The 276388-nt window shown below is 34.4% G+C and overlaps 2 protein-coding genes and 1 long non-coding RNA gene across 7 annotated transcripts; 1 reads left to right on the plus strand and 2 right to left on the minus strand.

Moving 5' to 3' along the window:
• Positions 1-17377: 17377 nt before the first annotated feature.
• Positions 17378-177295, minus strand: MBOAT2 (membrane bound glycerophospholipid O-acyltransferase 2). 5 transcript variants are annotated; one of them, XR_012486153.1, is made up of 15 exons: positions 176927-177295; positions 135870-136015; positions 122684-122761; positions 78148-78243; positions 64652-64707; positions 52403-52457; positions 47186-47369; positions 36874-37066; positions 32095-32198; positions 27148-27212; positions 26436-26568; positions 25101-25252; positions 23491-23783; positions 22679-22747; positions 17378-17987 (listed from the first exon to the last, which is right to left on the minus strand). XR_012486153.1 is itself a non-coding variant. In XM_074288095.1 (13 exons), the coding sequence occupies exons 3-13, from the start codon at positions 122713-122715 to the stop codon at positions 23558-23560; spliced, it is 1296 nt and encodes a 431-aa protein (XP_074144196.1). In that variant the 5' UTR covers positions 122716-122761; positions 135870-136015; positions 176927-177289; the 3' UTR covers positions 17378-23557. The 5 variants fall into 5 exon arrangements, 3 of the variants coding, with proteins under 3 accessions (XP_074144196.1, XP_074144195.1, XP_074144197.1); XR_012486152.1 differs by having other exon boundaries at positions 176755-177049; XM_074288095.1 differs by having other exon boundaries at positions 17378-23783; positions 176927-177289.
• On the plus strand, positions 175935-178828 carry LOC141552708 (uncharacterized). The gene is made up of 3 exons (XM_074284733.1): positions 175935-176048; positions 176335-176401; positions 176895-178828. Exons 1-3 carry the CDS (start codon positions 175935-175937, stop codon positions 177389-177391), a joined length of 678 nt encoding a protein of 225 aa, XP_074140834.1. The 3' UTR covers positions 177392-178828.
• A 3860-nt stretch (positions 178829-182688) lies between these two features.
• Positions 182689-211622, minus strand: LOC141555323 (uncharacterized). Its single transcript, XR_012486157.1, has 3 exons — positions 211523-211622; positions 204407-204537; positions 182689-182975 (listed from the first exon to the last, which is right to left on the minus strand). It is a non-coding gene; the product is annotated as an uncharacterized LOC141555323 (long non-coding RNA).
• Between the last annotated feature and the right edge of the window lie 64766 nt (positions 211623-276388).

The raw sequence follows: 276388 nt of genomic DNA on the forward strand, positions 1-276388 counted from the left end.
ATCCGGTGACCCGACCTAATCTTTTGACTCCTCTCCATAATTATGGAGTCGAGAATGCCCCGGATCGGACTGTGTGGGAGGCAGCAGTAAATCACCTCACTTTTGCATTTTTCAAGTAGATATTGGGTGACCCCTTGTGAGAGTAGCAGTGGACGAGATGGCTGACCAGGTGTGTCTTAAAATGTACGCCCTTTAAAGGCAATGAACAGTAAGTAGTGAGGCACAGATGACAGAAGAATAAAAACTATAGTCGCGTCCTCTAGGGAGTTTATATAGTTTATACTCTGTGCCCGGCGTCTTACTAAGTGCTTTACCAAAATCTCACTTGATCCTCACAACAGCACTGGGAAGTAGGTCCTAATTCAACAAGGAGAATGAGACACACACTGGCAAGTGCAGGGGTCAGAAAGGTTGTTGAGTATCTAAGGCTGGATTTGAACTCAGGTCTTTCTGACGTAGACCCAGGCCTATTTGCATTGTACTACTTAGTACCTGGTGGAGATGAATCAAAGCTCCATTCCACAGATGTGCGATCTCCTTTTGCAAAAATAGTTACTATTCCAATGCTGAGTGAGTATAGGGTTGTTATTCATCCTGCTTCCCAAGCCCCTTGCAAAGAGAGCTACTCCCTATTTCCATTCTCCAAGGATCCTTGGTTTCAATGGCATGGATGTTCCCCTAACTTCCCTGATTTGTCAGATTGTCTTTTAGCCCTAAGAGCAAAAAAATATTATGATGCAGACAATCTAGTAACCCCGGAATTTAGCTACATGAGCTCTCAGCCAACATACATCTTGTCATTCAGTCCATACTTAAGAGCGTTTCAAACTTGATAGTTCCTGACAATGCTTGTGCTCTAGTGACTTAATCCTTAAGAACTTAAAGTCACAAGATCTGAGTTCAAGTCCTCACTCTGAGGAACTCATAGCTCCTTCCTGATCAAAAGCAAGTCACTTAATCTCAGTGCCCAACTTTTGGAGGGAAAATTGCAGATAATTTGCCCATTGTTTTGGCGAAGGGAATTGTCCTACCATAAATTCCTCACATTGATAAAGTCATAAGTTTAGGAAAACAAGAATAAGAAACCAGTAACTTGATACACCCAAACTACAGTGCATCAGAGGAAGACTTCAGGAAATGATTAATAGATGTTTATTTAATTAAATGGAATGACTGTCGCAGAATTTTATTTGCCCTGTGCTTCTTTTCAGTAAAAAACCAAGAGAATAAATTAACCCCTTCAGAAGAAGACCTGTAAGCTTACCCATTTTCTAGATTTCCCAAAAGTTCCTTTACATATTCAACAAGCTCTTAGTCATTAAATTCAACAAACACTTATCTAGCACTTATTGTGTATTTGGTGATCTCAGCTCCCATTAGCATCTAGTACAGATGATTCTCAGTCCTTCTAGTCCAGCCCTCACCTCTCTCTCTCAACCTCCAGTCTCACATCTCCAGATGCCTTTTTGGCATCTTGAGTGGGTATGCCCAGACATCTTAAACTTCACACCCCCAAAACTCCACTCAGTAGCTTTTCCCCTAAAATATCCCCCTTTCCTAATAGTTGTTACTAACAAGAGCACTACAATTCACAGCCTGAGTGACAACTTCAACCAGCATTCTCTCTCAACCCCTATATCCAATTGTTAGTTCTGCAATTTCTACCTCTGTTAACATCTCTCTTATGTGCACTCTCTTCTCTCCTGACACTGCCACCCCTGGTAGGGATGGATGCTCAAATCCTCAAGTCTGGACCATTGCAATAGGCAGCTACCGGTCAAATCTTCCCATTCCAATCCATCTTCCACTTAGGAGTCAAAAAGATTTTTCTAAAGTATAGCTCTAACTATGTCAAACTCATTTTAAAATGTCATTCAATAAACTCCAGTGGCTCCTTACCTTCTGAATCATTAAATATAAAGTCCATAGGAATTTCAAAGCCCTTCATAACCCTCCCACCATTCCAATCTTCTCACATTTTCCTCCTGCACTTACTCTGTAGCTCAGAGTCACTGGCTTCCTTGCTTTGCCTTATATAAAACTTCCCATCTCTGGACTCCCAGCATTGTCCCTTATGTTTAGACTTTTCTCCTTCCTCATCTGTACCTCCAGTTTCCCTGACTTTCTTAAAGTCCTATTTTCTGAAAGAAGCTGTTCTCAGTACTTTCCCTCTAAAACTATCTTCCATTTATCCTGTACATCCCTTAATTGTTCGTAGTTGTTTTGTAACTCCAGAGAAACTGAGGCAAGATAGAGATTAGAAAGTTTTTAATATTTTATTTGGGTTTCTGAGAGGAAGGGATCGTCTGGAGGCACAGCAGAATCCACTCTGCCTCGAGGGCTGAATTGGACTTTTCATCTCAAAGAATCAAATGTGAGATTCCAATGATTTCTATATGGCCCCAAGTGATCAGGGGTGACAAAGGCAAGGGGTGGAGTCTGAGCACTGGTAAGGGAGGGAATTTCCAGGCAGGGACTATCAATTTTTTCTGACTGGTTGGCAGTAGGACCATAAATTCTGACAAATAGGGAGTGAAATAGTCATTAGAATCAGGAAGTAAGGAACAAGAGATTTATAAGCATATCTCTCAGTAACTTATCTGCCTATGGAGTGCTAATGGTCAATGCTAATGGTCCAGGCTCCCAGCCTGAATTATCTCAGTTAATGGGATTTGCAACCAGGGGATTGAGGCAGAAAAATTCCAAGAAACTGAGGCAGAACAATTTAGGGAAACTGAGATAGGATAATAAAAGAAAACTGTGGCACAACAGTCTACATACACCATCTCCATGCTCTTTGAAGACGGAGACTGTTTTGGACCTTTTTATGTGTTCAGAGTGTTTAGTACACAATGCCTAGCACATAGTAGGTGCTTACCAAATTTTTGTTGACTGTCCAACTGAGGTACCATGTTCTGGCTAGAAGGCTAAAGTAAACAAATAAAACACTCATTTCCCTCGAGAAGCTTACAGTTGATTGGGGAATAAGACATGCTAACAGGTAAATACAAAATAATTTGAGGGAAAAGAAGACAATAGCCAGGGAGATGTCAAGAAAGATTTCCTAAAGAGAGGATACTTGAGCTGAACCTAAAAAGAATTAGAAATGGATTCTATGAGTTGGAGGAGAAGAGTTAGTACATTTGTAAACATAAACTCCAAAGCATTTCCAATTTGCTGATTAAATCCCAAAAACAGGAACCAAGGACAGCCTATGTAGGATGATCTGGGATCCCCCCTTCTCTAGAGAAATCTCCATCGTGGTGGGGAGTAGAATTAGGGCTTTTGTTGGGGTCTCACTTCTTTGTTATCCCATCTTCAAGAGTGGTACTAGGCCTAGAATTAGGCCCTGTTATACACGTGTGGGACGGTGACCCAAATTAAAATCAGAGACTCTCAAGGTACAAAGCAACAAAGCATTTATTAGATCTCAAGAGGAAAGGGTAACTCCCAACAGACCAGATCTCTGTAGAGCAGTGCAAAGTGCAAGCTGCAAACACGGGATTCCATCCCCCCCCCTTCTGATCTTTTCTTCCATTGTCTGGCAAGTTCTGATTTACCCAGAGACTAAATATTGACCCCAGAACACACTTTACCTATTAGTTACTTAAATCCTAATGAAAAGGTTGGGGGTGGGAAGAGACAAATATTTGTTTATCTAAGATAATCAACACTTGCTGCTTTTTAGCTATAGCTCAACTTGTTATTGCAAAGTATCAAGGCACAATTAGGGCATAGATAGAGGCCATATCCTTAGGAGAGGTCTTCACTCAGTTTATCCCCATTCGTATATCAGGAGCAGGTATTTTTATCAAATATGTTATTGTAGGATAAGATGCTTTTTAGGGACAGGGTGGGTGATGAAATAAAGGCAACAAAGTAAAAAAAAAAAAACAATTTATTAAGCACTTAGCATGTGTCAGGAATCATGCTAAGAAAAAGGAAAGATAGTCTTTGCTACATTCTAGTAATTTTAGGTATTATACACCTAAAAGAGAGTTTGCATAAGAATTCCAGAAAAGGCTTTTAGTTCTTGCAGTCTCAGTATTTATGAAGTGCCTTGCCTTATGGAGATCCTAGACCTTCATATTCCAAGTTTGAGCCCTCTGATGTCATTAGATTTTATGTGTATTTGTAGTAGCATACACTTGGAGTTTATGGGGATGAGCATAAGAATGTTTTGTAATTAATGTTCATAGTAGCATTTAAGTTAATGGCTTTGCTGAGAGCCACTCATGGTTAATGAGAAGCACCATGGGCTTATGAGCTATAGCTGTAGGAATACAGACTGTAGTTTCCAAACTATAAGCATGAATGCAACAAAGAGGTTTTGCATATATGTGTGAATATGTGTGTGATCATCTGTACTTGGTCACTGACAGAAAAGAGCATTGATGCAGTGTCTTGGTCACACCTTTTGTAGGTGGATGTCACCAGAGATCAATAGGAGGAGATGGGTGCCTACAGCTTCAGGGAATGTTTTCTGAGGATCCTTTCTTTGACAATCACTCGAAGTATTGCAGAAAGGACTGGTGGGACAAATGTGCAGAAGACAGATGGGCAAATCAAGGAGAAGAGAGTCACCACTGCCAGATAAATGAAAATGTAGCACTTGGCAAAGCTGGAGAGATTGAACACAATCTAAGAGCCACAGCTCACACCTATAGAGTTTAGGAGCCTAATGTGTGGCAGAGGCATTTAGGTCAGTTTAGATACTGCTAGCATGGGTCTGAGCCAATAGTTTTCAATGCCCATTGGCAAATCTGGCTTTAAAGAGTTTCTTCAGTGCATTGTATTAAAAGTATTTTTGCCCTCAATTCTTTCTGCCCTCATCCATCCTCACAGAGCTAGATGGAGGGAGATGGCCAGCCACAGCCTTCTCTTCTACTCCCCAGTCCTAGCGGAAGCCTATGAAAGCTCTGTATGAAGGCTGGAGGTTTTGTCCAGTGCCTCATGTTCAAAACAACCCATAGAGCTACCGAAAATCAGCTTGATTTTAATCTTGAGGCAACGGTCTCTTCAGATTCATGTGGACTAATTCTTGGCTAATTTTAGTGTACTCATGAGAGCTAACAAAATCATAAAATAATTATTGAATCTCAAAATCAAAATGAAAATCCTGGATATATGAAGAACAGTTCCTTTAACTTATGTGTATTTAAGCTAGCAACTAGCATCTTGTATTCCTTGGGCTTATAAGCCCATACATAACAAAAACAGCCCTAAAAGGCCATATTGTTGGTTAATCATGCATTTTTATGCAAAAGCAAAATAAGGGACAAGAACAATCATATAAAGCATATATTAGCATACACAAGGATGCAAAGGTAATATAAAATCTTTTCTGGTTTTTGTTCAGTTGTCCAAGGAGCAGCCACTCAGTGGCTTTTCTTTATTACATAAAACAGAAATTTCTCTGAAGCTAGACAGCCATGCTTAGTCCTCAATCTTGATACATACTGCAAATGTCTTCAGGGATGGGGTTGCCATAGCAATGCCATGGTTTTCTTCTTAGCTGTAACTCAGCTCCCCTTCTCTCTCTAATCTCCTGCTGCACAGAAACAAATTCCACCCTCCCACTCAAAACTGGTCATAATCCAGACAAGAGCTGTTCCATTTTAAGAAGATAACACTCTCTCTGAAAATATAAATCCCAATATGTATAAGCCTTGTACTCTTTTATGTTTGGTTAAAGATAATGGATACAGAATCTATTGCTATGTCCATATTATGAAGCCTGCCAAAGTTTGCTGTCCACTGCCATAGCTTACAATAGAACAGTGTCACCTCCATACTGTCCTGAAGTCTGGAGGGTATATGTAGATGTAGAAGAGAATAATACTCTTTAAATTTATGGGCATTAATGTTACATCATTCCAATACGAGTAATTGCCAACTGTTTTTCTTTTGATAGACAAGACAGATTTTAGCACTTTTAGCTTGGAGCAAGGGGATTTTTAATAATCAAGTTTTATTGGATTATTTTCTATTTACCCTCTTTTCTCTTCAACTCTGCTATTACACAGAAAAATTTTAGAAAAAACATCATGTAAAATGGTCTCTGATTAAGTTCAATTAAAATTGAAATAAGAGAAACATCAACAATAAAAGAAATATTACACAGACCTAAGATGTTTGGTTTAATTTTATTTATAAGCCTATAAATACATTTTCAGAATTTGTTATTTTAAAAATAAAAAACATCTCAAGGGGATACGTGATATTCCGTAATCTAATTTGTATACCACTGCAATAAAATGATACCTGAGGCATTTTGAGTATTTCTATGACCTCAAATTATGTGGTTCCTCAACTACATGGACCTGGGATTCTCCATTCTTTAAGTCTACAATTACTTGGGCCTGGCTCATCAGGCTGTGCTGATAGCCCAAGGTGATTAGGTAGGATTCCTGGGTCATTCCTTTTTTACACATAAAGATAAATTGGAAAACACCTACCCCAGAAGCCAAGGAATATTGTGTTCCCATCCAGTTAAAAGCCACTGTAAGTCTGTAGATTTTTTTTTTTTAATTTTACTTAGCAAGAGGACACAATTATTTCAAAGAAAGGTATTTATTAAAATAGTATAATAAAAAAATTGTAGTTAAATATTCTTTCCATAAATCTGGGGAATGCTCTTTCACAAATATATACAGTCTGGTGTGATTACACATAGTGATCATACATAAGGTATGTATTGATTGAGAATATACATGAAGGGCAAATACACCTCTGATGCCATGGGGTCACCAAGTTTAATGATACTATCATCATGCTGTTCTCATTGGTTTTACTCCTAGCTGGTATGACGCATCTCCTCTTAGCACCTCATCTCCCCTAGTTTTAGGATGACAGCTATACAAAGAGCTCTGCTGATCTAAGTCTCAGACTAATATTTCTCAGCTTTTGGATATATATTTTTATATGAGATATGCACAGAAATGATACTTAAATCCTTGGAATTGATGAATTTACCAATTAAGGAAGTACATAGAGAGAAGAGTGATTAGATAGAGCCTGTAATACTAAAGTTAGGAGTGAGATATGGATAATAGATCAGGAACCAGCAAGGAATACTGAGGAGGAGATATCAGGTAAGAGAAGAAACAAGCAAGAATAGTTCAGATGCTACTGAGAAGTCAAGAAGTAAGGATTAAAACCATCAAACTGAACAATTAAGAAATCAATGATAATTTTGAAACAAAAGAGCAAGCAAAGTTAACAAAGGAGAGTTTTGACTGAGAGACTCCAGCAATAATGGAGCATTACATGGAAACAGGAAAGTTTAGAAGTGGAATGAGTTTGGAATGAATCATCCAACATATGGACAGATAATTAGGGTGATCAGAGAAAGCTAAAATTACTACTACTTCTACTCTTACTTCTATTTACTTCTAATGATAATAATAATGATAATAATAACACACCTTTCAGATAACATATTTTTTTTGGGCATGTGGAATCTGAGACATCAAAGGGATCTTCAGGAGGTCATGTCTACCAGAGATATCTGGAGAGATCTGCACAGCAAGGATATTTGAACCCAGGACAATCAAAGTGAGGCAGAGAATCAAGAGAGAACGTCAGCGAGCTCACAGATCAGTTGAAGACAATCATGCTTAGAGAAAAGGCAACTTAGGAGGAGCAGTCAGGTTGTCAGGATAAGAACCAGATACAAGTAATGTCAAGGAAGCTAATAAAGGAGAGAGTATCCTATCAGAAAAGATGGCCTACCTGCAGAGAATTCAAAGAAGTCAAAAATTAAGAAAAGGCAAAAAAAAGAAAATAGCAAAGTACTACTGGTAACCTTTGAGAGAGCAATTCTTGTATAATGGTGGGGTCAGAAGTCAACTCATAAGGGGTTAGAAGAAAATTAGTGAAAAAATAGAAACAAAGAATAGAAACTACCCCTTTCTACAAGTTTGACAAATGAAAGACAGGATAAATAAATTCTTCCAAAATGACAGAGTCAAATAAAAAGTTGCTTTTTTGTTTTTTGGGTTTTTTTTTTTTAAGATAGAGAAATCCTGGGCATTTAGAAGCATCAATAAGGAACCAGTAGATGAATGAGAAATTTAATATGAAAAACAAGATGATCCATGGGGCAACATCACAGAGAAGACAATAGGGGGTGGGATCAAGAGCACAAGTTAACCATAGCACAGAGAAGGGCAACTTCTTCCGACAGACTGAAGTAAAGCAGCAGAGGATAAGTAAAGCTGTAGAAGACTTTTAAGGTATGAAGAAGTGGAAACGAAGGAGCTAAGGACAGATGGACAAAGCCATCTGCTGACAGACAGTGCTTTGGAAATAGCGTTGGATACTTCTACTCAGCTAAGTGTCATAGTGGCTAGTCAGGAAGATGTGAGCACAAATGCTGCCTGAGACACTTGTGATCTTTGGCAACTCACTCAGCTTCCATTTGACTTAATTTCCTTTAACTGCAAAATGAGAATAATAATAGTACCTACCCTCAAACAGGTTTGTTGTGAGAATCAAATGTGACATTTGAAAAAAGTGTTTGACACATAGTAGAAACCAAGTATAAATACTAGCTGCTATTATTATTGAGGAATTAATAATTGCTTCTTGGAATGTGAGAAAGTCAATCAGGAAAGAATGAAAGGATCATCTTTCAGGAGTGATGGTTCAATTGTCAGAACATACAGCTGACATATGTTAAGAGATGACATTAAATATAAAGATTTCTATTGTCAGTATCTTAGAATGTGAATCAGTTCAAACATAGTCACACACACTGAATCACATGTCATTAGTAACTAACCTCATATAACTAGCGATTTAACTATTCACATTATAGCTTATGACTAATTTTTAATAGGAAAATGGGAAGCTCATGATCTCTGATATAAAATTCTCCCGAGAAACCCACCACCAATAGGTAATTTTCTTGCCCTGCTTTAATCTAAAAAATCAGATGACAGAAAACATGACTTTGAGTCATCTGGGTTGTTTTCCTATACTGTTTATCACATGATTTTCTCTTGATGAATCTGCCTCACATTGGCACAACTGGACACAACTGATTCCATTGCCTAACATTGCTACCAATGGTAGAAAGTCACTATCTACCTCAAAGTGTTAAGCCTTGATTTTTAAATCCCTTTTCCAGTCTTTTTTTGTCTAATATAAAGTACCATAAAAGGTTTCAGAAAGAAGGTGGGATTTGAACTATTTTGAAAAAGTTAGGGGAAAACTAAAACCCAGAAGACAGGAGGTATATTCTAGGTAGAGAGACATGGAGGAAAGAGATGGAGTGACATGCACACTAGTATAGATGAATTATATAATGCTTGAAGGGGAGGAAGGTATAAACAGAACTGAAATGTAGGGGATGAAGAGTCAGAGGAAGTGAATTATTGGGGGTGGGAGGGAAGGAGAATAGCATGGTCAGACCTATTCTCAGCAGCTAAGAGGAAGATGAATTAAGAGTGATTTTCCTCTGCAGACAAACTATTTAGAAGGCTACTCTGTCAGCTCAGACAAAAGATGATGAGGGTCTGAACTAGGGCAGTGGCTCCATGAGTAAAAGAAGGGTACATATAGAAGAAATATTAGGAAAATGGAAACAAGTTGGTTTGGGAACAGATTGGATATGTGGGGTGAGTGGAAGTGAGACCACATGACAGATTGGGAGCCTGAGTGACTGAAAGAATGGTGGTCCCTAAGGAAGTTCAGAAGAGGGAAGGTTTGGTTTGAGGATGATGACAAGGGATATCTTGAGTTCTGTTTTGGACATGTTGAATTTATATGGGACATTTATGTCCAAAAGGAGAGTGATGATTCCAGACTGGAGCAAAGAGAGGTTAGGGCTAAATACAAAGTAGTGGGAATCATCTGTATAGAGATAAGTGAATCCACAGAAACTTAGTGAGATGGTATAGGGTAGGAGTGGGGAATTTTTTTTTTTTTTTTTCTGCTAAGATCCATTTGGATATTTACAACATCATTCGCAGACCACACAAAATTATCAACTTAAAAACTCAAGCAGTAGGAGGCTGTTATACCTAGATTTTAGCTGGTCAATGCTTGCAGTTGCCTTGGCAGGGCCAGACCAAATGATTTTACAGACCTCATAGGTGCATTGGCCAGTTGTTCCTTGCCCCTCGTATAGGGAAGGAAGGGACCCAAGATAGAACCTTGGGTGACACTCAGGCTATGAGGAGGTCCTGAATGTTTTTTTTGTTTGTTTTTTTAGATGTTCTTTTTTTTTATTATTAATTTTATAATTATAAAATATTTTTGACAGTATATATGCATGAGTAATTTTTTTATAACATTATCCCTTGTATTCATTTTTCCAAATTTTACCCTCCATCCTTTCTACTCCCTCCCCTAGATGACAAGCAATCCCATACATTTTACATGTGTTACAGTATAACCTAGATACAATATATGTGTGAAAAAACAATTTTCTTGTTGCACGTTAAGTATTGGATTCCGAAGGTATAAGTAACTTGGTTAGATAGACAGTAGTGCTAACAGTTTACCTGAATGTTGTTTTAGAACAAGAAAAACTAAAGAATTCGAACCCTAGGGCAGGCAGAAAGGAAGCTCTGATAATTTGAGCTCAGTTTAGTTCCATGGTCCCACCCACTGGAAGTTAATCCAGTCAGAAATCCAAATTATGTCAGTTTCCTGAGGCTAAATTTTCCCTACAAAACAACTTATGGCTTTTGCTACAGCCCTCCTCTGAGTCATCAGTCTACAGTGGCACTCTGCCTTATGGTATCTCCTCTAACTCCACTACGCTTCTCAATATTACTTCTCCTTACAGCTAAATCTTGTATGATGCTAAATCCCTTTCATGATTTAGTCAGTCAGCTAAGGACATTGCCCCAAGCTCATGGAGTGCTCCCTTTCTACTGGGTAATTGTGAATTCCACTGGGGAACTTGTCTTTCATATGCTCTATTTCATATTTATCATTCTTGGAATCCCTTCATTTTGTCTGTAGCCTCTTCCCCAAATAAACCTACCTTTTGCCAAAGAGAATGACATTGTGAATTCTTCATATGATCTAACCCCAACTTTTGGTGCCAAACCCCACATCATAGATAACATCAGTTAAAAGACACATCTAGATCAGACTTCTTTAACTTTTTCACTCGTGGCATCTTTTTGCCTGAGAAACTTTTACTTAACCCTGTCTTAAATCTGAGCTGGGTGTTTGACAGCTTTTGTGCAGGTGTAGTACAAAGTGTGCATGTTGTATGTGCAGAACCAAGGTTGCAGTGAAGGTCTGCAATGCAAAATGGACACGTGCTGCCAGAAACACATTGGATTCATTACACGTTTGATTTTAAATTAACTTTTAGTCATTACATTCAGAAACCTTTTGTTGTTGTCAATTTTTTTTTTTTTTTTTTTTTTTTTTGCAATCCTATGTGGGACTGCAAATCACAGTTTATGGAACTTTGAAATACAGATCTAGCAAAAGAGACTAAGGATTATTCAGACTGGTAAGTGAGAGCTAGGAAAGAGCAGTTTCATAAAAGTCTGGAGAGGAAAGAACATCTAGGAGAAGATAATGATGAACACTGTCAAAAGAAGGGTAAGCATTGAGAAAAGGTCACTGGATTTGGCAATTAAAAGCTCACTGTTAACTTGAAAAGAGCATGATTATTTAATTCAGAAGCAATTTTATAGTTAGAGAGAAAAGAAAATAAATGTGAGTGTTGATTTTTATATTGATTCTCAAAGGCCAAAGAGAAAAGCCAAGAGAAAAGATATGGGATGGTAATCCATGGGGATGACTGGATCAAGTATTTTTTAAAAAGACTGAGCCGAGAGCATGTTTGCAGGCAATTGGAAAACCCAGTAGATAAGGAGAAACTGAATATTAGTGGGAGAGTGATGATAATTTGGGCAAACTTTTGAAAACCAAATGGAAAGGTATCAAGAGAGCATGTAGAAGGGTTTGCTTTGATAAGGAGGACTGCCCCTTTATATGAAGACAAAGAATTAAGGAGGAAATAATAGTGGAAGGCATCTGAGGAATGTGAAATAAGGAGGGGGAAGACAGGGGAGCTTTCAGCAGAACTTTTAATTTTTTCAATTTAATATTCTCTAACTATCAGTGAGGATGAAGGGGGATGTCATGAAAGATATGAGGAAGGATTAAATTGTTTGGAATAGTTGCTGTAGAAGACTGGATGACTATTCAATTAGAGATGTAAAATTGTTTTGTTATATTGAAAATCCACACTAAATTATCTATCTAAAATAGTGGATTCAGCTTGGTCTTCTGATTTTTTTCCAGTTCTACTCAATAATGTGTTTATATTAGAAGGATGGAGAGGAGAGTGAAGAGGTGTGAGAAAGTGGCAAGCCCTGAGAAAAGCTCTAAAGCTAGATGGCTTTGGGAGTGCCACAAACAATACTGGCCAATACCAGTAATTCAATACTGATTTGTTGGTCTGTAAGGAGAACTCCACTACTAGGGAAGCTGGGAACTACCCCACCCCTACCATTTCTCAATTGTACCTCTACAGCATAATATTAGTACATCAACCTCAATAGTTTCTCTTTCCCATAAAGTCATCTTCTTGATTTGGATGCTTTGCTAGATTCTCTTGTTCTCTTGGTATCACAATTATTTCCCTGATTCTGCCTCTTTGCTAAAAACTCCTTTGGAACTTTATCCCTCTGTCAAGCAGCATAATAAATCTTTGCCCCTTAACTTGGGAGACAAATTGAGTGTGTGAATTCTTTCACCAAATCCATGGCACTAACCAGAGGGAGCCTAATCTTGTTGGGGTGTCTTTCTCAACAAGGCTAACCCAAGGTTGGGGTTTGGTTAGGACATGATTGATGGTAAAGGGACAAGAAATTCAATTATAGAAGATTGAATACAGAGTTCCATACCTAAGACTGAAGGAAGGAGAATGTAGAGTGTCAGTCTGGTTAAGAACTGAGGGGTGGAAATATTAGAAGTCACAGCGAGAAGAAAAGGGTTAAGAATTGTAAATCAAGGGAAAGCTAGAATCATAAAAGTTTATGATCAGATTAAGGAATTTAGGAGTTTATAAACATTGAAGTACTACAATGTGGGGAATAGCAAGCTCCAGGGGCAGCTAAATGTAGCTAAGGTAAAATGGAGTTGGGGAAGATTTATGATTTATCTACAAGTCAGAGTTATTAAGTGTTGAGGCTGGGATGTAGAGCATGGTTTTGCCTGATTCATTTAATGTTCTATTTATAATTAGAGGGAGAATATAGAGAAGCCAGCTGGAAGCTAAAACTCGGCCGTGGAACAAACAGACTTCCTCTTAAAACTTAGCAATTTAAGGAGCTGGCTACAACTGCTTTCTAAACTGGTCCAAGGCTTAAACTAGGAGAAATAAAACCCAGAGAGGGTGAGTTTCCCCAAAATTATCATAGATTTACAAACCTCATAGTCAAAGACAAAAGTCCAAGAGAAGACTTGTGCCCTGAGGGTGGGCTCCTCTATTCTCATCAGTTCAAGTAATGCTATAGTTTTGAGTAAAGCCTAAAATACAAAGTTTTATATAAAAAGAACAGCATAGATTTCAAATAAGATAATCAAATTATGCAGTATTGATATTATCATATCACAGGAAGGGTCCCTAAAGCCATCTAGTCTAACTGCATTTTATAGTGGAAGGAATTAAGGTATAGAAAGCATGACTTGTCCATGGTCATATAGGGAATCAAAAGGCAGAGTTATGATTCAAAGCCCAGGTCCTTTGAAAATAAATACATCATTCTTTCCAAAACTATTTAAGGAGGGCACCCAGGCCAGTCATTTCTCCACCTCCCACCTTGCTGTACTCCTTTGGACATCATCATGCCCCAGGAAACTCTTCATCCTGCAAGATTTCCTCCATCCTGTAACTCACACTTTCCTCAAAACCCTCTTGCTCCTGGGGCTCCTCCTTCAGATTGATTTAATGATGCCCAGGCCAACCATGTCTTCACTTCCTTTGCTCTGTTTCTTCACTTTTCAGCTTCCTTTTGTGTGTTGTCTTCCCTTATTAGACTGTCTATTCCTTGAGGTTAGTAGGAATTTCACAAATATTTATTAATATTTTTATGTATTAAGCTAAGAAAAAGGAAATAGATATATTTCACTAGAAGATTATTCATATCTTATTTTCCAAGCTTCTAGTTGCACACTCCTAAGTGTTATAAAACATAATATATACACTTAAAAAATGTAAAAAAAATTAGTATTATCTACATTAAGCAGAACGGTAGTGGTCTTTTTGGCCAACCCCTGCTGCAACCTCCACTAAGACTGGACCAACCGTATATAAATAAGTACCTAACAGGGCAGGGCACAAAGTAAGATTTTAAATAAATAAGTACCTAAAGAGCAGTGGACAAAGTAAAATTTTAACTAGTTGGGACAAACTAAAAACAAGGTTGTAAAACAGAGGAGGAGAAAAAAGAGAATAGAACAAGGTTGTTAAATGTAAAAAGAGACTTAAATCATGTGTACTATTGTTGACAACTGACCAAACAAATCCATTGTTGATATAGCAGCCAATATCTGGGGAAAGAAGCAATCACAAGGAAAAGAGTCACTAAATCTTGCACTGAATAATGTTAGATTTGGACTACAAATGAAGTTCTGTATGGGAAAAAAAAGGCACAGGGAGACTTGTCTGCTGAATGCCTCTGATCTTATGTTATGTATTCTTGCCTTGGGTTTGAGGATTCACATATGATCATTCTATTTCCAATTTTCAACATTTATTAGCCCCAACATCATGTCCAGCTTTGTACTGGAATCAAAGTTTGGTAATTTTAATTGGACAAAAACTTACCACTAAAGGATTGAGTCAATTCAAGCAATCAAAAAACATTAAGCACCAACTATATGCCAGAACAATGCCTGAATGCCTGAAATGATGGAGAAAGAAAAGCAACAACAATGGAAAAAAAAAAAAAAAAAACAAACTTCTGTCCTCAAAACTTATGGGAGGTGCAATTTGCAAAGAACTATGTACAAGCAACTGTATGCAGGATAAGTAAGAAATCAGTAACCAACAGAAAACACTAGAATTAAGGATTGGGAAAGCCTTCTTGTAAAGGTGGGATTTTAGCTAGGACTTGAAGAAATCCAGGGAAGTCAGGAGATAGAGATTAAGGAGAACATTCTAGGCATGGGGGAACAGCTAGGGAAAATGCATGGATCCAAGAGATAGGATGTCTGTCTTATTAGGGGAATGGAAAAAAAAGTATCACTGGGCAGAAGAGTATTTGAGGGGGTATAAAGTGTCAGACTGAAAAGGTAAGGGAGAAGAGGGATTATTAAGGGCTCAACCACTAAACAGGATTTTGTATTTGATTCTGGACATGATAGGGAGTCACTGGAATTTCCTGGGGGAGAGGAAAACACAATCTACCTGAAATTTAAGAAAATCACTTTGGCCACTTACATATGCAATGGAGTAGGAAGAAACTTGTGACAAACATGAATCAGAAGGCTATTGCAATAGTCCAGGAGTGAGGAGATGGGGGCTTGAAACTGGCAATTCAGAGGAGAGAAGGGAGCATGCTTAAGAATTATTACAAATATGAAATCAACAAGTGTTGGCAAAAAAAGAAAGAAAAAAAAGAATGGGGCAGCTAGATGGTGAAGTGGATATAGTGCTGGCCCTGAGGTCAGGAGAACCTGAGTTCAAATCTGTCCTCAGACACTTAACACTTCCTGGCTGTATTGACCCTGGGCAAGTCACTTAACCCCAATTGCCTCAAGGGGGAAAAAGATAGGAGGGTGAGCAATCTTGAGTAGTTGAGGATGTGAGCCTGGGGCAATGATGCCCTCATCAGTAATGGAAGTTTGGAAAGAGAAAATATTTGGGAGAAAAAATAATGGGTTCAGTTTTAGAAATGTTGAGTTTTAGATGTCTAATAGACACCCAATCCAAGATGTCCAACAGTTGGAAATATAAGACTGCAAGATCAGCAAAAATGTTAAGGTTGGTTAAAAAGATTTCATCAGCATATTAATAATTGATGAGATCACCAATTGAAGATGTAGAGAGGGAGAAGAGGGTCCAGAAAAAAAAAAAAAAAAAAGCCCTCTGGAATACTTGTACGTTAGCGAGACCCAGATGAAGATCCAGCAAAACAAATTCAGGAGGGGTCCTATGGGTAGGTGAAGGACCAGGACAGAGTGATGTCCTGAAAACCCCAAGGAAGAGAGTAGTAAGAAGACAATTAGCCAGTACTGAAGGCTGTGGAAAGGATGAAGATTGAGAAAAGGCTGCTGCATTTGGTAATGAAGAGTGGCATTGGCCACTCTGAAGAGAGTAGTCAGAGCTGAGTGATGAAGCTGGAAACCTAACTAGAATTAAGAAGAGGGAAGTAAGTTGTAAGGAGGGAAGCAGCCAGTTAACAGGAAGAGACTCAACTTAAGTGGGAGAGTAACAATAATAAAAGGGGGCAGTCAGAGACAGGAGAGAATGGGATTATTTCTTTAGATAGAGGAGTTTGCCTACGAGGCTCATATATATGGCATTCTGACAAAAATGTAGGAAAATTGAACTATAATTTTTCTGTTACAATGCTCAGTTACAGGGGTAGGGTTATTTATGATAATAGAATACATGCTATATACTGGTATTTAGGAAACTGAAGTTCAGGGTTTTACCTGCTGGATTATTTTTCAACTAGTTACCACAGCATTTTGGATTGGATTAGATAGCAAAAAAATTATGCCCTATTTGGGTCTCTTCATTCTCTGGTTTTAAATAAAAACAAACAAAAAGAAACTTCATCTTGTATTGACAAAACTTTGAACTATATTTATGGAGGCCAGTTAGTCCATTTTTCAGATGGGGAAACAAAGGCACAGAAAGTTTACATCATTTGCCCAAGGTTGAAGTAATAGAGAGTATCAGAGGCAAGATGTGAATCCAGACTCGAGTCTGTATTCTTTATCATGTAGTTTCTACCTTTTGATATGCGTTTTTCTGACAGACATGACAGTTCTGCATTCATCATTGTTCACATATTAAGATATTACTGATAAAATCTTTACTTAGGGAAAAGCATTGATTTTTTATGTACTTGTTTAAGAGTTGAATGTAAACCACTAGAGTACCTTGAGCAGTCATTAATAAACATTTCATTTTGTTAACTTTGAATCCTTGAAAAATGTTCATGTTTCTAGTAATACCATTTTATTAAAACAAACATATATGTCCAGTTATACTTGTGAATATATGAATTCACATATCAGAAGTTCATCCAGTCCATGGATCATTTATGATAACTCAGGTAAAGTTTTTAGGCCTAGTAATAAGCTGCACAGAAAATTTTACTAAAGAACTTTATCTTGCTGTGGTGTTCAGAAGACTTTGAAATTAGCACACACATTCAAACATTTTTAAACTATTGTTTAATCAATTTTAAAGACACACAAATTAGAAAAACATTTATATGGAAGTTAAAAACACCTTTAAAACATTGTAGTATGCTACCAGTGCAGCTCTGACAGAGATTAGAAATGGATAATTATTAAAATGACATCACAGTGTAGCTAACAGTGGTATTTTCAATTTACCAATCACCAACACCTAGGTTTGTGGATCTGTTGAAAAATAACACTTTTTTAAAAAATATATTTTAGAATAAGAAAAATTAAAATCACAGACACTGTACTCTAGTATCAACAAGGAAAGGTAAGAAAAGGAATACTGTAAATATTGACTGCTAGAATTGTTTCTTTCCCCCAGTGAAAGGATCTCTCTTCTGCAAAGACATAAAACTCTTTAAAGTAGAACCAAAACAGGAATTAAATTAATTACACATTTTAAATTCTCAAATGGAACAATTTATTATGGCATCCTCAGTTCCCTGAATGAGTTTTTGCTTTCATTCCTTCTGCTTTCTGTTAGGCCCTTTTGAAGACAGAGATCATTCTTTTCTAGCTGATCTAATATAAATTTTGTGTGCTGGACTGGAACAAATGACTATTTGGTGGTCAACTTTCTATTCAAAATGAAAAAAAATTAGAAATAAGTTTATTCTTATAGACAAATCAGATTAAATTAAAGATTTAAAATATGCTTAAAATGAGGAATCTTATGCAGATCAACAAAAATCTGTGTTAGGCATTTTGACTGATGAATAATTGTTCCACTAAAAAGACTACACAGAAGATGGTTACCAACTAACTTCTCAAAGAGGGATAAATCTAGAGTAGATATTGTGCAGGAGGCAGATACTGTCCAGAAGATAGTTTGTACTTCTTTCTCCATTAGAAGGATTTGGACAAATCACTTATTTCCACTGCTCTATATTCTGTTTGACCATTTTGTCTTCAGATGTGGCAAATGTGATTTGATCTGGCCTTTACACAATAATTTCTACATTATACAGCTTGTTTTTTTCCTTTTAAATTGTAGTGTTAAAACACAAAATAAAAGAGTTTTTAAAGACATAATAACAAAAGTTAGCTTTGAAGTAAAAATTATGCATTGAGGCTACATTTTGGAAAACTGTTTTCTTCCTCAAGTTCTATCCTCAGGTTTACATAATATTAAGAAATGATTAAAATTATTAACAACATTATTTTAAAATCATTAGCCAATGTACCAATTAAAAATCGAACTGGCTGTTTCTATTACACAATAATAGCCTAGATAAAAGCAGCTAAATCACCGATTATGAGGGCATGGTTACAAAATACAACATGACAAATCTTTTTCTTTTAAAAGAATATGTTACACAATTATAAATATATACTTTTATCATACTAAATATGCAAACATAAATAGGAGATGTGGGACTTAAAATTTGTGACATTCTAGGTTCCAAATGCTCAGATTATTGAGAGAATTTATTTTTGAAAGTAATTGTTTTTCTTATACATCAGGAACAATCACTAATTTACTTGTACAAGAAACAGACAGAATGAAATACATATTCAATTAAGTCTTAACCTAAGATGATTATACAGTAGGGAAGGGTCATGAGGAATAATTTCACAGTGTTCCTTAAAATTCTACATTAAATCTAATATTTTACTTTTCATCTTGGATGGAATTTTAATGATTGAGAAACTTCCTTAAAATATAAGTTTACAATTAAAAACTCTGAACAAGCCCTTAGCTGAAACCATAATAACATGTACTATTCAAACTACTCTTTTGTGTCATTTTTATCCTCTGATCCGCAATACTTTGGAAAACTTATAAATGAACAATTACAAACAATTGGTAGCAAGAAGAAAATTAAATAAATATATATTAGAATTGAACTCTTAAGCTTTTCCATTTATGTTTAAAATAAGTGCATATAAATTATAAATATTGAAAATTAAATATTTAACCTTGCAAAAACCCTAACATATGAATTCTGATTTAAATTAATGGTAAATATTTCATTTTATTCAAGTAACTTCTTGTAATTTGAAATATGATAAAAATAATCTTAAAATGATATATGTCTTAAATAATTTATAATGAAATAATTTAAGAAACACAATTAACTGGTACTATTTCTTGGGTAATAAAAACAATAAATGGGGAAAGGGACAAAAGGGATATAGTGTTACTTTTTGTTTTTCCTGATTCAAAATCATACAAAGTAGTGGGGGGGAGGGGGGAAGCAAATAAGTAAGAGGAAAATCTGCCTTATTCTGATGTATACAAATTGGTGTATTATTAGTGAATTATTTTAAGAAATCTATTCAGCAGAAATGTTACAATAACAGGCCTTTTGATTCACTGCGCTCAACAATTTTCCTGTGTTACCATGACAACCTTTTGCATAGTTACAATTTTTATTTCATGATATTAAATGAATACAATGACAGCAGTTTATGTTCTTATACATATCTATAAAACTTGCCTGCTGATTCTACTCATAGCATTCCAACCCCTCTATATACATTATGTTAGGATTTTGAAATTGAAAAAGGACTAGCTACTAGCTTATCAAAATCTGTAGTTTTGGATGAATAAAAATGAGACTCAAGTAATTTAAGTGTCTTGCTCAAGGTCACACTGGTCATTAATCAAGTAACCAGGGATAAGAAGACAGATCTCTGGACTTTTAGTTTTACTAATAATAAGGGACAACAATAATATAAATGAGCTGTATTTCCTTAAGTGTTCCCTTGGCCATGTACTTTCATAGGTTCAGAATATTCAGGTATAGACAGGACCTTAGAACTCACCCAATTTAATATTCTCATTTTAACATGAGAAAAATGATGCTTTGTACACACACACACACACACACACACACACACACACACACACACACACACACACACACACCCTGAACCATAAGAGAATTAAAAAACCTTAATCTTGATGGCATGAGATGAAGGGACATGTTCTTTTTCAGACACATCTATTTTTTTCTATTATCCTTCATTCCAAAGAAAATGTTTATTTTAAATAAGAGATTTGAACTGTGTAAAATAGTGATGGATTTTTTAGTGATTTTAATCATTATATTGATTGCTCATTTAAATTACAACAGAAATTAACTGTATGATAAAAATAAAACAAGGAAGAGAACAGTAAGAATAGTTAAAGCATAGTTAAAGATCTAACATCCTCAAATTTAAACTATGCATTTTACATATTTTGTATATAATAATCACAAAGTAAAAATTGTGTATAATTCACTAATGCCAGTTTAAGAAAAAATAAAATATAGCTGCACTATTGTTAAAATTATTTTTTAAAGCAAGTGCCCATTACAATATAATCCTCCAAAAGAAACAGTCAACACATTAATCTTTATAACATTTCACAAATAATTAATTATCAAGTATTTAGTTACATTTGCTTATCAAGAGCCAGGCCCTGTGATGGGGATACATATGGCATTAGTGCTCTTCTACTCTGACAGGGAATGAAATACTCTTTTCAGCTAGAAACCAAGATAGAAGCTAGAAACCAATTAAGTCCACTGATCTTTCTGAAGCAAAGATCTATGCTATAATCTGTCCTGGACCAGAGGAAAAATACTTATTTAATTTGGCAGGAACTGAGTGAAAAGTGTTTTCACTTTAATAATATAGACAGATGATGACCATTGAACCTCATAAAACAGCAGCCTACTAAAGTGAGGGAGGAAACATTATGGGATGGAAAGAAGACTCCATTGGAAATATAGTTCTGGTTCTACAAGTTTACCAGCTGTGTGATTTTGGGTGAATCATGTTACATTGCTGGGCCTCAGTTTGCTCATCTGTAAAATGAGCAGCTTAGTTAGGTAATCTTCCAGAGTCCCATCCAACTCTGCAATCAAATTATGTCAAACTAAAATGGATGCTGATTATTTATTATTTCCTTAAGGGCAAGGCAGACTAATAAAAAGAAGAGTATTTGAGCTTCCTTCTGCTGCCTACTTAGATACAAGGCTTGTGCTTTCCACTAGCCAGAAAGGTCTAAATAAAACCAATACTCTAATAATTCTTCTTAAAGAGTGCTTAGGTTTTCTGCCACATTCATCAATAAGAGAAAACTCTTCTTCCAACAAATTTAACTGGTCTTTCTGTGTACATTCATTTCTGTTCTCTCATTATTTGTGTATTTTAATTTCAATATGCTTTCATTTTCCATTCCTTCCTGGGAAGTTCTTAGGAGAGGGTCACAGCCCTACCTACATTTCCAGACAGGTGTGAAACAAGATGCTTTAACAAAGACTGAGCCAAGGCAGTCTGTGATAGTTTTCTAAGGCTCAAAAAAAAAAAAAAAAAAAAAAAAGGCTGTTCTACATTTTTGCTGATTAGGACCTGCTGAATGGCAGGTGTCTTTAGCTTTCTTTGCTTTTTTGAAAAAGAAGACAAACTACTACAAAATCCAGCACTACTTCATACATTCACACATTATTAGGCTGTTTTGCCCTTAACTCAATTTGTTAATCAAAATTTGTACATGATAATCTATCAAAAAGGAATTGGTGAATGTAAAAAGTTTGCATTTAATAAAAGTAAGGCAAAATAAAATGTCAGGAAAAAAATGAAAACACATCTTTCTTCCTTTTTTCAGCAGCTCCATATACTAGGAGCCCTCTTATCACAAGATTTAGGGAGTCTGAATGGTTTTGTGATGATTCCTTGTACAAAACTGATAATTCTGTGCTAATTCTTAGTCACAACCAAGATCAAATTAGTGCAAAAGAATTATGTGGCTCTTGGAAATAATGACAATGTTATAGTAGTTAAACGAAGCACATGAAAATGGTCCAAAATAAAAATAAAACATACTTTTGTACTTAGAGAATTTCCAATTAAAAGGTGCTAAATGACAATACTTTATACAATATCTAATAATTCTAAATATTATTTTGTATAAGCTTTTTTAAAGATGTGGTTTATCTTTTCTACCAACAGTCTTATATAAATCCCCTTAAATTTTTCAAAATATGAATTAGACTGTTATATTTAAGAGGCTAAACAGTTCACTAATTAGCCTAAGGTAACCTGCTTTTATATTTAACCAAGTGAAAATGTTTTACTTACTTCCACGATCCTGTTTTAGTTAAATCATTTAATAATCTATTCCTAATTCTATAGGTTTTTATGCCTGATAAGCTTTACTTTAAAAATTGTAAAGAAATTTAGTTATTAAATCTGTGAATATTCTAAACACAATAATAACATAAATTCAGACATGTTAGGGGGTAAGTAGCACTTCTGCTGAGCACCTGGTACATACTTGCAATTTATTGATCTGGGTCCTATGATTGCCAACTTGTCTCTAATTGCAAGATCCACTTACTGTTTTCTTTAAAACAAACAAACAAAAAACAAAACAAAACAAAACAAAACTTAAAATATCAGATTTTCCATATTTAAATTATATGTCTAAGAAAAATATTCTAAGAAGGGTTCAATCTGACTGATACAATATAATTAAAATCAGCCAATCTAGGCTACCTATATTTTGGCATTGGTAATGTTTACAACTCTGCAATTTATGTAAGTTGTTTTGAGATAATTGTAAGAAAACCCTCGAAATACTGAGATGTTTATTGCATTTTACAACCATTTACACCATTCTGATTAAAATTCTTTCTTCTAATTTCCTTTACTGCATTTAACATTAAATATTTGAAATCATCTTTTTACACAAATATTAAACATGAAAATACCATTTAGAAACAATTATTTCAGTAAATAGAGGGTTTTAAGGCAAAGCATTTATCTGGAAAAGTTAAATTTCCCTCTTTTCATCTAGATTGACACAATTGTTTCTACCCCCCCCTCAGTGCCTTAGGATACACAACGTACATTCATCCAAGGGCACCCATATGACCCTATAGACATACGTTGAAGTCCTGAGTGCCCATTGAATAATAGAAATATTTTCATATAAGGCATGACCCACAGGGACATGGCACAGGAGGGCTTAATTCACTCTATTTGCAGTCTATTTATTATACAAGATATTCCCTATATATATATGTATATATTTATATTTATATATGTCCATTTTGTCACTTAATTTTGTTTCAGTTGAATACAAACCTCTGTAAAAGGTGCTAAAACTGTTTTCTGAAGACATGAAAAAATAGCCAGCTTAGTATTCTCTCCATCATTGTTTTAGTGTTGAATATCTGGGAGTTACTTTTTTCTGCTGACTGCGGATGTTATTTGATGCTAAATAACTATTCTGTCCCAAAAGACTTTGTTCTTCCTCTACTTTTTTGGATTGTGAGGTGTGGTCTTCTTGCTGTATTTTCTTTCCTCTGTTTGTTTTTTTCCCTGGCAACAAGATCACTACCAAGATGCCAGTAATGTGAAGGCAATAATACCAGGAGCTAAATGAAAAAAAAATACTTCATCAAAATCTGAATTATTAATCATGTATAAATATATGCTATGAAAATATCATTATTATATTTGGTAAGTTATTGTTACTAAAAACATCATTATATAAACCTAGATTGCATATAAAATTGCTATTAAGCATCACATTTTAGTTCCCAGTAAAGGACATAGTGCTGTGACTAAATATAGTAAAAAGAAAAAAAAAAAGGTACTTATGGGTAACTAAATCCTCTTAAAAAAACTTCCAAGAATTCTTGTTGCTCTAGGAGATACTAAAATAGTAACTCAAAGACAGTATAGTGACAAAGCAGGCTATCAAAAAGTTTAACCTGAATTGTTTTTAAATAGCTAAACTGACTTTAAAAAAATATTTTAATAGTTTTTATTTACCAGATATATGCATGGGTAATTTTACAACATTGACAATTGCCAAACTTTTTGTTCTAACCCCCCCCCCAAGATGGCAGGTTGACCAGTACATGTTAAATATGTTAGAGTATAAATTAAATACAATATATGTATACATGTCCTAACAGTTTAAACTGACTTTTAACAAAATGGAATATAATTTTATGAGGGCTGTGCAATCTCAACAAATAATGAGAATGTAATATTTTGATGAATTAGACAAATGGAAAAATATATTAAAGAAAAAAATCCCTTAAAATATTGAATGATTTGAACCAAATGCCATCAGGCACAAGCAACATCATTAAAAAGACTTTGGAGACAAAATCCGGTCCTCATTGCCTGAGTACAACTATTAAAATTTAACAATTTAGCTAAATAATTTTTCAGAGTAAGTTTTTTGATATCTCACACCTTATGATGCTAGCTAGGAAAATGGGAAACATATATCTGATAAATAGCAGTATTCATTCTTTGGTTGAAAGGAGTACATGTTCCATAGAGGAAAATAATTTATTTTTAGTAAAATTGATTTTATCACTTATTAGTCAGCCAACCAACTAGCATTTCTTAAGTGCCTGCTATGTTCCAGGAACTGTGCTAAGTGCCAACCCTTCAAGTTCTTGCATACAAAGGTTACACAGCTTTTTTTCTCCTTTCATCATGACTAGACATTCATTTCCAATGTTTGTTGAAAATCTCTCCATTCAGAAAATTGATTCCTACTTTTACTTAGAAGTCCTATAATATTTAAAAGACATAATGATAATATATGCAGATGTAAATAATGTGGCTAAAATATGATTATCTATCCTGCCTCATTTCCAAGGAGTTTCTTATTAAAACAAGTTTTTTTTTAAAGCCAACTTCACTGAGATATTTTAAAAAGATAAATTTACCTGAAAAATAAAATTGAAGGTTTTATAGAGAGAAGTACAAATGGTACCACTGTGTAACTTATTGCTACTTGAGTTGCCATCCATGTTATCACATCATAAAATAATTTAACTTCCGGAGGTTCAATAAAGTAATGTCTAATGTTATTTCTCATCTGAAAGACAAAAATACAATAGCAAAAGTATTAGTTTTCTTCTGTAAATTACATGGATCATATCTAAGATACTTTTCTATTGCAGCTAATAAGGCCTTTATAGATTCTTTAAATTTTGACCTTGTTAAAAACAGAGGATATGCTTTCTAAGGTTGTCAAGTAATATTTATTAAATTACATATCAGTACTATAATTTTAATCAAGAAATGAAGAGCAGTTAAGTACCTTTAAAGAAATTGTGAAAAATATTTCAAGGGCACAAAAACTCAGAAGCCCCCCCCTTTTTTAAATTTGAAGGTGGTCATATATCTAAAGATCTTAATTCTTAGAATTAAGAAAATTATATGTTTCATTTAGAGTAATCATATTTTATTTATATTTATACTGTATATCTGTCTTTCAAATAGGTTCTTTAGTTTACCCAATGTGAATTAAGGATTGTCAGAGTATTCTATGTTCTTTTAAACATAGGGTTGACCATGTTATTCTACTGCTCTTCTATTATTACTTCTCCATAGTTCTTCTTCCCCACAAAGCAGTCATAATTTCTTCCCTTCTCTGATCTTAATGAATCTTATTGCTGATCTTATGAACTTGTTCTAATTTTATTAGATTAGTATAAACTTTCAGAGGGCAGGGCTTATGCCTTACTTATTTTTTCATCTCTCTAAGTTAGTTCAATGCATTGAATGCATCAACTTCTCAACAAATATTTGTTAAATGAGTGGATCTTTGCCAATTCATATTTTTCTTTTCCTTCAAAATAAAATTAAGCCTTTTTGTCTTCAAGAGAGTATTTATTAACTCCATTCCATTGTGACTATTCATAGCATAGAACACTATAAAGTTAAGCAGAAAGCAGGGTTCCTTGTTTCAACTCTTATTCTGCCCTGAGTCCTCTGTTGCAGATCTTCAGATTGCCTTTCATTTTTAAAGAAATGTATGTAGCTCCTCAGTAGATTTAAAAGTCTTTGTAAGACAGAAGCAATTCCTCTGTCCCATCTGAAGTGAAGGGCACAGTGTTAATGGAAAATATGCCATCCCATCAACTAGTAAGGTCAAAGCAGAGATATTTCTCATTGGCAGTGTCATGAAGTGATCACTTGAAACTGAACTGTCCTTTCAAACATCTTACAGGTAAAAAATACTGTGATTTTGAAATATACAATATCTAAGTACTCACAGTTCGTGCTGCTAATGTCATTACCATCCCTGTTAAAAATGTTAAGTAATATCCTGGATATACACCATGCCAAATGGCTGAAAGGATGAAAGTCTGAATGGTTGGGCTAAAGGAGGCTCTCTCATAACAGACCCTAGTAAGGGAAAGATATATACATATATAAGAATGATGATGATGACAACAATGACAATAATACCAAATAAATGTTATGTTATCTTGTCATTCCTTATAAGTAATCTTTCTTTTACCCATAACTTTCGATCACCCTGGAAAGGGGACTTAACTTCAGAGGAAGGTCTAAATTTGGAAAAATAATTTCCATCTATTTAATTATTATACTGTAACACTACTATATGCAATATTCAGTGAATTGATGGTGCATACTTTTAATGTAATTTTATTTATATTTTACAAAACACAAATTTTAAATATAAAAATTATAAATGATAGGTATATCTGTTCTTTCTATAGTAATTATTTGTTATTGCTAAGTTTTCTTAAAAAGAAGGCAATGCTTCTCAAAAATCAATGTGGTATTAAAAATCACCCCCCTTTTATACAAATTATAAAATCAGAATAAGCACTAATATTATTTTAAAACATGGAAGACACTACTAATTTAGACAAGGAGTAGAAATCAGCAGTTTTCAGTGGATAAAAATGCAAAGTTAAAGACTGGGTTGATAGGAATCACATATCTAAAAGCACATACCTTTTAAGCCAAAGAGCTGTCTGAATATTCCAATTATCAAGAAACATTTTAAAACTTGTTGAAAACTGAAAGGAAAATGTTAATTATTTTGGACCAAGAAAAATAATAAATTCTAAAGATAGATTATATTTATTCATTTAAAGTAACTTATGCATTTAATTAAAAACATATTTATAATTGAAAGTGAATTTCTATACAAATTATATCTGTAACTTGTATACAAGACTCTCTTCAGAACACTGCAGCAAGTTAATAATAGATTATTTGATAAACTAGGTTCATGGAAAGCAACAATTCAATTAATAAAAGCTGCAACTCCTCTGGACTTTTCCATAATACGACTTTTCCATCATACCCCAATATATTCTCTCCATCCCATTCAATCACTATACTACTTCCTTATTTTCCAGCTTGCTTTTTCTGTGTTATCTTGTCCCTTATATTGTAAGTTCCTTGAGAGCAAAAACTCTTTCTTTTTTAGTATTTGTATCCCTCGGGCTTAGTATAGTGCCTGGGACATAGTAGGCATAAATATTCGATAATTTACTATCAAATATTTACTAATGTAATTATCTCAAAATCAGGTGATACACTTTTCTTAATTGCATGATATATTAACTGTTGTCATACACAGTGGTTGTAGTTCACAAAAACTCCCCAAACAAACAAAAACAGCAACCAAATCAAAGTCCTTTTCAGACAAATTCTACCTATTCCCTGTTTATATTTGTAAAGTTGATTCTTTGAACTTTAGTAAGCCTTTATCGTTATTCCTATTATTCTAATATTATCTATACATATATATGTATAAATAAATACACATCTAATCTTATTTGATTTGGCCTAATGTTTCATTTGGCCAAGAGTTTTTAATATGTTTCTCTATCTTCTAGCATGCTAGCTATCTCCCCCAGCCTATCATATGAAAATCTGAATATATGGTTTCTATGCCCTTGTCACAAGTATTAAGAAATATGTAAAGTAATACTGATACAACCATGCATTCTTGGAGCATATTAATTAGGAATTTCTTGTCAAGCTGATATCAAACAATTAATGACTTCTCTTTGTTTCAGATACACTTATTTTTACAAATTTATTTTATTCTGAACTTAAGAAATTCAACAAACATGTCGATAATAAAGAAATAGAAAAACAGAATTGCAAGTGAAATTGCAGGTCCATTATGAACAACTTGCTATTCCTTTCAAATATACCACAAAGTTACCATGCAACCTTTTTTTCTTTCCATTCCCCCAAACTTTGGGAAGGTTACCATTACATACACATCTCTGTGTGTGTGTATGAGAGAAAGAAAGAGAGAGAAAGAGAGAGAGAGGGAGGGAGAGAGGGAGGAGAGTGAAAGAGAGAGTGAGAGAGTGAGAGAGTGAGAGAGAGAGAGAGAGAGAGAGAGAGAGAGAGAGAGAGAGAGAGAGAAAGAGAGAGAAAGAAATATTTTCTTAAAGCAAACAGCATCTTTTTTCATAGGATATTTGTTGTTAATTTGGGCATTTATAATGGAATAATTTGATTACTCAAGGTGTTCTTAAACCAATACTGCTGTTATTTTATAAAGTGTTCTCTTAATTTTGCTAATTTTGTTTTTCCTTGTTTCGTAGAGTTCTCTCCCTGCTTTTCTAAAATCACTGAACTCATTATTTCTTATATCAGTATTCCATCATGAATATATACTATAATTTGTTTAGCTATTCCCCACTTGGTGGGCATTCCTGCAATTTCTACCACAAAGACAGCTGTTATAAATATTTTAGAACATGTAGGTTATTTTCCTTTTTCCCTAATCATTTTGGGAAATAGAACTAATAGTGGTATTGCGGGTCAAAAGAGATATGGGCAGTTTAATAACTTCTTGGGAATAATCCCCAAATTCTCTCCATAATAGCTGAATCAGCTCACAAATCCACTGACAACAAATTAAGGTCCCAATTTTTCCACATTCTCTCCAACATTTGTACTTTTCCCTTTTACAATTTTAGCCAATCTAATAGGTGGTAAAATATATCTCTAGGTTGTTTTAATTTTTATTTTTTAATCAATAATAATAGAGCATTTTTTCATATGATTATAGATTATTTTGATTTATTTATTAGAATACTGCCAGTTCATATTCTTTGACTATTTGTCAATTGAGGGATGACTTGCATTTTTACTTGAAAAAGTTCTTTATTATGAGACCTTTATTATCTGAAGAACTGTCTATAAATTTTTTCCCAGTTTTCTGCTTTCCTTCTGACCTCAGTTGTATTTGTTTTATTTGTACAAAAATCTTAAATTTAATGTAATCAAATCCATTTTATATTTCATAACATTCACAATACCTTGTTCATAAACTGTTTACATATTCATATGTCTGATAGATAATATATTCCATGTTCTTCAAATTTCATTGTAATATTTCCCTTTATATCTGGATCATGTATCCATTTTTATCTTATCTTGGTAAGTTGTACAAAACATTGGTCAAATTAATTTAATTATAAACAGTATTTAGGTCAACTCTATTTTTCCCCAAAATAAAAGCTGAAAAGATGGAATACATTATAAATTGCTTTACTAAAATCTAGTTGAACTATAGTTACAGAATTTTACTAGCTTAGTAACCTTGTCAAAAAATGAAATAAGACTGGTCTGGTATAATAAATGGCCTGTTTTTGATGATTCCTGCCAATTTTTCTTTTTTTATAGCTTCTTTTGCAAGACATTCAATAATTAAAATCCTTTAATTATATATTCCATAATTTTGCCAGAAATGAAAATCAAACTATTAGAGACTTTTATCATATGATAAATGAAGAATGGCTCACCTCTGATGCAAGACACCTAAATATATAAATATATTCAACAAAAACCCAACTGCTTATTATACTTTTATCATGGTTTTAAAAGTTGTTAGAAATTCAGGCTCTTAACAAAATGAATGTCAGTCGATGATAAACTGCTCAAATATCTGTCAATAGAGAATTACTGACTCCCAGTTTTCACATTTCTCTTACAGAATGAGTTTTCTCCATAATGTTCCAGTCTGGCTTTTAAAGCCCATCATAACTTGGCCCCTTATTACCTTTCCAATTTTCATACATCTAACCCTTCTTAATTTGTTCATTTAAAAACATCTACATTACTATCCTAAACTACTTGTTGTGTAACTCCTCAAAAAAAGATAGATTAATCTACTCTGACTTGTTTTTCATGATTATGATAGCTTTGTGATTATCACTTCCTTTTTTAGATGTTCACTATCCCTCTTTTTTATTGATTTACTTTTTAATTTTGCTAGTAATATTAGTCAGTGTCACTATTTTATAGTTTTCATAGTCCACTTTTTTGGGTGGGAGAGGAGTACCGGATATTTGCCTTTTTCTAGTCTTGATACACACACACACACACACACACACACACACACACATATACATACATATATATATATATGTATATATATATATATATATATATATCTTCATCTTCCATTCTCCCTGATCTTCTGATTATCACTCAGCAATCACTCAGGACTTAAGATTGTAGTTCCTCTGGGCCAGGTGACCTGAGATCAATAAAGACAGCTAACTGTTGTTTTATTATCTCCTTCCTTAGTCTATCAGGCACTTGTTCTGTCCCTTCTAGATCAAGAATCATTCTCCTTAGTTGAGGAAAGAGAAATCATAGTATAAGTAAAACAGATTTGTTTTTTTTCTGTTATCAGTTATCATTGTCCTATCCACCCTGAGTAGTGTTCCTATCTTTTCTATAATCTTTTTTCCCTGATATAGCTTAAAAAACAACACAAAACCTCTTTTGTAGCCTTGGATTTTCTTGCCTAAACTTACTCTGAGCTTTAGCACTTCTGCTGCTATCCTTTAAGTATAGTGCTATGCTTTTGTATTGATTGTGATCTTTGCTCTTACTTCCATTCCCTGTATAGTTCCTGTAAAAATATGAGCTGAATAGGGAAGAGTCCTTTGTGCAACTCCAATTTTTATTATTCCTCTGTACTGGATTTCTTCTCTTTGTGGTCAGTCAATATATCAATAAGCATTTATTAAGCACCTATTATCTTTAAGGCACTGTGCTGAGTGCTGAAGTCACCAAAAAAAAAAAAAAAAAAAAAAAAAAAAGGCACAAAGGTCAGTTCTTGCCTTCCCATGCTTTCTGAGTTGTTTTTCTTTGTAGAATTTTAGTCTGTGGGATCCCTCCTATCTATTGAACTCTGATATTTACTCTTTCAAAATCAAGCAAGGAAGTAAAAAAATAGTTTGTAATGGCTGCTAAGGGGAGGGTGACAGTAAATCAGGGAAAAATAAAAGAATGTCTGTGAAACCTTCAGAGCTCAAGTGATTGTAATTAAGTAGCATATGAAGAGAAACCAGGAAGGGAGGTGGAGGTAAACGAGGTTTGAAGTTCTGCAAAGCATGAGCAGAGAAAGAAAGGTGAGAAATAGATTAAAGGGTAAAGGACAATATAGATGAAGTGTTGTGGAATGGAAGGAACAACGAATAGAGAGTAAAAAGACCCGAGTTCTAATTCTACTAGTGTAGCAAGTCATTCCACACCTGAGCATTATTTTTCTCAGATTAAAATAAGGAAGCCAAGGTTCCTGCTAGCTTTAAGACACATGTGCAAGCGCACACACACAGATCAGTATTTCTAGTTTTATTTCATTATAATTCTCTTTACATTTTACTACTGAAGTGATTTGCTGTTAAGCAATAACTAGGGAAATGAATTAATGTGTCTTCCCCCCACAACCCCCCAGATAAATTAAAATTCGTGGATTTTAGTATGGAATTTTACAATGACTCATAAACTAAATATTTTGAATCGTGTTATTAAAAACTTCTACTCCACACTTATAATATTAGAACTGAAGCTATAAGATAGGCTACATGACTTACTATGTAACAGCCTACTACTAACAAATCATTCACTTACCTCTATTTGTTGGATTCTCAAATTGGAAATTAAATCCCAACATTCTTGTCCATTTTTATCATAGCCCTTAAAACCAAATCCAGCTGCATTATTAATAGCATCAGCTGTATTGAAACAGAGTTTATGAAAAATAGTTATTATTACTAGTGGCCATATTATCCCAAGAAATATTTACTACTATATACCATTCCACAATTACCACAGTTTTACATATGTACACTCTTTCTGTTAAAATGACATGTTGGTAAGCAATGCCCTTGGAAATGAAGTTCATTCAAAATATTTTTTATTGGCTAGAATGACAGGGAAAGGTAATGCAGAATGTTGGAGGGATGTGGGAAAACAGGGACACTGATACACTGTTGGTGGAATTGTGAATACATCCAGCCATTCTGGAGAGCAATTTGGAACTATGCTCAAAAAGTTATCAAACTGTGCATACCCTTTGATCCAGCAGTGCTACTACTGGGCTTATATCCCAAAGAAATCTTAAAGAAGGGAAAAGGGACCTGTATGTGCAAGAATGTCTGTGGCAGCCCTCTTTGTAGTGACCTGAAACTGGAAGCTGAGTGGATGCCCATCAATTGGAGGATGGCTGAATAAACTGTGATATACAAATATTATGGAATATTATTGTTCTGTAAGAAATGGCCAGCAGGATGATTTCAGAAAGGCCTGGAGAGACATACATGAACTGATGCTGAGTGAAATGAGCAGGATCAGGAGATCATTATATACTTCAACAACAATACTATATGATGATCAATTCTGATGGACATGACCCTCTCCAACAATGAGATGAACCAAATCAGTTCCAATAGAGCAGTAATGAACTGAACCAGCTACACCCAGCAAAAGAACTCTGGGAGATGACTTTGAACCACTACATAGAATTCTCAATCCCTCTATTTTTGTCTGCCGGCATTTTAGATATCTTTCACAGGCTAATTGTACACTGTTTCAAAGTCTGATTCTTTTTGTACAGCAAAGCTACTGTTTGGACATGTATACATATATTGTATTTAATTTATACTTTAGCATATTTAACATGTATTGGCCAACCTGCCATTGGGGGGGAGGGGAAAAATTAGAACAAAAGGTTTGGCAATTGTCAATGTTGTAAAATTACCCATGCATATATCTGGTAAATAAAAACTATTATAAAAAAATAAAAAATATATATTTTTAGAAACAGGGAAGCATATAAATGAGGTATCAGAACATTAAATTGGTTTCATTTTGCACCTCAACCAATATAGTCCATGTATTAACTGTCCTTAATATTTAAGTAATACAGTATTTTCTCAAATAAGTTTAGTTTTATATATTGAAAAACAACAGAGGAAATTGTTGCCTCCAAAGGTCTATTTCCCAACATGTCATGCAAGAGAAAATGATTCAGAGAATATGCGTCACTCAGCATTTTGTCTAAGGCATGTAACTTTTGTGGTTATTAAATAGTAACAAAATAATAGAATATGCATATATGTACACATACATAGTACTATCAAGATAAGCAAAATAATAAAATGTTGATAATAATGTCTATTTAATATTTTATTTATCTGGTAACTATTATTCACCCTACCTGGTCTTAGTATATAGAAAAGGCATTTTAAAGAGAAGTCTTGGAAACAAGAGAAAGTCACAAATAGAATAGAAAACATTTTGACAGATTTGAGTAATTTGATACTAATTTATTTGCATAATCTTGAGCAAATCACTTTGCCCCTAGGATTCACAAATAGATAAAATGGCAAGGAACCTTAAAAGGCATCTAGTAGATTTTTTTTTTCCCCAGAAGAAGAAACTGAAATCTGGATAAATTAAATAACTTTCTCAAGGTTGCAGTAAATAGTAGAAGTAGGACTGGCACTTTGACCAAAGGATCATAAGTTTAGAGATGGAGGGGACCTCAGAGGCCATTTAAATCTCTTTATTTTGTAGTTGAGGAAACTGAGGCCCAATGATTACACAGGACTAAATGATATTTGAGATCCTTTCTAGACATAAATCCATAATCCCATGAGCATGCACTTAATGACAACAGCACTTCAACCTTTCTGGGCTTCAGTTTCTCATTTATAACAGGGACTGGACTAGTTAAGATATACTAAGTATTCTTTAATTGGGGCTGCATTTCCAATCACAATTACTTTTGAAATCTTAAACATTTTGAGGAAGGATCAACTCATTGCAAATAAGTTTTTATTTATTAATCATTTCCTAAAACTCACTAATATAAAAATATTTTGTGAACCATTCTGCAAAATTTTTTTTTAACATTAGCACTACAATAATTTAGAAAATACTCATTTTATAAAACTGATTCCAATGAGATGTCAAAACTCTATGACAAATAATAGATGCTCTCAACAGTTTCATAAGTTTAAGTTGTATTACTGACAAATTACTGACACTGATAGGTTTGAAAATGTTAAGAAAATAGTCTCAAAGAATTATCAGATATAACCTACAGATTGATTATCTCCTTAAAAATCCTGTGTTCTGACAAAGAGGCTACACTTTTTAACACTGTCTTAACAACATTATAGGATATAAATAAATGCTTGTTCCTAAATCAAAGTCAGTATTTACTTTATGTTACAGGCCAGGATTGCAATAATATGCTTATTGCAAAGACAGCAGTTGAAAAAAGTTGTCAAATTTAGATATTTTTAGGAATTACTGCTGAAAACCATGATGATAACATTAAATTCTACAAGAACCTTTAAAAATACTGTAAGATCCATATGAGAAAAGAGAGTATTTTAATCTCTGATTAACTTGTAAAAATTAAAATAATAAGTAAATTTGTTTGATAAGAATAGAAAAAATTGACCTTTAAAGATAAATCATATGCTTCATTCACAGACTAAGAATAGACCAGCTATTGAAGGCAAATCCAAAATGACCTACAAATTATCTTAACCCTCTATTAGGTTAATATTTTGATTTATTTATTAATCCAAGTAGGCTTTATTAAGGACCAATCCTGTGTGAGGTTAATAATAGTTTCTCTAAAGATTATTGGATGACTTGGATGTTAGTACTAATTTCTCAGATTTCAGGAGGCATGGACTTTTGAGAACCATAGTTCTCCCTTCAGTTTATCAAGCCTTCAAAGAGGCTTTGAAGAGAGAATGGGCAGGGGAAACTCAATGTTCATTTCCCAGAAGTTCAAACTGCCAGCTCCCAGAGGATTTATCTGTCTATAGGGAAATCTATATGAATACCAGGTATACAAAAATTAAAAAGAAACATATTACCCTCTGTGAATTTACAAACTAAATAGGGAAATACAGCACAAAAGAAAATTGTTATAATGAAAAGTAGTGAAAATTTGCCCAGTTCAAACCCAGGATTAATATCTTTTATCTTGTGACCCAAGACAAAACTATTATTACAAATAGAGACCTTCACTTGAAAATTGCAAGGAAAAGATTTTTTACTGAAGTTCACTATTTTCTTTAGTAGCATCTCTTTATGGAGAGATAGTCAGTGAAAGAAGAATATCATTCATCATTTCACTCTCTACTTAATTTTTAGGAATTGTTAGTTGATAAATAATTCCATTTAGCTATAAATAATTATGACAACTAGCACTTAAAGGTAGCACTTTAAGGTTTACGGAATACTTTGCAAATATTATCTCACAATAACAGTGCAAGGAAGGTACTAATAATTTCCCCATTTTACAATTGAGGACACTGAGGTAGGCGGTGTTGCTAAGTGATTCACCTAGGTTCACAAAGCCATTAAGTGTCTGATGCCAGATTTAAAATAAGGTCATTCTGACTCCTGGTCCAAAAAAAAAAAGAATCTCCCAAAACTATACCTTTACAGCTGCAAAAACCATTAAGTATATTTATTATGGCTAAAAAATGGGCTATTAACACACAAGTAAGCCTAATATCCTTGGTGAAACACTTTTAAACAACAGCAAAAGTGTTTTTTTTTTTTTAAATAACTAGGTACTTATTACAAATAGAAGTATATTAACATCCTCAATGAAGAAAAATTTTAGACATCAAAGAACAAATGGTATTTGAAAAAATGAGGCTTATTAAGAGAATAGCTTGAAAGGACCTTAAAGGTCACATAATTCAACCTTTGAATTTTACATATGAGCAAACTGAGACCCAGAGAGGGCAAATGACTTGCCAAAGAATACAGTGGTTTCAATGGAAAAGTCAGACATGCTTAAGGGGAAAATGCAATTTTATTTATTAAGCAGCCTAGTGACTATTTAAGTCTTCTATTAGTATCTAGAAAGCAGAAGGCAGAAAAAAGAATATGATCAAATGGTACACATGCATTTTATCATAAAAATTTTTGCTTAAATTTCATAATTGAGAAATTTTTTGGTATCAAATCAAGGAAAAATTACCAATTTATTTGACAACAGTGTGGCCAATCCAAATTGAATATTTAAGGACCAGATTACAGTAAATTCAGTTTAATAAATCAATCAGAAGGATTAAGTTAAATATAAATGTCCAAACTCCCTTTACCGTGTTGTAAAAGTAAATCCAAACTCATACAAAATCATGTTGTGACTACAAACCTGGATAAAAATTAACTTTTAAAAAAGTAGTTTCCCACAGGCTCTAAAATTAACTCAAAACAACTGTGAAAACTCATTTTTACAACATAAAATTTTATAAGATCCTACAAGAATCTCTCTGGCTCTAATTTTAACAGTAACTATCATTATCCTCAAGATGGCACTCTCAACCACAAAATAAACTGATATAAGTAGCTTTAAATGTAACTTACCTAAAGTCCATGCAAAATAATATTTGGGTCTGGCAGCCATAAGTGAGACGTACAAATAGATAACCTTTGTTGGAAGTGAAGCTGTAGCTTGAAAATGATCATCGATGTTGTATTCTACAGGTAATGATTTGGAGACAGTCAAGTGAAATAATAAGGAAAGCCCACAGACTAAGAGCTTCTGCATTACTGCAACCTGAAAAGCACAAAGCAAAATAAAAGATTTAGTGAGTTACTTCAACTCCCTGGAAAGGGAAGAATATACAATTCTTCTAAAATGTAAAGGAAGGGAATATTGTAGGGTAGCAACCAATGGTACATAAAAGAAAAAAAAAAACAAAACTGTTTTTCACATACACATAATTAGTACATGGGGAAAAAAACTGAGAATACCTAGAAATCAAATTCCTATTCATTCCTTCTCCAATATACTCTTCAGGAGTTACAGTTGTGACTCCTTTGGGAGGACTTTTTAAAAGTTCTCCTTTTGCAAATAATAAATAATGGATGGGATGTAGTAAAATTGGGACATAAATGCACAATTGATGGAATTGTGAAAAGATATAACTAGTTTGGAGAGCAATTTGGAACTATTCCCAAAAGGCTATCAAACAGTGCATACTCTTTTTACCCAGCTATACCACTACTAAGTCTGTATCCCAAAGAAATTTTTAAAAAGAGGAGAGGAAGACCTAGTTATAAAAAAAATATATATGATAAAAAATACTATCTGGGTTCAAACTGACATCAATTGTTTCTATTAAATCTATGTTTCTATGTTGAGCAAGTTAATTAACTTCACTGGATTCCTGAATTAAGCAATTTATTTGGGTTTCTCTCTAGTTTTAATAATCTATGAAAAAGATTTATCACAAGCTGCTTACTTCTTAAGAATTTCCATATTAACATACTCTATTGTTCCAAATATGAAGACACTGTCATGTGCATATGTTAAGGTCATTCAAAATTCCTTGATAAATGTAGCCATGGAGACTGATTTATCGATCTATCCTAATCAATGTTAAGAATAAAACAAGAGAGTGCACCAAAAATGCTCACCACTGAAATGGCAGATGTCCTCTATAGAGTTTTAAAGTAACCCAACCCAATCCAGTTTTCAACAAGCATGTGTGAGACATTACTTAAGTGCTGGAGATACAAAGATCAAAGGAGAAATAGTCTCTGAACTCAAGGCGTTTGCATTGTTCTTGTTCTATACAAACATAGATATGTATATGTATATGTATATATTGATTGTATATGTGTGTATGTGTATATGTATATATATATATATATATTGAAAATGATTTGAGGCGATTGGAAGGATTAGCAACTAGACCATCAGGACAGGTTTCTTGCAGTAGGTGAGCATAGGAGTGCCTTGGAGAAGGCCAGACATTCTATAAAGGATGAAGGAGAAGACAAAATGAATTTCAGATAAAAGCAATGGCTTGTGAGAAGGTAGGGAAACAGAGAAAGCAATGCTGTTTGTAGGAAAAGCAAAATTGGGCACAGACTGGCTGACATATAATACATGAATAAAAATAACAAAATATGGCTAGAATAGTAGATCTTTGTGAAGAGTTTTCAGAGATTGGTTTTAAGATTACTTTGGCAACTATGTAAAGGAAGAAACTAGAAGTTTCTAGATTTTCTTACTAGAAACAAGAAGTTCAAATAGCAGCCTGTTGGAACAGTCCAGGAAGAGGTGATAATAAAATCTAGGGTGGTAGCTGAGTACAAAGGAGGGGGCAGATGAGAGATTAAGCTGTGTAAATAACATTAACAAGCAAGAAACTGGAAATGAGGAAGGAAAGGAAAGAGTACAGCCAAGGAAGAGATTTCAAAACTGGGTGATGAAGAATAATGACACCTTTACCAGAAATAGGGAATTTTGGAGAAATGATAAGTTTGGAGAAAAAGCAACAATTTCTGTTTAAGATGTGTTGAATTGAGATGCCTACAGGATAGCCAAGTGGAGATGTCCAACAAATGAGTTAATACTGATAGAATAAAACTCAGGAGAGAGATTAGAGTTGCATATATACACCTATAAATTATTTTCACAGAGATAACTGAACACAGGAGCTGATAAAACCACCAAGAGACAAGATTAGAGAAAGATTAGAGAAGAATGAGCAATCTAGACCTTTGCTGGACAGTTAGGAGATGGAACATGGATAATGATCCAAATAAAGCTAAAACAAGTAGTTACATTGATAAGAAAAACTACAAAGAAATAAGCATTATGAAAGCAAAGGAAAGAGAGTATTCAAAATGAGAAAGCCAATAATGTTAGATGCACAGAGAGAATCATGAAGAATGAGAACTCATAAAAAGAACAAATAAATAGCACAATGGGGAAATTATGTCTCCAGGCGGTAAGGGGAGGGTAAATTATTTGTATGTTTGTTTCTGCTATACACCTTTGTAAAAACATTTTTTTAAAAAGAGTCCATTGGGGCAGCTAGATGGCACAGTGGATTGAGCACCAGCCCTGAAATTATAAGGAACTGAGTTCAAATCCGACCTCAGATACTTAATAACGTTCTAGCTGTGTGATCCTGGGGAAGTCACTTAACCCCAGTTGCCTCAATAACAACAACAAAAGAGTTCTTAGTAATCTTTGGAAATGTGAAGTCAGAAGCTAGATTAGAATGGTCTGAGAAATGAAGTATAAATATAGATTTTTTTAGGGGGTAGTTCTGTTGTGAGAAGAATAACCAACAAGTCTCTCATGATCATAGGATTAATCTTAAATCTAGAGAAGAAAGGCATTTCAAAGGCCATCCATTCTAACTTTGTCATTTGACAGCTGAGGCCCAGAGAGGTTAAATGTCTTGCTCAGGGTCACACAGGTAATAATATTAAAGAAAACAGAATTCAGCTTTGAATCCAGGCCCTCTGACTTTGAATGCTGCATACTTTTTATTGTACAATATTGTCCAATAACTTCATTAAGCATCAATTGGGTGATAAGCATCAACTATATTATTGGCACTGTACTATATACAGTCATCTCCTGAGAGCTAATGAAGTCATATAAGTGAGATTGTCCAGCAAAAAAAAGGCTCAGAGAATAGAAGTAATCAAATTAAACTAATCTGTCCATTATTCCTCTTATTCGAAGTGAACTTCAACATTTTCTGCAAGAGAAATATACAATATTTGTCCACAATAATTGTCTACAAATGAGAATTGGTACCTAGATCACAGAGGGTCACAGGTTTAGAGCAGTCAAGAGGCACAGAGATCAACAATTCTCTCTTTTTACAGAGAAAGAAACTTGAGTTCAGGTGAAGTAAAGTGATTTTCCCAATGTAGAACACGTAAGTAGGAGAGTTGGGGTGTAATCCTAAATCCTCTGATTCTAAATTCAGTGATCTTTAAACAAAAACAGCTATACCACTGAATTCCAAAATGCTTTTTCCCTCAAGAAAAATAGGAAAAAACCAACCAAAAGCCTTAAGGATCTCATCAATGAATTAAATTACTCAATCATGCAATAAGCATTTATTAAGCAGCTACTATAGTCAAGCACCTTGGTGCTGAAGGAAAAATGAAGTAAGCTTCTTAAGGAACTTAGTTTCAATTAGAATTTATTACATAACCAACAATCCTTTTCTCCTAAATTTTATTCATTAGAGAAATTTATACCTCTTCAAGGAAAAGTAGCTTTTCCACAGAACTGGCATGAAAGAAGGTAAAACATTTTAATTTTTTCAAAATTAAATTTCTACAAAGTTTTTGGGACAGGACTTCTGGCTTAACAGGCAGTGAGGAATTTCCCCTATGAATGCATACTGCCAGCTTCTTAGTCTTCTAGTCATCTCGTCTTCAAGAGTTTTCTGGGAGCAGTAAGAAGTTAAGGGACTTGTTCAGAGTCCCACACCGAGGTATTTCTGATTCTAAGGCCAATCTCTCTATCCACTATGTATACTGCCTCAATCAAAATTATATGCTGTAATAATAATTAAGTTCATTCTATCAAAGGCTAATATCAATTTTTCACCAGAAGAAATCACATTTATGTACTGATACATAAAATAAGAAAAAAGAATGTGCATCTAGTCAACTTATCTTGATGCTTGGCAAATTAGACACTATTTAAAATAATTTTAAAAGTGAAAATAATGCTCAATTAGCACTTCCAAAGGAAGTTTATTATCCTTGATCAGAAAACAAGATAACACCTGACATTGAAATCACAGTTCACATTATTTTCTCAATTATCAAATTCTTCTTTCTATAAAATAAGACTGCAGAACACATCATTTATTAAACATAATCAGGAAATGAAGTAATTAATTCACATAATTTAACTTTCCAGATAACTGAAAATTATTCTTTTTCAGCATCAAGTCTTTACTTGGAAAGGAAATCTTTCCAAAAATTATTTCTCCTTGATGTCTTAAACACAGCAATGATGAATAATCTTAACTGTCTTGATGATAGAGTCATCGATATGATCTTTATTATACTGTGTTCCACCTGATGAAGAGACACTTCCCCATCAGGGACTCCTGAGATAAGTGAAGCATGCTTGCCTCTACACTGAATAGCCCTATATTACTAAGCTTTCTGAGTTCCTGTATCATGATTTTGTTGTTGTTGTTGATTATAATTTTTCATCCACCTCTTTTTTGTTTGCTGTGACATGATGGTCTCTAACAGCAATCTTCACCACCTTTTCCTGCATTTTAAAACTATATCATGCAGGGAATATTGGACAACTACCTTGTTTAAATTGTGTTTTAATATGTACTTGGAGAGGAACCTGAATAGCTAGCTTTCTTATAGGTTAAGTACATAGATTTTTAACCTCTCAAGATTTCAGAATCATTTCTTTCTTTTTCTTTCTTTCTTTTCTCTTTCTTTCTTTCTTTCTTTCTTTCTTTCTTTCTTTCTTTCTTTCTTTCTTTCTTTCTTTCTTTCTTTCTTTCTTTCTTTCTTTCTTTCTTTCTTTCTTTCTTTCTTTCTTTCTTTCTTTCTTTCTTTCTTTCTTTCTTTCTTTCTTTCTTTCTTTCTTTCTTTCTTTCTTTCTTTCTTTCTTTCTTTCTTTCTTTCTTTCTTTCTTTCTTTCTTTCTTTCTTTCTTTCTTTCTTACTGAGGCAGTTGGTGTTAAGTGACTTCCCCAGGGTCACATAGCTAGGACATGATAAGTATCTGAGACCAGATTTGAACTCAGGTTCTCCTGACTTCAGGGCTGGTGCTCTATCCACTGTGCCATTTAGCTGCCCCCAGAATCATGTCTTTGTGGAATGAAGGGAGGAGAACTCTATGATCTCTAACGTCCCTTCAGAATTTTAACATTCAATGGACTATGACAACTTATTTTAGGTTCCCAGAAGCTTTGGGAAATAGGGGAGAAGCAGACTTCGTTGAACTTGCCTTAAGGTAGATAAAGAGTTTACTATATTTTTGTTAGCTATTAGTATAAAAGTTATTCTTAATTTCTACAGTAAAAAATCTAAACATTAATTTGTTTAAGAATTTTATGTCATTTTGTTACTCTCAGTTGCACATCTGTGCAATTACTCACAATCATGCACATCATACTCTCAAGGTCTTATGATAAAAAAAAAATCTATCCATAGCCAGAAAAAGAAATGATTGTGTCTGAAAACAGATTGAAGCATTCTTTCTTTATATATATTTTTAAGTTAATTTTTTTGATGGTTTTTATTTTCTTTAGAGTGGGAGATCTGTTTTCTCTCACAACTTGAACTTCATAGAAATGTTTTACATAATTTCATTTGAGTTTCTTAATTATGGGTAGGGATAAGGGAGAAAACCTAGAACTCAAAAATCTTTTTTTCCCTTTTTTATTATAGCTTTTTATTTACAAGATATATACATTTTTCAGCATTGACCCTTGCAAAATCTTCTGTTCCAACTTTTCCCCTCCTCTCCACCTCTCCCCCAGATGGCAGGTTGACCAATATATGTTAAATATGTTAAAGTATATGTTAAATACAATATATGTATATATATCCATACAGTCATTTTGCTGCACAAGAAGATTCGAACTTTGAAATAATGTAAAATTAACCTGAGAAGGAAACCCAAAATGCAAGAGGACAAAAACAGAGGATTGGAAATGTTATGTAGTGGTTCACACTCATTTCCCAGAATTCTTTCGTTGGGTGTAGCTGGTTCTCTTCATTACTGAACAATTGGAACTAATTTGGTTCATCTCATTGTTGAAGAGAGCCATGTCCATCAAAATTGATCATCATATAGTATTGTTGCTGAAGTGTATAATGATCTCCTAGTTTTGCTCACTTCACTCAGCATCAGTTCATGTAAGTCTCTCCAGGCCTTTCAGAACAATAATATTCCATAACATTCATATACCACAATTTATTCAGCCATTCTCCAATTGATGGGCATCCACTCAATTTCCAGTTTCTAGCCAATACAAAGAGGACTGCCACAAACATTTTTGCATATACAGGTCCCTTTCCCTTCTTTAAGATCTCTTTGGGATATAATCCCAGTAGTAACACTGCTGGATCAAAGGGTATGCACACTTTGATAACTTTTTGGGCATAAGAACTCAAAAATCTTAAAAACAAATGCAAAAAAATTGTTTTGAATATAATTGGGGAAAATATTAAATAATAAAAAATTTTTAAAGAATTTTATGAATTTACTTGAAAGATGACTTTTAATAATCCTGATTGTTCAAAAATTCTTATTAAAAATCTTATCCGAAGTTGTACAGTAAAACCAAATACTTTGAATAATATCTTTCTATTTTCCTGATTTTATATATATATATATGTATAAATTTCGAAATAAAATGTTTAAAGCTCTCAAAAAGTTTCTGAATAGTGATCCTATTCCTTTAAGCTACAAATAGCTATAAGTATTTAGTACCTATGTATAAGTATCTCTATGCCTAGATGAAATTTGGATCCATTCATAATCCCTATACCTAATAAACATCACTATCTTTTTCAGAAGCAAGATCTGTTGAGAATTTGTGTGTGGGTATCTAAATATGTGTCTCTCTTATGTCTGATTTTCCTTCTCTAGCTACAACTTGACTTCTAAATTGTTTTTTTTGTGATCACTCATTTTTCCCATCATGGTTTTCTCTTTTCCCTATAGTGTAATGCATCTCATATTAATTTTTATCTCTAAAATACTCAACTCAAATATGTTCAAAATGGAACTCATTATCTTTCTCCCTCAATTGATTGTCTTTTACAAACTTGCTGATTTTTATTCAAGTTACCAGTCTTCTTGATTCACTGATATCTTTCAGCCATCCTGGATTCCTCACATTCCCTCACCATACATTCAGTCAGACACCAAACCTTGCTATTCCTATTTCTACACTACCTTCCATACAAAGGGCTTTTTCTCCACCCAAAACCTATCACTTTAAATCAGGTCCATATCATCTCTCACCTAGACTGCAGATACAGCCTCAATCTTAACTGGTCTTTGCCTTAAGTTTGTTACTTTTACACAACTCTCCTCCATCATATATGTTACTGTCAAAATAATTTTCCTAAAGTACTTATCTGTCTACTTTAACTCTCCTAAATTCCATTGGCTTCCAAATACCTCTAGAATAAAATATAAACTCTTAATTTTAGCTTTCAAAGCCCTATAACAAAACCTGAATTCCAACCTCATCATCCCTCTCCCATACTCTGAAATGTATCAAAACAGGTCCTCTCTCTGTTCCTCACACATGATGCTGATGATGCTGATGATGATAACCAACATTTATATAGAGTTTTAAGGTATGCAAAGTACTTTTAAAGTGTTAGTTTCTTTATTTTCACAACAATAGTAGTGTTTGAAGCCAGGATTCCTGATTCTGAAGTTTTATATTCCATTCCTCTCTCATCTCTGGGCCTGGATAAGGAGAGACCCACAAACCTAGAATGCATGTACTTTTTTCTAACTTCTTCCTTAGATTCCCTATCATCCTTTAAGATAAAACTCAAATACCATCTTTTCTGTATGAAGCCTTTCTTGATTTCCCCCCCTCCAATTGTTAATGCCTTTTAAACTATCTTATTGTTACTATTCTGTACCTATTTGCATTTATATTAAAGTCCCACAGTATCACAGTATCCATTTTAGAGTTTGAAGGGACCTCTGGAGACACCTAATTCCCTCATTTTTTTTTTTTTTTTTTTTTTTTTTTTTTTTTTTTTTAAGGAAACAAAGGTCCAGAGAAAAGTAACATACCTCAAGTCGTACAGGTAACATGACTTTAAATGTAGCATTTGAACCCAGATCCTATGATTCTAGAGCCCATACTTTTTCTACTGTCACAAGGAATATAATACAAGGAAAATGCTTGGTAAAATCTCAGTACTCAGATTTGCAATCTCACCGACTGTATCTCTTCCTCCACTGATGGGAATTTTCAATGGCTATGCCAGTGGAACACAAAGCTGTGGAAAATTCTATACCTGCTGGAAAGGCTTCAGTTATGGTTCCAGCAAAAATACTGAGTCTAACTAAAAGTGAAGTCTGATCTCCTGTAGGCTGGTCATTTGGCAATGAAATCCTTACTCATATCAACCTATAAAGAAAAGAAAAATATAAAATGCCCTTTGTCTTGTGAAATACCCACTGTACCAATCTTGTAACTACAGTGGCAAAGTGGCAGAAAGGAGCAAGGATAGAATACACAAAGAATCGTCTTGGTTTTCAACATCCATAAACTAAATTGTTGACATTTTGTATGTGAGATTCTCATCCAATGATCAATGAGTAAACATACTATGAGAAGAATTTAATTGTCTGAAAATCCCAGATATAAAAAAGAAAAAAAAATAGAAGGAATTTTTATACTGTAAAGTGGAAGGGTGGCTCATAACATCTCTCTAGAAAGTATATGAAAGAAGTGGTAGAAACATTATTTAATTGGAGAATTGGTAATCTCCCAAGCAATGCTTAGACACAGCCTACATTTTCAGAGAATTAAAAAGCTAAAGGAATTTTATGAAGAACTCAATAGGACCTCCCAATTAAAACAAGATATACCTTGTAACAAGGTATATCTTAAAGCACCATACAATTATCAGCTGTTATTCGTTTTTATTTTTAGAAGCTACTTTTTCACATAATCTTGGTTAACTTTTATCACTTCTACTTATTTTCTTGAAGTTTCATGAAAGTGGTCAGGGACAGGAATCAATCATTTTCTATATTTGTAGGCTGCCATATGGTTTAGAAAACATACAATTACCCTTCTTCCTTGACAACAATTCTATGAATTAAGTATGAAAGCTATATTACAGCTAGAGAAGCTAAAGAGCAGAGAAGCTAAGTTATTGCCCAAATTCACACATCTATTAAACGGTGAAGGTACTGTTCAATACAAATCTTCTTAAGTTAGGGTTTTACTCATAAATACCTTGGTGCCTCCTGAATCCGAACATGAAAGCAATCAAATCAAAAAACCTTCCAAAGAACCTCCTAATAATATTACCCATAGAAGTAGCCATGAAGTAACAAATTGCTTTTCTTCTGGGAGATGCAGATAAGTTAGGACTCATACACTGAGTCATAGCTCATCACTGAGCAACTTTTCATTTTGGGTTTGGACTATGTCTAATGCTTATTAATATTTACTATACTAGGGTCTTTCAAAGATTAATAATTACCAATTCTGAGAATATGTTATGAATAATTTTTAGGCCAAAGAAGACAGCAATATTACAAATAAAGTATATTTCTCTTGGTTTCTAAATGTTCTACTAGGTCTGTTATGAATTGCCCTATTAAAATATAACAAAAATAATATTTAAATAATAAAATAAATAAAAAATAATAATTAAAATATTTAACATAATAAAGATATTGTCTTAAGCATTTCTTACTAGTTTTCAATGAATATCTCTTAAATACATTTTCCCTTAATAGTTAATGTTTCATTTTTATTTGCTATAAAATACTGAAGGCATCATTCACTATTTGTGTGACCTATGGCAAATCATTTAAGTTCTAGAGGCTATTTTCTTAGCTAAAAAGAAGGTTATACTGTATGATCTCAAAGGCCTGAACTCTAAATCAATAAACTTATGAAGATCAATTATGTCATCTGAGGTAGAATTTAACAGTCTCTGAGGGAAGCAATCTTGTTTTTGTGAAATCAACCACAGGTATAGGCATTTATCTATTTAAGTATCCTAAAATATTTTAAAGAACAATTTTTGTTTTGATAAAACAAATCACAAATATACTTGAAAATGTTACTGTCTATAAATAAATAATTCAAAGAAAGTTTTTCATGCAATATTCTGGCATATAATAGCGCCACAAAATTTAGAGATCTTACATTTGGAGATGGTTCTGTTTTTTCATATTGTATCTCTTCTTTTCCATTTGCTTCAGCCTGTGTCAGTTGGTATGATCTGCCTTCAATGAAAGTAATATAGTCTTTGTAAGAGCATAATGGGCCTGCCAGGATACCCATGAAATTACAGTTGTAACTTAAATACTCCAGTAGACTTGGCATGCGTCTGGAATTCAAAGACAAGCATCTTGTAAGATGTAGCATAATATTTTAAGCGGTTTACTACAAGACTAGCCATTCCTCCTATTGTTTTTTTCCTATTTCAAAAATGAATTTTTTTCTTGAAATCTTATAATAAGGGTGTACAATAAAAGAGCACAGCAACATTAAAAAACAAGTTTTTGGATAATAAATCTGCAGAAGTATTCATTCTTAAATTTTCCACTAAGTAGAATAACTTAAGAAGGATACAATATGATGTGGAAATTTACATATATTATTAGTAGGTAGAGAATTTTTATTCTATGGTTTGTTCATTATTCTATGTGAACACTTGTGAGTCCAAACATGCTGCTGCTCAATATGGAAATTTTTTTTTTAATTTGATAAATCTTAAGTTGCAAATGAATGAAGAAAATTTATTCTTTTGTCTTGTAATTCAATTTATGTAGATTACAATCTTCTCTTTGACTTAGAGGATCTTTAAAAGTTACTATGGCTGAAAATATCTCATCACCTGGCAGCAAATATGGGGAATACTCCTCCAAATTTTGCTAGGCTGATCCTTGGATAACATAAATACATTCTATTATAGGGTCTGTCCTTGAAGCCCTTGCAATGTGGAAAGGCTTGTTAGAGCTTGCACATGGTACTTTAGGGTAATTTCCATGCCATAAGGAGGCACCAGAGTGGGATTTGAGTGGAGGATCTTAGGACATGTATTTCCTTAATCTGAAATTTCTTTCACCCTAAAAAAATTAGCTAGGAAGTCCTATAAGAAAATAAACACATTTCATGTCCAGTAAATGGACTTAAAATATTTTCTATGTCACAAAAATATACTATCAAACACCATCACATAGCAATATCGGAACACTGGCATTTTCTATCTCATTTAAAATCATACTTTGTTTCTCCTTCCCCCAGAAGTTTAAAGAACATGAAAAATTATTTTTAATAACTTTTAAAAAATATGAACTGGATTCAAAAATGCCTTTCCTTTAACCTTCAACATCATATAAATAAGAACATGGCTTTAAGATTTATTAACTTGCAGTTTTAAATCTTTTGCTTGAAATTTCCCTCCCTTCTACCATTCCCCCCTCACACCCACTCTGCCACCCTCCTCCACTGTCACATATCATGAAGTTTCTGATGATAAAGAAAAAGTGATTCAAAAGCTACAATAAACCTGCTAAATATATGTGAATCTGAATCACAAAACTTTTTATACTCAAGGACCTATGTTCCATTTTCATCATCAGTCACTTCAATAACAAAACCTAGTTAATTAAAGTTATCTCTAGATTTTAACATAATCAAACAAGGAGTAAAAATCTGTAGGGACATTAGGTTACTATCCTAAAACTTCAACAAAAGGTTCAACTTTATAAGAATCAGAAAAATTAATGAAGCACTTGGGCTTTTTTTTTTTTTTCCCTCTTAAGTAATTTAACATTTGCTAAAGATTTATATTTCAATGCTATAATAATGATGACAGCTAGGTGGCATAAGAGAGAACAGTGGTCTTGGAATTGGGGGAATCAGTTCAAACACGACCTCGGATACTTAGTTGAGTGACTGTGCAAATCACTTAATCTTGTTTGTCTCAGTTTCCTATCTCTAAAATGAGCTGGAGTAAGAAATAGCAAACCACTCTAGTACCTTTGAGAAGCAAACTCTAAATGGGGTCATGAAGCATCAGACAAAACTGAAAAATCACTGAATAAGAATACTACAATAACTAATATTTATATAGAGCTTAAAGTTCATCATGTACTTTACATACATGATTCTCATATTGATGCTTACAATAATCTTCTAGAGCAAGACACCAATGGCAAGAAATGAGCCTAGATGTTTCTTGACTTTAAGTTCATCATTTTTTATATTAAATAATTTTGTCTTTTAAAAATGTTATCAGGGCAACTAGGTGACACGGTGGATAGAACACCAGCCCTGAAGTCAGGAGGACCTGAGTTCAATCTAACCTCAGACACAACACTTCCTAGTTGTGTGGCCCTGGGCAAGTCATTTTATGTAACTTAATAGAGCAAATACAATTAAATTTTCAATAATTTTATTAACTATTTTTGGGTATTCATTAATGTATACTGTGACATTTTTCTAACAGCCTCCTATTGGCTCCAGTTTTACACATAGTAAGACATTTCTTAATTAAACTATTTTTATGTGACAACAGAAGATTAGAAATTTTAACATTTTTAATTCATTAAAACTGAAAGTTGCTATAAGATTAAGTCACCCCTGTATAAAAATAAGATATATTTACAGTTAGGTACTATTAACAGTTAGCATAGAATAATTTTCTAGCCAGAAATGATGACTCAAAAGTTCATTTACTAAGGCAGAAGACCTAGTCTATTGTTTAAAAAGCCATCTCTAAATATCCCTTCAGCCAAAATCAATTAACAAAGTTATTTGTAAAAATCATAACTGTCCAAATTTTGAAAAATTTCTGACTGTTAATATGATATTAACAAAAAAACCCATAGCAATTCATTTTATTATTTACTTCAAGCCTTGAGTCTCAGTAATAGACATGATATCCAGCTTATACATTTCCTCTCCCTCTTCATGCTTGGCCTTCATTGTAATATGTACTTTCACATTCATGTTTAAAAACTTTCTAACAGCTGACCTCATAATTTCTCTACTTCCTCTACAAAAACAATCTCCTCTTTATCCATCCTATTTCCACTAGTCATTAATATTGTCAGATCTTGGACTTCAACATCTTTCAGAAACAGGCCATCTCTAAGATCTGGAGCCATGATTGTGATATAAATATACCATTTCTAAGATCCCTATTTCACTGCTCACAAGGACTGCTTCAGACCATTCTTTGACATTCTAGCTTCCATGTGTATTCCTAACTTCTAGTTCTGGCAGGATGTCCTAGCCTTCAACTCTGCTGAGATGATTAAGGCCATGAGGCCTGCTCCCTCCACTCTGCTTCTGTTCCTTAAAACTTAATGGTTTCAAATTATTTTTCTTCTTGCTTCTAGGCACAGAGAAAGAAAAATCTTATTCTTAGGGTTTTGTTTTGTTTTGTTTTGGTTTTAAAGGAGTCTTGTCTTAACCCTTAACATCAAGACCTTTTTCCAGCCATTCAAGCTTACAGCTTAGGTGTTATCTTCGATTCTGTAGTCTCCAAGTTCTGTAAAGATTCTGGTTTCCCAACATTTCTAGCACATGCTTCCTTCTCTTCTTTGACACTGCAACAACTCTGATGCAGGTTGTCATTACCTCATACCTGGGTTACTGCATTAGCCTGCTGGCTGGTCTTTCCCTACTCCAGCTCATTCTTCACTTAGCTGTCAAATTACTCTTTCAATGATCACTAATGAGCTAACAGCAAAATCTAATTTTTTGGCATTCATCCTGTACCTACTGATAGAAAACACTGCTGATAGCTTCACTGATTAACAATAAGTTACACAATAAGCTATAGTGTATTGATTTAAAACTTATTTCCCATAAAACACAACTGGTGAAATACATTTTTACAGAGAAGTGATTTGCCCACTCTCAAAGGCTAGTATAAGGCCTTATACTAAGAAAGGATTTGAACCCAGGTATTCTGAACCTACCTCTCATGTTTCTACTGTACCGTGCTTCTTCCCTTCCTGGGAGATGTCTTCTATTCCTCAGCTTTCAGGATAACTCATTCCTCTTTATTCTCCTACTGTGGTTACTCTTTTTCCTATGGTGGTTTGTAATCTTTCTAACCTCATATATCAATCTTCTCAAGGCCTGCTCTTGTTCTTCTCTCTTGGTATACTCTGTCCTTAACATTCTCTTTCACTCTGAGAGCCCCAGTCCCTAGATAGATGACTATCTAATCTCTCTACACTTGTTTTCCCTTCTAAGCTTGAAGCCCAAATCTCCAGTGGCCTTGATATACTCCATTTGTATGTTTCTTTCTAAATTTGGTCCTCCTATTTCTCTAGTTACCTATAAGACCGACCACCTATTTACCTGTTTTCCATATCTAAAATATGCAACTGTCTTCTTTCATGTTTTGTTCTCCCTCATCTCTGGTATTCAATCAATTAGCAGCATTTGTGGATTTCTCTTCTTCAAAATTTCTCATTTATCCCCTCTACTTTATTCCCATTGATATCACTATCATACAAGTCCTCATTAGCAACTATCTAGTCAAAATAATCTCCTCGCAAAATTTTTCTACCTCTATTCTTTTTAGGTCCAGCTGAGCTTTTATACTACTTTCTAGAAAAATCTTTCCTTCATACAGATCTGCCTGTCACACTTCAGAGATAAGAACTTCCAAAACATACTAACTGCATAAGTATAAAATTCAAAGTCTTTTCCAAATATTCATAGCCCTTCAAGATCTGATGTCACCCTACTTATCCTGCTTCTTTACCTTACATTGCTTCCTTGCTTTCCTCTTCAACCCAATCCTCCTACTCAAAATATCTTTAACATTCTGGCCTTTTTGTCTTTATTCACATTGTTCCCTCTCCTGGGAATGTTCTCTTCACCTACTGAATTCCTACTCATTCTTTAAAAACCAATTCAAGTAACTCCTTCCCTCACTCAATGAAATTTCCCCTGTTTCCCCTCCTAAAGAACTAGTAATGACCTCTTTCTTCATACCTCATATAATACGCTTTGTTTTACAATTCTTGAATGGGCTAATGCAATTAATATTGCACAGTTAGTAAGGAAGCTTTGTGTTTTACTCCTTACTGTAAGATCAATGATAGCAGGATTATGTTTCATCTAAATCTAGAATCTAGGCCAATGTTCTGCAGACATTTAATATTAATTACTTAAATACTAACTGGATGAAAATAGGGAGAAATGTGTTTTTGCTTATGAGAGGGATGGACTTTATTTGTCACATATAATACATTCTCCCACGATATATAATGAACATGCCAAGAAAGAGATTAAATTCATCAATACCTTGTAAAAAATATTGTTAGCTTTGTGATATTATTGAGTATAAAAGGTCAAGAAACTAAGAATTAGGTACTATACATAACATACCTTACAGCTAAACCTCTCTGTGATGGAGTTAGTTCTTCTTCTTTTCGAAACATACCTATAAAACAGAAATAAGCTACTTCATAAATGATATATTTTTTAAAGGACAGACAGTATTTTATCATAAAACTGGAAAGGGACTTTATGAATGTGGAATATGTCATTTTATGAAAAGTAAATCACTGCATATTTTACTCAGCTGTTTGAGATAGTAAAAATGTGGAATACAATAGTCACAGATTTTTTAATCACAATGGATCTTACATGCCAAATTATCCAAATCTTTTATTTTACAAAGAGTCAGATGATTTAACAACTGAACAAAAAGAAAAAGGAAAGTCACTTAACCTCCCTGTATGACTGGTGACTCTTAAATACCAATTGTATATTGCTTATCTGTATTTTTAAGAAGGCTTTTCAATCCAAGCGATTTATTTTAAATCAATGAAAACAGTTCCAGATCCCACATAACTGACTTCATCACATCATTTTTTTTTTGGATAAGGCACTACATATAATAGTGTAATTTCCTTTGAATGCTTTGTTTCTCCATCCTAAACACTGAAGATGATAAAGAACATACATCAGCATGATAAACTGTCCAGCTTCCAATTCAGCAAGCAATTAGAATTCATGTGTACTAGGAAAAGAAAAACAAAGGACAGTTTCTATCCTCAAGAAGTTTATATTCCACTATACATCTTTAAGTTTCAAAATCTGGAAAATGTTATTACTCATAATAGTTTTATTGATGAGATTATTATAGGTGCACTGTGTTGGAACATAAACGGCAATCTCCTTGATGAGCCAGCTAATTCCTTGTCCATTTAACAGTTCTCTCTCTCTACTCAATTTGCTAAATAACTATATTAGTAGGTAGATTATTAAGTACCATTAAAATGGATAGTTGAAGCACCAGGTTATTAGTGCTACTGAAATTACTCTGGAAGAAAAATACTCACATAAAAAATAGGAAGCTGCATTTTTTAAGGAAATGTATGTTAATTTTTATAAGAACTCAGCATGCTATTAGTAGAATAACCTACTGCTTTAAGAACACTTAAAAATATAAAATAGTACATTTTTGTAAAGTTCTAAAACAACTTAATCGAATACCCAAATCCACTATCCCCTTTCAAAAGCCCCCTTTATATCACCACCACCATTATATGAAGAGAATTCTGAATTTCTAAGAGGCCCATTTTTGTTTGTTTTTTGGGGGACATGAATATTAATACTTATACCATAAATTTAAAATACTAGCACATAAAATTATTAGTTGAATGACTTTAGGCAAATCTCTTAATAATAATAATATATTTATAAAGTGCCTTTAAATTTGTAAAGGGGTTTATATATATTTTCTAATATGATCCTCCCAATTACCATAAAATACATGTGCTATTGCTTTCTTTTTCTATAGATTAAAAAACAAATTCAGAGAAATTGTGACTTGTCCAAGGTCAAAATGCTAATTATTAGTTCTATACACATATAATCATCTTGCATATCCAACTGCTTTTTAGATATCTTGAAACGGATGTCCAATAGACATCTTAAACTTAATATGTCTGAATGGGGAACTCATGATCCTTCCCTCTAAACCCTCCATTCCGCCTACCCTCCTTATTTCTGTAGAGGACATCATCATCATTCTCCCAATCCCCCTCATCTTGCAACCTGGGAGTCATCCTGGATTTCTCACTATATCTTACTCCCCATATCCACTTTTTGTGTTTGATCATGTTTTCCCATTCCTAGAGTATATCCTTTTTTCATTTTTGCTTATTAAAATCTTCATTTTTCTTCTAGGCTTTGTGTAAATACTGCTACTCCACTAAATCTCCCCTAAGCCCTTCAGTTGTCAATGCTCTTTCCTTGTTTAGAATACTTTAAATTTGTTTATCTGTATATAGGTTGAATCTCTAATTCCTGCAAAATGTAATTTCCCTGATAGCAAGAACTTTTTTTACTTCAATTTTTGAGAATCCCACATATACATACTCACCACAGTGCTTTATAATTAGTAGTTTATACATTATTTAAATGAACTGAATTACTAGATAAAGAAACATTGATTAAACACACTTCTGGTTGGTAATATTAGAAATAGCCACAGTAACTGCTGTATATGACTGTCAAATAAGATTGTTATTCATAGCAAAGAAAAACAAATTCCTTCACTGGCTCTATATAAAAATTATGTCTCATTTTGTACCCTAAGTCCCCTAAGTCCATCACTTCTCTGTCATGTTATAGATAGCATGTTTTATCAGTCCTCTGGAATTGTGGTTGGCCAGTACACTGATCTTATAAGTTTAAATGTAGTTTGTCTTTATAGTCTTGTTATTGTATAAATTGTTCTCTGCTTTTCATTCAGTCTATAAATGTCTTCAAAATTAAATGACTTTATAATATTGATGTTAAAGTATAAATTGTTCATCTGGTACCACTCACTTCATTTTGCATCAGTTCAATTAAGTCTTCCTGTCTCTTAAATTTCTTTAAAATTTCCTCATTTATTACAGAAAATAGTATTCTATCACATTCATATTGCACATTTTGTTCAGCCATTACCCAACTGAGGGATATCCCTTTAGTTTCCATTTTTTTGTCATCACAGAAAGGGGTGCTAACAAATATAGATATAGATATAGACATAGAAATATATGGTATTTTCCTCATTTTTGATCACTTTTGCATATAGGTCTAGCAATGGTAAAGGTGAGTTCAAAGGGTTTGTAAGCACTTAAGTGTATAATCTATACTGCTTTCTAGAATTATATCCATTTATAGGTCCACTGACAGTAAATCAATGTCCCTGTTGCCACAGTCCCTCCAACATTCAACATTTTCCTTCCTTTCATTTTGCTATTTTGTTAAGGAAGGTAAGGCAGAATCTCAGTTGCTTTAATTTGCATTTCTCTAAATAGTAATAATTAGCAGCAATTTTTCACATGTTGATTGATAATTATAGTGATTATCCTTAGGGTTCCTTTTCCTGCACAATTCTAATTGGTAATATTTAGAAATATTTTCATTAATGTTGAGGGCACTACTGTCTTCCCAGTCACCCAGAACTTCAATCTTGATTGTAACCCCCCATTCCCTATTCTTACTTTTTCATATTCAATCTGTTGCCAAAGCCTGATGATTTTTACTTTTGTAATACTTTTTGAATATGCCCCTTTCTCTCCTTGCCACTCTGCCACCATCTTTAGGGAGTTCATCATCACTTCATGCCTGAATTATGGAAACAGGCACAATGGTGAGTCTCCCTGCTACAAGCTTTTCTTTACTCTAGTCCATCTTCCACTCAGATGTCAAAATGTATATATTAGAGTGCAGGTCTAATCAAGTCATTTCCTTATTCAATAAATTTTAGTGACTCCTGATCATCTTCAGGATCAAATTAAAAAAAAAAGACACATGTTCAAGGCCCTTCATAAGTTGCGACCCCCTTTCTTTTCTTATATCTTCTGTTCTTATGACATTGGTCACCTAGCTATTCCTCCAAAAAGACACTCCATTATCCTGACTCTGGGCATTTTCACTAACTGTCCCCCATTCTGGAATGCTTACTCTCTTCATCTCTGCCTCCTGGTTTCCTTCAGGTTCCAGGAAAAAAACCTCGTATTCTATAGGAAGTCTTTTGTGATTCCTTTTAACCCTAGCTTCTTTCCTCTGTTGTTTATTTCCAATTTATCTTGTGCAGGGTTTTTTTTATTTGTTTGTTTTTTTAAATAAATAAATTGTTTGCATGTTGTCTCTTCCATTAGACTGTGAATATCTTGACAAAAAGGGCAGTTCTTTTTTTGTATTTCCTAGTGTTTATCACAGTACCTGGTACATATACATGATTAAGAGATGTTTATTGACTAAGTGGCTCATGTTTATCATGACACTTTCCACTACTCACTGGAAGACCCTCAATTTGCGTTCTTTAGAGACTGTGGTATTCCAGGACCCACAGCACCATCAAAAAATTAACATTAAAAAGACCAATCTTTGTTTCAGGTTGAAGACTGGGCTAATTCACAAGTTGCTAGGAACTTAAGAAAATCAAAAATCATTTTCTATTTAATGGGTATAACATGATGTGGTGCTGGCTAAAAAGTTTTCCACACATATAACGCAATACTCTCCCACAACGTGCCAATTACTATGATAAGCACTTAACAAATATTATCTCAAAACTTATTTGGGCTCTTTTCCAGATATATACCCTTGTCTACTTGCAATGAAAATAATCTTACTACTAAAATGAAGTGCCTGTGTACTCTCTTATATGACTCATTCCTGAGTTGTGCAAAAGGAAAGAGGTAATTGCTTGATAAGTGGCTTTGAAGAAAGAACTACGGAAAGCCTGGAACTTGGTTGATCGATCTCTAAATCCCAAGGCTGCCATTCCAAAAAATCTCTAATCTCCTTTAGGTGACAAAGGAAATCCCAATAACTTGGTGAGGTAGAAAGCACACAGGATCTGAGTCACAAAATAGAATTTCAGTACTTTTTTTGATTATTAGCTATATGTCAGAAATCTACTTAACTGCATATGAGTCTTGATTTCCTCAGCTTTAAGTTCTGATATAATAATAATATATACACCAAGATTTTTCTGATGAAAATATTTTGAAAATCAAATATCATGTAAGTATGAGTTATTATTATTGGTGCTTCCTTACATATTCTTCTGATATGACCCTAGATCATCAGGATAGTGGAAAATGAACCATGGTAAAGCAGGTACCCCAGACTGAAAAAAATTTCAAAAACCTAATGGTATGGAGTGACTCTTAATTAGGTAGGTGATCCTAAGTTGATGAATTTTTGGCAAATGATGACTTCAGAAACTGAGGTTAACAGGAAATAATCAATCCTGCATAAATCCTTTCTTCTGCTATGATATTAGGAAAATAGGGAAGAAGAAGACAGTGCTAGGAATCAATCTTGAGACTAGAAAATTTAGTTCACTGCTAGTACTTTTAAAAACAATCTTTGCTCAATGAATAATGGTCTTACTTAATCTTAATAATAGAAAAACTTAACTGCTGCCATTGATGTTAATTTTTCCTATAAATGAAATCAAAGAACATGATGATGAAGTTGTTTCTATGTAGAGAAATAGCTATGTTCTCTCTCTCTCTCTCTCTCTCTCTCTCTCTCTCTCTCTCTCTCTCTCTCTCTCTCTCTCTCTCTCTCTCTTTTTTTTTTTTGCTGAGGCAATTGGGGTTAAATGACTTGTCCAGAAATGTTAAGTGTCTGAGGCCAAATTTGAACTCAGGTCCTCCTAAACTTCAGGGCTAGTGCTCTATCCACTGAGCCACCCAGCTGCCCTCCCCCCATGTTCTCTTTTAAGACACTAACAAAGAAATGGATAGAGTAGGTTTTAACTGGTACCCTTGGAAGGAATATTACGTAAGTCTTGGCCATGTCTTTTGTATAACTTTTTTGTTGAAAGCATGAGAACGCTTGCAGTTATCTGATAGAATGCCAGAGAAGGACATAAGAGGGTTTGGTCATCCTTTGGATACCTTAATTAATGAGTATACTTTATTGAAGGCCTGTTCCCCAGAAACTCAGCCAGTTCCGAGTAAACATAATCTTCCTAAAGAAATGAACGAATATTCTCCTTGATGGGACTCTTGTGATGGAGCATCCTATACCTGAGAGGCTGCTACAATTCAAGAGTTCAAGAGTCACATATCAAATTAGAATACTTAGGGTAGTGCTCTCTTTATTTTCAGCATATAAATACCCCTTAGTGGAAAGGGACTTTGAGGATTTGGGCTAGGAAGTACTATACATCTTGCTTTAGCAAAGGTTCCTTGAGGCTGAATAACTGTGACCACTCTCCCAACCAAAGAATTCAGAGTGGTGATGATGTATATTAAATGTTATTTGTCTGTTTGTTACAATATCTTCAGGGTAACCACTGTATTTGTTAATTGTGTGTTACTTTTGTACTATGAGTTTTCTCTTATGTCTTATTTAAATCAAGGTTTGGTGTAGTAATAAACTTGTACCCACCCTTTTTGAGATTATGCCTATTGAATGCAAAATCTTCCAAACCTAGATTAATCTTACAAACCATACAAGGCATATTTTACTGGACACTTCAGTTCACCCTACCGTGCTCCAAAAGAAGGTAAGCTAATAGAACACCATGAATACAACTGCAGTTTATGTCTCAACTTCCATATTAGCAGATGAAATAGATAATTTATAAGAAGAAAATGGCCATGTCTTTCAAAATAAGTCAGTGTGTACTTTGATATTTATAACTTCCATGGGTTAGAAGAAAAAACATTAAGGTGAAAATTCTACTCTGATATGATTTAAAATGATAAAATATTCAAAAGTTTTGTTAATATCTCATATTTTCTTCAAGGAGATAAAGAGCACTAGAATATAACAAAAATTTAACTGACTATATCTTGATAGATGATAATACAGAATAAATAGAAAGAAAAGTTACCTCAAAAATTATCTTTCTGTGGTCAGTCAGGAATATTGGATAAAGGACAAAATTAATGACAACTTAGCAGAAAGGAAAAAAGATGAGAAGCAGAATGTAATTTAAATAGCTCAAACCTGATCATTTAAGGAAAAAAAAAAGCTGGAGGAAAGGTGAATAAAAGTAAAGATCCTAAAGATGCAGACTACCATCATTTCTTAGTAAAGCTGAATGCCTACATATCAGTCACCATATTGTGACTGTGCCACCACAATGTGGCCACCAAAAAAGGACCAAGAAACCATCTTAACTGGAAGACACAATCTTTATATGAAAAGAAAATACAGCCACTGGGGACAACAACGGTTTAGAGTTCAAGTTCATTTATAAAGCAATACTGAGAAGGAAGGATAGAAAATTCTAAACAGTATTATTTCATAATACAATGAAATGCAGATGGAGAACATTGTGGGGAGATGACATATTAAGAACTAGAAGAACACACATATCCACAAACATTCTAATAAACCCTAAAATTGTGCTATTAAGAAATGATGAGGAATCAACTATAAACTTTTCCATTCAATCTAGGATATCACAAAAAGACTGGTAGAGTCCTGTGAAATCATGGAATTAAGATAAGCTAGAGTACATAGAAAGTAAAATATGAAACTGCCAGACAGAGAATGCGGCTAGGGCAGTACCCAGCACAAGCTACCCAAGGCAACTGAAGCGAGGGACAAAGTGTAGGCTTTGTCAGCCAAGGTGGAATGACCCAGGAACCCAACCAGTTGGAAGAGATAAGGCAAGATCAGTGACCAACAGGGATGATCTAGGAGTCAAATCTGAAGCAGGAAACAGGGCAAAAGCAGCACCCAGCACATCTAGGGTCCGCCCCAACCTTATCCATAATAGGGCAACGGGAATATAATAACAGTGCCCAGTATCAAGTGCAAGGAGACTGACATAGTGCAGTGCCCAATGTGAGGTGAGTTAGAGGACTTATACGGGGGGGAGAAATAGGGTCAGAATTCAAGCAAACCATACCTAGCAGAGGAGTCAGGCAGCACATGCTCAATCCAGCTCTCAGGCAGCCCAGGCCAAAATCACAACTACAAACAAGGCTGATCAAAGTAGAGTTTGGTCATAATCAATGCACTCAGGATTAAATAGGGCCTAACCATACCACCCACAAGTGCGGGAGTATAGTTTGACCATAACACAAGCCCACCATCCAGAAAGTGAGGTTGGAGAAATGAATCAACAGGAGAAAATGTCAAATACAATGTAGAAAATACCTTGGACTGAGAGAAGCTCAAGGGGGTAAACCCAGAAGAAGAGAAAACTTCCACAAGTCCAAGAAGAACCTCAGAGAAAAAGAATGTCTTGGCCACAAGGACTACAAGAGTACCTGGAAGAAATGAAAGAAAAGATACACAATGGAACACATAGGGAGGAAAAAATGGCAAGGAGAGTTAATACTTTAGAACAAATGGTGGTAAACTGGGCTCAAGAATTCAACTTTCTGAAAATTAGGACTTCAAAAAGAAAATAACTCCAGAAGACAATAAAAAATATTAAACAAAATCAAAAGACTTTAAAAAAAAAAGAGAAAAAAATATGGAATTTATTATTTTTTAAAAACCTGATATGGAATATAGGTCAAGAAGAAACACTTTAAGAAACAGTAGACTACCTCATGACCAGAAAAATGAAGCTTGAATATAATATTTCAAGAAGTCATAAATGTAAACTGCCCAGATAACTTAGAACCAAGTGGCAGAGTGAGAATATAAATATTCCACTTAGCATCTCCTGAAACAAACTACAAAATGAAAACTTCTAGTAATGCCATAATCAAAATCTAGAGCTTTCACATTAAAGAAAAAATACTGCAAGCAGCCAAAAAGAAAGCATTCATGTACCAAGAAACCATAATCAGGAGCATATAAGACTTTCCACCTAGCATTATAAAGGAATAGAGAGAGGACTTAGAGTATAGTATTCCAAAAGGCATAAAATTAAAACAATAATCTTTATCGATAATGGCAGTACTTAGTAGAGAAATTCAATTTAAAATACTTATAGAATGTAAAAAATGATATAGAATTAAGACTATAAAATATAAGTACCAAACACTTTTTATGAAAACATGAAGAGACATATAATTCGAGAAATTGCTCAGAGTAAGTTGAATATAATAAAAGTGACAATTCCTAAATTAATTTAATTTACTTATTCTGTGCCACATCAATGAAAATTTTAAAATGTTACCATATGGAAATAAAAAAAGTAATAAAATTCATCTTGAGGAATAAAAAGTAAAGAATTACAAAGAAAAAAACATTTTTTTTTTTTAATTAGGAAGGTGGCCCAAAAAAATACCAGATCTCAAATTATATCACACAGCATCAGTCAAAATGATTTGGGAATGGTTAAAAAATAAAGATAATCTCATGTCTTAAAGATTTCAACTGCTAGAATAAAGAATCACTTTGATTTTTTTAAAAGTTGCTAAGAAAAATGGACTCTAGTCTAGCAGAAAATAGGATAAGTCAACATCTCACACCATATTCAAAGATAAGTTCCAAATATATGAATGACTTAGATATAAAGAGGGACCATTATAAACAAATTAGACGAGTAAGGAGGAAATTACCCTTCAGATGGACATGGGAACAGTTCATAACCAAGTGGTACAGAGAGAATTATAGGAGACAAAATGGACAATTTTAATTACATAAAAATATTTTGCCCAAACAAAACCAATACAGCAAAAATTAGGAGACAAAGAAGCAAGTAAAAGAAAATATCTTAGCAAGTGTCTCTTATGAAATTTCATATCCAAGACATCTAATAAACTGATTCAAATTTATAAGAAAATCATTTATCAACAGAATTGTCAAAATATAAGAACAATGTTTTTAAGGGAAAAAAATTCAAGTTATCTACAACAACCACATGGGAAAAAAGCTCCAATTCACTAATCATTAGAGAAAACTCAAATTAAAGTATCTCTTAGTTTCCAACTCACAGCCATGATAATTGTTGGAGAGGCTGTGGGGAACCAGGTATACTAATAATGCACTATTGGCAGAACAGTGAATTGGGTTATAAAACAATTTGGAACTATACCCAAAGTCACCAAGAAATATCTCAAGCTATCTTTCCAAAGAAATGAACTGCTCATGTATTAAAGGAATGAGTGAAGAAATTCTAGTATATCAATGTAATAGAATATTATTGTGCCATGAAAAATGACAAAATGGATATTTCCAGCAGAAACTGTGAAGACATGTATAAACAGATACAGTGATGTAAAATGAGAACATTATATACAACATGAGAACAACAACTTTTAAAGACTTTAAAACCAATCAAGCAAATCTAATCAAACTAGCCTAATCAAACAAAGATAAACTATCATTCCAAATGATCAAAGATCATCTGCAGGCTATTCATTTCTTGACAAAGAGGTAATGGATGCAATACAAGAATGAGACATATATTCCAGACTTGACAGTTTACTTTTTTTGGACCATATTTACTTGTTACAATGCTTTCTTTTGTTCACTGGGATGAGCAGTGGGGAGTGGGGAGAAATGCAAAATGAGAAGCCAAGAGCAAGAAAGAAGAAAAACGGTTATTAAACAAAAAGAAATTACCTATAGATCTTTGGTAGGGAAAGAGTTTGTGGCCAAAAAGGATAGAGAAGATCATGAAAAAATAAACAACTTTGATTGTATAAAGTTTTTAAATTTAAGCTTTTCAAATTAAACATAATTTAAATTATGCTTATAACTGTATAAACAAAACCACCTGCAGGTAAAATTAGAAAGAAAACAGTTTAATGGGGCGGGGGGTGGGGAGGGAACAGGAGACTTTGTTGCAAGTTTCTCTGACAAAAGTCTCATATCCACAATATATAAGGAACCAATTCAAATTGATAAGAACAAAAACTGTTGTTAGATAGCAGATATGAACATAGAGCTTTCAGAGGAAGACATACAAGCCATCAATTATATGAAAAAATGTTCCAAATCACTTCTAATTAGAGAAATGCAAGTGAGGTTCTCTTCATAATATCTAATATTCATAATAATATATTCAGATTAACAATAACAAAAGAAGAAACTGAAAATTGTTGTAAAGCCCTTGGGAAACCAGGCACACTAATACATTATCAATGGAACTATTAATTGGTCAGGAAAATTACAGATATATAAATATCTATTAACCCAGCTTTGCTAATACTAAATCTAGGTCTATAGACGAAGGAGATCAAATAAAAATAATCCATATGTAAGAAATTACATATAACAGCTGTTTTTATTGTAACAAAGAACTACAAACTAAGGGGGTATTTATCTATTGTGAAACTTTTAAACAAATTTTGGTATATGGATGTAAAAATAACAATGGACACTTTCTATGAAACCTGGAAAGACCTATATGAATTGATGCAAAGTAAAGTGAGCAGAACTGAGAAAATAATTCATACAATAATAACATTACACATAGAGAAAAAAAATTGATGACCTTGAGTTGAGAACTCTGAGCAATGTAATGACCAATCATGATTCTAGTGGAATGATGATAAAGCATGGAACTAGCTAATCTCTCTTGGCAAAGATGTGAGGGACTTAGGATGCTATCTATAGTTTTTCAAACATAGTCAATGTAGGAAGGTGTTTTGTTTGATTATGTATATTTGTTACCAAGGCTTTCATTTTCTTTCTTTCTTTCTTTCTTTCTTTTTTTTTTTTTAAACCAAATGGCATGGGGTAGAAGGAAGAGGAGAAATAAGGGTATAGAGGGGGAAAGAGGAAAAAAAAAAGATCAATTAAGACATCTTTTAAAAAAATTCTGAGAATAAAAATAACAAAAAAAAAAAGACCAGAGAATCAAGATTGCTCTGAATGTTAAAGATTGAACTTACTGTAATACTTAATAAGAAAAGGCAAACTGTACAAAATAGAGTTGCAGTTTTTTGTTTGTTTTTTTTACAATGCTCTTTTTGTTTTACTATAATATGTGTAGTGACCTGCGGTCATGTCTACCCTATAATAAGGTACTGAAGTACAAGTGGAAGCAGGATAGTAATGTTTTATTTATTTTTAATTTTTACTTTAAGTTTTGTGTCTATATTGCCTTAATTTTTTAATCTCTTTTACTCAGTGGACCATGGCCTCCAACAAATAATAAAAAGAGAAAAAATTTATATCAGTAAGACTAGCTGACACATTAACTGAGTCTGACCAAGGTTCTCTGATTAAATCCAATATGCTTTCTACTATACTATTTTGTTTCTAAATATATTACCAAATTATTCATTTTTATTTTTAACTTTAGTTGCTAATATGTCTTGTGTACACACAAACATATATTATATATTAATATACGTATAGTATACATATCTTTCTCTATAGAGATAGATATATGTGTGTCTATATAAACACAGATACTATAAATAATGAGTAACCTTTCCCAAATTATTCTCTAAATTTTTGAGATAAATTCCATAGGAAAAAATTATTGCTTAAATTAAAAAAAAAATCTGAACCTATAATTTCATTCCACGTCTTCCTAAGTGGAGACTGGCAATATTTCTAAAGCTCCTAATCTTTGAGGGCACTAAAAGTGACTTATTCATGGCCACGTAGCTAATAAGACAGAGGTCTGACTCAAGGCTACTCATTTGTTCAATACTGCTTCTAGAGTAAGAATTATTTAGCTAACAGAAAAAAGTCTTAGTGAAGAATTTAAAATAAAAAATTCAGTTTAAAAATCCTTACCATCGTGAATCTCATAAGCCAAACTAGTGATCTTCTGTGTAATTATCATCATTGGTCTGTGGCAAAGAAAATGAAAACATTTTAAAATAAAATCATAAACATAATATCTACATATTTTAGAAAGATTTCTTCATTGTTTCTATGACAACAAAACTGATTAGAAAATCTTATTCCACAATTTGTTTACAAAGATGTTTCAAGGAAAAAGAACTTCTCAATAGTAACAAAAAGCAAGTTTTTTTTTTTAATCTGAAGGTTAGGTATAATATTTGTTTCTACAATGTGTGATGATTTATCGGACCAAAAAAGATAAAAATTAATTTCTTAGGTTTAGTTAATCATGTTTGTTACTGTTTGATTTCTATAGGGAGAAACCTGTGTTTCCCTAATCCTTTTGGATATAGGTAAATCTGGGAAGCAATTCTTCAATCTTTTGTGGGCATTACTATTTATCTGTGATAGTTATCAGATAACTATCTATCAAAAATTCAAACCTGTGTATAATAACGGAACTGAGGGACTGAACCTCATATATCAATGAAATAAAGGGATAATAAAGTGTACTTAACAAGAGTACTTCAGCAAAACTAATCAACACATTCACCAAATCTAACAGCCTATGTAATCACACCTGTAATCCCTTCACCTCTTCAAAAAAAATAAAGGAAGATGTACTTCTCATCTTTTCTTTAGAAACATGTCAGGTCATTATAATTTCATGGCAGCTTTTTTTTTTCATGTTGTTCTTTATATTTACACCTATAAAATAATTGTATAAATGCATTTTTCTGGTTCTGTTTATTTTATATAATATTAATTCATAAAGATTTTCCCAAGATTTTCTGAATTCTTCATATTGATAATTTTTATATGGTAGGAAATTCCATTATGTCCATATAACACAATTTGTTTAGCCATTTTCCAAATGATGGGCATCTACTTACTTTGTTTTTACTTCTTTGCTACTACAAAAAGAGAAGGTATGAATCCTGTGTTTCATATGGGATCTTTCTTTTGGTTCTTTGTTCTCTTTGGGTATGTATCTAATTTGTAGAATCTCTATGTCAAAAGGCAAAGACATTTTAAGTCAATTTTAAAAATCTAAATTGCTTCCCCAAAGATTAAACCAATTCACAGCTTCAACAGCATGGATGGATACCATTGTATATTAAGAAAATATACAGGAACCAGAGGGAGGAAACATGATGGAGGGCTCTTGAATGAATATCAATAGAAACAGAAATAGAAATAAATTATTTATTTATTATTATTATTATTATAAATTTATTTATTATTATTATTATAATTAGGGGTCCACTTAAAAGGGTAACTAGATGAAGAATTTGTGAAACATGGCAAGCCCTGAAACAGAGACATGACATCAGTAAAAATAATTTTAAAAGTAAATTTCAATTATTAGTCAACATGTGTTTGTTAAGCATTTTCTATGTACCAGGTACTGTGTTAAAAGGCAAGGACATAAAGAAAAGCAAGTATATGATATCTGCCCCTTAAGGATTTCACATTACAATATGGGATACAACATATAAGCAACTATATACACACAAGACACACATTGTAAATATAAATCCGAAAGAAGAGCACCATAAGAGATGGGAGTCTGGTTTAAACAAAGCCTTGAAGGAAGACAAAGATGGTGGTGTAGAAGGAAAGCATTATAGACATGTGGAATATAGAGTGAAAAAAAACATGGCATACAGAAATGAAATAGTGTGTCAGAGAGAAGAAGGTTCACTGAAGAGAATAAATGTAGAAAGACTAGGAAGGTAAGAAGGAGTTAGGCTATAGAAGGCTTCAAAAGTCAAGAACATTTTATATTTGATGCTTGAAGTAATAAGGAACCTCTAGAGTTTGTTTATTAAGACGGTAACATGGTCACAGAGGCTGACATTGATAATGTCATGGTCCCTAGGAGAATGATAGTGTCCTTAATGAGTTGAGAAGAAGAAAGTGTTTAAGGGAAAAGATAATGAGTTCTGATTTGGACATGTCAAGTTTGAGATATCTGCAAGGCATCCACTTCAAGATGTTCAAAAAAGCAATTGATTATGTAAGATTAGATCAGTTTTAAACTTTAAAAGTTTAAATAGCTTCAATAGCTAAAAACCGCACTAAGACTTTTGGGACATGTTACAGAGTTGAAAATCCCCTCCAGAGAAGATAATTGAACCCATGGGAATTGATGACATCACCAAATGGGATAGTATAGGAAGAAGAGAAGAAAGCCCAGGCTAGAGCCATAGGGAATACCCAAAGTTAGAAGTAGGACCTAGGGGAGGGAGTGAGCAAAGTAAACTGAGAAGCAGCAGAGATATGGGTAGGAGTATTAGTAATGTCATAAAATTCTGGAGGGAGAAAAGTATCCAGGAGAAAGAGGGTGATTGACAAAGTCAAAGACTACAGAGAAATGAAGAAGGATAAGGATTGAGAAGAGATTTTGGTAATTAAAATATCACTGGTAACATTTTCAAATAAATTTAATGAGATTGGAAGTGAAACTGCAGAGAGTTCAGAAGAGAGGAAGATGAAAGGAAGTGAAGACACTAATTATAGATGGCTTTCTCCAATAGTTAAAACACTAAAGAGAAAAAAAAGATAAAGGATTATAACTTATGGGGATGGTTAGATCAAATGAAGATTTTTAAAGGATGGAGGAAGACATGGGTACATTTACAGGCAGTAGAGAAGCAGCTGGTAAAAAGGGAAAGAGTGAGAACAATAGAGGTGGAAATCTCCCAACAAGATGAGATCAAGGGCACCCATTGAAGCTGCACCTTTGGCAAGGAGAAGAGTCGCTTCAATTACTATGAATAGCTGATGGACTTTTCTCTCTACCAAAAGCAGAGCAGAAAAGTTTTTGGCTTGCCTTAATGATAATTTCATCTTTCAAATGGCTGAGGAAATAATTTTGAGAAGCAAAAAAGAAACTTAAAACCATATTATGAATATACAGTTAACTCACCAAACTTAAATTTCTTAAACACCTATATAACAGATAAAGACATATAGACAATAATACAAGAGGAACGTAAAAAGTTTAGCATGGTCCTATAAGAATTGTGTTAAGAATGCTAACATTCAAGATTAGTTTAGTCTCAGAAAGCTAAAGGGAACAAAATATTTCTTTTCAAAACTATATTAAAAATGTGGAGGAAAAAAATAACTTTGTTCAAAGACTGATCATTAATATCAAGTTAGGCACAAAACAGGGACATATAGGAAAAAAGGCTTGAGTTGCATGTAGGATGTCCGGCAAAGGATTCAAACAGATATGAGAGATTCCCTACTAATGTTCCCACAGATCATTCTGGTGATTGCCTCATGGCCAAGAATAAGGCAATCTCCTAAAAGACTGATAGTCACTTAAAAAAAGATTTTGGGCTGCATTAAGATAGGTATCACACTTCCAGGAATAAAGTAGTTATTACCATATGCTGGAAGGACACTGGCAATGTGAAGAATATTCAGAGGAGGGCAACCAGGATGACACAACAAAATAACAACAACAAAGAGGACTCTGTACATGAAACTACAAATTTCTATTACATGCAGATCGCTTTACCTTTGTAGTACATAATAACTTTAACATTTAACTTTCAAAGCTGTTAACTTTCTTTCTTTCCTTTTTTCCCCCCTGAGGGAATTGATGTTAAGTGACTTGCCCAGGGTCACACAGCTAGGAAGAGTTAAGTGTCTGAGGCCACATTTGAATTCAGGTCCTCCTGACTTCAGGGCTGGTGCCAAAGCTATTAACTTTCAAAGCTGTTCAGCCAAATTCTTTCTGGCCTTCTTTCTGCTCTTTTCTGTGAGTTTAAAATTTTCCCCCGACTTTTAAAAGAAATCTTATTGTTACTCTCCTCAATCCCCTTTCCTTTCCAGCATTGCCTTCCAATTGGAAAAAAAAAAATCCTTGTAACAAACATGCCTAGTCAGTCAAAACAAATTTCTACATTAGCCTCCAAAGGAGCTGACTAGCAAGCCTCCTCATCCTTTCTTTAGAACCATGATCACTGCAATGAACAAGTTCTTAATTCTTTCAAAGTTGGTTTTCATCATAATGCTGGTATTATATAAATTATCCTCAGGGTTCTGCTCACTTTAGTTTGCATCTGTTCAGATAAATCCTCCCAAATTTTTATCACTTCTTATGGCACAGTAATATTGCATTATACTCACATATCACAAGTTGTTCAGCTATTATCTAAATGAAGGATACTCCCTTTATTTCCAGTTCTTTGCTACAACAAAAATAATTTCTGTAGCACTGATCTCTGTGGGGTACATATAGGTCTAGGATCACTGGGTCCAAGTATATGCTCAGTGTCGTGACTTTGGAGACATTTTCAAGTTGCTTTCCCAAATTATAGAACCAATTCAGACTCCCACCAACAGTATACTTGAGCACTTATTTTCTGTAGATAATCCCTTTAGCAATTGATATTTTCTTTTTCTGTCACTGTTATCTGATGGATGTGAAATGGAATCTGAGGACTGTTTTAATTTGCAGCATTCACTCTTTAAAAATATTCTTCACAGCTAAGACTCAGGCCCCATTTTAAGTATAAATTCTCTACTAATCCTTTGCATAGTAGAACAGTTTTCAAGTCAATTTAAGATTGCTCTTATTCTTTCCTCTTATGGCAAAAAAAAATTCAAATTTTAATTCTTCCTCATAAATTCTATATTAAATCTTTCAAATATCTTTAGTCTATCCAATAAAATTTTAAGAACATCTAGCATTATCCTATAAGTTGAATAAATCCTAATTTCATTCAGTAAAAAGAAATTTTTTTAATATAAAAATGTATCTTCTTTTAATAAACAAAAATTTGAAAAGTAACAGATTTTCACAAGTTTCATATATTTAACCCTTGGATTCTATAATTTGTACATTCTATTTAAAATATATAAATATAATAATGATAAATATTGTATTTTGTACATCTTTGTCCCTTTCTTCCATGATGATATAGATTTAAATACTCCTATATACAATACTCCTATAGATTTAAATGGTTGTAGTGGTTTAGACAATAGAAATAAACAAATAAAAGTAATTACATTTTAAAATATTTCCCTGGAAGTCATATGCTACCAGTGGCAAAGTCAAAAAAGCTCAATTGAACTATTGCTACTTCTCAGTGGAAAAAAACCCCCCATTCTTCTCATGTTAAATGAATTTGATAAAGATTAATAAAATGGATTAAATGAGTTTTTATGGAGTATAAAAATGAAATTGGCTTTATTATTGTATTTATTAAAATTTTATTTGTAAAAATGTTTATCCTAAACACCTAACCTAGGCCTTTTATTATCTGCCTCCTCTTCCCTGTCCAATCACACAACAGGCTGAAAATCAATAATTTTGATTATCTTCCTACCAGGGGTGGGGGGTGGGGGTAAAGACAATAACCTAATGGCTATCAAAGCTGGAACTCTGGTTGGTTGGTTTATTGTTCTTCATTCTCAAACAGAACCGAAATTATAACATTCCTTAGAATCTAGAGATCGTATACACAATTTAATTTGACCAACAGAAGTTCAGAAGCTTCTACCACAGTTTGGATACAAATAGTTCATATGAACATTTGGAGTAGAAATGTCTTTAAATTTGCACATCTTATGTTTCTTTTGAGCTACTGCAATTCTGCTATGCTCTTTGATGAAGGCACACCAGGCTAGGGGTCGTTTGCTAACAACTTCCCTGTCACACAATCAATTCCAAAGTTCTTCAAAGAGACCTTGAAAGTGTTTTTGTATCACTTCTTCTGTTCTCCAATGTGAGCACTTGCTTTGTGTTAGGTTCTCCATAAAATAGTCTTTTAGGTAAGCATATATTTGACATTCAAACAATGGGGCAATCCCATTGGAATCACATTCTCTACAGTAGAGTTTGAATGCTTGGCAGTTCAGTTAAAGAAAGGATCTCAGTTGTCTGGTACCTTATCCTACCAGATGATCTTCATAATTTTCCTACGACAATTCATATGGAAACAATTCAGTTTCCTGGCATGGTACAGGCATACTGTCCAGGTTTCACAAGCATACCACAATAAGGCCAACCCAACAGCTCTGTAGACTTTCAGTTTGGTAGGCAGCCTACTTCTCTCCCACATTTTCCTAAGGAGCCTCCCAAATCCTGACTTAGCTCTGGCAATGCTTGCATCAACTTAATTATCAAGGTGTATATCCATAAAAAGTTTATTCCCAAGGTAAATGAATAACCAGTATTCAAAACTGCTCCATTTGCTGTAACCAACAGTTCCACATATGGATGATGTGATGTTATAAACACCTATTTTTGTGGGATACATATGGATCTAGTATCACCGGGTCCAAGTATGATGGAGAACCTGTTTTCTCATTTTGTTAATGGTTAAGTCAAAATTAGCACAAGCATACTTTGTTCCTCCTCAGTTTCAGAAGCTGCATTGAATGCACAATCATCTGCAAACAAACAAACAAACAAAAAAAAAAACATGCAACAATTCTCTCTCCAATTTAGTTTTGGTTGGCAGCCTTTTCAAGTTAAAGAATTCATTATGGTTAAAGGGAGTAAATGAATATTCTTTAACATAAACAGAAGGAGCATATACATCAGGGTTTTCAACTCCCTTCCTATGCCCCTTTTCCCCATCCCCACTGGCTGAAGATCAGAGACTTTCTCACCAGCTAGAAAATGGGGAAGACTTTCTACTGGTCTCTACTATTTACCTAATAGTCTGTAACAATCTTCGGTCCTATAATTGAAAACTATCTTCATCATTTCCATGAAATATGAGGATTAAACAAGCTCCAAATGGTACGACAGTGGGGAGGTGAGTTGGAACCCATCCCTGGAGCATTTTGGCTTCATGAGCAGGGACAAGTGCTTGGACCTCTTGATCACAATTTGTTCCTTGTTCCTTGTGATACACATTGGTGAAGTGTTTGAAGCAATTAAAGCTTAAAGTAGCACTGAAGTTTTTGGGACACTGTGTATCTATATGTAACTGTGAACAGCATTAAGCATCCAAATCGATGAGAATCCAAATCCATTTGCATAATTTATATGTATCCGTGTTTTCTCCTCCAAGATAATCTAACCTCTTTAAGAATAGGCATTATTTAATTTTTGTCTCCGAAATCCCAATGCCTAGTACAGTACTTGCCATATTATTAATGCTTAATATATGCTTTCTGATTGCCTGACATTTACTACAAAGTTATGTTATAACTTTGTTGATCCCTTAGCCTCCTGCTTACTTTGAATGTAGAGATACTTTCAAACTTAATCACCTCTGTCGTTCCTAAAGAGGTTTTAGATGAGACAAACCTTACTTGAGTCATAAAAATCAGTCAATTTCTCTAGCAGAAGACTTTCAAGAGTAGTTGCTTTTTGTTTTCAGAAAAGCAACAAAAGGGGAAAGAAGCAATATTGAACAGCTTCTCATTTTATATAATAATGGAAATGGAAAATAATGCTTAATTTGGAGCCAGAAGATCTAAGTTAAAATCTGGTTATGTCACTTATTTCTTTTGTGATCTTGGGCAAGTGACTCAATCTTCTGAGGCCTCAGTTTCCTCATTTATAAAATGAGGGAAACAGGCTTAGGCAACTTCTAAGATTTCTTCCAGCATTAAATCTTTGATGCAGTTTAAGTGTGCGTATTGACTGAATAAATAAAACACCACCACTGTCCTTCAGGTAAAATTCAAGATGCTATTTTGAGAACTTAAAAGTATTATTACCTGATTAAAATGAACAATAATTGATTTTTAGATAAACTGCAACAACAACAACAAAAACACTCTGGAAAAAATCCATATGGCCTTGAAAGTCATTTGATGAACCTGAGTAACACACGCAGCAAGCCTGTTTGGAATGGTTGAGAAAATCTGGAAACTCTGAAAGTCTTCTATAAAAAAGCCAAGGAGTAAATCTTCTAACAGTTCCAATGTTGTACTTCTTCCAATGAATGAAGTCTAAAAGAAGGACTCCTGGGAGGTGGGAGAAAAGAACCTACACCTTGATTTGAAAGGAGTTTATGGGTTTCAAAAGTCCTGGAAAATTCTGGACTTACCCTATCAGCTCCCTATAGTAGTATCTTCTTTACTTTGGCAAGGCAATTGTGGTTGAGTGACTTGCCCAGGGTCACACAGCTAGTAAGTGTTAGGTGTCTGGGGCCGTATATGAACTTAAGTTCGCCTCACTCCAGGGCCAGTGCTCTATCCACTGCACCATCTAGTTGCCCAACATAATTTTCTGGGAGGTGAGAACAGACTGGATACACTGAGAAAAGCAGCTTCACACTAGAAGGAACCCAGAGAAAGGTCCACCATATCCAACAAGGAGAAAAATGACTTTCAGCAACCAAGAACTATGAATTACCCTTTGGTCATATGTATTCTCTTAAACTTAGGCCAACTTTTCCCTGGACTATGTATGTATTAGCTGGAAAATTCATCACATTTTTTTTAACTTCCAGGAGAGAGCATAGTGGTAGTTCAAAGGAAGATGTTTTATTTCAGCTCTTCTCAGTATCTCATTTTAGTATATATTTCTTTCTAAAAGCTAGTTAACTCCAGGTGACTCATTAATATCATTAGATAATGTGGGAGGCACACCTGTGGGAGATTTTGAGCTAATATACTTTAAAGAGATGCTTCCAAACCTTCAGAACTATACCATAGAACCCTGGAGGGAGATATATTATCTAAGCTCTGGTGATGCAATTTGCCAGTGTGATCTAAGATTGGAAGAGTAGGATTCAAAGCCCATAGATACTACATTATGGTTCCCTTGAGTCAGGTACATTCAGTCTTTTTTTCTCTATCCACTTCTGAAAAGAGAAACATATGCTTCCTTTACAAAGGGAAAACTTCCGGAGATTCTCTGAATAGTGTAATATGTATGTACCATAAGGTGTTCCAAAAATATGTTACAGCTAATGAAATATAATGAGTTGGAAAAGAACAAATTGTGCAACATTTCAGTTTCAAGATCATGGGATTTTATTGTTTGGAATAGGAAGGGAGTTCAACTAATCCCATTTATTTTACAGATAATGAAACCATGCTCATGGATCATGAATGATTAATTCAAGGGGAGCAAAGATCTCAGCCAAAATTTGAACCCTGAGCTTCTGACTTCAAATTTTATGCTATTTCTACACACTACAATAATTTGAAAAGTAAAGAAATACATGATTTACTTATTACAAAAAAGAGAGACTGGTAAGATTTATTTCCACTTTGCAAAGCAATGAAACATTTTCAGAAATTAAAATGGAAAGAAACATTTTATAATAATTGCAAAGATCAAATGCAGTATAGGACACTGGTAAAGCTAAGCTCCAAGGCTGATATGATCATATAAAACTTGTGCATGAATAAACTTAGATTGTGGCACAATTTGCCTCTCTGAATACCTCATTTCCAATAAAAATAGTCACTTTAAAAAGTAAGAGAACAGGCACTGAAATACAGAGTTGCGGTGAAGGCAAGAGACCCAAGTAGATGTTATCTCTCCCAGCTTACCATTTGGTGATATCTTTGGAATTTGGCTTCTGGGACTGTTTGGAAAGCTTCTTGGAGAAAGAGGTTAGAAGCCTGAATGGATAGCCATTTTTGTTCCCCACCACATAACAAGTATGGACAGGGTTGAACAGGTAACAATCTCTGAGTCCCAATACCTCTACCCCTTCCTCTGATTGTAAACAATGGGAGGTAGAAGTTGAGTGACCTCCTTTTACTTTACTAGCCAGAAATTAATGGGGCATGCATGGTGTAAGTAGACCAACAGGAAAAAAAAAACTTTTCATTTTCCTTCATGTGATGGTTAATTAATAAGTCAAAGCTCCTATCTTCATTAAAATAGTAGGCAATTTCTCTTCTCTTGGAATTAACTTAGAAGAAACTGATTGTACCTCACAAATGACAACAGAAATCCTGAATTTTTTCCTATTCAGACTACGTACTAAACTTGATTTTATGGCCTATCACATATATATGTGCATATATGTATATCTCTTTGATTAATGCTACATGGGAAGAGATTTCAATCTCTGAAGAAAGATGAAATATCCTTGGCTTTAAAAGCTTAAGTTCAAGGAGAAGAAATATTATCTACATTAGGCACTCACTGATACCTCTTTAAGAAATCAGCTAGTTTCAGGGCAGCTAGTTGGTATATAGTGGATAGAGCCCTGAAGTTAGGAGGACCTGAGTTCAAATCTGATCTCAGAGCTTAACACTTCCTGGCTATGACAAAAGAAAGAGAAAGAGAAAGGCAAAGGAAAGGGCAAGGGAAAGGGAAAGGGAAGGGAGAAAAAGGGAAGGGAAAGGAAGAGAAGGGAAGGGAAGGGAAGGAAAGGAAAAGAAAGAATCTAGTTTCCATAAGAAAGTTTACATATGAAATCTCAAAGAGAAATATGAATTAGTCTCAGACCCAAAAATAACTCCCTGAAAAGCTCAAAAAAGATTTTAAAAATCAAATGAGGCAGAAAAAAAGAAATGAAATGTGTTATATAAGAAAACATGAATCCCAAAGAAATACTAAAAAGGGAAAGGGACCTGGACCTGTATGTGCCAAAATGTTTGTGGCAGCCCTTTTTGTAGTGGCTAGAAACTGGAAAATGAATGAATGCCCATCAATTGGACAATGGTTGCATAAATTGTGGTATACGAATGTTATGGAGTATTATTGTTCTGTAAGAAATGACCAGCAGGATGAATACAGAGAGCCTTGGAGAGACTTACATGAACTGATGCTGAATGAAATGAGCAGAATTGGGAGATCATTATACACTTCAACAACAATACTGTATGAGGATGGAAGTGGATATCTTAGACAAAGAGAAGATCTAATTCAGTTCCAATTGATCAATGATGGACAGAATCAGCTACACCCAGAGAAGGAACACTGGGAAATGAGTGTAAATTATTTGTATTTTTGTTTTTCTTTCCAGGTTATTTTTACCTTCTGAATCCAATTCCTGAAGAAAATTGAAGAAAATAATCAGATTGTGCAAGTGGAAGATAATGACATTAAAAATCAAACAAAATTAAAAGAGTGAAAAAATAAAGGAAAATGTGAAATATTTCATTGGGAAAGAAAACAACTGATCTAGAAAACAGATTATTAAAAGGCAATTTAAGAATTTTAAGACTACGAGAAAGCCATGATGGAAAAAAAAAAAAAGTCTGGGCAGCATTTTTCAAGAAATCAACAAGGAACAAAAGGATAAAATAAAAATTGAAAGAATCCATCAACCATCTCTTGAAAGAAATCCCCAAATAAAAACTTACAGGAATTTTATAACTAAACTAATGCGTTTCCAAAGCAAGGACAAATATTGGAAAGCCTTCAGAAAGAAACAATTCAAATATTGAAAACCAGAGTCAAAATTATACAGCATTTAGCACAATTTCTACACTAAATGGGTTAGAATATCATATTCTGGAATGCAAAGGAGCTAGGATTATAAGCAAGAATAAAAAAATGGACACTCAATGAAACAGAACTTTTTAAGCATTCATGATGAAAAAAATCAAAGCCAAACAGAAAATTCAATTTCAAGACTCAAAAGAAGAATAAAAAGGTAAACAGGAAAGAGAAAACATAATTATTCAGCAAAACTGAACTATTTACATTGCTGTACAGGAAGACGACCCTTGTAACTTTTAATACTATAACTCAGAACTGTGACCCAGACCCTTGCTAGGCAATACATCCATTTGTATCCACTGCCAGCAATGTGTCTCCTATAATCTAATGTTAACCACCTGTCTTGCCCTTTTGTCATCTGTGGGCCAAGTTCTGGAAGTCAGTGCTGCTGATTCAACTGCCTCCAAAGTCTACACTAGCTTGCTGGAGAGGGGAAGCTGTAGCTGGTTTGAGGCAGACACAGGAAAGGACTTCACTGCTAGCTCACACAGGGGCTCAAGAATTCCCTGCTAGCTTACGTTGTTGCATGGAGTCTTGCTGTTGTCTTATTGGGGTGTGGACTGCTGTTGGCTTGCCTGGACCATTTAAGCCAGACTGTGCTCCGCTCTTACCTGGGTGAGCCTTTCCTATCAACTTTCTAGATTGTCTTGGACTGGAAAATTATTTCACCTCATTTTTTTTTTTGGTTTTGTCAGTTAAGAATTTGTTTTGCGACATTATTTTAAAGCTTAAAATAAAGATATAAATTTTAAAGTTTGGAAGGGAATCTAGGAGAGCTCAGCAGAGTTCCTGCATCCACTATCTTGGCTTTGCCTTAAAAATGTCCACCACCACTGGACTCTTTCTCATGACACACCACTGACAAATATCATGACAACACAAATAATCAAAAATGTCTCTGTCATTCTGTCAAGCTATTAACCCTCTTCATTGATCCTCTATAACATTACTCTGTTGTTTCTCTTTCCTTCTTAGTCTTCTTCCTTGGTCTAACAGTCTTCTCCTATTCTCTAAAGTATTCTCAAATAATCTGTCGTTTGTTATCTATCCTCATGGCTTCATCACCTTTAAGTAGATGACTCCCAAACCTACATATGTAACCACAATCTTTCCAATGAACTTCCCATTCCTACATGTTCAACTATTTTCCATTTGAATAAAAAAGTAACAATTCATATTTATCTAACACATTAAGTCTTTTTTGAAGTAAACACAATAACCTGATAGCCCAAACTCAATACATAAAAAAACTGAATTTGACATCTTTTCCTCATAAATCTCTCCCCCCCACCCAACTTACTTTTTTCTGTTGATGCTTCCTGTCACCCATTTTGAAAATTCAAAATTATCTTTGACTCATCTTTCTTCTTTACTTTCCATATTTAATTAGGTCTCAAGTTCTGTTGTTTCTCCCTCACAATATTTCATCTCTCTCTTCTTTCAAGTTAGTGGGTGTGAAATGGATGACAATTCAACAAAGGAGATGAAGAAAAGCCAAGATAGAAGAACCAGGAGAAATCAGTCATGAAAACCCCCAAGACAAAAGGATAGTTACCAGCCTCAAATGTGACTGAAAAGTGGAGAAGAATAAAGAAGCTTCCTAATAGTTGTCGCCCTATGTCTTCATAGTTTTCTAATAATACTTTGTATCTCTTTTCATATTTATTTTTGATGTTAAGTTCTTTAAAAATAAGACCTATGTCATTTTTCATCTTCATATTCCCCCAAGAAAGAGTGAACTATAAAACACAATATAAAAGTGTTCCCATAGAAATAACAAAGTTTGAAGTAAAATCAAGTAAGCATAAGAACTCAAATGCTTCAAATTTTTCCATTAATTTAATTCAACTCATTAATGTTTTGTGGTAAAATGATTATTTAAAATTATTGTGTCTAAATTGGATTATTTTAATAAAAAGTAGAAATGACAAAAACACATAAAACTAAATGTGGTATAGAAAACAAATGGACCTTATTTGACTATCAAAATATTTTATATAATTAGATATCATATGATGTATCTTTCAAGATGAAATTGTATTCTTACCCTGAAAAATCAGCAGAATATTGTCCATAATCGAAGATATATACTCTGGTAATTTGGCACACTGTAAGGTATCCCAAAGCAAACACAAAACAATATCTGGAAAGCAAAGAAATGATGATAAATTATATAACAAAAATAATGCAAAATTTTATATACCAAATCCTAAGATCACTGGTCTTTAAAATCCAACTAACATTACCATGGTATTCTCTTTATCCTCTCTCTATTTCACTTTCATTTTCATTATCAACTTACAGTGCTAACTACTCTTTTGTCTCTGGGGAATTCAGGACCTTATTCTCACCTTAGTCTTTCTTGATCTCCTTTGTTGAATTGTCATCCATGTCACATCCACTAACTCTAAGCACCTCCTAATGGTCTATAAATTAGACTCTTCTCTATATTTACTCTCTTATTTGGTTATTTCAACTTCCATTGGTTTAATTATCTCATCTCTAATAAGATGATTTCCTAATCTGTATCTAAAATCTATCTAGTTAGCTATCTATCTATCTATAAATCAAACTAGATAGATAGATAGATAGCTATCTTTATATCTATACCCATAGTTGGTACCACTGTAGTTTAATAGAGTGCTGAGTCTAGAATCAGGAAGATCAGAATTCAAATCCCACCTCAGATATATATATATATATATATATATATATATATATATATATATATATATATATATATAAAACCATGTGACTCTGGACAAGTCACTTAATTTCAGTCTGCCTGAGTTTAATCAATTTTAAAATAGGGATAATAAAAGCTACTATATACCACAGAGTTGTTGTGAAGATTAAATAAGATAAATGTAAAGCACTCAGTACAGTGCCTGGCACACAATAAGCACACCACATGTTAGCTTTTATTACTATGTATATACACATATGTGTTTGTATATATAATCCTAGTCTCTCTCCAGAATTGTAGTCCCTCATCACCAAATGCCCACTCTGAATGTTTCAAGCCCACTGGATATCTCAGGGACATCTCAAACTCATAAAGTAGAAATCAATCACACTTCTTTCCATTCAGCTTCCTTTTACAGGTTTTCTTTCCCCCACTAAAATGTAAGCTTCTTAAGACAAGGGCTATCTTTCTGCTTGTACTTATATTTCCATCATTCCAGTATCTAGCACACAGTAAGCATTTCAAAATGCCTGCTGACAAAGTTTTTCATTGTTACCTAGAATACCAGGATGCATTCCCTTCCATGGCTACTAAGTCTTTTTCTTTCCAAGCATTGAAAATATGAACAGTTAAGTTCTTTACTATGGAGTTTATAGAATCAGAAATCTAAAGCTAGAGAGAATCTCAAAGCCCATCAACCCAATTTCTTCATTTTACAGCTAGCTTAAGCACAGAGAGGATGTCTTCTCTGAGGTTACACAGGAGTTAATTCAATCTGTGAATTATCCATTCCAGTCCCTTTTCCCACTTCTCCTTTATACTATCTGTCTTTTGACTCAACATTGTATTCACTTCTTAATACAGTAAGGCATATATTTACTATGTCTTACACACAGTAAGGACAATAAAGGGTATTGAAACACTAAAAATTTTCTTCTGATAAATTCTTATTGGGGACAGAAAGTCTTTACATGTGAAGTTTAAAATTACCTATGGCTTTCAATAACCCAAGATATATATATATATTTATCAATATTCATAGATAATCTAGACTAATAGCACTTGAGAACTGATGGCACTAAATTCTAATATAATTGTGGGTCTTCAGGCAAGAAAAAGTATAACAAATTCCAGAAATATAATTACTGAATAACTGCACATAAATAACAATATTTTAAAAAGAGGGCTTCCAAAGCATTTTAAATACGTAATTCTGATTTGAGCAAGAAAAATCCCTTAACAAGATAAACATTACAATTGTTATCTCCATTCTAGAAATAAGGAAATAGCAATGATCAGATGTGAGATTCCAACCCAAGTCTCTCCTGATTCCAATCCCAAAGTACTTTTCCACTAAGATAAAACATGGAGATGAAAATCATACTAAAAATAATAATGAAATTGCAATTTCTAATTCAATTAAAAATCATAACACAGAAGTAAAACAATTATAGCTGTGATCAATTCTCCTCCTCTCTCCCTCCCCAACGTGGGGATACTATAAAATAAAATTATTGAGGGAAACCTTTTAGAGGAGAAAAATTTACTATTAAAGGTTTTTATACAATTTTCACAAGAGGATGCAGGGTCTCTAATTTTTTTTCTTGTTATGCTCAGTTCTACTTATTATGTGCCTGTTGGACTGAATTTAATATAAAGAAATATTAATGTTCAAATAATATGTCATATTCCTCTAATTTCAACTATTATAAATTACTCTTTAACCTAATCCTAACATAACCTGGTTTTTATACCAGGTTTGAGAAGGGTATAACTTTTTAATTCAAAACAAACCTTTCTTCTTGTTGTCTGACCCTCTGAAGCCTTACCAGCAGGCTGCTCTCTGCAATTTCATAAGGTGTTAATAGAATCTTCCCATTCAACTCAACTTGTCTTAGTGAAAGAATCTTTTTCTATGGAAGTTTTATGTTGCCCTAACCAACTTCAATTCACAATCTCATAATAATATTGTTAATGTATTACAACCAAACTTGGAGCAGAATGCTAAGGAATATAGACTAAGAAGAATTAAAAAGACAACAAAGAGTCCATGAAAGAAACAGAATAGTGGTAACAAAAGTATGATAATCTAAAAGAAAATAGGTAATAAATAAGGTAATGGATAGGGATGGGTAGTAGGAATATTGTTAAATGCTCTAGGAAGGTTAAGAAGAATGATAATTTAGGAAAACAAAGAGAGGGCAGGTGATAGGGAGAGGAAGATAAAATATGAAGCAAAATAAAATGAGAAATGAAGACAAGGATTAGATAATCTCAAAATAGGTATCTAAAAGGGACTACACAAAGGAGAAAAAAACATTCTTATTTATCCATTTTTAAAAATAGGATCATACATAGATTAAGAACTGGTAAAGTTCTTAAAGGCTACCTAGTCAACACCCTCATTTTAATCATTGCAAGTAACTTTGAACTTTATGTTAGGGCTGGGCTTTGCACATTTATGAGAGTATATCTGACTTGAGCTTTTATCCTCTGGAATCCTGCTGCTTTTAGAGGTTAGGCTAGAAATCTGCAACCTTTCAGTGCTCCCAAAGTGATATAATCCAGGATGAAATGTGCTTCCTACTATCTCTCAGCTTCCTAAGTTCCTCACCCAGATTTGCATCTATTGGCTTGTCTCTGGTTTGAAATTTTATTAGATTGCTGCTAGACTCAGCTGTTGGAAGGTTCTATAAGTTCAGAGCCACTGAATTTTGGGTTCTTCTTTGGTTGGGGATACTTGTTCCTGATTATTCAAGACAGGCTTCAGCCTAGGATTGAATTCTGTTCTGCTCTTGGGATAAGATTCACAAAGCTACTCTTTGCTTCTAAACTTGTTCCTTGTTCAGTACACTGCTAGCGCACTTGTGTGTGTTCAGTACACAATCCTCTCTGCTATCCCCAAGTGAAAGTCCCCTCCCCTCAGTCTGCCCTGATTCCGTGATCTCTCAGCCCATATTATTTCCCACACTGGTTCCTGGGGCCAAATATTAACCTTCTCAAACTTCAGAGTACACAAGTTTGGGTTGTTCTTGGCCTTAAGAAACCTTAGAGTAAGATGGTCACCGCAATTTTTTAAAGCACTTTACTTTCTGACTGACTCTCCCCTCTACACCAATGGCGGTCCCTTTCCATTGCAAAGTTGGTTAGTATCAATTATCTCAGTTATTGAAAGTGCAGACGTTCAATTCAGATGCCATTTATCAAGCATCAGCTATATGTCAGACCTTGTTCTAGGCTCTAAGATGGCATCTTTACTGATACTTCACAGAGTTTTACATCATATAGAGGCATTTTTGTCCTTTCTTTTAGTGAGACACAAAATATTACAGCTTTCAGCAATCTCTGTTCACAACGAGATAATCACTAGTTTTCCAAGATTCAATTCAAAGTATTTACTTGAAAGAAATACTGGAACTACTATATAAGTCCTAGATGAACTAATGCCACATAACTTAGAAGGGTTTTTTAACCTGGTCTATGAACTTTTTTAAAAAATTAATATTTTATTTCAATATAATTGGTTTCCCCTGTATTTATTTTATATTATACATTTAAAAACAATTGTTCTGAGAAGGAGTCCACAGACTTAACAACTACCAAAGGAGGCCATGACATAACTCAAGCTTAGAACATTACAGAGGAGATTCTAAAGCAGTGAAATATAATGGAAAGAGAAACAGATTTTGAGTCCAAAGCACTAGGCTGAAATTTCAAATCTATAAATTACCTCTATGATGTTGGGGGAATTATTTAATCTCTCTGGGTTTCAATGTCCACATCTATAAAACGAAGGGGATGACTCTACTAGATGACTTAATGTTTGGATTTCTTCCTAAAAGTCACATGAAGAAGCTAGACAACATCTATGCAAAACCCTCAAAGTATCTAATAACACAGAAGCAAAACTTGAAAAACACACATTGAAACTATCACATTCAACTAATTTTCTCCACTAAGTAAAAATAAAAGATAACTGTTAATTTAGTTTGATGAAAATTAATACCTGTGGCATAATACCAAAAAACATTATTCTGGGTTATTTATACTCAAACCAAAACAACAGACTGGTTGTTATTCTGGTCATGTTCAAGAATGTCCTGAGCCTAGATCTGGTTTTGCCGAGTTATCTATATTCAGTATATTTTCACTTATTTCACTAAATATTTTCCAATTATACTTTAATCAGGTTCAAGCTGTATTTAAGGGTTCAAATTGCACATTTGACACCTCTGCTCCAAAAAAAGATGCAGATCTGCAATGGTAAAGCTCCTCACTGGAAGTTTTCTACATTAATGAAATCATAGATCCAGTCCACATTAATATTTATTATTATTAATAAGGCCTTTGCCTTCTTTTTAGATTTATTCTTCTTCCCCTATAGAACTTGAGGTGGAATTGAGATGTGGAATTCGAAGGGGAAAAAGTCTATAAGCACCTCACTCAACGTGGCCTTGCTTGACATTTAAGAGAATAACATAAGACCAGCCTCTTGGCATTGATCAGATGATTTTCAAGAATACTCAAAGCCAATAGTAATTAGCTAACTGCTTCTTATTTCTGCTTGTGTTAGCTTCTAAAACTAGCCAAGTTCTCTCCCAGATCTCCAAGTACAACTTTACAGGTAAGTATCAACCTGGTCCAAATGGCCCCTATGGACAAGAGAGGAAGAGAGATTATATACAAGATCCTTCACATTTCCCTGGTTAGCCAACTATGTGTTCCCCGAGAGACATTCTGATATCACATGCTCATTTCCCTTAGCCAATAATTGCTAAAAGATCTTAAAGCATAAATCTAGAAGTGAGAACATCTACCAATTCATGAAGAGGCCTCATTCAAAATATTGTAGCAAATAACCCTAATTTAATATGAATAAAAATATCAAATGCTTAATAAATAAATGTGTGTTAAGTGATGTATAACAAAGTTCGTGGAGAACTTTACCAACTAAGGAGAAGGGAAATCAGAAAAAGTGTCATAGGGAAAACAGCATTTTGGTTGCGCTTTTAAACTATGATAATGTTATCTTTTGTTTTTAACATCATTCATTTTCAAATATACTATTGCTCTACCCAGAGAGCTATTCACTCTAACAAATAATAAACAAAGAAGAAAAGCACTTTGGCAAAATTAACCAGTATTTCAACCAAGTATAGTCATACAATGTCCTGTACTCATAGTCCCCTACTTTTACAAAAGTGAGAAACAATATATGTTTTCATTACTTTGGCCAATGTAGGCTTGGTCATCATAGTTACTTAATGATTAGGTTTTTTTGTCCTTTCCATTGTCCTTGTCCATATATATATGTGTGTGTGTGTGTGTGTGTGTGTGTGTGTGTGTGTGTGTGTGTGTGTGTGTAGTTTTTTTTTGTTCTCATAACTTTACTTTGCATTAGCTCACAAGTCCTCTTATATTCATCTCTATATCTATCATATTCTTCTACATATTCATGACATTCATAATTTCTTATGGTATAATAATATTCCATTATAAGCTCATATTACAATCTTGTTAGACAAACCACAGTTGATGGAGCTCTATTTTGTTTCCAGTTCTTTACTGCAACAAAGCACTGCTTAAAAAAATTTTGTATATGTGGGACCTGCCTCTCCTTCTTTGATCTCCTTAGTATATGTGCTTAACTGTGAAATCTCTAAGTCAAAGAATAAGAATCTTAGCATAAATAAAAATTGCTGTCCAGAATGGTTCGACCAATTCATAGCACCGTGTCTGAGTATGACTATCTTTCTACAGCTTCTTCAGTATTTACAATTCTGTTCTTTTGTCATCTTTACTAATCCCTTAGGTATAGAGTCTTTCGATTGTCTTTCCATAGCCCCTTCTACAGCAAATTAAACAATTTGCAAAGATCATAAAGCCAGTATATGTCAAAGGCAAGCCTTTAACTCAGGTCTTTCCAAATCCAAGGTAAACTGATAATTCATGACATGATATCACTTTTCTATTTCCTATATAGCACTAACAGTTTTGATGTCAACTGTTTTCCTATATAACTATGAAAGCACTATTCTCCTTTCATTACTTTTTTTTTTCATTGAGATTCTAAACCTCTTGTTCTTCAAAATGAATTTTATTACTTTGTTCAGCACTATAAAGTATCTTCTTAGTCCTTTGATAGAAATAGCATTAAATCTATAAATTTAGGTTTTTGGCATGGTCTAGTCATGAGTACTGAATTGTCCTCTAGTTAAGCCTTTTTAAAAAAGTTCTTTAAAGAATGTTTTATAACTATATCTATACAAATTTTAAGAATGTCATGGTAGACTGAACCCCAGGTATTTTATACCTTTTATACTTAGTGGGATTTTCCTATTATTTCTTAATATTACATAGAAATATTGCTATTTTTGATATTATTTCATAGCCTGCTATTTTATTAAAACTATTCTCAGTTATCTTTTTTGTTTTCTCTCTAGGATTTTCAAACTAATCTATTGTGAGGATAGCAAATAAAGTCAGTTTTGTGTCTTGTCTTGTTTTTGTAGGCATTTCTAGAACTACATCAAAAAAAGCAATGCGTAGGAATTTAATAAATGAAAAGAAGAGGGAAGAAATTTGAGGGAAAAAGAAACCACTTAAGGAATATAGAACTTGTGAACAAAGATAGGAACGGGAGGAGTTGTAAAGTCTTTCAGTATGACTGAAGTAAAGGACGTGGATTAGAATATTATGAGATGAATTTAGAAAGAGACAGTGGTCATAGGTGCCTTGAAGGCCAACAAAAAGGTACAAACTTTTACTCAAAGGGCAACAAATGGCCAGTGAATAATTTTTGAGAACAGCTACGTGACCAAATCTATGTGTAAGAAATTTATTCTATTAACACCAGATAAGATGGATCAAGATGGTCAAGAAAAGAAAAACAGACAGGTATATTAGACGGCTTGACAGTATTCTGGACATATAGTAATGAAGTCCTGTTTTGGGGAAATTTGGCAGTGGAAACAGAAAAGAGCATATGAACACAACAGATGACAAAAAGTGTAATAGAGAGAAATTATAAAATAGAGATAATAGAGAGATGATAAAAAGATAGAAAATAGAACCTGTAACTAACTGAAAGATGAGTAAAAGGGAAGAGTCAAAGAGTACAATCTGACAAAAAGTAGTATTTCAGATAGAAACTGTAAAGTCAGAAAGGAGGACACCTTAAGGCAAATTACTAATCTCTTAAGTCTCAACTTGCTCATCTATAAAATGAGGGAATTGCACTGATTGACCTCTTATGTACCTTTTAGCTCTCAATCTACAACTATATGATCTTTAGGGGAAAAGATAGTAAATTCAATTTTGAACATACTGACTTTAAGTAAATAGCAGAATATATCTGGATGAAAATGTGTATAGGCAAACTGAGATGCAAATATATAACTTAGAAGAGATATCAATGACTGGAAATACAAATGTTGGAGTTAATAACATAAAGAGGGAGAAGCCATAAAATTATCAAAGGAATATGGGATGGAGGGGTGAAGATAGAGAAAGAAAGTTAAAGATGTGCCCCCTCCTTTAGAACATTCATATTTATTAATGAGGAAGAAGATGAAAAGAATAAAAGTCATTTAAAAGTATCTAGTAAGAAAAGGTCAATATTATTAAAAGCTACAGGAAAAAATAGCTTTGGAAGGAAAAAAATGAAGATAATACAAAAAAGCAGATTACTCTAAAATCTAAGAAACAAAAGAAAAGTTATATAGCTTTTTATTCGTTAGTTATACCTGAAAGGGGGAAAAAATGAGATATGGAAAATAGAATTATTCAGAAGTATTATCTACTTTTAATAATATTTTAATTTTTTTAATCTTTTAATTAAAACTCTTGGTGTGTAGTTTATTACTGATTATTAGGTATTTCTTATAATAGTCTTTTATGGTATTGTTACAGAATTAGAAAATTTTAGAACTAATAATAATTTACTACCAGTTTTATGTTGAGCACATTACCTGACCTCTTTAGGATTTTAGCTTTTTGGTCACTACTCCCCTCCATGGGTTTTTGTGACAACTTTTTGATTCTTTTTTTATTTCTATTACTTCTCCTTTTCTATCTTCTTTGATAGATCATCATTCATTCATGTCCACTGTAAGGAATCTCCTCCCAAAGCTCTATTCTTGGCTTTCTTTTAACATTTTACTGGAGACCTCATTTAGCTCCAATGAGTTTAATTATCATCTCTGCTGATGATGCTAAGAACTATATATCTCTAATTTTTCTAATTACTTAGGTTCATAATATTGACATTATCCTCATTTCCTTGCTCTCACTCATCTTGCATATCTAATAATCTAAAATTAGAGATTTCTGTGTCTGCAACTTCTCTTATATGTATACCAATCACCCAGAAGTCATCACCAGAGTCCCAAGCACTAACAATTGCTTATGTACAGTAAGTCTACTGGTTCTTCCTGTCTCTAGTTTCTCTCCTTCCAATTGACTCACCAAACAGCTCCCAAAATAATTTTTCTTAAGCATAGGTATATAATCATATCGCCCCTTCCCTCTCAAATGCCTAATAACTCTCTATTCTAAAATCAAATATAAACTCTTCCATTAGGCATTTAAAACTCTTTACAATTTTTTAGCCTTTCCTACCTTTCCAGTTTTCTTAAACTTTGCTCTCTTCCACTGAACACTCTGTCTCCAAGAGTGCTTTTAGAAAGCCCAACAATTTTATTACCAAGTTTTTATATGAGAAACAAAACTGAACCTATTTTGTAAGGAGTAATATTAGTAAAAAGTAAAGGGCTTTCTGAAAAGTTCTCCTCAGAATCACAGATTAAAAAAAAAATCCTACTATCTGTGAGTTTGGTAAGTTGCTTCCTTAAATATAGCATATTGAAGAATGACTTTTTTTTTTTTTTAGCATTTCCATTTTGCCTATTAAATTTAAAATTATGTTTTAGTTAATCAAGTCAGATTTAAATATTTCTTAAACAAATTACCTGTAATACTAAGATCAATGCTTTTCAAAAAAAGGGGGGGGATGGCAATAAAGTATATTTAATTTATTAAATAAATTTCTTCCAAAAGCAGATGGAGTAATAGGAAATTCCCACTTCTACATATTCTATTGAAAATAGCTCTCTCTCTCTCTCTTCTCTCTCTCTCTCATCCTCCAATTTTACTCAATCCAAAAAAAAATTACTACCCTAAAACAAATTATACAATTTTAATTAAACATCAAACAGAAAAATACTCATTTAAAGAATGGGACCATAAAATTGTCTAGGTCATTTTTTTTTTTTTTTGCAATGAAGGTAGTCCCCAATTTTCAAACAATTAGTATTACAAAATTTAATTTCCAGGTCAATTGACCAAGTTGTACTAGACTGCCTTTGAGATCTCTTTCAGTTTTAGTTATAAAATCCTATGAACTATTTGGAACTCATAAGAGATTTTCCCAAAGAAACAATGTTACACATAATGGTTAGCTAGCCTATACAAGTCTATTGATAAAACATCTATAATAAGAACAATACTTCTGAATTCCAATCAAAACTTCTAGGAACTTTCATCTCATCTTTCACTGTCACAATGCCAAAAAGTTCTCCTCTCAAACCTGACTGGAGAGAACTCCTTTCTTACCAACTTGCTTTTGGGTAGTCAGAGGAGTATTATATGGTCTCTGAACACTCCCCAAAAGAGATTTAAGTATGCCAGGAATGTTTATCATGTGTTTTTTAAATTAAAGCTTTTTCTTTTCAAAACATATTCATGGATACTTCTTTAACATTTATAACATGTATTGTTAAGGCAGAGAATGCTTGTATATCCAATTGTAATTTCATATATCTGCATTAAAATGATTTTGATATTTTTTCAAAGGAAACTAAACTGTAAGGCAGGGCCTTCTTAACCTTTTGTATGTCATGTACTACTCTGATAGTCTAGTGAAACTTATGGATCTCTTCAGAATAATGTTGCTAATGAATAAAATAAAATAGCTATCGTTTAAAAAGGAAACCAAATATATATCTAAATATAGTTATCAAAATATTTAAAACTAGTTCATGGATTCCACATGAAGAATCTTTGCTGTAAGAGTAGCAATGAAAAAACATTTACCACACTGTATCTTTTTTTTTTGTATTTATTTATTTGATTTTATTTGCAATACTTAAAATTATGAGTATTAAATAATAAACTCATTAAATCTTTGAATATTCTTGTACCATATTGTATCTTAAAAGTTTATGCAGAAACTCTGTATCATAACTATAACAACATTTATTTTGAGGGGCAGCTATGAGCTTTCACTTAAAAGACAGAAGCTGTTAATCAGAGAATTATGTAACAGGACCTAAAAGCCATCTCTTCAAACCAGAGGTGTGCTTATGGATTTATGAACAAACATATGTAAACTTGGTTAATATATCAGTCTCTATAGGTTTTTGAAGTCTCCTAACTATAAAAGCTCAGATAACATAGTCAGAGTTCCTTCATTGTGGAATAGGCTTATTACCCCCTCCCTACATTAGTCAGTGCCTAGGATAACCTTTGTGCATACCCACAAGTAATCAGTAGCAACTCTTTATAATGCCATTTCTCTGAATCCAAGGCCTCTTAGTTGAATCTACCTTTAGTCAGATGCTTATCCTCATAATAGTTCTATTTATGCTTTCATAGTGAAGAGGTCTATTTCTATATTGTACAGCTAAAACACTGTGGCACAATACTGAGAATCAGACATTTATTACAACTTAATTCTATTCATTAATTCTGAGTTTATTAAAACAAAGTAACATAAAAAATCTACTACTACATTATCTACTTTATCTACTCAAATTCTAAGTTATTTTGCCATAATTGGTGAATTCAATTGACAGATTTTCCTCTCCCTAACTCTCAGCTGACAGTTTTTACCTTATATTTCAGTAAAAAAACAAAAACAAAAACAAAAAAAAAACCAAAAACCTGAGACCATCCACCAAGAGCTCCATCTTCTCCCCTGCTCCTTATCTCACATATGCTTTCCTCCACTAAAAGTAAACCTTTACCCATCTTTACAAGGAGTGGCCTCTTGCACACAACCGATCTTGCTACATATACACATGACCTCATTCCATCATGTCTTCTCCATCATCCCTTCTCCCTCACTAACTTTCATATCTTTGTCTACTGATGATGCACCTGCTGCCTACAAACAGCCCATGTTTTCTTAATTCTCAAAAACCTCATTTGATCCATCTGTGGCTGCTAGCTATCATTCTACGGCTCTTCTCTTCTAGTGGCTAAATTCCTTGAGAAAGTTGACTATAATAGGTACCTCCTCTACTTCCTCCTTGATACTCTTTCTAGGTTTTTACAACCCTGTTCTCTCCTGATTAACTTCCAATCTTTTTCATTATTCCTTTCTAATCTCACTTTGCAGATCTTCAGCCAAGTGATACCCCTTAATTGTGGAAATCTCCTAAGATTCTATATTGGACTCTTTTATCCCTTAATAATTATCTCATTTTGGTACCTCATCAGATTCCATGAATTCGATGATCATTTTCCATAGACAATTCATAGAGCTATTTATTTGGCTTATAACTGCCTACTGGATATCTTAAACTGGACAACTCACTGACAATTTAAACTAAACCTGTCCAATAACTACACTCATCATTTTCTCCTCAAACCTTCCCCTCTTCCTAAATTCCTTACCATCCTTCTAGTCACCTTCCAGTCAACCTCGGGTATTATCCTCAACTCCTTTCTATCTCTCATCAATCTTATTTAATCTGTGTCAATCTACCTTTGCAATATTTTCTAGTATATATCCCTTCTCTCCTCTGACATGGTCCCCAACCTGACAGGCTCACATCACTTCAAAGCCAACAGCTTCCTGGTTTGGTCTCCACTGCTCATGTCTCTCACCATTCCAGTCCATCTTTAATTCAGCTATCAAAACAACCTTCCCAAAGTGGTCTGACCATAATTACCACCATCTCCTATATGCTTCCCTATTCAATTTTGTAAAAGCCCACCAGTCATCTATCATCTCTGGGGTCCTTGGGCTTTAAAAGATCTTCATATCATAGGTCTTTCCAATTTTTCCAGATTTCTCACAACTTGCTCCCTTCCATAGTACTCTCCAAATCCAGTGATACTGGCCTCACTGCTGTTTAATACATTGAATTTATTATATCCATAAATTGAAATAGCAAGCCATTATAGAACGAAGATTCATGGCTTCATGGATAAAAAAGGAAATTACATGTAAGCTTTGAAGAACCAAAGTTGAAACAAGCTTTAACAACGAAATTCAAATCTGATTAACAGTCAAAAAAAGCCAAAAGATGAATAATCAGCTGAATTGTAAGGTATAATTGAAGTGAGAAGTGAGAGAATTAATTTGATAATATCATCCTGAACTATGAAAAAGAATAGCAAAATAATAACTAATGATTAATTCTAGCAACATATATATATATATAATGCAAAGTAAAAAGAATGTATGAAAATTATAAAGAGAAGACTGGTTTCATATGGAAAACTAAGTAATATTCCTGTCCAATCCCCTCCCCCTCCCATAAAATTACATAGATCTTAGGAACATAAGATTTGGAACATTAGAGATCATTTAGTTCATTACCCTCATTTTATAGAAAATGAAAATTAAGTCCCAGAGAGGTTAAACAACTTGTTCAAAAAGACAGTCAAGATTCAAAATCCTAATCTTAAGCATTTTAAGATTAAGAATTAATATATTCATAAAGGTACCTGTTTCAATATTTAAAATTTTAGACAGCAAGAATAAATATTTTAAATAATGTTTTTAAAAAGTCTGCATATCCTAAACAAACTCTAAATATTCCATTTTTTAATCTAAGGAGAACTACATATGCAAAGGTCTGTTAAATTATAAATTCAAAATCCAAGTTATATTAGGAAAAAAAAGAATGCTTTTTCCAACATCCCCATAAACTCTGGCTTTATTTTCCTAAGAAGAATCAAATTCCAAGTAGGTTGTATTTCATAATACATATGTTAATACATGAATGAATGAACACCATTTATTAAGACTTACTATATGCCAAATATTGTCCTGAACACTCAGGAGACAAATATGAAAGAAGAAAATTCTTTCTGTGGTGATTGTTATTAGGGTTTTGCTTTTATATGGTTTTCTTTGTATCAGAAATTTTTATTTTAAAAATTTGTCAATTTCTCAATTAACACAGCAACTGTGTATTATATAGGCATTTTCCAACATGCAAAAAGTGATATTGTACCAAAGTTCACTTTTAGGTACGAACAGAAAAAGAAACATTTACCCAGCAGTTTCAATGGGTTGAGACCAAGACTACATTCTAACTAAAAGAAATACATGCCCATCATTACTTAAAATATCCTTTCACTAAAATGCTTGGCAATTATCCAAGTCAGAAATTTCCTCTGTTATTCACTGTCTGTTTTTCCAGTAATTACACTGAATAGGGATTATGTTTTTCAAGCCAGCCCCAGAAAATAAAGAGAAAATCACATTCAGTTTTATTCTAACATAAAGCTAATTTGTCTAAGTCTTCTAAAATGTACGTGTACAGCAGGTCTACTAGCAAAGCAAAATACTATTTGTAAAGACTATATATACTGTTCACAAATCTAATAAATTTCAACCTCAAACATAGTATTTTTGTAACTGAGACCACACAAATTGCTTTTCTAAAGTGGGGAAAAACCAAATCTGTCTAGCCAATTTGGTCAAAGCTTTGTTACCAAAGAATTTTAGGGGGGTTAGAGAAACTATTACACTTTTTAAAATGACATCATACAAAAATATATTAAGAAATTCCAAATTCCAAACTTATTTTAAAAGTTTTTCAAATGTTAACTGATCAAATCAACTACTCAAATAGGAAAATTGGCAATTCAAGTCACCATTTCAAAAATATTTTTAAGAAGACTGACAACATAAAGCACAGAAAAGTGAAGGTGAATTTTGTATAATTTTAATACCCAATCTTAGCTCAGTAGAGGATATAAGGAAATTCATCTCTTATATTTTTTTTGGAAGTGAGAAGATATGGATTAAAAATGTAATATTTTCTGTTGGAGGTCCTTAACTCTTTTTTTTCTTTGTTAAGGAAGGAGGGAAAGGAGTAAGAAAGCAAAGGACACATGCAAAATTGAATGAAGTAAAATTAAAGGCATAAATAAAGTTTTTATAAATATTGCTATAATTATGAAACTATCTAAAAATACAAGTTATAAAATTTTACCTTTGTTTCCCTATATTAAAAAATCAATGTTTAAAAGTATATCAGTAAGTTTTATTTTAAAATGAGATTAGTGATAGGGAAGGAAGAGTAGAGGAAAATGAAGGAGTAGATTTCTCTTTTATCATAAAATAATACTAAATATTAAATGGAAGATTCAAAAGTTAAATTCAATAAATACTCCATAATGTATCACATACTGTGTGGTTCCTATGTAGGAAAAGGAAGAGAAGGGAGAAAACCGGAAGGGAAGTAATCAGGCCAGAATACTTTTTTTTGGTAAAATATAGAACACGAGATATTCCTTATATTACCCAGTTAGCTAAATATGCTTTTACTCTAGGAAGTATAATACTTAATATTTTAAGTCACTTTTTTCTTAAATCTTGCTTTTTGATATCTATTTCTTTGTTTCTCTTTTCCTTAATTCAAAATTTGCTTTAGCACAGTTCTGGTAACAATGTGATCATTTATTAAAATTGTAAAACATTTAAAATCACTCCTTCTGCAAATAGAACAAAACTAATTCAATAATAATGTTGTTTGGCTTAAATCTTTGAAATTAATTTAATCTCATTCTCAGTCCCAACATCTAACTTATTACTCATAAAATATACTCATTTGTGTTCTGAAATCTCAATCAATATACTTCTCTCTCCACTACCCCACAAGGAATATTGGGAGTGAGGGGGAACTACATCTTCCTTCAGACCACTTTTCAAACCCCTTGACTCTTAACAGGCTTTTTACATGCCTGAGGGCCCTCAAATCAACTGGATTGTGTGGTTAGTTCTATGAGAAAGGGAGAGGGAAGAAAGGCTGATTGTTAACTTGTCCTGCTCTGTATTTTGAATGACTCTTAATATTCCAGATAGTAGTAGACATGAGATAATAAAACAAAGCAATGAAATTATGCCTCCAACTGATTTAGCTTCTAGTGAAATAGTTTGGCAGTTTGATAGCAGGAATGACATGTCTAATAAAATTAATAGCTATATCAATGTTATGGGAATTGCATTCAAGGATCAAAATAAAGACAACATTGAACAGTATCCGAAAACATGTCTTAAGTCACAAAAAGATTTATGTGACCATAAATTCAACTCAGGTCGACATACTTCAATGTGATGTTTGTTCCTGAAATCATGAAGAAAATATATTCTCAGTTTTTCAGAATACAAGCCTATACAACTGTTAATACCAATTCCACACCACATTTTTCTAAAGTTTAAAATACATATGTAATCCATGTACTCTACTGAAAAATTTATTGGCATATGATTAGACAATATGATTACTAAGTTATGTGCCAAGAAGATGTTCAGCTTTCAATAAATTCCTATTGATTGGTTTTTAAGACTAGGAAAAAAAGCAAACATGCTGATCAAATTTCAAGATAAAACATAAGATTTAGGAAATGCTCCATACTGAAAATTGGAATTAGATATATGATAACAATCATATTCATGAGTTTCCTAGAGCAGCCCCAATTTCAAGATAAGACAGTGGACTTTAAGGAAATTTTGAAAAACAAAAACTTTGTCAGACCACATATTCCAGTTTTAGGTTTGAGAAATATGATCATTGTACATATATAGCCTGACCATATAAAGTTCATCAGTATCCTTACCAATATAAGGCTGTAGACCCATTTGCTAATTACATAAACTATAATCTGAACAGATATGCCTATGAATTATAAAGGGATAAAAAGTTTATGCATTAAAACAAGAGCTTTTAAAATGCTAAGAATAAATATCCAAGTACTCATAAAAGCATAAGCTGGATATTATAGTCTGAATACAGATTGAAGCATTCTCCTTTTTCTCTCTTCCTTCTTTTTAACTTAATTTTTATTAGGCTTGGAGATTTATGTTTTTCTTTCACAACTTGACTTTTATGGAAATATTTTGAATAACTTCACATGTGGGTGTATAACTTCACATTTCTTAATTGTGAATGAGAATAAGGAATAGAACCTAGATTTCAAAAATCTTAAAAGCAATGTTAAAAATTGTTTTGAATGTAACTAGGGAAAATAATAAAATAATAATAATAATAAAGATAGCAGAAAACATAGCTCAAAGAACATAATCTAAGGGAAATTATAATTGTATATAATAAATGGAGAATCAATAATTTATAACTGAAAGCACACAAAACTAACATTTAAGGAAAATTTAAGGAAAAAATTATGAACTTTATTTTAAAAATAATGAAATGTATTTGCCTATGTTTTCTGAAATGTAAGGGAAGGTAATCTAATTAGTGGGAAGTGAATAAAAAATTTAGTCTAAAAATAACTTATTATTTCTAAAATTAACCACTGATAAGGATATTATTTTTCAGGGCTTTTTTTTTTTCACATTGCAGCTAACAAGAACAGTTGTATTCCATTCCTTTAGTGACCATTGACACTAAATTCAAAGCTTCCTTATTGTCTTAAAAAAAAAAAAAAAAGCAAAACTACATTCATACTATAAAGCTAGCACATTATTAATACTGATGTTATTTCTATAATATTTGTACTTCAAAATGTCCACAGCTTTGAAAGTTTCCACTGCACTCCAGCATTAATATCAACAAAGCTACATTTTACCTTATTATCTAAGAGAAAACTCTATGTTCATCACTCTCTGCCATGCACATAGTTAGCCTTAGTACCAAACTTCAGAGTTTTTCCTCTCTCCTAAATTGTTCACTCCCCCTTCAATCTTCCAGGTATAGATGATGATCAAGCTTCTGAGTGAAGCTTTCCCTTTTTTTAGGGAGCAAAGGTTGAAACCTCCCAACTCAGATTGTCAATCTAAAAACCGTAAAATGCTGAGCTAGATGTGACCTTAGAAATCATTTTGCCCAACTCTTCACGTTAGAAAGAAGGAATAGAGGCTCTGGGCCTCTATTAAGCAGCTTGGTCAAAAACCCATATTACTACATTAACAAAGCATCCTGGGATTCTTCACTAAATTTCTCTTAGTTGCAACTGTATCATTACATTCAATTCAAGAAACTTAAATCAAGTTCATACTATGAACAAGGCATTGCATTAAAGAATACTGAAACTAATTAAAATGTAATGGCTATGAAGATGAGCTCTCTTCTTCTCCTGCTCCTAGTCATAAAAGATCCTCCTAAGGCTTCTTCTGAATTTAAGGAATCACAGATAGTGAGGAAATATGGAGATGTGAAGTTGCATGTGGGGAGATTAGAGAAAAGCCTACATGTTTACATGGACTTTGCAAAGAAGCAGAGGGACCATAAAGCTGGGACCATATGGAAACACTGATACAAGGACAATCATGAAAGGCAGGAACAAATCTAAAAGATCAACATAGCAAAGAAACACGTTTTCACTGGTACATAAAGGGAGATGGACTCTCTAATGTGGACTGGAAAGCCCATGTGGTTGACTTATGGAAAGGGAAAGGGTTTTCCTGACTGATGGACTTTGATATGTGTTTGCTCCATCTTTATCAATTACACACAGAGCAGAGAGAAGCAGGAGGCATCCCATGACAGCCAACTCCAACTATCTCCCCCATTCTGTGACAAAGACAAGCCAAGACTCTTGTGTCCAAAAGACTCCAGAACCCCAGATTTCCTTCTAGCCTAGCTAACAGAGAATTAACTCTGGATGAGAGGGAATAATAGCTAACATTTCTTTAAAGTGTTAAGGTTTTCCAACTGTTTTACAAAATCTCATTTATCTGTACATCACTCTGTTACAGAAGCTATTATTTTCCCCACTTTATAACTTATTCCCAGAGAGATCAAATTACTTGCCCAATGTCATCCAGTTACTAAGGGTCTGAGGCAAGATTTTAACTCAGATCTTTCTGATAGCAAGTACAACACTATTCAGTGTGTCCTAGCTGCCTCAAAGCAACCTTGCAAATGCTTCTATCGGTATCAGAGCCTCTGCTTTTTAGTCAATAGAACTACTGAAGATCTGGAAAACAAAGTTCTTGCCATCAAAGATCTTGGCATATTAATGGAAATAAAAAAAGATAATTACTATTTGCTTTGCCATATAGTCCTAAGGACTATGGAGCCTTTCCATCTGATTTAAAGCTAAAAACTTGTGTGTTTTCTCTATTACCAAGTGATCATCTTTAGATCAGGGACTATCTTTTTCTTCTATTTGCATTTGTCATAGTGTTTTGTAGATATTAAGCACTTAAGTTTTTTTTTTCATTCATTCTTGTTCCTTTTGTACATCCTGTAGATGGTAAACTGAGTTGGGCAAACAATTGGCACCTAATATTTGTTGATTCACATAAAATGAAATTTGAATTGGAAGTTGGGCTAGGGTAGTATCTGTGTCAATATAAACAGAAGAAGATGGATGCAAAAGATGTTGTGGAAGGAGAAACAAGAAGATTTGGAAACTGAATGAATATGTGGGATGAGGAACAGTGAGGAATTACAAATGACAAGAATTCAGGTGTCTGTGATGTTGCTGAAAGGACAGAAAATGGAAAGTTCTGAAGTGAGATGATTTTGGTGGGAAAGTCAGAGAGATGTGCAGTGTCAAATTGCAACCCATTACAATCTTATTCACTGGCTACTGTCTCCAACCTCAAATCTAGAAGTCTGCTAGCTCCAGCAAGAAGGTAATTTCAATAGCAAGGCAAACATTTGGAAATGAAGGGATTTTTCCCTGAGCCCTTGGCTAGCTTTCACTAATGCCTGTTCTAGTCAGGTGATAACCCTTCGACGTGGAGTAGACTTCCATTTTAGAAGAGGAAAGGGTGGGGGCCTTGTATAATGATAAGAGAGGGTAGAATGAGAAGTTATTAGCCAATAAAAGTGAAGACAATTATTATATTGAAGGCAAGTCTCCAATTTCCCCATTGTCTGTATCTTAATCTTGGCTCTGTATATTAACCTTGGAGACCAAAGCCCTTTTGCCCTTACTACACTCTACAATGCAGGATTGTTTATGTGTTTGTATGTTTTATTTCTACCCTGTCCTCCTTCATTAGGCTCTCCACTCCTAGAAGTCAGAAACTAGTTTTTCATTTGTGTATCTTCAGTGTATAACCTAGGGTACCTTGTGCTCCTTGAAAGTTCACTGCATTGAATGTTTTGCTAATACTACACTTATGCTGTAAATCTCCTTTAGTAATTATTCTGCAAGAAAAATCAATTCATTTAAAGGGATCCTATTTAAGCATTAAATTTTCATAGTAGGATATTCTGATTGCTTACCAACAAGTCAAAGAAGAGGTTCTGCCAATTTGAAAACACTCTCTTATGACACTAACCTTTTCTTCTAAACTAAAAAAAAAAACTGACTTATTCCTTAGAATCTTAAAGGTTTAAGTTAGAGCAGTCTCTAAGTGAATAATAATTTTGTTTATCTTGATATTCCTATGTCTTTGTAGGAAAACAATTCAATTGAACAGACATTTTAAGTGGCTTCTACAGCCAAGAATTGTTAGTTCTGGGGATTTAAGCCAAAAATAAAGTCCCTGGATCTTAAGAAGCTTACAATGCTACTATGTGGAAACATACTCAAATATGACATATACTCAAAGTAAATGCAAATATTTCTAACTATATAGATATTGTAGGTACATGGCTATTTGAATTTTATTTTTCACATTAGAATGTGAGCTGTTTGAGGGGAAAAAACTGTATTTAATGCTGTTTTTGGTATCACAGGAACTTAGCACAATGTCTGGTAAGTAGTTAAGTGTTTAATGAGTCCTTGTTGGCTGAAATGGTGGGTAAATACTCTGTTGAGTATCTATGAGAGAATGTGGAGAAGAATCCTACAAGAAAGCAAAGCATAGCAGAGTTTCAGTAGGCTTTATTGGAAACAACATCAATACTAAGGAAATCTGAGATCCACCAAAGTACCATCTGCAAAGCTTATAAGTTGACTTGCAGGAAGAGTACAGCCTTGTTATCGGAATTACATATCTTAAAAAAAATAATTCTCCAAAAGTTCATTCTAATCCAGAGATAAAACTATACTAAAAAATTCAGTATCTAAAATAAAGTCAAAACCATACTACAAGAGAATCTATCTATTAAATCTATCTGGCATGGTACCAAAATGAAATTTTGACCTTTTATACCCTTTTAAAATCTTGTTCAAGGCTGAGCCAGCAGGGAGGAGACTACAAAGTATACACTTCATGTTTACAAGTGAACATTTACTACAGTCTAATGTTGATTCACAACTTAACAAGTTCTACTTTATAAGCTGAATAAACACAGATTCATATATATCCTTTATCTGAAAATGACTATATGTTTCCTACTACAAAACATCCATTTTCTGCTCTATAAATTTTGATGTGGTACTAATCCCCTATATTCATATATACTTTAAAAAAAATTTTTTAAAGATTAAATTTAATTAGGCAGCTTATTTTAGAATGACACAAATGCATCAGTATGGAATACAAGGAAGATCTGGAAGTCAAATACGTGTTATATAGAACTCAGTTTCTTAAACTATGGGTCACGATCCCACATGGGAGTTGTATATCTAAATGCGAGGTTAAGAAATTATGGTTTATATTACTATTCAATATAGTACTAGAAACGCTAGCCTCGGCAATAAGAGCCGAGAAAGAGATTCAAGGAATTAGAGTAGGAAATGAGGAAATTAAACTATCACTTTTTGCAGATGACATGATGGTATACTTAGAGAACCCCAAAGACTCTGCTAAAAAGCTACTAGAAATAATTCAAAATTTCAGCAAAGTGGCAGGATACAAAATAAATCCACATAAATCCTCGGCATTTTTATATATCACTAACAAAATGCAACAGCAAGAGATACAAAGAGAAATTCCATTCCAAACAAATGTTGATAGTATAAAATATTTGGGAATCCATCTACCAAAGAAAAGTCAGGAATTATATGAGAAAAATTACAAAACACTTGCCACAAAAATAAAATCAGATTTAAATAATTGGAAAGACATTCAGTGCTCTTGGATAGGCCGAGCGAATATAATAAAGATGACAATACTCCCCAAACTAATCTATTTATTTAGTGCTATACCAATCAGACTCCCAAGAAACTATTTTAATGACCTAGAAAAAATAACAACAAAATTCATATGGAAGAATAAAAGGTCAAGAATTGCAAGGGAACTAATGAAAAAAAACTCAGAGGAAGGTGGTCTAAGTGTACCTGATCTAAAGCTATATTATATAGCAGCAGTCACCAAAACCATTTGGTATTGGCTACGAAATAGACCGGTAGATCAGTGGAACAGATTAGATACAAAGGACAAAAAAGGGTACATCTATAGCAATCTAATCTTTGACAAACCCAAAGATTCCAACATTAGGGATAAAAATTCATTATTCGGAAAAAACTGTTGGGAAAACTGGAAATTAGTATGGCAGAAATTAGATATGGATCCACACTTAACACCATATACCAAGATAAGATCAAAATGGGTCCATGATTTAGGCATAAAGAGGGAGATAATAAATAGATTAGAGGAACAGAGGATAATCTACCTCTCAGACTTGTGGAGGAGGAAGGAATTTATGACCAGAGGAGAACTAGAGATCATTATTGATCACAAAATAGAAGATTTTGATTACATCAAACTAAAAAGTTTCTGTACAAATAATACTAATGCAAACAAGATTAGAAGGGAAGTAACAAATTGGGAAAATATTTTTAAAAACAAAGGTTCTGACAAAGGTCTCATTTCCAAAATATATAGAGAACTGACCATAATTTATAAGAAACCAAACCATTCTCCAATTGATAAATGGTCAAAGGATATGAACAGACAATTCTCAGAGGAAGAAATTGAAACTATATCCACTCACATGAAAGAGTGTTCCAAATCACTACTGATCAGAGAAATGCAAATTAAGACCACTCTGAGATACCACTACACACCTGTCAGATTGGCTAAGATGACAGGAACAAATAATGACAAATGTTGGAGGGGATGTGGGGAAATTGGGACACTAATACATTGCTGGTGGAGTTGTGAAAGAATCCAGCCATTCTGGAGAGCAATCTGGAATTATGCCCAAAAAGTTATCAAACTGTGCATACCCTTTGACCCAGCAGCGCTACTACTGGGATTATATCCCAAAGAAATACTAAAGAGCAGAAAGAGACATATATGTGCCAAAATGTTTGTAGCAGCTCTTTTTGTTGTAGCTAGAAACTGGAAGATGAATGGATGTCCATCAGTTGGAGAATGGTTGGGTAAATTGTGGTATATGAAAGTTATGGAATATTATTGCTCAGTAAGAAATGACCAGCAGGAGGAATACAGAGAGGGTTGGAGAGACTTAAATCAACTGATGCTGAGTGAAATGAGCAGAACCAGAAGATCACTGTATACTTCAACAACGATACTGTATGAGGATGTATTCTGATGGAAGTGGAAATCTTCAACATAAAGAAGATCCAACTCACTTCCAGTTGATCAATGATGGACAGAGGTAGATACACCCAGAAAGAAACACTGGGAGGGGAATGTATTGTTAGCACTAATATCTGTCTGCCCAGGTTGCATATACCTTCGGATTCTAATGTTTATTGTGCAACAAGAAAATGATATTCACACACATGATTGTACTTAGACTATATTGTAACACATGTAAAATGTATGGTATTGCCTGTCGTCGGGGGGAGGGAATAAGGGAGGGGGGGTAATTTGGAAAAATGAATACAAGGGATAATATTATAAAATATATATATATATATATATATAATAAAAAAAAATTAAAAAAAAAAAAAAGTTTGTATATATTTATATACATGGGATTATGTAAAAATTTCTTGGACAAAAAGGGATCTTAAGTAGAAAAAGTTTAAAAACCCTGATTATAGAGGAAGTGGAGAGAAAGTAAAAAATGAAAGGAAAGGTTAACCATTTCATTACTAAGCTTTGTACAAGGATATTGACTCAAGCATTCTGAAGAAACTCAAGGTGAAACCTTGGAACCTTTAAACAAAATATGTAACATCATTCTTTGTTTAAAATCCAAGTAAATTGCCTAATTAAATTTAACAATCAAAAGACTTTAAAAAAAAACAACAAATTGTGCCTAGCCGCATGTATATGATTCACTAGCTTCCAAGACTTTTGAAAATACAACTGGAGTGAGAAATAAATCCCTGTCCCAAAGTCATACATATCTACTTCATCACTTCCCTGCAAGTCAAGACCTCTTCTATGTTCTGTCCCTCTAAGACTTTTTCCAATTAAAGCACTAGAACCCTGGCCTCCTGACTGTTCTACCCTACCTCTGCCTACTTTTACATTAAATAAAGCAGACCTCCTTGGATCTCACAGAACATAACGTCTCCATTTACCAAGAGATACAATCTCAAGGAAAATCTGGAACAGTAATCTTTTTTCCTTTCAACCAATTTCTCTCCAATCATTTATAATTCATTTCTCAATGGTATACTTTCTATTCCTCATATTCTTCCCATTCCAGTGATCTCCAATTCTTACCAAAAGACATCATAATCCTGTTCTCTCCATTCTCACATGGCCACTCCTTTTCTAACCACTTCAACCTTATTTATCATAGTTTTTATTCCAGATGTACCTATTCCTTTCACTGTGCCTGATGGAATACCTGATTCCTAATTAACACTTTTTTTTTTCATTTTAAATCTTTTTCTCACTCCTTCCATATTTAAACTTTCACTGAGACAAAACTCCCTTTCCACTCCCTTTGTCAACTTTTCTATTATTTGATATATTTTCCCTTCTAAACCCCTTCCACCAACTCACTAGCTAGCTATTAAAGCAATACTTCCTGCTCCTCACTGCCACTTCTAGACCCTCCACTAAAATCACTAATCAATCTTTCCTGTTTTCATGTTTGCATTACCAAAATCTGTCTAGTTCAAATGCTTGGAGCTATGCTCTAAGATTTCAAAGACATTCTCCTTATTTCCTCCATGTCCTATCTCTGGTTTACAGTTTTTCTTTTCTCCTCTTCTCCTGCTCCAATATAGGAAGGGATTTCAATAAGAGTTTTATTACTCAAATACTCTTAATGTCCCACTTCCAAAATCTACTCATTTTCCATGACCTTACTCTTCCATTCCACTTCAGTTATAGAGATGGTCTCACACACCTTTGTCCTTGCCACCCTCTTTCTTACTTTCAATATCTTATTTTCTTATTCATTCTTCCCTGGATGCCTACAAACATGCCCATCTCTTCTCCATAACTGAAAACATTCTCATTTGATCCAATTAACACAGACCTATATCTCTTCTTTTCTTAGTGGTTAAATCCCTTGAGAAAGCAGTCACTTCATCCAACTGAAATTAACTTGAATGTTGCGGGGAGGAATGAAGTTCTATTTTAGAAATTAAATTAAGCCTTTAAAAGGATAAGCAAAAGAAACTGAGAAACAGACAAAAAAGGGGAAAACTGGGAGAAAGGAATGTCATGAAAACCTACAATGAAGTTGTTATTATGACTGACAGATTACATGGTGCAGAGAGATCAAGAAGAATTATGAAGAAGAAAAAGCCAGTAGATATTTTGGAGTCATTTCCTTCTTCCACATTTGTATCCCAGTCTTTATATATTTTTCATTTTTCCAGACTTACTTAAAAATTGAGACTATGGGTTAGCTCTAGAATCTTTGTACTTGGTGAAGGGAATATATGGGCTTTGCCTGGTCCTAATATATATTCTTTGGATACTGTTGCTTCTTTCTCTAGATTATTGAGTGTTGGATTCTCAGGCACTGTTGAGGCTGGAGACCTACAAAGCTTTCAGTGCACCTAAAGAATCTGGTCTAAGGTTCTGAGGTTTATAAGCCACACATCACAATTGTGAATTTTCCCCTAATTTTAGCCTAGTAACATAATTCTGGCCCCAGCCTTCATTATGTAGTTAGTTTCAGAGCAGCAGAACTACAGACTCTCCCTTGAACTAGGCTCCCTAGGGACTCCAATTGGATTAGGGACTAAATCTAAGACCCTGCTCCAGGATCAGACACATTACAAATGCAGCTCACTTCTATTCCTGGCTCCTAAAACACACTCTAGGGCCCTAATCACTTCTGTTTCTAGGCTCACAATCCCTCATCAACCAGTAATGAATCTGCCATTCAGCTATGGGATATGAGTTGAAGAGCAGCTGCTTGGCTCCTATTCCCTACTGTTATGGATCTAGAGTTGTCTCTTGTCCAAGTATACTGCTAAAGACCTGGTTTCACATAGCTCCCATTTAACTAGACTCTATAGCCAGTATCCCATGAACCTCTATCTATTTCCCACTAGTGGCCTGAGCTGAAAAAAATTTACTGTAATTTGACCTTGGAATTCCCAACCAAAACTTGGTCTGGGGTTCTTTGTATGTCTTTATTAATATAATTCTGCTGAAGAGCTAAGGCTTTACTTCTTACTCTGCCATTTTGGCTAATTATTTCTTCTTTGCTGATTCTTCATATTATGTTCCCCAACTCTATAGTATTAAACTTTATGGTCTTACTCATTCCTATAGGTGTTTAATTATCATCTTTTTGTAGAAGGTTCAGTATCTCTGCTGAGCTATAATCATATATTTCTCCAATTCTCTCAGGTTTCTTGAATTGGATATCTTCTGGTCATTTTTAATCTGAACAAAGCAGAACTTCACTAACTTTCCCCCAAAATCATCCCTTTTTCTATACTTCTCTATTACCATCAATGGCAATATTGTCATCTGAGTTACTCCCATTTGTAAGTTTGATATCATCTTAAGATTTCTCAATTGAATTCATCTCACATATCTAAATCTTGTCATATCTACCTTCACATCTCTCATATGTTAAATTTTGGTGCAGGTCTTTATCAGTTCTCTCCTGGAAAAGTGCAGCAGACTTTTATTTATTTGGTTTTCCTACCTCAAGTATCTATCTCTCCTTCATGATGTTACTAAGATGATTTATTCTTAAGTGGAGGTATAATCATGTCACCTCCTGATCTGTAAGCTCCAGTGGCCCCCACTTACTTCCAGGATCAAATATAAAGTCCTCTGTTGAAAATTTAAAGCTACTTATAATCTGCCCCCTTCCATCTTTCCAGCCTTATTAACCTTACTTTCCTCTCTCCCCCCACACTCTATTATTCAGCAGCTACATTCAGCATGATAATCCAGCTTGCAGTTTCTTGAACACAACACTCCCATTTCCTATATCTGTCTTTGCATTGGCTTCCCTCATCTCTACCTCTTAGCTTGTCTGGTTTTCTTCAAGAAATAGCTTAAGTTCTACTTTTGCAAGGTTTTTTACCTGTCCATCCAAATGCTAATTCCTTCCCCTGTCAGATTAACTTCATATCTACTCTGTATAATCTTTTATGTACCTAGGTCTTTACATGTTGACTTCTTCCATAAAAAAGCATGCTCCTTAAGGACAAGGACTGGGTTTTTTTTTTTTTTTTTTTTTTTTTGGGCCTTTCTTTGTATTTTCAGGGCTTGGCACCATCCCTGTATTATAGTAAGTATTTAATAATGTTAATGACTGACTGAAGGATTCCTCCATTGCCAAATCTGATTTGTTCAATTATGTCTGATTCTTCATGACCTCATTTTTCTTGATAAAGATACTGAGTTAGTTTACCTTTTCTTTCTCCAACTCACTTTGTAGATAAGAAAACTGAGGCAAATAGGGTTAAGTAACTTGTCCAGGCTCACACAGCTAGTTAAGTGCTTAAGGCTAGAACTGAATTCAGGTCTTCCTGACTCTAGGCTTAGCACTATCCACTGTACTACCTAGCAGACAAGAAAGGTATGTTAAAAAAATTATTAAGTCATAAATACAAATTTATTATTAATATATTTTATCATTTACTACCATAAGTATATATATACATAAATTTATTATAAACCATTAAAATTTGCTAAAAGTTTCAGTGCACAAAAAAAATCATGAGCTACATATCATCTGTGGGAGTGTTTCCACTTTGTCTTTCTACCATCCAGACTCAATCATAGTGAGTAGGAGGAAAAAATATGCACAAAAGAGTTCTGTAGCTACACTGGGAGCTGCAAGGATACTGTACAAGAATCTAATTTTTCTTGCAATTTTATGGGCACAGTGTACATTTTACTTGTGTTGTATGTTAAATAAATATATCATAATTATTAAAAATACAGATTTCACAGGAGTCCTGCCCCCATAAGCCCTGCAAATGTCGAGAAATGCTTGCAATCTCTATGCATATGACTCCCAGATTTAGCATGTCTATTGAACTCATTTCCTTTTGGATGCTTCCAACTGGATGTTGGAAGACAAATCAAATGGAACACATCCTAAACAGAATTCATTATGTTAGTTTAACTAAAACAAATCCAATTAATTATATTTTGAGCTTACTGAGTTTGAGATGCTGATAGAACACCCAAACACACATCTCTTCACATTTCCCTATTTTTGCCAAAGACACCACTATACTTCGAATCAACCAGATTCTCAATTTCTGAGCCAGTGTTGACCTTTAAATCTACCTCAACCCATATTTCCAATCACTGACCAAACTTGTTCATTTTACCTTTATAACATCTCTCCTGTCTGTGCCCTTTTTCTACTTACATGGCCTCTCATTAGCTCTTGACTCCCATAAGCCTAGCTCTTCCCTAATCCATCCTTGACCAAGTTGACAAAGTAGTACTCCCAAAACAGTGGTTTGATCATGTCACCACCAAATTCAAATTCCAATAGATCTTTACTCTAGGGTCAGATACAAATTCTTCTGTTTAGCAATAAATTACCTTCCTAGATTTATAGTATTCCCCTTCAGATACTCTATATTTCAAAATTACTGCTTTCATTGACATTTTAAATACTGTGCTCCATCTCTGTAATCTACTCCTTTGAATACAGTCTCTAGTTACCTTCACCTCTCAGAATCCCTGGTTCCTATAAAGCTCAATATAATGCAAGTTCCTTGAAAGTTGAGTTGCTCGGTTGTCAATGCAACTTTCACTCAAAAGAAGAGCTTCAAAAGATACCCTGGAAATTAAAGACTATAGAGTTATACTAGCATATCTAAATGTAATAGCAAAAAATCCATAATGCTTTTGTTAAGTCTTTGTGCAGTTTTTAAGAATTTAACTTCATTGCTATCATACCTACAAGCTACAACTGGACATTTGGTGTCTTGTAGTCAATTTTCTTGACCTTGAGATATGAGCAAATGATTGGAATTTCAATTTAGCTAGACACGGGTCAAAGTTTAACTCTAATGCACTTAAATCAATAAACATTAAACAAACAACTAATATGTATAAGGCAATGTAGAAATCTTAGAAAATCCTAGAAAAGAGCAAATAAGATACATTTGCTTTTCTTTGCATATTAAATATGGACAGAATGTATAAATATATGTCTCATATAATAATAACTCTATAAACATCTGAATGAATAAGTGGATAATCTAGTTACCCTAAAGAACTAAATCTATTCATCTTCCAGCTTCTAGCCACTATGAAAAGGGCTGTCACAAACATTTTGGCACATACGGGTCCCTTTCCCTTCTTTAGTATTTCCTTGGGATATAAGCCCAGTAGTAGTATGGCTGGGTCAAAGGGTATGCACATTTTGATAACTTTTTGGGCATAATTACAGATTGCTCTCCAGAATGGTTAGATTCTTTCACAACTCCACCAACAATGCATCAGTGTCCCAGTTTTCCACAGCCCCTCCAATATTCATCATTATTTGTTCCTGTCATCTTAGCCAATCTGACAGGTGTGTAATGATATCTCAGAGTTGTCTTAATTTGCATTTCTCTGATCAATAGTGATTTGGAACACTCTTTCATATGAGTGGAAATAGTTTTAATTTCATCATCTGAAAATTGTCTGTTCATATCCTTTGACCATTTATCAATTGGAGAATGGCTTGATTTCTTATAAATTAAAGTCAATTCTCTGTAAATCTTGGAGATGAGGCCTTTATCAGAACCTTTCACTGTAAAAATGTTTTCCCAATTTGTTACTTCCCTTCTAATCTTGTTTGCATTAGTTTTGTTTGTGCAGAAACTTTTTAATTTGGTGTAATCAAATTGTTCTATTTTGTGATCAATAATGGTCTCTAGTTCTCCCTTGGACACAAACTCCTTCCTCCTCCACAATTGGAGAATGGTTGGGTAAATTATGGTATATGAATGTTATGGAATATTATTGTTCTATAAGAAATGAACAACAGGAGAAATACAGAGAGGCTTGGAGAGACTTACATCAACTGATGCTGAGTGAAACGAGCAGAACCAGAAGATCATTATACACTTCAACAATGATACTGTACGAGGATGTATGCTGATGGAAGTGGATATCTTCAACATAGAGAAGAGCTAATCCAATTCCAATAGATTAATGATGGACAGAATCAGCTACATCCAGAAAAGGAACACTGGGAAATGAATGTAAACTGTTATTTTTACCTTCTGAATCCAAAAAATTCGGTTCTACACACAGATATTGTATCTAGAATATAATGTAATATATTTAACATATATAAGACTGCTTGCCATCTGGGGGAGGGGGTTGGGGGAGGAAGGGAAAAAATCTGAATAGAAGTAAGTGCAAGGGATAATGTTGTAAAAAATTACCCATGCATATGTACTGTCAAAAAAATGTTATAATTATAAAATAAAATTAAAATTAAAAAAAAAGAACTAAATCTAATTATAGATTTTTGTATAATTAATGTGTGTATATATATATGTATATATATACATGTATATACATATACATTTCTTTAAATCAAGCAATAGTCTCAAAGGTTGAAAGAGTGGATTAAGATGGTGAGGGTTCTAAAGACTATGCTATAAAGACTGGGTAATGAATTGGAGATATTTATTCTGAAGAAGAAATGACTTGATATAGCTATCATATGACTTCATATAGAAGAAGAATATTTGTCCTGCTTATCCTTAAATGATGGAAGCAATGAGTCCAAGTTGCAGAAGCAAGTTGAACAAAACTTTGGAGCTGATTAAAAACAGAGTAGGAGATGTCTAAGAAGATAGTAGGTTCCCTTATGAAAATGTCACTGTCAATCTCAAATCTAGATTAACAGCATCAGGGTAACTGCTACTAGCCTGAGGAAGCATAAATCTCCTTGGTAAATGCTGATTCAGCACAGCCCCATGAAAACAAGTCTGATTCCTATCCCACAGTCATGTTTGCTTTCTTGATAACAGTAACACAGCCATCATCATACAATTTGTTCAGTATAATACACTAGTCTATACGAGTATATTAACCTTTGATTAGGCAGAGAGCTGTTGAAACAAACAATAATATTCCCAAAGTTCCAGTTTTTAAATGTGTTTCACTTCAAGTTGACATACAGAGGATCTATACAGGTAGAAATGATATACAAATAGGTATTTATAGATATAAATAACTAATACAGAACTTACCTATGTCTATTTCAGAAGACTTTTATGTATCTTAGATTCCAGACAAATTGAACTACTAAGTTATTCTCCCAACTTGACATTCTATCTTCTTTTGCCATGCTTTTTCATAAACCAGACTACCCGTGCCTGAATGCTTTTCTTTCTGTCCTCCTCCTCATAGAAATTTTAATTCTCTTTAAGGCTCAACTCAGGTGCCACTTGCTTTAGCTTTTCTTAACCCATTCAGTTAGTGTTTTTTCCTCTCTTGAACTTGTTTTTTAATCAACTTATTTAAGTATATGCTACATTCCCAAAATAGACTGTCAACTCATTGAGGGCTGGAATTGTTTTACGTTTTTATTTCTACCAAGTAGCACAATGTCTTTCATATGATGTTTAATGAATGTTTATTAAACTGCATTACTAATAAGTCATACTCAAGAGATTTCTTGGTTCTGCATCTCTTTGTCTAATCTTCTAAATTCAGTCAAGGTCCATTTCTTCAATTGCACAAATAGAAGATATAGCAGTGGTCCTCAAACTTTTTGAATAAGGGGCCAGTTCCATGTCCCTCAGACTGTTGAAGGGCCAGACTATAGTAAAAAAAAAAAAACTCACAGTCTGTCTCCTCCCCTCAGCCCATTTGCCATAAACCAGCTGGCGCATAAACGTCCTCAGCCCACAGCATCTGGCCTGAGGGCTGTAGTTTGAGAACCCTTGATATAGACGAACAAAAATACACCCTCTTAGAAGACCTGAAACTCTTGAGTCAAACCAACAATGTAATATGATAGCCAAAAGAAACCCATAATGTAATATGCTATATTAACAAAATAACCTCCAAAAAAAGGGAGGTTGTAGTAGTCCAGTCATACTATTTTTACAGATTTTACTGAATCTAAAGCACTAAAGCAGTCTCTAACTGTATCATAAAAACAGTTTACACAAACACTAAAGCAATCCTAATGAAAATTCCATAAGAAAATAAATTATAATTTATAGTAGGTCATAACCTTATAATAAATTAGGATTAGAATTTATTCACACAATTGACTAGAAAGTATTAAGAAATACACAAAACCAATGTGCTTATTGTTTGCTGATGATAAAACAAAAACAAAAACAAAAACAAAAACAAAAACTTTCAGTTAAGGCAAACATTGCCTTAGAGATTCTTCTACAGCCAAGTGCCTCCAATGTCAAAATTATATATAGGGGCACCTAGGTGGCGCAGTGGATAGAGCACCAGCCCTGAAGTCAGAAGGACCCGAGTATGAATCTGGCCTCAGACACTTAAACACTTCCTAGCTGTGTGACCCTGGGCAAGTCACTTAACCCCAGTTGCCTGGAGGATATATATATATATATAAAAACATTCCTTATAATAATTAACTTTTTCTAAAATCCCTCTAGTTATTAATAACAAGACACACAGAAAACAAAGAGTTGTATGCTCACCAAAGATTTCTGTCACTGCCCTGGAATATGTATAGCACAAAGTTCAAATAAAAGAGGGAATTCTTATAGATCAGAGATTCTTAATTTTTTGTCACCACCTTTTCAAATTTTGATGAAACTATGGATTTCTCAGTATGTTTGCTGCCACATTCATATCCAAAAGAAAATGCTATGCTTTACAGATTAATAAAAATAAAGGTGTAATTTTTTTCCTATCCAAGTTTATGGAACTTCCAAAGATGTATTCTTGGACCCGCTACAGGGTCTGTAGATCCTATGTTAAGAACTCCTGCTATAGATGGAAAAGTTCCTTAATATGAACCCTGAAACATCCCAAAGACTTTTAAATAAGAGATGTGGTCTTGACTGACTATTCACATGGGAAAAATTAAGTAGATAAAGAATGCTTGCCATCCAAATTATGATGTGAAACTGGAGGCAACCCAAAGAGCTGGTCTATCAGTATGTATATCTTGGACAGAAACTGCAGAGAGATGATGAATTGAATATACAGTTAATTGAACAAGAATAGGAGAGTGGGCTGGATTCCCAGAACAATGCTTGCAATTAACCCAAATTTCTTGAAGCAGGGACTGAAGTCTTTAACATCTGGTGATGCTATTTAACTAGTTACAGAATAATCAAGACAACACTGACTTCAAGTTGTGGGTCACAAAAAAGTCATTAAGAAGGTATATAATGGGTTGGAGCAGGTAACAACATGTTACCAATACAGGAATGCACAAAGTGGTATAAATTATGTCATCAGAGCGATACGACTGGGGAAAAAAGAAAGAAAATGAAATAGTGAGAGGGAGAACCAACAGAGAGCATTCATACCGCATTCAACTAGAAGTAAATATATAGTTATCTGGCATTAGAAGGGAATACAGGACTTTTTTTAAAATTGAGAACACAACACAATATGGAAATGTTCTGTTCTACACACTGAAATTACAAAATATCAACCTAAATTTATGCCCTTATTTCCTAGAAGACTTATCTATGTAATATATAATATGAATTCAGGAAAGCCCTAACCCAACCCTAATGTCTATATGCTCAAAAATATTCTAAATTCAAATGACACCTGAATTTTTTTTTTTAAATAGAGGTCTTTCATTATTTTATTAGAGTTGTTTTCCTTAAAGAAATATAAAATTCAAGCACCCTTCTTTTTTCAATGAGTGCCCAAAATATGACATTTTCAAACCAACAAATTACTACAAATGATCACATGAAAACACATTCTGAATTACAAATACCCATTTTCCAATATCATAAATAATTAAGAAAAACTAAAACTAAAACATTTCAATAGTTTCATCTTACTCCATACAAAGTGGCTAATATGAAAAGAGAGCTAGTCAATGTCAGAAGGATTGTAGACAGTCATAAAAATGTATTGTTAATGGAAATATTAAGTGACCAAACTCCTTTTACTTACTGGGATTGCTGACAATCCTACTTCAGTGAATATACTCCAAGGAAATTAAAGGCATAAGAAACATCTAACATGTAGCAAAATATTCATATTAAACTGTCTTTGTAATATTAAAGAACTAGTAACAAAAGTAGGTGCTCATCATTTAGAAAATGGCCAAAAAAATGATGGTATGTGAATGTAATGGATTATTGTAAATTAAAGGAATTTGAAGAAATATGGGGAGATTTGTAGGAACTGATGAAAAGTGAAATAATAGAACCAAGAGAAAAATATGCATTAATGACTACAACAAAGTAAATGAAGAAATTAAAAGGAAGTTGAACTTTGAGCAATGGAAAAACCACTAACGTTTTTGGGGAAAAGTGAATGAAATATATGTCCTCTCTTCATGGTAAATAGACTACCTGGACAGAAGATGATACATGTGACAAGGCAGGAAATCTTTTAAGATGTTTTTGCTTAATTGTTTTCCTTCATGGCAAAGAAGAGCTCAATCTGATTTTAAAATCCTATAACTAATATCAGAGGCTTGATTGAAAGTAAGTTTGATGGAAGAGATCTTCAAAAAATAGGAAAGGAAAAAAAATGGCAAAAAAGGGTAGAAAAAGGAAGTAATAGTAATCTACTTCATAATTTTTCTAAGCACTGATTTTTTTATTTTATATTACTTTTGCAGTAAAATTTTAAATTTAGATGATAAGTAAAGGGGATTGAATGCTGTTTTTTTTTTTCAAAATAAGAAGCCCAATTAAATAATTTTCTCTAACATCAAAAAATCACAATAAAGCTTCATCCAAAATTCAAGAGGTATTTACTAAGCACTAAAGGAATCAGACATTTCTTCCTGTAGGAGAACGCATCTGAGGTGATGAAGCTAGGGATTCTAAAAAGCAGAGAGCAGGAGAGAAAAACAATTGGAACATTTTCTGATGTAAATAAAAAACAAAAGATCAAGTTATAACAGAATTTTCTTCCCTCTGCTTTTTATTAGAACATATATCCTCTTGAACAGTCATAATTCATAGTTCTCTATTTAGAATATAATAAATAATTCTAATGAATAACTCAATCATTAGGATACTCTTCACACACTAAAATCACAAACACTTTGTCCTTTTAGTCCAAACCACTAAAAGGCTAGTTTTAAATATGGTCCATAGAGAGAACAAAGAGAAAACCCATTGCCCTTAAGAGTCCGGTTTATTTCTTGCATTATTTTTGTTAACTCTCTTGAGGAACATGGAATTGTCCTCAACTGAGGCTGTTTCCCCCATGGAAATCCATCTGAGCCACTCACCCTTGTTAATTAAGTATCTGAAAACTGACTTAAATTGGCTTTAACCTAATGTATTCCAGGCAGCATTAACATGGTAGATCTTAATCCCTAGCAGTAATCAGAACACAGAAAGTGTTTTTACTTATGCATCCAAATTAAAACTGCGTTGGTACCTTACAAGATAATAGAGAATGCAGAAGACTACAAAACAACAATTTTAAATGATGATTCAGATTAGAAATAAACAGAAACTTTATATCTTGACACTCCAAAAACTAAGGATTTCATTGGTGTAGGCACTACTTCTACCAAAACAGATTTCAGTCCACAACTTCTACAAAACCGTAAGCAGTATGAAAAAGATGCTGTGGCCAAGAACATCAACTTGTGGCAAACTTGGTAGTGAGCCCCTCCAAATGTAACAGGGCTGGTCCTCTGATAAGAAACAAACAGCAAATGACCAAGCCCATATTAAGATTCCCTAATGCTTGGCAGGATGTATAAAAGTTTTTGTTCCTCTGGCACCCCAATGGTGACTTTCATATTATGACAATATACCATGACTATGGAACAATATTCAACTGGAAACCCCCAAACAACATTTTAATCAATTATTTCAGTTGCCATGTGAAAAGATAAAGTGAAGGTATTAGAAGCTACAGGAAGCAAAAGTAGGATACTTAAGCCACAATGAACCTCAAGAAAATGGTTAGTTATCCAACTTGTTACTCATGATCATAGTGATCACCAAGTACATAAAAGTTTATAAGAGTCAGAAGGGATCATAGAGATCTAGTCTACTTCCTTATTTTCCAGCTGAGCAAATCTAATCCTACTGAGATAATGGGAATGTCTGAGATCAAAGTGAATAAATGACTGAATCAGAATTTGAAACCAAGACTTTTGACTCCAAATCCAATGATTTTTCATTTATCTTAAATGTATTTGAAAATGTAAATAATGACATATTACACATTGATATTTTTTAGAATTATTAAATAGCTAATACCTAGGTGACAGCATAAGAGAGAAAAGTTTTTCAGCTAAAAAATGTAAAACCATTTGAGGAGATTCTAGCCATGAATTCATTTCTCACAAAAGCTGGTAATAATTGTTAAGTCTATCATGCAGATTCAACAATTGAAATATGTGATGGAAAAAGAAAGTATACTGCTGTTGATCATATGTTATTAACTAAATTATTTGTAGGGATTCCAAAATATATACTGTTTTTTCTATATTGTATTAAATGAAACACAGATCATCTGCCAATTTCAGTTATGTATTTTAATCCTATTTCCCTACATGCCTATTTTGGAGAGTTTTTAGCAAAATTAAGTGTTGTACTTTGTAAAGAGATTTTTCCCAATATGACCACGGGTTTTTGGATGCTTTTATTTAATTGGATTGAGTTAACTATATTCCCAATGCTGCCCCATACTTATATTCTGGGCATAAATTCAACTTGATTATTGTGAGTAATTTTTCTTGATAAATTACTATAGTCTTTTTGTCAGAATTGCATGTTAAAATTTTTCATTGAGATTCATTAATAATATTAGAATGTAGCATTTTTTCTTTGCTTTATAATTTTCCTGGCATAGGTATTTGGACCATACAGTTCTCATAAAAGAATTCTGGTAGGGTGAGTACTTTCTCAATTTTATGAATAATTTATGAGTTATAGGCATGGTTATTTAAAAGTTTTATAGAATTCTTCTACAAATCCATCTGGATCAGGTGTTCTCTCCACCTAACTCTCTGATGTGTTGAACTGGATGCCTTAAAGGTACCTCACATTCTACATGTTGAAAAGCTTTTACTCCAAAACATACACCTATTTTAAACCTCAGACTCAGTTTAAGTGCCACTATGAATGGATTTCCTTACCTCTTAGTATCCCCCCTTTAATTACAATATATTTTATATACTTTTATATAAATATGCTGCTTTAGTAACAACAAGATTATGTGATGATCAATTGTGATGTACCTGGCTCTTTTCGACAATGAGGCGATTCAGGCCAATGTGATGGAGAAAGCCATTTGCATCCCAAATGAGGACTACGGCTATTGAATATGGATCATAACATGGTTATTTCACTTTTTTTGTTGTGGTTTGTTTGCTTTTCTTTTCCTTTCTTATTTTTCCCTTTTTTGATCTGATTTTTCTTGTGCATCATGATAAATGAAGAAAGATGTTTAAAAGAAATTACACGTTTAACCTATATTAGATTGCTTGCTGTCTAGGGAGGGTAGGGAAGCAGAAAAATTTGGAACACAAAGTTTTTCAAGGATAAATATGGAAAACTATTTTATATGTGTATCTTGAAAATAAACAGCTATTAACAAAACAGTTTTTGAAAGTCAAAACAAAAATAATTAACTAAATAAATATGCCGTTTTCCCTCGTAGAATGGAAATTATCTGAAGCCAGAAACTGTTTCACTTTTGTCTTTGTATCCCCAATAATCAGAATGACACCTAGCTTATGATGGTGCTAAATGTTTGTTGACTTATTATGAGACTTTGAGTAAAATCATTAACCTTTTCCAGGCCTCAGTTTCCATAGCTATAAAATGAGAGTTGGATTAGATGAACTCTAAGATCCTTTCTGGGTCTAAATCTATCATCCAATGATCTTATCCAAAGGAAGGACCATTAATATTCCTTTTTCCTTTATGCTGTCTGAAATATATAGGACTCTTGAGAATGGACACTCAATTAAAAGTCTAAATTCCTATATAATGGCTAGGAACACCCCCTCCAAAATTACTCTCCCCCAACACATGGACACTGAAGTCCTAGTTGCCTGCATACTATCACTTCTGGTTCCCTCAGAGAGGCAGTGTAGTCCCTAAGTCCCAATCCTACCTCTAATGGTTACTACCTGTGTTAACCTTAGCTAAGTTACTTAAAACTATTGACTAGTCTCTCCAAGTGTAAAATGACAAACTAGACTATCTTTCTTTCCATTTCTATATTCTGAAATCCTAATTCTATCATCAACTATCTTCTCTTTATCTCAGACTCCTCCCTCTTATGTTTTTGTTGTTGCTATTCTGAAACTCAATGAATTCTTAATTCCCTGCTATCCTTGCAGCCCCCTCTCCCCCCCCCCAAAAAAAAACACAACTCACCCCTAGTCATCCATCCAAGATTGGACAGACCTCCTTCAATGCCTTTAATGCACTGGTTCAGGAAAATTAAACTATGTCTGTACTTCATGCTTCCCACTGGACTTCCAGACCTTCTCTCTGCCTCTAAAATATAGCAACCTTTCCTCTTCTCAGGTTTCCTCTATCCATATACATTTACCCTATTCAAGATCTTCATAGCTTATGTATCATCATAGTTATGTACCAACCCACAACAGGAATTATCCATCAGCCTCCTCGAAGGATACAGAACCTAGCTTACAGTTTCTTACTACCTCTACCCTCTTAAGTAGTATACATACTATTATCCTCATTTCATAAATGAGCAGACAAATTCATGAGAGTTAAATGACTTGTTCATTGTAACATAGCTAATAAATATTAATAAATCTAGAATAACAGCTGATTAAAAATAACAAAAACAAGTTGAAAAATATTTCTAATTATTTTAGACTGATATGAATGTTTTAATGTAATAGAAGACTTTTTTCACTAATTTATTAAAATTTTCATTAAAAGTTGTCATTAGAAAGAAAACTAACAAGGCACAAGGGTATTACTCCCCCAAAACATTATTTTCGGTTAATTCTTGTTTCTCAAAATGAATGAAAGAATATACCATTTAGATGTCATACCAGGCTACAAGATCTTTGAGTGAATCTAAGATTCTCTACAGGAAAAATTAAAGAACCAGAGGCCGTATTGAGACCATAATAATTGGTCTTCAAACCGAGCCATCAACCAGCATAAACTTTTAGGGCTACCATAGGCTGGAAAATTATCTCCTAGAGTAGTCTGAGTTCTCCTGGGTCCATAGAAGCCTGAATGCATATTCATGAGTTATCAGAATTATCATAAGAATACATTAGTTGGGAAATTTTCAGATGTGCCCTATCCCCACTATTTGACATAGAATTAAAAATGCTGCTAATAGCAACAAGAGAAAGAAATTAAAAAGAAAAGATAAGAGCAAAAAAGGAAGCTAAAATATTCCAATCTGTTGAAGTTAAGACTTTGCTAGGCAAACCTCAGAGAATCAATGCCAAAAATGAAATAAACTAGTTCCAGATGAAGTGTTTTTCTGTCTGATTGTTTTTGTTTTTGTTTTTGTTTTTTTGTTAGGACTTGGGAGCTCGCTGGTAAAGGGAAAAAACAAAACAAAAACAACCTTCTCAAAAGTAGATCAACAACTATTTTGTGACTTATAGTCTTAGTGAGTGGCCCAGGAAACAGAGAAATTAAATGATACTGCAGGGCAGGCCTGATTAATGATGGTCTGGCATTTCAGTTTCAGAATTAGAACAAAATGAACTATTATTGGACAATTTACAAATTATGAGGAAGTTTACTTAACTATAGCCTGAAAGGGATTTTCAGCAAGGATACAGCATTTATTCAGTTGAGTGTTTCGGTGAGACATGTTGGCACAACTGTCAAGAATTTAAAAAAACATTCCTGCCACTTCATGGGCTCACCTTTGTACTTAAAACTACCAGGAAGCTACATAGAATGGACAAACTATACTCTCCTATGGCAATGACAACGATTGCATTTCCTTTCGAGGAAAAAAAAAAGCTTAATTTACATGGCTGAGATTGTTCATACTACAAGTGATTTGCACTGGGTCATACAGACAATACATGTCAGAGATGGGACTTGATTATGTCCATTATGCCTCTCTACTTCTTTTCAGCATAATTAGCAGGACTTTTAAAAACCCACAGATTGTCACCATTTTCATATGACTAAGAATAGCTGAAGGAAAAGATTAACAATCATAAAGAAAAACTAAGTCCATTCACAATAACTACAAAGATATATAAATTAACCAGTTAACTTTCTAAGACAGAAATATAATTATAAAACATTTTCCACACAAATAAATGAAAACTTTATGCAGAACTATTCAATATTCAGTATGAAGTCAAGCTAACATAATAAACACATATAAGGGTTATTTCACAAAAGGCTAAGTAACAAAAATTCATTTGGAATAATAAAAAGGAGGAATGAGATCCCACATCCTCAGATTCTGAACTATATTATTAAAGCAATAATCATCAAAATAACTTGGCAGCTAGGTAGAAAAAGCAGAATCTAGTATTTGTAGAGTCAAGAATAAGCTATGTTTGAATCCTGCCCTCAGATATTTAGTGAATATCTAATTCATTAAATTAGATATTTTTTCTTTTGTTTTCACAACTGACCTCAACTTTTTTATCTAAAAAATGGGGACGGGGACAGTCACCAACTCACCAGTTGTATGAGGATCAACTGAAAAAATATAACAAGTGTTTTGCAAGCATTAAAGCACTATATAAATGTTAGCTGTTATTAGTGAAACAATTATGAGTGTGGACTGTTATATTTTCATTGGCTCTCACTACTTGGGGGCTCTCTCCAGTCACCCTGCTCTATATCATAATACTGGGCCCATATGGCTCCATAGGAGAGACTGACCTTGCACATTCTGCCCTCATGTAAATTCAATTCACTTGCAAGTCATGACATCACTTTCCTGATGTCACTGTTCTCTTTGAGAATGATAGAAAAACATTAAACAATAACATTTTTATTGACTATGTGTGTGCTGCTTTGATTATCTTGGTTTTACAAAAAACAAAAAAACAAAAAAACAAAAAAAAAAAAACATGCCTTTGCTTTGTTCAGCATCATATAAAAGAAGCCATTACTATTGACAAGCTACTGCTTTTTCTTTATATCTCCATCATTTAGCACAGCGTCTGGCATATAGAAAGCACTCAAGGGTTAGTGACTGATTTGATTGATCCTTTCCTTAATTGTACTAATCATCAAAGAAGTATGATCTGTTCTTGGTACATTACTTAAAGCTTTTCCAGCATGGTAATATCTATCAAAAATCTGCCCTTAACTATTTAATGGCAGCTAGATGGCACAGTAGATAGAGCACTAATCTTGAAGTAAATGACCTGAGTTCAAATCTGACCTCAGATACACTAGCTATGTAACTCTAGGCAAGTCAATTAAATTTGTTTGCCTCAGTTTCCTCATTAATAAAATGAGATAGAGAAGGAATGGAAAATCAATTCATTATATTTGTCAACCAAAAAAATCAAAGGATATCACAAAGAGTTGGTCATGAATGAAACAACTCAACAACAACAGCAACAACCACTGGAAGTAGAAAAGTTTGAATCTTAATGTTATACAAATTACCTTAGGATTCAAACTCTTCTACTTCCAGTGATTTTAAGCCACTTAACTTCTCTAAGCCTTATATTCTCAATTGCAAAATGAGGATAATAATCCTTGAATTATCTATTGCTTTGGGTTGCCATATATTGTAAATATTAAAGCAATATAGAAATGTGAATTATTATTATTATTACATAACATACACCATCCATCATATTTTATTATTACAGATGCAGCCAAGTCCATACAAAGCAAAACTATTTCAAGAAATTTCTTAAGACTAAATAATAACATAAATTATTTCTCCATTAGAAAAACTAAAAAAATACAATGTATTAATAATGGCACTCTATAACCATTAAAATTAAAGCTATCTTCCTTAAAGTTATTTAAAATCTACTAATAAAGGCAGACTTTTAATAAAATGCTTCAAAACTGTCTACAAAAAAAACCCTCAAAGTTAAGTCAAAAAATCATGAATTTCTAAACAATATAATCAATTGCTATAATAGGAAATTTTATATAAATGTTTAAAATAATGCTAACAGTCAAAAAGACTATCATGAAATTCTAAGTTTTAATATTCTGAAAATGCAAAGACATAACACTCATGTCATTATATAAAGCCTAAATAATTAAGAAATATTTCTAAAAATAACTGCATTTATATAACACTGTAAGGTTTGCAAAGGATCTTTATATATTATCTCATTTAATCCTCACAGAAACCCGGAGAGGTGGACATTGTTGTTATCCCCATTTTATAGATGAGAAAAATAAGAGTCACACAGCCAGTTAAGTTTCTTTAACAGGATATGAACTCAGGTCTTCCTATTCTATTCACTGTCACCTTACCATTTTTAAATATGAAATTTTCAGTAGTAACATAAAATTACATAAATTATACAAAAATTTCTTAAACAACAAAGTATTATACTTTTAAAATATACTATACTATATTATATATACTATATATATACTAAATATAATAACCAAGTTCTAAGGTTAATAAGTTATAAAAAATGCACTTCACTGTGTGATTTCTTTTTTTATACTTCCTTTGCAACATGAACAATGAAATCTGACGTGAGATGTTTTATCTAAAAAGTAAAATAATTCTGTGATAAAACTTGAAATCAGTATAGGACAAAGAGTTGAACTGATTTCACTGCTATGGAGACTCCATGGGAAAAACCTCTCTACCAATGCAAGTAGGTGGCTTCTCTGCAACTTGAAGCTTTAAGATATAAGCCAGAACACTGAGGATCTAAATTATCTACTTAGTGTGACACCACCAGTGTTGGCTCAAACATCTTACCTTAACCTAAGTCTTCCACTAAACCATGCTTCTCTCAAAACCAGAAACAAATCAGAAAATTTGGAAACTATCCTAAATTCAAGTCAGGCACTCTCATCACTACATTGTTAAATACCAGGAGGAAAAGTGGGGTACATTGGGAATCTTTTGTTCATTAGGTTAAACAAACAAACAAACAAACAAACAAACAAAAAAACTCAAATATTTTAATGGATTTCTTGTCAAAGTGGTGATCTAGATTGTGAACTTATTTATCTTGAACAGCAGATCAAAGGGAATATGGGTAACAGTGATGTGTATTAGCAGTGTAGTAAAGGGATTCTCCTTAGAAATGAGGATCTGCTAACATAGATTGCAAGCCATTTTGGGTTGTGCAAAGAGGCAGAAGAGGTGGTATATCTAAGTAGAAAGAATGGCTGCTAGATAGGCAAGTAACTGCAATGCTGTTTCCTTTGAGAGAAAGACTTGGCTACTTTTCAAGATTCCTCAGAAAATTTCCTATATACCTGCATATTTCTATGTTTTCTCTGGTGGGCTGACTGATAGAAAATAAGATACATGTAAAATACATTTTCTAATACATATATATGTATGCATGTATATATATACATATATATATATACACACACATGTATACATACATATATACACATACATACATATATATTCTTGTGGATAAAGGAGTTTATTATATGGAAGAAAGCAAGATAAACACTTGCATTCACACACATATATAACTAAATGCAAAAAAAAAATATTGCTGTAATAGATATTGCAGCAAAGAACACTAAATTTTACTGAATAATTACCAAGAATACAAAGAAAAATATATTTTCAGGATTTATAATAAATCATATTGTACATTCATTCCCTCATAAGCATTTTCCAAAAGGGACAAAATCATGAGAAGTCCATAAAGGGATATTCTCAAAGTAATAAGAAAGAAGCCGATTACTTTTCTAGTTGGAAGGGTAACTAAATTCAAATTTAGCTATGCCTTTGATATATATGTAGCTATATGTATGTAAACAAAGCTATGTTATATATTACAATATAACTATATTAGTTCCTACATTTAACCAGTGTCTCCAAAGGAAAATGTGAGAATATTTTAAAATAAAAACATTAAAAGCTCCTCACTAATGTAAAGCACTAAGGTAGGAATTAATTCAATAACATTCATAACCCATGCAGCAGGAATTGCAATGTCTCAACTTTTTAGTGTGTCTTTCTAAAAGTCAGCAAGTATGACATGCTTTTAGAAGCTCAAACTGGAAAAAGCATCCCCTGAGAAACTCCTCTTTTCAAAGAAACTTACACTTAAGATCAGAGGGGTCTATCCTTTTATCAAAGAAGTGGACAAGAAAAAAATAAGTGTAATATAGAATTTTCAAGTGTAATGTATTAATAAATATTTTAAATTGATTTTTCTATTTTAAGTAAATATGAAAATTATTAACTTACTTGTGCATATTTTCAACTCCTATTATGATCATGATATAATATGAAATTCCACTTTGTACAAGAAAATGTAAGGCATACCTATAAAAAATAAAATAACAATTAGAAGAACAGTTAACATTCAAAAAAAGTACTCAATATGCATTCTGAAACTGAAAATTATAGGTCAGTCACTTATCCAGGAATTACCATTACATGGCAGAAAATAAATATATTACACAACATATTATTATATCATATATAACATAATATAATTATATTATAAAACATGTATACATGCCGTTTTCTTAAAGAATAGAGATCACTGATAATTTTACTCAAATTAATTTTGCTAGTTCTACTTTTATTGAGAGTAAATGACGAAATGTCTCAATCACATGAGAAACACTTATTATGAAATTAAGTTTTAAAAAGCAATAATGTTTGAGTTTTATCTTTTAAAAGTAGTACTCTATCAGTGGAATAGGTTAGGTTCACAGGACAAGATAGTGAATAAAAATAGCAATCTAGTGTTTGACAAACCCAAAGATCCCAACTTTTGGGATAAGAATTCATTATTTGACAAAAACTGCTGGGAAAACTGGAAATTAGTATGGCAGAAATTAGGCATGGACCCACATTTAACACCACATACTAAGATACGATCAAAATGGGTCCAAGATTTAGGCATAAAGAACGAAATCATAAATAAATTAGAGAACATAGGATAGTTTACCTCTCAGACTTGCGGAGGAGGAAGGAATTTGTGACCAGAGGAGAACTAGAGATCATTATTGATCACAAAATAGAAGATTTTGATTACATAAAATTAAAAAGCTTTTGTACAAACAAAACTAATGCAAACAAGATTAGAAGGGAAGTAGCAAATTGGGAAAACATTTTTACAGTGAAAGGTTCTGATAAAGGCCTCATCTCCAAAATATACAGAGAATTGACTCTAATTTATAAGAAATCAAGCCATTCTCCAATTGATAAATGGTCAAAGGATATGAACAGACAATTTTCAGATGATGAAATTAAAACTATTTCCACTCATATGAAAGTGTTCCAAATCACTATTGATCAGAGAAATGCAAATTAAGACAACTCTGAGATATCATTACACACCTGTCAGATTGGCTAAGATGATAGGAACAAATAATGATGAATGTTGGAGGGGATGTGGGAAAACTGGGACACTGATGCATTGTTGGTGGAGTTGTGAAAGAATCCAACCATTCTGGAGAGCCATCTGGAATTATGCCCTAAAAGTTATCAAACTGTTCACATCCTTTGATCCAGCAGTGCTACTCCTGGGCTTATATCCCAAGGAAATACTAAAGAAGGGAAAGGGACCCGTATGTGCCAAAATGTTTGTGGCAGCCCTTTTCATAGTGGCTAGAAGCTGGAAGATGAATGGATGTCCATCAATTGGAGAATGGTTGGGTAAATTATGGTATATGAATGTTATGAAATATTATTGTTCTGTAAGAAATGACCAACAGGAGAAATACAGAGAGGCTTGGAGAGACTTGCATCAACTGATGCTGAGGGAAATGAGCAGAACTGGGAGATCATTATATACTTCAACAATACTGTATAAGGATATATTCTGATGGAAGTAGATATCTTCAACATAGAGAAGAGCTAATCCAATTCCAATTGATCAATGTTGGACAGAATCAGCTACATCCAGAAAAGGAACACTGGGAAATGAGTGTAAACTGTTGCATTTATTTTTTGTTTTTCTCCCCAGGTTATTTTTACCTTCCGAATACAATTCTTCCTTTGCAACAACAACAACAACAACAAAATTCAGTTCCGCACATATATATTGTACCTAGGATATACTATAAGATATTTAATATGTATGGGAATGCCTGCCATCTAGGGGAGGGGGTGGAGGGAAGGAGGAGAAAAATTTGGAACAGAAGGGAGTACAAGGGATAATGTTGTAAAAAATTACCTATGCATATGTACTGTCAAAAAAATGTTATAATTATAAAACAAACAAACAAACAAACAAATAAAAGTAGTACTCTTTCAAATGACAAAAGCTTTTTCAGAAATAAGAAAACATTCGGAGAATTCACGTCCTAAAAAGTAAGGTCAAGTCAAGCTTGTCTAAATTTCTGGTCTATTCAATTCTTAAAATTTCTTGCCTTTTATCAACAAAAGATCTAACTAAGATGGTATGATTCTTTCTCAATCTACTATTAAAAAGGAAAATAACTGAAACTATGAATTAATTTGATAAGTACCATATTGATATGTAATTATGAATCCTTCTGCTTTAATAAAAATTGTTCCAATAATGAAAGGAGTTTCTCCTATGAGTGCAATAACAAGAGAAAGGAGCTAAGAGGATGATGCAGGGAGAGAATAGGATAGAGTAAAAGAGGATATATGGAGAAAAAGAGGAAAGAAGGGAAGACCAAAGAAAAGGGAGATAAAAGGGTAAGGAAGGAGATGATGAAAGGGAAAAGGAAAGGGAATGAAAAGAGAAGGCTGAGAAAGTAAGGGGAGAGGAAGGTGAGGAGGGTGAAGAATTATTAAAGGGGAAAAATGGAATAACAGGGAACAAAAGGAAGAAAACAGAGAGGAGTGTGTAAGCACATGATTACACATACACAAACACTATACATGAGCATGCATACACACATACATACACCCCCCCCCCCATGCCACCTGCAGAAACAAGGAAATTTCTGCTTCTTCCCACCAGAAGACTAATGGTTGCCTTTCAATAGGAGGCCATAGTAAGCTTCAAGTTCCTATGAGCCTCCTACCCACGTTTAATTAAGAATTAAATGGAGTTTCCTATCCCAAAAGATGGTGGCTGCATTTGAAGAATGACAGAATATTAAGAGTTACCACAGAAATCCATGAGATGTACTTATGTGCTTCCCTTCTTGTGTTCTGACTAAGTATACAAGAACCCCACTCTCTTGGGGACAAAGGAAGTAGATAAGTCGGTTCAAAGGGGCTGACTTTGGGAAGGAAAAGACTGAGTCCTCAGAGACTGAAAGAAAGGGAGAAGAGGATAGGGGATGATGTGTGACCTCCATTTGTTTCAATTTCAAAATTGTTAACATTACTGTTAAATGGGGATCTAACAGCACTTACCTTGTGAGACTCAACTGAAATAGTAACTATACAACATGACATGGTAACTAGAACATGGTAAGCATTTAATAAATGTATATTTTCTTCTCTTATCCTAGAGGTTTCATAAGGTAGGATTTGAATTCAGGTTCTTTGACTCCAGAACCAGTACTCTTTCCACTAAATCACACTTTCTCATATCAGTTATATTTTCAAAAACATTCTTTGTAGTCAGTACGTCAAGTCAGTAAGCATTTATTAAATGCCTATTATGTATCAGGCACCGTGCTAAGCACTAGTGATACAAAGAAAGGTAAAAAGCAGTGTCTGCTGTCAAACTGAGTGCCAAGTTTTTTCTGAACACTATTCATAAAGTTATCACTTGATTTATTGTTGATTCCCCAACAGCATCTCTAAGTTATAGGATTTAGAATTAGTACAAGCAGAGAAAATACAACAAACAAAGAGGGTAAATTGCAGCACAGAAATCATTGAGGGTAAAGACTTCCTCCCTTCTAATGCTCATTGCTTGAGTCTATGAATGTAGAGAAACCTTCAATGATCTCTAAGCAATTTGCTGAGTACAAAAAGGAAGCATAAACACAATCTAATATTAAAATGAAACTCATCTAAAAAGAGTAGAAGCTGTAGTGTTTTGTCTAAATCAACAAGAATAATTCCAAAGTGAATTTTTACATTATTTTTATATTACACTATCACATTTCATATTATGCAGATTATATTTACATTATACATTAAAATTTCATTAACTTTATTATAATTATGCATTATAATATTACAAATATAATAAATTTATTATAATTACATATTATAACTTTTTCATTAGTACCATACTATCAAAGTTAAAAGGCACATTCCTTCTCTGTTAGGTTCTAGTTACTAAAGAGATAATGAGATGTTAGGTTCTTACTAAGTGCTAAGTTGGTATTTAATTCTCTAGTCCACACCTTTTGGTTCCAGGCTTTAAGGGGAGTTTTACCCCTTTGAACTTCAGGGGAGGAGCTTACATGTTTAAGAGGAGCAAGTTCATTGGTTGAAGCATTTTCCCCACAAGCCCCTGAGTTATCCCATGCCCATCCTCTGGGAGGATAAAAGAAGCAACATTGGGCCTGGAGGAGAGGTCTACTCTGAGCCAGAGTTGGAATGGCTCTCTGGAGGAAGAAGAGTCTAGTCTGGGATTGAGTTGAGACAGCAGATCTCCTCCCAGAGAGCGATTGGCAGAATGTTACTCTTCTCTATTAACAATTGATAAAGTAATTTTTTGCCTGAGGAGGTGGGGGAAAAGAATGTATTTTGTAGAGAAATTGGGGTTTTTCTGGAAAGTATATATGGTGTCAAAATAAGCCTGCATTTATATATTTTAATACAATTTAATTTCAGAAATAAAACTATAGTAGACTCTCCAAAACTTATCAGTCACTAAAGTTTAAAGACCTTTTTACACACTGAGTAGTCTACAGTGGTCTATGATTTGACTTAAGGGGGAAAAACTGGTAACAATAAGGGCTTTTCAAAACTGGACTGATTACGATTTTGTTATTCTTAGAATATTAAACCAAGTTTTTGAACAGCATTCCGTATTGGGGAAAGAGTTTTAAGCTATCTTTTTTTAGTTTTAAAGATATTGTTTTCTCTTGCAAGATGTCTTCTCTAACACACCTTGTCCCAACTAAGAATTGTTTCTTCAAAATTAGCTATTTTCTTAGGACTACTCTAGGAGCGAATGTCTATTTTTCTATCAGTATTCTGACAATATTCTGTCAGTATTAGCAGCTTACCACCATTCATTTTAATACCTCTATTCTAGCTTTAAGTATGTTAAGTCATTCACAACTCATTATCCAACTGGCTCATTCCTTGCACTTTCAATTGATTTCTTCTTCAATTCTTCATAAATACTAAATTCATTCTGTTCAATCAATTGGTGAAGATTAACTCTAACAATAGCACATAGTGTTTAAAGCATCAGGAAAACAACCATTTTCCATATAAGAACTATCATTTCATATTTTTATATTATGGTATATGCATCTTACAGATAACTTCAGAAATTCTAAATTTAGAACTTTGTTTTAATTTTAAAAGACTCATGATGGAAAATGTTATACACACCTAGAAAACAAACTGATTGATAGAGTCCGAATACAGACTAAAGCATACAATTTTTACATTTTTTTTTTGTTTTTCATGGTTTATTCCTTTTGTTCTGTTTCTTCTTTTACAACATGTGTAATGTGGAAATATGTTTAACATGATCACACATGTATAATCTTATCAGATTGCCCTTTTGGGCAGGAGAGAGGAAAGAGAAGGAAGAAGAAAAATTTGGAACTCAAAATCTTATATAAAATGAATAATGAGTGTCATTACTAGTCTTTATCCAAAGGAAATCATAAGGGGAGGGAAAAGGACTTGCATGTGCAAAAATGTTTGTAGCAGCTCTTTTTGTGGTTGGATTGGAAATTGAGTAGAATTGGAAAATGAGTAGATGCCCATCAATTGGGGAATGGCTGAACTAGTTGTAGTACATGAAGGTAATGGAACATTATTGTTCTATTAAAAATGACAAATAAGCTGATTATAGAAAGGCTTAGAAAGATTTAAATGAACAATTTAAAATGCTGAGCAAAATAAGCAGGACCAGGAATACATTGTACACAATTAACAGCAAGAATGTGCGATGATTCTATGAAAGGCTTGATTCTTCTCAGTAGTTCAGTGATCCAAAGCAATTCCAATAGACTTTGGACAGAAAACATCATCTGCATCCAGAAAAAGAACTAAGGAGACTGAATATAAATCAACACATGCTATATTCATTCTTTTCTGGTTTTTTTTCCCCTCTAACAATGGTTTTTCCCTTTTGCTCTGATTTTTCTCTCCCAATATGATTCATACAAATCAAAGAGTACTAAAAAATAAACTTACTACAATAAAAGAAACAAGTGCTGAAAACTATCTTTACGCATATAATTGTGAAAAATGAAATGCTATTTATATAGAAAAGAACTGTCTTTTAGAATTGTCACAAATATAAACCACTTAGATCATATAACTACCAATCAGTAACAGCTTTTCCTAATCCTTAGCACTTTATTATACTTAATTGTAATTCCAACTTTTCTATTTACCATGTCCTAAATAAAGGTGTATCACTAGCAGGAACACTAACAGGAAAGCACAGTAAAACAATCTAGAGTAATGACTTAGTCCTTCTGGCCAATGAGTCTGAGTGGCAACAGATGGGCTAAAAAAGACCTGATATTATATACATATAAGATCCATCCATAAATAATCGTGACTGTTACAAAGGCAAACTATTACTATTCCCTTCTACTTCTATAAGCACAACTCAGTTTGCTTTATATAATATTTTCCCTTAAGGGTTCCCCTTTATATTTTTTTTAACCTGACTTGACTTTAATAAAAAAAAAAAAAAAAATTCTTGCCACATGAAGTGTAGTGTGGATCTAAAAATCTAATGCCAAAAGTAATGCAATCCTCACAGGTAAATCTTTGGCCTAAAGATCAGCCATGATTACAATGATTTCCTGGAACATCTTAACATTTAAATCTGCTGGTTTTTTTTTTCTTCAGTATCTTATTTCATCAGTGTGATTGTTCCCTCTATTGATTCAGATCATTCTACAATTTAGTAGACTGTCACAAAAAACAACCATTATTCTACAACCAACCTTGTGACGCTACTCAATGAATTCACCCTCTGAAATACTGAAAATATAATATATCCATGGGTTCTTACTCTAATCTTTTACAGCTTGGTAGAACATACCATAATTTATTCCATTAGCATAGTTTTCAAGAACCCAAAGACACTTCTTTACTATACTAAGGCAACAAAATATGGCTTCAGAAAGGAAGAAAAAAGAAATCACAAAGAAATGTCAAGGACTTTCCCTGAATATCTAATATCAGGCTTTATAAAAAATCATTTGGATAGCTATGGTACTGAAATGACTACTACAAAAAAAAAATCACCACCTCTTAAAATGTCTTATTTATATTATGACAATTATTGCACATGGCTTCAAAACTGTACAAAAAGCACAAAGATTTTCAAAATCAATCTGAAGGAAGCAATGACTTTAAAGAAAAGATTCCTTTTCTTTGTGTCTCTGGCACTTGGCCCAGAACCTGACAAAAAACATTCCTAAATGGGTGATGATGATGAAGGTAGTGATGGTCACAGTGGTGGTGGTGATGAGGATGATATTGATAAAAATCACTGTGTGGGAAAACAAAAGCAGGCTAAAAATTCTAGGATGTAAAGGTGCTACACTAAAGACAAATTTATTTTTAAAAAATGGGAACTAGGCATGCACTACTGGAGGGAATATCCACTTTAACAGAACTGTGACCTTATTAAAAATGTTAAGTTAGATTCAAGATATTGTACAAGGCTCTGGGAATACAAAAATAAAATATTATAATCTGTGGTTACATACAGCATACAGCCCGAGTTAAGGGTGAAGGAGAGAAGTGAAAAAGAAAAAGGAAAAATTTACATTGTCTGTAGGTAAATTTTTAAAAAGAAAAAATATGTAACTCTGGGGAGAATTGGACTTGAAAGCAGACTGTAAGGAGGCAGCAGCACCTGAGCTTTACCAAAAAGGATTCTGAAAGGTAGAGATAAAGAGGGAATGCATTCTAGGTATAGGAGGAGGGAGTGCATTTTAGGGATGAGGAATAATCAACTTCAGTGAATCTTCAGAGTTGGAAGATGGAATGTTAAATTTAGGTAATAGTTATTAATCTAGTTGCTAGAAGGAACAATGGGGAAAGCAATGTGATATATGGTTACAAAATTAGATTGTAGTCAAATTTTGGTGATCCTTAAAAATAAGGATTTAGCAGATACTTTAGAAGACTTTGCAAAAGGAATAAAATTAAGTCATTATTTGCCTGATAGCTAATCCTCTGGTAATGACACTTTTTTGGGGAGGGGGGGCATTTAAATTTTAATTATTAACAAACAAAACAAAATAATCCTAGAAGAATATAGCTGACAGAAATAAAATAATCCTAAAAATATATCATTTCAAGACAGTTTTTCAGAAGTTATATATAAGTGATTCTGGGAAAGTCAAATAACAACAAACAAAACTCAAGAGCCTCAAAACATAATCACTTTAAAAGCAAATAGCTTATCCACACCAATTAGTACATTCCTGGTTTTCAACAAAACATCTGGAGTGGCCAGAGACAAACACTAAAACAGGCCAGAAAAAAAACAGGTGTTATCACTGTTCTGTAGATATTGGACTGCAATCATACTTTAAGTAGAAAGATATCATACAGTGGAAACTGAGCTATCAAGACATAGATCAAGTTGGGATTTTTCATCTCAAGAGAATTCTGATGTCAAACAGTCCGGGGTAGACACAGAATTCCATGTCTATTATAATGAAAAAAACAACAAAACATTAAATGACATTGAAGTTCCTAATCATAAAATTCACAACAATGAATCAAAACTCAAGATTTTATGAATACTGTCAGAAGTAAATTATTTGATCAAAGTATTTTGTAATTTTAGTCATAATCCTGTTCACATAGCAACAACTCTTAATATCCTCCAGATACAGAGAGATTAGGTGCATTGCTACCTCTGCTAATAATTCCTTTTCTCAATTTAAGAATGCTCTACTCAGTGGTAGAAGTATCATATTAATGATCATAGTAACTGTGCTTGCCCATGAAAAGTCATTTCTTATAACAAAAGCTACATGTAGTGAGAGAATAAAAAAAAAAATAAAATAAACAAGGGAACAGAAATATCTATTTTTTTTTCAAAATACTTCCTTAGAAGCTAAGAATTTTCTCAGAAAAAGCAACAGAGCCCTTTAAAAAATCTTTTTTACCTACCAACTATACCAAAAGTTTTATGCAGTGGAATTTGATTTGATGTAAATTTTGCATAAAGAAAAATAAACCTCAATTTTAAAAGGGCATTTTATATCTCTTATAATCTGTATTTTTGTCCTTTCTCATAGTTTTTCAGAATTTAAAAATCCCTAAGACTTGAGTTTTAAGGTTATATAGTAAAAAGGGAAAAATAGAACCTTTCCAGTTCTTAAACCTATTACAACAAATTGACAAATTCTACATATCATACTTTTTCTATTTATTTATAACTATTTTTATTAAGGAGACATGTGCTTGCCAAAAGGGTTCATTGCTATTATTAAGGATGTACAGATTATTAACCTAAAAATTTACTTTTTGATATTTTGATAGCTTTCAATATAATATTTCTTTTGTAATCCCATATATATTATTTTATAACTTAAAAACATTATTCTGAGAAGGGATCCACAGGCTTCATTAACTTGCCAAAGGGGTCTCTGACATACACCAAAAAAAAAAAAAAAATGTTAAGAACCTTCAATGCTTGTTGTTTACTGATGGAATTATGATAATTACAATAAAATAGCCTATTTTAGAAACTTCTAAGTTCTTTTCAACAGAAATAGTATGTGCATTTAATGAGTCTTGGAGGACTCTAATCTTAGTACATATTGTAGGAACACAGCACCCCTTTAACCTAGCCATATCAGATCTTGATGGAGCTAGTTTTGTGTTCCTCCCATGAGAGTCACCAATTTCTTAGATTTGATAATGGGATTCTTTACCTTAAAAGCATCTATGAGCTATTCCTATTCCATGGAACAGGAAATGTTTCTACATTAAATCTATATTAATTATAATGATTCTGTGGGCTTTTTAATCTGTCCTTTCTTACTTTTTAATGAGGATAAGAAGTAGCCTACATAATCTGGAAATGCCTGTTCTTATTTTAAGTTAAACTTTTTCTTTTTTTCACTCACTCCGTCTTATTTTACCCTGAAGACAAGGCTTTTCATGGCTCCCCTTTTTAGCATGCTCTAGCTACACATTCAGTCATTTACCTAAACTCACTGATTGTGATAAGAGATTGGACTACCCTTCCCTGGCTTCCCATTGCCACTTCCAGCTCTCCCTCCACTAATATTAGCGAGTCACTTCATCATTTTTGAAATTCATTCAATAAATATTTATCACCTTAACAGAATTCTATAGAATTACAGGATATTCTCCTTCCTGCCAAAAAGAGTTCAATGTCTTATTCTCTGTCTCTTCTCCTACCTAACTCTTGCCCTCATACTACAGAGCTTCAAAAACATAACCTATGCTCTCTCAAATATCCTTACTCCCAACTCCATTCCTCAACTTACTCATTTTCCATGACTTGTATTCCTCCACTTCACCACAGCTACTTCGAAACTTTAACATCAAGCATAAGTGTTCTACATTTTAAATTCTTTATCTAATAATAATCTATTATTATTCTACCTTTTCTTCTGAACATTGTTTTTCATTCTGACCAGGGGCTTCCAATCTTTCCATTCCTATTTTCTTTTTAAGGCCATCATTCTTACAGTAATTACATTTTTTTTCTTTTCCCCATCTTGACCTCCAGGAAACCAGATCAAATTTGGAATGTCGTCTTCTTTGAAGTTTATACATTGCCACTGTACCTACTCATGAAGCAGTGGAGAAAAATCACTAAAATGTGCTACCTAGATACATGCTAAGGTCATCCAACATAATCTCAACTAAGTCTCTGAGGCAAGGCAATCCTTTTGTACCACCTTAATCAATATACTATCCCAGTCAGTTCAATGGTTTTTTTTAAATCTTTCATCTCTCTTCCACATTCCTACAGCTCCTTTTCCCCCACATCCTCAGCTTAGAATCTTGCCTTATTTTAACTGAAAAAAACTGAGGCCATTTGTTGTAAGTTCTCCTTTGTTCCTCATCTCACATCACTGAGAGGCCTTCTGTCACTATCTCTTCCTTCACTTCTATTTCACAGAGTTGGACTTTAATATAAATTCTTCTGCATGCACAAGTTGTTTCATTCCATCCTGTCTTCTCCAGTAGGTTTTCCCTTCTTTTGTCCCTAACTCTGTCATTCATTTTGTTTCAGTTTACTGTCTACTTTTCCACTATATACAGGGGTTCTCAAACTATGGACGGCAGGTCAGATGCGGCTGCTGAGGACGTTTATGCGGCCTGCCGGGTTATGGCAAATGGGCTGAGGGGCGGAGACAGAGTGTGAGCTTTTGTTTTTACTATAGTGAGGCCCTCCAACAGTCTGAGGGACAGTGAACTGGCCCCTATTTAAAAAGTTTGAGGACCACTGAATAGAATATGTCCACCTCAAAAAACTCTTCACAATCTCTCTCCGCCCTTTTGTGGCTAAACTCCTTGAGAAGGCAGTCTATAATCAATGCCTCCACTTATTTTCCTCTAATCCTCTTAATTCTTTTGTATCTGACTTCTGACATCATTCCACTGAAACTATTCTCCCCAAAGTTCTAATGATCTCTTAAGTACCAGATTTAAAGACCTTTTCTTAATCCTCATCCTATTAAACCTGCTTTAAACTGTTGATCACCCTCTTTCCTATTAAGTTTTTCCCTCTCCAAGTTTTTGTGGCACTGCTCTGTCCTCATTTTTTTTTTTTATCCATCTGACGGCTTTGCTGGATCTTTATCCATATCATACCTACCTACTAAGAGTAGAGGTTCTTGAGCATTCTCTTCTCTTCTCGCTCTATACTTTTTCACTTGGTAACCTCATTACAATTGTACTCACATTTTCACAATTGTCTATGCAGATGAGTCTCATATCAATTTATCCAATTCTAATTTCTCTCCCAACTCCCAATCTCATATCTCCAACTACCTTTTACACATCTCAAAGATGTCATAGATATCTTAAATTCAACATGCTCAAACTTGAACTCTTTATCTTCTCTCCCACCCTATCATCCATCTAACTTTCCTTTTACTATTCTCATCCTCCCAAGTCACCCAATCACAATCTAAGTTTCATTATCAACTCCCCACTTTTGCACTCCACTCGGTCTAATCAGAAGTCAAGTCTTGTCAATTCTCCTACTGTAACATTTCTCATATATATTCTTTTTTTCTGCCACCCCCCTTTTTCAGGGCTTCATCAACCCTAGCCTGGACTATAGCAACAGCCTTTCCTCCATTCAGCCATCAAACTGATCTTCAGTTATAGTCTGAACCAACTTTACTTCTTTATTTAATAAACTCCAGTGATTCCCTATTATTCCCAAAACCAAACACAAAATCCTTTGTTTGGCTATCTGCTCCCCTCAAAACCTGCTCCTTCCTGCCTTTCACTTCTTCCTCCAACTCCACCCCCTTCACATAATCTGCAGTTTGGGGACACTATCTCCTCATTGACCTTGCCACCTGACACTCCATCTCCACTCAGACCTTTTTCAATGCTTGTCCTTCATGCCTAGAATATTCTCCCTTCTCTTGGCTTTTTTCAAATCTTAGCTAAATTCCCATTTTATGGAAGAGGTTTTCCCCAGTCCCCCTTTATTTTAGTGCCTATGCTCTAAGATTATCCCTAATATACCCTTGTGCATCTTTATTTGCACATAGTTGTTTATATGTTTTCTCCCCCATCAGGTTCCTTGAGAAAACGACACTTTTTTCCCCTTTCTACCCTCAAAGCTTACTTAGCACAGTGCCTGGCATAGAGTGAGAATTAAGTAAAAATGACTCCACTGGCATGTATGCAATGTTGAAAGAACAGGAGAAAAGCATGACGATTGAATGCCACAGGAAAGAAACAGAAAAGAGTGATATAGTGTAGTGGTTAAGATTTGCTTTATAGAAAGAATACCAACAATAGTGAGATCACATATCCATTGAATAGTACTATGCTTTTCCCCCTCACTTTAAGTAAATTTTTAAAACAAAATACATAAACTGAATAATGGGGGGGAAACTACATAACAGGAATTAACAATCTATCAAAGTACCATTTTTAAAATTTTCTAATTCTTCATATATTTTATTTTATATTTTGTTTTAATATACATTAATTTATTTTATATTTGATATTTAATATAAATTAATTATTTAATAATTAATATGCATTTAAAATACATTAATTGTTGTAACTACATACTGACAGCATTATCAGACTCAAAAAACATGCATTTCCATTTAAAATGATTAAAATAACTACTTACCAACCAAAGCAAAAAAGTGAAAGATAAAGGCCCAAAAGGGTGGCAACAACATGTCTTATAAAAGAACTAGTTTTGCTTGAATGTAGATAAATTCGAAACCAAACAGCTGCTAGCAAGGCAAAGAGTTGGCACACTACAAAGTTGACCTGTAAAAGAGAATACATATAATATTGATATTAGTAACATCAATCCATGTTAATTTAATAAAGCATTTTAAAATTTCATGATGGAAATAGCTGGTTAGTTAAATAAATAACAATGATTAGTTCTGAGGCAGCAGAAACCACATATCCTCAGATAATATACAAGCAAAAACTGGGATCTGGGATATTCCCCGGGACTGTTTTTTGAGGCAAAAATATGCTTAAGAATGTTAAAACTGTGTTTTCATTCTGAAATTTATTTTTTTTAATCATTACTATATATAAACTAAGTTCAGTTTCTTCAATGCATATTAGTAATTAGACTTCTTGACCTGCAGAAACAAATATATGTATGGATGAATGGAGGTTAACAACATAAAAATTCTTGGAGTACAGAAATCAACACTATATCGACCCTCCTACCATTCAAAAAGATTTTTGAGAGTTGCTGGGAGTGGCTAAAAAAATTCATCAATTTGCATCCAACCTCAATTTCAGCCCCTCAATTTGGCTTATCGATCTCTACTAACTTATACCATAACAGAAGAAGGAAAAGGAGAATAGTGTTCTGGGTGATAAGACATTTGATCACAAGACTAACACATAAATTTATTTTATCCCTTTGGATTATATGTATCACAAAGGCCTCTCTAAATGGAATATCACAAACTACTTTTCTTAAAAAGAAAACTTTTCAAAGAAACCTATGAAAAATTGCTCATAATGAAAGTTTTAACAGGAAAAATATTATTTCTTCTTTTCGGTGCCAAAGGCACATTTTAAATTTGCCAACAATAATTGCTGAAGCTAAGAAGCAGCAGCAAGGTAAGAGAGAAGTAAAGATAAGCCAATTTAAAAACAGCATTCTTAAGAACTGGAGTTCTTAACCTAGGGGGTATATGAACTTTTAAAAATATTTTGATAACTATTTTAAAATTACTGTTTTCCTTTAAAATCATGTTTTATTCTATTCATTTTAAAGAAAATTCTGAGAAGGGGTTTCACAGATTTCACCAGACTGTCAAAGGAAGCCTAGACACAAAAAAGTTAAGAATCTCTGACCTTGAATTATCCTTGATCTTAGGATACCAGAATGAATTACAAAGATAGAAAACATTTAGAAAGAAGGACATCTGACAAAGTCTTACAATATTCTTGCAGATAAGATACTTGGTGAATAAGCAGAATCAAGGAAATTAGACACAAAGAATCAAGAGATTTTGAATCTTAAGAGATTGTTTCATTCTTTGTGTTTATATGCCCACTACATAATAGCACTCACAGTGCCTGGAATAGAGTGAGCTCTTAAAAAAGTTTGTGGATTGATTAACTAAATTAATAAGAATCCAATGGCTACAATCAGTTAAGTCATTAGGGGTTTTTAAGGTATTATAAATGACTATAGCTCCAGAAGGTATGTAAATAGTAGTTAATGGTCCAGCAACCTAGTTTGTACTGTTATTCCCCGAGATATTAATCAGTTGTATATTATACATGTATTATGACCTGCTTGGGGAAAAGGTGAAAAGTTTATGAGAAATATCTCTTCTTGTAAAGCATCACAAATGTATTTATGTTTAGAAGAACTGCACATATTTAACCTATATTAGATTACTTGCTGTCTAGGGAGGAGGGGAAGAGGAGGAGGAGAGGGAGGAAAATTAGAAATACAAGGTTTTCTAAGAGTGAATGTTGAAAACTATCTTTGCATATATTTTGAAAAAGAAAAAACTATTATTATTAAAAATATGTCTCCATATATTAGAGAGAAATGTAAGATTTTATATCTAAAGAAGATGTTAGACCTAGCCCAGGAAGGAACGTATAAGAAAACTATTTTGAGTAAAAAGACTCAAAATCAGGGAGCAGTTAGATGGTACAGTGAAAGGGGTGGGGCAGGCCCTGAAATCAGGAGAACTTGAGTTCAAATACTTAACACAGTTCTTAGCTGTGTAACCCTAGGCAAGAAACTCTCTCCCTGCTGCTGAGAGTGAGGAGGGTGTGGGTGTGTGTGGGTGTGTATGGGGGGTATGTGGGTGTGGGTGGGTGTGGGTGTGTGTGGGTGTGAGAGAGAGAGAGAGAGAGAGAGAGAGAGAGAGAGAGAGAGAGACTGACTCAAAATCAATGTCAGGAAGGTATGTAAAAAAATCATGTAGCAATGTTACAGAAAATAAGAAAAAAAGAATTAAAAATCCTGCAGAATTATTATAATTAATATGGATCTAATATAGAAATATTTTCTGTTCCATGGAATTGGAACAGCACAAAGATGCTTTTAGGGTAAAGAATCCCATTATCAAATCTAAGAAGAAAAAAAAAAAAAAAACAACCTGTAGTGGCTGTTGGTAACTCTCCTGGGAAGAATACAAAAGTAGCTCCATAAAGATCTGATATGGCTAGTTTAAAGAGTTGCTGTTCCTACAATATGTACTGTGATTAGAGTCCTACAAGACTCATTAAATGCACATACTATTTCTGTTGATTGATGTGGGAATCAAGATAATTTCAGAAAGAAAACTTAAAATATATCCCCGATGACTGAAGTTCTAAGGGGGGAAAAAAAACCCAGAAGAATTTGGAGGCAAAATGTGTATTCTTTATTTCTTCTAATTAAAAGTTGTGATTATGGACAAGGAAAAAAAGATAAGGAAATTGTGGTTTCATAGGCTTCAAGAAGTAAAGTATTTCCTGCTTAAGATATTAGAACGAATTATAAAAATAGAAAACAACTAAGTTTCCAAAAGGCAACTTGACAATATTCTTGCAGACAAGAGAATATATTTGGTGAGTAACGAGAGCCAAGGAACATAAGACACACAGGATTAGAGATTTCAACTCCTGAGAAATTATTTCATTCTTTGTATTTGTAACCCTATCACCTAGCATTCAGTGACTGGAACAGATGAGTTCTTAATAAATAATTGTTGATTGACTAAAGAGCATCAAGGTCAATCCCCTCATTTCACAGCTGAGGAAATTAAAACACAGATGATTTATCCAAAGTGAAACTGTAGGAAGTGGAGGGACCAGAATTCAAACCTAACTAGAATGCCAATACATTCTCTACTGTACCACATGGGCCTCTTTGACATCAATTTGGAAGAAGGTGCCTCACAATACTATACCACAGATTTTTTTCCTCTTCAACATGAACAATTACTATGATAAAATGCAAAAGAAATACTGAGAAAATTTGTCAATTGAATAAAGTTGGAAGTGATATTCAACAAAGTAAATAAAAATTAAAACAATAATACAAAACATTTATAGTGTTTTCATGTAAGCAAAACACTTTAGACATCTCAATCTATCTTCATATTAATCCTGTACTGTAAGAATTTGGTGTTAGTGTCCCCATTTTACAGACAAGGAAAATGAGGTTCACAGAAATTAAATGATTAGTTCTCCCTGTTAAATAATAACATGGCTAGTAACTCTAATAAATGGGTTTTGGAACCAACTGTTCCTGACTCTTAAGTCAATGCTGACTGGTTAAAAGAAGCCAGGTGCAAAACAGAAAGTTAAAAATTTTAAATGATATGACTAAACAATAGTTCAGGTGAAAAAGACTTATGAATTTCAGTGTTAAGAGTATTGCCAAGTTCCAATGACTAGTACTGTAGTTAAAAGTTTACCCTTAAGCCAATTTAAGATGGCCCCTAAGAAAATGGAGCATTCCAGGAGAATTAAAATCCCTGGAGGACAAGAACTACTTTATTTTTGTCTCTATATTCCTAAGACTTAATGCAGTGCCTGGTACATTTAGTGTTTTTAAAATTATAAAATCACAGAATTTTTAAGTAGAAGGGACTTCAGCAGCTCTCTAGTCCAACCAATACTTGCCAGAAGTTCCCATAGTTAACAGATCTTGACATGAAGTCATCCTATTTCTGCTTGAAGATTTCAGGTAATCTACCATCCCTTGAGGCAGGCTACTCTACTTCTGGAGAAATTTAATTGTTAGAAAGTGTTTCCTGAAATCAAGTCTAAATGTTTATGTTTGCAACTTCCAAACATTACTCCAGGTTCTGATCCCTAGAGCCAAAGAGAGAAACCAATTCTGTTTAAAAGACAAAGTCAAACACACAACAGAACTTTTTAATCAATTAGAAGACATTTGTTAAGTGCCAATTATGTGTCAGGAACTTTAATTAAGGCAAACAAAAAACAAACCACAAAAAATACTACCTGTCCTTAAGAAACTTATATATAATGGGGAAGGCAACATGCAAAATAAATAAGTACTTATATAAGATACACACATAGTGGAAGGGAGCTAACCTTACAGAACAAGGCTAGAATAAGAAAGTGGCCAAGGGCTGAAAAGACTTCCTATAGAAGATGACATTTAAATTAAATCTTAAAAGAGACCACACATAATCCCAAAAATAGAAGCAAGGAAGGAGATCATTCTATGCATGGGACCACCAGCCTCCTGGTTTCCTGTATTTGCAACTTCAGTATCATTTTCTACTTCCCCCTATATCCAATATATTGCTAAATATTATTTCTACCTCATAACAGCTCTCATCCATAAGATTCCTATGACCCAACCAGTTCAAAATGTCCCTAAGACAATTGAAAATGTAGGTTTGGAGCTCAGACTCCCAACTACAGTAATGCTACTTGTAAAATATACAATAAACAACAAACCTCAAACCTCAAACCAACAATAACAAAAGGAAAAACCTACACAGACATCCTCTATAATGTGATATAATAACCTTACTACTTACAAAAATAAAAACCATAGAAAAGTAGCACTGCCAGCAGGTACATTTAAACCAAGTATACAGGACAGATTCAAGAGACCATAACAGAGATGACAAGAAAAATGTGTATATGTATAAAGCTCTTTGTAAACCAAAAAGTACTATATAAATGTTATTATATAATTTATATTATAAAATATGTATCTAAGTATATTTAAATACTTCACATAATTTTTAAATTTTAAAAATGTATTACTGGTACAATATGTTAATAGAAAGAAAGGTTTATAGTAAGTCCATCACCATCACAGAAAAATGTGTTTGGTTGGCCTTGTCATTGAACCTCTTCCAAAATGTTTCCTCATTTGCAAAATGAAAGGGCTGAACTTTTAGCTTCTAAAGGTCCCTTCCAGCTATAAATCTATACTCCTATTAATTTTGCCTATTATTTGGCAGAAGGTAGAGATAGCACACTTAGCAAATATGCATATGGCACAAAACTGAGAGGGATAGTTAACATGCTAAATCACCAAAAAAAAAAAAAAAAAAAAAAAAAATCTAGTTAAAATGAACCAAATCTTTAGTACTTAAAGAACCCATAATTTGATTAGTTTGGGCTCTCCTTCCACTATAGTGAATGACTCTTTTATAACAGCAAAGGTGGCCTTAGAGCATGGGTTCCTAACCCTTTATACAATTTAGGGAATTTGATAAATCCTAAAGAATCCTGAGAAAAACGCTTTTAAATTATCAAAATAAAATATTAAATATTATGAAACAAACCAATTATATCAAGATAGTTTTTATATGTGTAAATATATATGATAAGGTCAAAAAAAAGAGATAGCCCAAGATAAAAATAATTAACAGGAAAATTCTTGTCTGAGGAGAGTTGTTAAAGGAGATAACTTGAGATACAAATGATTAAAAGAAATTCCTGTCTTATTTACAAATATCTCTGGGACCTCTTGGATAACATCTCTGTGCAAACGTTGTTTTATGACCCTGGTTATGTATAAAATGAAGTTCTAAAATTGTTTTCCTCGCACTTGGTTTACACCTGCCTTGTACCCAACAAATTGTTCTGGTGTCCTGGCCCTTGCCAGGCAGTTTGGCCTTTCTGGAGGCCAAATGCTTGTCTATCCCTTTACTATCAATAAAGACTTTGTTTTAAGTACAGCATTGATAGCGAATTCATTTGGCTATCCAGACCTGCCCTTGAGTTACTTTGGGGAAGGAGAGAGAGGTAATCAGACCACCAGAAAAAGAGCTGATCTCAGCTTAGAGCCCCAATTTTTCCTCATCATATACACATGCATATATCCATTATACAGAGGGAGTATTCATGAACTTCAGCTTTCAAACCCTCGTTCTACAGAATTATTACAAACAAATATTCATTATCATATAGATGATTTGAGCTAGGATGACTCTTGGACCTAAGAGATAAGTCACTTCCAAAAATCTTTCCAGCATAGTAATGCTTTTAGGAATCAGAGAACAACAATGCACAGAATAGCAATGTTGATTAGCTTTACTAAAGTACTTTTCCTTCTTTTCTTTTTTATTCTTTATTACTAAGTATGACTCCTCTGGAGGGGGCAATGGGAAAAATATATCTGGAAAGAAAGATGATTTTTAAAACAAAATATATCAAATGCATTTTTAATGAAAACACAAAATGTCAAAAAGCTAAGTGGAGTTCAATAACACTTCAAAATGAATATTGTATTTTAAAACATCATTTACAATATTAAAATCTAATTAAATAACATTTGTTCCACAGAAATTATGCTTGATAATTTATTATATTAAATCATAGTATGAGGTGGCTACAATGATTTTTCAGCTAACAGAAATTGAGTCTTTTCCCTATATGTAGCCCCTTATCATTGCCCAAGAAAGATAAGAGGTCAGAGAGAGATCCAGAGTCAAGTACTCTAGTCTAAACTTCTGGTTCAAACTAGCTTTTTGGGAGAATAGAATTTAAGAAGAGGTAGGAAGGAGAAGGGACTTTGACCTTGAAGATGGACAAAGAATGACACGGTATAAGATTGTCTGGAAACTAAGACTGAAGCTATATCTTTAGTTGAATTTTTCAAATCTGGAGTGGAACACATACCACTCAAGTAAGAACAGACTGGAACCCTATAAACTAGGCACACACAATGCAAAAGAAGAGACAAACCAGAGGTTGGCTCTTGTTGGAATTTAGAACTATTATCTCTTTAAGCAGTAGTTTGTTTTGTTTTGTTTTTTTGGTTTTTTTTTAAACTATATTATCAGAAATCATATTAACACCAGAGAGTTAACTAGTCCAATTCTATTTATCTGAATGCAAGAAGAGAAACTCCATAAACAGAGTCCTAAATCACTGAGGTTTTTGTGAACTCAATTTGGATTCTGCCTATATTAACTATCACACATTTAACAAAGGGGAGTTTATTAATTCATTTTCAAGATTGCCTAGAGAGAGAGAACAATCCCCAAAGATAATTTGAGTCAGTGCAGCAGGTACTGTTGTCAGAGGCAGTTTGTGAACTGAGATGGGCAGCCACTTATTCTTTTTCTGGGTTTTAAAAGCCAGTGGCTTCAAGAGGAAAGTGAGATGTTGTGAAAGCTCCACCTCCACAAAGGGAGGGGGAGTAAATTCCTCAAGCCTGTGGATTTAGGGCCCCAGCTTCAAGATGATTGATAACTTATCCTTTCCTGATAGCCAGAGCAACCTGTTCTATATTGCAGAATACCCTGCAATAATTACACAACCTCCCTGCTCCCAGGAGTCTATAGCCCACACATTTAGAATCACAAGTCTAAGATTTTTTTCCCCCTAAGTGTAATTTTATATTTCAGTACACCACTGCTCTGGGATGTGACAGGGTTACAAAAGCAAGGAAGGAGTTGGAACATACAAGTAGGCCTCTAACAGATGTACAGAGTTCACTGACCCACAAGTGTGGCTGTTACCTCCAATCTGACAATGGGTGGAGTGAGTAACATCAAAGGCACAGGAACTTCTAAAAGTCAGAACAAGATCCAGAAGAAAGTGAAAATAGGCACTGACTACTAGGGACAGAGACTTAATAAGAGTTCATACAGAGCTTTATGGTTTCAAAAACTTTACAAATATAATCTTGATACTAATAATCACATAGAGAATTTCAATTTCTTGTCCAGAGTTACGCAATCTATCAAAAAAGCATTTTTAATGCAGGTATTATACTAGGCAATGAGGACATAAAGACATATACATATGAAACACTCCTTGCTATCAAAAAGCTTACATACCTGTCAAGTGCATAAAGCTAACTTGGATACCAGATCTTTCCAACTCCAAGTTAGAGCCTTGAACCACCATAAAACTATCCACCTCTTCCAATGTGCCCTTCAAAGAGTTTATTCTATAAATTTGTTTTCATCTTAAATCTTTTACTTACCCAATCTTCCTACCTTCTAGCATTCATGGAGACTTGGCTCCAACTTGATGACAGAGATTTCCTGCCCACCCTTTCTGGAATGGTTGCATTAACACTCTCATTCCTCCCAATTCACTGACAGAAGTGGGCAGTTGGAATATTCCTTGCTTCCCAATGCCATTTCCAAGGTCACCTTCTAGCACAACCTTCACTCAGTTATCTCCTTTTTAGGGAATTCTCAATCCATATTCACCAGCCAATAGAGATTCTTCTTCATAATGTCCCCTTTATTATCCTCACTCTTTCAATCACTTTCTGTCTACTGGCCTCTTCTCTACTATCTACAAATATGTCCTCTTACCTTCAAAAAAAGAATAAAAGCAAACCTCATTTCATCCATCCATTCTCACTATCAAATCCCCTATCTGTCCTCCCTTTTGTGATCAAACTAGAGAACGGTCTACAATTAATGCTTCTACTTCCCTTATTGACTCTCCTGTTAACTCTTGAATTTGACTTCTATTATTCTTATCACTCAAGTGAAATTGCTATCTTCAAAGTTACCAATGATCTCTTAAGTACCAAATCTAATCTCTCTTCTCAAACCTGGTCCTCCTTGACTACTCTGCAGGTTTTGCCACTTCTCTTGATATTATTTCCAGTTTTTCATGACACTACCCTCTCCTCATCCTCTCCTACCTATCTGTCCATTCCTTCTCTGTCATCTTAATCACTCCCACCAATTCTAAGCCATTTTCTCATCTCCCTCTGTTTTCATATTTCATTTGACAACCTCATAAGCTCCCATAAATTCAATTATTAATAGTCTCTATGCAAATAATTCTCAGATCTACTTGTCCAGCTCAAACCTTTTTCCAGTCTTCCAGCCTTGTATTTCCAACTGCCTATTAGACATCTCAAACTGGGTGTCCCATAGATAACAACCTCAGTATGTTCAAAACTGAACTCATTCTTTCCCAAAAATTTTTTACAAACTACTCACACACTTACAACCTAGTTGTCATCCTTGATTCTTTATCTTCCTCTCCTATTCCTCATATCCAATCAATTGCCAAGTCCTATCAATTCTACCTCTGCAACATAGCTAGTATATGCTTATTTCTCTCCTCTGATTCCACCATCACAACACTCTAAGGGATATGATATGGATTACTGCAATAGCCTATTAGCTTGTCTTCCTATTTCTCCCTACTCTGATCCATCTCCCACTGAGTCTTCAAAATGATTTTCTAAAATGCAGATCTGTAAAAGACCTGTTATTCCCTTTCATTCAATAAATTCCAATGGCTTCCATCACTTCCCAGAGATCAAATATAAACTCCAGTTTGGCTTTCAAAGACATTCATAACTTGTCTCCCCTTTTTCAGTCTTCTTACCACTTAACTTTTGGTCTAATGACAATGACTTTCTTGATGTTCCACAAATAAGGCTTTCCATTCTCCAACTCTGGACATTTTCTTTGGCTCTCCTCAATACCTGGAACTCTCCCTCATCTCATCTCTGCCTCCTGACTTCAAGTCTCAGCCCAAATCCCATCTTCTAATGTTAAGCTTTTCTAATATCACTTAATGCCAGTCCCTTTCTTCTATAGATTATTTCCCTTTTATTTTGCATATATCTTGTCTATACAGAATTGTTTGCATGTTATCTCCCCCATTTGACTAGAGTTCCTTGGAATCTAGAAACTGCCTTTTATCTTTCTTTGTATCTCCTAAAGCTTAGCATAAGGTCTGAAACAAAGAAGACAATATTTACTGGCTACCTGATAAAATAACTGCTCACTATATGTCTTTAAAACTTTGCAAATATGATTTAAACTAATGGTGCCCTTAACTTTCATTCTCCTTTCCTCTCCCTCTCCCTCTCTTTCCCTCTCTTTCTCCAGTTAATAAGAATGTCTGTATTTGCTGATTGAGGTAGTTACTACAATTCATTTGGTCTCTTTATTATATGACTTAAAACTTCCTCAGGAAATGATAAGAGATGTGTTCTTTTATGAAATGTCACTTTTCCAAAATTAATAGAAATTTTAAAAATATTATCCAATGATTTGTAGAGAAAGTGAACAGAATCAGAAATCTATCATGACACAGAAAGCCGATGCAGTATGGACTCTTGCCATCTGTCTGGCTGTTATTCCCAGTTTTCCCTCACTAGGTTACGTGACCCTCTTATCTAAGGCAGTCAGAGACCATGTCTCCTAACCCTATTAGAGTTCTTGCAGTGTTGGCACTCTCCCATATGGCTATGTTGTACTGATTCATGGTTAAGTTAAAACTCACCTAATTCACTGTTATATTTAGTTCACAGCAGGTCATGCTTCACATGCCATCCCCCAGAACATTCTCAATATGGGCATATTGTCATCTGCTCTAAAAATCCAATGTACCCCTCCCCTCCCTCCTTGCTCTTGCCCTATAATCAATACTGGTATTATCCTGGGAAAGGCAGGACAATGTACTGTTCACAATCCCTGAGACTGCCTACAGCAAAGTTCTGTTCCCTGGCCATGAGTCTTTTCTTTATTGAATTGTAAGCTCCCTCAGAGAGACCTGTCTCACTTTTGTCACTGTAGCCCCAGTTAGCTCACAATAAGCTCTAGTGATACTTTCTTTACTGAATAATCACTTAGGCTCTAAGACCTTGGGCAGTTACTTAAGAGCTGGATCAGCACTTTTCAGAAACCCTTAAAACAAAAATATGCAAATGAGCTACATAACTGCATTTATAGAAAAATTTTCCAAAGTAACAGACTCATAGTTCTGATAAAAAAAAAAAAAAAGTTGTGGAAAAACATACTGAGGTCTTATACATGGAAGAATAATCATAGCAATTGTGAAAAGTTAGTAGAACACAATCAAAATGCTTTCCATCATTCATGATAAAATAAACCTTTCCTTAAATCTTATTCAGTTCACAAGCATTTACTAAATGCCCACCATGTATCAAGCACTAGATCTGACACTGGAAATGCCCTATAAGGAGCCAGCCTCTATCCTACTGGGAGGAAAACAACACAAATACAGATAAGTAAATGTAAAACATACATGAAGCAAATAAATTTAATATCTGCATGGAAGGACTCACAACTAGAGGAGCAGGACAGGTCTCTTGTACAAGATGAAATTCAAGGAATTTGAGGAAGAGATTATATGAAGAAGAAATAAAGAGGGAAATTAGTAACACTGATGACAAATTTACAAGACATTTTAAAAGATGTATTCACATAATCACTTTTGAAATGAGAAGATTGGAATCTAAGATCTCTTTCTACCTCTAATACCTTATGACTATAGTCCCCTGGCTTTATTAAAGGAAATATATCATCACTAATGATTACAATGTATCATACAACATATCATTCATGTCATGATTTTATTTCTCTATACATTGTTCTCAGAAAGTGAAATTGAAACTAGTAGTTCAGAAAATCAGGACACAATCAATTCTCAGAAGCCAACTAATCCAAATCATACTTGATCGGAAATTAGCTCTATAATACACCACACAAGTCTTTGCTTAAAGAGCTCAGATGGGAGGAACACACTGTCTTCTAGAGGAGCCATTCCACTTTGGATGCAAGCAGAAACTTCATCCTACTGTCAAACGAAATCTATTTTTTTGAGACTTCTCATTACTTCTACTTCTGTCCTCTGGGGCCAGAATAAAATTATCCTATTTTACATGATAATTTTTCAAATACCTTAAGAGAGATATCATGATTCTCCATGTTTTCTTCTAGCTGAACAATCCCAGTTCTTTCAAATCCTTCTAAGGCATCATTTCATGATCTTCTCCATCCTAGTCACCTTCCAGTTTAAACAATGTTAACTTCTGTTAGTGCTCAACTCATTGCTAACAACAGAAAGATGCTAATTATAGTAGCCCATCAAGCTTTATTTAAATGACCAAATTAGTCAAATATTTGAACAAAATCACTGTTTTTGATATATGGTATATTTGCATGATGCCATATAGGAATTATAACATGGAAAGACAATTAGTAACAAACTACACATAGGTATACATATACATGTAGATATAGATACATAATATATTTAGTGATGAACTTGCCTGGCATATCAGTATTAGCTACAGAAAATTTATACACACACACACACACACACACACACACACACACACACACACATATATATATAATAAACAGCAAAAAAATATTAAAAGCAAAGTACTACATACCATGTTATGAGAACATAAAGATTAAACCTCAATCCTTGGCTTCATGTAGGTTATATCTAACTGAGACTCTTCTGAACAAAGACAAATAGTTTATAATCAAAACATTTCTTTAGTAAGTATATAGAAAGTGTGTTAAGGTTTACTCTAGAATTATGTTAACTGCCTACTAGACTAATTCATGGATAAAATACTCTTGTAAATGATGTTCTTAACAAAAAGCCCTAAACAAATATTAATATGTTTGCTCTAACTATAACATGCTTTAAAGTATGAAAGATGGCTCAGGAGAGTTCAGTTAACTCACAAATTCAAACCATGAATTGGCATCTCTGCTCTGCCACAAGGCTTGTAAGAAACCAATGGCCACCTGTTCTAGAAGATGAACTTCTGAGCTTTAGCAAAGTTTCTAGGAGCTCAGCCAAAGGCATGCCTTTGCAACTCTGCTTCTGACTTCATCACTTGACTGAAACCATTCTCTCTCCAAAGTTATAAATAATCTCTTAATCTAATTTTCTCATTCTTTTAAACTTGGGTTCAAATACTAGCTTCTTTTTAAGCTCTCATTCTTCTTGACCTCCCTAGTATTTGATACTGTTGACCAAATTCTCCTCCTGGATTCTTATGACTTCTCTGAATTTTTGTGACACTATTATTTCTTGGTTTTTCCTACTAACCTGTCTGACTGGTGATACTGTGTTTTTTTGGTTTTTTTTTTTTTTGCTTGTTCATCCTATATAGCATATGCCCTTAATTGTGCATTTTTTCTCCTTTATGGATCTCTCTTGATTAACTTTATCAGCTTTGATTTTTATAATTATGATCTCTGTGTAGATAAACTAATATATCTATTTATTCAGTCCCTTAATCTCCCCTCCTGAGTTCTAGCACCTTCAACTGCCTTTTGGATGTTTTTAGTTATATAGGTCTCAAATTCATATCCAAAACGGAACTTGTTCTCCCCTCCCTACCAAAATAAAAATTAAAACAAATACAACTTCATCCTTGTACTGAACTTTCTATTTTTATTATATCATCCTTTTAGGCACCCAGGTTTACAATTTCTATACAATCTTCCACTTTTCACTCACTTCACAACTCACATCCATTCAACTGCCAAATCTTGTCTTTTCTACCTCCAAAATATCTCCAGCATTCCATCCCTCTTCTCCACTTGCACAGTCATCATCTAGTGCACACCATGGACTATTGCCAATGGCATAATTGGCTTTCCTGCCTCTAGTCTTCCTCCTCTTCATTTCATGCTTCACAATGCTGCCAAAGGAATTTTCCCAAAGAAAAGCTCTGGCCATGTCGCCCAACCTAATAAACTTCAGTATCTCTTCTATGGCCTGTAGGTCAAATATAAACAGCACATTAGAGCATTTCAAGCCCTTTACAACATGGCCTAAACATACCTCATCAACTTTATTATCCATTCCTCTGCACACTAAAATCTAGACAAAGTGTCTTTGTTGCTGCTCCTCATATATAAAAGGTATTCCACCACCTTCTTTTGCACTAACTGTTCCCTACATTGGATTTTTTCTCTCTTCATATTTATATACTCATTGATTACCACAGACCAGGGTCAGAATAAATGCTCATTAATTGACTGACTGTAATGCAATCCATCTTCACCTCAGATTCTTAAAATACCTTATTTCTTTTAAGATTTCCCACAAACATGATCTTTTACATGAAACTTTTCTTGAGCACTTTTCTCAGTGCCAATTCTCTCACAAAATACCTTCTAGTTAGTGTACACTACAAAAATCACCCTTTTGGAAAGGGTTGTCAATAAACATAGAAATTAAAATAAGTAAGAAAATTTAAATAATTCTTTACATTTTAATATAAACAATCTGAATCTAGAGAAATAGAACTAATTTGATAAGGGAATAGCAATGTCAAATCATATGTCAGTTTGTGAAGACCGAGTTAACACCCTGGATGCCTTGGAATCAGCCAGAGTCAAGATAAGCAAAAGTCCTTGGTCTTTATTCTTGGTCTTTAGGCGTAGAAGTGAAGGGAATGGACACAGGATCTCCACGACTTCTCTTCTCTTCTACTGCCAAAGTGACTCTGCCTTGTCTTACTCCATCCCCTAGACCCTCCTACGATTATCTGTATACACCAAAAGATGGAGCCAGCATAGAATAGTTGGAAGGGCCATTTTCTAAGCATATGCTAACACAGTATTGTCCAATAGGTAATTAGCCTTAAGTACTCAGTTGTCTGATTCCAGTGCATCAACTCAGAATTTCAGCCCTTTACAGTAGTACATATGCATAAATAGAAGAAATTAGAATGATTTTTTTTTTTTAAATTTCACCCAGATTGGTGACTTTAGGTAAATCATTTATTTTAGGCTCGGATTCCCCATAATGCTACTTGCTAAACTATTTACCTTCATAGTGTTACAGTAAAGATCTAACAAGAAAACAGGCATGGAAACACAATGTAAATAGTCAGGTAGTATAGTACCAATGACTGTGATGCTAGAAAAGTAACTGCCATTAAGCTAATTTGCTGATGGGGCCTTGAGTCCCTCCTGATGGACAGGCTGCCTATAAGTCAACTAAAATTTTTTCTAGCCTGAAAAGGTCTGTCGGGTTTTGCACACAATGTGAGGAAACATCTAAGTAGGACTTCATTGCAGGCTATAAGGACTATCTATGGAAAATTTTCTGCTGCCAAATGCTCATTTATAAATTCACTCTTTTATTTTTTAAATAAGATTCTAGACCAAGCAAAAATTATCTATAATATTTGCCAACCATTACATAAAACTGAATTGCTAGCTGCCAAAAATCTTGATCTTTTCTTTAGAGCTAACATTTTATAACTGGAAATCAAAGTGGTATCCCTAACTATGTTTAGAATTTCTACAATAATGAATAACAATTGAGAAAAATGATATCAATCTTTTCTGCTTCCCTGTCTACATAATCACATGAAAAGAAATCAAGACCACCCATATTGGTCTGAGGAAAGGGAAAGGCGGAGCATATGCAGGAGGTAACAAGGAATCTTAGACATTCTGCTTGGAAGCAGATGAAAGCTTGCATCCACATCAAAATGTAATCAGTTTAGGATAATATTTTTGTGCTTCCCTTTCCTCAACATTCACCTCCCCCCAAAAAATGAAAACTGTTATCAGCTTTTGGTAGCTGAAACCAAAATATCTAAAAAAAAGAATTTTAAGGAAAAAAATTCAGGAAAAATTTTCTACGAGTTTTCTTAACACAGCTTCTGGATACAATTCTAAAAATGTTTTTGCTCTCACTTGGCTCCATTTTGGCTATATCTTTGATAAGGACTCAAATTTATATAGACCATTGCCACTGTCAAGAAAACAAATTTGTATAGTTTGTATGCAATCAACATGCTTGGGCCAAAGTAATTTTTTCTTTCCTTATCATTCTAACCAAACCTCAGGTGTCCATAGCATTATCAGATGAAGATAAATAAAGATAAGGTTTATACTGGACAGAAATTATTGTGTCAGTAAAATAAACAGGATTCTGGTAGGCAGATTGTCTGTATGTTGTCTCCCCAATTAAATTGTGAGCTCCTTGAGGAAACTTACCATTCTGTTTTTCATTTATTTGTTTATTTATTTTTTTGCCTTTCCTTCTATTTTCTCCATCACTTTTCACAGCTTCAGACACATAATTAGCTTTATAATTATTTCTTGACTTCAAGTTAATCTCCAGAAGTAGAATAGTCATAAGAAAATTTGTCTTAATCATAACATTTCCAAATTATTCTATCACCTTAGTCTTGAACCAAAATGGAGAAAGCAGTATGAAGAAAATTAGATTAAGGTCCCCGCTCCAACATTAACCCATGCAATCTTGAGTCTTGTTTTTTAATATGTAAAGTTCTGCTAGCCTCAAAGGGGTAAGCTGTAAGATCAAATGAGACAATGGAAGTAAAAACACCTTATGAATTGCTAACTCAAAACAAAATCAAAGATTGCATTATCTTCAGAAATTACTGTGTTCAGCCAGGTACATAATTTAGTCAGTGGAGAGGGAAAGATATCATGCTCCAAACAGGAAAAACTAGGTATAATCATTTAATATAAACATTTTATACATAATTTTTTCCCCTCTCAATATTGGAAATTTCAATTAAGCTCAATAAACTTATCGAAAACCCTACATTGAATTATTTGGGTGAGTTTTATAACCTCTAGTCTTATTTTTATTATGGCTGAATTACTGTTTAATATTAAATTCATCATTTAATATTTAAACAAAAAGAGAGTTCATTTTTGTCTTGTAAACTGGCTTATAAATGAGCTTGACAATCTGTCATTCGTCACAGCTTAGTTATATAAGAAATACCTCTTTCTGGTAACCACTGGTTCCAAAATCAACCTTTGAATATGCATATGAAATGAACAAGTTTACAGAATTTATCAGATAATGTGTTCATAGTTCTATCTAAAAATTTCATCAAGGAAAGTGACAATGGAAGCAAAGGTAGGTAACAAAGATTAAAAGGAGAAACATGGAACTCCTTCAAAAATAGGGTCAGAAGTACTGAAGCTTGATGACAAGCTGTGAAGGAGTCACAGGACAAAAAGGTTTCTTTAAAGCAATCCTGGGGAATGGAGGAGGATCCAAGAAAAGGAAATAGTGCTGAGGAGGACCGGATAATGATCACTAACAACAGATGGAAGGAAAGCAAACCTACTCAGATCGCATTTTGCTTCCATTTTCTCCATCCAAGAGAATGAGAGAGAGAGAGGAGAGAGAGAGAGAGAGAGAGAGAGAGAGAGAGAGAGAGAGAGAGAGAGAGAGAGAGGAGAGAGAGAGACAGAGAGACAGAGAGACAGAGAGACAGAGAGAGAGAGAGAGAGAGAGAGAGAGAGAGAGAGAGAGAGAGAGAGAGAGAGAGAGAGAGAGAGAGAGAGAGAGAGAGAGAGGAGAGAGAGAAGAGAGAGAGAGAGAGGAGAGAGGAGAGAGAGAGAGAGAGAAGAGAGAGGGAGAGAGAGAGAGAGAGAGAGAGAGAGAGAGAGAGAGAGAGAGAGAGAGAGAAGAGAAGAGAGAGAGAGAGAGACAGACAGACAGACAGACAGACAGACAGAGCCAGAGAGAGAGAGAGAAAAAGAGAAATCTAGTCTCTGACAAACACTGGCTATAGGATCCTGCATTACACTCTCTTAGTGCTCTAAGCCAGAACTATCAAATTCAGGGAATGTAGGAAAACTCTAAGGGCTACCCAACTACTTACAAAGGTACTGGAAAGTGTTTAACAAAATAAAAACACAATAAAACATATAATGTTAATTTGTGGTTTCTGAAAGCACTGGGACCTGAAGGGATCCCTGGCATTTGAGTCTGACCCCACTACTCTAAGCAATCTGCTAGAAATGTAATTGCAACAATGGTGCCCACCTACATTCGTAGAGGGAGTTTGCATTCCTGGGGATTCTTTATGCCAATAAAATCATAGGTTGAAATGAAGTAATTCAGGGCAATTCTAACACTTTTGATGGAGAGCCTCTTTTGCATCCATAGAGACTGAATATATAGGGACTGAATATGGATCATCACAACATGATAGTTTCACTTTTTTTGTTGTTTGCTTGCTTGTATTCTTCTTTCTTAATTTCTTCCCCTTTTGATCTGAGTTTTCTTGTGAAGCATGATCAATGTGTAAATATAATTTATAAGAATTGCATGTTTAACCTATAATGGATTACTTGCTGTCTAGAAGAGAGGTAGGTGGGGAGGGAGGGAGAAAAATTTGAAACACAAGGTGTTTCAAGGATGAATGTTAAAAATTATTTTTGCATGTATTTTGAAAAATAAAAGCTATTAATATTTTTTAAAAATCAGAGGCTGAGTGTCTTTTCCTCTCCCTAAGAGTTAACAGGATAGTGTGTGACATAGTAAATATCTATAATGCTGATTGCACTAGAATGGTAAAGAACTTTTGTGTTCATGGCATGGAAAGAATGACTGAAGGAACTGGGAATATTTATTCTGAAAAAAAAAATCAACTATCTTCAATAATGTGTAAAAGGGATTAGACTATTCTATATGGTCCTTAAGACTATTCTATCTGGCCCTAAAGGAAAAGTAAGGAATAATAGGTATAAATTAAAAAGAAACAAATTTAGGTTATAGCTAAACAAAGGTGGAATGAGTGCCTCAAGAAATAGTGAAGTCCCATCTCACGGGATGTATTGATGCAGTTTGAATAACAACATAACAAGTTAGTTATATTAGTGTTGTTTTTTTAAAGAGTATAGGATGGCTTAGCACAAGCTTACAGAATTTCAGTTTTCCAGGCACTACAGTATCTAAGTGGTACAAAATCATAACACAATGGTTGTACATAAATCATAACAATGATGTAATGAAGACAAATGTGCTTTCATTTTTTAAATATGGGCAAGTGTTTTAAATTATTATTAATTCTACCCCTTTCATTAATGTCCTACTCTAATACCTCATTTTGGCACAGTAGTGACCCTGAGTTCTCAAAGGCGCATTATACTAGAAGAGTACAAGCCCTGGCAGATCATAACTAAATTGGAAGAGGCTTTGGATACAGGCCCAATGTTGCATACTTATCTATGCCCTCTGAGGATGAAGCTAATAAGCTTACAGAGGGCTAATAATCAGATGACAAAAACTATTGAACCCAATCTCCAAAATCTTAAGAGGAGCTGCAATCTTTCAAGGAATACTCATCATTATGAAGTGAAAGCCTTTTCATTTTCACCAATCTTTGTCCTTCCAATTCACCTTTAATCTTAAAGCACCTTTTAATCTTAAGCACCTGTTCTTGGTATTTGTTGTTTTTTCCTTTTTCTTTTTCATCTTTTTTGGAAGGGGGAAAGAGGTAGTTGCAAAGGGAAGAGACAGCCCTGTAATTTCAGTGGCATGATAAATTTCCAACATAGAAACTTCTTCCATCAATGCAGATCAGTGGTTCATTTGTAACTTAAAAGCCTCAATAAAATTACATAAAACAACCTTCTTTAGAATGTATTAGACATATGATTTGAATCCAGGACAAGTCTGATCCCTTGTGCACAATATCAGGTTAAACTATCTCTGGTCCAGCACATAATAGTAACTTAGCAAAAATTTGCTTAATTAAATTCCTAATTCACTTACACTCAAGCTCCAATGTCATTCTCAACTCATCTCCTTCCCTATACCTTAAAACCCATAAAATCATTATAAATATTTGGACTTTGGGAAGGCTTCACTGCTAGGGCTCTAGCAAAGGAAAATATTCTCTTGGTATCCCAAGCTGTAACTGTAAACACATTTTCTGAAAAAGATACCACTTGCCTAACAATTTTATTGATAAAGATTGCCTTTTTCTCAAATGTATGCAGATAAATTCAAATTTTATAAAATAGATTACATTTCAAAAACTCATATGAAAATTCACTGTTTAGATTTTTTCCCATAAAAACCTTCCTATGACCAATTTGGTTGCTGAGTTATAGTACTAATACCACAGGCTGTATTCTTGAGGAACAAAGGATAAAAAACAAAAAGCAGGAGAGGGAGGTAAATAGTTTACTCCTCCATGCTTGGGCACAAGGTCAACATATGTATTGGCAAACTTCTAAAAGAAAGGTTTTTCTTTGGCTCCCTTGCTCCCTTATTTTTCTATACACCTCTCCCATGTCCTTGTTATCATAGACATATTCAAAACCACTCTACTTTCATAAAGTGTCCCAAGTTATAAAATTAGCTACCACCAAATAAAGAGGAAAAGTACTCATATATACAAAAAATTGTAGCAACTTTTCTTGTTAGAGTAAATTACTGTTAATTAAAGGGATTTTCATCAACCAGGGAATGGTGAACAATGGTATATGACTACAATGGAATATTACTATGGGATAAGAAAAAATGTTCTGTTTTAGCAAAGACCTTGTGGACTGACAAAGTAAGATTTTTAAAACAACAACCAGGAAAACAGTCTATAACAAGCTTTAAAGAAGAAAAAAAAACTTTGAAAAAATTTAGATCAATGCAATGACTAATCTCAACTGGAAAAGACAAATGAATAATGTTACTTCCCAATAGAGACATCATAATGGAATCAAGGTGCAGAATGTGACACACATTTTTGGACACTGCATTGGAAGAATTCATTTTATTTGACTAGACATATTTGTTCAAGGATTTTGTTTAGCTTTTGAAGGGGGAAAGTAAAGGTGAGGAGGGTGGTGATGATAAGGTTAAAAAAGAAGAGTCACAATTATTTTTTTTCTAATTCACAGAAGGAATGACAAGAAAACATAAGCAGGATGACTTTGAAAATTAGTTCATCATATTACATATGTTGTATGTGATAGAAATTCAGTTTCATGCACAACTTTTTTCTGTTTCACTTTATTGTTTATCTTATTTGCTACTAAGCTCAGGATTTTATTAAGTTCAGAATTTTAAAAATTAAGTAACAAAATTAACTGTCTTAATACTCTTATTCCTTGGCTACAGTTAGTTGTCTCAGCTCAGAAATCTAAGGAAAACAAGTATTGGATTAATTCACACTGAGGCCTTTTAACCTCTAAGAGGCATTTGCGTTTTTTAAAGGATTAAGGTTAATTAATCTAAATGAATCTCACACTAGTAGGATTTGGGATCACTAACAAAGAAGGAAAAGGTAGAACTTTGTACTTGGTATCTGGTAGAGCCTGCCTTGGGTCTGTAAGAATACCTCAATTCAAGTGGTATCTCTGACAGATAATGGCTATGTGATCCAGGACAAGTCTGTTTTTCTAAAAAACAATTTTTCTATGATATATTTTTGATTATTCTACTATCATACTATGTAAATTCAATCACTTCACACTAGTGCATTACTGGTAGAAGTGTGAATCAGTACAAACATTTGGAATGTAATATGGAATTATACAAATAAAATACTAAAGTGTTCATTTCCTCTGGCCCAGAAATGAGGAGGCTTATATCTCAAGAAAGCAAATGATAAGAAAAAGATCCCCATATACACCTAATATTTATAGCAGTGTTATTTGTTAAAACAAAGAATTGGAAACAATCAACAGGATAAATAAATTGGGGTACGTGGAATACAAATGGTATATTGGGGTACAATGGGATATTACTGAGCTATAAGAAATAATGAATATGATGATTATGGAGAAGCATGCAAAGATCTGCATGAACTGATGAGGAGTAAAGTAAGCAGAGCCAAGAAAATAATATGCAATTGATTCCAACAAGACAATCTCCTTCAAGGGCCTATAAGCTTCTAAATGACAGCATTTCATTTTTATCTTTATGTTTCTAGAACCAATATAGAGTATATGTAATAATATTATATTTATTATAACATATACATATGAATATATAATAAATGCTTTAAAAGCATATGTAATATTTATTAACTGAATTATTAGAAGAAGAATCTCCATCAACTAGGAGACTTCCCCCAGCATAATTCCTTTGCGTGGTTTCTTCTTTTTACATCTCCTTCCCTATTTCTAAACCTACATGTTCTTTTAAAGTTATTAAGTTTATCTTTTATTTATTTAAGTTTCTTTTGTTTGTTAGTTTTATAGTAGTGCCTCTCCCCACACCCAGTGGCAACTGGAAGAAGCTGTTTAAATATGAGTCATCTTAAAGTCTATGCTTTGGAACAGACTACATTGGACTCTGCAATTTTTATAACACTTTCACAGATATCATTTTTATCCTTGCAGCAATGTCAGAAAAGGAGGGCAGATATATTCATTTCCATTTTATAGAAAAACTGTGATGACTTGAAGAAATTATATTAATTAAAGGTCACAAAGCTAAGAGGAACTGAAAAGGAACTGAGGCATAGTAGAGAGCCACCTTCAGAGCCACAAAGACCTGGATTCAAATCCAGTTTCTGTCATATATTGATTGTGACATTAGGCAAGTCGCTTAACTTCTCAGTGCCCCAGGACCTCTGAAAGAGTATGATCAGCAAAATATTTTTCAATGTAAACTCTCAATGTGTTTATTTATTTCATAAAGTATGAACCCATACTATCATGCTAATAATTATGCACAATATAAAATAGCAACTAAAAAGGATGAGATAAAGAAGAAATATCTGAGTCAATAAGGAACCATCAGTTTATTAAATAGCAGAACTGAAATGGTTACCTTTGTGCTTAAGCAAAATCATGCTGCATAGAGGATGAATTGGAAAGGTGAGAAACTGGAGGAAACAAGACCAAATTATGAGGCTATTCCAATAATACAAAGCGATGCACTAAGGCCTGAATCGAGCCTGAATCCGGGAGGTGACCATACGAGGGGAAAGAAGTCGCCACATGTAAGAGAGTATGAAGGTAATTAAAATGACTTGGCAGCTGTTTGGATATGTGGGGTGAGGGAGATGGTGAAACCTGGTCATAGAAAAAGGCACATAAAGAAAACAAGAAGGGGAGTAAGTTTTAGAGACTATAGAGATCTGTAAGGCAGACTGCAATTCATCTTCACCTGCTGATGCTAGCTACCTCATTCCCTTGGAAGGACACCTACAAAAGTCTGATCTGAGGGAAGGGAAGGAAAAATCTGAACTTGCCTGTGAAGCTGCTCAGGAAAAAAGAGAGGAGCTTGTGTGGCAGAGGCAGTCCCTTAGTCCTGGAGGACAGAGCTGATAGTGATTTTTTAAAGACCAGGCTCAAACTATCAAGGGAAAGGGGGAATGTGACCCACCTTGTCACCTCTGATTCTCTTTGGCATCATACTATATATCCCTTGGAGACTATTTTCCTATGTCTATGAAATCACAGGCCAAGAAAAAAAAAAAAGTTCCTTCTCCTAGTCCATTTTGTTTTTTCACTTTTAGGTTCATGACATATTAGGCTTTTGTGGGCTAGCTTAGGAAGCTACTAAATTTTGCAACATGATTTCTCTAAGGATATGTATAGTTTGCAAAGTTCTACAATCTGTTTACCTGCTTAATGTAGACACCAATAACAAATCAGTCAGTCAAAAAGCAATTATTAAGCACCAACTATGTGTCAGGCACTGTGTAAATACAAAGAACCACAAAAGAGGTCTCTGGCCTTCAAGGATCTCACACTTTAGTGGGAGAAACAACACATAAACAAGTAAATACAAAAAAAAAAACAAAAAACAAAAAAAAAAACAACTAAGAATAGGATAAATAGGAAATAAAAGAGGAAAGACACTAGAATTAAAAAGGATTAAACAAGGCTGCTTATAGAATGTGAGATTCTTAGCTAGATCTTGAAAGAGATCAGGGAAATCAGAAAGTAAGGAGAAAAAGGAAGAGCCAATTACACATATTAGGACTGCTCATAGAAAATACCCAGAGCCAAAATATGGAGTATTTTTTTTTTTCCAGAGAGAACAAGGACTTGAGTGTCACTGGATCAAGCAATAAATGTGGAGGAATATAGTGTAAGAAGACTGGAAAGAAGGGGGAGGGAGTTAAGATTAGGAAGGGTTTCAAATATTAGAGATTTTTTATATTTTATCCTGGAGATGATGGGGAGCCAGTGGAAAGAAAGTGTAGGGAGCAAGGAGTAGTTAACTTTTCTGCATAGCAGTCAAAACTAATTTTCCTCAAGCATGGCATTACTTCAGTAAACTCTAATGGCTCTCTATAAACTTCCTCTATTTGTCCTGTTTCGTTCTAATTCTTAATATAGGGCATTTACTTACTTAGGTTTTATGTTTTACAAATTCCCTTGGATATAAGGATTAAAGAATTAGCAAAAGTATCTTCCCAATGAAAATGAAGTGTCTCTCAAATATTAGCAATATACCCTAACTTACCTTTTCTTCTTATGGTCTCTCCTTTTGAATAGAGGAGTCTCACCTAGCACATGGAACTTCTTTCCCTAACTAGTGCCCAAACTCAAATTCTTCCTAGAACCTTCACCATAGATTCTGACTTCACCTCAGATTTTTGTCCCACTGTGTTATAACCCACAAATAGGTCTGAAAATTTAGGCCTACCCACCAGCCCAGGCAGTCAGTTAGCAAGCACTATTAACTGTGTGGCACTCTTCCCCTATGCTGATGTGATGCCCCTAAATTAATAACTAAAGCTTGAGAAACAATGGGACATGGATAGAACAAACCTAAGAGAAAGACCTATGTGACCTAGGCCAGCCATTTAATTTCTCAGTGTACCATGGAATTCTAAAGCTATAAATTGCACTGGTATAGAAAGATTCCAACACTCACAAAGTCATCCCATCATTTCCCAAGCTCCTTCTGACTTTTCTGAACCAGAACTATTCACATTTTTATGTCGCTTTGAAGTAAATAAAGATCTCTGCTCTTAACCCATTAAGGTGGCAATACAAAGATTGATTATAAAAACAGGGGCAATAATACAAATATTATTGCCCCTGTTTTTATAATCAATCTTTTGAATCTTATGTTCCAGAACACTCTTATCTAGTTTTATATCATCTTGAGAAATTATTCTTTCATGTTTGTCAACTAAAAACAAAATAAACAAATCTCTTCTACTGATCATACAGACACATTTGATACACATTCCTAGGGTAAATAACCAAGGCATTAATAAAATTAACCATCAGTTGTAATCCTCAAGCACAAATTAATCAACAAGGAAAGCTTTGTATAAATAACTTTAAGTTTTTGCAATAAAAGCTTAAAGGAAAATACAAAGAAAAGAGAAAGAAAAAGGAAATAAATAAGTAAAAAAAAAGGAGAGCTTGAATTTTTAAAATCATATTAATCTACACATTCAAAGCTAAAGTGTAAGGAATTAACTCTTGAAAGATCTGGAGACATTTCACAAAAGTGGGAAATATATTTTGAATTGCTTCAGAACTAGAAGTGACAGAGAGGTCTATTCTGGCTCTTTGGAAGGAAGCCCTTTTCAACAATTAAATCATTCCAACAATGAAAGCAGAAATCCTTCAATAGGTTGAACACTCTCTGTTCAAGTACAGAATTCAAAGTAGAGACCGGATGACCTCTTTGAGACGTGCTAGACAAGACTCTTACTGAATGAGAACAGAGTAGGGTGAGAAGCTCTCAAAAGTGTGAATTCACTAAACCTGTTGGTCCTTAAGACACTTTTGGGGGGTCCAAAAGATCAAGACCATTTTCATAATAATACTAAGACATAATTTTTGTTGTTAAAGTTCAGGTATTTTCAGTCGTGTCCAATTCTTTGTGACCCTGTCTGAGGTTTTCTTGGCAAGGATACTGAAATGGTTTTCATTTTTCTCCTCCAGTACATTTTACAGATGAAGAAACGGAAGCAAACAGGGTTAAGTGACTTGTCCAGGGTCACACAGCTAATAAGTGTCTGGAAGTGGATTTGAATTTACATCTTCCTGACTTTGAGCCCAGGGCTCTATACACTGCACCACCTAGCTACTCAAGACATAATTCAAAGGATATTAAAATATTCATTCTTCCAAATACACATCAATGTGATGCCAGATTCCCTTCATATACTTCATCCAAAATAACATATTGCAACAGATTGCAAAAGCAGATATGGGAATCCAGTTGCCTTATCTATTAAGTAGACATTAAAGAGAGCTGCAAAAATATGTAAAACTATGGTAACTTTTCTCACTAATTTTTTTTTTTGTTTTGGAAAAGTTACTTTTCATAAAACATGCCATGTTAATATATAATAGGTTTATTATTTTTAAATGAACGAATATTTTAAAAAATATATCAGTTTTCATTTCTAATACAGTATGTGTGTATGTATACATATATATACACATATATGTATACATACACACACAAACACATACACTCACACACAAGATTTCTTGTGTCTGCAATAATTTTAAAAAGTATAAAGGAGTGATGTTGTCCAAAAAGTTTTGAGAGCTGCTGGACTAAACCAGAACTATTCACATTTTTATATAGCTTTGAAGTAAACAATGATCTCTGCTCTTAACCCATTAAGACAGGTATAAGCAATATAAATATTTTTGTCCCTGTTTCACAGATGGAGAAAATGAGGATCAGAGAAGTAAAATGATTGAGTCTAATAAAGTATTCACCCTATTAAATTATTCAAGTCCCATCCAATCTAGAATTCATGGTTTTGATCTCCTTCACTGAATCTTCATCCATGCCCTGTACAGTACCCAACACATGGATACTCTGGACTATGTTCTAGACCTCCCTTCTCATGGTCTCTCCCTCAATTGCTCCTATAAGTTAAATTATCATCACTATCAAGTGATCACTATTCAAATCTACATGTCCAGTCCTCATTTGTACCCTGAGCCCCAGTCCTAAGGGGCCTTCTCCAATTAGCCATCCCATACAAATATCTAATCTAGTTATCTTTCCCCCAAACCTACAGTTCTTTCTAACATCCCTATTCTGAGAACATCACCATCCTTCCAGACACACACCCACATCCAGTCACCAAATCTTAATGATTAATTATACTTCACATCGTTCACATCCATTCCCTTTTATCAACTCACATGACCACAAAACCCCAATTTAAATTCTAATCATCTCTTAGTTTTTAAACTATTATGACAGCTGCCTAACTGCTCTTCCCAAATCCAATCTTTTACTTCTGTAATCCATCCTACATACTACTGCCAAATTTTTATTCCTAAACTATCATGTTGTTCAGCTGCTGAAGAAATTTCACTGTCTTCTTGCCTCTAAGTTAGGCATTCTTAACTTGTTGCTGGTGTTTTTTTTTAATGTTTTTAAAATATTTTGATAACTATTTCCATATAATTAGTTTTGTTTTTAAACCTCTGAATTTTATTATAAGTATTTGAAAATTCTATTCTATGAAGGAGCCTCATCAGACAGTGAAAGAGATCCATGTCAAAAATTTAAGGTTCAAGTATTTCTGCCCTAAGACAAAATACAAACTTCTCTATTTGCCATTTAAAGTTTTTTTACAATGTAGCTCTATAATATCTTTCTACACTGATTTCACACTTCTTCCTCTCACAAAATATGTTCTAGCCAAAGTAAGTCAATTTGCTATCCAAATGTGGTATTCCATCTCATCTCTGTGCTTTTTACTGCCTTCCATGCTTGAAGCACTATCCCTCCTTACCTCTTTATTCATTCACAAACTTTTTATTTTCCTGGAAAGTTTAATTTAAATATCACCTTCTGTATCAGTATCATTCCTGATCTTGCAAATTGTCAGTGCTCTCCTTCCTCAAAATAAATACTTTTTATTTACTGATCTATGAACATCTTGTATTCTAACAGTAGAAAGCCACGTAGGGGCAAAGTCTTTTTCAATTTTGTCTTATATTTCCTAGAATTTAAATGTTTTGCACATGGGGAGTATTAAATAAATGCTTGTCTCATAAGATAACTATTCTATTTGATTGTAAACTTCTGAGAAGAAAGGTCTTAGAAAGAATAGCAAAAATGGTAGAGGAAAAGACAATACAGCCCACCCTCTTCTACACAGCTATTCTAACAAAGACCTAGGAAGAACATTAGGACAAATCATGACAAAGCCCAATGCTAACCTTTACTAGGAATGTTTTCCTATCAAAATTTGGGAAAGGGAGATATAAACACTTCATTTAACTCAGAGATACTACTAGGCCAATATTCCAAAGATTTCAGAGAAAGATGAGGCCCAATAAGAAAATACTTACAGCGGCAGCTAGGTGGTCCAGTGGATAGAGCATCAGCCCTGAATTTAGGAGGACTGGAGTTCAAATCTGTTCTCAGACACTTAACACTTCCTAGCTGTGTGACCCTGGGCAAGTCACTTAACCCCAGCCTCAGGGGGGGAAAAAAAATACTTACAATTGCTCTTTCAGTGATGGCAAAGAAATGGAAAACAAGGAGGTTCCTTTTAATTAGGGAATGGCTAAAAAAAAAAATTGATTTATGTGAATCTATTGTGCAATAAGAAATTATGAAAAAGATGATTTCAGGAAAACCTGGGAATTCTTGATGAATTGATGCAGGGTAAAAAGTAGGAGAAAAATGTACAGTAAACCAACAATATAAATATAAATAACTTGGAAAAATGGAAGAACTTAAGACTGATAAAAGCAATGACCAATCACAATTACAAAGGGAAGATGATAAAGAATATTTCCTACCTCCTGACAGAAAGATGATGTATTCATGGAGTAATTTACCACATACATTCTTTTGGACATGAATAGTGTAGGAATTTGTTTTGATTGACTATGGATATTTGTTACAAGGGTCTATATTCCCCTTTTCCTCACCAATTGACAAAAAAGAAAGGAAAGAAAATAGATTTTTGTTCAAGAAAAAAAAAAAGTAACATTTTAAATGGTCTTAATTGAACATATTATGGTGAAGTGCATAATGTAGACATAATATAACATGGAAATATTTAATCCACTTACCTACCCATGCCACTTGCCTGGGCAAAATACAATAAAGTTTTACTGGTTTTTCCCTTGTTGCAAAAATTCCAGATGACACAGACTCATTAAATATAATATAAGAAACAAAAAGGAAGAACTAGATCGTTAATTTCAGCATTTTTAGGGAACTTTTCCTTCTTTCACTGATAAAGAGTACAGGCATTTTAGAAAATGATCATCTAAAAAGAAACACCTTATGAGTTTTCTAGCCTACTCCATCCAAAGTGAAACAACTTCACAAATGTCTTCAATATTCTAGCTTTTTAAAACCTTTTTTTAATCCATGTAAGTGTCAAACCCCAGTGTTATATTTCTGATAAAATTACTTTATAAAATTAGTTCTGTGGTATAATTATCTGCCAGAAATGTCACTAGAATGTAACTTTTGTTAACATTTTATTATTTTGTGTGATTTTAATATTTATTATGAAATATGTTTATATTATATTTCATACCTAAAATTTATCCTAATATATTAGAAAAAAATCTGCTGAATCTGTGCAAGTTGTAACTAAAATCTAAGTAACAACATTGTATTAATCAATTTTTGTTTTAAATGTGCTCATTAAAATTTACCACAATATGGAAATTCAATGTTTAAATATCAAATTTCCCAATCTTTCCCCTTCCCCTCATTCCAGAGTTTAGAAAATAACTTTCTAAGGGAAAAAACTGAGAATAAAACATGTGTCTCCTAATGACAGGAAATTTTTTGGTAATGGCAGAGCATATTGTATAATTCTTATGAAATTAATTCTATCCCAGCAATATACAAAATACCAAAGTTACCATTAGTACTCAAACTCAAGATATTAAAAAAAAAAAAACCCAAGCTTAATAATTTTTCTTAACAACTTCTTTTTCTACTTCATTGTTTGTCGATACCAAGACTATAATATCTTCTCTCATATTTAAAACCATGTGTTTCTCTGACTCTTCTTTCCTTCACTTTTACAGCCTATTAGAATTGTCCACTATCACCTCCACATTTCTCATATGTTCTCTATCACAATTCCTACTACAGTACCATCACCCTACTTCTCATGGAATATAATATTACATCTCATCATACTTATCTGGGCTATTGTGACAGTCTCCCATTTCCTTGTCTTCTACCCTCTTATACATTCTTATACTCTTATACATACCCTGGGCTAATATTCCTTAAATGCAGATCTATTCATATTATTTTCTTAACTCAAAAACCTTCAAAAGTTCTCAACTACCGACAAAATAAATTTCCAACAGCATTTTGCAGTCTTTGATTCAGAGAAGGCAATTCATGGATGATGTATCTTATTTTACTGCCTTCCATTCACTCTACTTTATAAATTGAACACAAGGTGTACTTTTCTACGTCTACAATTTAGCTCAATTTTTGAATAGGAATTCTTGAAAATAAATCCCTTCCTCTTCTCAATTGTTTAATTCCTACCCATTCTTTAAAATTAAACTTAAATACCATTCTTCTTGAAGACTTCCCTGATCTTTCTCCTACCTCATCATTAAAAGAATTCCACTTTAGACTTAACATTGTTTTGTAATTCTAACTTAATCATATGATTTATCATAGTTTTTTTATGTTTTGCTATAATCTCTTTATTAGAATAAAAGTGCCATTAGGGATTTAGGGCTCTTCTTTAGTAAATTTTGCATCTCCCATAGTGCCCCAAAACATTAGCTCTTTTAGAAATCTATCCAGGATTATGCCCACAGATATATAAAACTTGATATACCCTTTGATTCAGCAATCCCACTCTTAGCTCTACATCCCAAAGAAATCAAAGAAAAAGGGAAATAATATAACAAAAATATTTATAGCAGCTCTTTTTTTGTCATGGAAAAAAACTGAAAACTTAGGGGAATAGCTGAAAAAGTTGCAGTATAGGATTGTAATGAAATAGTAATGTCTTCTAAGAAATGACAAAGGGGATGGACTTAGAAACATCTGGGAAGACTTATATAAACTGATGAAAAGTGAATAGTGCTAGAAGAACATTGTACAAAGTAACAGCAAAATTGTAACAAGGAACAACTATGAAAGACTTTGCTACTCTGATCAATTCAATAATCCACAACATTTCTAAGGATTCAATGAAAAATGTTCTCCGCCTCCAGGGACCAAACTGTTAAACCATAAGGGTTGACTGAAGCACTTTTTTTCCCACTTTATTTTTCTTGCACAACATGGCTAATAGAAATATGTTTTGTGTTACCTTCACAAATATAATGGGATATCATTGTTTGCTTTCTCAATGAGTAGAAGAAGGGCTAGAGAAGAGAGAATTTGGAAATCAACATTAAAAAAAAGTTTAAAAAAAGAATAAAAAAGAAATCTATCATGAAATATTTAATCCTATTATCTATATTCTACTCCCTACTTTTGCTTCCTCCCTTTCATTCTCTCACCAAAATTCCGCTATCATTTCTATTCATGGTATATAGTGAATTTTAATAATTAAGTTAGTAGTTCCAGGGATGGAGCAGAGCCTGATATCATAGGACATATTAAGCAATGGGATATATTAAATAAGCCCCAAATTCAAAGAGTTGTAAGATGTAACATTTTGTCTAAATTGGGATATTGCAAATCTTTCTAGGGATTATTCTATTACCAGCTAGATCAAATTTTTAAAATGATACTTTATCAAGGCTATTTTTTCATTCTATGTAAACCAATGCACAGCTGTGTTGTTGGATCTGCAGACAGAATGTAACATTAGCGGTGTGAAATTCCAACCTTCCATTTTTAAAGGGTGTTAACTTTCAAGCCTACTTCCAAAACTGTGACCCCTGGCATGTACAAACTTCTTACAGAATGCAAAAAAACTTCAAATTGGAACTTCTGATCAGTTTGTGTATTATTCTGACATAGAAAAAGAGAATTACATACAACAACTACTTTAACCAACAGTCAGTGAACACTACAAAAATCCTTAATCACCTAATGACATCTTTCTGCATACCAACAATCACTTCTAACTCACAAAGCTGACCATCAACATCAACTCCCCCCATCTGTAAGTTACCTCCCACCTCCCAAGCCAATGAGTTACCAAATACAGACCCATTATTTCATTCATATAAGGAATTCTTGGTAAAGAAACTCATCTTTTATGTAGGCAGCTGTTTTCCAAGTTATAGTGTGAGCTGAACTGAGGGATTAACTAACTTGCCTGGAGTCAGAGAGTCAATGTGTGTCAAGCAGGTGCCTTGAACGTGATTTTTCTCCCTCTCAGAACAGCCCTCTGAGATTCATTATACCAAGAGTAGATTGTAATATATCCTCCCACAATCTAAGTATCTTTGACAGAATCATGTCCATAAATAACTTATATTGATCTTTATTGTACTAAAAAGTCCTTGGTCTTTGCAAAGTAAATTGCTATTAGATTAATATTCTTCTCCTGTCTTTTTTTTCCTTCTCCAGCTTGCACTGCCAGCTCCACCATCATACAGAATTTGTGAAGTTGATTTTTTAAGCCTAAACCCAAAATTTTACAATTTTCCCTAAAGAATTATATAAATTAGTATCAACCCATTCCTCAATCCTGTGGAGAGTATCTTGAATTTCTGATCTGTTACCAATCATATTAGCTACCTCTTCCAATTCTGGGCCATCTGAAATTCTAAGTTCTCTAAGATCCACCCTGAGGATCATAGAGATAGAGCTGGAAGGTACCCCAGAGTTCATCTAGTCCAACTCCCCATTTGAAAGTTGAGGTCATTCCAGTCCCTACCCTATTGACCATTATTTGGTTATTTAAAGCCATTATCTGAAGCCAGTTCCTCTAACCAAATCCATCATACTAATGTCTTCAGCCCTGTCAATGATAAAAGAAAAATTCTCATAAAATATGAATTTCAGTCTATTATTAGAAATTTAACAGAATTTTTAAAAAAATAAAATAAATACCTTTCTATATTCCTTCATTGCACTATCTTGCATATTTGGAAATGAAAGTAAATGAATGAAATCACTTAAGCTGAATTCTAACTTAAACTGAATTCTAACTCTAGCTAAATCCAACCAACCTTTGTGTCTCAGTTTACCTATTTCTTTACCTTAGAGGGAAGCTGCAAGAAAAAATAATAAAAGGAAGTAAATTTAGCAAGAAAAAATGTAAAAGAAATCACTTCTTAATTATGAATAAAGTGAATATGATTTTAAAATCTGATGGATTATGATATGCTCAGAATATGGGATTGCCTAGTTAATTGCATTTTCTAATTAGGCAGAAAATTCTACATTTGCTCCATGCCTTGTCAAAAAATTTTCAGAAATATAGTCTACTCTGCTGATTTAGAAATCACAGAACACTGAACAAAGGGAAGGGACTTAAAAGATAATTTAGTCCAACCCACTCATTCTACAAATGATAAAATTTAATACAGATCTAGTACAACTTACTCATTTAACTCATGATAAAACAGAACTGCAGAAAAATAAAGTGACTAACCTAGGTTCATAACTAGTTAGAGGCAAAGCTAGAACAAAAAAATCTCCCAACTCCCAAATTCAGTACTTTTCCTATTATGTCACACTGCCTTAATAGTTCAAATTTCTAATTTAAAATTTTTTATTTCAAAATCTCTAATCTTTAATAAGAATAAAGATCTTTAATAATCACTAAAATGAATCTCACTATAAAGATATATCATGGAGATAAAAAAAGTATAAACAATCAGACTTATGGAGATTAAGAGAAATGCTCCTAGCAAGTTATATGACAATTTTAAAAAAGCAAATCTCCAATATAAGCTTGTACTGAAACCTGACTCTTCTGAAAGTGGCATATCCCCCAAAGTAAACTTCTAAAGAATAATTCTGGATAATTGATTTTTTAATCATAAATAATCATGAATAATTTAATTATATATAAGTCATAAGTATGGGAGTAGAACAAAAATGACAATAACCACACGAACTAAAAAGCAAAACAAAGGAATAAAGACAAAGACATGCCTGCACTCCCTTCAACAAGTTTCTAGATTTGCACATCACAACTACTTTTTGCTTCTTGCTACTAATGCTAGAAATTGGCTAACTACTTCTTGATAGAATACATTTCTATTATCTCCCATGAAGAAAATCAAAAAATGGAGGTTGTATAAGATCAGAATCTTTTGGTGAATCTCATAATCTCAAATAATAGATATCTTTAAGGAGTTAGGAAAGCTATTACCCCATCCACCATATATCATCTTCACAGTTAACTGAAAGTGGGAAGCACAAAGGAACTGGAAATTGAATGGATGCCAATCAACTGGGGAATGGCTGAATAAGTTGTGGTATATGAAGGTAATAGAATATTACTGTTCTATTGGAAAAGATGAGCAAGCTGATTTAAATCAAAATCTGGAAAGATTTACATGAACTGATGCTGAGTGAAGCAAAGAGAACCACTGTACATAGTAACATCAAGATTGTAAATGATGAGTAACTATGATAGACTTAGTTCTTCTCAGCAAATATAATGATCCAAGACAATTCCAATAGACTTTGGATGGAAAAAGCATCTACATCCAGAGAGAACTATGGAGACCAAATGAGGATTGAAGCATGCTATTTTTACCTTTTTTTTTATTTGCTTTTTTTCCTTGTTTTTTTTCTTTTGTTCTGATTTTGCTTTTACAACATGACTAATATGGAAATATGTTTAAAATGATTGTACATGTATAACTTATATTAGATTGCTTGCTATCTTGGGGAGGTAAGAAGGGAAGAGAGAGGGGAAAATATGGAATTCAACATCTTACAAAAATGAATTTTGAAAATCATCTTTACATGTAATTGGAAAATAGTTAACATAAATACATAATAGAACATTTTTAAAAAGCAGTTATCTTCTTCATCTAATATGAATTTTTTTACTGTAAATCTACCATCATAGAACTTCATCACTCCAAACTTAGATTACATTGCCATCAATCCAGCAACACCTCCACTATCCAATGACAGCAGACTTGGGGAAAATGAAAAGTAGATATTTCTAACCAAAAAAAAAATGGTGAAACTCCAATCTAAATCATCTATTAGGAAACATTATAGTTGCCTGATGTAAAGAATATAAGTTGAAACTAAACTATTGATTAAAAACTTCTGTAGCTTCCATTATTGCTCCTCTGAGCCTCCTCTTAAAGACACAATATTAATGGAAGAGAGGTCATCTAGTATGAGCTATAAATGAGTGGATATCTTTTCTAAACATCCCCAAAAAACATCCTCATCAAATTCTATCAGTTAGCCATTTTTAGCTTTTGAATTTCACATAACATATCTTGTGAGAAAACACAAAAGTCAGAAGGGATAAAACAAATTTATCCTTTCAAATTTTATATGTGGAATATATATATACAAAATCACATAGTTGATTAAATGTCAACCAATGAGTTTAAAGTAACAAAGCAGTACATATCTCAATAGAAAGACACAGAAAGAGAAATTTCATTTGAAATAACTACAAAGAATATAAAATACTTAGTTTATCTGTCAAGACATATTTGGGAACTATATGAACACAATTACAAAACACTTTTCATACAAATAAAGGCAGATCTGAATAACATTAGAAACAATAATTGCTTATGAGTAGGCCAAGCCAACATAATAAAAATTGCATTGTTACTTAAATTAATTTACTTATTGAGTACCATATCAAATTACCAAGGAATTATTTTATAGAAAAAACAATCAACAAAATTCCTCCAAACGGAGGAATAAAAAGTTAACAATATTGAGGGAATCAATAAAAAATAAGGAAGACAGTTTAGTAGTACTAGATTTCAAACTATATTACAAAGTGGTAATCATCAAAGTAATCTGGTACCAGATAAGAAATAGAGTATAGATCAGTGAGTTATCAATACACAGTGGTAAGTAACCATAGTAATCTCGTGTTTGACAAATCCAAAGATCCAAGCATTTTAGGCAAGAACTCACTTTTTAAAAAGTGCTAAGAAAACTAGAAAGCAATCTGGCAAAAACTAGGCATAGGCCAACATTTCAGACTATATACCAAGATAAACTCAAAACAAAGTATGATTTAAACATAAAGGAAGATATAAACAAGTTAATGGAGCATGGAGTCAATTACCTATCTCTTATCTACAGATAAGAGAAGAGTTTATAGCCAAACAGAAAATAAAGAGGATCAGGGGGAGTAAAATGGATACTTTTGATTACATGAAATTTAAAAGTTTTTGTACAAACAAAATCAATGCAGCCAAAAGGAAAGTAAGAAATTTTTTTAGTAAGAAATTTGAGTTTCTTTGATAAAGGTCTCATTTCTCAAATATATAAGGAACTGAGACAAATTTGCAAAAATGAGGGCCATTCCCAATGATAAATGGGTAAAGGATATGAAAAGAAAATTTTCAGAAGAAATATGGACTCAAGACAATTCCAAAGGTTATATGCAAGAAAATGCTATATCCACCTGTGGAGAGAACAGATACATTTTTAGTATAGACTGAACCTTAGAAACTCAGAAAATTCTAAAAGATGCATATAACCAAAAATAAAAGCAATTAAGAAGTGTAGCTTAGTTTTCATTTTATTTTTATTTTTATTTTTTTGCTGAAACAGTTGGCGTTAAGTGACTTGCCCAAGGTTACACAGCTAGGATGTGTTTAGTGTTTAAGATCAAATTTGAACTCAGGTCCTCCCCTCCTGACTTCAAGATTGATGCTCTATCCACGGTACAAGCTAGCTGCCTCTAGTAGCTTATTATTATTTTTTTTTTTAATAAAAGTGAGAATAGGTTTTTAAAAAATTACAGAAGGGAGTGGAATCAACATAAAGTAAAAAATTTAAGGAGTTCTTTTCTTTCCATTTAAGTATTATCTCCCTTGGTCAAACTACCTGTTCAAATACACAAACACAAGGGGTTAGCCATACACTAAATACCAAACCACACACTATCAATTGTGATACTACTAAAATATCAATGATATCTAAAGGAAAAGGCTGAAAAACAAAAGCACAAAAAAATGACCCCTCAGAAATTCTTCAAATAAATAAGAATAGATACATTTACAAGCAATTTACCAACCTCTAAAAATTTGGTTGTTAAAAACACTGAAAAATAGGCTGATCTGGGAATACAAATTTTCTTAAACTTATCTCACTTTTATATTCATTTTATCCTTTTATTTCCTTTAAAATACTCATATTGTTGCTCAAAGATATGTTGATTCTCTTCTAAAATGCATATTCATCCTGTGTCTTTTTAAAGAACTACTTCTCTTTCAAATTTATCTTTAAAACTTTATTTTTTGAACCTTTTTATCAATGACTACTCACTACAGATAGTTTTGGAAATAAATTCACAGTACAAGGTCTGGAGAAAGCAATAAGGATGTTGAATTCTTTACATGTTTTAAGCTTCATGTACTTTATTTGCATATTTTTAATATGAACTTTATAGCCACTAAAAAAAAACATGGCAGTTGCTTTTCTTAGATATTGCAGGACAAATGATTCACCTAAATAAGATCTTATTGTTGAAAGCAGAGAAAGTGCCAGGACTTTCATACAGGGAACTCTCAGATATACAAAATACCTCCCCCAAGGCAGGTCCACACCTTCTCAGTAATTTACATTATTACAGAGCTGTCTAGAACACTTAAGTGACTGGCCCAGTATCACACAGCCCACTTAAGTGACTGGCCCAAGATCCCCCATCTGGGAGGTGGGGTTCTAGTGCCAAGATTCTATCCATTATCTTACATCCTTGGTATTTTCTACTTGGTAAGAATAAATTGGTGAAATAAACTGTGCAAATGCCCTGTCTAGTGAATTTAAAGGATGTATAGGCAGGAATAGTTCAAAGATGGAATTACATCACTAAAACAAAGGAATTATATCACTAAAACAAATTATCATACTGATAAAATTCAAATATCAATCCAGGCAAGACTTGTCAACTTCATCATTTTCATTTTTAAATCAAACATCTACTTTCAACTCTTTTGTGCTAAAATTTTTAAACCTACATTCTGTAACCTCCCTTATTTTTTATATCACTATCTAATTCATTCTATCTTTTTCATTAATGCCATGAAATTATTTTTCTTCCCCTCAAGAGCTTTTGTTTTTTGTATTCAATATATTTGTTTCAACGTATTTTATAATTTCCTAAGTTTGCATAGTAAAATTAATTGACACAAAATTAACACATGCTAACAGGTAATATTTTAACACCTTTCATTTCCCAGTTTATCCTATCCTGATTCACACCAATCTGGTTAAAACCAACTCACAGTTTTCACTGTGATAAAAAATTCTTTGTTCCCCTGTTAAAGGCTCCTAAAAATTCTTTTTTTTTTTCCCTTCTAAAAGGCTCCTTTTTCAAGTAAAATCTATATGTAAATACATACTTGTGTGCATATATACAGTATATATATATATATATATATATATATATATGTATATATATATATATATATATATATATATATATGGGTGTGTGTGACCTTCAAATAATGATTAATTTTATTTTCCAATGTTAAAATTAACATTTTTACAAGACTGAAAGGTCAATTATTTTAAAAGCTGCTTGATTTTTTTTTTTTAAACCCTTGGCTAATGTTTAGGTTAAGGTTAAGTTACTGTTCAAAGAAACACTTATTCATACCACTATAAAAAAAAAAGATCTTATGAAATGATTACCCTGTGTTCTCCCTCAATAGTTAATTGAAAAATTCATGATTAATAAATCTAGAATAAAGACAAACAATTTTAAACTATCAAGGCAAAAGTTTTAGGGAAAAGGCAAACCTCACAGGGCTTAAAGATCACCTACAGTTGGTCAAGAATTTTTTTAAAGCCTATTTTTCCCCTTTGTTAAAAAAAAGTCCGTTAAAACAACTAATAGAATAAAAGTTTAAAAGTCATGTACAAATATTAAATTAGGTAAAGGGAAAGAATGTTTTCTCAATCACTGGCATAACAACAGGTGAACATAGAAGTTTTCTGTAGTTGTGATCAAGAAAATAAGAATAACCAGCTACTCTCCAGATATGATAGAAATCCTTGATACATGATACACACATCATGTTTGTGGATATAAGTAGCAACTTAGTAAAGTCAAGAATCTGAGACACTGAAGTCATAACCCACCATTTGGAAACATGGAACATAATTTAGAAACTATTTTAAAAGAAAAAGTAATTTTCATTGGATTGCATTCTGATTTGTTCTTTACCCATATTCATTTATTTTTTTACTACCCAAGGTGGTCAAGAGCAGTGAGAAACATCTTCCTGCAACACAAAATTAATATTAGGAAACACATTTCAATGTATAAGAATGTTAAACATTACTGATGTTCTACACAAGTTATAGTATTTTGGGGGACTTCAATTTAATTTTTTTATTAATTAAAAAAGTATGGCACAACCTAAGCATTTAATTCCATTACTTTAAATTAAAACAATTTATTTGAAGTTCAGGTAAAACTTTAAAATCAGCAAATGCTGAACTTCAAATAATAAAACTTTTTTAACTTAATGAAACAAATATAAGATTTCAAAAAAGCTTTAACTTTTTGCCTAATATCTGGGCTCCGTATGTTCTCTATGTGATCAAGAGTTTCATAAAAAGCAATTTCAAATACAGGGGTCACATCTCATAAACCCTCCTTACTATATTGAAATTACTCCTGACATCAGTGAAAGCAGCACATTAAAGATCAAGGGCAATTTGTGAACACCCTGTAATATTTATCTAAGAAAATCCTGTTGCTTTACCAGATCAAGAAACATTTGTAATAACATTAAAGCTAAAATTAAAAATTACCTTGGGCTTGAAATCAGAATAATTCTACAATATATCTGCAATTAGCAACACCTCCAAAGTCTCTCCTCACAAATAAAACTACTCAAACTTTTTTTTCTTCTGAATACAATTAGTGATGCTTTCCTGAAACCATCTATTCCTCAATATATCTTCTCCACATAAGGTAAAATCAGGATACATGTAAATTTTTATCCATGCACGGATGCATCAAAGTACCTTTGTAGGCTCTTTCCGTCTCTACTGGAAATTTAAACGCATTTTTCGGCTGGGAAATCAGATTCCCATTTTTCCTGCCTTATTTCTCCCTAACCCAGAGTGTTCCTAAGAGTGATGCCTGTTAGCATATCACAATAGGATGTGAAAATTGCATTTTTAAAAAGTGTTACAAGGTTCAATGGTATCAGGAACACCCATACCGGCGTCCCTGAGTCCCTTCATCCCTTCACTTGACGGCTTCACCCTGAAGCTCCAATGCACCCTTACAGGTGCACCCAGGCAAGGCATGCGGGTGGGAATGGGGGTGGGGGCAGCCCAGAGGCTCGCGCTGCACAGCTGGTAGAAGTAGGCAGATGTGCGCGATTCCCCGCCCCAAGCCCCGATTCTGGAACCCCCACAGATCCGGGCACATCCTTGCTAGGAAAGCAGCTATAGGCTAAGCAGTCGGAGTGCCTGCAGGGACCCCAAAGAGAAGAAGGGAGAAGGGAGGCACATTTCCATCATCACCATTACCGCCACCACCACCCACCTTCTCCCCCTGCCCCCTACCCCTATCCATGCGCGTCTCTTATAAATAGCCGCCACAATGTGCTTGGAACGGGCACTCTTGCCCATCCCCGGCCCCCGCCCGCGAGCCAAGGCGGGGTATGTGTGCGCGTGGGGGGGGGTCCGGATGGAGATGGGGGCTGGGGAGACTGGAGAGCAGGGACGGGCACAGAGGGGATCGTTGTGATTGCACAATAACAGGTTTATCGCCCTCTCCCTGGCTCTGGTGGAGAAGCACACAGAATAGTGGCGGGGGGAGAAATGTTCTTCGGACCTACCCCCACCCCCGGATTCCTGTGCAAGTAACTGGGAAAGGGAGGACGAAGACTAAATGCCACCCGATGCCCCTACTCCGTTCCCTTTACAGACACACCTCGAACCGGGAGGGCTGGGCCGGGCGGGGGCGGGGCAAGGGGGAGGGTCGTAGGGAGCGCGACCCCCCACAGGGATACCTGGTCTATGGGCAGCTGCACCGCGTTGCTGAGGGGCTGCAGCAGGGTGGAGCCGGTGGTGCTGGTGGTAGTAGCCATGGCCGAAGCCTCCTCTCCCCAGCCCGCCCGCCCTCCTGTCTGCCCCCTCGCTCGCTCCCTAGGTGAGCCCGCTCCCAGGCGGAGAAAGCCTCACAGGCGGAGGAAGAATAGGAGGAGGAGGACGACGATGGCAATGAAGCTGCCGGCCGCCGCCGCTGCTACTGCTGCTACTGCTGCCGCCGCTGCCGCCGCTGCCGCCTCTCTGGCCCCTTTCGCAGCTCGCGGGAGGAGGGGGGGAAAGAAGAGGAGGAGGGGGCGGCGACCAGGCACGTCCCTCCTCTCGGGACCGCCGCCGCTGCCGCTGCTCCTGGACTCCGCCCCGCCTCAGACCCCACCTCCCCGGTCATCCACACAGCCTCCGGTCCGACCCGACCCGGTCAGACCGGGCTCAGGCTGCCCGGCTGCTCGGGCCCTCCTCCCCTCCGGACACCCCCCGACGAAAAAGCCTCCCAAGTCTGCCAACGCCCCTTCCCCAGCTGCTACACTCACGCGCCGGACAGCCCCGCTGCCCAATCCCAGCGCAACGTGCAGACCCCATCAGCCAATCAGAGGGCGCTAACCAATAAGGGGGGGAAGCGTCTGGGTGTGGGGATGCATTCACTCCCTCTCCCCTCCGCACGCCCCCCCCACACGTCGCGCTCTCTTTCCCCAAGCGAAAGCTGGAGCGTGAAGGGGGTGGAGGACTCTGGGATGTGAAAGATGTCTTGGCCCTTCCTGCTCAACAATCCCCCCAAAACAAGAAATAAAGTCATTCTCCTAGTCTGGTCCCCAATACCCCCCTCTTCGCTGGGAGGGGCTACGGATAACAAAGGGTAATGGGGTGGCAGGCACACAAAGGGAGATGTGAGAGAAGTAGAATCCCGAGCGTTCCTGTCCACTCCAAGTCCTATGTGCTGGAGGTCTGGGACTTGGGTAAGTAGGAGGCTGGGGAAGAACGGACGCTTCTCCCGACCTTCAGCACCAAACTCCCCTCCTCTGCTGGAGGTGTCAGGAACCCGGAGTCGAAAACCAACTCCTGTTGCTTCCAGATGTTTCGCTCACCATCACCCCACCCCCCTATCTGGTAGTTCATATGTTGAGAGAGATTGGATCTTAGAGCTAACCTATTCCTTGTAGGCTCGAGGAAGCGGCCCTTGATAGATTAAACCTTAATCTTTATGGAGCCAACAATTGAATTAAATGCCCAACACTGAGAAAGAATTGTCCTCCCTAATCTGTCCACCATCACCCCCTCCAAACTATCATTGCAACTCTCCTGTTAAACTTAACTGTGTTCAAAGCTTTCAACGTCGGTAAACTATTCATTTTTGTTTACGAACTATTTACATGGAAAAAGAAAGTTAAGACAGATTGTCCTGGACTTTAAGGATACTAAAGGCATAAAAGTTACATTTGCAGGATTTTGATTTAAAGGAGAAGATAATACTTAGAACAGGAGACATAAAGGTCCACAAATATATACTTAAAGTTAGAATTTAAGCCATAACCCTTCTATCTTTGCAGAATTTACCTTCATTCACTATATCTACAGTCATAACACAAGATATAAACTCCCACTGTGTCAATCATGTTTTGATTCTTCTTAGTTAGAACAAAATACAACCATTTAAAACTCTTCAATCACTGGTTACCTATAAAGTAAGACTATTGAAAATATTAAAAAGTATCACTGAGTTTTGGTATCAAGTGAGATATTTTTTAAAAGCATTCTTTTAATGTTAAAGTCCTCCAAATATACCTATCCACAGATGACATTGTACTCACTGCCTCCGAGTCTGGAACACTATCAAGACTACAAGTAAAATGTTTCATAATGTAAATTTTTCCTGGTCCTAGACACTGAAGGAAAAAAATAGATTAATGTGTCCAAACTATAGCATGCAACTGGATTGCCTCCATATGGATTGCCCTGATAGGCTGCCCCCATCTAGACATAATATTTTCTTATATATGAAGAGAGGCAGAGATAGAAAGAGACAGAGAGAGAGATAGGGAAAGAGACAGAAAGTATGTGTGTGTGTGTGTGTGTGTGTATGTGTGTGTGTGTGTGTGTGTATGTGTGTGTATGTGTGTGTGTGTGTGTGTTATGTGTGTAAAACAGAGACAGAGACTTCTAAAAGAGATTTATAGGTTTATACCTGTATCTTATCTACTTGTATAAGCTTGGCAGATGGACAATGACTTAATTCAAGAATTGCAGAAGAGGAGATCAAGATAATCTAGTTGAAAAACTATACAATCCTTTCAATGATCTCCAAATGTTTGACTTCTGCAAAAAGCCATTGAATTATCATGAATAATCTTCAGAAACATTGATGATTAGAACAGTCCAAAAATAAAATAGGCTTGCATGGGAAGTGATGGGTTCCTTCTAACTTAAGCTCTTCAACTGAAGATCAAATGATTTTTTTTTTTAAGAGAGGAATTTCAGTCAGATATTGGTTCCATGGTCCAATTCAAAGTCTGATATGTTAAGAATATAACAGTCTCCTCCTAGTGATGTTACATGTCTATATATTATGAAACATCCCAGTCTCTGAAGACTCAAAATTACCTAAAAGTAATGGAAAGATGCATAATAGGCATGAATAAATTACCACATATTACCATCAATAGCATACATTCAAAGAGTAGAATTAAAGTTATTTTCAAAAACATTTCATGAGAAAGAATTATGGGCTGGTCAAGTAGTAAAAATGGGAGGCAACAGAATGACAGTACTAGTGATCCTCTTTGTTTCACTCATGTAGGAAAACTTCCAGTGAGGAAATAGGGATAATATAGGGATAATATGTCTTGTCCACAGCTGTAAGTCACATAGCCATGCTCCTTCCTGACTCTGAAAACATCTTTCTATCCACATACTGCCTTTTCCTGAAAATTATTGTTTTTTAATGAGAAGAAGGCCTTCAGTGCATCAAGGCATTTAAAGCAGAGAGTCTTTGGGGAAAGTTTTATGAGAATGGCACAAATTTTAAAAGTATGGAGTGATTTAAATTTTAATAAAAAGTTAAAATAAAATTTTAAGTAAATCTTTGAATAAATTTTTAAAATTAAATAAAAGGCATGGAGGAGTGATCCTATTGCAAGAAAGGAATTTGTTTGAGGTATCAAAGTAAGTTATATATAGCTTTTGATCATTGCTGGAAGTTTTAAATGATGTGATACAACTTGAGTCCATGCTTTAGGCTTAGATTGTTGTTTGATTCTATTCTAAAGAGATAGTAGGGATATTAAACAATTTCCTCTTAGGCTATATTCTAATGAAAGTGGTGAATAGAGTGGTGTAACACTGGCAGAACCTATCATTAATGAAATTCTCACGTTTAAAAAGATTGCCTAACGATGAGATTGGGATTGGACCTGAGATTTCAGTGGTAAAGGAAACTCCCAAGTGAGAAAACTCCCTCATACAGGATAGTAATTCTTGGTAACTTATAGTCTTAGAAAGTTGTTTAGAGTTTTAGAGAGTTAGTTAAATGTCTGTCTCAAAGATCCATAGCCAGTATGTACCAAGATCTTTCCTCGCTCAGAAGTCAGCTCTATTTCTTATTCTCTCAATGTCTACAAATGTCATGATATGATGAAGGCCTTTGATACTGTCAAGCATGAGGGAGAGCTTAATGAAAATTATGGCAAAATTTGATTGTCCAAAGTTCAACAGTATCACATATCACTTTCATGACAGCACTCTTGTACCAGTTCTTGATAATGAACTATGTTCTCATGCTTTCCCAATCACCATGAAGTGAAACAAGGCTATTTACTTGCTCCCATACTTTTAGTATGATGCTTTCAGCAGTGTTGTCAGACAACTTCAACAAGATAAAAATAGCATCAAGGTCAGATATTGCAGTAAAGGTATATCTAAACCAAGACTAAAATAGAGGGAGAATTGGTGTATGATTTTTTGGTTCACTGATGATTATGCACTCATGCACCTCTGAGACTGAGATGCAACAAAGTATGGCTAAATTCCCTGCTGCTTATGCTAATTTTGGCCTAACAATTAACTCCAAGAAAAACACTGGCTCTTCACTAGCCAACACCACATTTATACATGGAACCATCAGTTACAGCAAATGAAGAAATAGTGAATGCAATGGATAAGTTCACTTACTTTGGTAGGGATGTACACAAAAATGATTAAGTTGATACATGCATTGCCAGAGCTAGCTCAGTGTTTGGGAGGCTCCAAAGGAAAATATGGGAGAGACAAGGATATTACACTGACAACAGACTGAAGGTCTAGAGAACTGTTGTGTTGACCTCATTGTTATATGCCTGTGAAACCTTGACAACATACCAGCACCACGCCAGGGAACTGAATGACTTCCACCTGAATTGTCTTAGGAAGATTCTGACAATCATCCAATAAGATAAAGTTCTGGGTACTGAAGTCTCCTCTCCAATTAAACTGCCAAGCATTCAAATTCTACTGCAGGTAGTACAATTCTAATGAGTTAGCTACTTTTTTTAAATGGCAAATGTATGTTTGCCTAAAATTCTATCTTTTGGAGAACCTACACAAAGCAAAGACTTACACAGAGGTCAGAAGAAGTGATGCAAAGCCATTCTCAAGGTCTGTCTGAAGAACTTTGGAATTGAATGTACACATGGGAGACAGTGGAACAGGACCACCCAGCTTGGCATGCCATCATCAAAGAATGCATTGTACTCTATGAAGAAAGTAGAATTGAAGTAGCTCAAAAGAAACACATGTACAAATTTGGAGACATCTCCTTTCCAAATGTTCATATGGACCATTTGTGCCTTGACTGTGGTAGAGCATTCTGAGCTCTAATTAGACAGACACACCATGGTGATGCCATTTTGATCCACTTCAAGCACAAAGTACAATAACCACCACTAATGTCAGATCATAAAATATGACATTTATTATGTATGAAGATATAGATATACACATATGGTTTAGTGAAAAGAGCACTGACTTGGAAGTCAGGAGACCTGGATTCTAATCCTGGGTTTACCACAAATCTTGAGTAAATCACTTAATCTCTATGTCTCATTGTCCTCATCTGTAAAACAGGTCCATAATAAGGTTGTTTCAGTTGTGAGGATAAAATTAGATGTTAAAAGTCTTTGAAAAAGAAAAATATATGAGAACATTAAAGATGAATAATATACTGATATTAATTCCTATTAATTGCAAATATAATTTAATGTTCCAATCTTAGTCTATTACCCATATTAATGTAGAACCATTGTCCTATATGAGTTTTATGGGCAATGATCAGCAATTGGCATAATTAGGAATTTTGCCCAAGTTCCAAAGTATGGGAAGAAGAAAAAGGAGAGTGAGAAATATTTATTGGCCACTCATGTGAGTGATTGGAGTTGAAAAGTCATAAGGAAAGTTGAAAAACTAAGAAATTAGGGATTTTGAAGACAGCTGGACTTGAGGTGGAAGAGAAGAGTGAAAGGCAAGTACTGATTTTAGTAGGGAAGGGAAGCAAGTGACGGACCTGTCCATAGACAACAGCAACAAGGATCTGGATTGTAAGAAAATGAATTTATAGAGTAGAAGAGGTAGTTCCTGAGTAGAAGGTATGAGAGGAGAGAGAGAGAGAGAGAGAGAGAGAGAGAGAGAGAGAGAGAGAGAGAGAGAGAGAGAGAGAGAGAGAGAGAGAAAGAGAGAGAGAGAGAGAGAGAGAGAGAGAGAGAGAAGGGGAATCAGGAGTATGTCACACTCCTCTCGTGGCCATATTTCAGTTGTAGAAAAAAAAAAAAAACCCAGTTATAGGGATATGCCAAGCCAGAAACTTGTTTGTTTTCATTTGAATATTCTAAGACAAATAGTAATGTGAAATAACAGAGATATAGGATGAAGGACAGTTTAAATAATAAAGGAGGGTTCCAGAGGGAGACTCAAAAAGGTACAACAGAAATTGTAGAGAAAAAAATTTGGTTAAGAGTGACTTTATTATTGGGAAGGACTACATATGCCTTCTTCACTTCCAAGCCTCTGTTGATCCCTGACATCTTACATGGTGAAGGGTACCAGGTCAGAGAAACATATCAGAAACAATGTATCTTTGTCTCGTAGGAAGATGGATGTCAGGACAGGAACTTCACAGTCTTGAAACTCCATGGGATGACAGGCTCTGGGCTCACAAAGAGAGCTAGAATGTGAAGGGAAGGAAGCACACATCTGCATGTTAGTGCCTTAGGCAAAGCCCCAACTTCCCCTATTAATTCTGGCTATGGAAATTAGTACGTAAAAAAACTTCAACCTACAAATGTTACTTTAATATGCTGACTCATAAGATGGCTATGGTAATTGATATCTGCTAAAATCCTTCTTTTTTGCCAACTTACGCTTACTTACATTTCTTCTCAGTAGTTCATTTAGTCTTTTCTACTTGTATTGATTTCACAAAAAATAGCAAATTGGAGCACATATTTTGTTTATTCTATACCTTTATGCTGCAGTATTTTGATTATGATGGACAATAAATGAATGGAAACCATTCATTGAAGAGTAAATACTTTTTCTCAGGGAACTTATTTCACCAGGTTGGGGTGGTGTCTCCAGAGTTGCAGCTATCACATGGCTGTTAATTAAATTCTTTGAAAGAATCCTAAGAGTAAATCTATTATAGGTCTGATGGGGGTAAGAGGAGGGAGTAGATAGATATACTCCTAAAGTGTATCTCTTGAGTCCCCACTGCTATGTCATTCTCACAAATCAATCAGTCACGATAATATGAAATAATGATAAGACAAAATCAGGAATGATCATAAAATGGACTCAATAAAAGGCAAGAGCAGGAATAAATATGATCTTTACTCATTAAAAGACAATATTACAGTCTGCCAACAAATCTTAGTCATTTTCCTACAAATGTACATAGTGTCTATAGAGAAAAGCAGGCAAAAACTTCCAAAAATCTTTTAAGGAGCCATGTGAGTAAAAACACACAATCACCCATGGTGAATTTGGATGATAGGTCTTGATACCTTTGATCTCTTTAGAGAAGAGTCTAGAACACATGTCCCCTATTGGGCAAAACCACCTCACTGCTATCTGCTCCTCTTCTGGTCCTCAAAACTCTCCTATTGGGCAAAGCCAATTTTCTGTTCACAAGTCACTTTATAAATGACAAACTTTTTTGACAAATAGCCTCCCTTGGCAAGGTGCTGAGAATCTGATAGGCTTTTTCAGTGATAAACAATTCCCTTGGGCCAGAGAATGTCTAAGGTCCACAGATCTGCTCTGGGGCTCTGAGGTGTTTCTTTCTCTCTAGCAGTAAATAGTGATAGGATTCATAGAATCTTTCTCCATCTATTTAAAGAACAGGAGATAAAATTTTCTTTAGCTGTTTCCCCACAAAGAATTTTCCCCAACCTCTTATGTCTCTCTCTCAAATCAGAATGGGTAGTTGAGAGCAACACAAACAAACTCCCTTTCCCCCCAAATGTTTTCCCTTTCTATCTACTTTGAGATCCACAGAGCCTGAATCCAGCTCAAAGTAGATATTATTTTCTCCATCTATTTCTAGCTTCTGTCTTCCACTCAAATCAAGTCAACCAGTAATTATGAAGTGCCTACTATGTTCCAGGTAATATGCTAAGCTCCGAGGATACAAAGAAAGGCTATCTTTCTTTGTATCTCAAGGATTTCATAATCTAATGAGGTGACAACACAGAAATAACTCTATACAAACAAATTATATATAGGATAAATGGAAAATAATCAACAGAGGGAAGACATCATTAAAGGGACCAGGCAATGGTTCTTGCACAAAGTTGAATTATGAAAAATTCAAGGAAAATTATCTCTGGGAAAACAAGGAGCTAAAAAGAAAGCGTTCTAGGTATGGGGAAAGCCATTTTAAAATGTACAGAATCAGAAGATATGGCTTAAGAAAGAGAAAGGAGGCCAGTATCTTTAGACCATAGAGTATGCGAAAGGAAGGAAGTTGTAAGGGGACTGGAAAGGTGAAAGGCATCAGGTTAGGAAGGATTTTAAAAGCCAAACACAATATTTTATATTTTATACTGTGGATAATAAGAAGCCACTGAAGTTTATTAAATAGGAAGAATTGCTTAGTTGGATCTACACTTTAAGATCACTTTGATAGCTGAGTGGAATAGGGAGAGAGTTATGGCAAGGAGACCAATCAAAAGATTGTTTCAATAGTCCAGCTTGAGGAGATGATGGTCTGCCCTGGAGTAGTGGAAGTATTGGAGGAGAGAAGCAAGAATATATGAGAGATGTTGCAAAAGTCAAATTAGATATACAGAGGTGAGAGTGAGGAGCTGACTGACAGTTAGATTGTAAGCCTATGTAACTATGAGGTCATTTGTCCTCAAGAATGACAAGAAAGTTAGGAAGAAGGGAAAATTTGAGAGGAAAGATAATGAATTCAGTTTTTGATATTTTGAGTTGAAAAAGTTTACAGGACATCCAGTTCTCAAGGTCCATAGAAAGATTTATAAATCTGAAAGTCAGGAGAGAGGTTAAGGCTGAAGAAATAAACCTAAGAATCATCACCATAGAGATGATAATTGAATCTATGGGAGCTAATAAGATTGACAAACTATGTATTGTGATAGAAAAAGAAGAGACTCAGTGAATACATATGGTTAATAGGGCTTATTTGGATGAATATCCAGTTAAGAAGAAGAAGAAACAGTAGCAATAAAGAACCAAGAATCATGAAAACCTAAAGAGGAGAAAATATTCAAGAAAGGAAGGTGATTGATAGTATCAAAGTCTTCAGAGAAGTCAAGAAGGAAAAAGTTTGAGAAAAGATAATTAGATATAGCAATCAGGACATAATTGGTCACTTTAGAAAGATCAGTTTCAGTTGAATAATGAAGCTGAAAGCTGGTCTATAAAGAGTAGAAAGTAAAAGGAAAATAAGTAAAAATATTAATTATAGATGGCTTTCTCAAGGAGTTTAGCTATGAAAAGGAGAGATATAGGATGTTAGCTAGCAAGGATGGATGACTTAAGTAAGAGTTTTTGGAGGAGTTTAAGGTTTTTTTTGTTTTTTTCATTATTCTGAAAAAAATGAGAAGAATCAAATAAGAAAGGACGACTGTTTAAAGTGGATGAATTGATGATAGCTGATAATGAAGTAATTCTTACTTATTTTTTTCCTCTGCTAAGGAAAGTGGTCTTTGAACTGGAAAAGACAATAAAAATTGCTAATAGGGTCTTGATATGAAAGGTAAATAAGAGATAGTAATCATATTTACCCTTGATGTGTTTATGTTATATTGTCCAGATGACTTCAGATAACTTCAGATAATGAAAGAATTGGAAGGTGTGATTACTAAGAATAATAGCTACTTAAAATTGATCCTTGAAAGAGAATGAGAGACACAATAGGATTGAAAAAAGGCAAATATCTTCCCAAGTTTCTAAAAGGAGGAAAAAATAGAGTCTGCACATGAATTTGAGTTCAGCTCATATCAATGAACATCTAGAAAATAAAATTATAAATACAAATTGTCAAATCAACTTCACTTCCTTTTTTTGACAGATTTATTTAATCCGAGGAAACTTGTAGGTATAATTTATCCAGAATTTTTGACAAAGTCTCTCATGGTATTCTTATTTATAAGGTAGAGGAATATGAGTTAGTTGATAGTGCAATTAGATGCAGAACTCATTGAGTGGACAGATCCAAAGAGTAGCCATTAAAATTTTGAGGTCACCTTAGAAGTCTCTAGCAGACAGATATCTGTGATAGATCCTGTGATATGTAACATATTTATTAATGACTAAATTTTTTAAAAATACCATTTAAAATGTTTAATACATTTGCAGGGGGGTGACACAATGATGTGGGTATCTTTAACCAGTAAAAGGAAACAATTAGAGGCAATATAATAGCTGTCTTCAGTTATTTGAAGAGCTGTTAAATGAGAAAAAGATTAGACTAGTTTTCCTTGGTTCCAGAAAATGGAAATAGGAATAATGAGTGAAATCTGCAAATGGGAAAATTTAATCTTGATATAAAAAAATTCCTAAAAATTAAAATTATCCAATAATAGAATGGATTACCCTGGGAGACAGTGGATTCCCACTAACTAAAGGTCTTCAAAAAAAAAGATTTGTTGATCATTTGTCAGGTGAGTTACAGAGGTAATTATTTTTTAAGTATGTTTTTAGCTCAAATGATCTCTGAGATCCCTTTCAATACTGAAATTCTGTGAAAACTGTGATGTGAGTGTCCTTGCTTCTACTGGCATTGACCTTCATCATCCTCTTCTTTTTAAGATCCTGTTCTTTCTCTTTATAACTCTCTGGGCTGAGTATCAAGTCCCAAGAAACTAGATACTGGATATGAGAACTGACTTTAACCTACAAAGGCTTTAGTTACCATGTCCCTACTTTGTTTTTTGCCTGAGGACATCAGAAATGAGAATGAAGTAGTAATTTAGGAGACCCATGTTCAGTTATGCTGTTAATTTTAATTCAGATTTTTAAAAAAAATATTTTCTCTTTAGAAAGCAGATACTGATTGTCTTGCTTAAAAGTTTTAAAATAAATATGTTAAATTATCCATTTGACTATCATCAACAAACACAAACTTTCCATATAAAAAGAATAATTGCATTCAAAACTATGAATCTATTATGTATAGCTCAATTAAAAAAATATACATCAAGATATTATGGTATACTTAGAGAACCCCAAAGACTCTACTAAAAAGCTATTAGAAATAATCCACACCTTTAGCAAAGTTGCAGGATACAAAATAAACCCACATAAATCATCAGCATTCTTATATATCACTAACAAAATCCAACAGTTAGAGTTACAAAGAGAAATTCCATTTAAAGTAATTACCGATAATATAAAATATTTAGGAATCTATCTGCCAAGGGAAAATCTATATGAAACTATATGAGCAAAACTACAAAACACTTTCCACACAAATTAAGTCTGATCTAAACAATTGGAAAAATATCAAATGCTCTTGGATAGGGCGAGCAAATATAATAAAGATGACAATACTACCTAAGCTAATCTATTTATTTAGCACTATACCGATCAGACTCCCAAAAAACTATTTTAATGACCTAGAAAAAATAACAACAAAGTTCCTATGGAAAAACAAAAGGTCAAGAGTTTCAAGGGAATTAATGAAAAAAAAAATTTTAATTAAGGTGGCCTAGCTGTACCAGATCTAAAATTCTATTATAAAGCAGTGGTTACCAAAACCATTTAGTACTGGCTAAGAAATAGACTAGTTGATCAGTGGAATAGATTAGGTTAAAAGGACAAAATAATCAATAACTTTAATAATCTAGTGTTTGACAAACCCAAGGACCCCAGCTTTTGGAATAAGAACTCAATGTTTGACAAAAATTACTGGGAAAATTGGAAATTGATATGGAAGAAACTAGGCATTGACCCACACTTAACACCTTACATCAAAATCGGGTCAAAATGGGTTCATAACCTAGGCATAAAGAATGAGGTTATAAATAAATTAGAGGAACATAGGATAGTTTACCTCTCAGAACTGTGGAAGCAGAATGAATTTAGGTCCAAAGAACTAGAAATCATTATTGATCACAAAATAGAAAACTTTGATTATTTCAAATTGAAAAGTTTGTGTACAAACAAAACTAATGCAGATAAAATTAGGAGGGAAACAATAAACTGGGAAAACATTTTTACAGTCAAAGGTTTAGATAAAGGCCTCATTTCCAAAATATATAGAGAATTGACTCTAATTTATAAGAAATCAAGTCATTCTCCAATTGATAAATGGTCAAAGGATATGAACAGACAATTCTCAGATGAAAAAATTGGAACTATTTCTAGCCATATGAAAAGATGCTCCAAGTCATTATTAATCAGAGAAATGAAAATTAAGACAACTCTGAGATACCACTACACACCTATCAGATTGGCTAGAATGACAGAGAAAGATAATGCAGAATGTTGGAGGAATACATTGTTGGTGGAATTGTGAATACATCCAGCCATTCTGGAGAGCAATTTGGAACTATGCTCAAAAAGTTATCAAACTGTGCATATCATTTGACCCATTAGTGTTACTGTAACTGGGCTTATATCCCAAAGAGATCTTAAAGAAGGGAAAGGGACCTGTATGTGCAAGAATGTTTGTGGCAGCCCTCTTTGTAGTGGCCAGAAACTGGAAACTAAGTGGATGCCCATCAATTGGAGAATGGCTGAATAAATTGTGGTATATGAATATTATGGAATATTATTGTTCTGTAAGAAATGACCAACAGGATGATTTCAGAAAGGCCTGGAGAGACTTACATGAACTGATGCTGAGTGAAATGAGCAGGACCAGGAGATCATTATATATTTCAACAACAATACTATATGATGATCAATTCTGATGGATGAGGCCCTTTCCAACAATGAGATCAACCAAATCAGTTCCAATAGAGCAGTAATTAACTGAACCAGTTATACCCAACAAAAGAACTCTGGGAGACGACTATGAACCACTACATAGAATTCCCAATCCCTGTATTTTTGTCCACTTGCATTTTTTATTTCCTTCACAAGCTAATTGTATACTATCTCAAAGTCTGATTCTTTTTGTACATCAAAACAACTTTTTGGACAAGTATACATATATTGTATTTAATTTATACTTTAACATATTTAACATGTATTGGTTAACCTGCCATCTGGGAGGGGAAGGAGGGGAAAAATTGGAACAAAAGGTTTGGCAATTGTCAATGCTGTGAAATTACCCATGCATATATCTGGTAAATAAAAACTATAATTAAATTTTTAAAAAATAAAAATAAAAATATACATCAACTTTAACAAAATTGTATTGACACTACCAAATCATCTGAGGTCTCTTATGACCTTCTTTTTCCTCTCTTTTGTGTATTTTTGTACTAGTTTCATTGACACTCCTTTCTTTTTAAAAAATCATTATCATTACCCTCCTCTACTTCCTTCTATCTCACCCCCATCTCAATAGAATCCAAATACAAACAAATAAAATAAATTTATGTTGCATTGATAGATAATATTTGAAATCATATATCTCATTCTGTTCCTACAATCCATCATCTCTTTATTATTTTTCTGGTCACTAGACCAATCACCAGAATTCTTATATCTTTCAAAGTTATTTTCTTTTACAATTCTGTAGTCAGTATATAAATTGTTTTCTAGATTCGTCTCATATCACTGCAATAGTTCATACAAGTCTTTCCAGTGAAACAGGTACATGGGGTGGCCACCTGCACAGTATCACCTCACACCTCTCACACAGGGTGTATACACATCTCTCCTCCAACATGTTATCATATTGTTAGGTCTAGATTTCCAGAGAAGGACAACCGTCATAGAGTTGCATTCAGATTCTCTCAGGCTCCTAAAGGTAAATCTATTGAGACAGAATACATTTTCTCAACTCAATACCCTAGTATTTGAGCTCATTCTGATGTACTTTCTTTTATACAAAACCAGTTACTCAGAGTAATGATGCTTTTAAATCTTAAACATAACTATTTATTTAACAATAAAGCAAAAGAAATAGTAATAACATTACAGATATTCATATAGAAGAAATATAGACGTAATAAATATATTTTACTCTATTCATAAACTTGGGACACACACTACAATACAATTTGGCACTATTGGGGGAGGGTAGACACATGACTACAGAAACCCTAATTAACTGTTTCCTGTCTCTCTTCTCCTAGTAAAGACCTGATTTCTGTTTTTAAGCCTTTCTAGCCTACAGTGACAGATCAAAAAAGTAATAAAAACAGTTAAATTATGTCAGATATAATAATCAATAAAAGAATTCCTAAAATAAGAGCTAAGTATATGCAAGCATCAATTTATAATGTTTAGAAAGCTTATGTATCCTTGGTGGCATTTTGGCCAGAATGCTTATTCTTTGATTAGTGATTTGGAAAAAATTAAACTTTCATTAGATGTCATCTTGTTCCTGTCTCTGTAAACAATTCTTTCTAAATTCATGAATATTCATCTTTTTTTGGTTGCTGTCCAGTTTATAATCAATCAAAGAATCATAGAGTCTTTTAGCATAGAAGCCAGGATCTTGTTCTCATTGCATAAAACAACTACTTCCCCTTTTATTAAATATATATCCACTTTCTGGTCCCTAGTTACTTCTTCAAGAGAGCACTTAAAATTTTACTCCACAGGATTGTTTGAATATAAAAAGGAGTAAATTAATTGAGTTGTAGAATCAGCTCATGTATCTTTGACATTAATCTACCTTTAATCTCCAAGTCCTTAAAGTTTCCTGTTTTGATTAGAATTTTGTTTTAATAAAGCCTATATATATGTACATATATATATGTATATATATATATAAATTGCTTATTATACATGACTCAGTTGCCATATAAAGACATTTTTTCCTTATGTGCAAATAACAAATGCATGATCATGATTTATATATATATATATATATATCTATAAAATACAGAGTATTGGTTTTGGAATTAGGAAGATCTGCATTGAATTCCAGTCTTTCTTTATTTTTACCTGTGTGATCTTAACCAAGCCACTTTACCTTTATTGAATTGTTTCCTCATCTGTAAAATGGGAGAATTGGACTAAAGGCAGTATGAGGCTCCTTCCTGATTTAGACATATGTCAAAACTATAAATTTAAATTTATTTCAAACATACAAAGTTAATAAATATAAAAGCATATTCTAATCAGGAAGACCTGACTTGTAATTATGCCTGAGACGTTTACTGTCTATGTGACCTGGGTAAGTCACTAAAACTCTCTCAGTTTCTTCAAATTTAAAATGGGAAAATAATAGCATCTATTTCCCAGGGTTATTGTAAAGATCAAATAAGTTAATCTGTGTAAAGTACTTCTCAAACCTAAAAGCACATAAATGCTAGTCACTATTATTATTATTGTTTTTGTTGTTATATTACATTTTTTACATCCAAACAATCTAACCCAACAGAAGATTTCATAAGAATTAGAAATCTACTAATTTTTAAATTCCATATTGGAGCTGCTTTTTGTTTGTCTCTATGCCATTATAAGACTTCAAAGTACTCTAGAAGGGGATTGGTAGACATTAATCATCTTAGGCAGCTAAGATATATGAACATTTAAGACTTGTGCCAAGGAATCAATGTAAAACTGACCATCAAATACAGAACTATATTATGGATAGGATTTTTGTTTAGGACCATAGAAATTATCTTTATTTTATAATTGAGGAAACTAAGTCAGAGTAAGGAAGTCACACATTGTGTTAGAGTAGGATTTCAAATCTAGAGCAAACATCTTGTCTTCTTCTCTCTCTCCCTCCTCACCAACTAATATTCCTATATCACAAGGATAACATTATTTACCTGATTGAAAACTTTCAGTGATCTGTTATTGCTTTGCAAGTAAATCACAAAATGTTAAAGTTGGAAGGAACTTTAGAGATCATCTAATCCAGGGGTTTTTAACCTGGAGTCCACGAACTTGTTTTAAAAAAAAAATTGATAAATGTATCCATTTAAAGATATTAGTCTGAGTAGGATTACATATTCATACTATAATTCATTATGTTTTCTCAAAACCTATTCCTCTTCTGAACTTTTTGTGTTTCTGTCCAGAATATCACCATTGTTCAAGTGACCTAGATCTGCCATCTAGGAATCATTGTTGACTGTTCTCTCTTATTCATTCCACATATCCAATTAGTTGCAAATCTTTTTGATTCTATCTTCATATCTCTTAAATCTGTTCCCTTCGATCTACTTACCTAGCCATCACATCAGTTCTGCCTAGAATAGTAAAATAGCTTCCTAATTAGTCTCCCTGCCTCAGATTCTTTCCTTCTCCAAACCATCCTCCACATATCTGCCCAAGGGATATATGTATCTAAAACAAAAGCCTAATCAAATCACTCTTCTACTTAATAAATTTCAGTGATTCATATTACTTCTAGGATAAAATATAAACTCCTTTGTTTGGCATTTAAAGCTCTTCACAACCTTATTCCAACCTGAATTTCCAGTGCTATGATACTTTGCTCCCTTTCTAAACTCTATGACTCAGCTTCTTATACTGTGGTTCACAACCCATATGGGGTTTGGTAACTAAATGTGGGGGTCATGAAATTATGATTTATTATAAGTAAATGTTGGATTTGTATACCTATTTTATATACTTATATAACTGGGATCATGTAAAAATTTCTCAAACTAAGAGGGGTTGCAAGTAGAAAAAGTTTTAAAAGTTCTGTTACATAGTTTAGCCAAACTGACTTGTTTATTTATTATTGCATATGACATTCCATCTTCCAGCTCAGTTTGCATTCAAATAGGCTATTCCTCATATCTGGAATTTTCTCTCCTCATCTCTACCTTTTAGAATCCTTATTTTCCTTTCAAATTTAGCTCTGGTATCACCTTCTATATGAAGCATTTTCTTATACCCCACCCTTAGATGTTCATGTCCCTTCCTATAACAACCTTGTTTTAGTTACACACATTGATGGATATATATATATAATACAACATAATATAATATGCTTCTCAAGGGGCACAGATACTTTAATTTTCATCATTGTGTTCTTGGTTGCCTAGTATAATTGACATTCAGTAGATGTTTAATACTTTTAGATTAACTAATTAGAGACAATTAATACAGTGATTGTCATGGACAACAAAATAAGAACATTCCTCTGATTCTCTCTTTCCACTGGAGTTTGTACCAACATCTTCAAATTAGGGTAACCTACCAACTTCCTTCATACTGGAATTGGGAAAGGGAAAGGAAAGGATACAGCCAGGAATGTCACCAGAGAGTCTTAAGGTCTTCTGACCAGGGCAGGACTATTGTGTATATAATAGTCTCAGATTTCTGAATCCAAAAAGCAAAATCTTCTAGACAACATAATACACTTCCATACTTTATTATATTATATTCATTTGCTTACAAATCTTTTTCCCCACTTATTAAAATGCAAGTTTCTTACTAGTGAGACTGTGTCTAGTACACTCACAGGAGTTAATATGGGGCCTCATACATAGTAGCCACTCAATAATGTTTTATTGAATTTTTCCAATAACATACCACTACTTAATTTTATTGAATATGGGTCTCTTCAATGATATTTAATTTATAATTTAGAATAGGCAACTAAATTCAAAGTCACAAAATGTTTTTAAGAATATAATCATGTCATTTTAAAATATTTTTAAAGCACAACAATAAAACTTTTGAAAAATTCACACTATTATGTTTATAATTGTTTAGTTCCATTGATAAGTATGTGATACGGTACAATGTAAACTCCTTAATATCAGGGATTTGTTTCATTTTTCTCTTTGTATGTGAAGGTTCTGCTCGGAGCTGGCACAAAATACTGAATTGTTGAATTACTAACATCTAGATCGTGAATCTATTTCTTTTGTGGGCCAGTTGGCTTCATTTCACTTCTAGTTTTGCATCTTTAATTCTGGCCAGCCGGTCATTTTGTAAAGGCCATTACCCACAAGGGGAGCTGGCAAAGGCAGGATGGATGGATCGGTACAATACATTACAACTATTGGAAAAATAACTCAAATCATATGCTATTCTGATGGCTGAGTAGATTCATCTTGGCACATCTTATTAAATAATCATTACCATTAACTCCTTCCAATGACTCCATTTGGCCTGGAGGAGACCCAGGATTTTCAAAGACTACTCCAGCAGACTGCCAATTTTGGCAGGTCTTACCATGCTGGAAAAGCTTCAAGGATAGGTCCCATGATAGCCTCTGCGTTTCTCATTCGAGTAATGATCTAAGTTTAGAGAAGCTATTCACCAGAAAACCACCAGATGAATTTTTCTGAATGGAAGCAACTCATGAAGATAGACATTAGTAGAAGAAATAATAACACAGAAGAAATTACAAATACTTGTAATTTTAAAGTGTCATTTTTTCCATGTAACAATATTAACCTCCAAACTTGTATTTTAAATTTTTTCTACCAAATATTGATTTTTAGAGATTATAATTCTAATAATTTAGACTAAAATATAAAATTAATATTTTAAAATTTGGTTAAGCTAATTTCATTGCTATTTTCAGGACTTAAGTCTGGTTAAATTCAAATGTAATAGTGCCTACTATGTGCATAGCACTATTAGACATTTTATGGACTACAAATGAAATATAGGGACATGTTATGGACTGACTTTCTTACAATGCTTTGGACCCAAAGATCCTTACTGGTTGGTGGTTCAGAGAGTGCTCACATTACATAAGCCACATTCAGTACATTTTTATATGAGAAAGCGAAGACTTCTGATTGCTTTAGAGACTGGTGAACAAAGGAACAGAACCTGTGATACAGATGAGCACAAGGGGTTGGTATGTGACAAAACTATGTGAGTGTCCAAACTCATCGTCTGGGTTGATAGCTCAGAGTTAGTGTAAATAGCAATTGTTTCTGTTCTGGACAGAAATTTTGATGGCCTTCCCTTCCTTGAGGGATTCTTTTGTGAAGGCAAACTGATCCATCTTTTGCTTTTAACTACAGAATGTACATTGCCTCAGACAAACTCACACCCGGGAAAGACCTTAGCTTAAAAAAAAAAGGACAAACTCTGCCTAAACCCAGGCCATTGCCAGTTATTCTGACATATCTGGCCACTAGATTCTGATGACTGGAGGAGAAAGTGAGGCTGGTAATTTTGCAAAGGCCTACCTCACTCAAATCAAATTCACTCGCAAGTCAAGACATCACTCTTCGGATGTCCTCTGAGAATAACAGCAATGTGAGTGTACCTATCATTGAGGGAGGAGCAAGGTCAACTTCTTGTTTACTCAGTCTTGATGTACCCAGGAAGAAAATAAAGAGGAGACGGTAACTTAAGAGACACCAGAAACAGACAAAATTGCCCTTGTCTGGCTCGAAGGCATTTCATTAAATATAGCCATGGCCAAATTTGTCTGTTTCTGGTGTCTCCCATAATTTACCATCTTTAGAAAGCATTGAAAGTGTCATCTGGAAAGTATGGGAAAAAGTTTTCTTCTCTTTGTGGGTCATATGAGTTGTTGTTTACAAGGGGAAAATTAAGATAAATTATTTTGTTCATTGAATACAGAGAAGAAAAAACTACTTAACTGAAAAGAAAAATTCATGTTCTTAGTTTCAAAAAACCCCAGTTCATAAGTCTAGTATAGGAGAGTCATGGCTAGGTGGCAGTCCATCAGACTTTTAATGGACTACTAACTCAAGATGTTTCAATGACATATGATGTTAACCATGAAAGCCAACACAATCAGACAGCATTAAGAGTGACATTTCATCCAAGGCTGGGAAAGTGGTAGTACCACTGTACTATACTTAGGTCAGAATTATATTTAGTTTGGGGTGCCTAGGTGGTGCAGTGGATAGAGCAGCAGCCCTGAAGTCAGGAGGGCCTGAGTTCATATCTGGTCTTAGACATTTAACATTTTCTTGCTTTGTGACCCTGGACAATTCACTTTTGCCTCAGCAAAAAAATAGAAAAAGAAAAACAAATAATTATATTCAGTTCTAGACACCAGCACTGAATATTTTAGGAATGACATTGATAAATTGGGTAGCACCCATAGGAGGGCAACCACAATAATGAAGACTCTGAAAAATCATGCCATATGAGTATCAATTGAAAGAACTAGGAATGATTAAGCTGAAGAAGAGAAAATCTAGGGGACACATGAGCAGTCTTGAAGTAATGGTTATTATTTGGTAGAGGGAATGAATTTATTCTGCTTGATTCCAGAAAGCAAAATCTAGGTAGATGTTGCAGAAGGGCAAATTTTAGCCACCTAAAAATGAAATGATCTGTTTAAGTTGGAGTAGAATGCCTCTGAGGTCCACTCCAACTCCAAGATTCTGTTTTAGTATTCAGTATTATAGAATAGGTGTTAAATAAATGACATGTCATTAAATCTGACTGGAGGCTTGTACACTAAAAATTAGTATTATAATATAAAGTCATTATGATAAATTGTAATTTAAATAAGACTGAAAATTTGAAGAAATTCCAAAGCAGGAACATGACAGTGATGAAAAAACTGGAGAATGTGGCTTGTGAAAAACATCTAAAATAATTAGGACTTATTTATTTAAGAGAAAGTTGAGGAGAAAACATGAAATTTCTTTAGAGTTGTTCTATATTTATGATTAGGAATGGATTGTCTTTCCTATCCAACTCTTCCCTTTCAGCCAGCTTCCTACTACTGTCTAAGGTCCCACCATCCTTCCAGTCACCAGATTGGACCCAGTATCCTCCTTGGCTCTTCACTTAAATTCACCTCACATATTCAATCTGTTGTCAAATCTTGTTGTTATTATTGCCTTATCTTCACAATATCCCCTTGAATATATACCTTTCTTTCCACTCACAATCTTTGTATAAGCCCTCCTCATCTCTTGCTATTTTAATAGCCTTCTAATTGGTTTCCTTATCTTAAGTTTCTCCCTTCTCCAATCCATCCTCTACTCAGCTGCCAGTAATCTTCCTAAAGCACAGATCTAAATGTCACCCTCTATTCAAGAAACTCCAACAGTTTCCAAATGTCTGCAGGCATCCTTGTCAGTCTCCTTAAACTTAACTCTGAGTGCCCTATCATCCATCTTCACTGCCTCACATATGACATTCCATATCCTGATTCCATACATTTATCCAGGCAATCCTTTGTGTCTGGAATACTCTTCCTCCTTCCCTCCACTCTCAAGCTTCTCCCTTCAAGATCTATCTCAAAATAAAACAAGAAACAAACAAAAAAATCCAAAAACTTTTAAAATTAATTATAAAAAGACTCTTCTCAAATCCTGTTCCTGCAGGAAGCCTTTCCTGGTTGTCCTTCCAACCACCACCCATCTTTCTAAAATCACCCTCCACTTTTCCATTTACACTGAATATGTTTTGCATTGTTGTTGCCACAGTTCTCTTTTAATGTCCTGACCCAGTTTCCCTAATTGTCCTATTCAGTTACTCTGCCTCAGGTTATAACCATTCCCTTTTAATGTTAGGATAAAGGCCTTATATCTTAGACCTTAGGCTATAATCATTCCCTCTTAATGTTTGATGGGATAAAGGTCTTTATCCGTTTTAGACTTCATTAGAATTTCAGGAGCCTCCTCAGTACCTCTCTCCATTATGCCATCCTAGGTGCCTGCCTCCATTATGTCATCCTCATGGGTTCCTCCCCCCATTATGTCATCCCCATCCAGGTACCTCCCCCATTATGTCATTGTTCTTGTTACCCTATAAAAGAATCTTGTATCCAACATTCAGGGCTGGATTCTTTGAGACTATAGTCTCATTCAGCTCTGGGACCAAACCATGGATCCATTTGGTCCCAGTAAATCTCTCCATTTAATAAATTCTGTATTGAATCCTCTCAATCTCTATCTTGCTCAGTTTCTCTGCCATTACATATATACATAGTTATTTGTATTTTGCTTTCTCTATTGGAATATGAGCTTCTGGAGAGCAGGGCTCATGTTTTTACCTTCTGTTTTATCCCTGGTGCTTACTGAAGTGCTGGTACCTAATAAACCCTCTTGGAGCATGTTCAATGAGACAAGGGGAATGAATACACTCATCTATATGTTTGCTGAGTTTCCATTTCCCCAGCAGATATGAACCTGGCAGTCAGAGTCTACCAACGTAGTGAGAAAGAATCAATACTGTCCCTGTCACTATTCTCTGGTCCTGGCCCTGGAGCAATCACTTCAGAACAATTTCCCCGGAACTAGAAAATGTCCATATTGTCCTGCACCTCTGGGCTGGACACTCTAGGAAACCACGTGAGCCCTGATAAAGGATGAGATGGTCACCCACCTTTCCCCTCCTTTCCCAGTTAGAGTTCCTCTAGGAAATCCCTGCCAATAGCCTGGGTCCTGCTCTGGGACAGCTTCCTCTTGTCAAACTGCACTCAGAAAGGGATAAAGGAAACCGCTTTGAAATCAGGAGGATTGGAGTTCAAATCTTGTCTCAGAAATTACCATGTGATCCTGGTCAAGTCTCTTATCCCCAATTACTTCCAAAAATAAAGTAACAAGCCCTTGTTGATTGTTTGACAGAATAGAAAAAAATTGGTCTAAATTTCAATTATTAAAGAATGTTTTGTGCAATAGCATTCCCTAAACCTTCAAGAATAGTATAATTCCATTCATCAGTCATTTTAAAGTCCTTTCTGGGTACAAAGTATTAGGCATTAAGGACAAAAGACAAAGTTCCTGCCCTCAAAGAGCATAAGATCTACTGGGAAGATAAAACATGTACTCACATCAGCAAAAACAAGGTAATTTGAGAAGGGACAGTTTGAGGTGGGGAAGGGAGAAGGGGTTAGGAAAGGCTTCACAAAAGAAGTGGGGAAATGCATTCTAAGTATGAGGGATGGTTTGTGGAAAGACAGACAGAGAGAGATGACAGAATGTCAAGTCCAAAGGACATATGGTAGTGCTATTCGGCAGGAACTGAGAATGCATATAAATTTAATAATATGTGAAGAACAGTTGACATGAATGAGCTTATGATGTATCAGTGCAAAACATAAGAAATGCAAACTCAACAAAATCCACAGATAGGTTTGGACAAGATACTTAGTCTTTAAAGGATTTTACTGACAAACTGATTTCAAATTCAAGAGCCAAGAGCTTAGAATCAACTAGGGTAAGGATCACCTTGAGAGTGTTATTCAAAAGTCCTTATTCATTCATTCATCCTATGACTATTAAGCTACTACTATACTCAAGAAGAGGATGATTCTATAGGGGGGGAATAAAGATAGTACATTCTAGACATGGAGCATGGCCATTGAAAAGACATGGAGATAGGAGATAGCAAGCTATGTGTGATGAACAAGAAAAAAGTCCAGTTTGACTGGATTGTAAATTACAGGAAGGGGAATAATATAAAATAGTGATGGAAATATAGGTTGGAGCAAAACCAAAAATATGTTTTTATCTTTAAGGTGATAGCAGCTGGAATTTCTTTAGGAGAGTAGATCAGAACTATGCTTAAGGAAATATTTTTATCCATTGTGTGGGGATGGGATTGCAGTAGAGAGACATTTGAGAATGAGAAATCAATTAGTCAACTAGTCAACAAGCATTTATCAAGCACCTGCTACATGCCAACTAGTGAACTAAACTGGGAATACAAATATAAGTAAAAAGAAAAACAGTGTCTGTGTAATAGAACTGAGAAATGAAACCCATAAAAGATAGCTGAAAGGGGGTTAGAGGAAGGTTCCCTATTTAGGTAAGGTGGAGAAGTTTGGCTTGCAGTCTAAAATTGCTGGCCTAGGTGCTCTCTTTAATAGTCTTGAAAGAATTGGAGAGAGAGAGAGAGAGAGAGAGAGAGAGAGAGAGAGAGAGAGAGAGAGAGAGAGAGAGAGAGAGAGATGAGATGAGAGAGAGAGAGAGAGAGAGAGAGATGAGAGAGAGAGAGAGAGAGACCACAGAGGCTATGGATAATTTCTTAGTGTGAGAATTCACGTGTCTGAAGTGATTTTCCAGGGTGAAGAGTTTTCTAGGGAATGATGAAGGAATTTGGTGAAAAATGAAATTATAGAATCATTAAAATAGTCTAGGTTAGAGATGATGAGATCCTGAACTAAAGTTAATGATTATATGAAGGAAAGAAAATAGACAGGAGGTAAGAGATGTTGTAGAAGCAGAAACTGCAAGATTCAGCAAGGGATGATATTAGGAATTGATAATAATATCAACATTTTTAACCTGGGAGACTGGAAAGATGATTGCTTCATTTGAGGGAAATAGAGGAGAAAAATATGCACTTGAGAAAAAATAGAGGAGAGAAATATGAATCTGTCTTAGATGTATTGATTTTTAAATTTCATCTAGTTTAGTGAAGCAAAAGTGAAGTTCAGAGAAGGATCATCTGCATAAAGATGATCTTTAAGCCCATGGAAACTGATGAAGTCAAGAACAGAGAGACTAGAAATAAGAAAAGAGTTAGATGGCCATATTATGGGTGATGACCCAGCAAAAGAGACTTTTGAATGATGACCAAACAGTATTATGCTCTGAATTATCATGCCCTGAATTGCTATACCCTGAATAAAATTATTATGCTCCCCCATCCTTGCCATTAGAACTGGGAGAATTGAGTCAGAAAAGAAGCCTTGAAATACCATTGAGTCATAAAACTCCAAATGCCTTATTTCAATCCTTGCTAAGATATTTCCCCCTTCATTTGAGTATTGTCCCTTGCCTCACTGTCTTCTGCCCTCAACTTTCTTATGTTGACTTTCTTATGTTACCCTGTCAGGACTAAGTTATGGTCTTCTCCCAGAATTATGGTTTATCCATCCACCCAGCGTCTTTGCCCCACTCCTATCTGCCTCTGTTCCTCTATACAATTGTATATTCAGGCTATATGTCCTGTTTAGCTAAAAACCCTATAAAAGGTCCCTGCTTCAATCCCTCAGGTCCAGATGAATTTTGAACATGAGTTTGATTTGGCTAGCTAGCCTAAACTCTCCACATTAAAAAGATTAAAAACTGATCTCTGTCTTGCCTCAGTTTCTCTGGCATTACAACAGGATAGAGAAGAACTGGAAATACATAATACAAAATATAAAATTTGGGATGCAGTGGGTAGGGTATTAGTCTTGGAACAAGGAAGATCTGAGCTTAAATCTAGCCTCAGACACTTACCACCTTTATGACCCTGGGCAAATCATGTAACCCTGGTTTGCCCAAGTTCCTCATCTGTAAAATAGGGACACACTGGAGGAAGAAATGACCAATAATTCCTATTGCCTAGAAAATTCTATGGACTTTAGAGGCAGACATGACCAGACAACAATAACAACATATTAGAAAAACCCAGATTAGAAAGCATATTCAGGAAAAGTGGATAGATGGTCAGCAGAATTAAATGCTACAAATAGGTTGAATAGAATAGTGATTGAAACCAGACTATCAGATTTAGCAATTAAAAGATCATTAATGACTTTGGGAATGGAAATTTCAGTTGAATGATGAGATCAGGAGCCAGATTGCAAAAGTCTGAAGCCTGAGTGATAGGAGAGGAAGGGAAGACATCAAATGAGGATAGTTTCTTTTAATGAAATAGAAAAAAATATATATAAAACAGTTTGATGAAATTGGATAGTCAAGTGAAGAATTTTGTTTTTTAAAAGGATAAATGAGAATATGGAAGGTTGGAACCAGTTGCTAGTAAAGGCTAGAGAAAGGGGATAAATAAGGGCATTTTGCTGGAGTAAAAAGGAAAGGAGGGGTATCAAATGCATGCATAAAGCTATTAATCTTATCAAAGCTACTTCAGAGAATGAAATAAAGGAAAAGAGAATAAACACAGAAGGGAAATTATGTCAAGAGGTTTTGCAAGAAAAAAAAAAAAGAGGAAAGTAATTTAGATTGAATGGCCTCAGATTTTTTTTTTTTTAGTAAAGTAAGAAGTAAAGTCCTCAGCTAAGAGAGGAGAAAGGTCTAAGTGACTCAGAGAGAAAAAGAAGCTTTGGAATAGCTTCTGAGGGAGCTGGGATAGGGAATCAATTACAAAGGAGCAAAAGAATTGTCTTCTTGCACAGCAGATCCAGTTGAGATTAGATAACATAAATTTGTAGTGAACCCAGTCTGCTCAGTTGGCTGACTTCCTCTAGCTCTGTTCTGTAGCACGTGAGTAGGAGAGACTCTAAAAGTTTATTGAGGGGGAGGATGTAGAGAATGTGTTTGTTGGCATGTGTTTCAAAATCTTGGGGATAGAGTTTCTACAGGGACTGCAAGTATTGCAAGGGACATTTTTTCCAGTTGGTCAGCACTACCTATTTTGATTTTGGCTTGTAGAAATAATGCAAAATGCAAGTCAACATACAGAGGTTGAAAACGAAGGAGTAAAAGGACATTTAGAGCAATGTGGAGGCAGTGAAGAGAAATGATCTAGCATGACTGCATACATGGGCATAATCCCTTTCCAGATCCTGGGACTGGGAAGGCAGTAATCCCTTTCATCTCTTGAGGCAAATAAAGCTGGATGCATGAACGATCATTTCTGTCCTTTTCATCAGAGCAAGCTGATGTACAGCGTTGGGAGACAAGAGCATGCAGCAGTTGATATTTCTATAGAAAGGACCAGCAGTCAGGTATGTTGGAGCCTGACACTCAACATTATGCCTTGCCTACTATTGGAGCCCCTGTGATTTTCCCCTGCATGGCTGATCTCCTATTTCCCTGGGCTGTGTTGTGAAGATTCTTCTTACCCCACTCTGAACCCAAAATATTTGGAGGCAATAAGTATATTTTAAGCAAACTTCCTGATAGGGGAAAATTGAGGTTTACTATGATTTCTGTTACTGGGGGGCCATTACTGTGATTATTATATTTTAACTGAATAGTCAAATAATTTAACTATTAGTTTGGTTTTGTGTTGAATGCTAACATCCTGGAATGTTATTATTAGATGGAATGATCCATGGGTTAGGAAATGGCAAACCAATTACTTTTTAAGCATTTTATTTTATTTAAGCATATGCATAAATAGTTTTCAACATTCACCCTTGCAAATCCTTATGTTCCATTTTTTTTCCTCCCTCCCTTCCTATCCCTCCCCTAGATGGCAAATAATCCAATATATATTAAACATGTGCAGTTTTTCTATACACATTTCCACAATTATCATACTGCACAAGAAAAATCAGACCAAAAAGAGAAAAATTAAGAAAGAAAACAAAATATAAGCAAACAACAACAAAAAGTAAAAATACTATGTTGTGGTCCACACTCAGTCCCCATAGTCCTCTCACTCTTGGTGCAGATGGCTCTCTCCATCACAAGATCATTAGAACTTGCCTGAATCACTTCACTGTTGAAAAGAACCATGTCCATCAGAATTGATCCACATTATTGTTGCTGTGTACAATGTTCTCTTGATTCTACTCACTTCTTAGCATTAGTTCATGTAAGTTCCTCCAGGCCTTTCTAAAATCATCCTGATAATCATTTCTTATAGAACAATAACATCCCATAACATTCATATATCATAGCTTATTCAGTCATGCTCCAATGGATTGGCATCCAATCAGTTTCCAGCTCCTTATGGCAAACCAATTATTGACAGATAACTTCTAGAGAGTATTTGGGAGTAATAGGGAGTTAGTCCCAGGAGAATGCTGGGTGATTGACAATCATATTGTAGTCAGATCCTTTCTACCTCTTCCAGGTTCCTTTTGCAAATGATACATCTGTTAGATCAATAACTATATGCCTATAAATCTACTTTCTCAAAATGTATATATGCACTAAATAAATATTTGATCAAGGTGTGATAAAGAAAAAGGTTGACATTTGTAAACAATATTAAACTACTTCTTTATAGTCACAGAATTAACTGAATGAGTTGGAGAATACAACTTCCTGATGTGCTTGTTTGTTGTTTATAAAAAACCAATTGGCTTAGTAGAGTAAAACATTAACTTTAAGACTGAAGTACTTAATACGAGCATAAAAAATACCAAAGAGCTTGAAAGCTATAAAAGAGTCACCTTTATCCAATGAACTACTAATTATCAATCAATTCGAAAACAGAAGATAACATTCTCACCAAAGGTGTTTTCTATTATCATGAAATGTGTCCTGTCCATTCTTCCCTTTAGATTTAGTGATGCTTCCGGTGATCTTGTTCACAAGTGAAATTGAGAGTATGATATCAAGAACTGGGATATTGCAAAGCCTCTTAAATGACATTCATAGAGAGAGAGAGAGAGAGAGAGAGAGAGAGAGAGAGAGAGAGAGAGAGAGATTTAATTTATGTACACAAGAAAAATCAAGTAGGTAAAGAGTACCCATTATTGATTTGAATTAGATAGATAATCTTATTTAGAGTCTATCAGTACATATATATCATATACAGATATTGTGGATAGACAATGATTTGGGCTCAGAAATAAATGGTAAGAATAGATTGGGTTGGATTGCTTATAGAAAACATCCAGTGCTTTTATACATTCCAGCCTTCTCCTTGAAACAAGGCTTATTTTTATTTGTTTGTTTTAAATATTGGTATTTTTCCAGTGATGTTACATGGCTGCAGTTAGAGTACACCAATTCTGAAGAAATGCAGGTAATCCACTGGACAAAGGAGAGATACATAGCAGGCTATACCATGCTACTAATGAAGAACTAAGAGCAGGGGAATAGCATAAAGAAGAGCATCAGAGACGTGTATAATTGGGAAAAGAAACCAGCCAGTCAAGTAGTGATTGTAAGGATTAAGTAGCCCACATGCTTTATTAATTTTCATACAATGTCAAGAGAACCAGGAGGAAGAACATTAGCATGTGGAGGATTTATGGGAGGACATGGATAACAATCATATAGGATGAAAAGGGGTACATTTATTGTGATTTGCCCCATTGGAGGTAATACCAATATTCAAGAAATCAGAGATCCATTGATGTATGAAAAAAACTAAACGGGACTTTAGCACAGTCTAGGTAATTCTGAAGAACCTGTGAAAGTTATCTGTTTTTCCATTGGAAAAGTAGCAAGATATGAAAAGCATTAGGCATACTCTGAAAACATTTATATTCTAGTTCAGAAACTTATTAGCTATGTGGCCTTAGATAACTCACTTAAGAGTAATTTAGGTAACTCTTAAGAGTAACTTAGGTAACTCTCTAAGTTCTAATGTTACAATCTAACTTTAAGAGCCTCAGTTTCCTCATTATTAAAATAAGCAAAATAATATTTTCCCCGCCTGTCTCATAGGGTCATGAGAAAAATACTCTGTAAACTGCAAACTGCTTTGTCAACATAAATTATTTTAATTATTATGAAAGATAATAAACTCTTGCCAAACAAATTGTGGTACATGAATGTAATGGAATATTACTGTTCTATAAAAATTATGAATGTGACAAATACAGAGAAGTATGGAAAGATATACAAGACCTGATGCAGAATGAAGAAAATAGAACTAGGAAAACAATACACAATAATTGGCAGAAAGAACAACTACACATAAAAAAATTAATGTTGTAAAATTGTAAAAAAAAAAAAACGAGTATGACTCAGAATAAAAGATATAAAATGATACTTCCATACCAACTCCTTACAGATTCAGGAGATCTATACATTTGTATATTGCATATATTTTAAAATATGTTGATGAGTTATGCTTAGTTTCCCCTCTTTTTAATTTTTGTCTTTAAAAATACTACTCATATTGAATTATTTTCCTTGAGAAAGGGACATTTAAAGAAAATAAGGTGATATAAAAAAAAAGCATCAATAAAAACTTATTTATAAACTTTTTTAAGTAAGGAAGAAAGATTATTAATTTTACAAGACTATTCCAGGGTTCTTAATTTAATCCAATTTCTTTATTTAATTTGACAAGCATTTTAAAAATGTTTATGAAATACATGTAAAACATTATACTAGATGCTAAAGTGTTAGGAATAATCCAACAAAGTACTGAATCTATTTGCAAAGAGCTTACCCCTTCTTTCTGGAAGAGGACCAATGACATCAAGATGTTGATGTCTTGATTTGCTCATGAATTGCATTTAAGTGAGACAGAACTGCACAAAGCCATTGAGCTCTTTCCTCCAGAATCATGGAAGTCCTATGGCAAGACAGAAGTCAAGGTAATTGGCTTTGACTTGGGATGCAAAGAATGATCTTTGCTTTCTAAATTAAGGTCTTTCCCTAATCATTGATTTGAAGCTCTAAGGGAGCTCTGAAGTTATATGGCTCAATTTCTTAATTTTACCATCTAACAAGATCTGGGACAAGTTCACAAATAACTCTAATATAAGAAAGGATGAAATAAACGCAAATTAGAGGTCAAGAAAAAGTGCTCATTCAAAACCAATGCAATCAAGATTAGAAGGGAAGCAAAAAGCTGAGGGAAAATTTTATAGCAAGTGAGTGACTCTGATAAAGGCCTTGTTTCTCAAATATATAGAAAATAGAGTTAAATTTATAGGAATATAAATCATTCTCAAATTAAATGGTCAAGGGATATTTACTGACAGTATTAGATGAAGAAATCAAAACTATTTATAGTTGTATGAAAATTTTTTCTAAATCATTATTGATTATAGAAATGCAGATTAAATATCTCTAAACTACTACCTTAAACCTATCAGATTCACTAACTATGACAGAAAAAGAAAATGATCAATGTTGGAAGGGATGAGGGAAAATGAGGACACTGATGTACTGTTGGTGAAGTTGTGAATTCATCTAACCATTCTGGAGAGCAATTTAGAACTACGCCCAAAGTGCTATAAAACTGCTCTCATCCTTCTGAAAAGTCTGTATCCTAAGGAATGTTTTAAGGGAAAAAAACATCTATTTGTACAAAAATATTTATAACAGCTCTTTTTGTAGTGTAATTCCCAAAGAATTTGGAATTAAAGAGCTGTTCATCAAGTGGGGAATAGATGAATAAGCTGTGGTATATGATTGCAATGGAATATTATTGTACTAAAAGAAATAAGGAGGATGATTTCAGGGGAAAAAAAAACCTGGAAAGACTTAGATGAATTGATTCTCTGAAGTAAATTAAAAAGAATCAGCAATATTGTGTATCATGATAAATTGTGAATGGATTCACTTTTCTCAGCAATATAACACAATAAAATACAAGACAATTTTTAAAACTCATGATGAAAAATATTATCCATCTTCAAAGCAAGAACTTATAAGAGTTTGAATTAAGATTAAAATATAATGTTATTCACTTTATTTTTTTCTAGTAGTTTCTTTGTGTTTTCTTTCACAACATGGCTAATATGGAAATATATTTTGCATGATTATGAATGTGTACCTTATATGAAATTGCTTATTGTGGGGGAAGGGTACAGGAAGAGAGGGAGAGAATTTGGAATTCAAAATTTGTAAAATGAATATTAAAAATTGTTTTTACACGTAATTGGTAAAAACAAAAGATTATTCCAGACATGTCCAAACATGATTGTTGTATACCCCCCTCAAAATGATTTAAAGTTATTAAACCTCTATTTGAACAACTATAATCCTTTGTGATGTGTTTCCAACACTTGGATGCTTATTTCTGAGAGTGGGTCTACATTAATCTTTGATAAGATTAAGGAACTTATGGATAATCATTTTAACCAAGTTGTCATCATGCTTTGTAGTTTTAACGCATCATTCTATATCTAATAACAAGAGCAATACTAATACAACAGCATCTTTTTAAAATTTGTAATAGCTTTTTATTTTTCAAAATATATGCAAAGATAGTCTTCAACATTCACCCTTGTAAAACCTTGTGTTCCAAATTTTTCTCCTTCCTTCCACATTTCCCCTCTCCTTTACACAACAAGCAATCCAAACAGGGGAACATGTACAATTCTTCTAAACATATTTCCATATTTATCATGCTGTTCAAGAAAAATCAGATCAAAAGGAAAAATGAGAAAGAAAGAAAAAAAAAAAGCAAACAAACAACAAAAAAAGGCAAAAATACTATGCTGTGATCCACATTCAGTCTCCATAGTCCTCTCTTCAAAAATGGGTGGCTCTTTCCATAACAAGTCTATTGGAATTGCCTTGAATCACTACACTCTTGAAAAGAGCCAAGTCACAATTGATCATCACATATGTACCACGATCATCACATATGTACCATGTACTCTTGGTTCTACTCACTTAGCTTCAGTTTAGTAAGCCTTTCCAGGCCTTCCAAAAATCAGCTTGCTGATCATTTCTTATAGAACAAAAATATTCCATAACATTCATATAATAATTTATTCAGCCATTCCCCAACTAATGGGCATCCATTCAGTTTCCAATTCTTTGCCACTACAAAAATGCTATAAACATTTTTAGATATGTAGGTTCTTTCCCCTTTTTTATGATCTCTTTGGAATACAGACTTAGTAAAAAACACTGCTAGATCAAAGGGTATACACAGTTTGATAGTTCTTTCTTTGGATATAGTTGCAAATTGTTCTCCAGAATGGTTGGATCAGTTCACAAATCCACCAACAATGTATTAGTGAATGGAATAACATCTTAAGATTTTCTAACTAGATTTAACTAAAGACAATAAAAACAAAAATAAATTCTACTTACCCATTTTTTTTTTACATTTTTTTTTTACTCATTTTTAGCATACAAGCTAAGAACTCTGTAGCTAGATCAAGATAAATTCCTGCCACAATGACTGAGGTCAGAGTTCAAATAGGTGTGTCAGGTATTGTCATATTGAAAAAAAATTAAATTATGATTCTTTGGATGATTTTGCAAAAAGAAAATCATTAGTAGTATTTTTCCTGTGACCAGATAGTGCCGATTGTGTGTGTGTGTGTGTGTGCTTCCTTTCCAGTTATGTATAATAAAAGATACAAAAATTCTTCCATAGTTACTGTTTCTAGAAAAGTGAAATTACTTGATTTTTCTGCACCAACTCACTTTATACAGAAATGACCTAGCAAAGGAGTTTGTAAATCTTATTGCTTTACAAAATTATGTCAACTAATAGGAAAATGGTATTATATACTCTAGACTGAATTCTTGCCAACTGTTATATTTGGAGGGGGGGCTGTCCTTTTAAATTTCTATAGTTTTTACACTGAAATGATTTACAGTGGAAATATCCCACCATAGTTTTGCTGCAATAAAAGATTGTCATGTTAAATGCCTGCTTGATCCCATGCCTGTTTTTTACTGATAGCCAACACAACAGGCTCCTTGTCAGGATTCCTGACTAAAGTCCAAGTCCTGTTCTCAAATACACATATTTAACTCCCACAGACTTGAATAGAAACAGTGATGGTACATCCAGAGGCAGCATTTGGCCTTTAGCCACATATACTGTACAAGGATCTCCTCCCACTTCCCTGCTTAAATAGCTTCAAGGATAACAAACCTGGAGTGAGCAATTTTGTTGCTTCTGGGGGAAGGGTGACCCATGAATAGAATTTTAGTAACAAAATTGCTGAGATTGCAGTAATTGTCCAACAGGTTTTCATCAGCAGAACCAGTATAACTGCTATACAGGTGGGAAAAAAAGTAACTTCTCTAGTAAATCTAGCCTTTTTCTTCCTCTATATTTTAAATGATATTTGAACTACAATTCAAACCTATCTCCTCGAGGTTTTAAAGAGAACATTCTTTGGAGTATTCAAAGATAAATTCATTAGATAACTTTAAATTTTTGAATAACAATTGTGGCTATTGTGTTCCCATTCATAGAACATGAACATAGACGTTTTTTTATAGTTATGCTGTTTCACAGTACAATTTTCTGAAATAAATGTAAAATTATGCTCTCTACTCTCATGGAACATCTCACATTTTTAATGAAACTGATGTGAAACAAACTTTTAAATATACAGTGACACTACTTCAAATAATGAAATTTCTTGAAGACAGTTATTCCATCCAACAAACATTAAGCTAAGCAAAAAAAGGGTTTGTGACTTCATGTAAGATGTGTTAAACATAACACATAAACGTGAAAACAAAATTCACAAATGTTTAGTTGTAGTGTCTCTGTTGGGTGAGTTATCAAATAGATTCCTAGATCAACTCCAAGTTGGTCAATTCTTCACAATTTGAATCTTAAAAACCAGAGCTAGTTCTCTCATTTGTCCATAACTGTCTTTCTGTCCTCCTTGAAACTGCTTCATTCCTCAAGTAATTGCCTTTCAGTATCTGGGTCTGACCAGAATGTGTGTCCATGACCTATACTGCAGAAAAAAATATATAATTTTTTTTTAAGAAATGTATGTGGTGCTCTGATCAGGATGGTAACACAACTGTCGTTCAGATTTATTGTAGTTGCCACAAGAACTCAAATGAATTTTTTCCTGGCTACAGTATCTCCTACTTTTCTAGTAGCACTGCTTGAAAGTGATATGGCCAAATAGGAGAAGTGAATATTTCTACTATAGATACAGAGTTCTCCTTTGTACTTGCCTTCTAGGTTGGAATTCCTTCCTTGGCTTAGTTAAAGTCCTGCAAAAGGACCGCCAATTTTTTATCCTGATTAATGAGAACAATGGGGTTCACACTTCATAAAGGGATTACCAAGTGTGCCTAGATTTAACAATTACCAACACCTTGCTAGGAATTAAAATCTCATCATTTGTTACCATATACTGTGACTATATAAACTGAATACAGGTAGCAGAATCACATTCTCTCTTCCTCTTGCCTCATAGAATTATTAGGCATTATTATTAGAAGCTTATTTTACTTTTTGATAAAGAAATACTTTTGTTTGTTTATTTCAATCACTTCTTTGAAAGGAATATATCAGAATATTTCAAGGATGGGTAATTTCATTGCTCTAGGTATTCCCTCCAATGATGCAGAGACCAACTTCTCTGCCACTTAGTGAATCATCTTTGAGAGGTGCTATAGATTTTTAAAAATCCATCACACTACAGGCAACTTATTCTTAGACAAAAGATATATAATAGTTCTTTCCCAAGCTCCATTTGAGACTTCGGTGAAGAGCTCAGGAGACCCCCGCGGAACTTCCTTGTCAGCTGCTTTTAAACTTTAATTGTGGTTTTTAACTTCCTAAATTGGTTTTTAAACTACCTTCAAAGCTGCTTTTACCTGTGAATGTTGGAATATATTTTTAGTAAAAAGCACTATTTATTTGACTCCTTGGGCTCTTGGTAATTCATTGTTCTAAATACAAAATAGTCACACAAAGAAGGCTCCTACTTACATCCTTTCCAGCTTTGTGGGAAGAGCTTGTGTTCCAATGGCATAACCCTCAAGAACCTGGGGCCCTCGTCTTACAATGAGGCATCAGAGAAGGACTATAGTGGGAACAAAATTATAAAGTGAAGCAAAAAATATAGAGAGAGTGGTTTATCATTCACTTGGTCTCATTTAACATGCTACATCACAAAGGGGGCTGAAAATAACACCAATTTTAGACTTTCTATAAGTGTAATTTCAATAAAATTTTATTTCAATGTCTTATTGTGTCGGCTATGTGGCCCTTATTTCTTAAAGATAATGTCAGCAAAATTCAAACTCTGAAAGATTCTACTATGTTGCTCCATGGTCCTGGCAACAGATTATCTACTTTTTGAGATCAACATCCCCAAGTATGGAGAGGCTCATCTTGTAAGCTGGCTATTTTGTGATGAATTCTTTAGCCTTAGTAAGCCACATAATAGAGTAAAACATAACACAGTCTTCAATCTTATAAAACCTCTTCTGCTTTGTAGTGACTATGGCAGAAGTAGAAAAGGAAGCAAAAACATGATATTTTCAGATCATCTATAAAAATTAACTTAGCCCTTGATACTCTGAATATAAGAATCTTTTTTCCAATGACCAATATTCTTTCACCTTAGAATAGCAAGCAATAGAAACCACAGAGACAGAAACAACATTAGTGTCATCCATTCCCTGGCCACATGTCAGAGGTCCCTCATGCACTCGGAGGCCCACAGCAGTTCTTATCTCCGTAGTTACCAGGAAAGTGAGAAAAAAAAAGATCCATTTGGGATCTGGCTAATTAAAATGCACATATTCAATCCTAGCTTGTGATAGTACCAGTATTTCCCCATAATATGATAGATCTAAATTTCCTCCTCCCCTAATTAGAAATTAGTTTTCCCTAAAAAGTGATAAAGTTGCCCCAGAAATCTGATTCCTTCCTGCCTTCCTTGACCAAAGCTGAAGCTAAGTAATACTGTATAGATACTTGATGATAACCTTTCTGTATTATAGCTAAGCAAACCCTTTTTGCTAATTTTGTTAATTGTTTTAAACCTGAATCAATATGGTCCTGACTTCGAGCTCACTTTTAACATACTTGACAATCAACCAAGAGACTTTTCTTTCATCCTGAGAACAGGAAAAGGTACAGAATGCCTGCAAGCTCTAGAATGGAGAGCCAGTCTCCTCCAATGGTGAATGAGTAATCAATTCTAAAAGCAGATTCACCAAACTCTTGTGCTCCCAAAACTGAGGCTTAATTGGTCAGTGTTGTTTTATATCAGTAAAGTATGAGGTACAGTTTCTGTGGAGAGTAAGAAGAAGGTGTATTATGACAATCCGAAGGAGAGAAGCAAGTTTGGGGTGGCTGATGTGGATAATGTGAAAAACAATCAATTTTAGGAAAAGTAGAAAGATCAACTTTTGGCTATAAAGCCATAGTTGAGATTAAATTTTATAAATCTGTAGTAGGCCAGGTCAACATGGTTGTATGACTTCCTCTAATCCTCATTGCTCTAAAGTAATTGAATAATAGTAAAGAAGAAGATGATCAGGGGATAATCCAAGGTTGGGGATTGGAAAGGAATGAGTAGCAATAGGTCACAGAGCAAGGAATTTGAGTAGAGAAGATGGTTCACAGTTCAAGATTGGAACAAGACAAAATGTGAAGATGAAGAAAAGATTTAGGAAATGAGAATGCTAGTAGAGGCCAAGGCATCCCTAAATTTTTTTACAGAACAAAGGAATTTTGGGATGAAGAACTAATCACAGAGGGGTTATATCACAAATATAATTCCATATTAGATAGCTTTGCATGAGTTTAAAAACTTAAACAGACTTCCAGAGATTCATTGTTACCATGCTCCTTTAGTCTTTCTCTGGCCTTTTAGCCTTAAGTATCTTTGGATAGATTTTCTTCTAGTTTTTTCCTTCTGTCCTAAGTTTAAACTACCTACTGCCTTTACTAATGGGTTCATTGCTTATTCAGGCTGAAAGGAGCCTTAAAGATTATCTAGTCCAACTTGCATCAATTTACAGATAAGGAATCTAAGGCTCAGAGAGATAAATGGCTTATTATGTAGCAAACTTGAAATTTGAATCCAAGCCTCCTGACTCCAAATCAGATTTTCTTTCCACCACAGCATAAGTAAAACCTTTTCTGTCTTGGCCCTGGATACATCCTTATTTGGCTTCTGATTAAAACTATTATCAAGATACCCACTGTGCTCACCAATTGCAAAGATGACCACCTTGTTCTTACCTCGAAAACCTTTCTCCTCTATTTTAATAGGCTGTATTTTTCATTCTCACACTTTCCAAAACATTCTTCAACTCCCTCTCCTAAATACATTTCATTTTTGAGCTCTATAAATTCTGTTTATATCATCTCTTTATCCTTGTTACTGTCATGATATGATAGCAAAAACAACAGACTTTGAGTCAAATCTAACTTTTTACTTACTAGCTAGATGACTTTGGTCAAGCCACTTTATCTCTAAATCAATGATTTTTAACCTGAAGTTCACAAACTTTTTAAAAAATATTTTTGAAAACTGAATTTCAATATAATCTATTTTTCTTATGATCCTTTATATTTTATTTTATTAATGTAAAAATATGATTATGAGAAGGGATCCATAGGTCTTCACCACATTGCCAAAGGGGTCCATGAAACACAAAGAACCCCTCCTCTAAGGCTTGTTTCTTCATATATAAAATAATCAAAGCAGGACTAGAGAGGAGGTCCCTTACAGTTCTAATCCCTATGGTTTACTGAATTAAGGATCCATTCTTTTTTTTTTAAATAATTTTTTTTTATCTGGCTCCTGATTTTCTTCTTTTTCTCCATTTCTGGTCATTTTCACCATTTTATTAAATATTCATATTGACAATTCCTGTAGCAAATTGACAATGTAATCCCTCAATGTTTTTTATCTGAAAATACTTTTTTCCATCAAAAATCAGCAGTATATGTGTCTACGTTCATAATTTAGACTTCTTGCTATCACTCAGAATTGGATCACCTCCAGAAACTGGAATGTCAAAATTCCATTCTCAGATTACAACCTGCTATTATTTTCCTCTCTGTTCTCTTGCTCATACCCTTTAGTCCCTTATTCTTATCCTTTCAGTATGTTTTTCCTACTCATCTCATTCGCCTCCATGTTCAGCTTTGACCCCATGGTCTACTTCATTTAAAACTGAATCTTTTACTTTCCTAACCTTCAAAATATCACTTTTACAAGCTCTATCATCTAATTTTTCTAAGGACCACTAAACAGCATTGGGGAAAATCATGAAGTTAAGTTGATCTTACTCATTACAAATTCATAGTTCCTTAACCTTTCCCGGGCCCTTACAACTTTTCACCTCTCCTACTTAATTGTATCTCTTCCTTACCTTATCTCCTTATAGATTGTTTGAAACTTTCCCCTTTCCTTTTGTTCCTTTTTGTCCCAGCTGCAAGTTACCCAAGACTTATAGCAGAAAACTTAATGTCAGTTAGAGAAGTGTCAAACGTGCAGCTCATTACTCACAACAAAACCAAGCACATCTGAATCAGATCAAAATGTAATTGGGAAAATTTTAACAAAATAAATAAAAATACTGTATAGCGTAAGTAACATTAATGCATGGCTTTCTAAATCAATGTAAAGCTAGCAGGAAAACTTTTGTAAAGTTTAGTTACCCAGTTTCTATTTGAGTTTTACAACAATGATTTAAAAGACTGAAGCCATAGGACATTTAAAATTTTTTTTGAAAAGTTTTAGATTCCTTCTTCAGTCAAACTTTCTTAGCTTCAATATTCTTTCTCCACTTTCCTTCAATCACAGTAGAAGAACTAGCTCTATTATTCACAAATGAAAGAAGAGGAAGGAAACAAGTATTTATTCAATGATTACTATGTTCTAGGCACTGTGTAATTTCTTTTGATCCTCACAACTCTGGGAGGCAGGTGCTATTTTTTTCTTTATTTTACAGTTGAGGAAACTGAGGCAGACAGAAGTTAAATGGCTTGCCCAGGGTCACACAAACAGTAGATGTGGTGGGGGGGAGATGCATTTGAATTCAAGCTCCCGACTTCAAGCCCACTGTACCACTGAGCAGCCTCTAGGGCCAATTCCTTGGTTCTATTCTTTTTCTAAGACCTTGTTTCAGCAGTCATCCCTTTTCTCATAAAACCAACTCTTAGTTTTATTTATTAGTTCAATAGAATTTTTACTTTCAATATTATTAATTTCTCTTCTTAATTTTAGAATTTCAAGTTTAGTATTTGATTGGGGGTTTTTAATTTGGTCTTTTTCTAGCTTTTTAATTTGCAAGCCCAATTCATTGATCTTCCCTTTCTCTATTTTATTCAAGTAAACCTCTAAAGATATAAAATTTCCCCTTACTACTGCTTTGGCTGCATCCCAAAATTTCGTATGATGTCTCATCATTGTCATTATCTTGGGTGAAATTATTGTGTCTATAATTTGCTGTTTCACCCAATCATTCTTTAAGATGAGATTATTTAGTTTCCAATTACTTTTTGGTCTATTTACCCCTATTTACATTCTTGTTGAATGTAGCTTTTATTGCATTGTGATCTGAGAAGAAAGCATTTACTATTTCTGCCTTCCTGCATTTTAACTTTGAGGTCTTTATGTCCTAATATATAGTCAATTTTTGTATAGTTCCATGAACTGCTGAGAAGAAAATATACTCCTTTCTGTCACCATTCAGTTTTCTCCAAACATCTATTATACCTAATTTTTCTAATATTCTATTTACCTCTTTAATTTCTTTCTTATTTGTTTTGTGGTTTGATTTATCTAATTCTGAGAGTGCAAGGTTAAGATCTCCCACTATTATAGTTTTGCTGTCTATTTCTTCTTGCAACTCTCTTAATTTCTCTAGGAAGTTAGATACCATACCACTTGGTGTATATATGTTTAGTTTTATATTGCTTCATTGTCTATGCTACCCTTTAGAAAGTTATAGTTTCCTTCCTTATCTCTTTTAATTAGATCAAATTTTGCTTTTGCTTGGTCTGAGATAAGGATGGCTACCCCTGCTTTTTTTACTTCACCTGAAGCATAGTAGATTCTGTTCCAGCCTTTTACCTTTACTCTGTATGTATCTCCCTGCTTTAAATGTGTTTCCTGTAAATAATATATTGTAGGGTTCAGTCATCCTTTTTCTGGATCATCTCTCATTATTCTTTTGGTTCTTTCCTATCTATATCACATTCCCCCTTATATATACTCTTATTGTCTGTATTATACTATTCTCCTTTGCAGGATTATAAACTTCTTAAAACTGAGTGTTCCCAAAGACTATATATAGCCTGTTTAAAAAAAAAAAAAATTCTCTCCATATCCTAGTCCATTGAGCTTATCAGATCTGATGCACTAAAATATGTGTGTGTATTTATATTTATATTTCTTCTGAACCCTAACCACCCCATATCAATACCCATGACCCACTATATACTCTATGAGCATATCAAATTCAACATATCTAAAATAGAGTTCATTATCTCCCATCCCTCAAATCATCCATTCTTCAAACTTACTTGTTTTTCTTGAGGGTGTCATCATTTCTCCACTCACCCAGATTTGCCACCTCAGCTTCATTTTCATTGTTTTGTCTTTATATCCCCAGTTTCCTGTATAATAATTACTAAATAATAGTTACTTAAAGCATGCTTTTTGGATTAAATTTAACTAAATCTTTGAATCTTCCTTCTCCTTCATTACCCTCCAATCACTTTGTCTACTTTTGTTCATTTTTACTTCCATAATAAATCTCTCACTTCTTTGCTAACTATTCACATAGCTAGCACCCTAGGTGAGACCATTATCATTTTTTTTTGCATAAACTATTGAAACATCCTTCTAACTATATAAAAATTCAATCTCTTATGATCCCATTTGGGGTACTCTAAGCAAAAATATTGGAATGTTTTGTCATATCCTTCTCTAGCTTATTTTACAAAAGAGGTAACTTAGGCAAACAGGGTTAAGTGACTTGCCCAGGGTCACACAACTAATAAGTGTCTAAGGCCAGATTTGAACTTACAATGGGTCTTTCTTACCTTAGGCCTGGAACTCTATCCACTGTACTACCTAGCTACCCAGTGACTATGCTGCAATTCAGAAAACATTTCTGATCTTTTTCACTTAGCAAGATTGATACTTGGACCAGATGTAAAAACCTGTCAAAAGGCCCATAGTTAAACCCTTGGTAGGAACTGTAAAATTTGGTTCCTCTGAGTCTTTGAGAACTCAGGATCTCTCAAAATGAGAATGAAGCATATTTTGGTAGACATTCCTAAATCTCAGCTCTGAGAGAAAAAAAATAACAACATGTAGTTATATAAAAGACTTCAAATAACAATCTGAAGTTTAGACATTTCCATTAACAACCTTTCTAAAGGCCCTTGCTTTTATTCTAAAAGCTTTCATGCCCATTCTTAGTCTTAACAGTGAAGCTGATAATTAATCACACAGTTTTAGAAGCATGATCTCATTCTTTGAGTTATGAATAGGTAGGTGAAGAATGACCGGTTTGCAAAAAGCCCTCAAAACACAAACTAAGCTTCTGTATTAATTCTCTGGAAAAAACAGCATTTGGGACTCCCTCAATGCTCAGTTAGAACTCAGTTAATTCCCCTGTCATACATGGGCTGTACTTTATCTGAATGGAAGAGCATTCTGACACAGAAGTCAATGCAGGAATAAACTAGCTACAGTTTTCACTGGTTAGAGGGTTGAAATTTATAAATTCCATGGAGCCCTGAGAAAGCTTTCTTTTAATACTAGAACTATGGAGTAGAGGAGCAGACATAATAAGGCAGTTCAATCAAATAGAAACTTTACCCTGCATTTAGATAACCTGTTGCTTCCTTGAAGGTAGAATTATACACTATTGCTTGCTTTGCATTACATCCTATACCCAACACAAAGGACCTGAGTTTGGGCTCTGAATCAGTTTGATGCCTTGCTGAGCCATAAAAAATGTTTGGTTCTTACACCAAATAAAGAATCATAGAAGAGAATCATACTATGGAGTAGGTGAGGGGTGAGACACAAAACTATACATAAGGATCTCTGCTGTTGCATACTGAGTTAGAAAACCATACTAAAAACATGGACCTTTTTTATTTATTTCATTAAATATTTCTCAATTTTCTCAAATTTTTATTTATTTCATTAAATATTTCTCAATTTTCTCAAATTTTTATTTATTTCACTAAATATTTCTCAATTTTCTCAAATTTTTATTTATTTCATTAAATATTTCTCAATTTCACATTGTCTTTGGAAAGTATGGGCAGTGTGTTTGTCACCATTCCTATAGTAGAACTTTAGGATGGCAAGACCTTTCGAGGTCATCTACTCCAAACCTTTCATTTCATAGATCTGAGGATATGGAAGATGAGATAACTCACTCAATATCATAGATCTTGGTAGAACCTGAACTAGAAGTCATAGTTCCTCATTACCAATTTACTGCTCTTTCCACTACTGCACTCCCTGATAATATAATCACCGAAATTGACTATTCTCCTTAAGGCTATTTTTTTTTTAATGGAGAAAATTGTCCTCGGTTTAACTAAAAGAACATAATGGATACAATAAGCTCTGTAGAAGTGGAGGTGAAACTGAACTTTTATATCATAACTGCTTGAATGCATAATAATAATGTCACATTGTTCTGGCAGTTTGAAATAATTTTTCAAAATTACTTCTTAAACATTCTCTTCTGTGGTCTTTATGAAAGTCAGGATCCAAAAAGATCTTGACAGGCTCTAATAGTGTACTGAATCTGTTAAGAAGAAAGTTAATAAGAATAAATATAAAGTGTCAACTTGGGTTCAACAAAATAAACGTCAGAAGTCAGGGGAGGCATAGTTAGTCATTAAAAAAAAAAAATTGGAGCTTTTAGTAGGCCACAAATTTGGTCTGAGTGCTATTGTGATATAGCAAATATGACTTTTGGTTATATTAAGAAAAGTATAGGGTCCAGAGAGAGGATGGTCTTGTTGTATGTTACCATGGTCAGATCATTCCTGTAATTCTGTTGCCAGTTTTGAGTGTGATATTTTAGGAAAGGCATTGGTAAGTTGGACAATGAAGAATAGTGAAGTGTCTAGAGAGAATGCCATCTAACAATTGATTAAAAGAAGAGTTGATATTAAGCCTGAAGAAGACTGAAGGGAGAGAATAGCTTTCTTCAAGTATTTGAGAAAATACCCTAGGAGAGATAAATTCGTCTGGTGTTGCTTTTCCCCCAGAGGATAAAACCTAGAAATAATTAATAGATGGAAGTTACAAATATGAAAATTCAGGCTTGATGTTAAGAAAAGGCTCCTAGCACCTTAGAACTATTCCAAAGTGGAATGCATTGGGAGATTGTGAATTCTGCTTCCCAGAAGATCTTATAAGCAGAGGCTAACATCAACACTTAGAAAACATTATCTGGAAGATGATCCAGCAAAGGACACAAGAGAAGTGGTCAGCTAGATAAGAGGAAAACCAACAGGATAATGATATCTCCAAAATTTAGAGAAAAAAGAATGTTAAGGAGGAGAGCATGATCAACAATATCAAAGTCTGCAGAGAAGTAGAGAAGAATGAGAATTGAGGAAAGGCCATAGGACTAAGAGATCATTAGTTACTTTGGAGAGAGCAGTTTTTGTGAAATAATAAAGTCAGAAGCTATATTGTAAGGAGTTGAAAAGAGAGTGAGAAGAGAGACATAATGGAGACACCTAGAGTAGGAGGCCTTTTCAAGGAATTTAGCTACAAAAAGCAGAAGAAAGGCAACTTTTAATCTTTAATGATAAAATAGTCACTTGAAGGTTGACAAGTTAAATCTTTTCTGTTGTTATAGAATTACACTAAGTAATGTTTAAACTAATATCAAGATGCACGGAGTTTGAATACAGATTGAAGAAGGCTTCCTCTATTTTTCTTGGCTTTTTTTCTTCCTTTTTTTTTTTCTTTTTTCTTTTTCTTTCTTCTTCTTCTTTTTTTTGCTATTGTTCTGTGTTCTCTTTTGCAACATAGTTAATATGAAAATATATTTTGCATGACTGCATATATATTATCTATATCAAAGTACTTGCTTTCTCAAGGAAGGAGAAGAAGGAAGGAAGGCATTTAGAACTGAACAAGTATTTTTTTTTTAAGTGTTCAAATTATTTTTGCATTTAATTGAGAAAAAATTAAAACATTCTTTAAAAAAGAATACCAAGGAAAAATCATAAGACAGAATTTAGAATTTGACCCTCAAAATATGAATAAAATTATAGAAATTAGAGCTAAAAAAGCACATTGCATTTTCCTGTCCAGATATCCCATTATTGAATCTGGCAAATATGCTTATTTCTGATTTTCAAATTAGATAGAGGGATGGTATTGCTTGCATATATCACTCAAATAGAGCTATTTTTTCAAGTTCTTCTTCAACTCCCTCTCATATTTATCCTCCCAGGTTCCTAGAAGATGGCTGATGACTACTCCTTCTGGCACTGGGTTTCTAGTACTGCTACTGATAAGTTCCCATCAGTGTGATCCACCAATGATTATCAGCTAGACTTAACTTTTAGAAAAGGTATAAATTAGGCAGGTATTACAAAGATAATTATTACAGAAATGCCACCCCCACCCCCCCTCATACACACATATTCCTTAATCCAAGGATACATTCCCTGGATATATACATGATCTTTAAAGGAAGTAAGCTCAAACTTAGAAAGCACATGTAGCCAAAAAGTAAATTCACAGTTCCTTATTATTAGAAGTTCTTTTCTTGTTTGTGGAGTCTTCATATAGTTCCCCTTCTAAAGCATCAGCCCTAAATCTGTCTTTTCTCAATGGGGCTAGTTTGTTTTCTCTGTGTCTCTCATGTACTGATGCAGATGTTCTTGTAAGCTACTGCAACACTATGAATACTACTACTGGCTCTTACACTGCTATTTTCTCTCTCCTCTCTCTCTCATCCTCTCTCCCCCCCTCACTCTCTCTTTCTCTTTCCCCTCCCTCTCTCTCTCTCTCTCTTTGTCTCTGTCTCTTCCTCCCTGCCTCTCTCCTTCTCTATTCCCCCCTCTCTCTTTCTCTGTCTCTTCTTTCTTTTTTCCCTTCCAGGTAAATTCTAGTCTGAATTTGAAAAAGCTTGCTGCTTGTGCAGATAACCATATTGATCATGATTGAATCTCCTCAACTATTTATGAAATATTTCCTTTGTGACATCATCTGCTTTTAACTATTGACCCAAAGCCCATATGGTTCTTTGGACTTGATTAAGGACTTATTCACACCCAGTTCTTTTTTTTTTTTATTGATTAATTCAATCAAGATGCTTGGTAATTCTTTGTAGTCCTCTCAACTCTTTAACTTTGTTTTTCCATTTGAAAACTTATCCCAGAAGAAAGGAAAGAATATTTCCAACTAATTACAGAGAAATTGTCTCTTCCTTGGTTTATTCTTGATTATTTGCCTTTATGTAATAGTAAATATAATAAATTCCCTTTCTCTTAGCATTTAGTGAAGCAATCTACTGTACTTTGTGTCCTTTTGTCTCTGCCCTCAAGGAGTTTACAATGCCTAGTTCTGAAGATAATTCTAACCTAGATAGTTCAGTAGATTGACCTAGAGTCATAAAGATTTAACTTGAAAAAAAACTTTTGTTACAATAAGTCCGTGACATAGTTGCTTATATATCATTGTGCCCATTTTTAAGTTGAAGAAACTGAGGCTTAGAGAAATTCAGTATCCTACACAAGTTCATGCTGTCAATAAAAGACAAAGAGGGGATTGGAATTCAAATGTTCTGACTCCAGAGTCTAAGTTCTTCATTCTAACTCAGCTTCCAAATAGTATTTTTGGAGACTAAACATAAAAGAGTGAAATGCAGGACTTTAAAGCCCCAATTAATTTAATAACCTGATGAACTAAATGATATATATAAACTTTCCTGGGATCAGGAAACCATGAGTTCAAATACAGCCTCAATTATTTACTAACTGTGTGATATTTAACCTCTGTCTGCCTCAGTTTCCTCAACTACAAAATAGGGATAATAATACCACTTAATCTTCCTAGGTTATTGTGAGGATCAAATAAAATAATAATTGTAAAAACTTAACTAAAAAAATTAATAGTATTAGCTATTATTACCTTGACAAAAATTCTGAATTTTGAATATTTTCCCTCTCTTCTGTTCTTTTTTTCTAATTAAGCACAACTTTGCTATTTTCAATTTTTCCAAGTAGAATATCAGCATCTTCGGGGATCTCCTAAAGCTTTCAAGAATTGATATAAGTTGATTTGAAAATAAAGGCTAAAAATAAAAATCTATAATTATTATAAGAAAAGTACATAATACCTTTCTTGATGGATATAGTTTACCAACTGCCAAGTACTATTCTAAATGATAGGAATATAAATATAAAAAAGTAAGACCATACCCTAGTTATTGAGGTTGCTCAGTGGATAGCATGGGGTCTGAAATCAGGAAGACCTGAGCTCAAATCCAATCTCAGATTATTACAAGTTGTGTGATCCTGTGAAAGTCACTTAACAACTACATTTGCCTTAATTCACTGGGGAAGGAAATGATAAATTACTCCAGTATCTTTGCCAAGAAAACCACATTGTCCCTAGGGCCATAAAGAATCTGATACCACTGAACAATAAGACCATTCCTGCCCTTAAGGAATTTATATTCTAATAGGGGAAAGACAGTATAGAAAAAGGACCTGGAAAGGGAAGGCAGCAGCCTAAAAATAGATGCTAGGATGTGATGTGGAGGCCAAAGCTCACCTATCAGAGCCAAGGGATCCAGGGAGCATAGTCCAAATTAAATCTCTGGACTCAATCAGGAATACTTTGAGAATTTTCTAAGTTTTTCATATTTGCATTTGTTATTCAATTGTTTCACTCATGTTCAAGTCTTCATGATCTCTTTTGAGGTTTTCTTGGTAAAAATACTTGAGTGGTTTGCTATTTCCTTCTCTAGCTCATTTTACAGATGAGGAAACTGAGGCAAACAGGGTCAAGTGACTTGCCCAGAGTCACACAAATAGTAAGTATTTAAGGTCAGATTTGAACTCAGGTCTTCTTGACTTCAGCCAGTGATCTAGCTGATACACTCACACATATCAACATTAGGTTAAAATGTGAATTTGAGAAAACCAAACATAAAAAAAAATGAAAAATTACACTGTGTAATTATGGGTTGAGTGTTCAGTCAAAGCTATTTATTTGGTAACTACAACCTTAGTTTACCTCCTTGAGTACTTTGAGAGCTCAAGCCTAGTTACTAAACTGAACAGTTGTGGAACTTTTATAGAAGTCTGACATTTTCACTTATTCTGAATGCCAGAAAGTGACAAAGCAGATCTTCTAATCTGTTCTTTGATGCTTTACATAACTTTTTAAATTCCCTTGCCAATTTGTCCCTCTTTCCAAATTTTATTGCATAGTGGGATGGTCATTCTGAACTTTGGACATTCTATCTGATAAAAGTGTCAAAGGAAAAAAATATGACAATTCTTAATCAGTCAATCAGTTTTTAGATTCACATTTGCCAGAAAAATTTTATTTATCATCCATCTTTAGTCAAGCCATTTCTAGCTTGGAGAGAGAAATGTCTGAACTGGCAGAGTTCCCTCACACCCTCCAATATGATTCTATGACCCAAGAAGACTTCAGATAACATGAATCATGAATAAGGAAAAGATATCTTAAAATAGAGTGGGGGTTACAGTTCTAATATTGAGCAACTGTCCCTCTCATAACTTATGACTGATTCCCCTCATTTCTAGAGTTAAATAGATATCCTCTTTCCATCTATATTTCTCGATGGAAAAGGATGAGTTCTAGTGCTAATCACTTCATGTGGATGAGGACATAATCATGTGAATAAGTCAAAAGTGAAATTTGGTTCTTAACCTTTCATCCATCTACCTAATGAAAGTCCTCCCTCTCTCTTTCCCTTTATCTAGTTTTTTCATCCAACTTTCCAAGAGACTACCCTTCAAAATCTGGAAAGGGGTTTAGAGGAAAATGTTATTTGTTTTTAGTTTTACCATGGATAAAGGTCTAAATAGGGTACTACACAAGCTGCCTGACCTTCAACAATTTTTTACTCTGTTACATGTATCGTTGTGGTTTTGAGGAGTTTGCTTGAGATTACAAAGTGCCAGAAAGATATTTGACCTTGCTACAGTGTAAAATATTTCCTATGGTAACAAAAAAAAAATTTTTTTTATCTTTTCAGAACAATAATTTCTGATTAAAAGAAAGCTTATGAAATGAAGTAGGCTTAAGTCCCAGGAGAATGAAATCTATTTATTCATTATATTGGTTGAATAAATGTCATTTACCCTCATATAGCTCTACAGATAAACCCTGAAAATGTGTGAGTTATAAAATATTTATTTCCAAGATCCCTTCAAGCCCTGATCCTCTGGTTTTGTCTATCATGGCACCACTTTCTCTTTTCAATTCTCCATGATCTGAGAAAATGCAAAATTTATTGAGTCTCTTAAAAAGGCAGGCAAAGCATAACTCCTAAGAAAGAGGCAGTGTGGCTCAATGGAAAGTACATTGGCTTTAGTTCAGAAGAACCTGTGTTTGAATGTCTGTTCAGTTTATTGGCACTTACCATTAATTGTAGGAAAATCAATTTTCTTATCTGGGCCTAAGTTCTCTCACTGAATTGGACTAAATGATATTCAGGGTCACTTCCAGCCCTAAATCTGATTATAAGAAGCCTGTGGTATATTCTCTTCTATCTTGGAAAGAAGTGTTAGAGGAAAATAAAGACATTTCTTTCTTTTTTAAAAAAAATTCTTTCTATTAAATTTGATAAGACCCAAATATTCCTTTTACATTTTAAAACTTTACCTTTGGAAAAACTAAGAGTAACAATGAGCAGGGTTTAGACAATCTAATAAGAATTTTTTTCAGCCTTTCTTGTCCATTCTTCCAGACTTCTATGCTTATCTCTCCCCAGTGTTTCCCCCATTTCCTTTCTATCTCAGAAAAAAAAGATATTAATACACTTTATTAATAATTTTCCCTTTCTTTTGTTCAATTATTTTTTGCCTCCTAAAATCCTTAGTCAAGCAATTCCCTCCTTTTCCCATATATTTTTAGTCTCTTCTACACTGGCACCTTTGTATCTACCGAAAGATAGATAAGATAGATAGATAGATATGATAGATAGATAGATAGATAGATAGATAGATAGATCTACCTCAGATCTCTCCAATCTCCCCCCCTCAAAAAAAAAATAGCCTAATGAAAAACAACAAAACTCACTCTCCTAGGATATCTACATCATCTAGCTACTGCCTCATTTCTGCCCTTCCTTTAACTTGAAAGAAAGAGACTTCTTGAAAAATCTTGAAAAAAGTGGTCTTACACTGTTGCTTCTTGCTCCCTTAATTTATCACCCATTCTCTTTTTAACCTGATGCACTTTAGCTTCTTAGTACTCCACCATTCTGTTGAAACTGTTCTTCTCAAAAGAATCAATGAATTTTCCAAGATGTCTTTTTGGTGCTTTTTTGTTTGTTTTTCCTTTATAACCATTTCTTCATCTATGCTTCCCTAGTGAGCCTGCCTTGTGACAGACTAAAACATATAAACAAAACTGATACAGTGGCCCTGACAGCATATCAACATTCCACCATAGTCCCCTGATTGAAAACAAATGTAGCAAGAAGGTGAATCTCCTTATCTCTTTTTTGCATCTCTTCATTTCTTTTTCCAGAGTTGATAGTAGTTATTATAATTATACAGTGTTCATCTTAGTTCTATTATTCTTTTCATTTATTTTCATTACTGATTTCATTGTCTATATCATTTTTCTAGGCCTATTTTCTTTGTCTTGCTTCAGTTGATACAAATATTCCCATATTTCTCAGAATTCCTCATGTTCTTTTTAAAAATTGTTTTATTAATGCTATTTGCTTTACATCATTGCCAGTTTCTAGTTATTTCCCACTCCTATAGGACTTTCCTATATAACAAATAAACAGAATTAAGAACAGATCAATACTTAATCATCCCTGGAATTGTATGTCTCATTCCAAACCTCACTTTAAATTGATGCCTCAGTTTAATTACCTTTTTGATAAGGGGTGGGAGATATACTTTCCCTAGGTCTTCTGAAATCATGGTTTATCACTGCATTTTTCAAAGTTCTGAAGTTTTTCAATGTTTTCATTTACATCATTTGCTTGTGTGAATTGTTCTGCTGTTTCTATTTATTTCTCTCTGAATTAGTTCATCATTCATCATTTCTTATAGTATGATAATATTCCATTATATTCATTCACACTTCGAATTCCAACCATTTCCTCAATATCAGAGACAGCTAGGTGGTCCAATAGATAAAGCTTTAGATCAGGAGTCAGGAAGACCTGAGGTCAAATCTGATTTTATACACTTCTAAGCTATATGATCCTGGGACAAGTCATGTTTACGTCACTTTGCCTTAACTATAAAATGGGGAACATAATGTAGCTGATCTTCCAAATTGTTATGAGAAAGAAATGAGATAATATTGTAAAGCATTTAGCACAATGCTTAGCAGATGATTAATAAATATTTGTTCCTTTCTTTCCAATATGTTGGGCAGCACATATTTTCCTTCTATTTCTTTGCTACTACTAATTGTGCCTCTATGAATTGTTTATTAAATATGAAGTCTTTATTTTTGTCATCAATTAACTTTTAATCACCAACATATATTTATAAAAAGCTTTGTAAGTGCTTAACAAATGTTTTATTATCATAATCACTAATGAGTGATATATGTGATAATGTAGTGTGACTATAGTGATATAGTGATGACTATAGACTTAACTAGCATCTATCTATAAAGCAACATTAATAAATGTTTTGTTACTGTTAATAACAACTAGCATTTATGTAGCAACATGAATAAATGCTATTTTAATAAATACTATTCATAATATAACTAGCATCTATATAGCTCTTTAAGATAGTCTCTGCCCTCAAGAAGTTTATAGTCTAAAAGAGGAAACACCATGCAAAAATAAATTAATTAATTAATTAAAAAAAAAAATATATATATATACATATATTTATATACACACACAAAGCAAACTATATAAAAGATAATAAATAGGAGATTATTGAGAGTGGGAATACAGTGGGGATAAGGAAGGTTTCCTATAGAAAATGGGATTTTTAAATGGAATTTAAAGGAAGTCAGGGGAGTTGGAAGTTGGAGAGAGTATGTTCCAGGCATGTGGGACAGCCAAAGAAAATGCCAGGAGCTGAGAGATTGAGTTATCACATTGGTGGAACTACCAGGTGGCCAATGTCATTGGAGGGAAGAATATGTATTGGGGAGTAAATCTTAAGAAGACTGGAAAGATAGGAGGGGACTAGGTTTCGAAAGGCTGAAAATGCCAAACAGAACATTTTGTATTTGCACCTGAAGGCAATAGAAAACCACTGGAGTTTATTGAATATGATCAGATCAGTGTTGTAAGAAAATCACTGTAGTAACTTATGGAGAATGGATTATCTCATAGGATTTCTTTCTATACACTTTGCTTTGTACTGTTCATCTTTCTCTATGTATTTCTCCTTTCCATACCCCACCTTGCCACTACACCTTTTTATTTTTAGTTAAGTCATTAGATTATGAGTTCTTTGAGGTCAGGAATTGTCTTTTGCATTCTTTTGTATCCCCAATGCTCAGCAAACTTCCTATAACATTGTGGATACTTAATAAATATTTATTTACTTTAATGACTCATCTCCTATGCCCAGGATGATCTTTTCTGCACTAATTTTTTGCATTCTTATCTGTATTTTTTTAAAACCCTAACTCAAAGGCCAGCCGATTAAGTCTTTCCTGGTTCCCCAAATAATAATGACATTACCTTCCTCTTGGGAACTCACAAACTATTTTGACCCTTTTTCTCATACATGTATGCATTTCACAGAATAGAGAAGAATGAAGATGAAAGGCTGAGGAAATTCTCATCAGATTGTCTAAGCCTTCTCAGTTATCATTATAGTTAGCTGTGCCAAAGATAGAATTTAAAATGAAGATCTAAAGGGAATATTTAAAATTATTTGGGTCTTACCAAATTGCCTTAGTGAAAAGAAATCAAATACATGAATTTTCCTCTTTCCTTTTCTCTGACATTTCTTTCTAAGGTGGGACTTGCATGAAGGCAGAGATAGCAATACAGGTTGCTAAGAATCATAGAGTGGGAAATAACCTTGAATCAGGTCAACACCCTTATTTCAGTGAGAGACTACGGCCCAGAGAAATTAAATAATTTGCCCAAGGTCAGTCATGAGGTAAATAGTAGTAAAGTGCATTGGCATTAAAACATAGATGCTCTTACAGCAAATCCCAGGCTCTTTCCATTGAATCATACTGTCTCTTTTTCTGGAGGTATACTATTGAATTATATTTATTTTTTTGTAATGAGATATTAGGTTCTTACTAAGTGCTAAGTCGGTACTTGACAATTCTCTAGTTCCAGCCTTTACTGGGAGTTTTATTTGTGAATTCCTGGGGAAGAGCTTACATGCTTAGGAGGAGCAAGTTCATTGGTTGAAGTAATTTTTCCCAGAAGCCCTTGCATTATCCCACGCCCATTCTCTGGGAGGATAAAAGAAGGCTTCTCTGGAGGAAAAGGGAGTTTTGTCTGGACGAGATTTGAGGCTGCTCTCTACAGGAAGAAGAATCTGTCCAAGAGATTTGAGTTGACACAGCAGATCTCCTCCCAGAGAGGGATCGGCAGCTTCTGGAGAAAACAGCACATTGCATATGTCCCTGTTCGGGCGCCAAATTGTGATGGTCCGGTCTAGCTCCTCTGAAGGGTTCAGAATAAGTCCTTGTCAGGATAAGCAAAAGTCCTTACCCCATGTTGGGCGCCAATATGTAATGTGCTATTGTCTCCAGAAGCTGCCGATCGCTCTCTGGGAGGAGATCTGCTGTGTCAACTCAAATCTCTTGGACAGATTCTTCTTCCTGTAGAGAGCTGACTTCCCTTCCTGCAGAGAGCAGCCTCAAGTCTCGTGCAGACAAAACTCCCTTTTCCTCCAGAGCTGCCCTCTTTTATCCTCCCAGAGAATGGGCGTGGGACAATGCAAGAGCTTCTGGGAAAAATTACTTCAACCAATGAACTTGCTCCTCCTAAGCATGCAAGCTCTTCCCCAGGAATTCACAAGTAAAACTCCCAGTAAAGGCTGGAACTAGAGAATTGTCAAGTACCGACTTAGCACTTAGTAAGAACCTAATATCTCATTATCTCATTAGCACTTAGTAAGAACCTAACATTTTTGTATTCTTATTTATATTATTTATATTAAATTAATGTATATTGTGCTTATTTTATATCAGTTCTTTTCTCCTCCTACATATACAAGTCCCATGAGTGAAGGGCTTGTGCATTATTAATTTTTTTTCTTTCCTTCAGAGAAGATACTCCTCTATGCATATTAGGTAATTGCTAAATACTTGTTGCATTGATTTCAACCACAAAAGTTTACTACCTTCTGTCTTGCATTTTCAACTCAACAAACATTTACTTATTAGTTGTATAATCATTTACATCACTTGCTCCTGTCAACTCACAGTGATAGATGGGATCAATAATTTTATTCATCTTACAGCTATGGAAACTAAGAATGGGGCAGCTGTGATTTGTCCAACTTCATCTATTAAGCTAAAGAGCCAGAATAAAAATATGAGTCCCATGACTCCATGTCTAATAATCTTTCCAAAATCCCATTACTGAGTCCTTAAAATACTAACAAAAGCCAATGATCCTGGAAGAAGGAAAGGTGATTTAATAAAAGAGACATCCTACATCCAATCAGGAAATATAAAGTGTCTTCCAGACACTTTCACTTCTGTGCCAAGCCAGGCAAACTATTCAAGAACTCTATGATTGTTTTTTCATCTGCTTCCCAAGTTTTTTTTTTTTTAATAAGAATGTAACATTTATAAGAACTAATTTATGGCAATAAAAATTCTTTGAGTTTTCATGGTATGACATTGTAAGTAAAAAGTATAATTACAGGCATGTTATAAGTTTCTTATCTAGTCATTTTACTTTAAATATATTCTTTGTTTTAATTTTTACAGTGCTGCAAAGCCAGAATCACAATGTTAGAACTAGAATGAATCTTAGAGATTATTTTCCATACATTGCAGGGGGAGGGGAGGAAGGAGGGGGGGGAATGAAGAAGTGTTCTGCTATTCAGACTATGATAAGCTGTTGAACAAATTCTTCAGTGTATATGTTGCCTCACTATTTCATCTCTTAGCTTGTGTTCACTACTTATATCACTATATCACTTCTTAGATTTGCCATCTCTAAGAACTTGACAATTCTTTGACATATATTCTTAACACAATTTTACTTTTACTTTCTACTCATAACATTATAGTTTTTAAAGAAGTCAAATTAAGGGTTACCTAAAAAGTAATATAATGTTACACATGTGTGTGAGGGGGCTAAAATACCTTATGAACACAGAATTACAAAGGGAAGAGGTATAAATGAAGTCATCAAAAAAAGTATTAACAGAAAAAATAAAAAAAAGATAGCCTGATTATATGGCAAGAGAAAAGGATAATTGATAAAGTTCTCATGTGTTCCGTTAGGACAAAAGAGTTCTGAAATAAGGAAGGAAGAAAAAAAGATAGAATACAAAGAATGCCTTACTTTTCTCTTATATTGTTTACTTTCTTACTTCCTTTTCAATTGTCTTTATCTAGTTTAATGTGTAAGGTTCATCAGTCAAGAACTGTACTTTCTTCTATGTTTGGATCACCCTGAACTCCCTTATCAGAAGTGTCCACAACTTGTTCTGTTTTAGAAATAAGATAAAATAAGATAAAAAAAAATATCTTTAGCTTAGCAAATGTGAATTTGGGACAGAAATTGAGATAAACTAACTGGCCCGGACAGAATCATAGATTTTGGAAATGTTTTTTCTCTCCCAAACTGGTTGTCCTCAGTTAATGAATAGTTTCTATTGCAAACCATTCTGAGTCAATTATTTGAACAAGTACCACACTCCCCTTAGACAAATGTTCTAAATGGTGGTTAGATTCCTCCGGGGCTAGCCCACTAAAATCATTTAACTCATAATATGCTAAACACTAAGTACTAATATTAGTTCTATAGGTTCCAGCTCATCTTGGTGTATTGAAAACCTTGGACTATAGAATCAGAAGAATTGAATTCTAATCTTATCTCTTCCAGTAACTAGCTATATTACTCCTCAATATATCTTTTAACCTCTTTCAGCCTCACTTGGCTTATTTGTAAAAAGGAGAATAATAATATTAACAGTATCTACTTTCTAGATTTATTATAGGGAAAGTATTCAATGAAGAAGAGATTACAAAACTCTATCCCCCTGTGTGTGAGTGCTCATACCAATTGGAAAGAATTGTATTGGCCCCTTCTCTCTTACCTAGATTTTTTTTTTTCTAAAGTATTTCCAAGTAATTTGAAAAATCTGGTTCAGTTGCACAGGATGAGGAAGGGAACAGAGAGATTATTGGAAACACAATGGTTTTCCCAGAGCCCCTGAATCCAGGAGGAGGTATTAATGACTTGGGTGGGAGATGTGCTACCCAAGTTTTGAGATAAAGAGGAAATAAATAGTAATGAGTCACCTTGAGCTAATTTAGGATTAGAGCTCACTTGTGAGACATGAGGAGAAAATGTTCCTTTGGATCCTAAGAGACCCTTGTATGTGAAGCCTGGGGCTAAGAGGAGGAAAAAAACAAAACAAAACAAAAGAAACTTAAGGATAATGGAGGTTAGTGTTTCTCCCCTACATGGACTAAGTATTACAGAGTTGGTCCCCAGGAAAGTAATAATACCACCATCTACTACAGGTAAAGGAGACAGTAGAATTGTGGAGGACAGTGGATGGGGCTGACCACAAAATAACTATTATAGTTAGGAGGCAGAGAGATTTAGTGAAGCTATGGAAAGCAATGATGGGTAACAGCAATGTGAAGCCACTGAGAACAGAAGAAACCAGTGAGTTTCTAGAAACAGTTTTTAGACTCAGCCAGCCCATGAAAAAGAACACTGATGTTGAGGAACAAACCTCAATTGCCCATTTCAAGATAAAGCAGTTTGACTTGCAAAACAGTATATCTGTATACACTGTGAGTCATTTAGACTGTAGTTTTCTTTACAGAAAGATTGTTCACTAGTGTTAGTCACTTGTGGGCTCAAATGTAGGCCTTATTTCTATGTATTTTTAAATAAAATCCTTATGTTTTTAGTCTTGTGAACTTGTGTGCTTGTAAGAGGTACTCCTGAAGTTCCCAAGTTATTTTGATAGGTACAATAAGCCATGAAAACAAAAAGTCCCCAAAGTATAACCAAGCCTTTTGTGTCAGGAAAGAGAGTTTCTGAAACAACAGTTATATTTGTAAGTTGTAAAGTATCATATAATTATGAACTATTATTATGATATGAATAACTACCATTATAATCTTATTTTATTAAAAAATTCATTCCAAGTTTCAATATGATGTCTAAACATTATTTTCCTTTCCCCAATTTATCACTGGCGTTTTTATTTGGAACAGTGACTCTTCCTGTTCCACTAATATCCTTGGTTTTAATTGCAGAAGGTCAGGGACTTTGATGGGACATAGGAGTTATAGGATAGGATGGTGAGAATCTGGTGACAAAGGCTCCAGTAGAAGGTTCAGATATAGTGAAGACTGTTCTCATGTTAGTAACAGCTGCTGATAGGCAGAGGTAGCAATTGCTATTCATGTGTTCATATACAAATTGTGCATTTATAAGCTAGGGCCATCTTTACTTTATTGCCCAGCTATATATCTTTATGTAGGATTGATAGCCAGTATTCTGGTCTGTTCAGTGAGAAGGATAAGCTACTGAACAAATCCCATGTTCAACTCTTGTGCTCCACCCTGCTGAGTAGAAATGCTGGGAGAAATGCCAAGGTTTCTATGGTTTTCAAAGAAGATGGATTTCTATCCCCTAGCTTTGCCTCTCTATGGTTGCCATCACTGATGTGTTAAATAACAGGTGTGGATTGGTGTGGGTTTATCAAATAAGAATCACATCCAAGTTCTCATCCTATTGGAAAATCCTTTTTCTTCCTTGAATTTGAATTTTCACTGAGATATACTCATGTGACTTTGGCATAATGGAGTTGTTAAGGTAAAGAAATAGGCAAGTTTGCTTGAATAGTGTATTTAGTGTTTTATTTATAGTATCAAAGCAATAAAAGCAATAAAAATTCATAATGAAGAATTTGCCAATCAATTGTGCTTCCATAGACTCCCCCCCCCCTTTTTTTTAAAGTCCAAGTAACTTCTAAGATTACATTATGAGTTTTAGGAAATGCACAGTTCAGTTTGCTCAATACTCAAGGGTATTCTACCTGAGAACAGGCAACAGAGAGTAGATAAATTAACACAGTTGACAACTGCTATTCAATTCACTGATTCAACAGTCTTGATGAAGACTCAGAGACTTCCTGCATCTTGGGATATGGACTCAGAATCCCAGTGTAAGCTGAACTTCCTTTAGACCAGTGCTTTTGCTCTTTAGTGTTCTATTATTGCCAGGGATCTCTCATTGCTTCTTATAGTAGGCAGCTCACCACAGAACAGGTGGGAAAGATTCTGCAATCAGTCCCGGAAAGGGGATCTTATTGTTTCCATTCCAGTATCCTTCTCATCTGGCTGACCTTAATACCATTCATCCATGGTACCTCTCTCTAGCTTCTTCATGGAGTCACTTTCTATTTAGCACTTTCTCTGTGGCTTCACCTTAGGGAAGCTTAGGGGTTTAGGGAAAAAAAGGAAATATAAGGGTCCTTATACATTTTTAAAGTTATTTTCTTGCATTTATATAGCTAGGTTTCTAAAATAGAACTAACCTCCTTCTTCTTCCCTGAATAGTTAAAAAAAAAAAAGTGTTATCTGTGTTTGTATCTGTGAGAGAGACAGAGAGAAAGACAGAGATAGAGAAAAAGAGACAGAAAGAGAAAGAGAGAGGGGCAGAAAAACAGAGAGATAGAGAATTAGCTAGGCAATCATTTATCTCTCTACTTGATCTGGCCTGTGTGAAACCTGCACATCTTCTAGCTACTTAAGTCTTACACCTTTCTCTTCTCAAGGGATTCAATCATTACCATGTAAGAACAGAGGGTGGTGGCAGGAATTCTAGCTGAAAGGACTTTAGAGAAACTAGGGCAGGGTTAACCACACAGTGCTAAACATAAAAACACACAAGCTCATGGGTCAGTCAAGTGGACAAAATGAAATTCCTCCTTCCCTGACTTGGCAGATTGTTATTTGCCTGGTACTAAATAATTGCAACCACAATCCTGAGCCTTCCATTTTACTTACCTCCTCTTAGATCTTATTCTGATTCTTAAATTTGAGTCCTACTTATTCTCCTTTCAGCTCTATTGCTCAGCTGTCTAGGTTTCAATTTTGGTTTATTTACCCGTTGAGTCTAACCCTAACTGAATAGGAATTTTCCAGCTGCAGTTTCCTTTAGTAACATCTGATGCTGATAGAATCAACACAGTAGACTCTGCTGAGCTGCCTTTCTTTGGTGCGGCCTTATCTTTTAGTACCTTAAAATCACAGGATCCAGATCCAAAAGGAAGTAAAAATCAGCAAGTGCCTACTGATTAAATGCCTACTGATAGGCAGTAAGTGCTGGGGATAGAAATACAAGTAAAGAGAAAGATTGTGTTCAAGGAGCTGATATCTATGTCCTCTACTATTTCACTCAATGTAACAGCTTTCCAATCTTTTTCATCCCTCCTCAAACTTCCATGGATCTCTTTTCTCCCCACTTTCTCAGTAAAGAATCTTGCCTCATTTCATTGAAAAATTTCATACAATTCATCAAGAGCTTCTTTGCTTTCCCTACTCATCTCACATCACTTGAATTACTACATTCATCCCTGTCTCACTTGAAGAGATGATTACTCACTAAGGTAAATCTTTCTATGTGCACAAAATGTCCCATTCTATCCCATCTTCTCCAAAAGATTGCTCCCTCTGTCACTTCCCCATTCTATCAGTAATTTTCGATTTCTTGAAGTCTTCTAGCTACTTCCCTACTGTGTACAAACAGGTTTGTCTTTCCCTCATTCTCAAAAAACACTCACCTGATCTATTTTAATTAGCTATCTTCCAGCATTTCTCCTCCCTTTCCTGAATAAATTTCTTGAGATTATCTACATTTAGTTCCTCTACTAACTTTCCTTTTACTTTCTTCTTAACTCTACGCATTCTGACTTTGAATTACATCATTTAACTGAAACTTTCTCAAAGTTATCAATGATCTCTCAATTATCAAATATAATGTTTTTTTTTTTCAGTTCTCATCCTTTTTGGCCTGTCTGTAGCCTTTGATACTATTGATCACTCTTTTTTCCTTGCCACTCTCTCCAATCTACTCTTTCCCAATTCTCCTACCTGTTTGACAGCTCCTTCTCAGTCTCCTTTGCTGAATTTTTATTTACATCATGACTTTGAAAAGTAGGGGATCCCTCAGGGCTCTGTTCTATTCTCCCCTGTATAATTTTTCTTGCTGATTTCACCAGCCTTAGATTCAGTGATCATCTCCATGCTGATCATTCTGCTGAATTCAAATTCAACCTCAGATAAACTGTATTACACCCCACCCCCACCCCACACACGTTTTAATTTCCTGTCTGTCTCAGTTTCCTCATCTGTAAAAATGGGCATGATCATGGTACTTACCTCTCAAAGTTGAGAGAATAAAATGAAATTTTATAAAATGCTTTGTAAATCTTAAAAAGTGCTATACATTGCTAGCTATTGTTGTTGTTGTTATCCTCAAATCTATTTGCCCAGTTGTAACCTCTTTCCTGACTTTTAGTCTTGCTGCTTTTAGACATCTCTAACTGAATGTTCTGTAGACAACTTAAATTAGCATGTACCAAACTGGTCAAACTTTCCCTCTTCCTAACTTTACTATTACTGTTGAGGGTACTATCATCTTCCCAGTCACTCAGCCTCACCACGTAGCTACCATGCTTGAATTCTCACTCTTTTTTTACTTCCTAAATCTAATTATTTGCCAATTCTATCTTTGTAAAATCTCTCACCTAAACCCTTTTCTCTTCTCTGACACCATCCTAGTTCAGACTCTCACAATCTCAAGCCTGGACTATTATAATAGCCGGCTGGTTGGTCTCACTGCCTCAAGTCTCTTCCCACTCCAGTCCATCTTCCATGCTATCAAACTGATCTTCTTAAAGCACAAGTCTGAACTCTGAGATACCACTACACACCTGTCAGATTGGCTAAGATGACAGGAACAAATAATGATGAATGTTGGAGGGGATGTGGGAAAACTGGGACACTAATACATTGTTGGTGGAGTTGTGAAAGAATCCAACCATTCTGGAGAGCAATCTGGAACTATGACCAAAAAGTTATCAAACTGTGCATATCCTTTGATCCAGCAGTGCTACTACTGGGCTTATATCCCAAGGAAATACTAAAGAAGGGAAAGGGACCTGTATGTGCCAAAATGTTTGTGGCAGGTCTTTTTTTAGTGACTAGAAACTGGAAAATGAACGGATGCCCATCAATTGGAGAATGGTTGAGTAAATTGTGGTATATGAAGGTTATGGAATATTATTGCTCTGTAAGAAATGACCAGCAGGAGGAATACAGAGAGGTTTGGAGAGACTTACATCAACTGATGCTGAGTGAAATGAACAGAACCAGGAGATCATTATACACTTCAACAATGATACTGTATGAGGATGTATTCTGATGGAAGTGGATATCTTCAACAAAGAGAAGATCTAATTCAGTTCCAATTGATCAATGATGGACAGAATCAGCTATACCCAGAGAAGGAACACTGGGAAATGAGTGTAAACTGTTTGCATTTTTTTTTGTTTGTTTTTCTCCCCAGGTTATTTTTTACCTTCTGAATCCAATTCTTCCTTTGCAACAACAACAACAACAAAATTCAGTTCTGCACATACATATTGTACCTAGAATACACTATAAGATATTTAATATATATGGGAATGCCTGCCATCTAGGGGAGGGGGTGGAGGGAAGTAGGGGAAAATTCGGAACAGAAGGGAGTACAAGGGATAATGCTGTAAAAAAAATAATTAAAATTAATAAAAAAAAAAGTTTGATCATGACCCTCCCCCCAACTCAATAAACTCCAATGACTCCTATCGCTTCCAGCATCAAATATAACAATTTATATTTTACATTTAAAGCCTTTTATAACTTGGTCCCCTCCTATCTTCATAGCATTCTTACTCTCTATTCCTCACTTTTATGTATTCTGTAGTCTAGTAACACTGACCCCTCTTATTATTTCTAGAGTAAGAAATTCCATATCCCATCCCATCAGTTTCAAATTCTCTCCTTTCTCATCTCCATCTCTTAGCTTTCCTAGTTTTCTTCACTTCTCAATGAAAATATCACCTTCTATAAGAAACCTTTCCTATTTTTCAAATTTATTGCCTTCCCTTTGAGATTACTTCTAATTAACCTTATATTTTTTGGTTTTACATAGTTGTTTGCATGTGATTTTTCCCACTAGACTGAGAGTAGGTACTCTTTTTTTTTTTTTTTTTTTTAACCTTTCTTTGTATTCCCATTGTTTAGTATAGTATAGTACCTGGCACAAAGTAATAGATGCGTGTTGATTGATTAATTAGTGGATAATGAAAGTAGATCACACATAAAAGGAAAATGAGAAAGTAAAGTCAGAGGAAAACTAGATGTAGTGGCAAACTGGAGAATAAAGCATGGCTGGTCTGAGTTCTTCCTCAAATTGGTGGATTAGGAAAGTATTTATCAGTGGGTATTCAGTGGCAAAGGGAGCAGGAAGCTAAAGAATAGTGGCAATATCTTTGGAAATCTAAAAAATCACCTAGTCCAATTTCCATATTTTACAGAAAAGAAAATCAAGACATAGGTGAAATGATTTGTATGTCTATGACTTTTCAAGGTCACAGGAGTAGGAAGCAGTAGAACTGGGATCCAAAATTGGCTCTTCTAACACCAAATCTGGTGTTCTTTTCATTATCCTATTCTAAGAGGAAGGCAATCTACTATTTTTTAAAGCTACTTAATTTCAACTAACTGAAGATTTTTATCAGACTTTAACTCATCAAATCATAAGTTTTAGAAGCTCTAAAATAAAATCATGACAAAAAACCCACTTATAGGACTAAGAAGGAAGACAATTCATGGAATTAATAGCACAAGTACCAAGTTGGATGAAACTACTCAAGCTTTAGTCAGTACAATTATGATTTTTTTTTAAAATGTGAATTTTTTTATTCTGATGTTTTTTTTTCTCTAGTCTTTTACTGCATTTGTTCTAAATAGAGAATGGAGCATTTCTTTAGGAGACATTCATCTCCTCCTGGGTAAATATTGCATTTCACATTTAAAAAAACAAAAACAAATGAAAGCTTATTTATAGTATGTTGCTTCTTATTAATGGGCATTTTCCTGCTCTTTCAACAGGAAAAAAAAAAGAATGAAAAAAAAAACAACATTTAAAAATAAATGAAAACAATAAAAAAACAGTAAGTCATATAAGCAATTATTCCAAGAGGGTGGGGAATGACAAAGTAATTATATCCCTTTGGAGCACTCAAATATGTAAAACAATAGTCAAGATGCATAGCTATCTTTTAGTAACTACATCTTTACTAATGTCATGTTGGTTCAATATGTGTAGTGCTAATACATTTGACTGGAGTCCTTGTTTACTTTGGTTATCTTCTCTAATCTCTCAGCAATTGATTTTGTGATTTAAAATGGATGATATCCTATTAGCTGCTTTCAAAAGTCCAATATTTTGTTGGATGATGAAGAGAAGTCAAATCAAAGTGGAATGTATTTCATCATACACAAATGATTCCTCCCTCCATGCTTGTAAATATTTTAGTGAAATATAGTATTAGCAAATACACACAGAAGACATATGGCAATAGATAATGGCTATCTCTCTAATCTTTCTTCCCACGAAACTACATGGTCCAACCCAAAAACTAAGGTAAGTTTAAAAAGATCTTTCAAAAATATATCTGATTAGGTTTGGTCTGTCATTATAGTTTTTCAGGTTATTTTTGGATCTTAGTCCTGAAATAGAATGTTTTAGTTATATTCCACATCTTCATAAGAGGGGTGGTGAGATGTCTAGAACTGTAATTTTATTAGTGTGGGGAACTCCCAGTATGGAATTTTTTTTCCTTAAGGAAGATTAGCAATTCTTTATAATTTAGAATTTTAGAGTTGCTTGTGGGTATTATGAAGTGTCTTACCTATAATTACATAGCTTCATACAGCTTGAAAAGGATTGTGTAAGCTTTTAATTTATGCTTTTATTAAATTATTGATAAAAAATGTTGAACAGAATAGGACCAAGGACAATGACATTCCACTAGAGATCTTCTAGAATTAGGTTAACATCAATCTATTAATTACCATGCTTTATTTCTGCTAAACAACCAGTTCCAAATTCTCCTAAATGTATTATTTCTTCACCTTAATCACAAGGATGTTGTGAAAAAACCTTGACAGATGCCTTGTTGAAATCTTGATATAATGTGTTTACCACATCCTCTGGCCCATCAATCTAGGAAACCTGTCAAAGAAAAAAATGAGGTAAATCTAGTTTTTTTTTTTAATTAAATAAAACTATGGAAGCTCTTAATGATCCCTTCCTAGAAGTGCACAAAACATATTTTAATAATATGTTTGAGAATATTGGAGGAGTTTAGGTCAAATTATTTCTGTTCCTTAGACAATAGACATAGCTTCCAATATCTACCCTTACTCCCTTTTTGATATATCTATAATGATGATGATGATGATAATATTTAGCATTTATACAGTACTTATGATTTACAAAGAACTTTTATAAATATTATCTCATTTGATCTTCACAACAAACCTGGAGGTAGGTTATTATTAACCCTATTTTGCAGGTGAGAAAATTGAACATTTAGAGGTTAAGTGTATTGAGCCCAAGATCACCTATGTGGTTCATGCTTGAGGCTACATTTGCTCTCAGGGCTTTTTGACTCCAGATCCAGCACTCTATCCACTGTACCACCTAGCTGCCTTCCAATTTTACAGAACTGCCATTTTTAATTATTTAAAAAAAAAGATCACCAGTGGCACTTCAAAAAGCATATCATCAAGTAAAATGACTTAAATATATTTGGGAAAATATATTTCCATTTCTTTCTTATGCATTATCTATCCTTCCCAATATTGAGAACATTGTCCATTGTCTAGAACCAGGGCAAGCATGCCATCATGAAATCAATGTACTATACTCATGAAACTTCTCTGGACAACCAAATTTTGACATAATTTTCCATAAGTTATCATGACTGACAGTTCTGCTCCTGGCATTTTTCCTGGAGTTGTTGGGCAGTAAACACCATATCTATTGTTCCTCCGTCCCTTCTGAAATCACACTTGCTCTCAAGTAAATGAGTTCTTTTTCAGGTGTAAGGTCAGCCTATCAAGGATCTTGCCAGCAATGACTAAGAGAGAGACACCCCACCCTTCTTGTATGTGTTACAGGACAAAATGGAATCAAAGTCACCTACCACATTGATGGTACATTCTTTAAATTGAAAGGGTTGCAAGCCAAAACTAAAGTGAAGGGAATATTGGTGCCTGATTTTTTTGTTTGCAGACAATTGTGCTCTCCAAAACTGAGATGCAGCCAAGTATAGATGGATTCTTTGCTGCTTATGCTAATTTTGGTCTTAAAATTAACACCAAGAAAACACAAGTTCTCTATCAGCCAGCACCACCCCATCCATATGTTGAATCAGTTACCACAAGTGGTGAAGTTTTGAATGTTATGGATAAGTTTTCTTATCGTGGCACTATACTTTTCATTAATGTTCACATTGATAATGAGATGGACATGCACATTGCCAGAGCTAGTTCTGGGAGGCTCCAAAGGATAGTGTGGGAAAGGATTAGACTGACTACTAAACTAAAGGTCTACCGAGCCTCTGTGTTGACTTCATTGTTGTATAACCTGTTAAGCTTGGACAGTATACCAGCACCATGCCAGGAAACTGAATCACTTCCATTTGAATTGTCTTAGGAAGATTCTTAAGATCACCTGACAGGATAAGATAATAGACACTGAGATTCTTTTTTTTTATTTTTTTATTTTATAATTATAATTTTTTGACAGTATATATGCATGAGTAATTTTTTTTATAACATTATCCCTTGTATTCATTTTTCCAAATTTTCCCCTCCCTCCCTCCACTCCCTCCCACCGATGACAGGCAATCCCATACATTTTACATGTGTTACTATATAACCTAGATACAATATATGTGTGTAAATCCCATTTTCTTCTTGCACATTAAGTATTAGCTTCCGAAGGTATAAGTAACCTGGGTATATAGACAGTAGTGCTAACAATTTACATTCACTTCCCAGTGTTCCATCTCTGAGTGTAGTTATTTCTGTCCATCATTGATCAACTGGAAGTGAGTTGGATCTTCTCTATGTTGAAGATTTCCACTTCCATCAGAATACATCTTCATACAGCAGTGAAGTGTACAGCGATCTTCTGGTTCTATTCATTTTACTCAGCATCAGTTGGTGTAAGTCTTCCAAACCTCTCTGTATTCCTCCTGCTGGTCATTTCTTACAGAGCAATAATATTCCATAACCTTCATATACCATAATTTACCCAACCATTCTCCAACTGATGGACATCCATTCATCTTCCAGTTTCTAGCTACTACAAAAAGAGCTGCCACAAACATTTTGGCACATACAGGTCCCTTTCCGCTCTTTAGTATTTCTTTGGGATATAATTCCAGTAGTAGCGCTGCTGGATCAAAGGGTATGCACAGTTTGATAACTATTTGGGCATAATTCCAGATTGCTCTCCAGAATGGTTGGATTCTTTCACAGCTCCACCAACAATGTATTAGTGTCCCAGTTTTCCCATATCCCCTCCAACATTCATCATTATTTGTTCCTGTCATCTTAGCCAATCTGACAGGTGTGTGACACTGAGATTCTTTTGTGAACTAAATTGACAAGCATTCCAACTCTATTGCAGAGAGCATTACTCCATTAGGCTGGCCACAGTGATTGTATACCAAACATATACTTTCCAAAAATATTATTTTTATGGATAGCTCATACAGGACAAATGCACACAAAGTGGTCTGAAAATGCGATATAAGGACATTCTCAAAGTCTCTCTTAAGAGCTTTAGAATTGATTTTATGACATGGGAGATCCTGCCACAGGACCATACCGCATGGCATGCCTTCATCAGAGAAGGTGATGTGCTCTATGAGCAAAGCAGAATTGAAGTAGCTCAGAAGAAATGTGACATGAGCAAAGTTAGAGAAGCCCCCTGTTTGTGTCCGACCTGTGGCAGAACATTCTCAGTTCATATTGGTTTGATCAGCCACAGTCAGATACACTGTAATTTGACTCTAAATAGTACTGTCTTTTTGGTTCTCTTCAAGAACAAAGGACAACAACCAATCAATCAACTTCCCAATATAGAAATCATTCTTCCTAAGAGAGATCTAGACTTTGTAGGAGGATAAGATTTAGAGAAATGATAACCTAAAGGTGGGAATCAAAATGGAAATGAAAAAGTAATGTTTGAGGAATAATCTGGTTAAAATTGAAGGATTAAGTTGGAAAACATTTGCAGGTTGTAAAATAGAAGTTCTGCTGTCTAACTGGCTTCTCTAATAAGTTACTTCATCTTTTTTTTTTTTTACCTTAGTTTCCTCATCAGCAAAATGGAGCAAAATAATCTCCAAGTTCCTTTCCAATTCTAATATTCTATGACTAAAATGGGTTTTTAAAAGTGGGGGATTTTAGGATTAGAAATTTGAATGGAGAACCACTGAAAAATATTGAGTCAAGGAGTGACTTGATTAAAATGTTTTCATATGAATTTAATCTGGTTGTGTTATGTAGGTTGGATTAAAAGGATGAGATGCAGCAAAACCAATGATGATGCTGTTGCAAGAGAAGATGTGACAAAAGGCTGTACTAGGAAAGTGGCACTAAATCTGGAAAAGAAGAAACAGAATCCATGGGACTTGGATAAATAAATAAAATAAAATAAAAAGGAGGGTATAGAAGTCTGATTGTACCAGCTAATTCTGTACAAGAGATAACTCTCTTCAGATTCTGGAAGTTGAGCCAAAGAATATGCCAGCAGGGAACATTCACTTGTTAAAAGTTCAAATTAGTAAAAGATGTAAAAAAGGAACATTTATGCCATTTCTTGCCCACACAGTTATCCCTGGAGTCTCAACACTCCTCAGATCTGGGATATGTGACAGCGCAAATGTTAGCAAAGTTTGAGATACATAGCCCTAGATGAGGCAATCCTCAAGAACATTTGCTAGTGGGAACTAATACCATAAGCACCATGAATCAATTAATCACAGCAGTGAGTAATTACTCAATAGTAACTAAGCACATTGTGTAGGCCAGTGTCAAGGATTGAGTAAACACAACAGGGAAAGGGACTACACCTATGTTGTGTAACTCACACAGCAGTACAAAGACTTGAAAAATCCCAATAGCCTGTATTATAGTTTATATATGCCTCTGCAATCTATGCTAATGATGATTTCTGGACTCTAGAAGAATATGTGAAAGATAACTTCAGATCTCAATCAAACATGGATGGCTGAAAGAATTATGATCCCACTAAATAAAAAAATAGAAATTCAGGAAGATGTGAAAGTTTGCAGAGAACAAAAGATGATGAGTTTGGCTTTTATAAACATTTTTTGAAGGGATAGGAAATGTTTAGTAAGTAGTTATGCAAGTAAGTTAGATGGTTCTGCAGTTTGGAAGATACAGATTTAGGAATCAATCATCTAATTTGAAGCCAAGAATATGGATGATCTTTCTGAGGAACAACATTCTGAGAGGATAGAGTACTGAAAGTGCTAACTGAACCATAAGGAGTGACCATAGGAGGAAAAGGGGAAAAGGGAAACAAGAATAAATGAACAAACGAAGGAATATGGTCTGAGTTTCATGCAGAATTCACACAATATCCCCTATATTGGCTTCCTGTGAATATAAGGTCCTGTTTACCTATACAATTATATTGGTACCTTTTCCAACTTATAGTCTTAGAAAAATTGTTTAGACCATTGAGATGGTCTGTGACTTGTCCAGGATCTCACAGCCAGTATGTGTAAAAGGCAAGCTTTGAACCCAAGTTTTTCTGACTTTCTTGTGGACAAGTGAACATTTTTATATCTCAACTTCTCCACAAACCACTGAAGAATAAAGTCTTTCCACTTTCCTTGGAGAGTAGCAGTAATAAAATGCTTACAGAAAAATGTTTATCTCTAAGTGATATTGGATGAGTGTAGAGATAGAGATGGAAATAAGGGTAAATTAGGGGGATTTAAATCTAACAGTTTGAGTTTTCTAATAGAGTCGGAATCAAGAACATCTTAGAATAAGCATTATGTTTTCCTTATTTTCATTTTCTGAGGTACCTGTGCCAAGTTTCTTGCTACAAAGCCTTCAAAGTATGATAAGTAAAGTAAGACTAGACAGTATGCTGATCCCACAACATTCAAGGAGAGTACAATGAATAGAGATAGGTCCTCTGTTTTTTGTAATAGAGAGATCTTTAAGAAATGAAAGTGCAATTTACAAATGAGAAAATTTTAAAGGAGTAACATTTGTCAGACATCCCTATTTTGGGTTCTCAAAATTATGATCAGCATACTGTTTATAAAATTTGTTGTTGCTCAGTTATTTCAGTTATGTTCAATCTCTATGACCCCATTTGGGGTTTACTTGGCAAAGATTCTGGAGTGATTTGCCATTTCCCTCTTTAGTGCATTTTGCAGATGAGGAAATTGAGCAAACAGGGTGAAATGACTTGCCCAATGCCACACAGCTAGTAAGTATCTGAAACCGAATTCGAATTCAGCAAGATGAGTCTTCCTGACTCCAGATCCAGCACTCTTCACTGCACCACCTACCTATCCTATTTATAATTATTCACACTTATATAGTATTTTAAGGTTTACAAAGTAATATTTTTTCCTCACATCAAATCAAGTCATTAAGCACTCATTAAGTACTTAAACTGTGCTAAATAAATATTATTTTCCCCCTTTTACAAGGTAATTAAAATGTAAAGAGGCTAAGTGATTTGTTTTAAGTTATGACAGCATCGGAAACAAGAATTTGAACCTGGATCTCCATTGAAGCAAGTCCCACAATCTTTCCACTGTGTCATCTTACTTCTATGCAAAATGTTTTTCAGAGCATTTCTCCAGAAGCATGAGTGCAAACTATTTTTGATATGTATTAATTGAATAAGACATGCTAAAATTAGCAAATATAACTGCTATTTTTTAAATGGAGAGAAAGAACAATATAATTACATAATAAACAGCAAAGAATTTAGTAGTACAATTTCTTTAGTTGTATGGCTTCATCTTTTTTCTCTCTTGAGTATTATTATTTCAGTAAACTCTGCTATGTCTGTCAATATTAGCTTAAGCAGCTGTTAAAATAAGTAACATGGAATGCTCAAAAGGCAGTGAATATAGGTCAAGTAAAACCAACAGTACTTTATTTGATAGAGAAAAAAAAAACTTTAACAAAACAAATTTAAAAGGAGATACTGGTCAAAGTAAAAAGAATTTTGAAGAAATATGAATGAAAGTTCTAATTTTCATCTAATTTCTGTCCGAGAGAGTTGTACTGATGAATTGCTTCGGTGAATTATTGTACCTCATGTACTTCATGTGGCTTCATCCACCTAGTCTATCCTGTGTGGACTGTTAGACCAGATTCTTTGAATGTTCCTGAATTTCCTTTAGTAGTTTCTGTAATGCTATAGGACTTGATACATCAGCATAACTTCACATATAATATGATATACAATGAATATAAGTATACAGCACATAAAACAATCACAAATGTTGCAAGAGTGGCATAAAAAATTCATCAAAGAGATGTACAATCAGAAAAAAAAAAGTTGGAAGTCATTAACAAGAGGAACATCTAATAACAATAATAATCCACTGCAGGGATCAGGAGTTTAGATTGTGGTACCCACTCCTTTTTTATGCAGTTTGTCTGCTTTAGGATTTTACATAAGAAGAAGGGTATACTGAGTGCAATCCTAAGGGAGCTTGGCCTCTCTTGATTGTGCTTAGATTTCCTTTCCTTATTTTCTGGCTTATCATACTTCACCTTGATTCCCCCTGGGACAAGGTTTACATTTAGGTTTTGGTTCATATCTAGGATTTCTATAAGAAGGAGAGAAGCAAGGTTCTCAGTATATAATATGAATCCGGTATGGGACTGACATTTATTTCCTTAAATGTAAAACTTTCACAATTGCATATTGATAGATATTTAAAAATAGAATTCAGTGACTTAATTTGTAGCTATGGTTATACACCCCTGGGGAGTTGCTGCTTAACCTAACTAGAACATTAAAGCAATTTATGGGATTGCTTAATAAGTCTAGTCACTCTTCACTGTAGCCTCAGTCTGCTAGTCTACTAGTAAGCCAGGCAATGGATTGGATTTCTCCTCCCCTTGTGATGGCCTTCTCCGATACCAGTCAACTTCACCCAATCGGGCTGGAATCATCAGTTGTCTCAAACTCACAAAGCCAGACCAACACACAAAAAGGAGACTCCATGTTTCATAGCAGAGAGGGGAAGGAGAGAAGAAAGAATTAGGAAAGTCCACTGAGCCATTCCTACTCAGTGGTCAATAAGGGAGTTGTTTTGTCATCTCAAAACACAAAACCTTCAGATTGTAATGCATTCGAGGTTAGAAGTAGTAGATCTGGTGTCTTCAAAATATCCAAGAACAAAGCCCACATTCATGGTCAGCTGAAATCAGGAAGGACAGATTTGTGCATCATGTCCTGTTTGATTCCCAAATTACAAAATGATTATAAGTGAATCACTAAAACCCTGGGCTGGCATTCATGTACTACTAAGAGACTTCGAAGAAGGTTATGAAGCATTTTGAGTAGGTAGACCCCATCACAGAATATTTATTATAGGACATGGATAAGATAAATCATACAAGATGAATCGTTGCCCATTGGATGAAGTTTATATAAATGAGATCAGAGATTCACTGAAGTGAAGGAATTAATTTTCTTTCTGCTATTTCCCATGTTTAAAACAATAACAACAACAATAACAACAAATAATCATGGTCACTTCCTTCTACCTAGCCCAATACAGCATCCTTTGCTGTTCATGGGTTTTCTTTGTTTACAATGAACCCAAATTAGATGCATCATAATTTCCCAAATAAAGCAGCAAATTACTGATTCTACTATAACTCTCAAAGAACAAGCCTAAATATTTTAACTTGAAAGTAGATACTCAAAAGTACATTTGTTTGATTTCTTAATAACATTGAAAGGAGTATTTTTTAAAAAAGAAAAAATATCATGTATTTGTCCAATTCTTAGGGAATGATAACAACTAAACATCCCTACCCCTTCCCAACAAAGCCTAATGGCTTTTTTTTTTTAAATGAGTGATGAAGGCTGTTGATGGACATTATTTTGTTCATTTTCCTTGTTTTCCTCAGTGAAATGTCCTCTCCTGATCAGGCTGTTGAAAGTGAAAATTTAGAGTAGCAAAGAGGATAGAGGCTTTCTGACTGGCCTAAGACCAAGGCAAGATACATAAAGGGCTATGCGATAGAGTACCAGCCATAGGTGATGAGAATTGTAATTTATGAAAGATTGGATCAATAGCAAGAAGAGGAGGCAGATGAGGGAGGAAATACTGAGCTTTGAGAGTTGAGTTACTTCACTTACCATTCCAGTGGCCTGATGTCTCTATCATATGTACACTGACCTCAAATCTTCCTGGGTCTTAAATGTCCAAAAAACAGGACATACAATAAGCTTCCCCAGGACAGAGTTCCTATCTAGTCTACCTTCTAGTAACCCCATAGAGATTTGGATGTTGCCAAAAATCCAATGTGCACATATTTATTTCTACAGGAAAAATAAACCCATGAAATAATAATAATAAGCCTTTATTTTTATTTACAAATACTTTATAATTTACAATGTGTCTTCACATCCATGATCATATTTGATCCTCAAATATGTCTTGTGAAGTAAGCAAAATATGGATTATTATGCTCACTTCTTTGCAGTCAACCTAGAGGAAAACCACTGTTTAAAGATATGATATTCTCGAGTCACTTTTCCAAGAGAACAGGATATAGGGTTAGAATGGTACTTCTAAAGGGCTGGGGATATCATTTTTTAGTGATATGGAATTGAATCTCTATTCTGGAGTGCTCTAACCTATGTCAACTACCAGTGATTACTGTCTCAGTTTCATTTATCTAAATAATGGCAATTAGTTTTTATAAAGGGCAGCTAGTTGATGTAATGGATAAGGTTGGGCCTGGAATCAGGAACACATCTCAGTTTCTTCATCTATAAAATGAGGTGGAAAAGGAAATGGCAAATGACTCCCTTATCTTTGCCAAAAACAAACAAACCCCAACAGGATCACAAAGAGTTAGACATGATAAATAATTGAACAACCACAATAAAAATTTTATAAAGGGATAAATATTATGAGGACATACTAAAAGGAGAAATTACAAAGCATTGTATAGGACTTCTGGGAGCATATGCTCTTCTGTACCACCTCTGTCTCTAGTAAGCACAGGCTCAAAACTTAAAAGCATTTATACAAAGCTCTTGCTCCCCCAAGTTCAGCATAGTAATAGAGGAATCCCTGTAGCTATCTCTTGGCTACCTTTGATCTATGCTAGATCAAACAGATCACTTGGAACTTTACTCCTCATCATCTGGTTCCTGGCAGATCCAAGCATGGAATCATCTCCCAGACTTCTCTTTTGACCTTTTGAAACTCACTGTTTGTAGTCAGCTCCAATACTATTTCAAATAAAAGCAGACAAAGATCGACACAATGGAGAGGCAAAAAAGGATCAGGGCCGTATTCTCATGGCTTCACAGGTGAGAAAGGTGGCCCCAAGAAAAGGAAGGCCCAACCAAAGTCATACATCAGTCTTTGTCTCTTCAGCTGAATATACCAACAAAGAAAATGAGAGGGGAGGGGTGTGTGTGTGTGTGTGTGTGTGTGTGTGTGTGTGTGTGTGTGTGTGTGTGTGTTTGTGTATTGATTTTTAAACTGAACTCAGTTTCTGGCTCAGCAATCAGTCAACAATTCATTAGTTCACCATATAGTTAACAGACTAGAATCAGTTAAAATCAATCTGCACATACTCCAAACTAGGGAGCAGGGCTGTTTTATTCAAAGGTATGCTGGAGCTATCTCATATAGTTTCACAAGAACCAATTGTTAACTTTTCTATGTAATCATTTATGCTTCAGAAAACAGCAGATATTACAAATCAGTATTTGATGAATTGTTTTTCTGCTTTCTAGATTTAAGAAAGTGATGAGAGAAAATGTTAATAATGCAAATTAAACTTTAAATGTGTAGTGTTTTCAAAAAGCTGGTTGTTAAATATTTACCAGCATGCTTTTGGTTTCATTGCATGCCATCGTGCCTTTCCTGAAACAGGCTCCCAACCCTCTTCCATTAGAGATAGAAATTTGCATTCAAAACACATAATCAAAAGCAATAAAAACCAGCTAGTTATAACTATTTCATTTTAATTTATACCAACATACCAACGGTAGAAATTTCATCATTGTGGGCATTTTCTCCAGGGATGCAAATCATAACCCAACCAAATCTACACCATTCGATGTTATTCTTGTTCCTATGCTACAATAGGGATCCATCCAACATGTTGAAGGCTATCCTACCGTTTTCTTGATATGCTATTGATAAATAACAATGGAGCATGCTATCAGTTGTTACTTATTTTCATTACAAAATATAGTTAGACTGTCAAAACAGACTATTCATTTTTTCAAATAATATTTTTTGATCACTAATTGGTAATTGAGTAAGGTTCTACCATTTAGAGTGTCAATAGCTAAGTTAACATTTACAGTCTAAAAACTTTTAATTCTTAGTACCTTCTTCCCCTCTTTTACTCAACCCTTAAAAACAATAACAACAAAAAAACATTTTTTAGATGTTATCCAATGCTATCCAATGTCTCCCTATTTTTGTACTTAAGTTTATTTCTTGAACAACTTTATCTTATTAGATTCAGACCAATGTTCTGTCCTATCAAGGACTTTAAGAATCCTGACTGTAATCCAGTGAACTTGCTGTTCTTCCCAGATCTGCGTGATTTTCATATTTGATAAAGATGTCATTTATATATTTATCCAAATTATTTATTTAAAAACTTGTTAGAAGACACAGGACCTAGTAAAGATGCTTGGGGTTTTTGACTGGAAATCTTACAAATTGACAGGTAGAACCTTTAATTTCTACTCTTTTAGCCAAGCTATTCAATAAATCTTCTGAATCCATACAATTATGCATTTATCTAACCCAAATTGCTGCATCTTTCCCACAAGAATGGAGTAAGATATTTTATCCTATACTTTGATAAGATCTAGGTAAGCTCTAACTACTTCATTTCCCTGCTGTACCAGTTTAGTAACCCTATGGGGAAAAAAAAGGAATAAAGTTCATCTGGTAAAACCTGTTCTTGAAGCCATCCTTATTTCTTTTAAGCAATTTCCTTATCTAGATTTTCAACAACTTTTTAATAACACATTCCAGAATTTTCTCAGGATTCAAAGTCAGACTCACTAGTTTATAGTTTGCAGACTCCATTATCTGTTTTTGAAAGTCAGAATAGTTTCCTCTTCTGGAAAATGTATCAGTTATTATTATTCAGTCATTCCAGATTCTTTGTGAGCTCCTTTGGAGTTTTTTTGCCAAAGATTCTGGAGAGGTTTATTATTTTCTTTTCATTTTACAGATGAGGAGATTGAGGCAAAGACAGTTAAGTGACTTGCCCAGAGTCACTCAGCTAGTAAGTGTCAGGTCAGATTTGGATTTGGGAAGATGGTTCTTTCTGACTCCAGCATCATGTCATCTATCTGTCCCCAAATGCTTCAGTACCTTTCTTATTCTTCAAATCATTCAAATACCCAACAGTCACTTGGTAAGTCCACTCAGTAATTGTTTCAGTATCTTGGGAAATAATATATCTGGACCAAATGGCTTATATTTATCAAGAGTAGTTAGGAATTCTTTTGTCTTCACCTTATTTATCTTGTTAGCCATTTTTGTTCTGACCTTTCCTATTCAGATGACATTCTCCTTGGTGCAGGGAGGAAAGATGGGAAGCAAAGGAAGAACTGAGCAGGACTGCCTTCTCGCTTTTCTAGGTTATCCCATTCATCTCAGCCTTCTTTTTTTTACCCCCCCCCCATTTAGTTATTTTAACCTTGTTGTCCTTAGCTTTTCTCACTGACCTTCACTCAATTTGAACTTTAGTGTTCCTGATACTCTCCTAGGGTTGTCCTATGTTTTGTACTCACCCCTTATTATCTTTTCTTTCTTCTCTCTTCTGTAAATATTTAAAAACATTGGTTGTTTGGTGCAGTCTCTGTTCATTACTTTTTGTCTCTCTAGATAATTCTTATTTTCTTCTCCTCAGAATTGTTTCCTCTGAGGACCTTCAGAATTTTATTTCTAAGAGTTTTTCATTTTTTCTCATTTGACTTTTCCTACACAATTTCTATCAATGGATACTCCATCCTTGAACCTTTTGAAATCCATTTTTCTAAAATCTAGGGGGCGTGTTAGACCACATTCAACATCTCCTCCTCTATCATTTCCCCCAAAAAGGTTCTTGTCATTTTCCATCCAACAATCTCTTTGTTGATGAGATTCAAAATGTTATTTCCTGTTGTTGGCTCATCTAAATTTTGAAAGTTGAAATAATCAGCATAACAAACAGGGAAGTTGTTAGCTGTTTTGCTTTTGGTAGCAGATGCTTCCATCATGCTTCTATGTCCAGACTTGTCATCTATTTCCCAGACACTTTGTTCTCTTGTCCAGGTAGTTTGCAGAATAATAAGAGAATGGATCTGTTCATATTCCATAACCAACTTAGCTTTATTCATATTTACAGAGATCTTTGTAATATTAAATGCCAATTCAGTTTTTCACAGGTGCCTTTTTTCCCAGGGTTGCATCTGTCTTGAGTTTGTTATCCTTAAAATGTGAACTCCTTGAGGACAGGGACAATTCCTGTAGGTCTCCCCATTACTTGGCACAATGCCTGGCACATAGTCAACACTCAATAAATGCTTGTGGACTGTTCACCTGCCTCTCTCCTTTGTCTTATTTAGCTTCCAGCTAAATAACCAGCCAGATCCAGTTTTCCTAAGGCAAGTCTTAGTGTCAGATTTCTTTGCAAAGACAAAGAGACTGCATGGTACTGTTGAAGAGGTACTAGATTTGTGGTAGAAGAACTGATCCTAATTCAAATCATGATTCTATCCCTTAGTACCTGTATGGCCTTATACAAGTCATTACAGATTTGGGGGTCTTTATTTCCTTGTATGTGAAATGAGTAATTTTGATGTTCTCTAAAATCCCTTGTAGCTCTGTATCTTTGAAGATACATTTTCCTGTTTATTAATTCAACATAAATTTATAAAATACTCACAATGTGTTAGGTACTTTACTTGGCACTAGAGATTTAAAGTCAAAATTAAACTGTCCCTGCTTGCATTCCATTGAAGGGGGTGGGAGGGTGGGGAAGAATGTATATTTATAAGTAAATGCAATATATATTTGAGTAATTTCTGAGGTGAGGTGGGCAATTCTAATACAAAGCACTATTTCATTTGTTTTGTTTTACCTTTTATATTTATTGATGCCTTTTGTTTTTACATGACATTTGTTTCCTAATGAATCCTTTCCTCTTCCTCTACCCAGTGAGCCATCCCTTAGCATAGAAATTAAAAAAGAAAGATTAAAAAAAATCAGTGCTTTTCTTTCTCATTTGTTCCATTTCTATCTGATTTATTTTTCATACAGCATGATAAATGTGGAAATATATATAGAAGAATTGTACATGTTTAACATATATTGAATTAGTTGCTTCTACGGGAGGGAGTGGGTGGGAGAGAAAAATTTGGAACACAAGGTTTTGCAAGGGTGAATATCTTTGCATATATTTTTAAAATAAAAAGCTATTATTTTAAAAAGCAGGCTAACACAAGTAAATATATTAAATATTAAATAAATCATATATAAATATATGATATGCCATTTATATGGTGAAAAGCTCATTTCTCAACATTTATTTTGTTTTTTTTTTCTCTTTCTACTTTTATTTTCTTTGATTATTTCTTGTATTATTGTGTCAAGGTTCTTTTTTTCTTTTTTTCGTCACAGCTTTCGGGTAGTTCAATGATTATTATATTTTCTTTTCTTGGTTTTTAAAATAAGATGTTTCATATTCTGTTCTATCTTTTCATTCTTTATATTTTGTTTTTGTTTTTTGTTTTTGTATTTATATATATTATTTGTTGGTCTCCTGTAGCTTCACTGACTTCCCTTTGCCCACTCTAATGTTGAAAAAATTATTTTCTTCTTTAAGACTCTGTATCTCCTTTGCTATTTGGTTTTTTCTTTTCATAATCTTTTTTAAAAAGTTTTTCTTCTATCTCTGTCATTTGATTTTTAAAATCATTTTTGAGTTCTTCTATAAATTATTTCTCAGCAGGTAGCCATTTAACATTACTCTTTGGACTTCACTATCCTCCTCTGAAGATGAATCACCGTCTTCCCTATTCCCACAGTAAGTTTCTATAGTTGGGTCCTTTCTTCTTTACCTTTTTATTTTTTTTAAAATGAGAACTATTAGTGCAAGCACCTCTAATCCTGGGGTGGGCTGGGGAATAATGCCTGTAGCTTCACTTCAGCTACCTCTAATTTCACTTTAGCTCTTCCCTCTGATCTGGAACCTCAAACCAAAATGCCCACAGTCAGGAGTGTCCCTGCTCCCCTGTTTCTGCACTCATCAGATGTGCTGGTTCCTTCTTGCTCAGGATCTCAGCAGTACAGCTAGCCCTGGAGTGCTTAATCAGCAGAGATTCCCTCATTCAAATGCCCTCCCCATTCTGGGAAGTGAAATTTCCTGTGGTTCTGCCTTCTTGGAACTCAGTTAGCCCCAGGGCTTTTCACTAGCTTTCTGTGGAATCAGCCTTAAGATGTTTACACTTCATACCAGTTAAACTCTGATTCTGGGGTCTTTCTTCAGGTCTTCTGAGGAGAACCCCTGTTTTGCCTCAAGTCTTATTTGTTTTTTACTATTCTATGTTCACCCCGAGGAGCAATTTTGTTTTGTTTGTGAGGGAAATCTGGGGAGCTTGGAATTTTCTGGTCTATTTCCCCAGAATCCTCTTCCCTCCATTCATTTTTTCAGTATTATTTTATATTGCTTTTCAGAATGGTTAAAATGATTCACAGTGGTACAAAAAAAAATGTATTATTAACTTGATTGTCTTCCCACAAACATTGCAATCTTGACAATTTTTTTGGTTACCTTTGTTAAATTTCACTTTAAGAGGAAAAACTAATTTTGATGGATATTTCTTTTACTAAAAATTTGGAACAATCTTTCATATGATAGGCCAATGTGGGAATTTGTTTTTTTAACTATTTATATATACTACATAATCACTTTTTTTGATCACTTCTCTCTTGTTTTCTTTCTTCCTTTTTTTTTTTCTTTTTTTTCTTTTTTGCTGAAGCAGTTGGGGTTAAGTGACTTGCCCAGGGTCACACAGGTAGGAAGTGTTAAGTGTCTATGGTCAGATTTGAAGTCAGATCCACCTGACTTCAGGGCTGGTGCTCTATCTACCATACCACCTAGCTGCCCCAACTCTCTTGTTTTCTTAAGTATTCTCTCCCTGGGGGCAGCTAGGTGTCGCAGTGCATAGAGCACCAGCCTTGAATTCAGGAGGAACGGAGTTCAAATCTGGTCTCAGACACTTAACACTTCCTAGCTGTGTGACCCTGGGCAAGTCACTTAACCCAGCCTCAGGGGGGGGAAAAAGTATTCTCTCCCTAACTATAACTGTGAAAGATATCTGATCTAATTTTCTCCTAATTTTTGTATATTATGAATTTATATATTCCATTCTCATACCCATTTTAAGTTTATTGTGACATACAGTTTAAGATAGTCTAAACCTGATTTCTGTTGAGCTTATTTCAGATTTTCTTAGTAATTAGTAGTAGTCCCCCCAACAAATTTATGTTCAATAAATTTATGTTTATTAATGCCATATTACTGAGTAAGATTGTTTCTCATTCTTTCTGATCTAATATTTTCCTATTAGTTGACTTTATGAAATAGTATTAAAGAGTCTTGGTGATGTTTTGTAATATAATTTGAAATTTAGGAATATATTTCCCCCTTTTATTCCTATTTTTTGATTGTTTCCTTTATAATTCAAAATGTTTAATTCTTCCAAATAAATTTTATTATTATTTTCTATAGTTTTGTATTATTTTATAATTCCTTGGAAGTTCAGTTGAAATAGCACTATCTATATATTAATTAATGTAGTATTTTCATTTTTACTCTATTGGCATGGCTCAATTTTGATCAATTAATGTTTTGTCAGTTACTTCTTTAAGAAATATTTTGTACCCTAGGGAATCAACTGAAAAACTATTAGAAATAATCCACAACTTTAGCAAAGTTGCAGAATACAAAATAAATCCACATAAATCATCAGTATTTTTGTACATCACTAACAAAACCCAACAGCAAGAGATATAAAGAGAAATTCCATTTAAAATAACTGTTGATAGTATAAAATATTTGAGAATCTATCTGACAAGGGAAAGTCAGGAACTATATGAGCAAAACTACAAAACACTTTCCACACAAATAAAGTCAGATCTAAACAATTGGAAATATATCAAGTGCTCTTGGATAGATTGATCAAATATAATAAAGATGACACTGTTACCTAAACTAATCTACTTATTTAGTGCTATACTAATCAAACTCCCAAGAAACTATTTTACTGACCTAGAAAAAAATAACCACAAAATTCATCTGGAAGAACAAAAGGTCAAGAATTTCAAGGGAATTAATGAAAAAAAAAATCAAATGAAGGTGGTCTAGCTGTACAAGATCTAAAACTATATTATAAAACATCAGTCACCAAAACCATTAGGTATTAGCTAAGAAATAGACTAGTTGATCAGTGGAATAGGTTAGGTTCACAGGACAAAATAGTCAATAACTATAGCAAACCCAAAGACCCCAGCTTTTGGGATAAGAATTTACTATTTGACAAAAACTGCTAGGAAAATTGGAAACTAGTTTGGCAGAAACTAGGCATTGACCCACACCTAACACTGTATACCAGAGGTTCTCAAATTACAGCCTGCAGGCCAGATGCAGCTGGATGAGGACGGTTATGCAGCCCGTGGAGTTATAGGCAAATAGGCTGAGGGACGGAGAGAGAGAGTGTGAGCTTTTGTTTTTACTGTAGTCCGGCCCTCCAACAGTCTGAGGGACAGTGAACTGGCCCCCTATTTAAAAAGTTTGAGGACCACTGCTGTATACCAAGATAAGGTGAAAATGAGTTCATGATCTAGACATAGAGAATATTATAAATAAATTAGAAGAATATAGGGTAGTTTACCTCTCAGATCTGTGGAGAAAGGAATTGGTGACCAAAGAAGAACTAGAGATCATTATTGATCACAAAATAGATAATTTTGATTATATTAAGTTAAAAAGTTTTTTTTTTTTTTTTTTAACTAACAAAACCAATGCAGACAAGATTAGAAAGGAAACAATCAACTGGGAAAACATTTTTACATTCAAAGGTTCTGATAAAGGCCTCAGTTTTAAAATATCTAGAGAATTGACTCTAATTTATAAGAAATCAAACTATTCTCCAATCAATAAGTGATCAAAGGATTTCAACAGACAATTTTCAGATGAAGAAACTGAAACTATTTGTAGCCACATGAAAAGATGCTCCAAATCTCTATTGATCAGAGAAATGCAAATTAAGACAACACTGAGATACCACTACACACCTGTCAGATTGGCTAAGATGACAGGAAAAAATAATGTTGTTGTTGGAGTGTTAGAAGGGATGTGGGAAAACTGGGACACTGATACACTGTTGGTGGAATTGTAAATACATCCAACCATTCTGGAGAGCAGTTTGGAATTCAAAAAGTTATCAAACTGTGCATACCCTTTGACCCAGAAATGTTACTACTGGGCTTATATCCCAAAGAGATCTTAAAGAAGGGAAAGGGACCTGTATGTGCAAGAATGTTTGTGGCAGCCCTCTTTGTAGTGGCCAGAAACTGGAAACTGAGTGGATGCCCATCAGTTGGAGAATGGTTGAGTAAATTCTGGTACATGAATGTTATGGAATATTATTGCCCTGTAAGAAATGACCAGCAGGAGGAATACAGAGAGGCTTGGAGAGACTTGCATCAACTGATGCTGAGTGAAATGAACAGAACCACGAGATCATTACACACGGCAACAACAAGACTACAATGATCAATTCTGATGGACATGGCTCTCTTCAACAATGAGATGATTCAAACCAGTTCCAATTGTTCAGTGATGAAGAAAGAGGACGTGGAACCTGAGTGTGGACCACAACACAGCATTCTCACTCACTCTCTCTGTTGTTGTTTGCTTGCATTTTGTTTTCTTTCCCAGTTTTTTTTTTCCTTATTGATCCAATTTTTCTTGTGCAACAAGATAACTGTATAAATATGTATACATATATTGGACTTCACATATATTGTAACACATTTAACATGTATTGGACTACCTGCCATCTAGGGGAGGGGGTGGGGGAAGGAGGGGATAATTTGGAACAGAAGGCTCTGCAAAGGTAAGTGTTGAAAAATTACCCATCTATATGTTTTGTAAATAAAAAGCTTTAATAAAAAAAAGAGAGGAAAAAAAAGAGGGGAAAAAAGTGTTTTGTAATTGTATTTATATATGTTTTGAGTGTGTCTTGGTAGATTGACCTCAAGATATTTTATGCATTTTGTAGTTATTTAAAATGAGATTTCCCTTTCTATAATTTCCTCCTTCATTTTGTAATCTTCTGTATCTTCTTTTAGTCAGTGTTTACACCCTTTCTTCCTTTTTTATTACTATCACTAACATTTCTAGAACAATGTCAAATAGCAGTAGGAAGAACCATGCCCTTGTTTTATTGCTATTTCTTTGGATAATGTAGAGCAATTTGCTAACTATAGCCTCTTGGGACTTCTGGGCCTTCCCATCTGGCCTACAGCTGAATTTTTTTAAAGGTTCCATCTCCTCCAATTAAAGTATAAGCTTCTTGAGAATAGGAACTGTTTGGTTTTTCTATTTTTATCTCCAATATGTAGCATAGTGGTTACACGAAGTACTTAATTATTTTTTACCCATCCATCCATTCATTGCTCTTGATCTTGAACAGATTTATCAGAAATTAGAGGTAGCAAATTGCAGTGGGGAATTTATTGTGTTAGAGAGGAGTAAGCAAGGCAGTATGGCAGAGATTCAGTGTTCACAAGAGGCTGATGGTGTGGAAGGATGGGGTATCCATGAGAAATGCCTTCCTGATTTGTTGAATGATAGTGGATAATGACACTGACTTCACTAAGTCAGTGTTATTCCATCTACATGATTAGGTAAAAAAAAAATTAGTTCAAGATTTAACATATTGACTTTTGAAAATTATTTAGAAATAATAGAATGAAAAGGAGCATCAAAGTTCATGATATTAATTCTGATCATTACAAGAAGCCTTGAAAAATGCATGAAAAGCTTAATCAGTGGTCCTCAAACTTTTTAAATAGGGGGCCAGTTCACTGTCCAGTGTTGGAAGGCTGGACTATAGTAAAAACAAAAACTCCCACTCTGTCTTCACCCCTCATCCCATTTGCCATAACCCGGTGGGCCACATAAATGTCCTCAGCAGGCCGCATCTGTTCCACAGACTGTAGTTTGAGAACCCCTGACCGAAATTCTAAAGAATTGTTTTCTTCTTAATAACACTGACCCTATTTTTATTGATCTTTTCCCTACAGGATATCATTTCCAAATTAGCATTCTAGTGGGCAGATGCTATATTGTATGTGTGAGTGTGTACATGTGTATATGTTTGTGTTTATACTCACATTGTAGAAAAGTTCAATTATTTTGCCTGAAAGGTGAATAAGCAAATTTTAACAACAATCCTCAACAAAGAAAAACAACTAGAGAGAGTGAAGGAGGAGAAAAGTGGCAGACAACACAATCTGCTTGAGCAGCTGCTCAAGAGATCATTCAAAATCCTGAGGGTAAAACAGAAATTCACTGTGTTGCTCAGAAAAGGCCAAGGCTTCAATTTGTGAAAGGGAAATAAAAGACACTTGGGGATGAAAGGTAAGTTCATGTTCAGATGTTTCTCCCTAAGGATTGGGGTGATTGATAATTCTAAGTATCAGGCATGTGGTCATATGAGAGTACAAAAAAGATGGATATATAGTAGCTTTGGGGGTTTTCCACCACACCTACAATTCAATTCTGCCAATTTAAGTCCCTGCTTAAATATTGGATAGCCCTTAATGAAAAGATTTAATGATTAATAGTGCATGCATGTTCTCTGCTATCCCTGGCATTACAATATGAATATGACAAATTTATAAATATGAAAATAACTATAAAACAAAATTAAAACCTAAGTGCATGAGAAGTGCAAAGTGCTATGCTTCAAGATACAAAGAAAAGATTAAATACATCAACCCAATCAACAAAAAATTACTAACTATGAGAAAAACACAGGGCTTGGTGTCCAAAATATGTCCAAATAAAACCATCTCTACTTTCAAATAACTTACATTCTATGGGGGAAAAGGGAAGAAAGGGAGTGAATTCAAAGTGTACAATACAAAGTACAATGAAGAGAGAAGGAAAAGTGACACAGGATTTAAATCTGGGATGGGGGGAGAATCATTGCTTGATAGCCAACCTTCTGGCAATGAGTTTCTCAGAACATTGCTAGGTCCTCAACTTTCCCCAATGCCTTTCCAGCATAAAAAGATTTCCCATAACTTGTAATCTACTAGCATTGCTTCCTAGGACCCAGGGTATAGCATGATGAGGCATCTGAGTTCTTCAGTAGAGGATGCTAATCCTCAGATATTAAATCTTCCTTTTCAGCAAAAAGGCTGCAAATTATTTTTGCTAATAGCATTCCTTTTTAAATAAGATGTTAGGTACGGGAAAGCTCTAGTATCAGACCAATCCTTCATTCAAGAATCAACCAACACTAATACATTGTTAGTGGAGTTATACACTAATCCAACCCTTCTGGAGAGAAATTTGGAACTATGCCCAAAAGGCTATCAAACTGCACATACCCTTTGATCCAGCAGTGCCATTACTGGGTCTGCATCCCAAAGAGATCTTAAAGGAAGGAAAGGAACCTGTATGTGCAAAAATGTTTGTGGTAGCCCTCTTTGTAGTGTCCAGGAACTAGAAACTGAGTAGATGCTCATCAATTGGAGAATGGCTGAATAAATTGTGGTATATGAATGTTATGGAATATTGTTCTGTAAGAAATGACCAACAGGATGATTTCAGAGAGAACTGGAGAGACTTACATGAACTGATGCTAAGTGAAATGAGCAGAATCAGGAGATCATTGAACTCGGCAATAAAAAGATTATATAAAGATCAATTCTTTTTTTTTTTTTATTCATTTTTCCAAATTATCCCCTCCCTCCCTCCACTCCCTCCCCCCGATGGCAGGTAATCCCATACATTTTACATGAGTTACAACATAACCTAGATACAATATATGTGTGTAAATACCATTTTCTTGTTGCACATTAATTATTAGCTTCCGAAGGTATAAGTAACCTGGGTAGATAGACAGTAGTGCTAACAATTTACATTCACTTCCCAGTGTTCCTTCTCTGGGTGTAGTTGTTTCTGTCCATCATTGATCAACTGGAAGTGAGTTGGCTCTTCTTTATGTTGAAGATTTCCACTTCCATCAGAATACATCCTCATACAGTATTGTTGTTGAAGTGTATAGTGATCTCCTAGTTCTGCTCATTTCATTCAGTATCAGTTTGATGTAAGTCTCTCCAAGCCTCTCTGTATTCCTCCTGCTGGTCATTTCTTACAGAGCAATAATATTCCATAACCTTCATATACCACAATTTACCCAACCATTCTCCAATTGATGGACATCCATTCAACTTCCAGTTTCTAGCTACAACAAAAAGAGCTGCCACAAACATTTTGGCACATACAGGTCCCTTTCCACTCTTTAGTATTTCTTTGGGATATAAGCCCAATAACAGCAATGCTGGATCAAAGGGTATGCACAGTTTGACAACTTTTTGGGCATAGTTCCAAATTGCTCTCCAGAATGGCTAGATTCATTCACAATTCCACCAACAATGTATTAGTGTCCCAGTTTTCCCACATCCCCTCCAACATTCATCATTATTTGTTCCTGTCATTTTAGCCAATCTGACAGGTATGTAGTGGTATCTCAGAGTTGTCTTAATTTGCATTTCTCTGATCAGTAGTGATTTGGAACACTCTTTCATATGAGTGGAAATAGTTTCAATTTCATCATCTGAGAATTGTCTGTTCATATGCCTTGACCATTTATCAATTGGAGAATGGTTTGGTTTCCTATAAATTAGGGTCAGTTCTCTATATATTTTGGAAATGAGACCTTACAAAGATCAATTCTGATGGACGTGGCCCTCTTCAACAATGAGATGATTCAAACCAATTCCAATTGTTCAGTGATGAAGAAAGCCATACATCCCCAGAGAGAGAACTGTGGGAACTGAATGTGGAACACAACATAGAATTCTCACTCTTTTTGTTGTTTGCTTGCATTTTGTTTTCTTCCTCATTTTTTTCCTTCATGATCTGATTTTTCTTATGCAGCAAGATAATTATATAAATATGTATACATATATTGTATTTAACATGTAGTTTAACATGTTTAACATATATTGGATTACTTGTCAAGTCAGGGAGGGGATGGGGGAAGGAGGGGAAAATTGGAATACAAGGTTTTGCAAGGGTTAATGTTGAAAAATTAGCCATGCATATGTTTAAAAAATAAAAAGTTTTTTTTTTTTTTAAAGAATCAAACAATCAACCACAGATTATGGTGAAGTTGAACACCTTGGGAGTATAAATTTGCATTAAATGTTAGTTCCACCAGCTAATATCCAATCACTATTTATCCACTTTAAAGATTTTACATCAAAATTGCTATTCACCTGAGATAATAATCCCAAATTAAGTAAAGTACTATACTAGAAACATAAGGTCAGAAGCACACAAGAAGAGTCATAGGTAGAGTTAAGCAATTATTTGGATAAATCATCCAAATTCTGAGTCAGTGGTATGGTGTGATAGATAGCACATCAAGCTTGAGCTCATATTTCCCCCCCCCCCAAATTTTTTTTTTTTATTTGGAGTCCTGGTTTTGCCATTAAGTGTGTGATTGTGAAGAATCAATTTAATCTCTTTGAAGCTTCATTTCCTCATCTATAAAATGGGGATTATGGTCCTTGTAGTACCTACCTCCCAGAGTTGCTGTGAATCATATAATATAATGTAAAATGAGAGACTTGAACTGGATGATCTCTAATGTCCCTTCTAGCTCTTAATCTCATAATCCTTTGATATGAAAGTGCTTTTATAACCATAAAAGACTATAAAAATATTGTTCTTTGCTGTACCGGAAACAAAACAAACACTTTCTATAGCATTAACAAAAACACATAGAATCATAAGATCTTTAAAATTTAAAGTCAAAAAGGACATAATTTAATCTAATCTTACTGCTTTATAGATGAGAAAATGAGTTCCCTTAGTATATTTAAAATGCAATTCTATTAATAACAATGATTTATATAGAACTCCTTAGAAACACATCAATTAAAAAAGCAACAGACAACAAAAGATTGTGGACAAACATTATTCCCATGCTCTATCACTGTCGTTGTGTTATAAAAAATGGTGTGGTTCAACATAACATTTCCACTCTTTCCGTTATTGTTTTCTTGCATTTTTGTTTTCCTTCTCAGGTTTTTTTTCTTTCTTTCTAGATCTGACTTTTCTTGTGCAGCATTCTAATTGTATAAATATGCATACATATATTGGATTTAACATATACTTTAACATATTTAGCATGTATTAGACTACCTACTATCTAGGGGAGAGAATGGGGAAAAGGAAGGGAAAAGTTGGAACAGAAGATTTTGCAAGGGTCAATATTGAAAAATTACCCATGTATATGTTTTGTAAATAAAAAACTATAATAATAATAGTTTAAAAATTGGTGTGATTAAATCTAGGGTGTACTAGAATCTCAACTAGAACTCAAAACTGGAATCAAGAGCAAATTGTTAAGTTTTCAGTGTAATAGTTTATATTTCAGAATAAATCAGTAAATGCTACAAATCAGGGATTGATTTATTGTTTTATTGAACATCTGGACTTAAGAAAATGAAAGAAAAAATGTTAATAATGCAAATTAAATTTAAAAGTATGTCCTGAAGTCTTCTGGATCACATGAACAATAAAATGGAGGACTAGACATTTTCTGTGATTCCCATGATTTCTCAAACCTATCCAAAAATAAATTCTTTTTCAAAGTTAGAACAACTTCAGCTGTCTCCATCATCTCTCTAAAATGCCTGAAATCCATAGAAATTTTTTTAATAGCTCAAAAACTTGATTTAATGGCAACTCTGAGTTCACTTAGCACTTCTCCCATTGGCCACCATGTTCTACTCATGGCAGTGAGTCTGCACCAGCTAAGCCAAGGACCTCACACACTAGCATGCAACAAAATATAACCCTATGCCCTAAACTCCCATCACTCTTGCCAGTGCCATTAAGAACCTAGCTCCAGACTGCAAAAGTGAGCTGGGGTTATGGTAGACAGCCTGCACCACAGCTGCAGGGATCTGAAATGTGAAAGATTGCTGAAGGAGAGAGGAGGAACAGAGAGTGATAGGACACGTGTTTGGACTTGAAATAGAGCTTGACTCCACAGCCTACCCTACCCCCAGAATATCAGAGATTCAAACTCCAAACTCAGTGAAACTAGTAGGGCAGAGCTCTGACCTAGAGAAATGAAGAACAAAAAGAGTAGGACAAAATATCAAGAGAGGTTACCATTATGGGGGAGGGATGCTGTGTGGTATCCATTAAGCTTGAAAGAAAGAGCCTAGTATTCAAGTAGGGGCAGTTCTATCAATTGTGACAGAGACCCAGGCTGATGAACTATGAATTGTTCAGCATGATTAGAAGCTTAAATGATCTGAGATCCAGATCTTAGACAAACCACCATCAAAGGGAAAGGAGTCAGAAAGCAATCAATAGGAGAAAAAGGGGGGGGGGAAAGACGGAAATTATCAGAAATCTCAAGGAGAAAACTCAAAGATCTTGAACATAAACAGATAAATCATCAAAGAAAGCATTAGCAGAAGGAAATATGACCTCCAAAATTTAATAAATGAGGCATCTATGAATAAGTACTGAAAGAAAAAGCATGGAAAATTATCCAACACTTGAGACAGAGGATACTGTGGAATTTGAGGAAAACATGTAACCACAACATGTTGGTGAGTGATTTAAAAGAAAAAAGAGAATTCTGAGAGCATTTCCACTACCCATCTGTCCTCCTTGGTATCAATTCTACAGAACAAGATGCCCTTCCCTGGATAAAATGGAAAATAGAAACCTCCTTACTGTGCTGTTTAATGTACCTTCCCAGCTTCCTCAGCATCCTTCTTGTTGTTGTTTGTCCTTCATTCTCAAAGAACACCATGACATTGGAAGGTGATGCTATGACATGGAAGTGAATTGTATTTAACTGAGGGAAGACTGTACAAAGTTACCTGCCTTACTTTCCCCTCCCGAGTCATCTGGGTCCAGTGGCCAGATATAGCACAGAACGACTGGAGATGGTCCTGAATGCAGTAGAGACCTTGGTCGTTTTAAGATAAAGTCTCCAACAGGTCTCAGTTTGAGTCCACATCCATTTAGTGATTAAGATTAGGTAGAAATTGAGGCAAAAAAAATGGCCTCTTTCATTTACTAAAAAAAAAAAAAAAAAAATCTAAATAAATAAATAAGCAAACCTGGGAAGAAAGGAAGAGCAGGGAGAGTATAGGAGGGAAGGAAAATGATAAACATTGGAGAAGATGTGGGACAATTAGAACACTAATACATTATTGGTAGAATTGTGAACTGATTCAATCTTTCTGGAGAGCAATTTGGAATTGTGCCCAAAGGCACAGCAATTTGATTTAGCAATCTCTATTATGTCTGTATCCCAAAGTGATCATTAAAAAAGGGAGGAGGACCTACATGAATTTTTATACATGTTTATAGTTGTTTATAGCAGCTCTCTTTGTGATGAATTAGAAATTAAGGGGATACCCATTAACTGGGAAATGACTAAATAAATTGTGGTGTATGAATGCAATGGGATACTATTGTTCTATAAGAAATGATGAGCAGGCAGATTTCAGAAAGACTTACATCAGGGGTTCTCAAACTTCGGCCCACGGGCCAGATGCAGCCTGCTGAGGACGTTTATGTGGCCCGCTGGATTAGGGCAAATGGGCTGAGGGGAGGACTTTTGTTTTTACTATAGTCGGGCCTCCAACAGTCTGAGGGACAGTGAACTGGCCCCTATTTTAAAAGTTTGAGGACCACTGATACATGAACTAATGCTGAGTGAAGTGAGCAAAAGCAGGAGAACATTGTATACAGTAATAGCAACATTATATACAATGATCAACTTTGACAGACTTAGTTTTAGTCAACAATACAATGATGTAAGACTGTTCAAAAAGACTCATGATGGAAAATACTATCCACATCCAGAGAAAGAACTATGGAGTTTGAAAGCAGATAGAAGTATACTATCTTCATTTTGTTGTTGTCTTTTTCTTTTTCATCATTTTGTTCTGATTATTTTCACAATATGACTAATGTGGAAATGTTTAATATGATTGTACATGGTACATATATATTTCACTCTAAAAAGGACACAGAAAATGAAATAATAAAAGAATGAATAGGTTGCCTGTAAGGGGCCTTTAAATGGGTGCCACAGCGCATCGGGAGATTGAGGCCCGGAAGTAATTTCTGTGGATATTAGGACTGCCCTTGGGCGGGATCCTGGCCATATTGAGATAGCTTCGTAATGGGTGACTCTCTCGCTGATTGGCTGTGTGTATGACCTCACAGGCCCTATGTAAGCCCACTGCAGGCAGCAGGCAGTCCTCTTTAACCTCGAGCTCTTCACCCTGGCTCCCTAGCCTGGGTGGCCAAGCCAAGATGGGTAGCCAAAAGAGGTAAGGGTTTTGGTAGTGAACACGTGGGTCTTCTGACCAGGTGTTCACTCGGGAACCAACAAGTCAGGGCATTATGTGAGTAGGTATAATAAAGGCTTTTAAGATTACACGTGGCTGTTCTTGAGTGCGCTACCGGTTATTAAGCTATAGATTCAAGAGATCGTGGCCAGAGACCTTAGAAGGCCTCAGAGGAGGCGAGCCGGGTAGAGTTCACACTGCAAAGGACAGTGGTCAAAGGTACTCTGGTGGGTCTAGGACAGACTAGTAATTGTAACTGCCAGGAGAGCACATTACAGTTGCCTTCTGAAAAAAAAAAAAAAAAAAAAAAAAAAACAGACCAAAACAACAACAACAACAACAACAACAAAAAACCAAGGCTGCAAACTCTAAGTCACAAAGTAGTCAAATTTAACAATTTAACAAATTTAACAGAAACTAATTCTGTAAGTGATCTGGAGAAAGACCTTAAAATATTAAGGAAAGGAAATTTGAATAACATAAGACTATTATTCTTCCTACCAGAAGTGCAAAAGGGAATGGAATGATACTTTCCAGAGTGATAGCTCTCAGTATAGCCCAGGGTGACCTAGTCTGAAAATCTGAGCTTAACCATAAATGAAAAAAAATATTGAATTTCAATAATAAAGAAGTAGGTAATTGAAATATTCTTATAGAGAAAAGTAGCTCTGAAGAGATTATTTGCTTATTAAATACCAAGGTAGTAGAAAAGCAGGCGTGATAAATGAATACAGCAACCAAAGACAGCATCAGCTATAAAGTAATAGATGAAAGATCAGTAATAGGTTTTTTTCTAAATGTATGCAAGGAGACAAAGGGAAAGTGCAACTCAGGTGGAAATATATCACAAGAGAAGAGTCTGGCTTAGGGCATTGTGGGATAGAACCTGATAATACCCTGAATCAGTGTTTTTTGTGGCACTTCATGACAAAATGGGAGGGCTCGTGAAAAGAGGATAGAGAGGAGTATATGATGTATCCAAGTCAAATCAAAGGCCAGCATTGAGGAGGAGTCTTAGAAAGAGAAGAACCTACAGGAGACTAGATGAGAAGAAAGGGGGAAAGACTGAAAAATGAAAAGGGAAAGAGGTTAGACCTTGCTTTTATTATAACAGATTTTACTAATTAGTGTTCCTATGGTAAGGAGAGAGGTTCTAAGGCAGATGGGAATTTTGTGTTAGGTATAGTCTTAACAGTGTTTGGTTCTTGAAAAGATCACTTTCTTGGCAAAAGAAGAGTTGGAACCAAATCTTGATTAAGAATTCCAAGGGGAAAAAAAAACAACAAACCACTAGACCACTTTTCTAGCCCAGGCTGACTGGGAGGGTATATACTAATGTGAGAAAAGACCCCAGATACAACCCAGGGGAGTCGGACACTACAGGAACTAGGTTCCCAGATCTGGGTCACAGATCCAGAGTAGACTCAATTTGAGACTTGAATCTAGAGCAAAGTGTTTACAAGGAGCAGAAGTTAGCAGCAGTTGTGTGTCTCTGATTCTAGAAATGGAGGGAGAGCTCACATCTAGCCCCTTTTCCAGTTTGAAATCTACAGTGACATTAACAGGGCAGGGAATTCAGACTATGGGAAACCAGCAATTCTGAAATTCTGCTCCTGAAGAACTAGGTGACAGGAATTGGGACCAACAGTAGCCTACCACAGACAAATTGTGCTGTTCAGACCCAAACTCAGGTTTGGAATTCACAAAACTCTGGCAAAGAAGGTAATGATCAGACTTCACCCTGAATCAGACTACTTTGGGCACACTGAAAACTTACAGAGTGTGAAAAATAACTCCATTGGACTTGGGAGGGGTGAAGTTAAAAATCTCTGATTACACAGCTAGAGAGGTGGGTATTGCTTAGAATTGAAACAACTGGAATCAGCAGACATGTTTATACCTGAAATGCAAGTCTTTTCCCTAATTCTCCATTCACTAAGTACCACAGAGGTCACAACCTATCAGGAGCTCCTACTCCCCTCCACATGATTGTGAATCTCCACCCCATTACATCTTTATAACTCTCTCCTCCCTCCCTCAGTGAGTCTCCACCCCTAATTACATCATTAGATTCCCCCAATTTAAGTATGTCTCCTCCGCTGATTACATCATTACATTTGCCCCCCTACACACATGTAAGTGGTTCTCCACCTCTAATTAAATTTTACAATAGTGTTTCTTATTCTGTCTCCACCTCTGATTACAATCGTTTGCAAGTCTGAGTCCCCCACCCGATTACATTTTCCATTTATTAGTTTTGTTTCCTTCTTCTGCATCTTAGCCTCCATTTCTTAGGTTTCAATTTTATTATTCTATTGTAAGTTTTATTTCTCCAAGTTAATTTTTGTAACTGTGGAAATTAAACTCCCATCCAATTCTCACAAGAGCTTCAGATTGAGGTATTTCAATCCTAGAGGTCCTAGAAGAGCGCAACACTCAATACCTGGAGAAAGCTACATGAGGATCCCAAGAGAACAAAGAAAACTAGACACATCCTCATGTGAGCCTGGTCCTAATGCAAAGGCCAAAATTGGGAAAGAAGACTTGGAAGAAGGAGGAAACAAAAATAATCTAACAAATTATGTTATCTGCAAGGAATGGGATATTATTTTGATTTAAGAAATGTTGGAAGGGTGGTTTTAAAGACTTTTATGAACTGAGGCAGAGTGAGTGAGCAGAACCAGAAAAATAATTTCTACAATAGCAACACTGCAAAGACAAACAACTTTGGAAGGCTGATTAGTTAAATGACCAATTATGATCCCAGTGGACATATGATGAAACACACTACTTGACAGAGAGGTGATGGACTCAGGGTGCAGATGGAGACAATATTTTTTAGATATGGCCAACCCAAGATTTGTTTTGTTTAATTATGAATATTCATTTAAAGAGTTTCATTTTTTTCAATGGGATGGGACAAGGAGAGGTAGAAGGGAGAAAATTGTATTTTTGTCCATTAAAAGTTAGTTATAAAAAATAAACAAATACTTGACTAAAAAAAGAATTTACTGGACAAAAGTTTACTGACAAATTTATAAAATAAATTTGAGACTGCAGCCATATTAGGAAAGTTTCCCAAATATTTCCTGTGTATGTTTTTATAGTTTTAATCTTCTAGTTTCAAAGCAAATATGTCATAAAAGCTTGGTTATGATAATTGTGTTATTTCCCAATACAAGGGCCATGGTGTCTTATAAACTCTCTCACTTGGTGATCTTATCAGTAATTACATTTTCAATCAGCATCTCTGTTTAGGTCACACATGAAACTAGACATAAAGGGTGGGTTCAACATCTCATATATGTGTACCTGAAAGGCCAAGAATGTGGCCAGGTAGGTGAGATAATGACCTTGTTTCCTTGGTTGAGTTTGTTTCTGTGTATTTACTTTATCTACTCATGTACTTAGGAAAGTAGAAGTGATTATGTTTGAAAAACTGAGAGACCCAAAAGCCCAGAGATTTTGTGGCTGCTGTTAGGTAAATAGCTTCTACTTGGTTGATAATTAGATATAGTCTCACTCTTAGAGCTTTAAATTGGAAAACAGATAATGTTCACCATCAGCTAGAATGAGATTTCTGACAGAGAAACCCAAACCCCTGGACCATAAAATTTAGGTCAAAATGTAGAATTTGATTTGAGGACATTGGCTATTTAGCCATAAGTCTCTATGAGCCTAGCTTTGTAGACAAAGAACTTATTGAGAGAAAGAAAATATAGGCCTTGTAAAAGGGAGTTGAGAGCGGGGAGCAATTAGAATTTTTCCTCCTAAGGAATATTGTCACAATTCATATGCTTGGAGCATGGAGAGACAAAGACATAGAGAGAAAGAGAGAGACAGAGACAGAGGGAAATGAACATAAGTGTTTGCCTGTATTTTTTCCTCATTAGCATGTGAAATGTTTTAAAGGGGGGGAATTACACTTCTGCTTTTTGTACCCCCAGGACTGATCAGAGTACCTAGTATGTATTAAGTGATTACTAAATGCATATTAACTGACTGACTTCAAATAGTTCTGCTTAGCATCAGAGGGCAGATAGAGAAGCAATAGATAGAAGTCAGGCAAATTTAAAGCTTAGTTTAAGAAAAACTTCTAATGATCAAAATGGAAATGGATATTCCAGAAGGTAGTTGGCTCCCTGTTACCATAGATGTTGAAGAGAAGGCTAAATGCCCTTTAGTTGAAGATATCATCAAGGATATTCTTCTTTAACTATGAATTAGACTAGAGAGTTTCTGAGGTCCCTTACAACTCTGAGATTCTGTGATTTTGATTTTGAGAAAAGAATATAGTACGACTGCTGGACTAGACTAAGTGTTAAGAAGAGTTGTCACTAGTAGGTTGGACATTTGATGAATTAACTCCAGAAAATAAAGAAAAAAATGCTTAAAATCTTTTGGTCCAGAGCTGTGATGATGGTGGTGGACACAGTGGATAGAGTACTGTGCCTGGAGTCAGGAAGACCCATCTTCCTGAGTCCAAATCTAGTCTCAGACACATATTAGCTGTATAATCCTGAATAAGTCACTCAACCCTATTTGCCTCAGTTTCCTCATCTATAAAATGATCTGGAGAAGGAAATGACAAACCATTCCAGTATGTCTGCCCAGAAAACTCCAAATGAGATCATGAGGAACTGGACAAGACTGAACAACAAAATGAAAATGATGGTGATAAAGATGATAGCAATAAAATACAATATCATTATTGCTTAAATTTGAAGGGATTTTAAAAAGAGCCTTTATTTCACAGATACAGAGACTGTCAAGTGGCTTATGCAAAATCATTCAGACTATTAGGTGGTAGGACTAGTACTAGATGCCCCCCGGCCCAGTCTCCTGATTCCCAAGCACAGTGCTCCTAACATAGTGACACTGTATAGCCTTTTGTTAAATAGACATCAAAGAAATGTTGGATTTAAAAGATCATAGAGAAAGTTTTGTCAGAAAAATCTCGTGACACAAATGAAAAGAGAGATCAGGCCAGCAAATTCTTACTTAGTGTCACTTTCACACTCATAGGGTATTCAGCATGAGTTCCTTTTAGACAAGTAACTTCATCTCTCTGGGACTCATTTTCTTTCTTTGTAAAGGCAGGGATCTGGAGAAGTTGGTGATTTCACTAGATTTGATATTCTCCACTAAGGTCCTTACCAACTCTCCTATTCTTTAATTTTTTTTTTTCATTTTGTAGTAGAGAGCACGAAATAGGTTAACTTTTTTTCCAGGTGAGGATTCCCACTGGGGGAGCTTTGGCATCTCAGTTAACCAAGGTCCATCTGCCATCAAACATTAATGCAAGCTCCCATCCAATATTTCAAGCACCTGATTCAATTTATGCTTGAATGAGAGAAAGCTCTGGGGAACATGACAGCTGTCTTTAAATATTTGAAGGCTGTCCTGTGGAAGAAGGATAAGATGTGTTTTGTTTGGCTTCAGAGAGCAGAACCAGGAGTAATGGCTTAAAGTGAAGAAAATTTGTGGGAAAAACTTCATAACAATCAGAATTTGCCATAAATGGAATGCGTTGTCCAAGAGGCAGGAGACTCATTTGAAACCTCAGAGCAGAAACTAGATGATCATTTGTTGGGATTTTATTATGCTTACTTTTTTGTTTGTAGGTTTGACTAAATGGCCTTAAGTTCTCGCTGAACTTTAAAATCTTGTGATTCTCTAATTTCTATGATTCTTAACCAGAAGTTCAAGGGAAGGGCCAGTGATGTTTTTCTAACCTGTGTAACCTGTGAGTATCACAAAAACTGAGGAAGGCAAAGTTGGTTGGCTGAATGGGGAGTACTTCCCTCCCTCCTCCCTTCTGAGGATTTTACCTAGGTAGCTGGGTGATATAGCTAAAACTTTTTCCACTCAACCCCTTTCAACCAAGAAATTTTTATGCTTCAAATCTGAGCTGAAATGTTTTTGGCAGCATTTTATTTATGCAAAATGAACATGTTCTATGTTCAAAACCAAGGATAAAGTGAAAATTTTGAATTGTTTTGGTCATTATCTTCAAGAATCTTTTACTGTTGCCAAATTTTTTTATGACCTCCACATTCAGTTACATGACTCCATATAGAGTTGTGATCCACAGTTTAAGAAACTTTGATATATTACATAGAGTATCAGGGCCTGGAATCAGCAAGATTTGAATTCAAATCTTAAACACTTAGCTCAAACACTGAAATACTTTGCTGTGTGACTCTGTGCTAGTCATTTTAATCCTGGTTGCCTCAGGTTTCTTATTTGTAAAATGAGCTGGAGAAGGGAATGGCTAACTACTCCAGTGTCTTTGCCAAGAAAACTCCAAATGGTATGAGGAGTCAGTCATAAATGAACAATAGCTGCAGAGGCTACTTCAGAAGTAATACTCTCTTCTGGTACTTGCCTTCTTCTTTCCTCCTTTCTTCTAAGGAAATAGAAATCCAGGCAAGTTTTTACCTACAGGACCCATGAGTCATACTCTCCTCCTTCTGTCTCCTTGTGAATGAAGATTTAGATAACCACACCCTGCTACAACAATAAACTTGGTAGTATAGAAGTGAAAGGGAAATCTCAACTTCAGATTAAAAGGTTCTGCCTATTGGGACACTTTTCCAACTGTTCAGATTATTAATAAGAATCAGCAGCTTGCCAAGCCCACAGGCAGCCTTTAACTACTAGGATTAAAAAAAAAAAAAACAACTTTGTTGAATTTGCACAGGCAACCAGCCAGAGCCTCCCCCATTTACACACCAAAGTATACACAGGCAAGATACAATACTCATTGTTGGCCACCATTTTCTGTGGAACAGAAAATGGAGTCAGTAGGAGCTAATCAGAGTAAATAAATCAATCAGAAGCAAACATGAGGGAGCTCCTAATTATAAGGAGCAAGAAAGGGATCTGAGAGGGGGGAACCTCCTTTCACAATTTTTTCTGCAATTCTTAAAAGGATGGTCCTCAGTCCTTTATTTTGGAAGAAACATTGAGCCATCCTCAGGGACCATTACCATAGGTTCCATGAAGCTCCATAACTCCTTGGGTCCTTCCTGTTCTGTGGCTGTTCCCTCACCCCTTTGGGAACACCACTCATTCTAACCCCTCGGCCTCTCCATACTAGCTCAGAGCTTCCTCTCACAGTACCATCGTACTCATTACATTTTCTACTTATCCCAGTCAAATAAGAGACAAAGGTGTTTTAAGCCTTAAGGTTTCTCAGAGAGGATCCAAACCTCCCTTCCAGAAATCTTTATCACCTTTTCTATACATCATGTGATCTATATACCTCATTGTACATAGTGTCACAAGGTGTCTCAAAGTATTTTGCAGGCTTCAACCCATTTCCTAATCAAGGGGCAAAGTTTTATTGTAATTGTAATGCTATTACAAGTGGGCTAAGTTCCAAAAGAAGTTAGCAAAGTAACAGAAGCAAGGAGACACATTTATCCAGCTTTCTATCATTGACATGCTAGTTCTATGGCCCATAGGTAGGGTCCATAGGAGGAATTTTCTGACTGACCAGATTATTAATCAGCCATGAATTGAGGAGTGGTCTATTCAGAATCAGATTGTTTTTAGATTGGGTGTGTGGGAATCCCTGAGGCAAACTCCAAAGCCAGAAGATTTAGGATTACTGATTTATTGTTAGAACAGAAGCCCCTCTAAAATCAGGGGACCTCAAAATCATTGTTGTCTCCCAAAAATCTATATTGTACCATCATCACTTTTTGAAAAGGTTTTTACAGATTTTTTTTGGAGGTTTTTTGCTGGGACCCTTGGGGTTAAGTGACTTGGCCAGGGTCACACAACCAGGAAATGTTAAATGTCTGAAGCCAGATTTGAACTCAGGTCTTCCTGATTTCAGGGCTGGTGCTCTATCCACTACACCACCTAGCTGCCCCAACATGTAACTGCCCTGGGTTACAGATATTTAAGGAAGATTAGTCCCTGTGGTGTGAGGATTGCTGAGTCCTTTTCAGGGCTGCTTATCCACCTTTGGGTCTTTCTGCCACCCCATTCTCACCTGTAGCTTCAAGAAGCAGTAGTGTGAGCATCAACCATAGCTACTAGTAAACTGTTTTGGCAGATGTATTAAAGAAGATTAAGAGTAACTAAGGGACCACAAACCCATCAGTGAATTGGGGGTAGGTGATGCTCTCTGCTCCAAGCATGTGAAGGCTTTCTGGTGACATAGGGATGTGAACACTTTGTTCCAATGACGATGATGACAATGACAATGATGATGACTCATTATATTAATTTTTTCTCATTAATTGTTAACCAATCAGAATTGATTGACATCCTCAGGCACACCAACTCTTCCAAAGGCATATACACTGTGAGACCACCCACATGATTCATCTTTAGACCAAGAAAGAAAGCCAAATCCCTATCATTTTATTAATATAATGATTAATCACCTAGAAATTATGTCTCTCAAACTTCAAATGTGTTTATAAACATATTTTTAAAATGTAGTCATAGCTAATACTTCTCCCCCATTAAAGAAGAGGTAGAATGTGGCTGTAGAATCCATAGTGGGAATTTCATTTATACCTATTTGTATAAAAGTATTGTGTAAGTTTATGCAGCCCACATCATGTATCATTTTTCATAAGTATATGCTGATTAACTGATTGTTCAATATAGGAAATTAAAATAATATTCAATTTAAGCCACATTCATTACTTCTACTGAAAGACCAGAAAGGAACCATAAATCAAATATCAAATGATTTAATTGGGAGCATATTAGCAAAGTGGATAACAGAGAAAAGGAAAACATGAGAATCACTCTCAGCCTCATATACAAATTAATACAATTCCCAGCAGGCCCATTCTTTGGTGGGATGGGAGTTGGGGTGTGGTCAAGTTTTCATTATAAACCTAGAAAACCTCTCCCACAGAAGAAGCCATCACAATCCTCCAATTGACTGTGCCTCACTGCTGCTTGGTTCATCTCCTGTAGTCCTTGGGGTGGTCCAGGAACTGTACTGCTACTGATCTACCCTGCATCTGTGCATTTCAACATTCATTTCCAAAACTCACTACTGAGCTGTTGTATTCTGCTAACACTGTTCCTGTCCACTGAAGGCAGACAGAATGATGCAGCCTAAGATGCTTTTCTGCAGTTGCCATTTGCTGAAGTTCTGCTGCAGCTACTTTGAGAAGTGTCAATTCTCTCTTGCCAGGAGAACATGAAGGAGCCAACATGCCTTAGGGGGTACTCAACACATTTTCATCTTTGTTGTTCTATTGGCACACAAAAAAAGCCAATTTGATACCGTCAGAAGATCCATACTTCTCAGTTAGAAGGTTCCAAGCACTTGCTTTGTGTTAAGGTGACTGAATTCGCCTCTTCCAACCCCCTACTTTCAGGATGCAGCAGTGTGTCCCCCATCCCCCAGTC

Source organism: Sminthopsis crassicaudata, chromosome 2 (genome assembly GCF_048593235.1).
Source record: "Sminthopsis crassicaudata isolate SCR6 chromosome 2, ASM4859323v1, whole genome shotgun sequence".
In the NCBI taxonomy this organism is placed as follows: Eukaryota; Metazoa; Chordata; class Mammalia; order Dasyuromorphia; family Dasyuridae; genus Sminthopsis; species Sminthopsis crassicaudata.

Excerpts from the sequence above, each read along its gene's own strand:
- LOC141552708 (XM_074284733.1), top strand. The coding sequence starts at position 175,935 with ATGGTATCAGGAACACCCATACCGGCGTCCCTGAGTCCCTTCATCCCT. Across the intron at positions 176,049-176,334 it reads CACCCAGGCAAGGCATGCGG|CCGCCACAATGTGCTTGGAA; the intron begins GTGGGAATGGGG and ends TCTTATAAATAG. Across the intron at positions 176,402-176,894 it reads CGCCCGCGAGCCAAGGCGGG|GTGAGCCCGCTCCCAGGCGG; the intron begins GTATGTGTGCGC and ends CTCGCTCCCTAG.
- MBOAT2 (XM_074288094.1), bottom strand. The coding sequence starts at position 176,832 with ATGGCTACTACCACCAGCACCACCGGCTCCACCCTGCTGCAGCCCCTC. Across the intron at positions 37,067-47,185 it reads AAACAGAACCATCTCCAAAT|GTTGCAGTAATGCAGAAGCT; the intron begins GTAAGATCTCTA and ends TGTGCTTTTCAG. Across the intron at positions 26,569-27,147 it reads ACAGCTCTTTGGCTTAAAAG|GGTCTGTTATGAGAGAGCCT; the intron begins GTATGTGCTTTT and ends TTCCCTTACTAG.